The sequence below is a fragment of the Homo sapiens genome, chromosome 1 (genome assembly GCF_000001405.40).
Source record: "Homo sapiens chromosome 1, GRCh38.p14 Primary Assembly".
NCBI classification, from domain to species: Eukaryota; Metazoa; Chordata; class Mammalia; order Primates; family Hominidae; genus Homo; species Homo sapiens.
Window position 1 is genome coordinate 78229182 of NC_000001.11, and position 246310 is coordinate 78475491.

A 246310-nucleotide genomic window follows, 5' to 3' on the forward strand; every position below is an offset into this window, starting at 1 on the left:
AGTAATAATCAGGAGTTTATACATGTATCTCAGTATACTATAAAGCAATAATTAGCTCTGATGTTATAATTTCAGAATATACTACTGTAGAAGTAGGTAAGGAAAGGTGACTGCATTGGTCTTCAAACAGTTGCTGTGAAGTTAGGCAGAAAAGGGATGCAAAGAGAAATAATTTTTTTAAAGAGATTACAAGTAAGTGTTCTCTCTCTATGCAATCTTTACAAAATCAAGCACATTTCCGATCCAAGGCAGAGAACGAGTATTTCCTTTACTTTCCTTGAGATGAAATACAAACTTTAAATGCTTCCTTGAAAATTATGAAATCCTTTCAACCAAATGGCTGCAGGGAGTTGAAATCTGAGCTGACGTCTGAGTCAGACAGTTGGAATAGTTTTCATGAGTAGTACTACTTGTGCCATTGCTGATTTGGTAACCACCTCAGAGCCTACCCTATTTATTCCCAGCATGGACCTAAATCCACTTCAGCCAAAAATGAACAAAGAAATGATGAAGAACAGAGCCTGTTTCTTTCTCAGTGGTGTACTCAGGTTTGAAAATAAGACAAAATGATTGTCTGCTTGTTTTCTGTTTCCCTCAAGTTTCTGAAAGGTCTTAACTCTTTCCTTCACCTTTTCCCGTAGTTTCCTATACATTTTAATTATCTGGATATAGCCATTGTCCTGCCATGTTGAACCTTGTAGAGTTGGCTTTTCTGTGATATTTCTAGATAATTAAGGTGGTAATCAGTTTGATTCCAAATGTGCTACATTTTATGCTTATCAATCAAGATGTCCAAATTAATAACAACATATCCAAATTTGAATGGTTTCTCAATTTCTTTGGAGTAGTGTTACAGGAAGACGATATGTTTTAGAATCATACATATCTTTTTGAATTCTGTTTTTGTTACTACAAGGTATGAAGTCTTGAGTACATATCTTAATATTTCCGAATCGGAAAATGTGGAAAATAACTCTATCATAGGAATTGCTTGAGATTTAAGTAAGTTAAAAGGCCTTAATAAATGATACATGGTTTTCTCCTAAGCAAACACTTCAACTAATATTGAAGTTTTATACTGATTCTCTAATCTTACTTTTAAAAAGCATGGTTAATAACCAATATTAGCATAAGTAAATGCAGGAAAAGTTAGCAATAAGAAATTAAGATTTTGTGACATTTAAAATTAATATTTTAGTGATATAACTATTATCTGCAAATTACTTTGAGTAGTTGCAGAGAAAGTGACAATCCATGTTTAATATAATATTTTATTTTACTAATGAAGAAAGTGTATTGAACAAGGAGTTGATTGACTTGCTCAAGATCACACAGTTAAAGGCAAGCCTAGGTAGATTAATGGATTTCTAGTTGAGGGCTAATACAGTGTATCCAGTAATTTCTCACTTCTATCCTCCTCTTTCAGTTTGCACAGTCTTCATCCCACTTCAGAACCTTGCTGTTACTCACTTGGACTACATCAAAAGCATCCTAATTGGCACCTCTGATCCAAGTTGTTCTTCTCTCCAGCTCGTCCTCCTTGGTGTGGTCAGATTAATCAGACTGTTACATTTACTTGCTCAGAAACCTCTACTGGTTGCCTAGTGTCTACTAAGTGAATTCCAAACTTACTAGCCTGGCACTCAATATCTTTCATACTATAGCCTCAGGTTCATACATTTAACTAACAAGTACTTATTGAGTGCCTACTATGTGCCAGACTGGTCTAGGTGCTGGGATATAAGAGATATATAGTCTCTGCCCTTACTGAGCTTATATTCTAGTTCAGCGGTTCTCAAAGTGTAATCGGGGGACCCTGAGGGTCTCTGAGACCCTGTTAGGTGTCTGCCAAGTCAAAATGATTTGTTATGATGTTATTTGTCATTTTCTCATTAAAAAAAGTATGTACAGTGAAGTTTTCCAGAGGCTACCTGACATGTGATATCACAAACAGACTGAATATAGAAGCAGACATAGGAAACCAGTTGTCTTCTATGAAGCCAGACATTAAGGAGCATCACAAAAATGCAAAGCAATGCCACTCTTGTAATTTTTTTTGTTTGAAAGATAGTTTTTTCCATGAATATATGTGTAATGGTTAATGTTAGGTATCAGTTTGACTGGGTTAAGGGATATCCAAATAGCTGGTAAAGCATTATTTCTGGGCATGTCTGTGAGGTTGTTTCTGGAAGTGATTGGCATTTGAATCAGTGAGCTGAGTAAGGAAGATCTGCCCTCACCAAATGTGGGCAGGTATCATCCAATCCATTGAGGGCTCAGATAGAACAAAAGAGCAGAGGAAAGGCAAATTTACCTTCTGGAGCTGGGGCATCCATTTTCTCCTGCCCTTGGACATCAGAACTCCAGACGTCTGGGCCTTGGGACTTTGGGACTTACACCCTCCACTCCCTTGGTTCTTGGGCCCTGTACTTAGAATGAATCATACCACCAGCTTCCCTTGTTTTCCAGCTTGCAGATGGCATAAGATGGGACTTGTTGGGCTCCATAATCACGTGAGCCAATTCCCATAATAAATCACCTCTTATACACACACACACACCCCCACACACCCACACACTATAAGTTCCGTTTCTCCAGAGAACTCTGACCCATACAATATGTTAAACATGTAATGGATTTATTGTAAAAATGAATAAATATTTAGCTATTTAAAATTTTCTCAATTTAACTGTCTGGTACAGTAAGTATTTATAGATATAACTCACATAAACAAAAGCTCTTTGGGGCTTTTACTAATTTTTGATAATGACCAAAAAGTTTGAGAACTTTTATTTTAGTAATTCTAGAAAATAAACAGACAATATAAAGTCAATATAATAATATACTGTCAGCTAGTGACAAAGGTCATGAAATAAAATGCAGCAGGATAAACAAATAGGTCCACTGGGTGTCAGTAACAATCACTGTCTACAACCTGTGCTCCTATTAAACTCAATCATCTAACATTCCCAGAACACAATTCATGCTTTTCCACTTCCATGTCTTTGTAATGCTGTTCCTTCTGCCTAGCTTGCCTTTCATCTCCTATTTCAATGCCTCCTCACTTTCATCTGTCACAATTCTATTCTTCTTTGAAGACCTGTCTCAAATATCACCTGAACGATGATTCCTTCTCTTATGTTCTTCTATCAGAAGTGATTTGTTTCCCTTTTATTTTTTCCATCTTCAATGATATTTTGTTCAATCTCTCTTGTGAAACTCATAATTTTCTGCTTTGTAAAAAGTATACTACTCATATCCTTCTCAAGTTTATGATATTTCTTAAAGTTGAGTACTATTTCCTATTTCCTCTGAATATGTTGTCTTTTCTGTATCAATGAACCTTAGGCTCAGCAGTAACAGAAAACCTCCAAAAATAATAGTGGTTTCACCTAGATAGAAGTGTGTTGTTTCTCATATAAAAGTTGGAAGGTAGGCAGGACAGGCTGATAATGACTCTTGCTCTAAAAGTCCTTGGGGCTGCAGGCTCCTTCAATCTCACTGCTCCTCCATCCTAAGAGTGTGGTTGTCCTTAGCTTCAAGATGGCAGCATCTTTGTTTCAGGAAGAAGAAAGGAGGGAGAGACAAGGGAGCTAACCATATGGACCAGCTCTCTCCAAAGGAAAGTTTGTGGAAGTTGCTGATATGACACTTCTGTTGATATCCTGTTGATAGAACTTAGTCACATGTGCATACCTAGCTTCAGGGGAGGTTGGGAAATGCAGTCTTTATTTGTAGTGGTCTTGTGCTCAGCTGTGGAAAAAGGGGAGAATAGATATTGGGGAACAAGTTTCAGGCTCTGTTATACTCCCCAAAGTGTCTATCATGGGCACTTATCCCAGGTAAATGCTTAAAATTAACTTTCAGCAAATAAGTAATACTGAGCTTCATTCTCACAATTATTTGTTGATAATAAATAAATACACTGGAAATTTTATTCATCATATATTTGCTTGTTGTCTTTAATGAGGTGTTAGAAATGATTAAGGAATTCTAAAATCTCTCTTTCAGACTTAACTACTGCAGGGTTCAATAGCTGATCAATTCCTTCTAGCATATCAAAAAGAGAAGGCTTTTCTATTAGACCAGCCAGCTTGCTGTTTTCATCATTTCACCTTCTTCTGTTCACCCTTCTCCATAGCGGTAAAGACATCACTCAACTCTTCCTTGCTAGAAGTGTTCCCAAGCTTCCCTGTGTTACGTGACGTCTTTGTTCTTAGCTCCCCTGTAGACCCAGAGAAAAATATCCCTTGAAAGAAACCCTCGGTGGCTTGCTCAAGCTATTAGGTTAGTTTGCATATTTGTTCCACCTAAGAGCAGATAAAAGAACATTTGTAATTTTAAAGTACTAAAAATATTGGGGCATTGAACTTCTGCTGTGTGTTTGCTTTCCAATTCTTCTCATTGCATGAAAATCTTAGTAAATGATAGAGCCTACCTTTAAGTTTGAGTCTGACTCTTTATTTCCACAAAATGTTTCACTGGAATCTATAGAAGCAACCTCAACACCCCCCACCCCCACACTTCCGGTCTCGACATACTGTCTAATTACCTCACATGTTGTCTACTTCTGGTTCTCAGAGCTTTGAGGAAGTCATTCCTCCACAAAGAAAACTCTGGAATTCCTACATGATTGAATTTATATTTAAAATAGTCTACCTGGTTATACTAGGTCCATGGCCTATAAATATGGAAACTTACAGTTTTAGGATGTTGGCAATTACCCCAGAAATTGTCTTTGAAAAAAGTTGAAATAAAAAGAGGAATCTGTTAGAAATGGCATTTACTCTGTTTGCTACTATTTCATTTTTTATTTGTACATGACTTATTCCCTGTGGATTATATACTTCTTGAGTACCACAGCTGTGTCTGATGAATGGCTTTAGTTATAAAGTGAAATAAAGTTGGAAGTAACTGAGATAAATTAAGACAGTGATAATGACATGGGGTTTGTTCTTACCATGACATGAGATTTTCACAAAAGAAATGAATATTGTAGAGGACTACATTCATTCATCCATTCATTAATCTTGCAAATATTTACTGAGCATCAACCAAGTGCCCAGTACTCTCGTAGATACTGGGAGACAGTGGTGAGAAATATTGATCTAGTCTCTGTCTTTATGGTATGTATAGCCTAGAAGATAAAGACAGACAAAAAAGTAATAACTGTAAAATATGATAAATGCTTGTTAGGGAAGCAGAGATTGCTATGGGAGCCGTCAAGGGAACATTTATAGTCTTTATAGAGCTTTCACATACAAATACCTCATTTGAGCCTCATTAAGCCATGTTCAGTGAGTAGTGCAGGGATTATTCTTCTCATTTACAGATAAGGAATTAGACTCAGAAAGGTTAGCAAGATGCAAAGTCCCCATAGACCCAGAATTGAGCTTTTGACTCCAAACCCAATGCACTCACCAATACTCCAGACAGCAGCTGGAGTGCCAGGGAGTGTGAGGTCTGTGGCTCCGCTGCATCTGCTTCCTGTCTTTATGATGTTCTAGTCCCAAGCCTGTATAATAACCCCATTGGCATCAATTAATTAATTCTTGGCATCCAATGAAGCTGCCTGGAAGCCATGAGGGTGTTCTGCCTAGCATGGCTCCAAGCCGTGGGCAGCTTATCCAGTGTTCATGCTGGGAACAGCCTCTTCAATTAGGAGAGGGGCCAAGGGATCTTTTAGGCTGATACAGAACCGACAGAAGCTCAGCTCAGCCATAAAGTCTTATTAGAAGGAGCCCCCATGCTTCAGTCTGCTCAGTGGTCTGTTTTCCTGTCCTATGAAGTAAAAGTCAGATTCTCCAATAAGAAAACAACATTAAAATGTCCAGAGTTTGTTTTGCTTTGTGTTTAGTACCACAAAGTTGAGCAGAGGAATAAACACTGTTGTTGGGCAGAAAAACTTCCCTTCTTGCTTTGTACACCTAACTGCATTTTATTCCCTAATTTTTCTAGGAAAATGCTTTTTCTTTCTTATACATTTTTGAACTTGTTGGAAACTTCCAAGTGACATGAGAACTTTTTAGGGATGAGGAAGCTCTGGCAAAATTGAGGAGCTGGTGATACTTGTTTCCTTGATTTGTAGTGTAGTGGAAAGACCATGGTACTTTGGACCATGCAGTAAGAACATGGGCTGAGTTATTATCTCAGCACTTTCATTTTTTGGCTGTATCAACTTTGGAAATATGAGGACTTCCTTGAACCTCAGTTTCTTCAAAGGATGGTTATGAGGATTAGAGGAAAGACAGGTAATATAGCAGGCATAGCCTGGCCAATAATTGGCCCTCGATAAATGGGAAATATTATCATGATGGTTAAAATACCCTTTCTTCTGAGGACTCAATACAAACTCTAGTATCTCCTCTAAGCCTGACCTTTCTGGCAACACGAGTTCCTCTAGACCTTTACCGTTATCATAAATTTCTTGTTTTTTTTTTTTTTTAATCCTCCCAGCTAGGGCATTTATGATTATTTAATCTACAAATACTAATTTACAGTCTAGCTGGAGAGATAGGATATAGGTAACAGGACAAAGTATAACAAGTGTCAATGAGTGACATAGTATTGGTGCTGTAGTATTTCAGATGAATAAAATATGACCATGGGCTGGGATTTTTGAGGATTTGAGCAGACACAGTTGATAATTTACACTTGAATGGGTAGTTGGGAAGGGCTGGAACAGGAACAAAACCTATCTAGGTAGGGACGGTGGACAGGGGGATGAAAGAATAACAGAATTTTAGATATTAGTTTGCAAAACATGGTGTCTCAGTGGTAATGGAAATAGATCAGATCCCTAGCAAGTAACTGGCAAAAAGGTCAAGATAAAGCACCAGGACAGTGACCAATGGTGGGGAGTTTGGGAATGGTAATATTCAAAAGTTGAGGCAGTCATGCACAGTAGGTCCTCACTGTCTAAATTACACTTCCTTTGGCAGGAGACTTGGAGGATTAGCCCAGCCATTGAAGGTTTTTAGGGTCCAAGTCTATGGTGGTAGTGGTGGGGAAGGGTAAGATACAGTGTAGATTTTTCCAAGACTCAGTGCACCTGTGGATCTTAAGATGGTGTTTTGCAAACTTCCTGGACCACATGCTTCAAAATCACCTGGAAGGCTTGTAATAAATACAGATTACTAGAATATCTGAGAATAGACTCTGAGGACATCCATTTTAAATAGGATTTTAGAGAATCTTATATATGTTAAAGTTAAAGAACACTGGGTAATTCATATTAGATTCCAGATTTCAGAGACATGCTGGAGAGTCCTGAAATAAAAAATCCTGTGAAGAAATTGGCTTTTCCTTACTCCATAAAGAGTAGTTTGTAGGAAGTCTGGTTGTACTGAAGAAAAATCTGGAGACAGGTCTTTTGTCCTGGTAGTGAGATTGCAAGATTTGTCTGAAAAGAAAGTTGGAGTTTCTGAAACAGGAATCAAGGCAAAAAGAATCCCAAGAACAAGAAATGGAGCAGAGAGACTGCGAATTGAACAAGATATGATAAAGGATTTGCAACAGAGTTGTTGTTCACCTCTTACCTTCCTCAACTAGACTGTGGGCTCCCTGAGGGCAGGGCTCTTAACTTCCTTATCCTTATTTCTTTTGCGCCTGATATAGGGTCTGGTGCAAAGTAGGCTTTCAGATGTTTTTTAAATAAGTTAATAAGTAAATGTGAGATTGGCAAGGGTGACTTGATGCTGAGCTCTGGAATGTGGGCTGGAATTACTTGGTCTGGGTGACTCAGTTCATACTGGGTCCTGGGATTTGGATCTGGAGCTGCACTTGTAGATTTGGAGTTAAGAGAGGGAGGAATCAGACTGATTGAAGACATTGGCTGAGGCTACAGTTAGGATAGTTTAGGGTGACTTCTGAAAGAAGGTGTGATTTGAATCTGGCTTGAAGCAAGACAGATATTAAATAATTCAATCCAACTTAATGGACATTAGTTGGGCATCTGGTCTGCACAATGGCTTGCAACCCAATGGTGGGTAAAATACAGTTCTTGCCTTGTAGGAAACCAAAAGGAAAGAAATGACTGAAACATAATGTTATATTTGGATGGGGAGGTATGGGATGTGAAAAGGAAAACTATGGAGGAAAATTGAGAGGAGGGATAATGTTTACCTGGGCCTTAAAAATTGGTCAAGCTTTGTTCTACAGTTAAGGCAGGGAAGGACTCTCAGTGGAGAAAACAGCCAGAATAAGAGTAGGTAGGCGTGAAAGTGAAGGTGACCTGGGAGGTAGCCTCTGTGGTTTGGTGGATGAGAGCACAGCATGAATTATGGGTAGGGGGTCTGGACCTCAAACAAAGGTTAATGGGTTAACAAGGGGGGGTTTATTGGGTGTTAATGGGTGTTAACAAGGGCGGATTTATTCTACAAACATTTAAATTTGTCAAAGTGTTTGTTTTAAGCAGAAGAATCACACAATTCAACTTATATTAGGAAGAGAATTTGGGCCAGAGGGTAAAAGAAGGCCTGCAGGAGAGGAAGGCCAGAGGGAGGAATCTGGGCAGGGCAGCAAGGCGAGCCACACTTCACCTAAACTAATTCCTGCTGAGATACTAAAGTAAATAATGGCTTAAGACAAACTCCCTCTGAGTGAGCTGTTTGCCTTTGAACTGGCCCCTCCTCACCTGGAGGAGGTGTGACTTCTAGTGGATAGACTTGCCAGGCCACTGGGAAGATTTGCCAATTTTTGATTCATTCTTCTCACGCCCATAACTGGCTCTTACTAGCTGTTCGGCCCTGAATATGAAATGCAGTTTTGTGACCTGGCTGAGAGTTCACAGGCCCTAGAGCCCAGGTTGCTTTATGATTTACCAAAAAAAAAAAAAAAAAAAAAAAAGTTATGGTAGGAACACTTAACATGAGATCTGTCCTTGGAACACATTTTAAAGTGTGTAATACAGGACCGTTAACCATAGGCACAATGTTGTACTGCGGATCTCTAGAGCTTCTTCATGCTGCACAGCTGAAACTTCATGCCTGTTGACTAGCAACTCCCCATTTCCCCTTCTCCCCAACCTCTGATAACCACTATTCTATTCTCTGCTTCTGAGTTTGACTATTTTAGATACCTCATATGAGTGGAATCATGCCTCATTTGTCCTTTAATAGAACTGCTATATGATTCAGTAATCCTACTTCTGAGTATTTATCCAAAAGAGTTGAAATCAGGATCTCAGAGAGATATTTGCACTCTCGTATTTGTTGCAGCACTATTCACAACAGCTAAAAGGTGGAAACAAACTAACTGCCCATCAATGAATGAATGGATAAAGAAAATGTGGTATATACAGCTAGCTCTCTGTATCCACAGGTTCAAGCAATCACAGATGAAAAATGTAGTATATAAAAAATCCCCCCAAAATAAAAATAGTACAAATAAAAAATAATACAGTATAACAACTATTTACGTAGCATTTACCTTGTGTTAGCTATTAAAAGTAATCTAGAGATGATTTAAAGTATACCGGAAGATGTATTTAGGTTATATGCAAATACTATGCCATTTTATATAAGGGTCTTGTACAACCTTGGATTTTGGCATCCTTGGGGCTCTCAGAACCAATCTGGGGTAGATACCAAGTGACAACCGTAAATACAATATTACTCAGCGTTGAAAAAAGAAGGAAATACTGCCATATATGACCACATAGATGAAGACATTATGCTCTGTGATTTAAAAAAATTGACCAACATATGGTGGGAATGTAAATTAGTTCAACCATTGAGGATGATAATGTGGCGATTCCTCAAGGGTCTAGAATCAGAAATACCATTTGACCCGGTAATCCCATTACTGGGTATATACCCAAAGGAATATAAATCATTCTACTATAAAGACACGTGCATATGTATGTTTATTGCTGCACTATTTACAGTAGTAAAGACATGGAACCAACCCAAATGCCCATCAATGATAGACTGGATAAAGAAAATGTGGTACATATACACCATGGAATACTACGCAGCCATAAAAAAGAATGAGATCATGTCCTTTGCAGGGACATGGATGAAGCTGGAAGCCATCATCCTCAGCAAACTAATACAGGAAAAGAAAACCAAACACCGCATGTTCTTACTCATAAGTGGGAGTTCAGCAATGAGAACACATGGACATAGGGAGGGGAATAACACACACTGGGGCCAGTTGGGGGGTCGAGGGCGAGGGGAGGGAGAGCATTAGGATAAATAGCTAATGCATGTGGGGGCTTAAAATCTAGATGATGGGTTGATAGGTGTATAAAACCACCGTGGCACACGTATACCTATGTAACAAATCTGTACATTCTGCACTTGTATCCTGGAACTTAAAGCAAAATTAAAAAAAAAAAGATTGAAGAAAATTGACCAACATGAGTGTTTACTGTCTGTACCCTGAAGAGTGCTTCCTCAAAGCCATTCCAAATGAGGATCCCCTAGAAGATCCCAAGCACACCAGTGCTGAGGGCAGAGTCAACAACTTCTCTTTTCCCCAAATGGTCTTCAGCCCAGGAACCAGGACTTACAAGCCCAATTATTGTTACTATATGGATTCTTATTATCAAAGTTCTGGATGTCACATTTTCTCAACTGTAAGAAAAGCTGTTGCTTTTAGTGTTAGTAAATGCATTAGAAAGTTCTGTGAATTTACAATAGCACAGAAATGGACTCCACCTAGGTGCCCAATCAATGGTGGATTGGATAAAGAAAATGTGGTCCATATACACCATGGAATACTATGCAGCCATAAAAAAGTATGAAATCATGTCTTTTGCAGCAACATGGATGCAACTGGAGGCCATTATCCTAAGTGAATTAACAGGAACAGAAAACCAAATACTGAGAGAGGGAGGAGGCCAAGGGTTGAAAAATTACCTATCAGGTACTATGTTCACTATTTGGGTGACAGATTCAATTGAAACACAAATCTCAGTATTACATAATATACGCATGTAACCTGCAGCTCTAACTCCTGAATCTAAAATAAACATATAAAATAAAATACAAAAAAGAAAGTTTATGAATTAAAACAAAGTTAAAATGATATTAAAACTGCTCTTTTTTTCCATTCTTTCATTCTTTTCTACCTACTCCCTTCCTTACAAACCCAACAAACATACTCTGTCTGCCAATAAACTGTATGTTTTAGAATAACAATAGATGAATCCTATGGTTTGATTCTGTCCTGGTTGTGTAGTAATGACATACTAGAAGGAGCGTGTTAGCTCAGAAATAAAAACAATTGGGTATTATTCTTTTCAAGGGCACTAACTGATGTGTATCCTGGGGTGATTACTTCACTTTTCTATGCCTTAATTGCTGTAACAAGAGGGAGTTAGACTCGGCTCTATCTCCACAGTTCTGTCTGAGTCTAAGAATCACAGCTTCTCTAAGCAATGCAGGAGTGATGGAATACTTTTTTACATAGTGGAAAAACTTGAACACTGCTTTGGAAAGTTGATTTACCTTTAAAATGGGTATTTGTTGATTGCTTCCTTGGTGTCTATTTCTTAATTTCTTTAACAGACTTGAGTTTTTGTCTTTAAGGTTGGGTTCTGCTTTGCTCAGCTATGCATCTGGCATGGACTGGATACCACGTCTGGCTCCAGTGGTGTATCCTGCCTGGCTTAAACCAACCAGTATATCCCTTTCTGGCAAACGGTGAGATACAGCCAGGCAAGGAACCAGATTCTGCCTGTCTTTGTGGACCGCATGAAGGAATTTGGGCTTTATTTAAAGCAGAGTGGGTGGCCTCTGCAGGGTTTTAAACAGAGGAGCAGCATGATCAGATCTGCATTCCATTTGGACCATGTCTGGCTCAGGGTCATGAGGCTCCCCCTCCAGTTTTGTTCCTCTGTGTGTTTGCACTGTTCCCTCAGCTTCCTCTCTATCTGCTGCCTCTTTGCTTTTAAAACACCCTTAAACTGACTGGAGAAAAGAATGAAATGGGCACTGTGTGTTCCTAGTACTTGTTCCAGCACTCCCTCTGTGGCAATTTGTTTTTCCCGGTAAATATAATTTTCCCTTTCTTAATTATGATTTGAGTTTTCGGTAGCTCTGACCTGTAAATTGGCACTAATTTTCTGCTTTTTCAATCTTAAAAATGGGATCCAGCAGTGGAGGTGTGGACTTTAATAACCTTGTCTGTGACTGGCTTCCCTGTGGCAAGCAGCTGCCAGTGGGGCTCATACTGTGGCCCTTCTTTGGGGTCTTGTTTTGTGCCGCCAGAGCACAGTCTCACCCAGAACTTATCCCAGCAGCGAGGAGCTGCACAGACTGACTCGCAGATATCTCTGTCCTCACTCCTTCCAAAGGGCCTTCATAATGAAAATAAAATGTAGCTCCAAACAGGATCACTTGAAGCCCTTAGTCCCCTCTTGCACTTGTTGGTTACACCCCAGAGCAAGCTCATTCCTTTGCTTGCTTTCACTCTAAAGGGTTGAACCTTGTTTCTGGGTCTGCCTGTAAACTCCTGGAGGGGCCGGGGTCCTTCCAGTTGCTTCTTCCACAGAGACCTCTGGGCACAGTGAGTGCTGGATAACACCAGTAGAATGACTGAAAAGGCAGAGAAATTAAAAAGTTCTGAGTCTGGGTGTTTTTTTTTGTTTTGTTTTTGTTTTTTTGAGACAGGATCTGGCTCCGTCACGGAGGCTGCAGTGCAGGGGTGCGATCTTGGCTCACTGCAACCACTGCCTTCCAGGCTCAAGCAATCCTCCCACCTTAGCCTCCAGAGTAGCTGGGACTACAGGCATATGCCACCACACCCGGCTAATTTTTGTATTTTTTGTAGAGATGGGGTTTCACCATGTTGTCTAGGCTGGTCTCAAACTTCTGAGCTCAAGCGGTTCTCCTGCTTCGGCCTCCCAAAGCGTTGGGATTACAGGAGTAAGCCACTATGCCTGACCACTCTATGTGTCTTTTGTTTGCTAATGAGGTAGCTGGGGGCCCCTAGGTAGCCTCAGGATGGGGCTGGTCACCCAGAAAGACCAAAGCATGATTAGAGGGTTGGGACTTTCAACCCTTACTCTCAACCCCCTGGTGTGGTAGAGGGGCTAAAGGTTGAACTGATCACCAATAGCCAATGATTTAACCAGTCATGCCTATGTAATGAAGCCTCCATAAAAGCCCAAAGGACTGGGTTTGGGGAGCTTCCTAATAGATCAACTTGTGGGGGTTCCTGGAGGGTGGTATGCCACTTGATCCATACCTTGCCCTGTGCATCTTTACAATAAATGGGCAAATAAAGTGTTTTCCTGAGTTATGTGAGCCACTCTAGCAAATCAATTGCACCCAAGGAACAGGTTGTGGGAACCCTGGTTTATACCCAGTCAGTCAGACATAGTGACAATCTACTACTTACCACTGGTATCTGAAGTGAGGGGCTGTCTTGTGGTACTGAGCCTTCAACCTGTAGGATCTGACGCTATCTATAGGTGGACAGTGTCAGAATTGAATTGAATTAGAGGATACTCGCTGGTGTCTGCTATAGAATTGCTTGCTTGTCATGTGTGGAAAACCCCCACAAATCTGATGTCTGAAGTGCTGTATTGAGTGGATGACAGAGATTAAGGAAAAGCAATTCCTCCTCCCTTATCTTTTGTAATAGATTTTTCTGCTTTATCTTGATTATTATTCACCCTGGCTCTCTTTTTCCCCCAACCTTGTTTTCTATTGCTCTATAGCACATTTCACCATCAGACAATATTGTATATTTTATATTTTGCTAATTTACTTGTTTATTATCTGCTTCCCTGCACTGGGGTATAAGCTCCACAAGGGAACAGAGTCTGTTCTGAGCTGCATTCCCAGCACCACACAGCGCTTGGTACAGGTGCTCTATGAATATCTATTGAGTGAATCTGTCCCACCTTTGAAGATGGTTTATTCTTTGGATTTTGCCCTCCTTTTCTTGACTCTTCTCTAGGGCTGGAGTTGTCTGGTAGAATGCTGTTTGGACTCATGTTGCTTTGCTCTGTCGTGATTTGAAGATCACACTATCAAGGTATCCAGGTACTTGGAAAAAAGGCAAAGTGGCATCAGGCCAGCAGCTCGCTAACAGTCTTGAAGATTTTATTTAGATGAGAGCTGTTTGGTTTATTTGGAACCCACTGGGGGTACTTTTTATCAGAAATAATGACTTACTGGGCTTACTGTGTACTGTACTGAATACCTTGCCTACATTTGCTTGATTCATTCTTACAATAAATCTATGATGTTTTCTTTTTTTTTTTTTTTTTTTTTTTTTTTTTACGCAGGAATTGTCTTTTATTTTTTGGCTTAGAAAGATATTGTTTTATAAACAGTGGGGCAAGACACTATTAAATTGTTTTCCAAAAATTTGCCTGGCAACTTTCTTTTTTTTAATTTTTTTTATTTTTTTTTATTTTTTTTATTATACTCTAAGTTTTAGGGTACATGTGCACATTGTGCAGGTTAGTTACATATGTATACATGTGCCATGCTGGTGCGCTGCACCCACTAATGTGTCATCTAGCATTAGGTATATCTCCCAATGCTATCCCTCCCCCCTCCCCCGACCCCACCACAGTCCCCAGAGTGTGATATTCCCCTTCCTGTGTCCATGTGATCTCATTGTTCAATTCCCACCTATGAGTGAGAATATGCAGTGTTTGGTTTTTTGTTCTTGCGATAGTTTACTGAGAATGATGATTTCCAATTTCATCCATGTCCCTACAAAGGATATGAACTCATCATTTTTTATGGCTGCATAGTATTCCATGGTGTATATGTGCCACATTTTCTTAATCCAGTCTATCATTGTTGGACATTTGGGTTGGTTCCAAGTCTTTGCTATTGTGAATAGTGCCGCAATAAACATACGTGTGCATGTGTCTTTATAGCAGCATGATTTATAGTCCTTTGGGTATATACCCAGTAATGGGATGGCTGGGTCAAATGGTATTTCTAGTTCTAGATCCCTGAGGAATCGCCACACTGACTTCCACAATGGTTGAACTAGTTTACAGTCCCACCAACAGTGTAAAAGTGTTCCTATTTCTCCACATCCTCTCCAGCACCTGTTGTTTCCTGACTTTTTAATGATTGCCATTCTAACTGGTGTGAGATGATATCTCATAGTGGTTTTGATTTGCATTTCTCTGACGGCCAGTGATGATGAGCATTTTTTCATGTGTTTTTTGGCTGCATAAATGTCTTCTTTTGAGAAGTGTCTGTTCATGTCCTTCGCCCACTTTTTGATGGGGTTGTTTGTTTTTTTCTTGTAAATTTGTTTGAGTTCATTGTAGATTCTGGATATTAGCCCTTTGTCAGATGAGTAGGTTGCGAAAATTTTCTCCCATGTTGTAGGTTGCCTGTTCAGTCTGATGGTAGTTTCTTTTGCTGTGCAGAAGCTCTTTAGTTTAATTAGATCCCATTTGTCAATTTTGTCTTTTGTTGCCATTGCTTTTGGTGTTTTGGACATGAAGTCCTTGCCCACGCCTATGTCCTGAATGGTAATGTCTAGGTTTTCTTCTAGGGTTTTTATGGTTTTAGGTCTAACGTTTAAATCTTTAATCCATCTTGAATTGATTTTTGTATAAGGTGTAAGGAAGGGATCCAGTTTCAGCTTTCTACATATGGCTAGCCAGTTTTCCCAGCACCATTTATTAAATAGGGAATCCTTTCCCCATTGCTTGTTTTTCTCAGGTTTGTCAAAGATCAGATAGTTGTAGATATGCGGCATTATTTCTGAGGGCTCTGTTCTGTTCCATTGATCTATATCTCTGTTTTGGTACCAGTACCATGCTGTTTTGGTTACTGTAGCCTTGTAGTATAGTTTGAAGTCAGGTAGTGTGATGCCTCCAGCTTTGTTCTTTTGGCTTAGGATTGACTTGGCAATGCGGGCTCTTTTTTGGTTCCATATGAACTTTAAAGTAGTTTTTTCCAATTCTGTGAAGAAAGTCATTGGTAGCTTGATGGGGATGGCATTGAATCTGTAAATTACCTTGGGCAGTATGGCCATTTTCACGATATTGATTCTTCCTACCCATGAGCATGGAATGTTCTTCCATTTGTTTGTGTCCTCTTTTATTTCCTTGAGCAGTGGTTTGTAGTTCTCCTTGAAGAGGTCCTTCACATCCCTTGTAAGTTGGATTCCTAGGTATTTTATTCTCTTTGAAGCAATTGTGAATGGGAGTTCACCCATGATTTGGCTCTCTGTTTGTCTGTTGTTGGTGTATAAGAATGCTTGTGATTTTTGTACATTGATTTTGTATCCTGAGACTTTGCTGAAGTTGCTTATCAGCTTAAGGAGATTTTGGGCTGAGACGATGGGGTTTTCTAGATAAACAATCATGTCGTCTGCAAACAGGGACAATTTGACTTCCTCTTTTCCTAATTGAATACCCTTTATTTCCTTCTCCTGTCTGATTGCCCTGGCCAGAACTTCCAACACTATGTTGAATAGGAGCGGTGAGAGAGGGCATCCCTGTCTTGTGCCAGTTTTCAAAGGGAATGCTTCCAGTTTTTGCCCATTCAGTATGATATTGGCTGTGGGTTTGTCATAGATAGCTCTTATTATTTTGAAATACGTCCCATCAATACCTAATTTATTCAGAGTTTTTAGCATGAAGGGTTGTTGAATTTTGTCAAAGGCTTTTTCTGCATCTATTGAGATAATCATGTGAGGCCAGCATCATTCTGATACCAAAGCCGGGCAGAGACACAACCAAAAAAGAGAATTTTAGACCAATATCCTTGATGAACATTGATGCAAAAATCCTCAATAAAATACTGGCAAACCGAATCCAGCAGCACATCAAAAAGCTTATCCACCATGATCAAGTGGGCTTCATCCCTGGGATGCAAGGCTGGTTCAATATACGCAAATCAATAAATGTAATCCAGCATATAAACAGAGCCAAAGACAAAAACCACATGATTATCTCAATAGATGTTTTCTATTAGTACCTAAATCTTACAGGTAAGAAAAACGAGGCACAGACTGGTTAAGAAAATTGAAGGTCACAAAAGGAGTTAGTGGCCATACTGGGAACTGAATCCAGGTCTTGCTGACTGCAATGCTCATGTACTTAACTGAGAGGCTGTTTGGACTTGCTATTAGGGGCTTCAATTGTATATTTGTACCAATTCTTTGACTTGTTCTCATTGGTTCCAGAGACCAGAGGTTTTCCTGCCTTGCAGACATTCTTCACCTTAGTGATGGAGCATGTTTTAAATAATAAAGGATGGCATACAGGATTTTATGTTCAATATCACTGTAATTGCTTCCAATAATTTAAGTGATCAGATAGACACATAATGCTTGTTAATGCAGTTAATGTTTGTTTCAAAACAATATATATTTCAAAATGATGTAGAACAGTAGTTTTCAAACTTCAGAGTATATTAAGGTAGATCTTATAAAAATTGAAAATGTTGACTGTTATGCCCAGGGATTCTTTTCTGTTTTGTTTTTTAAAAAATATTTATTTAATTTTTTTAAAAATTGATAAATAATATTGGTACATATTCATGGGGTACGTAGCAATGTTTTGATACATATAATGTACAGTGGTCACATCAGGGTACTTAGCATATCCATCATTTTAAACATTTATCATTTCTTTGTGTTGGGAGTGTTCAATATCCTTCTTCTAGCTATTTGAAACTACATAACATATTATTGTTAACTATTGTCATCCTAGTGGTGTAGAACACTAGAATGTACTTCTTTCTAGCTGAAGTTTTGTATCCTTTAACAAATTTCTCCCTATTCCCCCCTTCCCCCTACCCTTCCCAGCCTCTAGTATCCTGTTTTTCTTCTTACTTCTATGAGATCAACTTTTTCTTTGTTTCTACAGATGAGTGAGAACATGTGATGTTTAACTTTCTGTTCCTGGCTTATTTTACTTAACATAATGTCCTCCAGTTCCATCCATGTTATTGTGAGTGACAGGATTTCATCCTTTTTTATGGCTGAATAGTATTCCATTGTGTATATATACTACATTTTCTTTATCCATTCATCTGTTGTTGGACACCTAGGTTGATTCTGCATCTTAGTTATTATGAATAGTACTGCAATAAACATGGGAGTACAAATGTCTCTGTAATATATTGATTTCCTTTCCTTTGGATAAATTCCCAGTAGAGGGGTTGCTACATCATACGGTAGTTCTGTGTAGTTTTTTGAGGAACCTCTGTACTATTTTCCTAATTAGCTGTATTAGTTTACATTTCCAACAGTGTAGAAGAGTTCCCTTTTGTCTGCATCCCTGCCAGCATTTGTTATTTTTTGACTTTTTCATAATAGCCGTCCTAATTAGGGTCTCAGAGATTCTGACCCAGCTGATATAAATGTTTAACAAGACTGCTCAGGTGGTTTTGATGTCAATGTTTCCTGATCACCATTTAAGAAATGCTAACAGGTAAACATCAGGAAAAACACAGGATTAAGGAAGTCTTATATGTAGTCCCAGACAGGGGCTAACAGACTTCAGAGCTCTATTTGCATGAGAATTTGATAGGTGTCCTGAAAATATGGTAAAGAAAATTTGGAATTGTTGATTGATCCTCAAGATAAGGAGACTAAAATTCTCCAGTAAGGTGTTATGCAAGGCTGTGTGTGTGTGTGTGCATGTGTATGCTTGTGTGTGTTGATGTGAGGTATGTGTGGGGATATAAAATAGTCTCTCTTTATCTTTGGGGATCCACTTCCAAGACCCTCACCAGATGTCTAAAACTAAGGATAGTACTGAGTTCTATATATACTATGTTTTCTTCTATACATACATACCTATGATAAAGTTTAACATGTAAATTAGGTACATCAAGAGACTAACAACAATAACTAATACTAGAATAGAACAATTATAACAACATACTATATTAAGAGTTATGTGAATGTGATCTCTGTCTTTTAAAATCTTATTTTCTGTACAGGCATATTTGGAGATATAGGTTTGGTTCTAGACAATTATAATAAAACAAATATCTCAGTAAAGTGAGTTACACTTTTTTTTTTTTTTGGTTTCCCAGTGCATACAAAAGTTATGTTTACGCGACACTGTAGCTTATTGTCTAGAAAAACAACATACATATCTTAATAAAAAATAGCTTATTCTTGGCTGGGCGTGGTAGCTCATGCCTATAATCCTAGCACTTTGGGAGGCTGAGACGGGTGGATCACCTGAGGTCAGGAGTTCAAGACCAGCCTGGCCAACATGCTAAAACCCTGGCTCTACTAAAAATATGAAAATTAGCCAGGTGTGGTGGTGCACACCTGTAATCCCAGCTACTTGGGAGGCTGAGGTGAGAGAATCACTTGAACCTGGGAGGCAGAGGTTGCAGTGAGCCCAGATCACACCACTGCATTCCAGCCTGGAAGACAAGAGTGAGACTCCATCTCAAAAAAAAAAAAAAAAAAAAAAAAAAAAAAAGCTTATTCTTAAAAAGTGCTGACAGACATGAAGTGAGCACATGCTGTTGGAAAATTGGTGCCGATAGACTGCTCAACACAGGGTTGCTGCAAACCTTCAATTTGTAAAAAAAATGCAATATCTGTGAAGCAAAATAAAGTGAGGTTTGCCTATAGCCATCTGTCTTTGGATCACAGGTAACTGGAAGGTGAAACTACAGATAAGAGGGTACTACTGTACAAAAAGTATAATGATACGTATAGGGCGAGATCAAGATGCCTAACTACCTCGGTGGAACAGTAGCATAATCAGTGGGAAGAGACTTGTTGAGCAGGTTATTTAAGCTGCCATTCAAATATTTTCTGACTTTGCTGAGGGGGTTGCTTTTCTTGAGTTATTTGGAAGATAGTTCTGAAGGAAACTAAAAGAGTAAGCTACCCTTTATGGGAGATTTATTAAAAAATGGAGAGATCACGGTCACACTTAAAGGTCTGGTAAAAAGTTACAACAATGATGGAAAGAGAATCCTCCCTTCTGTTTGAGAGAGCCACAGGATCAACTCAGGAGACTGAGAGGGCAACTTTGAGAGGCTGGAGAAGGCAGTGGTGAAGGCATTCATGTTATTAGGGTGGCATCACTAGCAAGACAGGCAGCGTCAGCAGGGCTGGTGGGGAGTGGAGGGAATGACTCTTCAGTAGGAGGAAGGCTAGGCCTTGGGTTCTCAGTGATTTCTCTGGGTGGTGGCTTAGAGCCCCGTTAAACCAGGCTCTTAATAATAACTAACACTTAGTAGAGTACCTTACTATGTGCTGAGTCCTTATCTAAATTGTTTGTATTATTACTTGAATGAGAAATTGTTTTTCTAATTGATCTAGCAAGTGGCAGAGGTGGGAACTGAACCCAGACAGCTAGCTTCAGAGTCTGTGTGTGTAAGTGCTGTGCTATATGTTTTCTCCTATGTACATTAATGCCAGTTAGTGCTCCCCGTTCTGAATGTGCAGATCACATAGGTGAGATCCTGGACAGTTGCTTTTCAAGCACGTGCCATTACTAATTGGTGAGGTAAAAGTAGGGGTTCATTATAAACTTCTACCTGGAAAATGATTCTCAAAGAATATCCCTTGCCCATACCAGACCCATAGAAGCTAGTTGATACATGTTTACTTGAATGAAGAATGAAAAAATCCTGCTTATAATGGTTTGAGAATATTGTCTTTGAGTACTGTACACTAAACAACTCATTCTAATGACAACACCAGAGGCCATTCATATTCATAAGCTGAACTGCTTAATGTAGGCTGAAAAAAATAGACCTTTTTTATTTCACAGTCAGAAAAGTGACATTTTTGACAAAAATAAAAAACCCAAAACAATATTTTCTTGAAAAACAAAAAAGTCCAGATCCTGGTATTCTCCTCCTCCCCAGTTCCGGGAGGGTTTGATTTAAAAAGAAGCCCTTTACGCCCCTAACTGGGTTATTTTAATATTATATCAATAGTTTACAACGAACCATCTATACTATGCTTGTGCCCATGAAGAACTTATGTTCCATTCAGAGGAAAAAATAAGTTTGTTTACTCACTTTTCCCTGTTCTCAGAGCTTTCTAATACTGATTCATTTCTTTTTTTGCTCAAGAAAATGGATGCAAGAGTAGAAGCTGATCCTCGAGGCTTGCAAAAGTGGGGTTCTTTCTGAAAGTGAAGCCAGCAGCCAAGAGCCACCCTTCAGAAGATAGAAGGAAGAGCAGCTGCATGAGTGATGGCCACAGCAATGCATGGGTCCTGTCTGTCCACGTAGTCCTCTCCATCTGCCCGTAGCTTGCCAGGTCTCCTACCCACACTGGGGAAATTCCAGCTGCCGGCCCTCTTTGGGTTGCACCTCCCCTTTTTGCACAGGGCTCTATTGGGAAAGCAGCTGTCATGTGTCTATTTGAAAGACAAGAAACCAGTCTAGTTATAGAAAAGAGATTTAGATTACATCAGAATAACAATGCAAATCATTTGTGCAGTTCTTAGTACAGAAAACAGATTTAGGAACAAAAATTGGGAGGGTTAAAGAAAGTGGTTTTTTATTCTGTCATCAAAATTGTTTTTTAAAAACACATCTGTAGTAAGATAAATAATTGTGTGCCGACTTCATAAACAGAATGAATGACTGAATTCACACAATGTTATTTACTGTTTCAGGGCACACACACATGGTTTCCAAGTGGTTTCTTGCCACTTTGGCCTTCAACTGGCCTTGCTATTTTCCATTGAGGGGTGTCTGATTGTCTCCTCCACAGCCCTGAGTCTAAGCAAAAGCCCATGGGTTGGTTGACTGGTGTTCTTGTTGTCCTTGGAAGTGGACAGACTGGCAGATGTGGGGCTAGTGGGGAAGATTCTCGTAAACACTTTATTTGTTGTAAGAACTCCAGTTGGAATGTGGCTTCCAATCATGGGAGGAGGACTGCTTTAGAACAGGTTAGAGGGAGAGAGAGAGAGGGAGAGCGAGAGAGAGAGAGAGAGAGAGTGTGTGTGTGTGTGTGTTTGTGTGTGTGTGACATGCTTGGTGTTGCTGTTTTGTATCATTTCACCCTTTAATCTGAAATAGAAACTTATTTATTGAGATTTGTTGATTCATGTTGCTGATGATAAATGGTAATGCCACAAGTATGGGAAGAACTTCTAAGTGTGTGGTAATTCAGCCTTTTTCTTTTTTTGGACGCTCTTTCCCTCTGCACCTTGATCTTGAAAAGCCTGGCAAAGAGTTTGTTCAGAGACAAATCTTTAAAGTCTCTCCAGGCCTCAGCAATATCATGTTGTAAATAATCCTCTTACTGGTGCTAAGCTTTTCATGAAGCAGTGAAGAAAATAAGATGTAAATCCCAATCAAATGAGGCCTTGTTGCATAGTGTATCAGAAAACAGCTGAGAACTCAAACAGCAACTGCTTTTTCTTTTTCAGGAAACTTTCTATAATAATACCAATACAACCAAAGACTATTATTCTGAACAGAAAACAAGAAATACAGCTGGAGCTATTTCCTATCTACCTGATGAAGGGCACTACCAGGCGGTCACTCTGGCTCTGTCCACCGATGCCTGTGCCCACTTTGTGCGACGTAGCTTCCATGGAGACAAGAGCAATGGTAATGGAAGAAGAAAGTCTGGATGTACTCTTGCAGAAGCAGAAAGCTTCATGGAACAATATTAATCTTCTGGTCATCTCTGTGCTGGTCTAGTTGCCCATAAAGTTGTCAGATTGACTTTGGATTTAAAGCCTGAAAATGAGTCCCAAGGAAATCCGTTGACATGAGGCCCAAGGAAGACAGTTTTTGGAAGGGGCAAGGTAGGAAGGATGGTTTGGTCACTGTGAGGAAGAGGAGGGTAGAAAAGCATCAGGACATCAGAATCTTTAGGAAGTGGCTACTGATAATCAAGCAGAGCTTTCTCCCTGTGGGTCTCTATCCGTTTAGCGGCTTCTTGTGCTAAGCAACTCAGTGACTGCCCTCTGCTCCAGATGTGACCTTCAGCCTCCGCTGCTCCTTTCTGCTGGCAATGCTCAGTGTAATTTCAGCCACAGAGGAAAGGAGGTGAAGTGAACATCAGTGGGAGCCTAAAAAGTTAAACAACAGACGTGTTTTCCCAGTGTAGAGAAAAGCTTGCTTCTCCACCCCCAGGACTTTGTGCCCTGCTCACCTGGAAGGTAAGCAACAAGCTGCTGGGGCACGAGAAGCCTGTGAGTGGCTGAGAGCGATGACGAGCTCATCCCTTCCTTTAGGCACCTCACCTTCCGCGTCAACCATTTTGGTGGTTTCTTAGATTGTTTCCCTGCCTTCTATTGTCTCTTCTCATTCAGAGTTCATTCTGATGACAGCCACTAAATTAGTCATCCTCAGGAAGAGCCTGGGTCATGCCTCAAACTCTGCAGAGGCTACTGAGGGCTCACTGAATGGTGCTCAAGCCCCTCACCTGCCCCTCGAGACCTGGTATAGTCGGGCTCTGCTTCCCTTTCCCCATCTGTGCTGCTTACACTCCGTTGGACCCTTCAGGTGCATTCTCTGCCCTGCTGTGGGATTTGGGGGCTTGGCTTCTACATGCCTCACTGGGGCTTCCTCACTCTGGCTTTTCACTGGGTTTGGCCACTGACAGAGGGAGGTGGATGTCTGGATACTTATTCCTCCCCTCTCTTCCTGGCAGTCCTTGATTCTGGCAGTAACCAAGTCTTGTTTCTCTACCCAGGCCATGACTCACATCAAGCAACCCCTCTTTCACAGGGTTCTGGTAACTCCACTTCTTTTGCCCCTTCAGATCCATAGGTGGAAATAGCCACATGCTGTTGCTCATCTCTGTTGGCTTTGGCATCCCAGGGTGGATACTTTACTTTGCCCATTCCTCTTAAAGAACAGATTTATTCAATAATTTCCCTTTACTTTCTTGGGTGTGTCACCTCTTTCTTGCTGGAATCCTGTCTCCATCCTGTCCTCTCTTGTCCAAGCAAAAGAGCCACTTGCTATTCCTCGAACATAGCACTTTCTCTTCTCTGTGACTTTTCATTTCCCAGCTTTCTTCATCTAGTCCCAAGGAAACTCAGGTTTGGAGAATCCTACTCAGTAATCAGGTCCAGTAATCAGATGCTTCAATTCTCTCTGCATCTCCCACTAAATGATTGTCTAGTCTTTGTTTAAATATTTGTAAGGCAGGAATTCATTGCCTCTTAAGGCATCAGTATTTATTCATTCAGTTCGTTCAGTGAATATTGTTGTTGCCTCCTACCATGTGCCAAGTGCTATGCATGGTGTCTCTCCTCAAGAAGCTCAAAACAGTGAGGAGATGAATGTATGAATAAGCAATTTTGGGACAATGTGATATGGATTACTTTGGTGTTATTCAGAAGTGCTTTGAGAGCATAGACAGCTGAGATGGGATGGAGTGGAGTCTTGCTGTATTGCCCAGGCTCATCTGAGATGAAATGGAGTCTCACTCTGTCCCCCAGGCTGGAGTGCAGGGGCACGATCTCAGCTCACTGCAACCTCCGCCTCCCGGGTTCAAGAGATTCTCCTGCCTCAGCCTCCCAAGTATCTGGGATTACAGATGCACACCACCACACCTGGCTATTCCTTGATAGGTTTTTAAGCTCTATGAGGACAGAGTCCTTGTCTTGATTATCATGGAATCCCCTTTATTTAGCATTTTATGAGGCTGAAATCAAGGTGTCAGCCTGGCTGAATTTTTCCCTGAAGGAAAGTTTTTTTTCTGAAGGAAAAGTCCAGTTCCAAGCTCATTTTTGTTATTGGCAGAATTCAATCCTTTGCATTTGTAGTATTGAGGTCCCCATTTTTTTAGTAGTTACTGCCAGCCAGAGAAGACTCTGCCTTTAAAAGGGTCATGCAATTAGGTCAGGACCACCTGGATAATCTCCCTTTCTAAAGTTAACTCTGCCATATAAGGTGACCTAATCCTGGGGGGCAAATCCATCAAACTCCCAATCTGGGGGATTAGGTGGAGCATGTACACCAGAGGAAGAAGAGGGAAATCTTGGGGATAATCCTAGAATTCTGGTAGAAAGTGACATAAATTGAAAATAGTATACATGATATGTTGAATCAAAATAGTCACGCTTAATCAATGGTTTCAGAAATCAAGACAGTAATGATCCTTAGGGTCAAGGAGGGAGAGAAACAATAGCATACATGAAAAGTAAGTATTCAGTCAGTGGGTACACACTCATTGCCTTCCAGATGCTAAAGAGAACCTAGCCATGTCATGCTGGACTTATGGCCTACAAAACTATGCACTAATAAGTGGGATTTTTTTTTAATGTTACTTTAAGTTCTGGGATACATTTGCAGAACGTGCAGGTTTGTTACATAGGTATATATTGCCATGGTGGTTTGCTGTACTTATCATCTAGGTTTTAAGCCCCACATGCATTAGGTATTTGTCCTAATGCTCTCCCTCCCCTTGACCCCCATCCCCGACAGGCCCCGGAGTCTGATGTTCCCCTCCCTGTGTCCACATGTTCTCATTGTTCAACTCCCATAAGTTGGATTTTTTAAAGCTGCTAAATTTGTGGTAATTGTTACTCATCGATAGAAAAGTAATACAAGACCTCAAATCCTGACCAGTCTGTGGGTAGTAATCTCATAAAACAAGTTGCCTCATTATATAAACATTTTGCAGCTACTTTATTACAGAGGAGTCATCAGGAAGTTACGTTGCTTAAAACTAGGCATGTTGTAGACACTTTCATAAGATTGATTTATGGCCAAGATGACCTTTAGTCTATACCAGTTTTATCAGATTTCAAGAATAAAATGATTCCATCATAGTAGTGTTTTTTTGTTTTTCTCTAAGCTTGACTATTAGCTCAAATGTTTGTCAAGAGCTCTGCATTTACCTGGAAATATAGAAATGCTGAATTCTAGGTATTTGTCAGCCAGTGAGTTTGAAACCTGGCTTTGCTTATTAGTATATGTATGCCATGCACAAGTTACCCCCTTAAAAACCTTAAGCTTTTCATTTGTAAAATGGGCATAGTAGCTCCTACCTTGCAAGCTGTCTGTAAGGCTTGAAGATGGGGTATATGAAGTGCTACTCTACTTCTTCATATCCTCTCCTTCATCTTTTCTTGGTCCTTTATCCCTTTCTTTTTTTTAAGATGTGATTTTACAGAAAGATACTAAAAATAAACAAAGGAAAGCAAATGTTAGGAAAAGCCTTTTAGGTTTTATCATGAATTTCTTTTGTGAGTTCACTTGTCTATAAAGTTATACTTGGTACCATAACGAACACTGAGGAGAAATGTTTCCTGCCCGAAGGGGACAGACATTCTGAAGGAGACGGGATGGCTTCACATAAGCTATCTTTTTATTTTTGTGTTGGCTCAGTATTCTCTTTTTCTGATTATAAGGGTGTGGTTCCTTTAGGAAGTGGGATTGCTCTAGTGTATTTTATAAGACCAGTGAAGTAATCTTTCCACTGTGACCTATCCTTGGATGGGAGAATGGGAATGGGAGGAAGAAGTGTGGATTTTTTCAAGGTAGTGGCACATGAGCGACAGCCTTTGCTACTTGTGGTGTACGGGATGTTTCTGTAACAGAGCATATAAACACAACATTCATGACTAAGTGTTTTGTAGAATGGAAAAATCAATGACTAGACTAGAAAGGAAACCATCATTATGGACAAATACCATGGCTGGTGTCAGTTGCACAGAAGGACCATAGATCTGATGTAGGCACTGTTGAAGATGCCCAAGTTATTCAAAAGCCATTAAAAAATCAGTTTGAATTTTTCCAATTGTTTCCCGAAACACACAGATTGAAAATCCTGTGTGGTTGACTTTGGCTGCTGTTACATGAAATTTTACAAAGCTTAGGAGATCTATTTTTTTTTTCCATAAAAACCAGTGGAATTCTAATGTGACACTTGGGAATTGTGTTTGAATTCTGAATGTGTGTTTATGTCTCAATTTCCCATCAACACAGATGTTTACTTCAGAAAGACAGTCACTCTAGACATTTCCTGGACTCTCACCCAAGTTTTTCACAAGAATGTTGTATCATTATGTAAGAGAGCAGCTGCTGCTATCTTTTACACTTTTTGGAAAGTTCTTTAATTTTTTCTTCATGAGAGTTTCCACCGGGGTGGAATCATTTTGTTTTAGTGTTAGAATCTATTGTCTTTGAAGGGAAGCTAGTTAACTCCTACAAGCTGAGGGATAGGAAAGAGAGTGGATGTAGAACTGGTCTAGCTGATATTGCTAACATAGATTGCTGTCATTGTCAAATGGGAATGAACATTGAAATAATAAAATATCATTCTTATTCTACAATAGAGAGAAGAGGGTTAGCCCCTTGACAATGGAAAGGAATAAGGGAGAGAAAACAGATGAAGGAGAGTATGAAGAAGTAGAGTAGCACTTTATATACCCCATCTCCAAGCCTCACCGACAGCTTGCAAGGTAGAAGCCACTATGCCCATTTTACAAATGAAAAACTTGAGGTTTTTAAGGGAGTAACTTGTCCATGGCATACATATAATAAAAAACAAATCCAGGTTTCACGCTTACTGGTTGACAAGTACCTGGAATTCAGCATTTCTATGTTGCCAGTTTTCCAGTATCAGATGGAAATAACCATATCTAATCAGTAATAAATGAGACAAAATTATACTCCTTACTGTATAAAGCTTTCTAAACATTAAGTAAATTGAGCAAACTGAGACTCTAGTAAGCAGTCTTAAAGCATTTGACTCAATATGATTCAGAATCACAGTATAGTTTACAGATATTTTTATCTTTCTAATTTCTTCATTCTCTTTGCATCAAGTTAGAATGAGAGGAAAGGCCTTTATCTTGTGCTCAAATTAAGAGTTTGTTACAGAGAAAGTTGGTAGGCATTTTTGAGCGAGGCTTTTGGAAAGATTTGGAACAGAGCTGCGGTTCTGAGAAGAATGAAAACGGTGAGTGAATCCTGTACCGGCAACTGAGGTATCCAGGTTCTCTCATTGGGAATGACTAGGTGGCTGGCATGACCCACAGAGAGCCAGGAAAAGCAGGTTGCTCTGACAGCCCACCCAGGATCTGTAAGAGGCAAGGGGAGCTCCCATCCCCAGCCAAGGGAGGCAGTGAGTGATTGTGCTACCTGCCCAGGAAATGGGCAAATTTTCCATGGATCTGTGCAACCTGCAGATCAGGAGATACCCTCATGAGCCCACACCACCAGCACCTTGGGTTCCAAGCACAGAGCTATGCAGACCCTATTTGGCCGATCCACTGGAGATTGCCTAAGACTACTGAGTTCCTGGGAGGATGGGACAGCCGCCATCACTGTGGCTACCTGCTGCCTAAGACCACTGAGTTTTTCAGGGGAGGAGTGGCAGCCATCACTGCAGCTCCAGTTTGCCGTTTTCCCCTGCTGGTGCGGGGAGACTGAGCAGTTTGGACCCAGGAAGCATTCCCCACAGCACAGCACAGCACAGCGACTGTGGCAGATCACGGCCAGGCTGCCTGTTTAGGCCGAAGTTGGACCCATCTCTCCTCATTGAGTGGGACCTCCCTGTGGGAATTTCAGCAACTCCAGCCTAGGGGTTTACAGACAGAACTCTGATATGCCTGGGATGGAATCCCTGGGGTGAGGGGTGCCCGTGGTCTCTGTGGATCAGTGAACTTAGTCTTTTCCCCTGCTGGCTCTGAGGAATCTGGGCAATCCTGATAAGCAAGATGCCCCCCAGTGCAGTGCACCTCCTCTACCAAGGGGCAGCCAGACTGCTTTGTTAAGAGGGTCCCTGATCCTGTGCCTGCTGGCTGGGTAAGATTTCCCAACAGAGGTTGCCAGACACTTTATACAGGAGAGTTCCTGCTGGCGTCAGGTCTGTCTCTGGGACAGAGCTCCCAGAGGAAGGAGCAGGCAGCCATCTTTGCTGTTCTGCAGCCTCCATTGGTGACACGTCCAGCTGCAGGAGGGAGCCAGGCAAATAGGGTATGGAGTGGACCCCCAGAAAACTGCAGCAGCCCTGTGGAAGAGGGGGCTGGCTGTTAAAAGAAAAACAAACAGAAAGCCACAACAACAATCGACAAAAAAGTCCCCACAAAAACCCCATCCAAAGGTCGGCAGCCTCAAAGATTGAAGGTAGATAAAGTCACGAAGATGATAAAGAATCAATGAGAAAACACTGAAAACTCAAAAAGCCAAAATGCCTCTTCTCCTCCAAATGATTGGAACACCTCTCCTGCAGGGCACAGAACTGGGCTGAGGCTGAGATGGATGAACTGATGGAAGTAGGCTTCAGAAGCTGGGTAGTAATGAACTTTACTGAGCTAAAGGATCATGTTCTAACCCAATGCAAAGAAGCTAAGAACCATGATAAAACACTACAGTAGCTGTTAATCAGAATAACTAGTTTAGAGAGGAACATAAATGAGCTGAAAAACACAACATGAAAACTTCACAATGCAACCACAAATAGCAATAGCCAAATAGACCAAGAGGAGGAAAGAATTTCAGAGCTTGAAGACTGTTTTGCTGAAATAAGACAGGCAGACAAGATTAGAGAAAAAAGAATGAAAAGAAATGAACAAAACCTCTGAGAACTATGGGATTATGTAAAAAGACTGAACCTCTAAGTGATTGGGGTACCTGAAAGAGATGGGGAAAGTGAAACCAAGTTGGAAAACATACTTCAGGATATCATCCAGGAGAACTTCCACAACCTAGCAAGACAGGCCAACATTCAAATTCAGGAAATCCAGAGAACCCCAGTAAGATACTCCCTGAGAAGATCAACCCCAAGACGCATAATCGTCAGATTCTCCAAGGTCAAAATGAAAGAAAAAGTGTTAAGGGCAGCCAGAAAGAAAGGCCAGGTTGCCTACAAAGGGAAGCTCATCAGACTAACAGTGGATCTCTCAGCAGAAACCCTATATGCCAGAAGAGAGTGGGGGCCCATATTCAACATTCTTAAAGAATTTCCAACCCAGAATTTCATATCTGGCAAAACTAAGCTTCATAAGTGAAGGAGTAATAAAATCCTTTTCAGATAAGCAGATGCTGAGGTAATTTATCATCACCAGGCTTGCCTTGCAAGAGCTCCTGAAGGAAGCACTAAATATGGAAAGGAAAAATCATTACCAGCCACTACAAAAACACACTGATGTACACAGACCAATGACAGTATGAAGCAACTACATCAATAAGTCTGAAAAATAACCAGCTAGCATCATAATGACAGGATCAAATTCACACATAACAATATTAACCTTAAATGTAAATGGATTAAATGCCCAATTAAAAGACACAGAATGGCAAGCTGGATAAAGAGTCAAGACCCATCGATGTGTTATATTCAAGAGACCCATCTCATGTGCAAAGACACACATAGGCTCAAAATAAAGGGAGGGAGGAAAATTTATTAAGCAAATGGAAAACAGAAAAAAGCAGAGGTTGCAATCCTAGTTTATAACAAAGCAGGCTTTAAGCCAACAAAGATCAAAAAAGACAAAAAAGAGCATAGCACAATGGTGAAGTGTTCAAGTCAACAAGAAGAGCTAACTATCCTAACTATATATGCACCCAATACAGGAGCACCCAGATTCATAAAACAAGTTCTTAGAGACCTCCAAAGAGACTTAGACTCCCACACAATAATAGTGGGAGACTTTAACACCCCACTGTCCACATCAGACAGATCATCAAGACAAAAAATTAATAAAGATATTCAGGACTTGAACTCAGCTCTGGATCAAGTGGACCTGATAGATATCTACAGGACTCTACACCCAAAAATGACATAATATACATTCTTCTCAGCGCCACATGGCACTTACTCTAAAATCAGTCACATAATTTGAAGTAAAACAATCCTCAGCAAATGCAAAAGAACTGAAATAACAGTCTCTCACAATCAAATTAGAACTAAAGATTAAGAAACTCATTTATAACCACACAACTGTAGGGAAATTGAACAACCTGATCCTGAATCACTTCTGGGTAAATAATGAAATTAAGGCAGAAATCAAGTTCTTTGAAACCAATGAGAACAAAGAGACAATGTACCAGAATCTCTGGGACGCAGCTAAAGCAGTGTTAAGAGGGAAATCTATAGCACTAAACTCCCACATCAAAAAGCTAGAAAGATCTCAAATTGACATTCTAACATGACAACCAAAAGAACTAGAGAACCAAGAGCAAACAAACCCTAAAGCTAGCAGAAGACAAGAAATAACCAAGATAAGCGTGAAACTGAAGGAGAGAGAGACATGAAAAACCCTTCAAAAAAATCAACAAATACAGGTTGTTGAAAAAATTAATAAAATACACCACTATCTAGACTAATAAAGAAGAAAAGAGAGAAGAATCAAATAGACACAACAAAAATGGTAAATGGGATATCACTATTGACTGCACAGAAATAGAAACAACCATCAGAGGATACTATGAACGCATGTATGCAAATAAACTAGAAAATCTAGAAGAAAGGAATAAATTCCTGGACACATACACCCTCTAAGACTGAACCAGGAAGAAGTTGAATCCCTGAAGAGACCAAAAACAAGTTCTAAAATTGAGGCAGTAATAAATAGCCTACCAACCAAAAAAAGCCCCAAACCAGATGGATTTACAGCTGAATTCTAACAGAGGTACAAAGAAGAGCTGGGACCATTTCCTCTTAATCTATTCCAAACAATTGAGGAGGAAAGCCTCGTCTCTTACTCATTCTATGAGGCCAGCATCATCCTGACACCAAAACCTGTCAGAGATAAAACAGAAAAAGAAAACTTCTGGCCAATATCTCTAATGAACATTGATACAGAAATCCTCAATAAAATATTGGCAAACTGAATTCAGCAGCACATCAAAAAGCTTATCCACTATGATCAAGCTGGCTCATTCCTGGGTTGCAAGCGTCGTTCAACATATGCAAATCAATAAATGTAACTCATCACATAAACAGAACTAAAGACGAAAACCACATGATTATCTCAATAGACAAAGAAAAGGCCTTTGATAAAATTCAACATACCTTCACATTACAAACTCTCAATAAACTAGGCATTGATGGAACATACTTCAAAATAGTAAGAGCCATTTATGACAAACACACAGCCAATATCATACTTAATGGGCAAAAGCCGGAAGCACTCCCCTTGAAAACAGGCACAAAACAAGGATATCCTCTCTTACCACTCCTATTCAACATAGTATTAGAAGTTCTGGCAAGGGCAATCAGGCAAGAGAATGAAATAAAGGTATTCAAATAGGAAGAGAGGAAATCAAACTGTATCTGTTTGCAGATGACATTATCTTATATCTAGAAAACTCCATCAACTCAGCCCCAAAGCTTCTTAAGCTGATAAGCAACTTCAGCAAATTCTCAGGATACAAAATAATCTGCAAAAGTCACAAGCATTCCCGTACACCAGCAATAGACAAGCAGACAGCCAAATCATGAATGAACTCCCATTCACATTTGCTACAAAGAGAATAAAATATCTAGGAATACAGCTAACGAGGAAAGTGAAGGACTTCTTCAGGGAGAACTACAAACCACTGCTCAAGGAAATAAGAGAGGACACAAACAAATGGAAAATCATTCCATGCCTATGGATAGGAAGAATCAATATTATGAAAATGGCCATACTACCCAAAGTAATTTATAGATTCAATGCTATTCCCATTAAACTACCACTGACATTCTTCACAGAATTAAAAAAGCCTACTTTAAAATTCATATAGAACCAGAAATATTCTGTATAGCCAAGACAATCCTAAGTAAACAGATCAAAGCTGGAGGCATCATGCTACCTGACTTCATACTATACTACAAGGCTACAGTAACCAAAACAGCATGGTACTGGTACAAAAACAGACATGTGGATCAATGGAGCAGAATAGAGAACTCAGAAATAAGACCACACATCTACAACCATCTGATCTTTGATAAACCTGAAAAAGCAAGCAATGGGGAAAGCATTCCCTATTTAATAAATGGTACTGGGAGAACTGGCTAGCTATATGCAGAAAATCGAAACTGGATCCCTTCCATATACCTTATACAAAGGTTAACTCAAGATAGAATAAAAACTTAAAGGTAAAACCCCAAATTGTAGAAACCCTGGAAGAAAATCTAGGCAATACCATTCAGGACATAGGCATGGGCAAGGATTTCATGATGAAAACGTGAAAAGCAATGGCCACAAAAGCAAAAATTGAAACATGGAATCTAATTAAACTACAGAGCCTCTGCACAGCAAAAAAAAAAAAATATATGTATATGTATACATATATACATATATATACACACATATATATGTATATATATATAAACTCATAAGAGTGAACAGACAACCTACAGAATGGGAGAAAATTTTTGCAATCTGTCCATCTGACAAAGGTCCAATATACAGAATCTAAAAGGAACTTAAACAAACTTACAAGAAAAAAACCAAACAACCCCATTAAAAAGTGGGCAAAGGACATGAACAGCACTTCTCAAAAGAAGACACTTATGTGCCCAAAATACATGAAAAAAAAACTAACATCACTGATAATTACAGAAATGCAAATCAAAACCACAATGAGATACCATCTCATGCTAGTCAGAATGGCAATTATTATTATTATTATTATTTATTATTATTATTATACTTTAAGTTTTAGGGTACATGTGCACAATGTGCAGGTTTGTTACATATGTATACATGTGCCATGTTGGTGTGCTGCACCCATTAATGGCAATTATTAAAAAGTCAAGAAACAACAGATGCTGACAAGGCTGTGGAGAAATAAGAATGCTTTTACACTGTTGGTGGGAATGTAAATTAGTTCAACCATTGTGGAAGACAGTGTGGTTATTTCTCAAAGACCTAGAACCAGAAATACTGTTTTGCCCCAGCAATCCCATTACTGGGTATATATCCAAAGGAATATAAATCATTCTATTATAAAGATATATGCATGCATGTGTTCATTGCAGCACTATTCACAATAGCAAAAACATGGAATCAACTCATATGCCCAACAATGATAGGCTGGATAAACAAAGTGAGGTACATATACACTATGGAATACTGTGCAACAATAAAAAGGAAAGAGATCATGTCCTTTGCAGGGACATGGATGGAGCTGGAGGCCATTATTCTCAGCAAACTAATGCAAGAACAGAAAACCAAACGCTGCATGTTGTCACTTATAAGTGGGAGCTGAACAATAAGAACACATAGACACTGGGAGGGGAAAAACACACACTTGGGCCTGTTGTGGCAGAGGTGTGTGTGGGGAGGGAGAACATCAGGAAAAATAGGTGATGGGTTGACAGGTGCAGCAAACCACCATGGCACATGTTTACCTATGTAATAAACATGTACATCCTGCACATGTATCCTGGAACTTAAAATAAAATAGAAAAAAGAGTTGGAACAACTATTCAAACTAGGCAAGGAGAACAGGAGACCCTGCCATGCCCTGAGTGACCACACTTGCCAGCATGAACATGCATAGAGGGCACACACAGGCCTGCACTTGCCAGCACCCCACCCCTGTGCTAACACCACCACCAGTGTGACCACTCCCACAGTCACTTGTCGGGGGCCCCCTGCAACCCTGCAAGCTGTGCTGCCTCTGTTGTATCTGTGATCACCCACATAAAGGCTGGCACCCACTAGCACCCTGCTGTGGTCAACAAGCCTGAATCCCACTGTGCTGCTATTGCTGCTGCTAGCATGTGCAAATGAGGACAGATCTAATTTCAGGGAGCCAGAGACAAAAGCTGGGGCCCGATACCAATCCCCCAGAGTTAGAGCATGCAGTCCAGGAGTTAGGAGCTGAGCCTGGGCCCCCTAAAATCTTCCAGAAATGAACCTAGTTTACTGAACCCACGTTATACCATAGTCTAACCCTCAAGATCATCAAACATAATAAAAAAAAAAAAAACCATCCAAAGGACAGCAACTTCAAAGACTGAAGGAACATCAGTCCACAAAGATGACAAAGAACCAGCACAAGAATTCTGACAATTAAAAAAGCCAGAGTGCCTTCTTTCTTTCAAACGACCTCACTAGCTCTCCAGCAAGTGTTCTGAAACAGGTTGAGATGGCTGAATGATAGAAATAGAATTCAGAATATAAATAGGAACAAAGATCATTGAGATGTAGGAGTATGCTGAAACCTAATCCAAGGAAGCTAAGAATCACAATAAAACAATGCAGGAGCTGACAGACAAAATAGCTGGTATAGAAAAGAATGTAACCAACCTGATAGATCTGAAAAACACACTATAAAAATTTCATAATGCAATCACAAATTTAAATAGAATAGATCATGCTGAGGAAAGAATCTCAGAGCTTGAAGACTGGCTTTCTGAAATAAGGTAGTCAGAGAAGAATAGAGAAAAAAGAATGAAAAGGAATAAATAAAACCTTCAAGAAATATGGAATTCTGTAAAAGACCAAATTTATGATGCATTGTTGTCCCTGAAAGAGATGGGGAGAATAGAAGCAACTTCGAAAATATATTTCAGAGTATCATCCATGAGAACTTTCCCAACCTAGCTAGAGAGGCCAACATTCAGATTCAGGAAATGCAGAGAACCACAGTAAGATACTTCACAAGAAGATTATCCCAAAGACACATAAGGATGAGATTCTCCAGGGTTGAAATGAAAGAAAAAATGTTAAAGGCGGTTAGAGAGAAAGGCCAGATCACCTACAAAGGGAAGCCCATCAGACTTAACAGCGAACCCCTCTGCAGAAACCCTACAAGCCAGAAGAGATTGGGGGCCAATTTTCAACATTCTTAAAGAAAAGAAATTTCAACCCCCAATTTTTTTTCTTTCTTTTTTTTTTTAAATTATACTTTAAGTTCTAGGGTACATGTGCAGAACATGCAGGTTTGTTACATATGTATACATGTGCCATGTTGGTGTGCTGCACCCATTAACTCGTCATTTACATTAGGTATTTCTCCTAATGTTATCCCTCCCCACTTCCCCCGACTCCACAACAGGTCCTGGTGTGTGATGTTCCCCACCCTGTGTCCAAGTGTTCTCATTGTAAAATTCCCACCTATGAGTGAGAACATGCAGTATTTGGTTTTCTGTCTTTGCAATAGTTTGCTCAGAATGATGGTTTCCAGCTTCATCCATGTCCCTACAAAGGACATGAACTCATCCTTTTTAATGGCTGCATAGTATTCCATAGTGTATATGTGCCACATTTTCTTAATCCAGCCTATCACTGATGGACATTTGGGTTGGTTCCAAGTCTTTGCTACTGTGAATAGTGCCTCAGTAAACATATGTGTGCACGTGTCTTTATAGCAGCATGACTTATAATCCTTTGGGTGTATACCCACTAATGGGATGGCTGGGTCAAATGGTATTTCTAGTTCTAGATCCTTGAGGAATCACCACACTGTCTTCCACAATGGTTGAACTAGTTTACACTTCCACCAACAGTGTAAAAGCATTCCTATTTCTCCACATCCTCTCCAGCACCTGTTGTTTCCTGACTTTTTAATGATCGTCATTCTAACTGGTGTGAGATTGTATCTAACTGTGGTTTTGATTTGCATTTCTCTGATGGCCAGTGATAATGAGCATTTTTTCATGTGTCTGTTGGCTGCATAAATGTCTTATTTTGAGAAGTGTCTATTCATATCCTTTGCCCACTTTTTGATGGGGTTGTTTGATTTTTTCTTGTAAATTTGTTTGAATTCTTTATAGATTCTGGATATTAGCCCTTTGTTAGATGGGTAGATTGCAAAAATGTTCTCCCATTCTGTAGGTTGCCTGTTCACTCTGATGATAGTTTCTTTTGCTGTGCAGAAGCTCTTTAGTTTAATTAGATCCCATTTGTCTATTTTGGCTTTTGTTGCCATTGCTTTTGGTGTTTTAGTCATGAAGTTCTTGCCCATGCCTATGTCCTGAATGGTATTGCCTAGGTTTTCTTCTAGAGTTTTTATGGTTTTAGGTCTAACATTTAAGTCTTTAATCCATCTTGAATTAATTTTTGTATAAGGTGTAAGGGAGGGATCCAGTTTCAGCTTTCTACATATGGCTAGCCAGTTTTCCCAGCACCATTTATTAAATAAGGAATCATTTCCCCATTTCTTGTTTTTGTCAGGTTTGTCAAAGATCAGATAGTTGTAGTTGTGCGGTATTAATTCTGAGGGCTCTGTTCTGTTCCATTGGTCTATATCTCTGTTTTGGTACCAGTACCATGCTGTTTTGGTTACTGTAGCCTTGTTGTGTAGTTTGAAGTCAGGTAGTGTGATGCCTCCAGCTTTGATCTGTTTACTTAGGATTGTCTTGGCTATACAGAATCTTTTTGTTTCCATATGAACTTCAAAGTAGTTTTTTCCAATTCTGTGAAGAAAGTCATTGGTAGCTTGATGGGGGTGGCTTCGAATCTATAAATTACCTTGGGCAGTATGGCCATTTTCACGATATTGATTCTTCCTATCCATGAGCATGGAATGTTCTTCCATTTGTTTGTGTCCTCTTTTATTTCCTTGAGCAGTTGAACGCCAAATTTCATATCCAGCCAAACAAAGCTTCATAAGTGAAGGAGAAATAAGATCCTTTTCAGACAAGCAAATGTGGAAGGAATTTGTTACCACCAGACCTGCTTTACAAGAGCTCCTGAAGGAAGCACTAAATATGGAAAGGGAAGATTGTTACCAGCCACTACAAAAACACACTTAAGTACACAGATCAGTGACACTATAAAGCAACCACACAAATAAGTCTGCATAGTGTCCAGCTAACATCATGATGACAGTATCAAATCCACAAACATCAATATTAACCTTGACTGTAAATGGACGAAATGCCCTAATTAAAAGGCATGGAGTGGCAAACTGGATAAAAATCAAGATCTAATGATATGCTATCTCTAAGAGACACATCCCACATGCAATGACACCCATAGGTCAAAATTAAGGGATGGAGAAAAATCTACAAAGCAAATGAAAAACAGAAAAAAGCAGTCGTTACAATCCTAATTTCAAACAAAAGAGGCTTTAAGCCAACAAAGATAAAAAAGACAAAGAGGGCATTATATAATGGTAAAGGGTTCAAACAAACAAACAAGAAGACCCAGATTCACAAAACAAGTTCTTAGAGACCATGAAGAGAGTTAGACTCCCACACAATAATACTGTTACTTGGTTGTGGTCTATTATTCTTTAAATGTACTAAAGAATTTAGTTGGCTAATATTTTAAAGAGTTTTCTTTTTCTACTGCTATATTTTTGTGTGATATATTTGTTAGGATTTTTTTCTCCATCAGGAATGAGCTAGCTTCATAAATAAATTGATAAAATTTCTCTCATTTTCTGTAACTCTGGAACAGTATAAATAGCAGAGGAATGACTGATTTCTGAAGGCTTAGAAGAACTCACTGGGTCCAGGAAGTTTTAAGAGTCTCTAGCTAGTGATCTATCTATTTTGTTAATTTTTTTCAAAAACCCAGCTCCTGGAGTCATTGATATTTTGAATGGTTTTTTGTATCTCAGTCTCTTTCAGTTCAACTCTGATTTCAGTTATTTCTTGTTTTCTGCTAGCTTTGGGGTTGGTTTGCTCTCTTGCCAGTGTGTGCAGAGGGCATTCTTTGATAATTTTTTTTTAATATCAAGTCTCAATTGAAGATCAATCCTCAATATAAGATAAAGTCAATATAGAAAGTGTAAAAAATTGGGTTGGAACTACATCAAAATATGTCCCTGAAATAAAATCATCTCCCCTCCCTCCCTCCCTCCCTCCCTTCCTTCCTTCATGCCTTCCTTCCTTCCTTCCTTCCATTTGCTTATTTTTCTTAACAATGGAAAGAAATACACCTCTTCTTCTTTCCCCGGTTTTTTTCCCTGCCACGCCTTTAAAAAAATCCAGAAATGAATATAGCACCATACAGGAGTCCCTAACTTGAGAACAGTAATTTAAAAATAGGCACACTACATTCTCATGCTTCCCTTATATGGTAGTGGGTACAGAGTAGTGGTAAGAGTATGACTCTTGAAAACTGAACCTCTCTCACCTGTAAAATGGAGCTCATCACCATACCTACATCCTGACTGTGAGCATTAACTGACATGAATGTCTATCAAGGTTTTAACACTATATCTTGGACCCAGTAAGTATTTGTAATATAATAATAATAATAACGGCAATTATGGTTATTTTTACTATTGTCATCTAATAAGTATCATTGAACTTAGCTGATTGTAGCAGCATCTGCTTCTTGAAAATGGTTATTGGGGATGGGAAGCAGAGACAGTTTCCTTATAATCATCATCTGAGCTTAGATACTATTATATTCACCATTTTACAACATGTTACTGCACTTGGTGCCCCTGGCAGACCTCAAGATGTTGAGAAACATATTTTATGTTTCTTATACATTGATGCTGGGGAACATATTTTATGGATCCTTATATCTCCAGAACTTGCATAGCATTAGAATTGGATAGATTCTTCATAAAGGTTGATCTATGGGACTCCCTCCCCCAAAGTGTCTCACTCCTGTATCCTAGAGATGTTGCTCTCTTCTCTTAGCCTTCCCGTGCTTTACCCTATGCCCCATGGCACTTTCTCTGGCTCTTCACTCTCCTTAATACTTTCTCTTCCGCCAAAGGTCTTGCCCCAAGCTGGTAGATCCCCTACTGGAAGCTTACAGCCTGGTGGGCTACAGATCATGTGGGCTATACAGAGTAATAACTGTCAGAGAGATGTGTTTGTATGACATAAGCTTTAGTTTTGAGTGTGCTTTGCAATGTGCTTTGCACAGCCATTTTATCTGCCTTCAAGACCCGTTCTTCCTTCAGGTGTCGCACTAGATATCCCCCTCCCCTCACTGTTGCCTGTGCCTCCTCAACACCCAGCCCGTGTTTCTGTCATGACACCGACTGCTCTCTGCTGGATTTAATGTTCTCCTTGTCTGAGCCAATCCCTGTGAGCTCCTTGAGGACGAGGACTCTGTTCTCTGTGTTCCACAACTCTGTAACTCCAGTACAAGCATGGTGCGTAACCATGTTCCAAAAATACTCCCTTGTTAAATCAATGGAAGCAAGGTTCTCATGTTAATAGGTCCTGCAGTACTATTTACAGAGTGTTGCAGGAAAAGGATGGATTAAATAAATGTTTGTGGGCTGACCTGGTAATCTAAGTTCCCGTTACAACATGTTTCTAGGTGAAAGCATTGTGGGATGCTCATGCCTATTTTCAGCTGCAAAATGTTAGTTCTGCTCCAAAATTCTGAAGGATCCATTGCACTCTTCTCAGATTGGCATAATTCCTCTTGGGTTCAGTGGAAGTCATATGGCCATGGGAGAGAATGTGGCTACTTTTGAATAGAAGATGTTGGAGCAACACTAATAAATTTCAGATTGAATACAATTTGCATATGCAATAGCCTATTCCCATAATTGAGAATTTCCTGAGTGACTGAGAGGTTCTAAAGGTAGAATACATCCTCAATCATTTCCACACAGTATTCAGTTGTTGCCAAGCTCTGACCCTTTAAATGTCTCAAACAACACCCAAAGATTTTGGGAAGAAAACCTATTCAATTTACTAGTATCATTTCACAACGTTTATAGGTCATGATTCTTTAATGTAGGGGGGATATTGAGAATGTGTAGTTGACACATTTTTCTCATGAAGAACACCCTTATTTTTCTTTCCCCTTAAGTATGAATTTTTCAGTAATGATGTTGTACTGGTGGGTTCAATTTAATCAAAGTTTTCCAGGATCTTTCTTGCTAAAGAGTGAATCACCAGGTTTTCTGGTATATTATGGGAGGAACATCTGTGCATTTTCAAGTTTGTGGTATGCAATGAAACATACTGTAAGTCAATCAAGTGAGTTTTATTTATTTATTTATTTATTTATTTTTTAGAGTCAGGGTCTTGCTCTGTTTCCTAGGCTGGAGTGCATCGGTATGATCATGGATGGCTCACTGCAGCCTCAAGTTACTGGGTTCAAACTATCCTTCTGTATCAGGCTCCCCAGTTGCTAGGACTACAGGTACATGCCACCACACCTGTTAATTAAAAAGCAACTTAATTAATAAAATTTATTCTTAATTTTTAATATTTTTAATATTTTTTGTAGAGACAGTGGTCTTGGTATGTTGTCCATGCTGGTCTCAAACTCCTGGCCACAAGCACTCCTCTGCCTTGGCCCTGACAAGTGTTGAGATTTTAGATGTGAGCCACTGCACCTGGCCAGTGAATGGTTTTCTTTACCAGTCCTTTGCAATCTGTCTTCAACATTTATTGAAGAGAGCAACTTCATTTTTTTTTTTTTGCTTTTTCATGTTGAACTTTAATGCCATAGTACTTGATATGTCTCTTGAAACGTCATATATAGTGACTGCAGCAAAATTATTACATAGAAGGGGTATAGGGTAGGTGATCTGGTTGGAATAAAGGACTAGATCTTTACCTTGAAGTTTCACTTGTATAGCGAGCCTACTGTTTGTACATAGAAGGTGTGTTTCTCCCTCATGGTGACTCTAGTCTTCTAGTATCCTAGGTCAAGATCTTTGGGATTATCCTTGACTCATCTTTTTCTCACTCTGTGTCTAATCCTTCAGCTATTTTGTGGGGCCCACCTTCAAATATATCCATAATCACATCTCTTCTCACCTTCATAGCTAGCACCTTGGTCTAAGCTGCCATCATCTCTTGCTGAGATTGTTGCAATCACTTCCTTCCTAACTAATCTCCCTATGTACATCCTCCCTCATACAGTCTGTCTCCAACATATCTTTTGAGTTTCATCTCTTGTTTTCACAATTGTTGGAGTGATCCTGTTAAAAAAGAATCAGATTATGTCATTCCTCTGCAGAAAACCCTCTGAGAGAGTCCCATTCTCACTCAAAATAAAAGCTATAGTTCTGAAAATGGCTGGAAAGGTCTTATACTATCAGGACTTCTGTAACTTCTCAACTCCTTTCTTACTTCCCTTGCTCGCTCTGTTCCAACCACATTGGCCTTCTTGCTGTTCTTTGGGCATGCCTGAAATGTTCACGGCCTTTGCATGTGCTTTCTTTTTATCTGGACTGCTTTTCTTCTGGGTACCCCCCTGGTACCCCTCCAACTCTATCATCTGCTTCAATACTTTACTTATCTCACTTGTCCTCTGTGCTCTATAACATTGCTCATGGTTACCCACTTCTAAAAATGACTCTTGCTTCTGGACACCACATCCTCTTGGAATTATTTGTAACTGTTTGACCATTCCTTCCTTTTAAAAAAAATTTCAACTTTTATTCTAGATTCAGGGGGTACATGTGCAGGTTTGTTACAAGGCTCTGTAGCTTGATGCTGAGGTTTGGGGTATGAGTGACCCTGTCACCAGGTAGTGAGCATAGAACCTAATAGTTTTTCAACCTTGTCTCCCTCTCTCTCCTTCATCTTGCAGGCCCCAGTGTCAATTGTTCCCATCTTGTGTGTATGAGTACTTAATGTTTAGTTCCCACTTATGAGTGAGAAAATGTGGTCTTTGGTTTTCTGTTCTGTGTTAATTCACTTAGGATAATGGCTTCCAGCTGCATCTATGTTGCTGCAAAGGATATGATTTCATTTTATTTTATGGCTGTGGAGTATTCCATGGTATACATGTGCCACATTTTCTTTATCTAATCCACCACCGATAGGCACTTAGGTTGATTCCATATCTTTGCTATTGTGAATAGTGCTGCAATGAGCATATGAATGCATGTGTCTTTTTGGTAGAATGATTTATTTTCCTTTGGGTATATCTCCAGTAACGGGATTGCTGGGTCAAATAGTAGTTCTAGTTTTAGTTCTTTGAGAAATCTCTAAACTGCTTTCTACAGTAGCTGAATTAATTTACATTCCCACCAAGAGTATATAAGTGCTCCCTTTTCTCCACAGCCTTGCCAACATCTGTTTTTTTTTGACTTTTTAATAATAGCTGTTCTGACTGGTGTAACATAGTATCTCATGGTTTTGATTTGCATGTCTCTGATAATTAGTGATGGTGAACATTTTTTCATATGTTTGTTGGCTGGTTGTATGTCTTCTTTTGAAAAGTGTCTGATCATGTCCTTTGCCCAGTTTTTATGGAGTTGTTTGTTTTTTGCTTGTTGATTTAAGTTCTTTATAGAGTCTAGATATTAGACCTTTGTTGGATGCACAGTTTGCGAATATTTTCTCCCATTCTGTAGGTTATCTGTTTACTCTATTAATTGTTTCTTTTGCTGTGCAGAAGCTCTTTAGTATAATTAGGTCCCACTGTCAATTTTTGTTTGTGTTTCAATTGCTTTTGAGAACTTAGTCATAAATTCTTTGACAAGGCCACTGTCCAAAATCGTATTGGTTTTCTTCTAGAATTTTTATAGTTTGAGGTCTTACATTTAAGTCTTTAATCCTTCTTGAGTTAATTTTCATATCTGGTGATAGGTAGGGATCCAGTTTCATTCTTCCGCTGCATGTGGATAGCCAGTTAACCCAACACCATTTATTGAATAGGGAGTTTTTTTTCCCATTGCTTATTTTTGTCAGTTTTGTTGAAGATCAGTTGATTGTAGGTGTGCAGCTTTATTTCTGGGTTTTCTATTTTGTTCCATTGGTCTATGTGTCTGTTTTAGTACCAGTATCATGCTGTTTTGGTTACTGTAGCCTTATAATACAGTTTGAAGTTGGCTAGTGTGATGCTTCTGGATTTGTTTTTTTGGCTTAGGATTGCTTTGGCTACTTGGGCTCTTTTTTGTTTCCATATGAATTTTAGAATAGTTTTTTTCTAATTCTGTGAAAAATGACATTGGTAGTTTGATAGGAATAGCATTGAATCTGTAGATTGCTTTGGACATTATGGATATTTTAGCGATATTGAGTCTTCCAAATCCATGAGTATGAAATAGTTTTCCATTTGTTTGTGTCATCTGTGGTTTCTTTCAGCAGTGTTTTGTAGTTCTCCTTGTAGAGATCTTTCACCCGCTTGGTTAGACATATTCCTAGGTAATTTATTTTTTCATGGATATTTTAAATGGGATTATGTTCTTGATTTGGCTCTCAGCTTTAACATTAGTGGTGTATAGAAATGCTACTGATTTTTTACATTAATTTTGTATCATGAAGTTTTACTGAAGTAATTTATCATGTCTGGGAGCCTTTTGGTTGAGTCTTTAAGGTTTTCTAGAAATAGAATCATATTGTCAGTGAAGATAGATAATTTGACTTCTTTTCATTTATCAGGTCTAGGAGCCTTTTGGTGGAGTCTTTAAAGCTTTCTAGATATAGAGTCATATTGTCAGTGAAGAGAGATAATTTGACTTATTTTCCTATTTGGATGCCTTTTCTTCTTTCTCTTGACTGACTTCTCTGGCTAGGACTTCTAGTACTGTGTTGAATAGGAGTGGTGAGAGTGTGCATACTTGTTTTGCTCTAATTCTTAAGGAGAATGTTTCCAGCTTCTGCCTGTTCAGTATGATGTTGGCTGTGGGTTTGTCATAGATGGCTCTTATTATTTTGAGGTATGTTCCTTTGATACCAAGTGTTGAGGATTTTTATCATGAAGGGATATTGAATTTTATCAAAAGCTTCTTCTGCATCCGTTGAGATGTTCATGTGGTTTTTGTTTTTAATTCTGTTATGTGGTGAATCTCATTTATTGATATGTGTATGGTGAACTAACTTTTACAACCCCAGGAATAAAGCCTACTTAATCATGGTGAAGTAACTTTTTGATGTGTTACTGGATCCAGTTTGCTGGTATTTTGTTGAGGATTTTTGTGTCTATGTTCATCAAGGATATTAGCCTATAGCTTTCTGTTTTCACTGTGTCTTTGCCAGATTTGGGTATCAGGGTGATGCTGGCTTCATAGAATGAATTGAGGAGGAGTCTCTCCTCCTTTATATTTTGGAATAGTTTTAGTAGGATTGGTACCAACTGCTCTTGGTATGTCTGGTAGAATTCGCCTGTGAATTCATCTGGCCCAGGGCTTTTTTTGGTTGGTAGATTTTTTTTATTACTGTTTAAATTTTGGAACTTGTAATTTTGACCACTCTCTTGATCTCTTTCATGAGCTTGTCTTCCTCTGTCCGTCCCTTAACTGCCACTTGTCCACTTTTAGTCCTCTGGAATTCTTGCCACCTATTTATTTTCTTGAGCAATATTATCTTCCCTGAGGTTTTAAATTACCATTTATATGCTCACAAACTCCCAAATATCTATTCTGAGCCTAGTTCTTTCTCCTGATATTCAGATGCATAGGTCCCATTATCTGCTGAACATCTCCATCTAGGTGTCCCAGGTATACCTCAAACTCAACGTGTTCAAAAGGTCGTCATCTTCTTTATTACACTGGGTCTCTGTTCATGTTCTCTATCACAGCAGATGGCACCATCTAGATACTTTAGTTATAAGTTACTCTTGACTTCTCTCTCTCCTTTGCTCTCCACAGCCAACTAATCATCAAGTTCTGCTGGCTATACCTCTCAAATAGTTCTGACTTTTGTCTCTCCCTCTTTATGTTTATTACTGATAATGGGTCGAGTGATAGTTCTTAAAAGATAAATCCACACCAAATCCCTGGAACTTGTGTTCCTTATATGGAACAAGCGTCTTTACAGATGCCATTGTTAAGGATCTTGAGATGAGATTATACTGGATTTTCTGTGTAGACCCTAAATCCAATGACAAGAGAAAGGCAGAGGGAGAACTGTGGCATAGAGAAGGGGGGAAGATACAGACACACGAAGGAGAAAACAATGTGGAGGTGCAGACAGAGGCAGTGATTGCAGTGATGTGGGCACAAACTAAGGAAGCCAAGGAATGATGACAGCCTCCAGAAGGCAAAAGAGGCATGGAAAGATTCTCCTGTATGGGCTCTGCCAACAGCTTGATTTTCATTTCTAGTTTCTAGAAACGTGAGATTGTGAGAGAATATATATTCCTTGCTTTGAGCCACGTAGTTTGTGGTAATTTGTTATGGCAGCCACCGGAATGGAATGCACTGCCTTTGCCAGTTCAGAAACTTGTCATCCTTGTCTTGGATTAGTGAGAGAGCTGCCTAGTGGTTTCTCTGTCTCCAGTCTTAGCCCTTTTATGTTACATGTTCTATTCTGCACCCAGAGTAGTTATAGTCAAAACTCAATTTGGCCCTGTCCCTTCTATGTTTAAATCTATCTAATTCCCTCCACCTGTCATATAGTCTCTCTTCTCCTGTAGCTTCAATGCTTGTTTAGCCTGGAAGCCTTGGCCCCATTTTTTTTTTTTAATCACTCCATTGGTCCTGCAAATCCTCAAACATGGATCAATCCCACTATATACTTTCTCTACTTCTACCTTTAGGCTATTGGGAAAACTGATATAATTGTTTGGATTTTTTCCCTCTATACATTCATAGTACCCAGTCTCAGGTAAGTCTTCAAAATGGTCCAAAAATCTGGCCAGCTCCCTCTCCTAATTGTCCCCAGTGACTCTTCCAAACCTTCATCATTGCCTTCTAAGCTCTTCCACTTTGTTTCGTGTTGCTCCATTCCTTGTCCTTAATGGGAGAAACTTCAAGGTTCTCAGGGATAAAATTCCTCAGATTCCTGTCTCCATCCCCACTAAGTTTCATAGCTTTACCTCAGCTGTCTTCCAGTTTCTGAGAAAGACACCCCCCCCTCATTCCTTCTGTACTGTTGACTTTTTCTGTCCATGTTCCTGAGGACTCAGGTTATTATTTCCTCTTCTATTATATTTTTAGCTCTTTCTATGGGATCCATTCCCAGTGCTGATAAACATGCTGACATCTTTTTTGTTTTGAACAATACCAAGTACTCGACACTTTTAAAATTATGTGACCTGACCTGTTAAAATGAGAACAATTTTGTAGAGATAAACCAAGCTGTCTTAAAAAATGATACACCATCAATTGTCTTTGAAAAGAGTTCTGAACTTTTCTTTTTCTCTCTCTTCCATTTTGATCAAGGAGGAAAATAGACAAATTAGAAGCCCATGCTGAAAGTCTGCCAATGTTACCAGCTGCTTGCTGATAATGATTTTTCTTCTCCCCTGGCTGGAAGGAAGGGTAAATTAAATATCTCTTAGTGACAATCCCCTATCCCTGTCAGGCCGATTTACTCAACACTGGCCCCTCCTGGCATCATCTGCTGCTATATAAAGCATGAGTTTGTAACTTGTCTTTGTCCAACCTGGTCAGAAAATGTGGACTCTCATCATGGTCATACATGGCATTTAAAATCTTTTTCATTTTTATCTTCAATAATTTATAGATGGAAAATCCTAGGGTATTCATACTTCTAATTAAATGTAGAGCTTCTTTTTATGCAGTTGCTGTTTTTTTTTCTTTGAAGAAAATCGACTTTTCTCCTTTTCATATCTTGGATTGAATTCTTTTTCACCCTTTTCCTTTTCATGCTTCTCAGCTGAATTCCTGTGCAACATGAACTGCTGGCAGTGAAGCATTCCAGATGGAACCACCTATAGTCTTGAGGCGTGTAGCCTTGCCCACAAAGACAGGGAATTGGAGAGGAAAGATGCATAACCAGTGAAAACAAAGGTAGCAGTGCTCAGCTGTAATCTTTTAGAAGTGACAGTATTATACTTATATTAGAATTTTAACTGAAGAAAACCAATGGAAATTATAAATTATAATACAATTCTAATTTTCCTTTCCTCATTTGTTGTTTTTCAGATTCTTGTGCCATATTATTTCCTGTCACTGATAGAAAGTTTAACATTATATACTTATTGTTTCTATCAAAATTTGATTCAATTAAAAAATTTTTTTTTTCTATGACTGAGTGTGATAGACAGAATAATGGCCTGCAAAATAAGTTTATGTCCTAATCCTGGAGCCTGTGAGTCTGTTACCTTAGATGGCAAAGGCACCTTGCAAATGTGATTAAGATCTTGATGGGAGATTATCTTGGATTACGTGGGTGGGCCCAATGTAATCACAAGGGTTTTTATGAAAGGGAAGCAGGTAGCTCAGAGTGAGAGCGAGTCAGAGAAGGAGATGTGATGTTGGAAGCAGAGGTCAGAATGATGCCATTGCTAGAAGGAGCCATGAACCAAAGCACCCAAGCAGGCTCTAGAAGCTGGAGAAGCGAGGAACAGATTCTCCCTGAAATCCTCCAGGAGGAGCACAGCCCTGCTGATACCTTGACTTTAGCCCTGTAAGACCCATTTTTGGACTTCTCTAGAATTATGAGATAATACACTGGTGATGTTTTAAGCCACTAAGTTTGTGATAATTTGTTAAAGCAGCAATAGGAAGCTAAAATGCTGGAAGTTTCAGTAAAAAACACAACATGATTTTCATTCTTTTAACCTAAAACTTAGTGACAGGTCCTGTCCAGGGAGCATTGTCACTTTAAGAAGCTATGATAGTCTCACCAAAGCAGCTGGGGGTTTGCTAACCCAAAAGCCACAAAGACTGACTCATTGTCTTGTGGGTTTGATCTTGGGTCCCTCTCTCCCTGCCTTCTTTACTTCCCTCCATGTTCTCTGGCCACCATGCCTGGTCACTGACCTATACCCAGGGTTATGATCTAGTTTCTCACTATGATTTAGTTAATGAGCCTTAGAATCCTCAGCTTCTCCTCTACCTGGTTTGAAGTGATGCACATGCCAGTCCTTTTTGGCTTACCCTGCCTGGCCAATGTGATAAGATGTCTGACTTATACATACAGGCCCTCAACTCTTGTTTGGGCAGTGTTCAGATGCATTTGTTCCTGCTTTGGTTTGCAGATGTGCCTGAATGTTTGGCTCTGTTTGCCTGTCTATTCATCCATTCTTTAATAGTAACTTTCTGAACAGCTACTCTATGCAAGAACTGGAGTAGAAACTAGAGATGAATAGATGAATAAGATATGGTCTGCATCTTCAAGGAGTTCATAGTTCATAGAAGACCAACATAGAGAGGTAATTAGTAAAAGAAAAGATAAAAATATGTATAGTCTGTTACTGATCCTAGAGGAGAGAAGATGTTCTGGGGTAGTGCGAGTGGGGGAAACTTCCTAAAAGGAGTAGATGGCTGAGTGGGAAGTTAGAAAGAATGAGTAGGAATTATCCAGTGGCAAGGAGGTATGCATGGGGGATGGTGTGAATGGAGGAGATGGCACAAAGTGACAGGAGTTCAGAAGAGGTAACAAATCAAGCAAAAGCATAGGAAGCACAGGAGTGTGAAGAAGAAAGTTGCAGGGAGAAGATGGAGAGGTAGACAGGGGCCAGACCTCAGAGTATCTTGCATGCCCTGGAAGGGTGCTTCAACCCTAGCATTCTGGATGTTCATCTTATAATACATAAGATTCATTCATTAAACTCATCAGCACTGTTCAAAACCCTGGGGATCAGATGTAAACAAGACAAAGCTGCTGCCCTCTTGGAACCCAGTGTATCACAGGAGACAGATAACATGAGTAATCACAATGGTAATCACATTGTAATCACAATGAGAGGAGGCATTCAGGGTAGCTCACAATCCAGGCTGAAGGTCCAAAAAGATTTCCTTGAAGACACAATATCTGCTCGGGAGGCTGAGGCGCACACACACACACACACAAAACAATGTAATCTCTGAACTGAGTCTAAATAGATGGGTGGGATTACCCAGGATCTTTTTTTTTTTTTTGAGATGGAGTCTCCCTCTGTCACCCAGGCTGGAGTGCAGTGGCTCGATCTTGGCTCACTGCAACCTCCGCCTCCTGGGTTCAAGCGTTTCTCCTGCGTCAGCCTCCCCAAGTAGCTGGGACTATAGGTGCATGCCACCACACCCAGCTAATTTTTTTTGTATTTTTAGTAGAGATGAGGTTTCACCATGTTGGCCAGGCTGGTCTCCAAATCTTGGTCTCCAAGATCTTGACCTTAGGTGATCCACCCACCTCCACCTCCCAAAGTGCTGGGATTACAGGCATGAGCCACCGCACCCGGCCAAGGATCTTGTTAAGAAGGGAGACCTCTTTAGATCTCAACCTCAGAGAATTTTATTGCCTAGGTCTCAGGTAAACTTAAAAATCTGCATTTTACAAGCCTACCTAGTAGGTAGTTCTCATGCAGTTAGATTCATAGAAGGGTTAAATTTTTTTGCTTCCAGAAAATGAGCGTCACATGTTGGACTTCTATGTAACCTGATTCAGGAGGCTCAAACCATGAATAGCTTCATTGAGATGTGGTAATACTCATGATACTGAAGAAAAACAGTATTGCAATAACTTAGTGTTGTTCTACCCACAACTAGATGGCTCTTGAATGATTCAGAGGGAAACTTTGGATGGGATATATTAGAAGCAGTTTGGGAAGTTCCCTTTGAAAGGTCGAATGGTATGAGAACATGCTTCCATAGATGACTGAAGAATGGGTGAAACTTTCTTTAATTTCTCTACCAGCTCCCATCAACTTCCTGCCTCTGACCCCTAATGCTTTCCAAGAAAATGGACTCAGCTACTTAATCCTTAGGCAGGGTTGAGCTGAGGATACCCACGCTTCCTGTTTAGAATTAGCTGCTCTGAAAAACTTCCCAGATTCCAAATCATTGCCAACGTACTTAGATCTTTTTATTCTAAGATGCAGGGTAGTATTAAAGAAATTTATAAGTAAAATTTGAAGTCAGGCTTATCAGTGAGTATTTACATACTTTGTAAATATCTGAAGTATTGAATTGCTAGGTACTCAGCAAACAAACAAACAAACAAACAAACAAACAAACAAAATCCTGGTCCTGCTCCGTAGAAGTTCACTATCTAGTAAGGGAAACAGATAATATTTATAACAATGTAGTAATTGAAATGAGAGAACTGACAAGCTACTGTGCACAAGAGATTAGCCATTTGGCTAAGCCTGGAGTGAGGGCTTACAAAGAAATAAGCCCTCGGTTAGGTGGCTGGGAAGAAATTAGCTGGGAAAACAAGGTGAGGTTAAGGCACGTATTATTTCCCTCTCTTGTAGCCTTTCTTACCACAACATCTCATAATGGTCTATACACAGTAGATTTGTGGTCTGAGAGAATCATCATTTACATATCTTTATTAACTTTTTACTTGAGTGGAATGAAAAGATCACTTAGTACTGGATTGGATGACCCAAATCAGCAGTTTACTCAAGGTTTCTTAGTGAATCATGTTCAAAGCAAAATATACTTATTTATAAGAGCCTTGTCCTTTAAGGCAATACCCTGTCACTGTATTAGCTTTGTTTGAAGTCTCATCAGTGCACAGTTGGCTTTGGAATGCAATGTGGGCAGGATGCATAACCATAGGTGTGGTGGTCTATTTAGGACCAGTCTAAATGTTACAGAATGGTAGATGGCCTTGCTCAGTTCCTAGACAATCACAATCTCTCCCCATCTCCCCCGACCACATTCTTTTTCTTTTGACAGTTATTTACTACCCATCAAACATATTTACTAAACACTTTGAGAACCTGAAAAAAAATCAAGACTCTTTAAGAAGAAAGAATGCATGAACTTGGACAAAAATGATTAATGTGGGGATGTTCAGAGATTTTCCCCACAGCTTCTCTGCCTAATAAATAGAGTCCTCAGTTTATGTGAAGCAATCTTTTTCTCTCTCCAAATATTTCTTTTTGCAGAAGAGAAGCAAATTTGATGTACCTGGTAAAGTTCTCAGAGAGAAAAGAAAGGGCTCTTCTTCTGATGGAAGAAGAAGGCAGTGGAGGAGTGATGGAGGAATATTTCTCTTTGAAGGTTTTGGGGAGAGAGATGCTGAAATACCCCTAGGAAAAGAGCAAGTGAGCAGGAGAACAAAAGATTTTGGCAAGTGATTTCATGCGTTTTCTGTTGGAATTCCTTTGAGTAATATGAGTAAACCATGGGATTTGTTAATTACTTTTTATTTATTTTGGCTATTGCACTGTGCTTCTTGGATATGATGGCGCTTTCAGACTAAATTACATTATGGGTACATATGCATCCTCATGTGATTCTATAAATACAGCATGTCCTAACCTACCTGTGGGTTCCAGGTTAAGAATGTCTCTTTTGGTCTAGATTACTGAAATAATCTCCAAGCTAATCTTCCCATCACCACTTTTCCTCTTCTCTATTTTTTTCTGCCATACTACTCTTAAAATACATATTGGATTATGTCATTTTCTTGCTTAAATCCTCTTAATGGCTTTATTTTCGTAAGTGTTATGGACTCCATTGTGTCCCTACCAAATCCTTATGTTGAAGTCCTGAAACCCAGTACCTCAGAATGTGACTGCACTTGGAAACACATTCTTAAAAGTGGTAAATATAATAAAATGAAGTCATTAGTGTGGACTCTAATCCAATATGACTGGTGTCCTCATAAGGAGAGTTAGGACACAGATGGGTACAGAGGGAAGACCATGTAAAGACACAGGAAAGCACTGCAAAGAAAATAATCAGCAAAATAAAAAAGTAGCTTTTTCCCCCCAATTCTCAATGGGAAAAAAAATTTGCAAACCATTTATCTGATGGGTGGTTAATATCCAAAAATTATAAAGAACACATACAACTCAACAGTATAAAAACAAATAACCTAATTAAATTGGCAAAGGACCCTAGTAGACATTTCTCCAAGGAAGATTAAAAATGTCCAACAGATGAAAGGGTCCTCAACATCATTAATCATCAGGGAAATGCAAATCAAAATCAAAGATGTCACCTCACATCTGTTGGATTGCTATTATCAAAAAGTCAAAAGATAACAAATGTTGGTGAGGGCGTGGAGACAAAGGAGCCCTGTACACTGTTGGTGGGAATGTAGATTGGTGGAGTCATTGTGAAAAACAGTATTGAGATTTCTAAGAAAACAAAAATAGAACTATCATGTCAGACACTGAGAACAATGAGTATAAAAACTTGGAAACATCAGAACAATCCTATCATCAAGGAATGTCTAGAAGGCCATAATGGCTGGCATTTAAAGAAGAAGAGAAATTTGGGCAGGACATAATCATAGGGTTTTGTAAGACATAGTAAAAAATTTGGATTTTACTTACCGTATTAGTTTGCAGGGGTTGCCATAACAAATTACCACTGTGGCTTCTACAACAGAAACTTATTTTCTCACAATTATGTGGTTTTTTTTTTCTGAGGCTCTTTCCTTGGCTTGTAGGTGGCCATCTTCTCCCTGAGTCTTTTTTTTTTTTTTTTTTTTTTTTTTTTTTAGAATCTGGAGCTTACTTATCATGATCTTTTTTTTTTTTTTTATCATACTTTAAGTTTTAGGGTACATGTGCACCTTGTGCAGGTTAGTTACATATGTATACATGTGCCATGCTGGTGCGCTGCACCCACTAACTCGTCATCTAGCATTAGGTATATCTCCCAATGCTATCCCTCCCCCCTCCCCCGACCCCACCACAGTCCCCAGAGTATGATATTCCCCTTCCTGTGTCCATGTGATCTCAATGTTCAATTCCCACCTATGAGTGAGAATATGCGGTGTTTGGTTTTTTGTTCTTGCGATAGTTTACTGAGAATGATGGTTTCCAATTTCATCCATGTCCCTACAAAGGACATGAACTCACCATTTTTTATGGCTGCATAGTATTCCATGATGTATATGTGCCACATTTTCTTAATCCAGTCTATCATTGTTGGACATTTGGGTTGGTTCCAAGTCTTTGCTATTGTGAATAATGCCACAATAAACATACGTGTGCATGTGTCTTTATAGCAGCATGATTTATAGTCATTTGGGTATATACCCAGTAATGGGATGGCTGGGTCAAATGGTATTTCTAGTTCTAGATCCCTGAGGAATCGCCACACTGACTTCCACAATGGTCGAACCAGTTTACAGTCCCACCAACAGTGTAAAAGTGTTCCTATTTCTCCGCATCCTCTCCAGCACCTGTTGTTTCCTGACTTTTTAATGATTGCCATTCTAACTAGTGTGAGATGGTATCTCATAGTGGTTTTGATTTGCATTTCTCTGATGGCCAGTGATGATGAGCATTTTTTCATGTGTTTTTTGGCTGCATAAATGTCTTCTTTTGAGAAGTGTCTGTTCATGTCCTTCGCCCACTTTTTGATGGGGTTGTTTGTTTTTTTCTTGTAAATTTGTTTGAGTTCATTGTAGATTCTGGATATTAGCCCTTTGTCAGATGAGTAGGTTGCGAAAATTTTCTCCCATTTTGTAGGTTGCCTGTTCACTCTGATGGTAGTTTCTTTTTCTGTGCAGAAGCTCTTTAGTTTAATTAGATCCCATTTGTCAATTTTGTCTTTTGTTGCCATTGCTTTTGGTGTTTTGGACAGGAAGTCCTTGCCCATGCCTATGTCCTGAATGGTAATGCCTAGGTTTTCTTCTAGGGTTTTTATGGTTTTAGGTCTAACGTTTAAATCTTTAATCCATCTTGAATTGATTTTTGTATAAGGTGTAAGGAAGGGATCCAGTTTCAGCTTCCTACATATGGCTAGCCAGTTTTCCCAGCACCATTTATTAAATAGGGAATATACACAATAAAATTTATTTAAAAAAATAAAGACCCTATTTAATAAATGGTGCTGAGTCTTTATTTTTTTAAATAAATTTTATTGTGTATATTTAAGGTATACAACATGATATTAGGCGATGCATAGAGATTGCAAAATGGTTACTATCATGAAGTAAATTAACTATCATGAAGTGAATATCCATCATCTTGTTATCCATTATGTTTGTTTTTGTGGCAAGAGGAGATAAAATCTCACTTTGCAAGAATTCCAAATACAGCCCAATGTTATTGCCTATACTCCTGATGTTGCACATTAGATCTCTAGAGTTATTCATTCAACCTATTTGGTATGATACTTTGTATCCTCTGACCTACATCTCTTCAATTCCCCCTCCCATCACCACTGTTTTACTCTCTAACTCTGTATATTTTACTTTTAAAAACGTTTTTCTATGTCTGGCTTATTTCACTTAGCATGTCCTCCAGGTTCATCCACGTTGTGGCAAATGACAAGATCTTTCTTTTAAAAGGCTAAATAATATTAGCCATGGTTCCTTTATCCAATTATCCATCAACAGACACTTAGGTTGTTTCCATCTCTTGTTCCTACAGTAGCTTGTCAGAGTTCTCTCATGTTGATTATCACATTGTTATAAATATTATCTGTTTCCCCTACTAGATTGTGAGCTTCTAAGGAACAGGACCAGGATTAGGGGTTTGATTGTTAGTTTCCAATATGAGAATATCTTTAGAATTTTGCTCCTGATGGGCACAAGCTAACTGTCATTACTATTATGGGCTATTAGTGTTATATGATACTTGCATTCTGTTGCTAGGGGATAAAATTCTTTTAAATTCCTGATATTTGTCTGGTTTTAGCGGTATTTGATTAGATCAACAATCAGCCCGTATCTCCTTGTATTATAATGAACTGATTTTTTTGTCTTTCCTATTTGATTGGGATATCTTTGAGGGCAAGAATTATATCTTCTGCATTTTCAATTAATTTTTAACTGCAACTAGAAATGCTTTATTGCAGTTGAGAGTCTGTTGCTGGGTAGCAGTGTGATGCAATGGGTATGGGTTGACCTAGTTAGAGATTCTGGGCTCTGGCCGAGAGCAGCCTTTCCCCTGGTTTTTATGTCCAGGCAAATTAGGCCTGACCTAGTCCCTTATCACACACTGCATTTATTGTCATTGTAACCTCTCTCTCCCTGACTGAGTCTTAATCCACTGTGGGTGCTGAATACATGCTTTATGAGTGAATAAATGAGTGTGTGTGTGAATACCTAAAATACCTCTTGTGTTGGTTTTCAAATTTTCTGCCACTGTAGTCTCCTTTGAAATCTAAGCATTATCTAACAAGACCCAAATGAAAATCCGTTATGTGGGAGAGACATCACTGTCTTTCATTAGCAGGTCAGCAGAAGGTACGTCTTGTAAAGAATGATGCAACTTAGAACAGGTACAATTTGTTATGAGAGGCGAGGATGGGAGACTAGAAAGGCCCAAACTGGGGGTCCTTCCTCAGGATGCCAGGCTGGAGTGGGCTGCTGGTAGGGTTGGTGACCAGGGAAAAATATGAGAATCCTGAGTACTGGAGAAGTTTAGGGTATTACTGAAAGAGAGAGAGTGAAGAGGACAGGAGGGGTTGCTAAAGACTAACCAAGCTTTAAGGTTTCGCATAGGGAACCCTATTCATCTTGCCCATAGCGAAACTTGTGTCTGTAATGAGATCATGAGTGCAGTGAAAACTTACTGAATTCAAGTCACTTGGTGGTCTGTGGGAGTCCCAAATGCCTAATTTACTCTCTGTTTTAGGAACTTGTATAAAGAAGGAACAAGATAATTCTGGAAACAAATAAACAAAAAACCAGAAAATACCCTCATATCTAATTGTCAGCTTACTGGATACTCATAAACCAAAAACTTATTTGCTTTACTGTGGATGGAGCAGAACTGACAAATAATGCTAATACCTTACACACAGCACTTCATAGTTTATAAAGTACATTCATGTATATTATTTCAATCTTCCAGTAAAGCAGGTGGGTAAGTTGTTATCCCCCATTTACAGATAGGAACACTGAGGCTTGGAGAAGTTATTTGACTTGCAGATGTTTATGTGACTGGTAAATGGTAGAGGTTAAGACCAGAACTCAGGCCCCCCTGGCTAATCTGTGTGGTCTTCTGTGCCAACCTTTCTTTTGAAACATTTCCCAGGACAGTGGCTCAGGCTAAGTTGCCCAGGGCCTTCTATTGCCTAGCCATCCTGACCCAAACATTTCCAGAATTACTTACTGCATTCACTTATGACTTTGTCTATATTAGTAATTTAAATAAAGATTGCAAAGGTTTGTCCCGGTAAGAAGTAAGTAAATTATCATTTCATTTTTATTTTTCATATCTGGTGATTATGAGTTTTCCTGGCCATAGCCAAGGTTAGGATTTCTATACAATGTCTTAGTTTGGGGACAGAAACAGATTATAGTTCTGAGAGGCGTTTATGCTGCTTATAGAAACTTGAATTCCTATTGTTATCTTGACCACGTTGTGCCTCTTGGATCTTTGTATTCTGGAAAAGAGAAGTTACCTATGGAAGTATATAGCACCCTTAGGTTGAAACTTTACTGTTGTCAGCAAGTACTCAAGGATGCTCTACAAATCAGGTGGGTGGCCCTCAGCATGGCCTCAGCATGGGATCAGCTCTGCTTACTTCAAGTAATTAATATTATTATTACTACTAATTAATAATAATGGGTATTACTTATTGAACCCCATCTCTGTGCCAGGCATAGTGCTACTGTATATACAATAACTCCAATTCTGAAACCGTCATATAAAGTAGACATTGTGATCTCCATTTTATTGGTAATGGCCTCAGAAAGGCTAAGTAACTTATGCAAGTCCTAAAATTCAGTCAGTCAAAACCTGGTCAGTTTCATTCTTGTATTTGAAATGTTAGTAATGTATAATTCTATAAAAAGTTTTAAAAATATACAGAATTTTATTAATTCTTCTTGTACCCCATGATTGATAACTTAAACACCATTCCCAGTGAATGTGCCTAATTATGGGGCCTTTATGAGTATGTGATTCTTTCCCAGGCTTTCTGCTTTGGGGGTTGTAGGCACATGTGGTGGCCAGAGCCCGGAGCAATTCTTTGGCAGAGGCTAACTTTGGTGGGGACAAAACAGAACTACCCTGTGCAGCCTGGACCTTAAAAGAACCCCTTTGAGCACCCCATTTTGGTTGGCTGAACTTTTCATTTCCTTTATCACTTCTGGATCAATGAGCTGAAAGTGTTCTTGTGTGTGCTAAAAGGTAGACTTAGATCCAAAGGATTTATTTGCCTTGGAGCACGCCCTTTAGGAAGGCATATCCGCTCTTTAGATGAGAGTCTTAGAGTTGTTTACAATAACTGCTAGTCTGCTTTCCTATATGAGTAATTTATCTCAGGAAGTGACTTGAGTCTTCAGAAATCTGGCGCAATGCACATCAACACATCTGGGCTTAGGAAAGGTTGTGTTGGCAAGGCAGCCATGGTGAAGTGGACTTGACAAGGAATTAGAAGACTAGGCTTGGGCCCTAGCTTTACCAGGGAACCAGGTTTATGACTTTCACCTAACCTGTATGCAAGGCCACTTACCTTATTAGTGCCTTGATATCCTTAATTTGAACTTGCGTATGTAACCAAAGTTTTGGCTCCTAAAATGATGGACCACAAACCCTCTAACATTCTGGAATGACCCTTAAAAAACTTCTAAATGAATTATCTTGATTTCCTAACCCACACAATGGCATGTCGTTACCAGTATTTTTAAGCACTTTTTTTCTTGGTGGACAGAATGGGAGAGCTTAGGTTTCTCCTGATGCAGGTTACGATGAAGCCTCCTTCTCTCTTGCTCCTCTTTCGAAATTTTCTAAAACCTCACTAGCGCCAAATAGCTGTGCATAGCAGACATATTTTCATGAAATGTTTGAGGGTAATGGAGAGTGTGCATGGGGTTGTTACATTTCAATACAGAGAGAAGTAAACAGCTTAAAATTGAATATTAAACATCATTATGTTCAAAGTCTCTAGCCAGCTCCACCTCTGGTGCCTTCTGAGGTCCCTGCCCCAGCTCTGTGGCTCAGGTTACTTCTTTCTCCCAGAATCTTCTTCTTTATCCTACATCAGAGTATCCCAGATCTGTGTCTTCCCTACCTTGTGGGGAATACAAAATACTTTTGTCAATTTATTGTAAAGGCCAATTTAAGTCTTCTCTTTTTATACCTCTGCCTTCTAGGGTATGTTCAAGGTGGGGTGCCATGTGGGGTCTACCTTTAATAACCAGACAAGTTTGTTAATATGTTTTTCCCAAGGGAGAAAGAGCCTACTATGTGGAAGAAGTGGGGTTTTTTTTTTTGTTGTTGTTGTTGGTTTGATTTCACAGCAATTGGTCTACTCTATGAAGATATTTACCTTGGTTGCCTCACAGTCGGTGCTCCACGCAGTAGGCAGAGGGACTATTCTCAATGCAAGTGAGGTTGTGTCTCCTCCTTTTCTTAAAACTTTTAATAGCTCAGAGTAAAATTCCAAGTTTCTTATGTGGCCTTCAGGGCCCTAACTGCTGCTGCTTTCTTTCCCCATCTGACCTGTGACCTGCCATAACCCTTCCCTCACTATATTTCAGCCACAGTGGCTTCTTGGGACCCACCAAGCTCCTTACCACCTCAGGGCCTTTGCATTTCCCTCAGGTAGCCTGTAACTTCTCTCACTTCCTACAGGTCTCTGCTCAAATGTCTTGGAATCAGGGAGACCTTCTGTGACCACTCTGTAAAATTGTACCTCTCCACTGTTCTTTGTACTAACATATTATTAATCATTGGTATAATTACATGTTCATTTTTTGTCTCCCCACACTAGAATGAAAGCTTATGGGACTAGAATTTACTTTTTCCTGACTTACTGCTCTTTTCACATATCCTATAACAGTACCTTGCATATAATAAGTCTTGATACATTATCTGTTGGATGAATGAATGTATGCATCCAACAGATATTTCTTGAGCACCTACGTGTGCCAGAGTCTGTGATTTCAATCTCTGCAGGTTATATTGTGAGAATTAGTTATGCAAAGATCCTTTCTTAAAAGCAGAATGTTGCTCAGACGTGGGGGTGTGTTTAAAAAAAAAAAAGCAGAGTGCCCCCCAAGGGTAAAGCATTCTTACTTCACTTTCCCCATTTCCTCTTTATTTTGTCCATGTCTCTAGGTGCTCTGTATCAGGAATTGGTACACTTTTTCTGTAAAGGGCCAGGTGTAAGTCTTCTAGGTTTTGTGGGCCTTCCCTTCTCTGCCTCAACTACTCAGCTCCACTCAGCTGTTGCAGCACAAAAGCAGCCATAGGCTGAAGTCAAGGCATGAGCGTGGCTGTGTTCCAACATCTCTGGCTCACAGACCATGGTTTGCTAACCCCTATTGGAAAGAATAAAATCTCCTTCACAAATCAACCCCAAATTAGTTAGAATTAGAGCACAGTGTGACACCCTTCTTGCAGTAATTGACATTTAAGGAGATCCTGAGGGCATAGGTTTCTCTTAGCAGGAACCAATGACTTGTAGTGGAGTTTGTAGAATCAGCAAAATGTTAGAGGGAAGATCATTTTGAGGCAGAGGGAATTTTCCCAGCTGACCACAAATTATATTTGTTATGTTTGAGTAAGGCCCACCCTGTTCCTAAATAAGAGAATAGTCAATCTAAACAGATTTAATACTCAAAACAAATAGGACAACAACTACATCATTCTAACTTCCACTAAGTTCAAAGTGGTGTGAAAAGTAAGCAGTGTTTTCATCTTTCATGAATGATCAGATGTATTTCATGAAAGATCAGGTTTTAATACATTGTCTAGTGATGATCTGCATCATGGGACAACTTTAGGGCTTCATTTCCCAGGATTGTCATACCTCTCTTAGGAAGTGTGTCTCTAAGTAGCAAGCTGGACTACCATTCTGGCACTGGGTGGCTGCATCTCTGGTTCAAGTTCCAAATTGTCCTTACGGTTTATTTTTCACGGCTTTATTTGCCAGCAAAAACTGTTTGGTGAGCCCGGTTGATAACACTGTTCAATTTCAGGATCTGCAGATTGCCTCAAACCTTTGTAGCCATAGGAGAAATTATATTAATTTAATTGTTAGGTGATAGGCAGTTAGTATGTTCCATATGTTTGCTGTCTTATGCCAAATCTTTTAATGGGAAACACACTGTTATCTGGCAGAGCCAGATCAAATTTTTGGCTACTCAGTATATATGTGGATATGTGTAGGGTTTCTTTCTTTTACAAAAAAATGCTAAGGGGAAAAAGAATTGATGAGTCAAAGTATTTCACAAAACTGAGTTTCCACATATAGGGTACAGAGAAAATGTACCTCATTAGTGAGATGCCGTTGTATTTTGGTGACCAAAATTAGAAACATATTTAAGAAATGTTCCACTGCTTTTTCAGGATTCCAAGTTCAGTCTGGACTATTTGTTACTTTTTTTTTCTTAAATTTTTATTCTTCTCAATGGGATTGTTTGTTTTTTTTTCTTACTGATTTGTTTGAGTTCGTTGTAGATTCTGGATATTAGTCCTTTGTCAGATGTATAGATTGTGAAGATTTTCTCCCACTCTGTGAGTTGTCTGTATACTCTGCTGACTGGTCCTTTCATCATGCAAAAGCTCTTTAGTTTAATTAGGTTTCAGCTATTTATCTTTGTTTTTATTGCATTTGCTTTTGGGTTCTTGGGCATGAAATCCTTGCCTAAGCCAATGTCTAGAAGGGTTTCCAATGTTACCTTCTAGAATTTTTATATTTTCAGGTCTTGGGTTTAAATCCTTAATCCATCTCGAGTTGATTTTTGTATAAGGTTAGAGAGGAGGATTCTTTTTTTTTTTTTTTCTTGCATGTGGCTTGCTAATTATCCGAGCACCATTTGTTGAAAAGGGTGTCCTTTTCCCACTTTATGTTTTTGTTTGCTTTGTTGAAGATCAGTTGGCTGTAAGTATTTGGGATTATTTATGGGTTCTCTATTCTGTTCCATTGGTCAATGTACCTATTTTTATACCAGTACCATGCTGTTTTGGTGACTATGGCTTATAGTATAGTTTGAAATCAGGTAGTGTGATGCCTGCAGATTCATTCTTTTTGCTTAGTCTTGCTTGGGCTATGCAGGCTCTTTTTTGGTTCCATATTAATTTTAGAATTTTTTTTATACTTCTGTGAAGAATGATGGTGGTATTTTGATAGGGATTGCATTGAATTTGTAAATTGCAAATTTTTATTCTTCTTGAGAGATAATCAACTTTTAATATGATGTCTTTCAATGAAACTTTGAACAATAATGTTAAAGATTTGTTTTTTAAAAATTAATACAGAATGAATTTTCTTATTATAAAGCTGAATGAAAATACAGTTTAGAAGCACACATTTGGTTAAGAAGCAAGGACACTAGAAGGGCTGTACCAGAAAAGAAAATTTATTTTGGAACATTGTCCTATCCGTCAGAGGAAAAAAACTGCGGGAAGGTAGAGAGGATATTTTGTGCAAAGAAATTACTTTCTTAGCTTAAATAAAATTAGCAAACATTATTCCAAGGAGTTATATAGGGTTGTCTGTTGGCCTGATCTTTTTTCTTTGGCTTGTTGTATTAGTTTGTAATAGTAAGTTAGTTTGTAGTTGTAAATGTTTCTGAGAAGAAAACACTTTCAATTTTATTTCTCAGGAAAGACATTTCTGTGCATTTCTAATCATGAGATTACAAATATATAAACTTCAAATGGGAGTTTACCTGTCAAACTGATTCACGCACCACATTTCAAATCATTTTTACTTCTTTCTCTTCTGCTCTTCCTTCTTTACATCCTCTTTCCTTTCCCTCATCCTCTCTTTCTCTTCCTCCTTCTCCTGTTCCTCTCTTTTTGCTTGAATCTGTTATGAAAAAATAGCAACATTAGACCAATATTTAGTTTTAGAATGAGATTTTAATATAACTAGACAATTCACATAGAGTGGACATTAAATGCAAAGCCAGATAGTTCAGTTAACTTGAATACATGCCCTTCCTATTTCTGGAATAAGATTTATTACGTAAAACCCTGATTGTTTTTCCCTTTTACATCCAAGTTAGCTCTATTATGTTAGTATCTGCAGATGGGTTTAATTTGAGTACTTTTTCACTTTCGACCACCTCATGATTTTTCCTGGGAGCCAACAATGACAGTGATCTCATGGAAGAGATTGCATAAATGCTACTCATTAGGGTTATTTAAGAACTCAAATAGATATTTCCAGTTGCTTATAAAACTATAAAATAAGCAATAATTAAACATGATAAAAAACTCTGCCAAATCTCTTTTCCATATCATGGGATATTACGATAAGAGCTAATCATATGTTTTGATTAATAGCTGGAATTTAAATTTTAGGGCAGATTATTTTTTAACCAAGTCTTACCTTCAAATTATATGTATTTTCAACAACATATTCATTTTCATTCTGATTTAGAGACTTAACACCATTTTCATTTTTATTATTTAATTTGCTTATCAGGCCAAACTTTGAGACATATTGTCCCTGGTTTTCTGAACTAGCAGCCCCCAAGGGTTAATTCAATCACTTGGCTAGGGCAAGTGAAATCAGAGCTGGAAACCAGATGGGACTGATACTCAAATGTGACTACTAGGTTGTGACTTTGAGTATATATTGTGTTTTGTCTGTTTTATTTTAGAATGAATGTGAGGTGGTTGCTTCTCTAGTCTAGATTTAATCTAATGAAAACATTTGAAATAGCTAAAATATTGCATTCCTATGATGGACAATTACTTAATATGTTACTAAAAGTTACAATGAAAAAAAGCTGATATAGCATCTTGTTTTCTTAAAACAAAGAAAAATAACTTCAGTCAAAACTTTCCACATTGAAAACTATTTGTTGAGTCATGTTGTTGATATGAAGTTTGAAGACACCCATGTTAGACGTTACGGCATCTGATTCTTACCCTCTCCCTCTGATCTTACAGGAGGGACAGTTCTCTGCTCCACTGAAGCTAGGTATGGCCATGTGACCCATGTTGCCAGTGAAACAGGAGGAGAAGGGACATCTGGGTGGAAACATTTAAGAGTCAAGTGTATTTCTCCATACTCTCTTTCTTTGGCTTTGGCAGTGATGAAGGTACGTGTTGAGACAGAGATGCCATTAAACTGAAGCAGCTGAGAATGCCCAGCCAACATATGGAGGACAGCTGCCCTGGAGAGCATCCTGGGCCAGTGCTGACTCTGCTTGAGCAAGAAATACACTTCTGTTTTTTACATCCCTGAAATCTTGGAATTATTTGTTACTGTAGCAACCTATCTAAACTGACCAATTCAAGATGAAACTGAATATATTGAGTTAACATGGCTTATTTAATTTCTGAAAGGTTTCCATGGGGCCATGTAATGCTATTATTCCCCCAACTTTTTCTTAACATGCTCTTTTCCTCCTGCAGCACCCCCAAAATCAATATTTTTGAATAGTGTGACCATAATATCAGAGTTATTGAATAACAAATTTGTAGAGAGTCTGGAATCATGAAGGACAAGTTGTTCAAAATCTCTTTTAAATTGTTCTTTCAATAAGGTCAATCCAATTACAGTTGATTCTTGAACAACAGAGGTTTGAACTGTGTGGGTCAACCTATACGTGGATTTTCTTCTGCCTCTGCCACCTCTGAGACAGCAAGACCAATCCTTCCTTTTCCTCCTTCTCCTCAGCCTATACAATGTAAAAATGACAAGGATGAAGACCTTTATGATGATTCACGTCCACTTAATGAACAGTAAATATATTTTCTCTTCCTTATGATTTTCTTAATAACATTTTCTTTTCTCTACTTGTTTTATTCTAAGCATACAGTATATAATACATATATGATATGGTTTGGCTGTGTCCCCATTCAAATTTCAACTTGAATTGTATCTCCCAGAATTCCCACCTGTTGTGGGAGGGACCCAAGGGGAGGTAATTGAATCAGGGGGCCAGCTTTTCCCTGCTATTCTCCTGATAGTGAATAAGTCTCATGAGATCTGGTGGGTTTATCATGAGTTTCCACTTTGCTTCTTCCTCATTTTCTCCTGCTGCTGTGATGTAAGACGTACCTTTCACTTCCCACCATGATTCTGAGGCCTCCCGAGCCATGTGGAACTGTAAGTGCAATTAAACCTCTTTTTCTTCCCAGTCTTGGGTATGTCTTTATCAGCAGTGTGAAAATGGACTAATACAGTAAATAGGTACCAGTAGAGTGGGGCATTGCTGAAAAGATATCTGAAAATGTGGAAGCAACTTTTGAACTGGGTAACAGGCAGAGGTTGGAAGAGTTTGGAGGGCTCAGAAGAAGACAGGAAAATGTGGGAAAGTTTGGAACTTCTAGAGATTTGTTGAATGGCTTTGACAAAAATGCTGATAGTGATATGAAAAATAAGGTCCAGGCTGAGGTGGTCTCAGATTGAGATGAGGAACTTGTTGAGAACTGGAGTAAAGGTGACTCTTGTTATGTTTTAGCAAAGAGACTGGTGGAATTTTGCCCTGCCCTAGAAATTTGTGGAACTTTGAACTTGAGAAAGATGATTTAGGGTATCCGGTGGAAGACATTTCTAAGTGGAAAAGCATTCAAGAGGTGACTTGGGTACTGTTAAAAGAATTACATTTTAAAAGGGAAACAGAGCATAAAATTACAGAAAATTTGCAGCCTGATGATGCAGTAGAAAAGAAAAACCCATTTTTTGAGGAGAAATTCAAGCTGGCTGCAGAAATTTGCATAAGAAGCAAGGAGCCTAATGTTAATCTCCAAGACCATGGGGAAAATGTCTCCAGGCGGTGTCAGAGACCTTCATGGGAGCCCCTCCCATTATGGGCCTTGAGGCCCAGGAGGAAAAAGTGGTTTCATGGGCTGGGCCCAGGGTCCCTGTGCTGTGTGCAGCCTAGGGACTTGATGCTCTGTGCTTCAGCTGCTCCAGCCATGCTGAAAGGGGCTGATGTACAGATTGGACTGTGGCTTCAGAGGGTAGAAGGCGCAAACCTTGACAGCTTCCATGTGGTGTTGAGCCTGCGGGTGCACAGAAGTCAAGAACTGATGTTTGGGAACCTCTGCTTAGATTTCAGAAGATGTATGGAAATGCCTGGGTGCCCAGGCAAAAGTTTGCTTCAGGGGTGGGGCCCTCATGAAGAACCTCTGCTAGGGCAGTGCAGAAAGGAAATGTGGGGTCAGAGCCCCCATACAGAGTCCCTACTGGGGCACTCCCTAGTGGAGCTGTGAGAAGAGGCCCACCATCCTCCAGACCCCAGAATAGTAGATCCAATGACAGCTTGCACTGTGTGTACTGTGTGCACTGTGTGCCTGGAAAAGCTGAAGACACTCAACGCCAGCCTGTGAAAGCACCTGGGAGGGAAGCTGTACCCCACAAAGCCACAGGGGCGGAGATGACTAAGACCATGGGAACCCACCTATTGCATCAGCATGACCTGGATGTGAGACCTGGACTCAAAGGAGATCATTTTGGAGCTTTAAAATTTGACTGCCTCGCTGGGTTTTGGACTTGCATGGGCCCTGTAACCCCTTTAGTTTGGCCAATTTCTCCCATTTGGAACAGCTGTATTTACCCAATGTCTGTACCCCCCATTGTATCTAGGAAGTAACTAGCTTGCTTTTGATTTTACAGGCTCATAGGTGGAAGGGACTTGCCTTGTCTCAGATGAGACTTTGGATTGTGGACTTTTGGGTTAATGCTGAAATGAGTTAAGACTTTGGGGTCTGTTGGGAAGGCATAATTGGTTTTGAAATATGAGGACATGAGACTTGGAGGGGCCAGGGGCGGAATGATGTGGTTTGGCTGTATCCTCATCTCAACTTGAATTTTGTCTCCTAGAATTCCCATGTGTTGTGGGAGGGACCCAGGGAGAGGCAATTGAATCATGGGGGCCAGTCTTTCCCCTGCTATTCTCATGATAGTGAATAAATCTCGTGAGATCTGATGGGTTTATCAGGGGTTTCCACTTTTGCTTCTTCCTCATTTTCTTTTTCTGCCACAATGTAAGAAGTGCCTTTAGCCTCCTGCCATGATTCTGAGGCCTCTCCAGCCATGTGGAACTGTAAGTCCAATTAAATCTCTTTTTCTTCCCAGTCTCAGGTATGTCTTTATCAGCAGTGTGAAACTAATACAGTATATAATATACAAAATATGTGTTAATTGACTGTTTATGTTATTGGGAAGGCTTCTGGTCAACAGTAGGCTATTGGTAGTTAAATTTTTGGGAAGTCAAAAGTTATATGTAGATTTTTGACTGCATGGGGGTTGATGCCCCTAACTTCTGCATTCTTCAAGGGTCAACTGTAGTTTACTTTTTGAGAGTTAAAAAATTATCTAACCAACTTATAAATCACCAATCACATCTTGCCATTAATTATCAACAATCTCCTTTAAGATAAAGTATATATGCCAATGTAGTGTAAAAGAACTGAAATTTTGATGCTTACAGCACTTGGCTCGTGCATTTGTATCAAAATTTGCCTGACTTTTTATGAGGGAGGCCTGCTTTTCACACCTCAGTTTATTTAATACGAGGCAAGTTGAAAGACAACACTCATTCTAGGTGATTCTGTGGTGCCATGAAATTTAAGATAATTTGGGAAAAAGGATTAGTCAGTTTTAAGCAAGAGTCACATCTTCTGAGCTTTTGATTATCAGTGTAGTACCTGACTAAAAATGAAGTAATACCCTTAACCATTTATAATTTCTAGTATTTCTCTGAAAGATCGTTTTGGGGACAAAAGTGACTTGACATGTCCAATTTCATTTCAGAATAAAAAGCTAGCATCTTTAAATATCTCAGATTGCTTGCTTACAGATATAAGTAAGAATTATGGAGAAACGATTCCTTTTAGAGGATTACTTTTTTCAATTTTGGTTTTAGTAATCTAGGCTTTGCCTGTAAATAATACAACAATGGATTTTAAATACTGTTTGTGGAATGTGTTTAAAGGATTGATTCTAGAACCTTTGTATATTTGATAGTATTTCTGACTTTCATTTCTTTACTGTTTGCAGTTAATGTTAATGTTCTGCTATGCAATCATTTATATGCACGTTTCTTTAATTTTTTAAGATTTTCCTGGATGTATAGTTTAAACAACAAAAGGTCTATTTAAAACTGTAGCAGTAGTTTGCAGTTCTAGCAAAGAGGAAAGTTGTGGGGTTAAACTTTGTATTTTCTTTCTTATAGAGGCTTCTAAAAAGATATTTTATATGTTCTTTGTAACAAATATTGTGTACAACCTTTAAAACATCAATGTTTGGATCAAAACAAGACCCAGCTTATTTTCTGCTTGCTGTAAATTAAGCAAACATGCTATAATAAAAACAAAATGAGGGGAAAAAAAGTATATATGCCAATGAACCAACTCAAAGCTGGTTATATATCTTATATAAATGCACTTACAGACATATACATGCATGCACATATATATTTGAGTATTAAAAGTGGTGGTGAATATTTTATACATATCTTATAATATTTAGACTGTATACAAATGACCATTGCAAAGGTTTTCTGCTTTTCAGAGGAGAGGTAGCAAACTAGATTATAAGCTTTATGCTTGCAGTGGCCATACATATTTCACCTCCTTATCCCTTAAGCTTACAGTGCCAAGCACATAGAAGAAACTTAAATATTTTTAGGAGAAATAGACCAATGGCAAGAATTTGTCTAATTGTACCATCATAGAAAGTGAAAAGGGCAATGTGGATGCCTATAAGTCACTCCCACCTTTCTTAAACACCCTGAGAAGTGAGGCATCAGAGCCCAAGCTACAGGTGAATATATGTTTGTGGACAACTGAGATAACTGTGTAGATCATAGGAAAAGCATTGCATTTGGATTCAGAGGATCTGGGTTTGCATTTCTGTTAATCATTTCCCTACCTTAAGAAAATTCATTGACTCCTTTAAGACTCATTTTTCTCACAGCAGAAGGGAGCTAGTAATCTATTTCACAGGATTTTAACTTGGGGTCTACTTGGAATCCCTTGAAATTATATGCAATTTTTGGATTTGCACACATATATATCAGTTTTTCTAGGGTTGAGAGTGAATAGCTTGCATTTTTCTCAAAGAAGTTAATGAACCAAAAAGGTTAACAGTAACTGATATAAGCTTGATATTATTAAGCTTCTAAGTCCGAGAGTATAGAGTAGAGTTTGGAAGTAACAAGGTATGTTTATCTCCAAACCTCATTTATTTTTTGTATCTTTAGTGGCTAGTTCCAACTACCAGTTTTAAATGTAGAAGAAAGTCAATATAATTCATGAATGATGACTTTACAAACATTTGTAGAGTACACATGGTTTTTAAAGTCTTTACCTATATCCTGTTGTGGAGACAAGCCATACGATTAGTCTCGTGAGTTGCGTTAGAGATTGATTTAGAGCTACGTGATTTGAATTAGTTGGGCCAGGAGCTCCCTCTTCCCTCAGTGACAGTGGCTGTTTCTGAGTTCAACTTCCCTTAGCAAGCAGTCTGATGTGGTTTGGCTCTGTGTCTCCACCCAAACCTCATCTCAAGTTGTAATCCCCATCTGTTGAGGGAGTGGCCTGGTGGGAGGTGATTGGATCATGGGGGTGGTTCCCCATGCTCTTCTCATGATAGTGAGGGAGTTCTCATGATATCTGATGGCTTAAAAGTGTCACTTTCCCCTGTATGTGCTCTCTCTCTCTCTCTCCTGCTGCCATGTAAGACATGCCTTGCTTCCCCTTCACCTTCTGCCATGATTGTAAGTTTCCTGAGGCCTCCCTAGCCAGCAAAACTGTGACTCAATTAAGCATCCTTTCTTTATAAATTACCCAGTTTCAGGTAGCATATTTATAGCAGTGAAAGAATGGACTAATACACAGTCCTCCCAGGTTTCCAAGTGTTCTGGGCAGCCACTGTTTTCTCACAAGCTTCCAACCAGCTGGCACCTATGCTCATCCTGCCTGCTGCCAGAGCCTTGGTGTTCATTTTCCCTATTAAGGATATGCTTATGCTTGTCCCATAAAAGGAGAGACATGGGTGGGGTCCCATAGCATGAGCATAGCTCTAGGGTACATCTAGTTCTGTGCCAGTCCACGAGTGTCACAGGAGGCTGCAAGAAAGGAGAACTTGAGACTCCACTGACCCTGAGGCCTACGCCTTCCAGCCTGCTCCAACGTGATATTTGCTGGTATTTTCCTGAGATGATTGCCTGACATCTGTCTCAATTAAAAATGTAATCCTAACAACAGATCTGTGAGGGAGATATTGCCCTCTCTTCCAGGAAAGGGGGCTCAGAGTACTTAGCTGACTTGTTCCAGTTTGTAACTGGCAGGCCAGAAATCAAATGCTAGCTATCCAACTCAAGCCTGGAATTCTCTGCCCCAAAGCCTGGCTCCTTCCCTCATTTAATAGTTTTGAGCCTTTTTTCCTCATGTGTAAGACATATGTGTAATAATCAGAGGACCACGAAGAAAGGGATATGAGAAGTGTTGCTGTGCATTATGTATCAGATTCTTTTAATGTCCTTCAGGAGATGTAAGTAAATAATGGAATTTCTTTAAACTATTTTCTAAGCTCTTGGGCATATGCTATTTGAATACAACTTTGCTCAGGCACTGATCTGTAGGTTATGGGCTCAATAGGGTTGCAGATGGCTGTCATTTGTCAGAATTCTAACCAGAGCCTTGAAGTTAATGCTACCATGCCATCATTCTTCTCTTGTGCCAAGACCCTCAATTCAAGCCAATACAGTTGTCTCTGATGTGTTAATGTTCATCAGAATACCACTGTGTGCCTTCTGCTCCCAATGCATATTTATTTGCTTCCATCTCTGGCAACTTTTTCCATTGTGTCTTTTAGAACTACCTTTTCTTTCATAGAATCTCGGCTCTGTCTTGAACATCTTTACAGTATCCTACCTCTATTTCTTGTTTTAACAGAAACCTACTTTTCTCACAGGAACATTGCCTCTCATTTAGGGTCTCCCAGGCTGAGTATAATAATGCTGTCACTCTGCAGGAAACACAAGAGGTGATTATGACTTGCTAAAAGCTCAGGTGGTCACTAGCATTTTTTAGCAATGAAGTATTTTAAAATTAAGATATACAATCTTAGATATTAATTTAATGCTATTACACAATGAAGAAACCACAGTATAGTATAAACATAACTTTTATATGCACTGGGAAAGTAAAAATTCCTTGTGATTTGCTTTATTGTGATAGTAGTTTTATTAGGGTGGTCTGGAACCAAACGTGAAATATCTTTGAGGAATGCCTGTATCCCTTTAAACCTCCCCTACATGTATCCCTCAACTCAATGTTCCCTTACCTGTATTTCAAAGTTCAGGGAACATATATTACTTTTATAAATTCTTACAAATTTTATAAAAATGTCTGATTCTGGAACAGATTGATAGAAGCTCTGAAAATTAAATGTTCTTAGCTTTAATAATCTTCTTGAGCATCAGCAAAGAAGACGGAGAGGGAGGGGTTAGGAAAGGAGGAAACAGAAAGAGAAATGGTGGTGAAAAGCTGAGGATGGGGAGAGTTTTAAGAAGGAAGTAGCCATCACTGGCATATTCCACAGAGAACCTAAGCAGGATACGGACTGCAAAACATCTTGGTAGATACAAGGCCACGGCTGACCCCATTTTACATGGGAAAATATTTGATTAGTTTGTGTCTCCTCTACCAGTCCTTCTAGAATAGCTCCTGAAACCTACAGGAATAGAGGAGATCATGCTTTTTGATGGCAAATATGATTAGCTCTCTTAAGATGAAAGAAGCTTCATCTGGCTTCTTGCTCTTGAGAACGTGCCCTAAGACGTGGTGGCTCAAGCCTGTAATCCCAGCACTTTGGGAGGCCGAGGCGGGCGGATCACGAGGTCAGGAGATCAAGACCATCCTGGCAAACACGGTGAAACCCCGTCTCTACTAAAAAGTACAAAAAATTAGCTGGGCGTGGTGGCGGGTGCCTGAGTCCCAGCTACTCGGGGGGAGGCTGAGGCAGGAGAACTGCGTGAACCCGGGAGGCGGAGCTTGCAGTGAACCGAGATAGCGCCACTGCACTCCAGCCTGGAGGACAGAGCAAGACTCCGTCTAAAAAAAAAAAAGAAAGAAAAAAATAAAAAAGAAGAAAGAAGAGAATGTGCCCTAAGAAAGTTTGGGAAACAATTCTACTACAATGAAGACCATTGTCTCATTTGATAGAGAGTCCTGAGAGCTGCTATCTACATAAATAACCCCACTGGTTAATGTGTGACACCAAGTTTTTGTGGATTTTGCCCCACAACAATTTTACTTGAAACATGTTGACTCCCTCCCCCACATATTGTGTTTTTCATCTCTAGAAGTCTCATTTGGATCTTTAAAAAATGCTCTCATTTTTATCTACCTCATGTTCACGTTTTCCTCTCCCTCTTGAATATATACATCATAGCTTTAATAGCTAGTAGTTTAATAGTTATTTTTAGGTTTTTTCTTCTAATTTCATCATTTCATAATTTCTAAATTAGTTTCTATTGTTTGATTCTTCTCTTGGTTGTTGATCATACATTACTGGGAGTTTTTGATTGGGTGCCAGACTTTTATTTTATGTTGTTGCATGCTAGATTTTTGTCATATTCCTTTAAATGTTTTTGGGCTTTGCTCTAGCGCGCAGTTAAGTTACATGAAATCAGTTTGATCCTTCTGAGGCTTGCTTTTAAGTTTTATTGGGCAAATTGAGTGCAATATTTAGTCTAGGGCTAATTTGGCGATACCCTTCTGAGGACTCTACCCAAAGCCCTGGGTATTGGGACATCTTTCCATTCTGACTGGTGGGAAAACAAAACATTCCTAGCCTTGTGTAAGGTCAGGAAATTGTTTGGTCTACTGATTTTTTGCTTGGCCTGGGGCATTTTTCTCTTAGCCATGACTAGATAGTCATAGTGCAGCGGTCAAGATTGGAGGGGACCCCTCTACATGCTCTCCGTGCAGCTCCCTCCTCTTTAGTATTCTTTCCCACACATTCTAGCTTCCTTGGCTTCCCTATTCTCTGAACTCTGTCTCTTCAACCCAGCAATACCGTCAGTCTCTGTTAGGGTCACACCATCTCTGCTGCAGCATGGGAATTCATCTAGGCAGTAAGTAGAATTCACCCCATTTGTTTCCATTTTTGCAGGGGTCAAGTCTCATGCTGCCTGTTGTTCAATGTCTGAAAACCACTTTTTTTTTCATATGTTTTGTTTGGTCTTCTAGTTGTTTAAGGTGGGGCTGTAAACCAGTCTTTCTTAATCCATTTTGGCTGGAAGTGAAGGTTCCCCACACGTTGATTTCTGATTGAGGGCTAAAAGTAATATGTTTCTCCACAAGTATTCTTAGAATTTATTGTTTCTTAAACATATAAACTCTATGCCATGAAAATAACTTGTTTTCTACCTCTTTCCAGATCTAAACCTCCCACAGTGGAATAATTTTTCTCCTTATTATAAGTGATTTTTTTTTAAATGAGGTAGTTTTCAGGAAGATCTGCAGGAAAGTAGATTGAAAGAGTAAGAATTCAGTTATGATAACCCTTGGCTTCTTGAAAGAAATATCTCTAACTAGTTTTCACTGCAGAGTAGTTTTTTCCTGCAAGATCTACATTGGTCATAAAATGAGTTGATGAACAAATGCAGGCCTTTCATATGTCGCTTAGTTTATCCTGATATTGCCCTCCCATGTTATTGTAATCTATTAAACACAGACAACTCATCCAGCCAAATGTGGAATCATTTTCATTTTATGTGTTCACTGACTATGAAAGTACTGAAACACACTGTATATTACAAACCAGCAGCTTTCTAATCACCATTGTACCACTGTCACTGTTATTTGTACAAGTGATTCTGCTTCTGGTTAACTTTAGGGTAAGAAGCAACAGAATGAGAGATTTTAAAGCAGTAATCTCTGTCCAACTGCAAACACTGCAGATGTGTGTTTTGAAACTGGAATAAACATCTCTAAAGTTTGAAATCTAAAGAATTATCCATGTAAAACTTAAAAAAAATCGAACCATTTTAGAAACATATTTAATGGAATTCAAACCTTCTGCTCTGGCTATTTTTATACAGAAATTTCAGAGTAAAAAATTTACTAATAATATAGTTTTGAAAAAATCTAAGGCAAGAAAGAGATTGGAATTTCACTGAGGAATCATGACAAAGAAATCTTATATTGTCCAGACACAAAACCGTCCTTCATTTATTTGTCAAATGCGTATTGAGGGTCCACTATGTGTTAGGCACAGTGGTAAGACTGGGAAACCAAAACCAACCAACCAACCAATCAACCAACCAACCAACCAACCAACCAACCAACCAACCAACCTTACTTTCTCAAAGAGAAGTGACTGTTTTTAATTTTATTGTATTTTGAGGTATTTATTTAATGCTAAACAGTATACCTTATTTTTTCCTTGATTTATAGAACCATGTAGGTGCTACAGTTGGAATGTCACCTCCAAAAATCATGCTGAAATTTAGTTGCCAGTGTAATAGTATTGAGAGGTGGAGTCTTTAAGAGGTGATGAGATTATGAGGATTCTGCTCTCATGAATGGTTTAATGCCATTGCTGGGGGAATGGGTTATTTATTTTGGGAGTGGTCTTGATAAAAGGCTGAAGTTTGGCCCCATTTCTTTCTCTCTGTCTCCTGTGTTCTCTTGCCATGAGATGACTTCCTTCATGAGATCATGCAGCATAAGGCCTTTGCCAGGTGGCCTTGCTATTGGCACCATGCTTTTGCACTTCCCAGCCTCTAGAACCATGAGCCAAACAAACTTCTATTCTTTATAAATTACCCAGTCTATCGTATTCTGTTATAGCAAAAGAAAATGGACTAAGACAGTGGGACAGAGGGTAATTTATCATATGACAAATATTGATCTTCAAGGTTCTGTTTTCATCTACCACTACCATACTAAACTTGACTCCTTTTTGACTCCCTAAAAAGACACATTTTTTTTCCATTAGCCATGCTTGTTAAAAATTTAGGGCTACTTTTAGGGTTCAAATAAAAGATGGATTATATAACAACTTTTTTTTTAAGATACTAGGTTTCCTTGCCTATTGTTTGGCATGGTTCTGCTGGGAAATACGGTTTCTCTACTGGCCTTAGCTTTCTTGTATCCTGATATCATCTCTGATCACCCAGTTTTGACCTACAATCCGTTTTTCCAACTTTTTGTCTGCTTTTCCAGTTTGAGCCCTAGCTCAGTTAAATTCTTTTGGCTCTTGGATCTCCTGCATCACTTCCCAGTCAATGATTTCCTCACTCCTGGCACAGAATTTTCCTTGGATGACTGTTCTGTTAGTGTGAATCATTCCCCCACCCCAGCCACCACCAGTCTTTGGCACAACCATGAGGAAATGTAGCTGTATGCCTGGAGGGATCTACAGCCAGACCAGGTAAATGCCTATAGCCTCTTTCTTCCAAAAGGAGTTTGGTACTTACTTTTATATTGTTCATGCTCTTATTTTGCAATACTACTTATAAAAAGCTTTGGGTTATGTATCTATTAGATTTATCCAAGTCCTCACAACTAGGCTCTGAAGAGTGCAGAATGGAACGTCAACTCATTATCCACAATATCATAGTTTATTTTGGTCAGTTTAGCTCTACCACTTTCCAGCCATCAGATGCCATTCAAAAGTCAATCTTACTTTGAATTCATTATTTTAACATTACATCTGTTTAAGTATTTGATTAGTTAGAACAGTGAAAATATTCACCAGTGTAGATATCTTACTCGTTTTTTAAGACCTCCTAACTAATAAAATCAATCTGGAGAATTAAATCATCAAGGACCTCATGAGGATAAATTTGCAGTGACTAGTGATTATTAACACTAGTCACCTGGGACAGGTGATTGACTTTAGTTATCTAAGTAAAGAATGTGGGACAGAGAATGACAGACATAGGCACATATCACTTGCCATGAATAACAAAGATTTGATCCCTGACCTTCTAGAGTGAAATGACTCTGTTGTAATCGTAGGTTTTATCTTAAAAATGTATTTCAGCCTTATGTAACACTCTGAAATATATACATGTTAGTGTCAAATATGTCTTAAATTATTTACAATTTAGTACAATTATCACTCCAGGAAAATGCTGCACATTTATCCTTTGATTTTTTTTTTTGTAGCCCTGGCATATCATCAAGTATCCCCAAGAAAATTAGAATCCCAGTTTAAGAAGCTTTGGCAAGCACTTGAGAACACTGATTATGAAATTAGCCTGACCTAAAAGGGCATTCTACATAATCTCTTTACATTTTAGTTTCTTTTTGTATAAAATGGAGATTCTGGTGAATGAAAATGAGATCATATATATCAAGCACATTAAGAACCTGTTACAATATACCACTCAATTCATGAATGGCGATTACATGAACTTCTTGAAGTTAGGAAACATGTTCAGCTTCTTCCTCCTTGTGTTTTTGGCACAATGCCCAGTACCCAGGGGGTACACAATAGTTATTAAATAAATAAAGCCAGAACTCATGATTTATTTATGCCAGGATAGTTTATTTTATTTTAATGTAAATTTAGAAAGAAGCTAAAAATAATGCCTGGAATACACTAGTTCTTTATAGATATTTCCTAGTTGCCTGATTTGATGAAAAACTTCACTTGGTGCTCATCCTCAGAAAGTGAGCACTGAACAGAATGTGAACTGTTTAAATCCAAGATTAATTGTACATCAACCTGGTGGTACTTGTACTCTGCTGTCTACTGTGAGAAATGCCTAAGTAGGTAATGCAGAAAATCCATAAAACATGTACAGGTGAGTGAGTGAAGACTCTTATAACCACCACTCAGGTCAAGAAATAGAACTTTGACAGAACCTCAGAAGTCCCTCTGTGTGTCACATCACAATCACAGCTTCCTTTCCTCTCCCAAAGTAACCATTGACTTTTATAGTAGTCATTTCATTATGTTTCTTTATGGTTGTTTCTTCTAAGGTGCATTGCTATATAAAATAGTTTAGTCTTGCCAAATAAAAAAAATTGATGTGTTTTTTAGTCCCTGTCATTCCTATCTTTCCCTCACAAATGATTTTTTGAAGAACTGGAGCTGTTTTGTTTGACCTCTACAGTTTCCCACCATTTGGAGTTTACTGATTGCACACTAATGGTACAGTTCAGCTTGTTCCTTTTTTGCCTATATTTCCTGCAAATTGGCAGCTGGATACAGAGAAATGATCAAACTGAGATCCTAATACTTTGGCAAGACTATAGGTGGTCCTGGTTTATTTTTATTTTTATCAGGAGCTGCATCATGTCTACTTTTGATTTTCTTTGATGTTAGCAGCTGTTGATGCCTTAATTTATGAATTCGGATGGAGATATTCTATAATTTCATTTTCATCTCATAACTGGAATAATTTCATAAAAAAATCCTTCCCCTCCTCAACCATTTGGTTGCTCAGTATTTCAATTTATATAAGAAAGGCTCTCTTATCAAGGCTTCCTCCCCCTTCCCCCTTTTAGTCATTATTCAAGAAAATAAATTGGTTCTCTATCATCTTATAAATTTAAAAAATACTATTATGGACTCATGGATTTGGACATATTTTATAAGTTTGAACCCACTGCAATTCCTTTTTTTGTTGAACCTCAAACTATCCCATCTTTGACCAGTAGTATCCTCTTGAAGGTGGCCCTTGATTCATGTTGATAGCTAACTGTCTGATACGTCAAGATAGTCCACATGCTTCTTGTACATTTCTTGCCCCAGACTTGAAATGAGCAATTTCTTCAAGAAAATCTGGCTTATTTTAATGGGAACTAATTGCAGTAATGGAGATTTTGCTGCTGTGTTGATCATTTTCTAGGATTCTTCAGTGTACATTTAGGACATACATATACAAGGGATGTGTGTGTGCATGTTTGTTTATATATATACAGATATATATTTTTAATGGAAATAAAATTTCTCATAGGGATGTTTCAAGTTTAGTGCTTGTTTTCTGTACACAAGTATTTTGCATATGGCAGAGTAGAGAAGCTGGTTAATAATATGCTAGCTGACTCTGGAACCACTTGATTAAATAACGAATCTCCAGGCTTTCATATGCTTGATATAACAATGTAAAATTACCTCTAATATGTGCATAATTCTATTAACAGGTATCATTTCTACACATTTGAAACTTCCAAATGTTTAAGTAGAAAATGTAGAAAGGGTACAAGGATATTTATAGTAGGCTATGCTTCAGTTTTGCAATTCAAATGAACATATATTCTTACAATAGTATTATATATGATACAGCACTCAATAAGTAGTAATTATATAATCTCTCTGGGTGCTTGTTCATCATTTTATCCCCAGTGCCCAGTATAGTGGGCTTAGCAGACACATAGTAGGTGCCAAACTAACATTTGTGAGATGAATAAGTATTAATGCTGTAATATACCAATGAATGAATTGGTTGAATTATTGTACTTCCTTGGCCCCATCTTTAAAACATAATTTGCATGCACTACCACTAATTTTACACACTTTGTTGAGTCTGTCTGACCCATGATAGCAAGTCAATTAAGAGCGTTAAAAACTTAAGGAGGGCCTTAGCCTAAAAAACAATGTTAAGAGGTTTTTAATATTTTCATCAGTGTCTGTAAATTTCCCAATTGCAGTCCATCTGTGACTTGTACCTTGTATTTTTTCATTGAATCATAAAGGTTAATTTGGTAAAAGAGGTGATATAAATGTGTTATAAGACTAAAAATAATTAAAAACTAAAAAACAACATTGATGAATAAAATTTAATCATTAAGAAGTTAGAACCGAAATTGCTAACATAAAATTTTCATTAAGTAACTGTTAATTAACCCCTAAAAGGGTAGTTATTCTGCAAAATCATGTAAAAGTAGACAATTAGTCACCAGGAAGTTTTTCAGAAATTATTTTATTCTGCTGCTTTCTCAGATAGGATAGAATTTGTTTTTAGCTTTGTGACTAAATTATTAATTTTTTTTTTTGAAGCAGAGTCACTCTGTTGCCCAGGCTGGAGTGCAGTGGTGTGATCTCAGCTCACTGCAAACTCCACCTCCAGGGTTCAAGTGATTTTTCTGCCTCAGCCTCCCCAGTAGCTGGGATTGCAGATACCTGCTACCACGCCCAGATAATTTTTGTATTTTTAGTAGAGACGGGGTTTCACCATGCTGGCCAGGCTGGTCTCCAGCTCCTGACCTCAAGTGATCTGCCCTCTTGGCCTCCTGAAGTGGGGGGATTACAGGCGTAAGCTACCACGCCTGGCCGTAAATTATTAAATTTAAATGTAAGTTAATCATCTTCTTTATCTCCTTTGGGTAGGAGGATATTTCTTTGTTTTTACCTGAAATTGCAGATATTCTGGTACATTTATATTGGGAAGCCACAAAATGGCACAAAATGACACACTTTCAGATTTTATAAAACAGAAAAAGATTAATAAAAGGGTAAAAATGGTAGACTTTACTGTGTGTAATGATTGAAGGGAGAAAGGTAACTTAACTTTTTTTATTTATCTTTCCATTCACCATGCATAAAGATTGAAGGGAAAATGGTAATAGCTTTTTCCTTTATCTTTGCATTTAAGTACTGTCCAGAATGAGCTTGCATGACAATGGGCCAGATGTCTCTTGTTTTGCCATTTAATCAGCAGTACAGGTACTTTTCTGTAGAGCTTAGGAACCCAAAATTTAATTACCTGCCACTGGAGTCCTATATTTTCTTGGGAATTGCTTACGTTTATGTATCTTAAATTACCTTTGCATTTGGTAAGGTCATCTCAACAACTGAAATACCAAAGTGTTTTCTGGAGTCTCAGGTAAATCCAGTGTAGACTATGCCTGGCCAGCAATGTGTTTTATCTGAGCTGTACAGTGTTGGGAAAAGTTGAATTATTTGCCGATGTTAAAAATTATGTGTGTGTTTTCTAACCTCAAGTGTGTATTTCTGGCATCTCTTAAAACAGCAGGCTATTTGACAGTAATGGACCCGCATTTTTGGGTCACAATTATTGACAGGAGGTGAATCCTGGAATTACTCCAGACTCTGCCTCTTCATGTGATCTTCACACTGAGACTGAGCGTGGGTCACCATTTACTAAGAAGTGAAACATTTCTTGTATCCTGGTCTATAGCAACAGTGGCACAATAAAAGATAGACCAAGAAGGCTACATGGGCAAGAAAAATGGGAGAGAGCAAGATGGAATATTTTATATGTGTGCATGTAAGAGAAAAATATTCCATGCCTTTAATATTGAAAGCACATCTGTTCTGAAAGACTACAACTCAAGAAAGTCATTAGGAAACAAACCATCCTAGGACTATGACTGATATAAGATAATTGATAAAAAAGAAAAACCTGATGCTTGGATAAAGAAACTAAAATTTCAGTAGGGCTTGCTTTGGAATGTAGGTGCAAATGCTGTAAAATGTAATTATGGGTTAACTGAAAAAATTGACCAAGCATCAAAATATTTGCAGATGGTGAATTTATAAGATTAACTACTGAGTGCAGCAGAAATGGTCTTAATAGAGGCAAGCACTTACAGAGAGAAGCCTCTTTAGAAATACTGTTTCTTGGTATGTGGAAGGTATGCATAGGAGCATTTATGGAGTCCTTTTTAATTGTAGCTGAAGAGAACACAGATATAAATAATACCACACAATATTCTATATTATCTTGGTATTGATAAAAATTTAGATGTGACTGAAGAACTTTCAGACATAGTGCCCATGACAAGTGTATCATCAAAAAATGATGTATTTTTATATGTTAAGAATTATCTTCCAAAGTTTAATATAGAATGACCAAAATTTTTTAAGTGAAGGGACTCCTTTAATGGATGACATTAGTTTATATTTATTTCAGTATTATAACATTTAAATTAAGGTGGCAACATTTTGCAAGAATGTGAGACTTAAGTGCACTCATTTTATAGCATTCATTGGGAATTGCTTTGCTTTGAAAGTTCAATATGGCATATGCCATGGAATCAATATACTTTTAAGGCATGTAACATGGATAGTTCAGTCACAGTGACTTGGGTGACTATGGGTGGTCTGCTGGAAGTTAGATGCTTTAGTTGTGAAATGGCACTGAAAAGATTTGTTTTGTATTTTTGAAAGAAATTACTGTTCATGTAATCTGATGAAAAATCCTGTTATGGCTCACAAACAGAGAGTAGATTAACAACTTGACATTTCTGGTTGTCATTATAACTTTTAATAGCCTATATGTTATAACAAATTTGACTAAAATTATCTTAGACTTTTGTTATCCCAGGCCTAAGAGCTCATTGACACTTGTTTCATTTCAACATGGTAATTGAACAAGAAGCTGTTTGGAATTGGCAGAAGTCAGATGAATGACCAATCTTACATGCCCATTCTTCCTCTCTTGAGCTATTATTTATATTCAAATTCAGTACACACTGTTTTTCTCTGTAGATACCTAGGTACTTACTAGATTCTAGTTAGTAAACTGCACATGTTCAATAACTTTGAGGACATTTAGTGAAAATGAAGGAAAAGATAAGGAGGTTCCAAGATGGCCAAATAGGAACAGCTCCAGTCTGCAGCTCCCAGCATGAGCGACACAGAAGACAGGTGATTTCTGCATTTCCAACTGAGGTACCAGGTTCATCTCACTAGGACTTGTCAGACAGTGGGTGCAGCCCATGGAGCAGGGCGGGGCATCACCTCACCTGGGAAGCACAAGGGGTTGGGGAATTCCCTTTCCTAGCAAAGGTAAGCCATGACAGACGGTACCTGGAAAATCTGGACACTCCCACCCTAATACTGCGCTTTAAAAACGGCCTAAGCAAATGGCACACCTGGAGATTATATCCCACGCCTGGCTAGGAGGGTCCCACGCCCATGGAGCCTCACTCACTGCTAGCACAGCAGTCTGAGATCAAACTGCAAGGCGGCAGCGAGGCCGGGGGAGGGGCGTCTGCCATTGCTGAGGCTTGAGTAGGTAAACAAAGCTGCCTGGAAGCTCCAACTGGGTGGAGCCCACCACAGCTCAAGGAAGCCTGCCTGCCTCTGTAGACTCCACCTCTGGGAGCAGGGCATAGCTGAACAAAAGGCAGCAGAAACTGCTACAGACTTAAACGTCCCTGTCCGACAGCTTTGAAGAGAGTAGTGGTTCTCCCAGCACGGAGTTTGAGATCTGAGAATGGACAGACTGCCTCTTCAAGTGGGTCCCTGACCCCCGAGTAGCCTAACTGGGAGACACCTCCCAGTAGGGGCCGACTGACACCTCATACAGCCAGGTGCCCCTCTGAGATGAAGCTTCCAGAGGAAAGATCAGGCAGCAAAATTTGCCGTTCTGCAATATTTGCTGTTCTGCAGCCTCTGCTGGTGATATCCAGGCAAACGGATTCTGGAGTGGACCTCCAGCAAACTCCAACAGACCTGCAGCTGAGGGTCCTGACTGTTAGAATGAAAACTAACAAACAGAAAGGGCATCCACACCAAAACCCCATCTGTACGTCACCATCATCAAAGACCAAAGGTAGATAAAACTACAAAGATGGGGAGAAACCAGAGCAGAAAAGCTGAAAATTCTAAGAATCAGAGCACCTCTTCTTCTCCAAAGGAACGCAGCTCCTCTCCAGCAATGGAGCAAAGCTGGATGGAGAATGACTTTGACGAGTTGAGAGGAGAAGGCTTCAGACGATCAGTAATAACAAACTTCTCCAAGCTAAAGGAGGATGTTCGAACCCATCACAAAGAAGCTAAAAACCTTGAAAAAAATTAGACAAATGGCTAACTAGAATAAACAGTGTAGAGAAGACCTTAAATGACCTGATGGAGCTGAAAACCATGGCACGAGAACTACGTGATGCACGCACAAGCTTCAGTAGCCGATTTGATCAAGTGGAGGAAAGGGTATCAATGATTGAAGATCAAATGAATGAAATGAAGTGAGAAGAGAAGTTTAGAGAAAAAAGAGTAAAAAGAAATGAACAAAGCCTCCAAAAAATATGGGACTATGTGAAAAGACCAAATCTACATCTGATTGGTGTACCTGAAAGTGATGAGGAGAATGGAACCAAGTTGGAAAACACTCTTTAAGGATATTATCCAGGAGAACTTCCCCAACCTAGCGAGGCAGGCCAACATTCAAATTCAGGAAATACAGAGAACACCACAAAGATACTCCTTGAGAAGAGCAACACCAAGGCACATAATTGTCAGATTCACCAAAGTTGAAATGAAGGAAAAAATGTTAAGGGCAGCCAGAGAGAAAGGTCGGGTTACCAACAAAGGGAAGCCCATCAGACTAACAGCGGATCTCTCGGCAGAAACTCTACAAGCTAGAAGAGAGTGGGGGCCAATATTCAACATTCTTAAAGAAAAGAATTTTCAACCAGAATTTCATATCCAGCCAAACTAAGCTTCATAAGTGAAGGAGAAATCATATCCTTTACAGACAAACAAATGCTGAGAGATTTTGTCACCACCAGGCCTGCCCTAAAAGAGCTCCTGAAGGAAGCACTAAACATGGAACAACTGGTACCAGCCATTGCAAAAACATGCCAAATTGCAAAGACCATCAATGCTAGGAAGAAACTGCATCAACTAATGAGCAAAAAAACCAGCTAACATCATAATGACAGGATCAAATTCACACATAACAATATTAACCTTAAATGTAAATGGGCTAAATGCTCCAATTAAAAGACACAGACTGGCAAATTGGATAAAGAGTTCAAGACCCATCAGTGTGCTGTATTCAGGAGACCCATCTCACATGCAGAGACACACATAGGCTCAAAATAAAGGGATAGAGGAAGATCTACCAAGCAAATGGAAAGCAAAAAAAAGCAGGAGTTGCAATCCTAGTCTCTGATAAAAACCGATTTTAAACCAACAAAGATCAAAAGAGACAAAGAAGGCCATTACATAATGGTAAAGGGATCAATTCAATGAGAAGAGCTAACTATCCTAAATATATATGCACCCAATACAGGAGCACCCAGATTCATAAAGCAAGTCCTTAGAGACCTACAAAGAGACTCAGACTCCCACACAATAATAATGGGAGACTTTAACACCCCACTGTCAACATTAGACAGATCAACGAGAGAGAAAGTTAACAAGGATATCCAGGAATTGAACTCAGCTCTGCACCAAGCAGACCTAATAGACATCTACAGAACTCTCCACCCCAAATCAACAGAATATACATTGTTCTCAGCACCACATCACACTTATTCCAAAATTGACCACATAGTTGGAAGCAAAGCACTCCTCAGCAAATGTAAAAGAACAGAAATTATAACAAACTGTCCCTCAGGCCACAGTGCAACCAAACTAGAATTCAGGATTAAGAAACTCACTCAAAACCTCTCAACTACATGGAAACTGAAAAACCTGCTCCTGAATGACTACCGGGTGCATAACGAAATGAAGGCAGAAATAAAGATGTTCTTTGAAACCAATGAGAACAAAGACACAACATACCAGAATCTCTGGGGCACATTTACAGCAGTGTGTAGAGAGAAACTTACAGCACTAAATGCCCACAAGAGAAAGCAGGAAAGATCTAAAATGGACACCCTAACATCACAATTAAAAGAACTAGAGAAGCAAGAGCAAACACATTCAAAAGCTAGCAGAAGGCAAGAAATAACTAAGATCAGAGCAGAACTGAAGGAGATGGAGACACAAAAAACCCTTCGAAAAATCAATGAATCCAGGAGCTGGTTTTTTGAAAAGATCAACAAAATTGATACACTGCTAGCAAGACTAATAAAGAAGAATAGAGAGAAGAATCAAATAGACACAATAAAAATGATAAAGGGGATATCACCACCAATCCCACAGAAATACAAACTACCATCAGAGAATACTATAAACACCTCTATGCAAATAAACTAGAAAATCTAGAAGAAATGGATAAATTCCTGGACACACACACCCTCCCAAGACTAAACCAGGAAGATGTTGAATCCCTGTATAGACCAATAACAGGTTCTGAAATTGAGGCAATAATTAATAGCCTACCAACCAAAAAAAAGCCCAGGACCAGACGGATTCACAGCCGAATTCTACTGGAGGTACAAAGAGGGGCTGGTACCGTTCCTTCTGAAACCATTGCAAACAATAGAAAAAGAGAGAATTCTCCTAATTCCTTTTATGAGGCCAACATCATCCTGATACCAAAGCCTGGCAGAGGCACAACAAAAAAAGAGAATCTTAGACCAATATCCCTGATGAACATTGATGCAAAAATCCTCAATAAAATACTGGCAAACCAAATCCAGCAGCACATCAAAAAGCTTATCCACCAAGATCAAGTGGGCTTCATCCCTGGGATGCAAGGCTGGTTCAACCTACACAAACCAATAAATGTAATCTATCATATAAACAGAACCAAAGACAAAATAGATGCAGAAAAGGCCTTTGACAAAATTCAACAGCACTTCATGCTAAAAACTCTCAATAAACTAGGTATTGATGGGAGGTATCTCAAAATAATAAGAGCTATTTATGACAAACCCACAGACAATGTCATACTGAATGGGCAAAAACTGGAAGCATTCCCTTTGAAAACTGGCACAAGACAGGGATGCCCTCTCTCACCACTCCTACTCAACATAGTATTGGAAGTTCTGGCCAGGGAAATCAGGCAAGAGAAAGAAATAAAGGATATTCAATTAGGAAAAGAGGAAGTCAAATTGTCCCTGTTTGCAGATGACATGATTGTATATCTAGAAAACCCCACCATCTCAGCCCAAAATCTCCTTAAGCTGATAAGCAACTTCGGCAAAGTCTCAGGATACAAAATTAATGTGCCAAAATCACAAGCATTCCTATACACCAATGACAGACATACAGAGAGCCAAATCATGAGTGAACTCCCATTCACTATTGCTTCAAAGAGAATAAAATACCTAGGAATCCAACTTACAAGGGATATGAAGGACCTCTTCAAGGAGAACTACGAACCACTGCTCAATGAAATAAAAGAGGACACAAACAAATGGAAGAACATTCCATGCTCATGAATAGGAAGAATCAATATTGTGAAAATGGCCATACTGCCCAAGGTAATTTATAGATTCAATGCCATCCCCATCAAGCTACCAATGACTTTCTTCACAGAATTGGAAAAAACTACTTTAAAGTTCATATGGAAGCAAAAAAGAGCCCACATTGCCAAGATAATCCTAAGCCAAAAGAACAAAGCTGGAGGCATCACGCTACCTGACTTCAAACTCTACTACAAGGCTACAGTAACCAAAACAGCATGGTACTGATACCAAAACAGAGATATAGAGCAATGGAACAGAATACAGCTCTTGGAAATAATACCACACATCTACAACCATCTGATCTTTGACAAACCTGACAAAAACAAGAAATGAAGAAAGATTCCCTATTTAATAAATGGTGCTGGGAAAACTGGCTAGCCATATGTAGAAAGCTGAAACTGGATCCCTTCCTTACACCTTATTCAATTAATTCAATTGAATTACAATTAATTCAAGATGGATTAAAGACTTAAATGTTAGATCTAAAACCATAAAAACCCTAGAAGAAAACCTAGGCAATTCCATTCAGGACATAGGCATGGGCAAGCACTTCATGACTAAAACACCAAAAGTAATGGCAACAGAAGCCAAAATTGACAAATGGGATCTAATTAAACTAAAGAGCTTCTGCACAGCAAAAGAAACTACCATCAGAGTGAACAGACAACCTACAGAATTGGAGAAAATTTTTACAATCTACCCATCTGACAAAGGGCTAATATCCAGAATCTACAATGAACTCAAACAAATTTACAAGAAAAAATCAAACAACCCCATCAACAAGTGGGCAAAGGATATGAACAGACACTTCTCAAAAGAAGACATTTATGCAGCCAACAGACACATGAAAAAATGCTCATCATCACTTGCCATCACACAAATGCGAATCAAAACCACAGTGAGATACTATCTCACACCAGTTAGAATGGCAATCATTAAAAACTCAGAAAACAACAGATGCTGGAGAGGATGTGCAGAAATAGGAATGCTTTTACACTGTTGGTGGGAGTGTAAATTAGTTCAACCATTGTGGAAGACAGTGTGGTGATTCCTCAAGGATCTATAACTAGAATTACCATTTGACCCAGCCATCCCATTACTGGGTATATACCCAAAGGATTATAAATCATGCTACTATAAAGACACATGCACACATATGTTTATTGCAGCACTATTCACAACAGCAAAGACTTGGAACCAACCCAAATGTCCATCAATAATAGACTGGATTAAGAAAATGTGGCACATACACACCATGGAATACTATGCAGCCATAAAAAAGGATGAGTTCATGTCCTTTGCAGGGACATGGATGAAGCTGGAAACCATCATTCCCAGCAAGCTATCACAAGGACAGAAAACCAAACACCGTATGTTCTCACTCATAGGTGGTAATTGAACAATGAGATCACTTGGACACAGGGCAGGGAACATCACACACTGGGGCCTGTCACGGGGTGGGGGGTTGGCGGAGGGATAGCCAATGATGAGTTGATGGGTGCAGCAAACCTAGATGGCACATGTATACATATGTAACAAACCTGCATGTTGTGCACATGTACCCTAGAACTTAAAGTATAATAATAAAAAAATTAAAAAAAGGAAAATATAAAATATTTCTCTTTAGACCTGAGGTTATTTTTAGGCTGGCCCATAGAAACAGGTCCAGATAAGTTGTCTAAAAAAGCAAAGTAGGTACTTATGAATAATATTCAATGCCTAGGATTAACATTTAAAAAGATTCAGTAGTACTGCTAGCTAGCCAATAAAATATAAACTCCATTTGTCTTAGTTATATAGAACTGTGTTTCCAGCTTAGAAAAAGTCAAACCAATGACTTTTATAACAATCTATCCTCATTTTTTATTCAGCTTCTAGAACATGGAAGCTTTAAAATGAATTGGCTAAATAGGCAAGAACTTCAGAAAGTTAACGTGTTAATGATTAAAAACAGTAAGTACAGGTTAGTAATTACCTGGGTAATTAATTGAAACCTTATTCTATTTTCATAAGACTTACTTGCTTAATTCAAGCAAAACAAATTTTGGTCTAAATTACCTAGATAATTATAACATCTTTTTACTTGAGAAGTGTAGAACTTGCCTCAGGCTACAAAACTAACTATGTTATTACTAAACGGATAACCAGGTAGGATTCTGACATTATTGTATGCTTAAGAGTGATTTAACAATAGCTACTCCCAGTAGGGAAATTTTAAAAATCAGATCCAGTTACATGTATTACGATTTTTCTACCTTATGGACTATTTTGGAGGGATAAGCTATTAAGACTAAGACTATGAATGAGAGTTGGGGAGAGAGTAGGAAGGGAGGAACATGCACACCACATTAACACAGTGGCAATCTTCTGCCTCGGACTGTTCTTTACTACTGTTCTTAAAGAAAATATTCATTCTGCTGCAGCTAACTAGCTTCCGTCTTCTACAACAAATCATATTCCATGCCATGGAAGTGCTATGTAATAACTCTCCCAGGTGGCACCTTATACCGTTTAAAAGCCTTTAAAATCTCTAATCTGAAGGTGTCACAGTAAAGAAATGTAAACACTTAGGAAAACAAAAATGTAATTACCTGAGGAAGTCATCTATGTCCATGGAATGGGCCCGTTTGTCACTAAAACCTGTGCTAGTTAGGATTTGCTGTATTTTATCTGCTATACTGAAATCTTCTGGCAATATCTATCAATATAAGATTCAGAATAAATGAACGACATATTATTTAAAAACCCTGTGAATACTTCTCTGTAAACATTTATATGTAGTCACAATAGTGGGATTTGATCTGCTTATTCTTTGTGAAATTGTGTCTTTGAGAACTGATTTGATAAGGTTGACTATCAAAGCATCACTTCATCACCCACAAAGATAGGGCTTTCCATGGACTGTGTTGGATAACAAGCCTTAGGTCCCACGCCGAACTGAGGCTTGCTGCTTTCTGCCCCCAAATTTATCCCTAGGGGCTGCTTGCTTGATGGTTCTGCAGTGGGCTCTTGCCCACTCTGCAGCATGGTATTTCATCTCAGGGGCTTGAGAATCAGGGAAAGCCACTGGGAGACAAGAGCCAAACCTGTATCGCTCTTTAAAATCAATTGGTTTTAATACATATTTAATATGTAGAAATAATAATATACAAAGAATAATGGTAAAACAAACATCCATGTACTTACCACCCAGCTTAAGAAATATATATGATGTATGATGCATGTATTAGTCAGAGTTTTCCAAAACAGAATAGGAGATTATATTTATCTATCTATATATATGTATGTATTTTTTACTATATATATACATATACATAAAATATATACTATAAAATCATACTAATGATTTCCTTGTTCTATTTCTTCATATCTCTGGGTATAAATATTATGTAGACATGGTCATTAAGTAATGCTTGACAACTAATAAAAGATCAAATTCATAGAATAATATTAGACATCATTATTTTTGATAAAGATAAGAGTAAGAGTAAGGTATTTTAGATTCCTCTCATGATTCAGGATTTGCAAGATATTTATTTTCTTTTTCAGCATATTAGTTAAGTTGTTTTTAACTCTCTAGGGACCAATTTCGCTCAACTTTCATAAATATTCTGGTAATAATTGTGTCAGCACCAGGAATGTCTAGCAAAATATCTTTCTTTTCTAACAAAGATTAAAACAGATTGATTTGTGTTTCATCATTTTTTAAAATGATTCACTTCTCTTGCCAACTTAACCACTTATGCAGCTGCTTTTGATACAGAAGATTCTGTTATTGGTGCATCGATTCTTGACCTTTTTCTTTAGTGCCATAGGGAGGAGAGAAGAGTGTAGATAATATAAAAACTTCATATATTTTTGACTTTGAAATTTTTAAGTGTTCTTTCTTCCCCTCCTGATTGAATCTTCCAGAATATTTGCTCTTTTAATTGTGAACTGTGTGACCGATCTTGGACAAGTTACCTAAACTCTCAAAACTTCAGTCTTCTCATTTGGAAAATGAATATAATCAACAATAGTACCTAATTCATAGTAAAATAATGCTGTCAGGGTTATATATGGCAGTCATACAAAATACTAAGTGTATTTCCTGGCAAATAGTAAGCACTTAATTAATGAACATGATTTTTGTTGCTGTTTAAACTGAAATAATAGCTGAGATGGCATGGAGTTGAAGGCATTGGAATTGAGGAGAGGAAGGTATTTAAAGGACAGTGTAGTAAATGGGCTGTCCACACAATGCTGAAGTCACAGAGGATGATAGCATTAGGTGGGTGGAAAGACTGTGTTGTTTGCCAAAGTCTTTGAATAATCAGAGAGAGGTGGCTGGAGGCTGGTCAGGAAGAGTGATGAGGAAAAGAGATGCACAATCTAAGCCTGATATGTATGGCAGAATGGGCATCAGCCCCTGAGTGGGCTGTGGTGGAGGCTGTGTACTTGGGGTGCACCCAGGAGTCAGTTAAGGCAAGGAGTTGGGAGAGATGGAGGGTGTAATAGAGATATTTTTACATGGAGAGGAGGTTCTCTAAGACACAGTAAATAAGCTTTAGAGGGAAGGGAGCAGTATGATTGGTTTAGGGGAAAGAAGCCCAAAACAAAATGGGAATGAGACTGTGGGAGGAGAGCTGACAAGAGGGAATTAAATATTGGATGATGGTAAAGAATAATATCAATATAAACCACAGGGCTTCCAGAAAGAATTAAAAATATTTTTGGTTCCTGTCAAGATGGAGAAATCAACCTGAATAGACTGTAAAGTAAGGGGGTGGGGCAAAGGCTATCTCGAACTGCAGTCTCATGTGGCAAGCTGCAAGAGGCAGTGAGAGGAGGGAGGGAAGTTTTGAAGCTCTGCTCTTGCCTCTTCCACATGTCCTTGGACAATCAGTACCCACTTCTTCATCAGAGAGAGATTGTTGGCAGCAGCCTACCGGTAATAACGGAATAGCACAAAAGCTCTGCTGGGGTGAGATAGCTGAAAGTAGCTGGAGTGAAGCCAAGATGTTGTTGGATGTTCACACTTCCATTTCTTCCCCTTCCAATGGCCCAATGACGATGGAGTTGCAGCGTGGGAAGGCTGCCTTCTGCCAGTGGTGCTTCTTCCTAAGTACTTAAGGGTGAAACTACTCAGAAATCTGCCTGGTGGAATGGCAGCAAAGGAGAGTATCAATAGTGGTTTTGTGTGCCTAGGGCTCTCTACTCTCCTTGCTTTTCTCTCTCCTCCTTTAACTCACTAGGACTGACTGACTAGAGCCTGGCCTTCAAGCCATTCTCATTGCACAATTCTGGGCAGAATAATAGTTAATACCCTCTTGTTCACAAGCCCAGAAAACCAAACCAAACAAAACAAAACATTGACAGACACTAGACCCCTAAGGAAAAATAGTGCTATATGCCAATAAACTTTTTGGCATAAAGTTGCTTATAATATTCTCCCATTATTGTTTTAATGTATATAAGATTTGCTGTGATAAGCGCTCGTTCATTCCCAATAGTGCGGAATGTATTAGCCTCTTTTTCTATTTCTTTTTCTCTCAGTATCTCCTACTTCTAAATTAGAATAAGTCGGACTTTATCAATTCTGTTAATCATTTCAAAGACCCAACATATGACTTTGTTAATTTTTTTCTCTTATGTCTTCTATTTTGTTCACTTCTACCCTTATCTTTATTATTTTCATACTTTGCCATATTCTGGGTTTACTTTACTCTTATTACCCTATCTTCTTTCTATAGAATCTTAAGTTATTGATGTTAGACTTTTTCTTCTGCCCTGAAAAACCTTAGCTAGTCACCGCCTCACAATCAGTGAAAGTTCAAACTTCATCATAGTTACAATCTCAGGCTTCCTGCTCTGCTGTTGCTCTTCAGCTGGGAAATAAGTACTTCAGAGAGAACTCCTTTAGCTCTTCTATCCTGCCTCTAGCCACCAGCATGTCACTTCTATGCACTTGGTGAATATCCTTGGAATAAAATGTGTGGCTGGATTCAGACTTGGTCTGTGGCTAGGCTTCTTGTGATTCTAATTTATCATGCATGTTGTATGTGCAATTAAGTTTGTTAAAAGTTCAGCTGGTCTATCAGTTATCTATTGCTGTGTAACAAACTCTCCCCAAACAGTGGCTTAACATACATATTTGTCATGCTTCTGGTAGATGAGGCAGTTCTGCTCCATATTATATTGATTGAGATCGCTTATGTGGCTTAATTCACCTGGTAGCTGGGCTGGGCTGGAAATTCCCAAATAACCTCCCTCTCTCCTATTTCTGGGGCCTTTATATGTCTCTCTATGTGGCTTTTATATTCACATGATGTTTCATCTTCCAGGCCTCCTCAATATGGCCTCTGGATCTTATTTAATGGTAGCTGGGCTTGAATACAGAAGGTTTTTAAAAGATAAGCCCCGTTGTGCAAGCACTCTTCAAGATTCTGCTGGCATAACACTTCTAACTTGGCCTTGACCAAAGCAAGTCACATTCTAGCCTAGGAGGGTTGGTTCAATGTGAACCAGCCTTGTGATTTTTTCCTTATTTCTTGAGGTCTATGGCATATTCCTCCTTTTCCTGCCTCTCAGCAAGGGATGAAACAACTTTAGGTATTTTTTCTCCTAGAGAGGGATATTTATTTTCTTATTTAGTCCTTTTAGGTTTCTTTGTATCTTCAGCTGTGGGATGAGGTTAAAAAGCCAGAAAGGAAAGCTATGATTTTATAGATTATTATTTGTTCTTAGTGTTAGGGTGAGATCAAACATATTTAGCAACTTTCTGCATCCAAACCCTAAAGTGGAACAAATGCCCACTACTTATATCTCATACTTTCTCACCGTACTTAATACTTCATGCCGTCATAACTTTCCCCCTTCAAGTCGGTAGATAATCTCATCTACTGATGGCACAGAGGAAACAGAAGCCAATAGGATGTGCTGATTTGTTTCAGTACAGAAATAATATCTGCAATAGTAGTTGGATTTGGAACCCTACCTTTTTCAGTTTATGAAAATCCATTGTCATCTTCCAAGACACATCTGTCGTCTGTACAGGTTGAATGGGGATGTGATAGAAATTACTAAATTGCTACCTGTGCATCATTCAAGTCCCTTGTGATGTAATTAATCTCTGCAATCCCTCCAGAAATGTAATACTAAAAATTTATATAGAAGTTGCTAGTTTTATTTATTTTTATTAAAAAACATATTTTTTGAGGCTGGTTTTTGCTATGTTGCCCAGGTTGGACTTGAACTCCTGGGCTCAAGAGATCCTTCCATCTCAGACTCCTGAGTAACTGGGGCTATAGGCACACACCACTGTGCCTGGCTATAAGTTGCTAGTCTTAATGTCCCGGAGTAACCTACGTCATTTTGATGGGCAGTGCTTTTGAAGCTGAATCTCAATTTTTTTGTGGTCATTCTCTGATCATTCACCACTTGTGTGTTGAATGTTTTCTGTGTGAACAGTGTAACAACTTCTGCTTTGAACTGAAACCAAGATAGAAGAGAAAGCCCTGAGCAGATTCTTCCTACATTCTTGATGGTGGTGACCTAACAACACTTACTTACACTTACTTCTCATTGGTCCTGACAACTGCAGGGACCCTAAGAAATTTCTGCTAACCAGATCCTTAACCATCTAATGAAATTTAATCAGAGTTATGGCAAATGGCAAACAAATGCACACAAAATGAAATGCACTAAAATTCCAGGCTAGAACTGTGTGTGAGCCAAGATGGATCTGTGATGTAGCTTAGAACCAGAAAAGCCTCCTCAAATTTGAATATGGGCACAGGCAAAAATAATGAACAACCAGGTTGAAGAATTTCTTTCCCTTCTGACCAATCCAGGCCATTCCAGAATGGCTTCCTGAAATATCCATACTTGCCTCTTTCTTCTCCACTCTTCAGATGAGAAGGACAAAATCTTTGTTCGAAGATAAAATCCTAAATCACTTTAATCTATCATACTTTTCACTTTATCACATTTTCCTTTTGACCTTCAAGACTACAACCTCTTTTCTTGTCTCTATTTTGAGTTAGTTTACAATGCGATCTAGGAAATTATCTGGTATCCTGGAAATACATCCTCATATTTCAAATGATGCCCACTGAACTCAGCTTCTCCATGACCCTCTTCTCCACATTTCCCTCTGACTTTTTTCCCCTTTTTAGGGGAAATTTGACAATTTTACCCTAGTCACACTGAGGTTGTGCCTGGTCTGCTTTTAATGGAAAAGTATTGTCCCTTCAGTCAATCCAAATTGTCTGTAGCTGAGCAGATGGCACCTTCTGTCCACTCATACCTTTTAGCTGCATTGTTTCTCAATTTCTTGAATGCCAAAAGGATAAAAACTAAGTCAATTTTTTCCTTACCTTAACTTCCTTAAAGTCACATGGTTGCTACAAGTCTCAAGAAGAGAAAGAAACTTTTAGCATATTGAGTTGTGGGGACACAAAAACTTCTATTACTCATGTAAGAGCTATTTGTTTTAAACATAAATTTTGTGTCAGTGGTTTCAGCTATTAATATTTATGGTTTCAGGTTCATGACATTATTTTTAAATAAATGAGACAAAACCAGATAAGCACTCTAACAACTAATGAGTATTTATTCCAAGTCGTAAAACCTGTTACTGACTTGATATAAAATAATTTAGAGACCTCCAAAAATGAGTTTGGATTTTAGTGCTTGAAAATGTCAAGTACAAGACATAATGAATTTATTACAGTTATCTCATTCTTCAGGTGATAGTGGCTTTGGTACTTATAATATGGCTCATAAAATTTATCCCTGTCTTAAGATTAATTGACTTCTAAACTTTTAAGAGGGGCACCTTCAGAGAAGCACCTAATTGGAGTTGATAAATGTAGATTTAAACCAAGTGAATCAACCTAATCCCCTGAATACAGAATTTTAATGACAGGTCAATCAAACAGCACATCCATACTTACCTCATAAGACATTCTAGATATGAATCATTCAGTGGCATGTGGTACTGGGCAAAAAACATTCTCTCTGATGAAGAGATTGTGAATTGAGGAGATGTTTTCTTATGGGAGTGGTGGTAAATGTGATAACTTATAAATATGAGTCTTAAAATGTTTTAAAACGTGCTATGGAGCACAAAGCTGAAATAATTAGTTTACAGCAACACAAAGACATGTCCCTTTGCCACCCAATATAAATACGTATAGTTAAAAACAGAATCAGTTAGCGCATAGTCAGAATTCATCAGGGAAGCCAAACTACTATGAATATTATGGGAATAAGAAATTTATTTTAGGAATTGGAACTTACACACATTTAGTCCTTCTGAAACATTGGAGTGGGTAGAGAAGTCGGAGCCTGAAGGAGAATCTGAAAGATCTCATATATCCACCTGTCAAAGTGGGATCTCAAAGTGGGAGCTTGTGGAGAGGCCCATTGGTTGTCTCTGTAGATCTACAGCCAAGACTGTGATGTTAGGCTTGGGACTGCTATTGGGGCCAATAGTTTGGAGGACAAACTGGATGAGGAGCAGATAAGGGTGAATTATAAGCTGGGCACCTCTGCATCCATCCCTCACTGTGTTGAGTATAATGAACTTCTAGAAGTAATGATTCCTACTTCATTTCTACCTCGCAATTCTTATACAAGTTCCCTTTCCCATACCATACTGGAAGATAAATCCAGGAAATGAAATTCGCAGTTTAACCAAATTGATAAGAGCACAATCCAGTTTAGTCCACCTCTTATTAAATTGCTATTTATACAAACCTTTTCATCATGGTTAACATTCAAACAAATTCAATAGCAAAATCATTCTTCCAGTTAACATAATGCAGTCATTCCTCATACAACTAAATGCATGCTAACATTTTCCCTAGCAGAGTATATACAAAGTCCAACTTTATCCATCTTTGGATGATGTTCACTCCTCTTATATCTGAGTCAACTTCTACCTTGATATCCTCTGTATTAAATACTAAAATTAATCTCTGTTAACACGTCTTATGTTCAGTATTAGGGAAGTGAAAAAGGGGAAAAGTAGAAAGAAAAATAGTTGATAAACTTTAGCTTGTCTTAGTTCTTTATTTGTTGAAGTGACTCAAATGTTTATAATGGAAAGGTCTGGGCATTAGTAGCCCTGCCTGCATTGAGTTATAGTTTTCTACTGACTTTAATCATAGGATGTGGAACTACTAAGATGTACCCCAAAGGAATTTCTCCATTTTTCTTCTTCCTACTCCCATTGTGCAGTAGCAAAACCAGGATAAGTCACTCCAACTATCTCCATTCTGTTAGTTTACTGGCATGAGGAACCCAGAGTTGTCAGGTGGCAGTTTCAGCTCCCACATTAATGGTATCGTTGATGTGTCACTTGGTAGAAGTGCTTCTCTTTTGGGAACTCAGATCTCTAAACTAGCAAAGATGCAGAAATGAAAAACATTTTTGCGAGTGGATCATAGAGATAATTGTGAGAAAACTTATTTCCATTTCTATCCCTTGATTTTTGGATTTGTGAACGATGGCTATAGGAGAAACAGAACCATACAGTGCTTACTGATTCAGAGAAAATACTGCATCCTGAATGATGTCACTCTAGAGACACTAAGTGCTGTCATCTAGCTTCCACATAACTAAGTCTTCAAAAGACCATCCCACGGTTCTATCAGGTTAGCAGCTTCAGAGTAATGGGGAAAAGAGTAGGAATGTTGAATTCTATGAGCATGAGCCTATTGGCATACTTCATTTACTGTGAAATGAGTTCCCTGATCAGAAACAATGCAGTGTGGAATATGATGATGGTAAATAAGGTATTCCATAAGTCCATGGATTGGCAAAATCATTGAGGGCTGGAAAGGCAAATTCATATTCAGAGAAACAATTCCAGTGTGAACAAAGTTCTGATGTTTCCTTGATAGAATTGGTCCAAAGGTAATCGACCTGCCACCAGGTGGCTGGCTGGTTCCCCTGAGGAGTGGTGATGTACTGGGAACTCAGTGTTTGTCTCTGCTATTGGCAAGCTTGGCATTTTCTGCAGTTGTTATAGCTAAATACGCTTTGGCGAGTTCAAGTCCATATTGTTGAGCTCATGTGAAATCTTCATTCCTTTGTTCATATGCTGACTGGGGAAAGAAATTGCCTGAGACCACATAATGGGTCATCCCGCTCATCTAAATACTAAGATTCTCCTCTGCTGAGGCTGCTCTTTGGTGAACATTCACAGGGTACACAAATATTTGCACATTCTGTGCCCATTTGGAGACATCTTTTTTTCAAACCCTCTGTTATCTCCCATTAACCAGTTTTCCAACTGTGTTTCTTCTAAGGTAGGGTGTAAAAGTGTATTGATAGCCCTGCCAACTGAAAGAAAACTTCTAATGGTCTTCACTAACAAGTATAGGGATAAAAATATTTGTAGATCAGTAGCTGGATACAAGAGAATGTGCTGATTTGCTTCAGTAAAGACACAATATCTGGAACAGCAGTTGGGTTTGGAATTGCTGCTAACTTAATTTTGTGAAAATCCACTGCCATTTTCCCAGATCCGTATCTCTTCTGTACAGACAAAATTAGGTGAGCTGAATAGGGAGGTGATGGTAATCACCACCTGTGCATCCTTCAGATCCATTATGATGTAATTAATCTTTGCAATTTCTCCAGTAATACAGTATTCTCTTTCAGGCTTTCTGAGTTTTTTTTTTTAACTTAATTGTCGATTATATAGCACTGCACTCAACAACTGAAGATCCATATTCTTTTCAAGTACTCATAAAATGTATATAAAGATAGACCATATGATGGACCATAAATAAATCATAAAAATATTTGAAAAGATTGAATTTTACACAATTTGTTCCCTGATCAAAATGGAATTAAATTACAAACTACCAAAATATCACATCTAGAAAAGCCCCAGATATCAAAAAGTTAAACAACTTACATTTAAACAACTCATGGGTCAAAGAAGAAATCACACAGAAAATTATAAAATATTTTGTATCAATGATAATAAAATCACAACCCATGAACATTTTTGGGTTGCAGCTAAAGTAGTACTTAGGAGATTTTAGTCATTAAGTTCTTGTGTAAAAAAAGAAGTTCTTCCTTCATGATACTGATTCTATTTCCGTTGAATATATACCCAGAATTGGGATTGCTGGATCATATGGGGTTCTATTTTTAATTTTTTGAGGAAATTCTATACTATTTTCAATAGTGGTTGTACCAATATACATTGCCACCAAACAGTGTACTGGGGTTCCCCTTTTCTCTACATCTAAGCAACGCTTGTTAGCGATTGTATTTCTGATAACAGCCCTCCTAGCAGGCATGAGGTAATATCTAATTGTGGTTTTAATTTGCATTTCCCTGATGATCAGTGATGTTCAGCACCTTTTCATATATAATACCTATTGGCCATTATCATTTCTTCTTTGGAAAACTGTCTATTCAGGTCCTTTCCCCATTTGTAAAATCAGGCTATTTGTTTTTGCTGAGTTGTGTATGTTTCTTATATATTTTGGATAACAGCACTTTATCAGATATATAGTCTGTAAATGTGTTCTCCCATTCTGTAGGCTGCCTTTTCATTCTGTTGATTGTTTCTTTTGCTGCACAGAAGCTTTTTAGTTTGATGTAGTCTCGCTTGTTTACTTTTGCTTTTGTTGCCTGTGTTTTCGGTGTCATATCCAAAAGAGTTATGCCAAGATTGATGAATGGATAAAGAAAATGTGATATATATATAATGTTTACATATATTTATATATACATTATCTATATTACATTATAAATGCAATATATGGTATATATAATTATATATAATGTAATAATATTTATAAATATTTATAATGTAATATATAGTTATACATAATGTAACATATAATATATAAATATATAATGTATATAAAAGTAATATTTATATATTTATATATTTATAATGTAATATATAGTATATAATGTAATACATAATATATATAAATATATATAATATATAATGTAATGTTACATTATATATCACATATATTATGTGATATATAATTATAAATGTGATATATATACACACATTTATATAACGTAATATTATTCAGCTCTAAAAAATAAGGAAATCTTGCCTTTTGTGAAAACATGGAAACCTGGATAAACCTGGAGGACATTATGCTAAGTGAAATAAGCCAGACACAGAAAGACAAATACTGTATGATTTCTCTCATATGTGGAATCTAAAAAAGTCAAGCTCATAGAAGCAGAGAGTAGAATAGTGATTGTCAGGGTCTGAGGGGTCGAGGGAAATGAGGAGATGTTGGTCATGGAGTACAAACTTTCAGTTATAAGATGAATAAGTTTTGGGGATCTAATGTACAGCGTGGTGAATATAGTGAATAATCTGTATTATTTACTTAAATTTGATGAGAGAGCAGATTTTTATGCGTGGTGATGGATGTGTTAATTTGACTGTGGTAATCATTACATGATGTATATGTATATCAAATAATCATGATGTACATTCTTGAATAAATACAATTTTCATTTGTCAATTACATATTTTAACATAAATAAAAGACACTTATGAGAAAAGCTCTTAAATTAATCTAATTTTCTCCACTGGAAACTAGAAGAATAGTCAATTACACTCAAAGCAAGTAGAAAGAAGGAAATAATAAATATAAAGGCAGAAATCAGTAAAATTGATAACAAATAACCAATAAAGAAAGTCAATAAAGCCAAAGTTTTTTCTTTGAAAAGATTATTAAAATTGAAAACTTATAGTAAGGCTAATCAGGAAAACCTGCCACAAATGATCAGTACTGTAAAACAAAAATAAAATTCTAAGCCCCCAGCTGACTGATGGACCTCAGTCTGGGCAAAGGGTATTCCAAAGTAAACCCGAAAATCTAGTTTAGGCCATGATGGGAAACAGGGTTGGTGGGGGCAGGGGTTGAGGGTGCTGGTCAGACATACCCTCCTCCCCTTGGCACAACTGACCAGCATTAATATTAGAACAGAGACCTTACAACTGACAAAGCAGACTCTTTGTAGTAATAAGATACCAAAATGACAGCAGGCTCTGAAAGCAGTTGAAGTATTTTACCCCCAAATATATTTCTTTGACACATTTCAAAATGGCCTGCAAAGCTGTCTCTCGTGGGGAAAATCTATATCCTGTAGAGAATCCCCTTCCCTTTCCAGTTCTTTTTCCTGATACAGGAAAGAATTAACTGAGAGTCTGGTACCTTTTTACATCGGATAAGAAACATTTACAATCTATTCTCTTTGAAGCCTGCTACCTGGAAGCTTCACGTACATGATAAGAATCTTGTTCTCCACAACCTGGTATCTTAACCTAGACACTCCTTTCTTTTGATTCTAGGTCTTTAGGTGATGACTTAACTCTTTCAACCTATTGCCAATCAGAAAATCTTTGACTCCGCATATGACCTGAAACTCCTCCTGACACCACACACTTAGTTTTCTTGCCTTTCCAGACTGAACCAATGTAATGTTTACATGTATTGATTGAAGTCATATGTCTCCCCAAAATGTATAAAACCATGCTATAGCCCGACCACCTTGGGCACATGTTCTTAGGACACCCTGGGGCTGTGTCACAGGTCATTGGTCCTCATATTGTTACCAGCAGCAAATCCATAGGGGTCTGCAGCAGCATCAAATCTTGGCTCCTCAGAAGAAAGAATTCTACCGAGGGGCATAAGGCAGAAGGAGAGACTGAGGCTAGTTTTAGAACAGGAGTGAAAGTTTATTAAAAAGCTTTAGAGCAGGAACCAAAAGAAGGAAAGTAGACTTGGAAGAAGGCCGAGTGGGTAACTTGAAAGACAAGTGTGCAGTTTGACCTTTGGACTTGGGGTTTTATATGTTGGCATACTTCAGGGGTCTTGCATTCCTTCTACCCTAATTCTTCCCTTGGGGTGGGCTGTCTGCATGCACAGTGGCTTGCTAGTGCTTGGGAGATGAGCATGTGCAGTGTGTTTCCTGGAATTGTATGCTTGCTCACGTGAGGCGTTCTTCCCTTATCAGCCAAATGTTTCTATCAGGTCACATACCAGTTAAACTCAGCCATTTTGCCTCTTAACGCACATTGTTGAGTCCACATGCCCAACTCCTGAGATCTTACAGGGAAGCTGCTGATTACCAGTTTCAGGTTTTTCCTGTCTATTGGGAGACTGACTTTCCCCTGAGTGGGCTGTGACTAATTATTACTTTAGAGAGAGACAGTTAACAACCACTTGACCATCACCTGATGGCCACCCAACACTCCTGGTGTGTATGTGTGTGCGGGACCCCTCTCCTTCCCTGCTCATGCCTGCGTAGCTAACTACTGTAACAATATTTGGCTCAGAATGAGTCTCTTCAAATATTTTACAGAATTTGCCTGTTTTCATTGACAGTACCAGGCATGAAAGAAATGAAATCACTACAGAGTTCATAGAAATTGTGAACAACTTTATACCAATAAATTAGAAACTTAGATTAAATGAACAATTCTCTTGAAGGTAAAAAAATAACAGAAAGTCAAAAAAAACCTGACAGATTTGAAGAAAATACCTGTAAATCATATATCTGATAAGGTACTTGTGTACGGAATATAAAAACAACTCTTACACTTTAATAACAAAAAGACAAATAACTTGAAAAATGGACAAAGGATTAGAATAGATATTTCTTTAGAGATGATATATGTGAATGGCTAATAAGCACATAAAAAGATACTCCACATCATTAGTCATTAGGGAAATGCAAATTTAAACTACAGTGAGGTGCCACTTCACACTCACTTTAGAGGCTATAATAAAAAAGAGAAAATAACAAGTGTTGGCAAGAATATGAAGAAACTAGAACCCTGATACATTGCTGGCGGGAGTGTTCTCTACTGACTTTAACTTAGGCGTACTCGTAACATTGCTAGGACTCTATTGCACAAAGTCCAGTCACCTTAGAAAACAATTTGGCTTTGCCTCTAAATATTAAACTTAGAGTTACCATCTAATCCACAAATTTTAGTCCTAGGTATATTAGTATTGAATCATGATGACAATAGCTCTTTGAGGCACCTATTGAAAGGGTTTGTTGAAAGCCTCTCTGGAATCACCTGGGTTCAATGAGAACTGGTTTCAGTCCAGGAGTCTCATTGTAAGTTTTGATTATATAAAGACTAAAGCATTTGGAATTTTGTAAAGTATGGCAAAATATTAATCAAAAAGATGAAGACATCTTTGGAAAAATACTTGTTTTTTTTGTGTACTCCAAAGGGAAATAGGATAATGTAATCTAGATATTCACTGGCACCAGATTCTAATATAGAAGTCAAAATTATGCAATGGCCAGCTGGCTAAATGATGTTGATATGAGTGATTATGGAAACCAGTCAGTGTCTTTTGGGGGGGAAAAAACTCTTTGAAAAGAGAAGTGAATTTCAAGATTTCTTTGTGAGCTTGCCAGTGTTGTCTTTGACATTGCTGATGTTTGGTTGTCATAATTTTCTCCATTGTTTGAGATAGAATTTCATAACACCAATAAATATTTTTCATGTTAAAAAATCAAAAATTAAAAATTAAAGTCCAAGAGTTATAATTATTTTGTTTTTTTGAAGAAAATACTAATTTGATGCAAATAATGAGACTTAGAGTGATATATGTATGTGTGTGTGTCTATATATATATAATTCTTTCAACCAATTGACAACCAATCTTATTTATATATGATTTTCTTATATATATATTTAACCAGGGTTCCATTTTAAACCCTAAATTCTTTTGAAATAGAGTAGAAAGGCAAATTGTTTTGAATTAATACAAATAATTTTTTAATAATAAATTAGTAAAATTTATTATAAATTATAAAATCTTACAAATTGTAAAAATTAATAATTTTTGGGGGGCAATCCTTTTTTATTGATGATTACTTGGTAATAGGACTGAACATTTGAGTTTTTTTACTAAATTGGATGGAGTTACTGTGAATTAAGAATCTTTTTAATAGCTTGTAATGTTTAACAAATTCTCTTAATAGCTTGTAATGTTTAACAAATTGGTTAACATGCATTACCAAAAGTGAAATATGTTAGAATTAAGAATGAGATTTTAGATTTAAAGTTTACTAAAATATAATGAACAAAATGAGTATATAATATTAGATAGGCATTTAATTTTCTTAGCAAATGAATCCCAAAGTCATTTAAATTGTATTAAACTAAACTTGCTCACACAAATCTTATATAAAGAAACGTATGTATTTATTCCAAAGGTGGATGGATAGACTAGTCGTCATCAGACCAACTCTACTCCCCTTTCTCTTTTTTCACTTATCCTCTCTCCTTCTCTTTCTTCTTTTCCTCCTTTCTCTTCCCCATATCTCTCTTTTCCTGCCTCTCTTTCTTCTATCTTCTTATCTTTTCTTCCTCTATTTCTCTCTTTTATCCCTCTCTCCCTTTTTTCCACCTTTCTGTGTCTCTCTGTTTCACTTGTTTTCTTTTCCTCTATCTCTTCCAGTGTGCTTTCTTCCTCCTTTTTTTCCTTGCTCTTCCTTTCATTCTCCTTTTGACATTTTCTCTTTTAATCTTTCTCTCATCATCTTCCTGTGTCTCTCTCCCCCACTCTCTCTTCCTACCTATCTTTCTCTTCTTTTTCCTCCAATTCTCTTTGGTCTTTAAGTTAGGGTGCTTGACAACATTACTAGGACCTGACTGTATAAGGAAACAGGTGACTCTGATCTACCCATTTGTAGAGGTTTACCTGGAAAAGCTGCAAAGTGGGCTCAGCAAGGATTTACTTTCCTGAGGGATAAAGATGCCTTCTTGGAAAAAACCTTTTCCAAAGAAAAGAGAATTGAGGCACTGATTTAGTTCATTGTACATAACTCATATTTACAGAGGGCTGTGTGGTTCTTAGTAAGCTTAGAACATGAAAATTCAGAATAGATAGTAATGGAGGGACATGAACTATGTCAGAACAGTGGGAGAAAACATCAAAAAGTGAGTTTTCATTTCCACTGTTTTTCCTGTTTTTTTCACCAATAAAGAAGGAAACCTCAATCCTCAGCATCCATTGTGAGGTGTTATGGCTCCTAATTCATCAAAATTTTCAAGGCTTTTGCTTATGTTCTTCCCTTACCTGGCGTCCCCTCTGCCCATCTGATCTTCTCACCTTTTGTTGATCAGCTATAAATTCGTCTCTTGGTATCACAGTAACCTCACCAGATAAACACATTTCTTTTGGCTTTGTGATTCTAGAACGATTGGCATATACTTTTTTTTTTTTTTGCAGTGCTAATTGTAATTAGTCCCACAAAGATGTGTCTTATTTATTTTTTCTAGAGTTGGTAACACATAAAGAAAGGAACTCAATATTTATACATTCACATGTATTTATGGAGCACTTACTATGTGGTAAAAGCTGAGCTAGGTGCTGAATCTTCATTTATATGAGGAATTAAAGAGACTTTTTTTTCCCTCAAAACTGTTGACTTCAATGGTGCCAACTTTCCCTCAAAATATCCCAATGAAAGCTCAGTGAAATAGCCTATCTACTTACTAATTGCTCTTTTCTTATAGCCTCCTTTTTAGTTTGCATGCTTTGGGGACAGAGGATAAACTCAACTATACATTCATAATCACACCTCCCCCAGCTCTGAATCAGTGTCCCTGGATCCAATTTGGTCCAAACGCAGGATGAGTTTTTTCCCTCCAGAACACACCTTGATTTCCTAATATAAATAGACTTCTGCTGGGACCACCTAATCTTCCCAAATAAATGCATTCTAAACACATCTGAATCCTAAAGTCAATATAACTTGAGTTCTGAAGTTGAGACTCTGGAAACATGCCTCTATAAATGAGAATGCTGAAACAATTTTCTTGAGATCTCTTTGAGAGCAGAACTATGTCTTATATCCTAAATGCTAAGTGCAGTTTCTGGTACTGCGTTTTTGATTAAATAAATCAATTTAGGATCTTTCCTCATAGAGATGCTTCTTTTCTCATTATAAAATCTATTTTGCTTCTAACTTTTTAAACCGTTGCATAATTGTGAAGTACTTCCACAGACAGTCCACTAGGGGGGCAGCACTGTGTATGTGGAAGCTTTGCGTGTTTGTGTTCCGGGCACATGCTTTAAGAAATCTGTCAGCCCCTTGTGTGTAAATCTTCATGCTTATAGAGATAACATTCTACTGCCTCTTTTATGAAGGATTGGGGAGGGAAAAATATTTATTTTTTGGCATTTAGTAGACGTTATGTATTTTAGTCCTTATGACAACACTGTAAGGAGGCAAACTCCTCTTAGCTTAAATGAATAAGAAAACTGAAGCTCTGCCATGTAGGAAAAGTTGTCTCAGGTCTCACCAAAGCTCATAAGCAACTAAACTAAGATTTGGAGTCAGATCTTCCTCAATCCAGAGCACATGCTCCATCAGTAACACCAGGCACCATCCACATAGCCATGAGGGATGGTGAAGGGCCCTTAAATGTACTTCCAGGAATGTATTTCTCCTTCTTTGAGTCCAGCATGGACCAGGAAGCTCTAGACTCAAGGAGCACTAGCTTCAAGGAATCAATTAATTCCAAACTTAAAATAATTCTGAATTCAGAAAATATTTGGTAAATATTGATTAGTAAATGTCTACAGTTCTAGAGGATAAAAAATATATGACATAAAGGAGTGAAGAGGATATTAAAAGAAAGAAAAATAATTGAAATCAAATCATTGAAAAATGAAGACTCATTTGGCATGGTGCCAACATAATTCCTAACTTAGTCTACTTTGAGACAGCGTTGTCTTAAAAGTTATTATGTGTACTATGTGGGTCATCATCCTATTTTAAGATTTATTGAGACCCTGAAGATGGAGGTGTTGAGTAGCTAATGGCTCTGTTGTATTTTGTACATTATTTTGCTGTCTGGCTAGATACTATGACGTTGATATTGAAGGATGTGCAGCTTTTTGGTTTAAAAACATTATATTTAACACATATTCAGGAAAGAAAGTTTCAGTTATGTTAAAGTTAGATAACTAGCTTGGAGATTTCAGCAATTTATTTTTGTCATGGAATGAAAGGAAGAAATGAAGCATAGAATATTAGATTATTAAATCAAATTTTCCTTTTCCTTTTTCTTTCTTCATTTCTTTTTTTTTAACAGAGGTAAAACTGAGGCACAAAGTGGCTGAGTGACTTAGTTGGTTACATAGTTCACTAGTACAGATCTGGGACTAGTTCTAACTCTCTTGATTCGGTGTACTTAGTAATTAGTAGATATATGTAGTTTTCAATTAAAGAATAAAATGTAAGGTAGCTTGTTCTTGCTTCATATAATTAAATATTTAAAATAAAATTGTTACAATAAATTTCAAAAGTTTTTATACACTGAAAGGAAGTATCTTTCATTCTTATGATTTGACCCCACAGATATTCATTAGCTTTGCTTCCTTTCCAATTTGGCCTGGACCCAATGATCAATTACTTCAACTATTCTCAACCAACATCCTCAATTCCCTTAAGACAGTCACTGTCCACATCACCCCGTTTCCAGGCCCCCAGCTGTAGATCAACGATCTGTTTTCTTGATTTCTGCTTCTGGGTTTCTGAGAAGTGCTCAAGAAAGTTGCATAACCATGCTGATGGTGTCATTACTAGTGCAAATGTTCCAAACTCACTCAGGCCACCGATGATGCTTAGCAATTCTTTTATTCATCTGTAGCAGCGTCCCTTTTCCAGTCTTAAAAGGCTTTTGTAAACCACTCTTTTTTTTATGAATCCCTAGCCTCATCCTTGACCTTCAGCTTAGCAGATGGTGTTTCCTTCTTGACTCAGAACATCAAGGCCATCAGAAGAGCATTTCTTCAATATTATCCTTGTTCATTTCTGAAATTAAATATACTTTCTTCGTCTTTCTTTCCTTTCTTAGAGGAAGGAGAGTGGTCAAGAGCAGGGGCTCTGTAGTCAGACTGAGCATCTCAACTCTTCAACCTGTTAGTGTGTGACTTCAGGCAGGTTATTTACTTGTTCTGTGCCTAAGTTTTCTTCTCTGTGAAATGGGGGCAGTAACAGTATCTGCCACCCAGGCTTGAGATGAGGAGTAATGAGGTAATGTTCCTAAGAGCATAAGAAATTTCTCTGCTCTTCCCATAGTAAACCCTATCGCTTCCCTCATTGGTTTTGAGCAACAATTATTTCCCATCCTTCTTCAATGCCATCTTCTCTTCAGTTTGAGAGCACTTCTAAGTGTCCCATACCCTAAAATGGTCAGTGCTTTCACTCTACCTATCTCTTTAGTTTTTATCTAACTCTAACTCTTATTGTGAACTTAATCTTGTCTCACCCTTGTTCTTCCAATTATTACATAAATCCACTGACTCCAAGATGCTATGACTCTATGAGTAAAGATGTAAGGTAGAATTGATTCCTCCTCATAACTAAAAAGAGTTTGTGTGACAACTATTTCTGTGAATCCTTGTGGGGCAAATTAGAAACGAAGTCATAGCAAACCTGACAAAAGCAAGCAATGGGGAAAGGATTTCCTATTTAATAAATGGTGTTGGAAAAACTGGCTGGCCATATGCAGAAAACTGAAACTGGACCCCTTCCTTACACCTTATACAAAAGTGAACTCGAGATGGATTAAAGACTTAAATATAAAACCTAAAACGATAAAAACCCTAGAAGAAAACCTAGGCAATACCATTCAGGACATAGACATGGGCAAAGACTTCATGACTAAAATGCTGAAAGCAATGGCAACAAAAACCAAAATAGACAAATGGGATATAATTAAACTAAAGGCTTCTGCACAGCAAAAGAAACTATCATCAGAGTGAACAGGCAACCTACAGAATTGGAGAAAATTTTTGCAATCTATCCATCTGACAAAGGGCTAATATCCAGAATCTACAAGGAACTTAAATTTATAAGAAAAAACAAAACAACCCCATCAAAAAGTGGGCAAAGCATATGAACAGACACTTCTCAAAAGAAGACATTTATGCAGCCTACGAACATGAAAAGAAGCTCATCATCACTGGTTAATAGAGAAATACAAATCAAAACCACAGTGAGATACCATCTCATGCCAGTTAGAATGGCAATCATTAAAAAGTCAGGAAACAACAGGTGCTGGAGAGGATGTGGAGAAATATGGATGCTTTTACACTGTTGGTAGGAGTGTAAATTAGTTCAACCATTGGGGAAGGCAGTGTGGCGATTCCTCAAGAATCTAGAACCAGAAATACCATTTGACCCAGCAATCCCATTACTGGGTATATACCCAAAGGATTATAAATCATTCAACTTTAAAGACACATGCACACGTATGTTTATTGCAGCACTATTCTCAATAGCAAAGACTTGGAACCAACCCAAATGTCCATCAATGATAGACTAGATAAAGAAAATGTGGTACATATACACCATGGAATACTATGCAGCCGTAAAAAAGGATGAGTTCATGTCCTTTGCAGGGAAATGGATGAAGCTGGAAACCATCATTCTCAGCAAGCTAACACAGGAAGAGAAAACCAAACACCGCATGTTCTCACTCATAAGTGGGAGTTGAACAATGAGAACACATGGACACAGGGAGGGGAACATCACACACTGGGGCCTGGCAGGAGGTGAGGGGCTGGGAGAGGGATCGCATTAGGAGAAATACCTAATGTAGATGATGGGTTGATGGGTGCAACTAACCACCATGGCACCTGTATACCTATGTAACAAACCTGCACGTTTTGCACATGTATCTGAGAACTTAAAGTGTATATATATATATGTATACTTTATATATATACACATTTCTATATATACACTTTATATATACATTTCTCTCTCTCTCTCTCTATATATATATACATATATGAAGTCATAGAAGTTCCTCTCTTCCACTGTAGACAAGCTGAACGTTTCTGTAGAGACCTTCCAGTACAAGCTATTCATAATATACTTGAAGAAATGGAGTCTTGGAAACATTAAATGACTTGGTAATTAAAAATAGAGTCAGGCTTAGAACCCAGAACTTGAATTCAAAGGATGGAAGGTAGTGTAGTGAAGGTCGATCACTGAGTTTATCAAGTTGACTGACAATGAAAATACACAAATACACTTCTGTGAGAGCTTAGGCATAAGGATCATTTTCAGGAAATTTTATAGCTTTTGCCTGTACCTCATTCTATTTGTTTGTGATGTAGTTGTATCCCCTGAGCCCGCATAGAAATTGAACTGTGCTTTTTAGATTATCCAAAGTGATGGAGCCTTGCTGTAATTTCCTGGTAGAGTCCAGGCTGCATCAAATTGCCCAGTAGGTTGATATGTCTTGAAGGATTTTGTTAACCAAGATCTCTAGGATTGGACCCAAGACCAATCTACGTTTGTTACCAGAGGCTGGGGGTGAGGTGGGGTGGAGAGATTGGAGAGTTGTTGGTCAAAGGACACAACATTTCAGTTGGATAGGAGGAATAAGTTCAGGAGATTTATTATACATCATGGTGACTATACTTAATAACAATGCATCGTATACTTGAAAATGGCTATGAGTAGATTTTAAGTGTTCTTGTCTCAAAAATAATAAGTATATGAGGTAATGCATATGTTAAATCGCTTGATTTAGGCATTCTGCCATGTATGCATATATCAGAACATCATGTTGTACATGATAAATATACATAATTTTTACTTGTCATCTGAAAAATAAAGACTAATTGCAGAAGTAATGCTGTGTTCTTCTCACTGCATTCTATCACTTGGCATATCATGGCCATTTGTCCTATAACTAATCATTTTGATTACTCAATTTAGGTGGTGTCTGTCAATCTTCTTTACTGTAAACTTACTCTTTTTCTCTTTGCAATTAGTAAGTTTTCTGTGGGAAGGTATTTTGAAACTATGTAAATATCCCTTTTCTAATCAATCTTTAAATTGTTTATTTATATCACTATGGCTTAATGGTTTTCAATTTTTATTTAATGGATTATAATAATCTATTACTATTATTATTTATGTTGATGCTCAAATTGTCACCTATTTGGTCAGTCTTTCTTTAAATTGCTTTTTGTATTTTCAGACCTGTCCCTATCATTCTTCGATTACTTCCTTGCTTATTTTGCATATAATATTCCTGCCCAATCCTATAATCAGCCATTTCTTCTTTGAGCCTTTATCCCTTTTAGTGGGGGACAGTATCCAGAAGCCAAGATCTGGTTACTAGGAGTACTCACTGCTATTGGGGTATTGCTGCTCCCAGTCCTTTGGGGTGGACAGAGGTAGGTGATGTACACACATACTTATATCCACATATTCACATTTAAACATGCATATACACATTTATATTCATTTTTATATATATCTAGATAATGAAAATTATGAGTTTACACAGATATTTCTGTGTGCACTTATTTATTTGATCAGTTTTCTTGAATATCATTAATCTCCCATCTCAACCATTACTCCTTCCCTTGCATGGATATTTTCCTAGCTTACTTGGGCTCCAACACTGCGTGTTAGGCATTTCCTCTCTGTGGAAGTCCTGCTTTATCTTTCCATGGGCTACAGTAACCGATGTCATGCTATACGTGCAATCCCCCCATGGATGCCCTCTCCACCTGGCTCAAGCTCTGACTTCCCACACTGGGACACCCTGCATAGACACCCTCCTTATCCTCCTTGGCCCCAACATCTCTGCCAGTCTGCCTTTTTTTATTGATGCCCTGCTCGCCTTGCTTGAGCTTTGAAATCTCATTCTAGGTCTCCCTCTAGTCTAGATGCCTTCCTCATCCCACCTCCCCATCACGTGGTCTTCCTCCCTACCCTACTCAGGTTCTGATACTCACAGAAACCTCCTCCTCTAGGTGCATCCCCTCCTCACACTGGGTGAGCTCTGATAGTCTGCTCAAGGTCACCATGGCTGCCTTCTACTTTCAGCAAATACTGTATGGCTATGCTCCCACAAATGGCTTTAGAACTGAATTGTTTGGGAAGGGAAAGAAACTGAAAGGGAAGTTGACAATTGGAATTTGTCATTGGAATTCATCCCTAATTCCAGTTTTTGCCTCCAGTTCTGACCATTCCTAGCCCATCTTGTCAGCTCATTGAGTCATTTGTCTTGCCGGGTCATCTTGGTTTCTTACTAACTCTTGTTTGCAGTATGCTTGACCTTGATGTGTGTCCATTAAGACATGCAAAGGCTTAGCCTCCCAGGGCTGCATCACCTCCTCAGCTCCAGGCTGCTAGATGACAGTTCAGGTTCAGGCTGACTCAAGCTGCTTCTGCAGCAACCACAACCATTCTCAGGAGAAAGAGCTAGAGCAAGGGATACCAAAGAAAGGGTCATCTCTGAGGGGTGGTTGTTGAAACTATAGGTGTGGTAGAAGTTGTCCAAAAGAAAAGTGAAGAAAAGGAAGAGGAAATTAAAGAATATCTTGTAAGGAATGTTTATGTGTTTATATTTAAGATAAATAAGGAGAAAAGGAAAAAAGGAGTTAGAACAGAGATATTATGGAGTAACCTACAACCTGGAAAAACTGAAGAAGTTGCTGTAGGTGACTATGTTCTTTTTGAGGAGAATTTGACTCAATGCTGTGTCCTCAAACAATTAAAATGGGAAAAATAGCATTATTATTATAAAGCCTGAGTAAACTAAGAAATATGACATTATAGAATGCCTTATTACAGTAAAAATGACTCAGTAGGCTGAGTCAAAGTAAGTGATTCATCTATGCAGCCTGTCAGATCATCTGACAATTATTTTGCCTGACTTTGGAGTTCAGGGTCAGTTAAAAGAGGCTTGCCTCTTCTGTTTTAGTCAACTTTTGGGGTGGATAGTTTGTTCAGATAATAGCACCCATGAATTTATTATTAAAAACCTTGTGGGAGAAACCCTTCAAAAAGCATAGAGCTGTCACTTGGATAGCTTGGGTGAAGTTACTTACCTAGGTGACCTTGTTCAGATGGGCAGATTCTCTGGAAATATAAGTAGTATGTATGTCTATCTTATTCACCGCTATATCCTCAGCTCCTAATACAGTGCCTGGCACATTGTGCATGCTCAGTCAGTAGCTGTAAAGTGAATGAATAAAGGAAGATTTGTCTATACTTTTTTGAGAAGTCATAATCTGATGGTGGAGAGGACTCATCTCAGAAATTTTTTTTGGATAACAGTGGGAAGATGGTCATGCCCTAAACATTTTTCAAGATAGTCATCAAGGGCCAGGCACAGTGACTCACGCCTGTAATCCCAGCACTTTGGGAGGCTGAGACAAGCAGATAGTGAGGTCAGGAGTTCGAGACCAGTCTGGCCAACATGGTGAAACCCAGTCTCTACTAAAGATACAAAAAATTAGCCAGGCTTGGTGGCGGGCACCTGTAATCCCAGCTACTTGGGAGGCTGAGGCAGGAGAATCACTTGAACCTGGGAGGTGGATGTTGTAGTGAGCTGAGATTGCACCATTGCACTCCAGCCTGGGCAACAGGGTGAGACTTTGTCAAAAAACAAAACAAAACAAAAAACAAAACAAAACAAAACAACAACAAAAAACGATGATCATCAAGGAACATCATTATTTGGTAGATTAAAGTTGTTCTCTGCAACAAGGCTTTATTTACTGTGAATTTCCTTCATAGAAATTGATGCTATTCTTTGGTGCTAATAATGTAAAACTTTCCCAGAAGGTCAAACAGTAAATCACCTAAGAAATGGGTGTCTAGATTGTAGATGACAATGTAACATTTGGAGGTTCTTTTAGAAGCGAGTAGCTATCTGGGTTGAAATAACTGAGGAATAATGTGTAATAAGCTTATTGGGCCTGAAGCACCCAGAAAGGCAGTTGTGCTAATTGGGTCTTTTCCTCATGTAGCAAAATTTCCTGTAATTGTGGTGACAAAACCATGACCATTTATGAGAAAGTTATTGCAGTGATTAAGTAATATGTCTTTGAGATGGCTTAATAAAAATTATTATAAAGTGGTCTCCTCCATCACAATTATTTTTTGTTTTTATGTTTACTAGACCACTGCAATTTATTTATGTATTTATTTTTTAAGAGATAGAATCTTACTATTATGCCCGGACTGGACTTGAACTCCTGGCCTCAAGTGATCCTCCTGCCTCAACTTCTCAAGTAGCTGGAACTACAGGCATGTGCCACCGTGCCTGGTAAAAGATAGTAAAATTTAATTAGCATATAATCTATGCCTAGCATATTTAATATTTAAAGATTTATTTAGCTCTTTAGTAAAACATAGATAATGATTAATAGCATATGCTTCACTTAGAGAAATCAGTTATGAAAACACCCTAATGGTTAAGAGCTATGACTCAAGAGTAGACAGATATGAGTTTAAATTTTAGCTTCTTTTGTTCTTTTCTAGCTGGGCTTTTGGGTGAGTTATCAAATGTTTCTTTGCCTAAATTTACCCAACAATAAATGGGATTTACTAATATTATTTACCTCATGGAGATGTTTGGAGCATTCAATGAGATAATGTATTTAAAGCATTTAGCTTAATATCTGGCAAATACTAAGCATTAAATCAATACTAATATTCTTTGTTATGGAAGGATTTGCCACAGATTTCCTTCAAATGCTCTGCTCCACTTAAATGTATCAATTCACATGGAACTTCCTAGGAGCTCAGATATTAGCTAAGATAAACAACATATATGAAAGGATAGTATTTTTCATTAAATTTAACCCAGGGACATGTGGTTCTCAATGGGAGTAGGATGGGGAGGAGGGCACTGCTTCCCAGTGTGATGGCTTTTGGAAACATATGAGCTGTCTTTGGTCCACATATACTAGCTAAAGATCTCTGGGTGAGTGACATTTACCTTTCATAATATAAAGAACACTGCTAGTTAGTATTATCTATATATAAAATGTATAGAATATTAACTGATTTCAAAAATGGCAGCAATGCTCATTTTCACATAAGCATTTAGAATGAAACATTGATGAGATTTGTGATATATGTTCTTATGCAATTACTGTTTTTATTCAGCATAATGATTTGGAATGATGCCTAATAAAATAAATGGTTGACCAGAAGATTAATAATGTGTTGGTTTCTCAATAGAAGAGGAGGAAAACATGTTTTTAAGATTCTTACCAATAAGGTAAAGTATTCCTTCAGGTTGTTCATTCATTCATTCTATCTATTTATTCAGCAAACATTTAATGAATGTCTGTTATGTCCATTCTGCTTTATTTATTTATTCATTTTGTGTTTGTTTTAATTTTATTCCTCTTTTATTTTTGATTTTTCTTGTTACATCTTCAAGGGAGAACATTCTGCTTTATCTAATCTGTATCTAATACAATGATTGATAGATTGTTAAGCACAATAATAGGTGCTTAGCAAAAGAACATTGGATCATGGATTGATGAATGAGTGGTAGTTGAATAATAAATACATGATCCCTGCTTTGTAGAAATTTATACCCCAGTGGGTTAGAGAGATGGTTTGGGAGACAGAAAAAAACTGTCTTTTTTTTTTATTATTATATTTTAAGTTCTAGGGTACATGTGCACAATGTGCATGTTTGTTACATATATATACATGTGCTATGTTGGTGTGCTGCACCCAGTAACTCATCATTTACATTAGGTATATCTCCTAATGCTATCCCTTCCCCCTCCACCAACTCCACAACAGGCCCTGGTGTGTGATGTTCCCCTTCCTGCGTCTATGTGTTCTTATTGTTCAATTCCTACCTATGAGTGAAAACATGCAGCGTCTGGTTTTTTGTCCCTACGATAGTTTGCTGAGAATGACGGTTTCCAGCTTCATCCATGTCCCTACAAAGGACATGAAATCATCCTTTTTATGGCTGCATAGTATTCATGGTGTATGTGTGCCATATTTTCCTAATCCAGTCTATCATTGATGGACATTTGGGTTGGTTCCAAGTCTTTGCTATTGTGAATAGTGCCACAATAAACACACGTGTGCATGTGTCTTTATAGTAGCATGATTTATAATCCTTTGGGTATATACCCAGTAATGGGATTGCTGGGTCAAATGGTATTTCTAGTTCTAGATCTTTGAGGAATTGCCACACTGTCTTCCACAATGGTTGATCTAGTTTACAGTACCACCAACAGTGTAAAAGTGTTCCTATTTCTCCACATCCTCTCCAAGACCTGTTGTTTCCTGACTTTTTAATGATGGCCATTCTAACTGGTATGAGATGGTATCTCATTGTGGTTTTGATTTGCATTTCTCTGATGGCCAGTGATGATAGCATTTTTTTCAATGTGTCTGTTGGCTACATAAATGTCTTCTTTTGAGAAGCGTCTGTTCATATACTTCACCCAATTTTTGATGGGGTTGTTTGTTTTTTTCTTGTAAATGTGTTTGGGTTCTTTGTAGATTCTGGATATTAGCCCTTTGTCAGATGAGTAGATTGCAAACATTTTCCCCCATTCTGTAGGTTGCCTGTTCACTCTGATGGTAGTTCCTTTTGCTGTGCAGAAGCTCTTTAGTTTAATTAGATTCCATTTGTCAATTTTGGCTTTTGTTGCCATTGCTTTCAGCGTTTTAGACATGAAGTCCTTGCCCATGCATATGTCCTGAATGGTATCGCCTAGGTGTTCTTCTAGGATTTTTATGGCTTTAGGTCTAACATTTAAGTCTTTAATCCATCTTAAATTAATTTTTAATGAATCCAGGAGCTGGTTTTTTGAAAAGATCAACAAAATTGATAGACTGCTAGCAAGACTAATAAAGAAGAAAAGAGAGAAGAATCAAATAGATGCAATAAAAAATGATAAAGGGGATATCACCACCAATCCCACAGAAATACAAACTACGATCAGAGAATACTATAAACACCTCTACACAAATAAACTAGAAAATCTAGAAGAAATGGATAAATTCCTCGACACATACACCCTCCCAAGACTAAACCAGGAAGAAGTTGAATCCCTGAACAGACCAATAACAGGTTCTGAAATTGAGGCAATAATTAATAACCTACCAACCAAAAAAAGCCCAGAACCAGACAGATTCAGAGCCGAATTCTACCAGAGGTACAAAGAGGAGCTGGTGCCATTCCTTCTGAAACTATTCCAAACAATAGAAAAAGAGGGAATCCTCCCTAACTCATCCTATGAGGCCAGCATCATCCTGATACCAAAGCCTGGCAGAGACACAACAAAAAAAGAGAAATTTAGACCATTGTCCCTGAGGAACATCGATGCAAAAATCCTCAATAAAATACTGGCAAACCGAATCCAGTAGCACATCAAAAAGCTTATCCACCATGATCAAGTGGGTTTCATCCCTGGGATGCAAGGCTGGTTCAACATACGCAAATCAATAGACGTAATCCATCATATAAACAGAGCCAAAGACAAAAACCACATGATTATCTCAATAGATGCAGAAAATACCTTAGACAAAATTCAACAGCACTTCATGCCAAAAACTCTCAATAAATTAGGTATTGATGGGATGTATCTCAAAATAATAAGACCTATTTATGACAAACCCACAGCCAATATCATACTGAATGGGCAAAAACTGGAAGCATTCCCTTTGAAAACTGGCACAAGACAGGGATGCCCTCTCTCACCACTCCTATTCAACATAGTGTTGGAAGTTCTGGCCAGGGCAATCAGGCAGGAGAAAGAAATAAAAGATATTCAATTAGGAAAAGAGGAAGTCAAATTGTCCCTGTTTGTAGATGTCATGATTGTATATTTAGAAAACCCTATCGTCTCAGCCCAAAATCTCCTTAAGTTGAAAAGCAACTTCAGCAAGGTCTCAGGATACAAAAAACTGTCTTTGAGAATGTATTTTATGCTTTCTGCCTTAGCTTCAAATTTTAGAATTTAATATGTGAAGTAGGAAATGTGCTGATTTGAGTCTGATATACAGAGATCTGTCTAATAGGGATGAGAGAGAGCCCTGGAATCTACAGTATTAGCAAGAATTCCAGGTAATTCTTATGTATGTGCTCCATGTTCCCATCTTTGAGAAATAATGTTTTAGTCCTCTTATTAGATCCAGAGAAAAGGGTCAAGATTATTGTCAAATTACCTTTACACTTACTTTTTATTGCTGCTACCACCACCACCAAGAACAACATAGCAAAGAAAAACAAAATAAAACAAAACACACTTAGATTGCTCCAGGGAAGGGAAGCACTAGGAGAAGCAATTTGAGTAGCAGTGTGGGCATCTTTCTGAGTTCAGGAGAGTATGGCTTCTAATCTTCTCAGCTGGATTTCCCTGGTGGATGAGTGTGGGCAAGCAGCATTCTGAACCATTTCTTTATCCTTTGCTGCAGTATTTTCTTTATGTTTTGTGGAGAGAAGTTACTGCTTATACTAATTTTTACAGAACTGATGACTGTTTGGAAAGGGCACTGAAGGCTGGCTTATCTTACCCACTCCTGAGTTTCTGTTAACTATAGCTGTGGTTAACATTAGGGCTATTTGACCTTCGTGACTGTAAATGTCGTAAAGCTATTCATACAAGATGTGATATTCTCATAAACAGCTTCTGCAAAAGGAAAGATACATACTTACACAAAGCAGCAGGCTCAACCAGTTGGAGAACTGATAGCAGAAAAAGACTTTGACTACTTTCCTGTCACTTGGTGTCACTATACAGTCTAAGTATAACAATGTCTTTCAATTTCCAAAGTGCAAAAATTTGACTACCTCACACACTGGAAAGAAGATGCAATAAAAAAATTCAAGAAGCACTTGACTTTTTGAGTATCTTGAAGGAGAAACTGAGTCTTGCTCTTTTAAATCTTAACGTGTAGCTTTAGGCAGAGGGATTGGTAGTAGCTGAGCAGAAACTGGTCTTGGGGAATCCTGGCCTACTGTGGAGTCAGCCACAAGTGCTAGAACATTCATCCAGCTGTAGTTGATCGTTTGGAGGATGGGTTTCCCACATCCCCAGTGTTATGGGGACAAAAACAAGAAGGCTTTAAAGGTTAGAGTGGGCCACTGGGCACCACTTTTTGGCCAGCTCAGAAACAGGGCAGTGGATAACTCTCTCCCATGGAAGACGCAAAGCTACTCAGGATGGTGGTGGCAGTTGATCTCTCCACCAGCACTGAGCCAAGGAAGACTTCTTCTAAAGCTACTTATAAAGTTTGGGCCAGGAGCACATGGCTAAGATGATTAGATCCTTCACTTCAGTTGCTTCCATAAATGTTGGATGGAGGCTAGTGAGAAAAGATATGCCCTTAGTATTAATACTATATTTCATTGTGGAACCTTCATGCTCTATCAGGCATCTGCCCAGGGCCCTGCCTGTTAGTTTTTCAGTTCAAATTCAGTCACATCCTAGGGGGCAAGCCAGTCCTGGAGTGCTGGGCTAGGACTGGTTTTAAAAACTAGCACTTTATGGATCCAAAACCATTGGCCTCCCTGTCTCTTTCAGCATCAGGTTCCTAAGGGATGAGGCAAATTTTCTAATTTTAAAAAATTGTCTACTTTTATTCTTATGAAATTAACTTTCACATAACATGCATTAGTTACCATTTAACCATTTTAAAGGGTTCGATTCACTGGCATTTAGTACATTCACAATGTTTACAACAGTTATCACTATCTAGTTCCAGAATATTTTCCTCACCCTCAAAGGAGACCCCATACCCAATAAGCAGTCACTCCATTTCCCACCTTCCTACCCTCTCTGGATACCACTAAGCTGATTCCTCTGTCTATGAATTTCTCTATTCTGGATATTTTATATAAGTGCAATGATACAATATGTGTTCTTTTGCATCTGGCTTCTTTTACTTAGTATAGAGTTTTCAAGATTCATTCATGTTATAGCATGTATCAATACATCAACAGTTGATGGACATATGGGTTAGTCACATCTTTTGGTCACTGTGAATAGTGCTGCTGTGAACATTTGGGTGCAAGTTTTGTCTGAATACCTGTTTTCAGTTCTTTTGGGTGTATACCTAGAAGTGGAATGGTTGGCTCATATAGTAACTTTATGTTTAATTTTTTTGAGGAACCACAAACTATTTTCCACAGTGGTTGCACCATTTTACATTCCCAGCAGCAATATAAGGGTTCCAATTTTTCCACATCTTTGTCAAAACTTGTTATTTTCCATTTTTTTAAAAATGATAGTATCATCCCAGTGGGTCTAAAGTGGCATTTCATGGAAATTTTGTTTTGCATTTGCTTAGTAACTAATGATGTTGAGCACCTTAAATGTACTTTTTGGCTATTAATGTCTTTTTTTGAGAAATATCTATTCAAGTCCTTGGCCCAATTTTTAATTGGATTTTTAAAACTTTTTGTCATTGACTTGTAAGAGTTCTTTATATATTCTAGATATTAGACTTTTATTAGCTATATAATTTTGAATATTTTCTCTCATTCTGTGATGAAAAAAGTTTCACATTTTGACAAAGTCTAATTTATTTTTTTCTTTTGTTGTGCATGCTTTTGGTGCTATATCTAAGAAACCGTTACTAAATTCAAGGTACTAAAGATTTCCTCCTAAGTTTTCTTTTAAGAGCTTTATCGTTTTTGTAAGTTTATTATGGCTGTATTCTTTTTTGTGTGTGGCCATTGAAATCTGTTCTGTCAGCTAGTGATTTGAGACATTTCCTTAAATACTGAAATGTAGCAGCTTCTTTCTTCATTAAGCATTTCACCGGATGTTGTGCATTGTTTATTAGATTCTAGAGTTCCAAAGTGATTCAAAAAATGACATCCTTTGATTTTGTGGAGGAATGGAATATTGGAGTTCCTTCTCTGCCGCTTTTGGTGATGACACCTATTCGTACTTTTCTTTGTTAAACAGGAATTTTTTAAAACATCCTATATTATGCTGAATAGTGACATTCAAAGATATAAGATTCTAATCCCTGGACCCTGTAAATTTTGCCATGTAAGGAAAAAGGGTCTTTCTAGATGTGATTAATGATCTTGACAAGAAAATAATATCCTGAATTATCCAGAAGGACTTTAAATGCCATCACATGCATCCATGTAAGAGGACAACAAAGGAAGATTTAAAAGACACACACAGAGGAGAAGGCAATGTATCCACAGAGAAGGATATTGAAGTGATGTGGCCACACTCAAGGAATGCCAGAGCCACCAGAAGCTGGAGAAGTCAAAATCCAAATTCTTTCTCAGAGATTCCTGAGGCAGTGCTGCTCAGCCATAACCTTGATTTTGACTCAGTAAAGCTGATTTCAGACTTCTGGCCTCTAGAACTTTGACAGAATACATTTCTGTTGTTTTTAAGATACCAAGTTTGTGGTAAGTTGTTATAGTAGTCCTTGGAAACTAATACTCCTTCCACCATATTACTGGGCTATTTTATTTCATCTATGGCTGCCTGTCAAAGGAAGCTACCTTCAGTGATTTCAAGGTGACTTTTTGACCTATATGTAATTTACTTCACACACACACCCACCCACCCACCCACCCACACACACACACACACACACAGAGTATCAATGTATATATACATATATATATATAGTTGTAACTGGTATGTCCCTTGCAAAATAAGAGAAAAGGAAACAACAAAACCCCAGGAATTTAATCTTTGGCTTGGCTTGTGTTCACTAGGGCATTCCATTACATACCCTATTTATTTTCCACAAACTAGAAGGAAGATGTAAAATATTTATTTGGCATTCAGCCTCAGTGAAAAGGAGCCCAGCACAAATATGAAAACCTCTGCATTTCATAAAGGCAATATATAGAAGAATAATTATAATTCAATGTGATATTATAATAGTATATTAGCAAAAACTCATGGAATCTCAGAAAAGGGACTTGATTATTAGGGATACTGGACATTACTTCTCGAGGATGTCCCATTAGGTCAAGTCTAAAAGGATGACAGGATTTGCTAGGCAGAGAATGCATAAATATGGAATGTCATGTGCAGGGACACTGAAGTGTGAAATGGTGTGATTTATCTGAGAGATATAATGGGAAGTTTTGTTTGTCTAGAAGTTAGGAGGTAAAGAAAAATGGGTGAAAATGCTGGAAAAGTAGGTGGGTCCCAAACTGTAAAGGGTCTTGAATGCTCTGATAAAGAGTAGAAAGAGAGCCCTCATCAGCAACTGAACAGGGCCAGACCCTGATATTGGTGGGCCTTGCAGCTTTCAGGGCTGTAAGAGAATAAATTTCTATGTTCAAGTCACCCAGTTTATGGTATTTTCTTACAACAGCCTGAGCTGACCAATACAATGCTATTGGCTGGTATGTAATACTTAAATATGAAATATTAGTGGCTTTTGACATATTTAAAAGATGAGGGTTGAGTATGAATTTTCTGTTTTTTGATGAACATAACTGGATGTTGGGATCCAATGCCTGGAAATCAAAGTAATTACCATTATTGACTCATTTAGTTCCAGAGAGTGATGGATGAACATTTGCCATCAGGACTCAATTATTCTTATTATTCACAATCACATATAATTTTGTACTTGGGTTGGGGGCCCAAGGCCAAAAATTTCTCCTTGAAGGTCAACAAGTCATGTGTGCATTTGTAAATTAAAAAAATAACCACCTGCCATTTTAACAGGATGATTATATACTCTCAAAAAGTTTTGGAGATCATTTCTACAACAGTGGCCAGAAAAGCAGAAATATATTCAGTAACTTCACCGTTACTGAAGTTTGGGTTTTCTCTATTATACTTGTTATATATAAATGATTGTGGGAAATACCTATGAAAATGATCATATCAGAATAATTCTCATGGGAGCATAGTTTCTTAATAGAATAAAATATATATCATTAATAATAAAGTATGATTTTGTATGTTGCTCCTTTTACTAACCAATCTTTACACCAATTTTATTCCTAAAATTTTTTCCCTTTGATATGTCTGCAAAAATTTAGCAGTGGAGTGCCTGGTCATTGCTTAGTTATATCTGAAATCATTGACAATATATTATTTTTTATAAACTAACCTTCATTATGGAAATTAGAAACATTTCCATAAGTGAAATTGGGTTGAACTTAATGAATTTATGTGTCAAAAATAAAAGAATGAAAATATCTTAGTGACTTGTGAAATGTGGTCATTCAAAAAGTGCCGGCTGCCTTTATTCAGTTTTGGAAGTACCTATACACATGATTATATTCACATGCCTAGATTCTCACTATAATTTTCTAGTACTATTGTAACAAATTACTACAAACTTAGAGGCTTAAGCAATACAAATTTGTTATCTTATAGTTCTGGGGTCCAAAATCTGAAATAGGTCTTAGAGAGCTAAAATCAAGGTGTGAGCGGAGTTGCGATCCTCCTGAAGACACTAGGGGAGAATCCATTTTATTGCAATTCCAGCTTCTAGAGGCCATCACATTCCTTGGGTCATGGCTCCATTCCTCCATCTTCAAAGCCAGCTGGTGGAGTCTTTCTTCTGATGCGTTTCTCTTGTTCTGACCCTTCTGCTTTGTTCTTCTCAATTTGAGGGCCTTTGTGATCACATTGGGCCCGCCCAGATAACCCAGGATAGTCTTCCCATCTCAAGGTTCTTAGCAACAATTCCAGACTTCAGGGAGTTTATAATCTAGTGAGAGACATCAATGCATAAAGATGTTTGCCACCATGCATGAGGACTGCTAAGAGGGGCTGTGCAGAACATAAAGAGAGGGCAGAAGGAGTACAATTGACTGACTCTTCTTGGAACTACCCAAGGAAGGCTTTACAGAAGGGCTAAGTGACCTGGGTCTTTGTGAGGAAGGCAATTGGTCATGCAGAGAATTGGGCCAATGATATTTCAGGCAGATGAAAAATCATAGTCAAGGGCAGGCAAGTTTGGAAGAGCATGTTGCATGTATTATTTGAATAGGAGCAAAAGAATGTCCCAGGAATGAAAATAGCATTTATTATTTATTCAAAGTCAACAAATTAAGAAAGAAGTCATATTTGCACTATCAGTTTCATGTAAATTAATAAATAGAAAACATCCAAATAGTACAAATATATCAAATAGATACAGTAGAACCATGGTGGTGTAGAATGGTCACCTTATTCTGCCACTAACTGGCTATGCAAACTTGGGCACATTAATGTCTTAATAAAATAAAAGAGCTAGAATAGATACATTTTAAAGTTCTTTTTAGCCTAACATTCTATGAAGCAAAACAAACAAGCAAGTGATTCCACAGTTTCTCTTTTTGACTGAGAAATCTGTGAAAGTTAATCAAATCATTTAGACTGGCTTATGTGTGTGGAAGCAAACAGATACTCTGTTCATCATTTCCATATGGTCTATTGGTAGCCATCCTGAGGCATTTTGCCTGGAAACTTCCCCTTGAAATATTGCAGAGAGTGGAGAATGGAGACGGTGTGTTTCAATCAAACATTTGTTAGAGTGGTTTTCACGTGTGTGAAAAATCTGATTTTTTCATGTTCTCCATCATCTGCTCTACTTTCATCTGCCTTAAATATCAGTATGCTCTCTCATGGGTTAAGGCTCTGTCAAGTATACTTTATCCCACTTGTATTTGCTTTCTGAGTTTTCTTCCCAGGAGTGTGTGAGGTTGGTAGAACAAGTGGTTCTTTGATATTTGGCAGAACTTCACATGTGCCACATTTTCTGAAATCTTAGCTCTTAGCTGCTCCCCTTCCCTTACCACCTGTGGGCTTGTTGACATTTATTTTTTTGGCTTTTTGAGTATCATACTTTAAACCAAACAATAATTTTTCACTGAGATTATTGGACAAAGGCTGATGGTCTCACCACTGCCTGTATAGAAGATTATATCCCAAACAGTCATAATGATAGCTTGGGGGACACTTTTAGAGGAGTTTGGTCTATGAAGAGGATCTGTTTCATTTTTCTTTCACTAAAACACCTCATGTATAAATTAGTGAAAGAAAATTGAGAAATTTATTTGGTGTTAATAAACAATAGACTTCAACAGTTACCATTGCAGATCTCATTAGTAATAGAACACATCTTTATTTCTGCAAATGAAGAGGAAGGCTCAGTTTTACATTTTCCAAAGTTATGTGGCTCCTGTAAATTGACTACTGTTGCAAACCGAGGTAGGCTAATGTAATTACACTTTTTTTTCTTGAATAATTCATAATAGCTGCTGAAAATTTTCAGGTAGGTAAGAGTTAACTATTTCCCTAGAGCCTTACTATCATGTCGTAATGAAACATGTCTTAGACCAAACTGGACCACTCAAATAGGTATTTGTGCTATTGGGCACAAAATACTTCATAGATCCTGTACTGATGAAATTCAGGTTTCTGATATTTTTGGTGCTCTGACAATGCAAGAATGGTTCTCTGAAGGAAGGCCCAATGACATTTTAGAGGCAAGACTGTTCTCTCACAGTTGATATCAGGCAACCAGAGATCCTTCAACAACTGGAGCCAGGAACATTTACAGGTCAAGCCACAAACCCTATCTTGAAGGGTTGGGGCTAAAAGTCTCACTAGATTCTTGCGCTTTGCTCATGCAAGGGTAGTAATGCCTCCCAAATATCTTAGCCAATCCACATGTCTTGAATACTTTAAATTCGTCACATGGGAATGCATTTCTATTATAACATTCATGTTGCTAACAAGGCATTGATTTCACCAATAAAACCCCATTTTTGGATAAGATTTATGCTAATTAATAAAGTATCTACTGATGATCAGTGATACTGGTAACAGAAGCACTTGCAATAGCGACCTCTGGAGTGTGAGCTTAACGGCATATAACTAGCTGACTTCTTCTGGAACACAAATTCCTGATTGTACCTGGCTTGTAACTCAACCTAATAAATGTGACACCACACTGTCTATGCTGAAGTCCTTTAAAGAAAATTACAGACAACTACTCAACATTACCTTGTGTATTAGTTTCCCATTGCTGTTGTAACAAATTACTCCAAACTTAGTGTCTTATTCCATTTATGTTGCTATAAAGGAATACCTGAGACTGAGAAATTTATAAAGAAAAGAGCTTTATTTGGCATATAGTTCTGCAGGCTGTATAAGAAGTATGGCACCAGCATGTGGTGGGGGCCTTAGGAAGCTCCCATTCATGGTGGAAGGAGAAGGAGGGCAGGCATCGCATGGTGAGAGAAGAAGCAAGAGAGGGGAAGGAGGTGCCAGGCTCTTTTCAACAATCAGCTCTCGTGAAAAACGACTCACTTTTGCATTAACCTATTCACGAAAGATCTGTCTCCATGACCCAAACGCCTCCTACTAGTTCCCACCTTCAAGATTGGGGATCACATTTCAACATGAGATTTGGAGGGGACAAATACCCAAACTATATCACTTAGTGGGTTGAACAATACAAATTTATTATATTACAGTTTTGGAGGTCAGAAGTCCAAACTGGTCTCACCACTAAAAATCAAGGTATTGGCAGAGTTGCATTCTTTCTGGAAGCTGTAGGGGAGATTCTGCTTCCTTGCCCTTTCCAGCTTCTAGAGGCTGCCCTCATTCCTTGGCTCATGGTCCTATTCTTCCACCTTCAAGCAGCAATGGCAGGTGGAGACTTTCTCATGCTGCATCACTCTGGTTTCATGCTTTCATCATTACATCCCCTTCTCTGACTCTCTGTGCCCCCTCTTTCCTCACAAGGACACTGTGTTTACATTGAGCCTGCCTGACAACCCCATCTCAGGATTCTTAATCACAGTATAAGGTTACACAACTTAAGCGTCCTTTTACAGGTTCCGGGGATTAGAATATGGACATCCTTAGGGGCCGTTATTCTGCCTATCACACCCTGTTAATACACTTAAGTAATTTTCTGAAAGATAATTTTGGCTGGGTGCGGTAGCTGATCCCTGTAATCCCAGCACTTTGGGAGGCCGAGGCGGGTACATAGCCTGAGGTCAGGAGTTTGAGACCAGCCTGGCCAACATGGTGAAACCCCGTCTGTACTAAAAATACAAAAATTAGCCAGGTGTGGTGGTGAGTGCCTGTAATCCCAGCTACTTGGGAGGCTGAGGCAGGAGAATAGCTTGAACCTGGGAGGCAGACACTGCAGTGAGCTGAGATTGCAGGGCCACTGCACTCCAACCTGGGTGACAGAACCAAACTCCACCTCAAAAAAAAAAAAAAGGATAATTTTAATTTCACTTAATGGAATTCTATAGTAAGAAGAAAAAAAACATGGGCTTTCGATCTTACAGATCATGGTGTAAACTCTGGCTCCTTATGAGTTGCAAGCCATGGGAAAGACAAATAAAGTAATAAATATATACCTTGCAGAGTTGCCATAAGGATTAGGTTAAATAATGGATAAAAAGGACTTAGTCTAGTTCCAGCACATAGGAGATACTAAGTAAAAGGTAACTAAAGTTAGCTGTTATGATGATTCATTGAATTTTGAAGCTATACAGATCTTCAGAAATCATTGTGTCTAGCAATTTTCTACCCTTCAGCAGCAGAACTACCTTCTTATAGTCCCAAATAAAATCTTACTTAGAACTTTATAAAGAACCTCAATTTATAAGAAAAATAACAGCAATAGATAGGTCCCTTTGGTGGCATAAGTTTTTCCTGCTCCTCCTCTTCTTTGCCTTTCTCTTCCTTTTCTTCTTCCTCCTTTCCTCCTCCTTCTCCTCCTCCTCCTTTTTCTTCTTCTTTCTTGCCCTCCTTTTCCTCTCCTCTTCCTCCTCCTCCCTTCCTGCTTTTTCTTCTTTCTTGCCCTCTTCCTCCCCTTCTTCCTCCTTTCCCTCTTCCTCCTCTTCTCCCTCCCCTCCCCTTTCTCCTCCTCCTTTTTTTGCCCTCCTTCTTCTTCTCTACCTCCTCCCCCTTTCTTGCCCTTCTCCTCATTCTTTTTTCTCATCCTCCTCCTTTTCCTTTTTTCTTACTGTTTTCCTTCTCCCCGTCTTCCTCTTTTCCTCCTTCCCCTTCCCTTTTTCTTCTTCTTGTTCTTGTTTATCCTCTAATTCTTATTTTTGCAGACAATGTTTTTGCTGTTTCCACAGCCAATGATCTCTATAGTTTAAAGGCAACCACTTGAAAGCCATGGGTCTAGTGTGACCTCTTAGTTTACACTGGAAGAAAAAGAGGTACGGAGAAGTTAGTGACTTCCAAGGTCACACAGCTACTCAATGGAAGAACAGGTACCTGAATTCAGCACTCCTGATTTCCAGTCCAACTCTTTTCCCTATATTACGTTGGAGGTGGGGTAAAGCAGAGTGACCAGAAAGCTGCTAGAGGAATGAGGAATTTTAGATCATTTAGTTAAGGCAAATATCCTTAATGATAGCAAAAGTAAACGGAGTCTCCCCTCCATAAACTCTGGTCTTGTACATCACAAAAACAGTACTCTGAAGTACAGAATTTGGCACTTCATCAGCACCACACAAAAGGAATGTTGTTTGTGAAATATACTAGATTAGAAACAGCTTCTCTTCAGCTCAACAGTATTAGAAATTTTGTTTGAAGCCTGGACTTCTCCACAAAGATTTAGGGTTTTGAATATAGGTTCCAGAAAGCTGTGCTCTGCTGAAAATCTCAGAACACATTGGTAGGAAAAGGCAAGTGCTTGTAAAGCAGGGCATGGCTCTCTTCTGCTGCCCCAGCAGGCTCAGTGGGACCAGAAATCTTCATTTTCAACTTCCCATTCAACACTGGAGTGAGAGTTCTTTCTCTACAAGGTGCTCTGAGGTGTTACAGCATATGTTACAGCATAAACTGCTTGCTGAATTATTGTATAAAAACAATTTTAGTTTAGCACAGCCCTGAAACACAATACTTTTTCCCTTTCAGACTTAAACAAAAAATCAACAGTCCAAAGAAACAGTCTGGCCCTTGTTTGAAATTAGTGAAGAATACGGTACTAGTTTTAAAACCAATGTCACTTATTCTAGGATAAACTATACTTTATTTAATTATTTAATTATTTCTTGAATGAGCTTAAAAGTAAACTCTGAATTGTATGTTTTTCATGGTCCTACTCAATGTGATATCTTGGGATGGTACTCTAAGTATACAAGTACAAGTGTGTCTGTTATCTACACAATAGATTTAGTCCACAGTAAAGACTCACAGTAAAACTGCTTAGCTCAGGTTATCCAAAGGCTCCAATATTTAGGATGAATGTTGAAAATGTCAGCCAAAAACTTCAGCAAGAAAACAAATGAGGGGTTAATTATCTTATCAAAAGAACTGATTTGTTTAGTAAAAAATGAAGATAAAAAACATCATGTATACAAAACCTACCCCCTTTATTGAGCCAGCTTTTTATTCTGACTGTATTGCTTGTACACATACAACCGACGAATTACGTGGCAGAGGTGCCTGGTGAGAAATTTGAGACTAGATTTAAAAAATCACTTATTAGGCTGGGCATGGTGGCTTATGCCTATAATCCTAGCACTTTGGGAGGCTGAGGCAGGTGGATGACCTGAGGTCAGGAGTTCGAAACCAGCTTGACCAACATGGTGAAACCCCATTTCTACTAAAAATACAAAATTAGCCAGGTGTGGTGGCGCATGCCTGTAATCCCAGCTGCTTCGAAGGCTGAGGCAGGAGAATGGTTTGAACCTGGGAGGCGGAGGTTGCAGTGAGCCGAGATCGTGTCATTGCACTCCAGCCTGGGCAACAAGAGCAAAACTCTGTCTTAAAAACATTACCTGTTTATCAATATTGATTTTTCTTAAAGGGCAGTTTGGTATAGTTATACAATAGCATAAACATGGGATTTAGTTTAGCTAGACTTGGCTTAGAGTTCTAGCTTTAGCACTTAGCCTTAGGAACCTAACAACTTCAGGAGAGTTTTCTTATCTACATGATAATACAACATGCCTTACCTAGTTTTTGAGAGATTAAGTAATATACTGATGTAAAAGTATTTGGTGAAATATTATAGAAAGTTAGTATTATTTCTCTGATATTTTTCAGATAGATACCCATCCTGATAAGACAATATACTACTTTGTTAGCCATATTATCTACTTCCAGCAGCTTCTGGCTTCTGTATTTTTTGGTAGAAAATTACTGGCTACTATGACCCGTTACTTCCATCTTGGAATGTTGAAGGATTGTTTCCCCTATTCCTTATTTGTGAGGTCTGCTTCATGTTTCATGTAGAACTTAGTTCCTGCCTCTTATTTGGAAGGTCTTGATTAATATTCCATGGGAAACATTTTACTCATTTAATTATTCTAATACTACAGAGTTTCTTTACTTCTTTTAACTTGGCACAAAAATTTTCACTCACCTGCACCTTGGTTTTGACTTTTGAATCTTATCTGTCTCCTCAAACTTTCTGTCTTTTGGCTTTTTTTTCCTGATTGATTTCCTTCATTCTAAGGACAATTCAAGATGCGTATGGAACGGGAGAGAGAAATCATCCAAGTAGAGCTATGAAACACTTTATTATAGAAATAAAAACATCAGTGGGAGTTGTTTATAGTAATTCATGTAAGAAAATAATTGGTAAGAAGGTATTCATAAAATAGTCAGCTACATAAGTATGTTGACATTATACTGCATAGTAATAAAAAGGAGAAAATGGTACCCAGTGGGTTAGAACCTAAAATTAAGAATCTATGTTAGAAAAGACACAGATTTGCTAAAGATGAAAGATGAGTTATCCTATATGTAAAGTACCTATGTGAAAATCTGCTGTAAGGTTGACGCTGTTAAAAATTATAATTCGGATAAAAATGAGAGAACCTTAGAACTACCATTTTGAGATCATATTAAGAGGCTATGTGAACAGAGAGAAAAAAGTGATTAACGTGCTAATTCAAAATATAAGATTGACATGAGGTTGGATTTTAACAGTCATGAGTACTTCAACTGTCAAGACATATGCTGCAAGTCTTCTTAGGCTAAATCAAGAGCTTCTAACAAAGAATGTTTAACTTGTGTTGCTGACAGGTTTCATTTCCCAGTAGGTATGAGAATTGACCTGGTTAATGAAACGGTAATAATAAGAAATGCATGACAAAGTGACTGTGTCATCTTAGCAGATCTTCGTGAACCAGAATTCTTGGCTCAGAATATAAATTTTAGCCATAGAAGAAGTGAATGTTTGAAGACACATTAAATAAGGTAATGCACATAAAACACTTAGTATAAGGTTTTATTTCTTAGAGCTCAATTTATAGCAGTGTATAGGAGAATGTCAGTTTTCCTTGGTCTTGGACTTTCAACAAAGTATTGTGCATTTAACAAAACAAAACACTTTCCTAGTTTGTTAAATATAAAATATTTTTATTAAATTTAAATTTCTTTTATAGTTAATAAAGATAGACCTTTTTTTTTTTTTTTTTTTTTTTTGAGACGGAGTCTTGCTCTGTCGCCCAGGCTGGAGTGCAGTGGTGCAATCTCGGCTCACTGCAAGCTCTGCCTCCCGGGTTCATGCCATTCTCCTGCCTCAGCCTCCGGAGTAGCTGGGACTACAGGCGCCCGCCACTACGCCCAGCTAATTTTTTGTATTTTTAGTAGAGACGGGGTTTCACCGTGTTAGCCAGGATGGTCTTGATCTCCTGACCTCGTGATCCGCCTGCCTTGGCCTCCCAAAGTGCTGGGATTACAGGCGTGAGCCACCGCGCCCGGCCAAGATAGACATTTTTTTTTTTTAACGGGTTTATTTGTTTCTTCTTTCTTTACTTCAATTACCTTGAACTTTACTCCTCTTTCTAATGTTGTGTCTGTATTTTCTAACTGCTTTTTCAAGGACTGTTTATAAATGAGGCTCTAAAATATGTATAAATGTATTTACAAATATTTTTCAAAGATTTCCATTTACTTGAAAAGTTTATGTGGTATTTTCTGATGTACAGAAGTTTACATTTTTTAAGTATGCAGTTTTTTTCTTTATGATTTCTGCCTTTAGTGCCATGCTTAGAAAGGCTTGCCTCCCTCTCTTTTTTTGACGAATATTTTTCTATAGAAGTGTAATGTTTCTGGGTAGTAGAGAAGGCAGATTATATGGTTTGGCTGTGTCCTCACCCAAATTCTGTCTTAAATTGTAGCTCCCATAATCCCCACATGTCATGGGAGGGACCCAGTGGGAAGTAGTTGAATTATGGGGCGGGTCTTTCTTGTGCTGTTCTCCTGATAGTGAATAAGTCTCACAAGATCAGATAGTTTTAGGAAGGGGAGTTCCTCTACATAAGCTCTCTTGCCTACTGACATGTAAGGTGTGAATTTGCTCCTCATTTACCTTCTGCCATCATTGTGAGGCCTCCCCAGCCATGTGGAACTGTGAGTCAATCAAGCCTCTTTCCTTTATAAATTACCCAGTCTTGGGTATGTCTTCATTAGCAGTGTGAAAACAGACTAATACAGCAGAGTTTCTCAACTGTCTTTGTTTTTAATATTTTTGTCAAGGCAAGTGCACTTTGGACTAGAAATATAAAGTATACAGAGAAGATCAAATTTCAAGAAGCATGAAGGAACTGGTTAAGTGACTTCTAGTTGTTTTGCCTTGTTGTATTAGGTCCTAGAATTCTGAGGCAACCAGCAAAGGAAATAGAAAAATAAAACCTTGATTTCAGTTTTCTTTTAACAGTCATGAAAGAACTACAGCATGAAGAATGGGAATGAACAAATGTGGTTTTGATTTTCAAAAGGGGTCACAGGGAGATTTTGCAGGTGATAGACCGATAAGCCAACCAAATTTGAGCTTGGTTTCAATCTCAGGAAAATTTCTGAATGTATTATTTAAAGGACAGTTGGTGTAATCTCTAAGAAACACTGTGTATTCACTGAAAACAGCTCACGTTAGGCTTTTCTTAATGCTGTCTTTCACTGAACTCTAGAATAGAGAAATGCTGCATATGGTGTGTTTCTCACTACATGCTTACAGAAATGCTGGAGAGATGTGAGTTGGATCTTTGTAATTAGATGAATGTGTAACTATTTGACAGAGTATACCAAAATTATCTATAAATGGATTATTTTGAGCCTATGAGAAATGTGGAAAAATTCTTCCACTAGTTTTAAGCTCTTCAAATTTATCAATGACCTCTGAATAGATGTTTGATACTTATTGAATTTGTATTAGGTAAGTAGTAGGAATATAAGTGTGAAACAATATAAAACTATAGGCAAGATCTACTACTAAAGATGAAGTCTGTTGCAAATAAGTATGTTTTATTTTTCTCCAAATAAATCACACAACTATTAAATTGAAAAAATATGACTTAGAAGCTCATCTAAAACTTATTTAGAAAATGTCAGTAACTTTAATGTGAATCAACATATGGTCACCATGAAAACTAGCTCTGCTGGTTGTTGCAATAGTAAGATTATCATGTCCAGAATTAGGGAAATAGTAGTCATTCTTTACTTAACTTCAGTTAAATTGTCCATGAAGCATTGTGGTGCCAAGTATTAACACTCAAAAAGATAAATTGGTGCACAAGAAGAGAGAAATGACCAGGATGGTGGAGCCATGCCATAGGATGATGGCTGAAGACACATGAAAAGAGAAGACTTAGAGGACATGTGAGAGTTGTTTTCAAACATTTGAAGAGCTATTTTATGGTGAATGTAAAATTAGGTCCAAAAGAATGACGTTATAAGATAGGAGGTTTCAGCTCAACATGATACAGGATTTTACAGAGCTCCTCAGAACTGGAGAAGCAAGTATTTAAGAATAGGGCAATTACTCAGCTGCGAATGCTACTGACAGATGAATAGTTTGCCTAGCTTACCTTTTCAAAACTGAGATTGCAACTTAATAAACTTTTCAGTTTTGCCACTACACAAGTGCATTGAAAAGCATTCCTTAAGCCTGCTGCCTTCATCTGATAAAAAGGCAAGCTGCATGTATAGCAAATGTGACTGGTCACATTGGGTAGGAAACTCTTAGTAAACTGTTCAAAACCTGTCCCTGGAACCAGCCCAGTCTGCCCAGGTCTCTGGGTGACAAGATAAACTTTAGCTTTTTGTTGCTGATTCTGTAAACACAGTCATTTGAAAAGGTGACCAGTAGAAGCCAAGCCTTGCAAATATGGTAAGCATAACAAGTATGACGTTTGGAAAAATAACTCAATATAATAAATTTTTATTCTGAAATACTTGGATTAACTGCAGCCTGAAACAATCTTAGTTTCTGTTTATAAATTTTGTTACCACAGCTTTAGCATTTAATCTGTTTAATCCTTTCATTAAACTTAGTTTTTGAACCAAAAAACCACCTGCTTTGGTGCCCTCCGTTTTAAAAACTGCATCCATAATGACTGAGGAAGGTCATGGCTTCTTCATATTGGCCTCCTAAGAGCACTCAATGGGGAAGGCTGGATGGAACATGGCACATCTTTCTTGGTTATTCCCCATTTGCAGGCAGCATTGTGTGTGGGGGGGAAGTGGGGACAGAAGATGACAATATCACTGTGTATGGGAAGGAAAAACAAGAGCAAACTGGGCATTTTCTTCCCGTTTTTGTGCTGGATGGAATGGATAGGAGTCATTACAAGTTGAGGGCTAAGGATAACTTGTGATTATTGAATGAAACAATGTCGATAATATAAAATGTAATTGCTTGGCACACAGTAAACATTCAGAAAATAATGATTATTATTGGAATTATGATTGTCACTATCTATTCTGGTGGTATGGGATCACAGCCCCGTCGGATGACTTAGGTGCTTGGGGGAAAAATCTGTATTCAGATAAGACAAAATGGCTAGACTAGAGCTCCAGCTTGACTAATTTTCTAAAAAGTTGGGGGCAGTTGTCCTGTTGGGATTCATTAATTCCCATTAGTTCTCCACCCTAATTCTTACAGTCTCTACCCTTTACTAGCTCATGGTCTAGGGAGTAGACAGGCTAACTGTATACACTTATGATATATGTGTGATCCCCCTAAGCTCAATTACTTAACAACCCTTTCTTTGCTATTTGCATTTTTCATGCTGTGATATTCACCTTGACAATGTAAATAGAGAAAGAGGTGTTAGGGGTTAGTTATGTTTCACTAAAAGATATATTGAAGTCTTAACCTCTGGTAGCTGAATGTGACCTTATTTGGAAATAGGGTCTTCACAGATATAATCAGGTGAAGATGAGGTCATACTGGATTAGGGTGGGTCCTAATCCAATCTTATTGGTATCCTCATAGGAAGAAAAAATTTGGACATAGATAGTCACAGAGATGACACGTGTGTGCCTTTTTAGTGTGAAGACTCATGTCTTCCTTCAAAGCTCAAAAATGTTAAAACAAGATTTTTCGAATTAATGCCTTTCTGCCATTCACCATATTATCTTCTGAAACTTCCATTGGATGTATGTTGAAGCCACTCAATCTAACTTTCATTTATCTTAAATGGAGTTTTTATATTCTTAAACTTATTTTTTCTTTTTATAAATGATAAATTTCAAAGTAGGCTGATATGCAGACTTTTCTTAATGATAAAAAACAAAGAAATATAATAAAATTTACTGTGGACTTGTTATGAGTTTGGCACTATACAAATGCTTCATTTAACCATGGAATCTGGTGTGTAGATAATGTATAAACTGTGCTTTAAAAATAATGGAACTGAGGATTTGAGAGGTTAAATAATTGGTCCAGCGTCTTAGGGACCATAAATGGTGAAACCAGAATTTGAGCCGAGGCCAGACTCCACAGTTCTTGATGGCACCCACTCGGCTGTATTGCCTCTTTGTGGATCACAAAGATTATGTGAGTTGTGCACTAAAAGTTTTTCTTTTTTTTAAAGTTAGCATTACAAAAGCTTTTAAATTAAATGAAATAATTCACCCTTCAGAAGTTTTCCTTAGGAGTAAGTCGTGGTTCTCAAGTCATTTTAATTCTCTATTCACTTTCTAATAAAGTTATATTCAAAGATTCTTCTCCTAAGTACAAACATGCACACCCACGTGCATGCAAATACCCATACAGTTGTCCCTCAGTATCTGTCAGGGATTGGTTCCAGGACATCCTGTGGGTATAAAAATCCAAGGTTGCTCAAGTTCCTGATATAAAATGGTATAGTATTTGCATATAACCTATGCATATCCGCTTGTATACTTTAAATCATCTCTAGATTACTTATAATACCTAACACAATGTAAATGCTATGTAAATAGTCATTATACTTTATTGTTTAGAGAATAATTACAGGAAAAAATCTGTATATGTTCAGTACAGACACAACATTTTCTTTTTTTGAGTATTTTTAATTCACCAATGGTTGAATCTGCAGATGTGGAATCCGCTGATATGGAGGGCTGACCCGATATCCCAAACGAATTTTAAAACATTTTTATGGCCTCATTATCTTTTTCAAATATATATTTACCCATTGTAAAAAAAAAGCCAGTTACATTAAAAAGTGCTTTTATGTGAAAATACGTAATCAAAAAATATTCCTGTGCCTTTCCATGGTCTTAATGATTGCTGTTGTCAACATAATCTAATGATTAGAAACTGGTCTCTATGAAAGTCAGGAGAAATATTTTTTTTGAAAAATAGTTGTTTTTCTATGTGCAAATAGATATGGTCTTCATGTGTGTGTTTGTCAAAATTTAAGAAGGGTTAGGAAAATTTTTTTGGAGTGTCCCTTTGGAGAGTGAAGACCTGCCCATCTCACTTTATGGTTTTCAACTGAAATCTAACTGCAAGTAAAACCACTTTATTTCTTGCATTTTTAGTTTCTGGTTTTCTGTAGTGAACTTCTCTGTGGTTTTTTTTTTTTATCAGAAACTTGCCTAATTTATCAGGGATATCTATTATCTATTTTTTTATGTGACTTCTCTTGCACACTGTTTTTTTTTTTTTTTTTTTTTTTTTTTTTTTAGACAAAGTCTTGCTCTGTTGCCAGGCTGAAGTGCAGTGGTGCGATCTTGGCTCACTGCAACCTCCGCCTCCTGGGTTCAAGGGATTCTCCTGCCTCAGCCTCCCGAGTAGCTGTGCCTACAGGTGCGTGCCACCACGCCCAGCTAATTTTTTTTTGTATTTTTAGTATAGATGGGATTTCACCATGTTGGCCAGGATGGTCTCAATCTCCTGATCTCGTGATTAGCCCACCTCGGCCTGCCAAAGTGCTGGGATTACAGGCATAAGCCACCACACCTGGCCTGCACAGTGTTTTTGATAGTATAATTTTACCCATTTTTTTTCCTTTAATCTATATTTTCATCTTAGATCCCATCTAAGGAATAGTAGTTTTGGCCATTTTCAGGTAAGGGAAAAATCTAAACTTTTTACGTAAACTTATTTTGTAGTCTCATAGTTCTACAGCTTTATGGCAGATTCATAGAGTAGTATGTTTGAAAGGCACAACAGCTGATTATTCACTCTATCCTTCTGAGCAGTGATTCCCAAGTGTGGAAAAATAATACCAAATTCTGTGGTGAGATACATGTATAGGTTGAAAAAATACATTCGGTATTATCAAATAAGTTTGTAACTGAAAATGAAAAGGAAACCTGTTATTTTAATAACAAAAATAACAAGTAAAATTCAGCAGCATCTTGGTTGGTATGGATACAGAGAAGCTACAGTCATTCTCCACTGGGATACTCTTTCTCAAGAGGGACAATGTCACAACCTCTGGAGCTGGGGGCAAAAATGGTTAGCTCTGCTCTAGGGGAAGTTCAAGGTATTCCTTCTCTGCCTTCACTTCAAAGCCACTCCAACCCCTCAAGAAGGAGAAGCTCTGGCCTAATCAAGGAGAAAATGCTGTCATCAGGGTCACAAAATGGATTTTTAATACAAGGAAGTACAATACAGTGGAGTGAACATTCTTTCTTTTTCATGCTTTACTCTGTTGCCCTTCTTCTTTTCTATGTTCCTGGTGCTTAGGGAGCCTACATATTCCTCCTGCTTGGGATGATCAGAGTGAAGCCTTAGGAAAAAGAATATTCTCTCTTTTTCATTCTTTTGCTGACATCAGAATAGAAAGATCCTGACACTAAAGAACCATCAGTAGATGGCTAAAGGTACAGGGTTTGTGGACAAGGCTGCTAAAGGCCTGTGTTTAGTCTAGACCTTATTATGCTAAATGGGCCGGAGAGGTCCTTGAAGCTTACAAAACACAGCTTAGCTCACTAGAGAAAAGGAGCCGATAGAAATTTGGAGTTGAAACCTTAGCTAAAATAGACATACATTTACCTAGAATATCCTTGAGCAATTTGTAAAATAGAAGAAATGCAAGATTTATTCAGTCCTGAAGTTGAGTTACAATTCAGCCAGGGTACAATTGGGACATTAAACAATTACCTAAACTTAGTTTCTTCATTTACACAATGAACATAAAAATGAACATCTTCAGGATTGTTGACAGAATTCAATGAGAAAATGAGTGTGATAGCTCTTAGCACATGTGCTCCATAATGGGTACCCAACAAATTGTTGCATTATTACTATATTTCATGTTAGTTCCTAGTGAAGTTCTCTCTTGGAGTCAAGAGAAAATGGGACTTTCAGGCAGTAAGTGGAAAAAAAGATTTTAAAAATCAGTATAGAGGTAACATATAGTGAATACCTATATAGAAACAAAGAAATAGGAGACCTCAATTCAAAAAGTGTACCTTAGTGAGCCTTTCTTTTAGAGTAACTCTTCTGGGTCGCATTCCATGGTTGATGGAGGAAATATTAGGAAAACAACATTAGAGTAAAATTAGGAAATTTTGCTAACATGTCTGGTTTGATATAAATCATCTCATGATCTTAAGAATAAGCATAAAGTGACATCAAGGGACACTTCTGTTGTTCTCAAAGAAGTAGAGAAGCTGTATATATTAATGTGATAATATAAATAGACACTATAAACAAAAAGATATTTGGTAATGTTAAGGTCCTGAAGAGTGTTAGAAGACATCATTGTAATAGTTGGCACACTTTTCAATGGAGTGGCTCTTTGGATGTTGTAGGAGAAATTACTAGATGCCTACCAAAAGCTGTTCCACCTCTAGTAGCAAGACATAGAATTGCACAGCTACCCTGTGTTTTCCAGCTTCCTTTCCAGTTTGTGGTTGGGTATGGTCCTATGACCATGTTCTCTCCAGTGGGATATGAGAAGAGGTAAGATGTGATACTTCCAGACTTGGCCTGTAAAACCTTTCATGTGGCAACTCTGTGGGCTTTTTCCATGGGATTCCATGGGATGGTGACATCCAGAATGACTATGGAAGATTTATGTTGAAAATGTCAGTGCATCTGGCAGCATAGGTCCCAGATTAACGGGGTGGAGAGGACTTATCACCCTGATCCCTGCCAACCTGCCCATTCTGGATTTGAATGAGAAAACAAACAAGAAGCAAAAACAAACTCCCATTGTGTTTGAATCATTATTCAAATGGATTTATTTGAATCCAATCATTCTGGATTTATTTGTTTGTACTTTGCACTTTGACCTACTTTAGACTTTTGGTTAAGATGGTGTTTTAAGTTCATTCTTTGAAGTTTGACATTTGCTTCAAATATATAACAAAGATAGAGGAAATATGATTAATGTGTTAAAAGACACCTTGAAACAAAACAGGCAGTAATGAAAAGGAAGGATATATAAATATGAAAAGGAAACAATTAGAAATCTTGAAAATAAAACATGTAATTATTGAATAAAGACTCAATAGAAAGGATAATGTCTACATTGGCTTAGTTAATAAACAAATGGATTGGGATACAAAAGTAAGGAATTCAACTAGAATGATGAATTGAAGCGAAACAATGAGTTAAAAAATATAAAACAGTTTAAGGTAAATGAAAGTTAGATTGAGTGGCTTCAGCATGCACCCAATAGGAGATTCAGAAGATAATCGAGTGAATTCTGGAAAAGCATTAATTAGAAAACAATGAAGAAGAATTTTTGAGATTTGAAGAAAGATACTAATCTTTACACTGAAATGGCACTCTGAGTACCAAACTGGATAATAGGAACAAATTCACACTTGGAGACATTATGATGAAACTGCAGAACATCAAGTACACAGAGAAAACTGTCAGAACTATCAAAGAGAAAGGACACTTAGAAAAGAGCAACAAGTAAATCACTGGAAGATTTCTCCTCCGGAACAACAGATTTCTAGATGACAATAGAGTAATAGCTCTAAAGAACTGAGAAAAAATAGCTGCCAACCTGGATTTTGTACTGACTTAGCTATCCTTGAGGATGAAGACAATATAGGAATGTGTATTACCCACACACAGTCATGAAAAAACTATTTACACCTTAACAAGTAGAAAAGTGAACCCAGAGAAAGAATATAGGTTACCAGAATCAATAGCGATAACAAAATTTTCTTAAAAATAGAGAATAAATGCAATTAATTAATGACTGAAAATAATTTTATCTGTTAAAAGCAATGTGAAAAAGGCTCTATAAAACAATTATATGATGAGAGAGGGATATAATGGGTAGTCATATCATGTAAAGTTCTTGTTTAAATGACAAACAGATACTTAACTGGTCTAATTTTTCAAAGAAAATTTATAATGAAGTATTAATAACTTAGCTGCTGAAACTCAGTAGTTCAGTACGTATTTCTTTCCCTCTTTTCCCTTCCCTTCCCTTCCCTCTTTCCTTCCTTCCTTCTCCCCTCCCCTCCCCTCCCCTGCCCTCCTCTCCTTTCCTCTGCTTTATTTCCCCACATCCACTGACTAAAATAACAGTGTTCAATGTGGCAAGGAGTACTCTTAAAAGCATCTTTTATACATGTAATTTTAAACATTTCATTACATGCAATACAGTGGCAACTAAGTTTATTTCCTGATGATGAACCTGCCTTTGCAAAATTATGACAGTAGAAGAAATCTGCCATAGTTGACTCCATCTTGCTTCTAACCTCCAAGCTGCCTTTGGTCATTCCTGGGCATAGGCCAAGCTCACTTTGGGAGAAATTTAGTTTATAGTTTAACCTTAAAACAAGGATGATAATAGCCTTGTCCAAAACTAAACTACCTTTGTAAAACTAATGAAAGTTCACAAAGTTAGGATTATGAGAGGGGCCTGAATTATGCTAAGATGTAGGTGTAGTTTCTATAATTACTTACTACTTAGGAGTTATGTGGCCAGAGGTCACAAGATTTGTGACTTTTCCAATTGCTCCTATAGAAAACATCACTATTGCAGAACCAAAGATTGGTCTTTTGAAATGTTTTTCAGGCTCACTCCACCCAGTCCTGTGACTCATGACTCACCTCCAATCAAGAGATGGACTCAGCTCATGAGGACCATTTTCCATACCCCTATGACTGCCTCCGCAACCAACCAGCAACACCCATCACCTAGTCACCTGCCCACCATACTATCCTTGAAAATCTCTAATCTTCAAGCCTTCAGGGAGACTGATTTGAGTAATAACTCTATCTTCTGTGTGTCTGGCCTCGTGTTAATTAAACTCTTTCTTTACCGTAATGCCATGGTCTCAGTGAACTGGCTTTGTCTGTGCAGCCACCAGAAATAACCCACTGGGCAATTACAATAACCTATATTTCAACTGGTGGGTGAGCTAGGTAGTGGTGGTGGTGTCTCTGTTACATGCTATTATTCAGTCACTCAGGCTGATAAATGCTCTATCCTCAGCATAGGGCTTCCATTGTCCCTTAGGACACTGACATACAGCTGGCTAGGGGTGGAAGTAGAGGGAATGGAGGTTTTAATGGGCCAGGCTTGGGAGTGGCATTCCTCACTTCTGCACATATTCCATTGGCTTGACTATAGCTCAGTCATGCAGCCATATCTATCCAACTTCAGGGGAGGCTGGGGAGTAAAGTTCAGCTTTGTTCCCAGGAGAGAAGGAGAATGGGTTTTATGAGCAGTTAGCCAGTCTCTGTCACAAGTCTGTATTTTCATAATTAAAAGTAACACCCAAAGAGTAAAGTTGCTATCTATAATTTCCGAATTTGCAGAACAAAAGGGACCCTAGAAATCTTCAGCCATCCAAAAGAAGGCAAAAAAAAGAGTATCAAGGAAAGAGGATGGCAAACAGAAAATGTAAAAGAAGATGGTAGAAATCACTTCAAGTTGGTAATCACAATATATGTAAATATATTAAACACATCCATTAAAAGGCTATGTGATTAGATTAAAACAATGTAGTTCTATGTGATGCTTATGAGACATACGTATAAAGCAAACCCAGACATAAAGTTGGAAAATTAGAGGCATAGAAAATGACATATTGGTCCAATATTAACAAAAAGAAAGCTTGGGTAGCAAGTATTGGTATTATATAAAAAAAGACGCAATTATTTATAAGAATAAAGAAGAATCTGTTAAATTTACTTTTACTGTCCTATTGAAAGAATCATAATACTCTAAAACTACAGCCATGCATTGTGTAATGATGAGGTTACTTCCTGAGAAATGTAATGTTAGGCAATTTTGTCATTGTGTGAACAACATAGAATATACTTATGCAAATCCAGATGGCATAGCCTACTACACATGTAGGCTATGTGGTATAGCCTATTGCTCCTAGGCTACTAACCTGCACAGCATGCAACTGTACTGAACACTGTAGAAAACTGTATGTAACACAGTGATATTTGTGCATCTAAACATAGAAAAGGTACAGTAAAAATACAGTACAAAAAAATAAAAACTAGTATACTTGTAGAGAGCAGTTACCATAAATGGAGCTTGCAGGGCCAGAAGTGGTCTGGGTAAGTTAGTGAGTGAGTGGTGATTGAATGTGAAGGCCTAGGACATATTCCCATACTTTGGTCAATAAACATTATTACCTATAAAAGGTATAATCTAAACAGAAGCCAAGAACACATTAAATGCAGGTCCCTTGTCTAACCTTCTTCTCACATGTCTAATTTATTCTCTGACTTTGGTTAGAATGAAGTGACCCCAATTAAAAAAATTTTAAATATCACCCAGAATAAATATTTGCTTTGGTCATAATCACAAACTTAATTGATAGAATTCATGTTTGTGTTTAGAAAAAGTCAATGGAAAAGTTTTGGAAAAAAAGCCACTTTCCTATTTCTCCTCCAGGGGTCTGTTGCTCATCTGGGGGCAACATAAAACTATGTTTAAATATGCATATTATTGATTTTACTAAGTAGTTCACTTACAAGCTCTGATTGAGCACTTATGATATGCCAAGCACTGTTAAGAACTGGGCTACAAAGACTATGAGGCCTGACTCATTCTTTTCAGGCACGAGCATACCAATACAGGAAACAGAAAAGTACAAGTTGCAGGAGGTGTATGTAGGAAATGCCATGAGAAGAAGCCCGTGGTACTATGTGACTGGGGACAGAGAGGCAAGTGTTTCTACAGGCAGAAGCCAAACCAGCTGCTGAGTAAATTTACCAGGTTTGCTTGATTCTTGTCATTAATTTTCAAATGAATAACTAATAAAGGAAGCTAAGTGGTCCATGCACAAATGTCTAGGGAGTTGTTCATACAAATTTCTTTGATTAGCTGGATTAAATCAGGTCAGTTTAAACATCCTCTGAAGAAACACCTCTGTTGGTAAGACTTTTCAGAAGGCTTCAGCTACAAATGGAAAACAGGCATCCTGGGAATAAACTGACTAGTACATGTGAGCATCTCTTCAGTTACTTAGCTTAGTCATTGTTTCTAATGTTTTGTGGTCTCAAAGAACCATGTGAATCAACAAACCGCATATAACCAAGAACAGAAGGTTCTGGCTGAAGGATATTTTGTTTTTTTTTTTTCTTTCACAATATTAAAACAAAAGATTGAAGGACAGAACCTTAAAGATCAGAGATAGATAGATAGTGAGATAGACAGAATTTCTAGAGGCTAAAAGTTCCTTCCTCCTTCAACATTTACCTACTTTCAGAAGTGCTTTCCTAACATGAAATGTGCTCATTTTGCTAGAGGGCTGTTCTGGTTATTTATCACTATGTAATAAACCACACCAAAACTTAGTGGCTTAAAATAACATTGTTCATTCTGCCTACAAAACTGCAATTTGAACAAGGCTTTGTGTAGGATGACTGCTGTCTTTTTCACATGATTTCAGCTGGGGCGCTTTGACTGTGGTTGGTGGATCCACTTCTGAGATGGCTTGTTCAATGGCTAACAAGTTGGTGCTGATGGTTGGCTGGTAGCTCAGCTGGAAAACAAGGCTGGAGGCCTTGAGCTTCTCCATCAGGATGCTTGGACCTCTCCACTACAATGCTTGGGTTTTCTCAAAACATGGTAGCTGGGTTCCAAGAGCAAGTATTCCAAGATCCAGAAAAAGAAACCATGCCAGTCTATTAAGGCCTAGGCTTAGAAACTGCCACAGCATTACTTCCATAATCTATCAGCCAAAGCAGACACAGAGCCTACCTGCATTCAAAGCAGACACAGAGCCCACCTGCATTCAATAGACCTCACCTCTATGGGAGGAATGTGAAAGACTTTGTGGACATTTTTAATCTGCCACAAAGGCCAAAGCTCAAGCCCATTTCTGTCATGAGTAAGCACAATGAGAGTATTGGGACCAAATATAGAGGAAGGGGAGTATCACACTAAGAAATAGAGGAGGTAGATGGATAAATCCAGAGACAGTAGCCTACAGCTTCCATAAATGATTTTACTGCAGTTTGATTAGTTCTACCCTTCCCAAAGAGTGCTAATGCTTTCGTAGTTGTAGGGTATATTAGTCTGTTTTCACACTACTAAAAAGAACTACCTGGCCAGGCGCAGTGGCTCACGCCTGTAATCCCAGCACTTTGGGAGGCCAAGGCAGGCAGATTACCTGAGGTCAGGAGTTTGAAACCAGCCTGGCCAACATAGTGAAACCTCGTCTCTACTAAAAATACAAAAATTAGCCGGGCATGGTTGTGTATGCCTATAATCCCAGCTACTTGGGAGGCTGAGGGAGGAGAATCGCTTGGACCAGGGAGGCAGAGGTTGCAGTGAGCTGAGATCCCGCCACTGCACTTCAGTCTGGGTGACAGAGTGAGACTCCATCTCAAAAAATAACAAAAACAAAAAGCAAACAATCAAAAAACAACAACAAAAAAACCCTACCTGAGCCTGGGTAATTTAGGAAGGAAAGAGGTTTAATTGACTCACAGTTCCACAGGCTGTACAGGAAGCATGGCTGGGGAGGCCTCAGGAAACTTACTATCATGGTGGAAAGTGAAGGAGAAGCAAGCACATCTTATCATGGCAGAAAAGGAGAGAGAGAGAAAGCAAAGAGGGAAGTGCCACACACATTTAAACCATCAAATCTCATAAGAACTCACTCACTGTTACAAGACCAGCCAGGGGGAAATCCTCCTCCACCATCCAATCACCTCCAACCAGGTCACTCCCCTAACCCTGGGAATTACAATTTGACAATTTGACATGAGATTTGGGTGGGGACACAGCCAAACCATATCACATGGATACAGAGTCAGATGTAAAGGATGGTAAATTTTCCTGTCAGGTCAATTTTAGCGGACTCATTATTCTAGTAGTTGCCTCCTTTTTTTTTGTTTCCCTTTCTGTGCTTTTTTCTTGGGATAACTCTAGAATCCAATTTTGTTTCCTCCAATTTGCTACTCTAATTTTGTCCCCTTAGATTTATTGCTCTGTGCTCATTTCTTAAACTGACTATTGTATTTTCTCAATTCATTTAGTCCAAATAATGAACTGTATCCTTTCTCCCTTTCATCTTATCTCCTCATACCCACTTCTCTGTAATTTAAATAGATTACAGATGTGATGAAAATTTTTGCCTACCTAATTTGATTCTCAAAGAACATATTGAGAAAACACATGGTTGATTTCAAATGCTTTATTATAGGGCAAAACCAAATGGAAATACCTTATCACCTTGAGTCCAAAGCAGTTCTTGTTAAAATCATTTATTTTATCAGGCAACGTGATACCACTGTGAGAATTAGATGCATTAAACATAATTTTAGCTGTTTATTTGCATCTTAGAATATTTTGTCAGTTTTAAATTGATGAAGATGTTAAGGAGCATCAAGGTTAATTGATGGTTAATTGCATGTGGATAGAGGTCTTAAATTAGTCTTAACATAAAATCAGACTAATTGATCATCAATTATTCTAGATATTAAGGAAACCTTTAAAACACTGAATAATTATCTTGAGGTTTTTCATTGACAATATGTATATTTTTGGATACTTATTTTGGTCTTAATTTACCAAAAAGGTTTTATGATTCATTTCCAAAGAAGAAAAAATAGTTTTCCTTCTGTCTCTATTTTCCTCATTTTTCCCCTTAAATAACAAGTTACACAAAAGAAAAAAGATAACAAGATAACAAGGTTGTTTCACATCATTATTTGCTGAAGACCAGGTCTGAGAAGTACATGTTCCTATCTTCTTGTTACCTATGTACAAGATGAAAATCCTTAGATTAGAGTCTCCTAATAGATTTAAGATCCCTATTAGTTAAAAACACACGTTATTTTTCTCTGGATAGCTTATACACTGGCAGCACATGAAGATACAGTTGATTGGCTGAACAGGAGAACAACATTCTGTGGCTAAATCTATTCCACACACCAAAAATTGGATCTGGGCCTGAATGCTAATTAGGGATTTAGCACTGAGCACTTGTTGTACAGGAACTTACTGTAATAGGCAAAGTTCACCATTCTCTCTAGCTAAATAAACCTATGTTAGAATATAGAAAAAATGCATTTCTTAAACCATATATCTTTCCAAATATCATGAATGGAATAAGACTTTAAAAAATATCTAGAAGTTGTGACTGGAGTGAGAGGATCATTCATTTATTCACCCACTTAGCAAAGTTATATATCTATTTGAGTTAGTTTTGGGGTCTCTGATGGAGACCGATAAATAGTACCTTCTTTCTTGACCAGATTCTGAACAAATATGTTCAACAAATCATCAAATATTTATTAACTGCGTATTATATGGCAGGCACTATTTTAGAAGCTGGGATATAATCATTGAGCAAAACTGACATAAATTCCTGGTTATGTGGTATTTAAATTCTATTAAGAATAGGTATAATACAAAGAATGACCTTTATCAATAACAAAGGTTAGTTGGAAGAAGTAGGTCAGTTGAGACTCAGATTGTCTTTAAATTAAATCTCCGGATTTGTCACACTTTCCCATCTATTTCCCAGTAATACTGGGCTAAGACAGGCCTCCTCACGTTGGGGCAGATCTGTGCCAACAACTAGCTCCTGAGAGGAAGAAAATGCAGAGAATGCCCAATTATTACCAAATCCATCAGTTGGATAAGCTCTTCCATATCCCCTGGGGAGAAATGAGTAAAGGGGAGAAAAGTAGAAAAAGTTTCATGGAGTGTTAGAGGTGTAGGGTAACCATGTTCCCTTCTACATAGAATTATTGGGGATTTTGTCCTTCATTGCTCTTGATGGACCATGGGAACTCCAAGGCCAGGTAAAAAGCAAGGGTCAGCAAGCTTCCACTCTGTGGAATCACAGATAATAGCAACATTCAACACAACATACCTTGTTTCAGGTGAGATCAAATCTACAGTGTTTGCTAAGAGGCTATGATGGGTATCATGATAAGGTATTATGCTGGGCATCAAAGGGGAACACAAACATCACAGAGACACACTGTAGCCCTTTAGGAGCTTTTATCTAATAGGGAACACAGACAGATGTTTACCAATGACAAAGATATATAGAGTGTGGTAAAAGTGTCTCTGGGAAGTATTTCGGCAATAGGAATTGTGAGAGTTTTCTATAAGAATGTATTCGACCTAGGCCTTGAAGTTCCAGATCAAATGCTCCCTTTCCCATAGAGCCTTCTTTCATACCCACAGCAGGAATCAATCTCCTCTTCCTCACAATTCCCATGGCAATTTAACTAATATTTCTTCCACCCAAGTACTAACCAGGCCCTACCCTGCTTAGCTTCCAAGATCAGGCACATTCAGGGTGGTATGGCCATAGAACTTAACTAACATTTCTTATTGTGCTTATGATTCTTGTACCTTATCTACTAGGTCATTGTAATGAATCTGTTATTTCTCTTTTATGCCACAAGCCATTAAAGACAGGAAACATGTCTCACCTGCAGTAGGTATTTGAGAAACGTTTCTCAAGTTAATAAGCAGTAAACCTATAATGGAGAAAATTTGTTGAGGTGGCTACTAATATTTCTCTTCCACACGTTTTTTTCCCTTATGAAAATAGAAGTGGTGGCATCTCCATGCCTCACCCTGTGTATGATTCCAACCACATAAGGAGAGGTGGCCCCGACCACTTAACTGCTTTGTCCATGCATTCAATCGTCCCTTTAAGTACCCTAGTTGCTTACTTTCTGAGTATTTGCCATTTGTGGCTTTTCTCATAGGACAGAAATTTCTGCCAGAATAATTGTATAGACCTTGATCCAGAGGGCAACAAGTAAGAGCCGTATGTTTTTGTGATTGCCTTCTATGAACAATTTGGGAGTATGGAGCTCCATTATGTTTTTTCTATTCTTTTTAATTTATTGTAGCTCTTTCTGAGATTTTATGGGCTATGCATGGTTTGAATAGCACACATATAATGAGAAACAGATTACAATAGTGCAACTAAGTTTTTTAGAGAAAAATTATCTGTGGCTGTTCTTTCTAAGTTTTAAAGTCTACCACCATTAAGATAACTATGAAAGATTTGCTGAGATATTTACTCAGTGGCCTGAAATAACAGACGAGCAATGTATGAATGGCACTTTAGAATCCTAAAGGATTCTATTTTCAAGAGCTTAAATTGGCACAACTAATTACCAGTGCCAGCAAATGCAGAGTGCTGAAAACATCATTTCCACACTACCTTTCAGATTTGTAAGTGTGGCTCTGGTCTGAGCTGGCAAGGCTTCTCTGAGTTTCACTTTACATGAAGTTGAATGTCTCAGTTGTGTGGTTTGGCTCCTGCTGAACTGCATTTAAAGCAATGGATGAAACTCCTTAGGTCTGAGGCTATGTGAATCAGATCTGATGAAAAGGCATATTGACGGGATTTCACTTATTTCTTCTCAAGTTCCCCAGCCCTGTGGTATCTTTAATTCCGGCTTGCTAGGTGTAGTCTTCTATTCTTGTTTTTGCTAAACACTCTAGAATCCTTGTTAAAGAGATTTGAAATTTATTATATATGCACGGCCTCTTAAAAAGATGACTTAGTAAGGTACTTTAAGTCCAGATGGCATGGAACTTAAATACCATTTTCCAAAGCATAGTGAATATTTTCTGTGATAACTTAGAATCCTGGATAATTCTGTGCGACATTTAGGAAAAGTCAAGAGAGTGGATATTATCAACTAGATAGTAAAATTTAGTAGGTCTGTGGTTTGGCTAAGTTAAACTGCTCCAAATAATAAACACAAAGAAATGTACTTCAGGATTCTCAGAGTTCTAAGTGATCCCCTCTTGCATTCATATTACTTAATGGGAATCATGTGCTTGCAATTTGGCATGCTCGAGAGCAGTGCTTCTCCATCAGGGGTGATATTGTTATCCCTACTCCCACCCCTGGGGACCTTTGCAATGTCCAGGGACAGCGCTGGTTGCCACAACTGGTGGGGTAAGGGGTGGGGAAGGTGACTGGCTACAAGTGGCATCTACTGGGTAGAGGCCTAGGATGCTGCTAAACATCCTACAGGGCACAGAGCAGTACCCCTCACAAACAAGAGTTACCTGGCCCAAAATGTCAATCCTGCTCTGTTTAGAAACCCCGGTCTAGAGATAACTAAGAGGTAATTCTGATAGTTGTTCTTTATGAGTTTTTACATACAGGAGGAAGGGAGAAAGGGAGGGAGAGAGAGAGAAATTTTGCCATAGCAGTCATTTAAATGGGATTTACATTTATAGTTACAATTTTCAATGTAAATATACATTCGTGGGTTTTATTGTTGCCTTAAATGCCACTGTGATTAAAGAAATCTGTGAAAGGTGAGAATTCTCCCAAAGGTGACAATTATCAAGTTGAGAATTGATTTTTCAGGTCTTGGCTCTTGGGCTACATATGACTTGTTGCCTAGAGAGATGCTTTTCTGGCAATATTCAGGAATATTGAATACAAAACTTGGGGCACTCACTGTGGGTCAGACACTGCAGGGGCTCTGCTGGGTTTTAAATACTTGTGTTTTAATGATACTTGTGTTTTAATGATAGATGTACTGTACATCTCCACCTATATATGGCACTGTGGCCTGAATAAGCAGGTGCTAAAGGAGATGAGTCATCTGTAGAGCTCCATCCTGTAAAGCTATATTAGCTTAAAGGTTACAACATCATGTCTTTGAAATCTTCCCTTTCCTCTTTATTCCCATTGCTGCCCCAAGTCTTGTCTCTTATTAACTTTTGTCCACCACTATAGTTCTACATCATTTCTTTTTTGGTCTTCCACTTCTATTTCTGCAACCCAATAGCAATTAGCATTTTTGAAGGTTAATGATTAATTTTGAACCCATCAGTCCTCTGCTCAAAACCTTTCAATTTTCACTGCCTACCCAATAAAGCCTGAATGTTTATCATTTTATAATCTCTCTATGCTGTCCCTAATTTTTCTTTCAAACATGTATTTTTATTGTTCTTCACACCTCCTACTCCCCAGCCAGACAGAACCACCTGCCATTCTCTCACATGTCCTGCACTCTCCTGCCTTAGATGTTTTCACTTACTGGGTTCCCTTTGCAAGAAACAGCTCCACACTTCCCATTACTGCCTGTATATATCTTATTCTTTCTTCAAAGATCAAGACAAATGCACTGAGTTCAAATCTCTTCAGCTGGAAGTTCTCTGCCTTCTCTGAACTCTCCCTGCTTTGAATTTCTCTTTTTCTCTTAAGATACAAAGTATTTTTGTTCTTTATTTATAAACCCTGTGTTATTCCTTCAGGGGAAAAAAGAAACCTGTGTGAAAAGGAGAATGGCAGTATGATGTAGAGCAGTGATTCTCAAACTTTCTTATGTGTGCAAATCACATGGAATCTTATTAAAACCAGGTTCTGAACATGGACACAAGGAGGGGAACATCACACACTAGGGCCGTTGAGGATTTGGGGGAAGAGGAGGGACAGCATTAGGACAAATACCTAATGCATTTGGGGCTTAAAACCTAGAAGACAGGTTGATAGGTGCAGCAAACCACCATGGCACATGTATACCTATGTAACAAACCTTCACATTCTGCACACGTATCCCAGAACTTAAAGTCAAATAAAATAAACAAACAGAAACAAACAAATAAACACACAGAAAACAAAACCCCAGGTTCTGATTTAGTAAGTCTGGGCTGGGAATGAGAGTCTGCATTTCTAACAAATTTCTAGGTTGCTGCTGCTGTTGTTGCTCCATAGACCACACTATAAGTAGCAAAGGTGTACAGGATTTGGAATACAACTCCACTTGTAACTTGCTATCCTGCTAGCTCCTAAAGCCACTATCCTGTTATCCTAAAGCCACTAGCCAGTTAGAAGAAGAAATTCTAGATCTTGGTTTCAAACTCCCTCTCAGTTATTATGAATGGCTTGATAATGATGCTCTGTGACTAGTGTCTGGGTTGGGGGAATCTTGGTACAAGCGGCACTTAAGTGAGTGTCAGACTTCAGCCTTCTTACCCAACTTTTATCATGGGTGTTCAAGTTTCCCATGATCTTCTGTGCTGGTACCTGGTTTTCCCTTAGTCACCTGCTAGAACTAAGGCCCAACTTCTAATTTCTGTTGGCTAGTGTGGCCAATCCCATGCCTCCAGGACTAGCTCTTTTCCTGCTCTTCTTTGTATCACCTGAAATATATTTCCTGGCTTGGATGCTGAGGCCTTAGTTGCCTGCCTCTCTCTATTTCTCTGCCCTTCCTCAGGTAGACTTCTGTATTGTTAGGTCCCAGTAGGATTGAGAGTATTGATTCATTATTTCGATGTGTATTTGAGTGTTTACAATGAGCCAGCACTGTACTGTCTTCAGCCCCAATTAGTTTAATCCATTTCCTTGTCCAAATCCCTATTTCCTGCTGAGAACTTCCTGACCTGGTTCATACTGCTTACAGCATTATTTACATTATGAACTTTTAATGATTGTGAGGTTTAAAAGGATTAATGATTGTGAAAGCCCCCTTTAAGCTAAATGCTAAAATGATGTGATTATTTTGTATTATAATGTATATGAGTACACACAAAAATGTATATTAAATAAGTCTAATTTCTTGACTTCATGTAAGCCTAAAGGATATTTCTTGTATGCAATAAAGACTCACAGGAGGAAAATATTCAGTAATAAATCTCTGATCTAGGAGTATCAATACAACTAAGTTTGGCTTCATGCACAGGTGACTTGATGGACATCTACATGTATTTTCACCCAAGCATATCTTCCCAGATAAGATGTTACAGTACCTGAAATAGTCACCATTAGGGATTCTCTTCTTGGACAAAATAGCTGTGCTAGTTTCTAGCTAAAAAGAAATGTTCTTACAAACAGGTAGTTTTTATGAGTTGTTAATTCCTTTGAGGGGATCTAATTATCAGATTAGTAGCTATCAATTTTGGTAAAAGAAAGCAGGACCCAAAAGGGAAGAAAGACTAAAAAGCAAGGAGATCTTGAGGTAAGAAAGAGAGGAAAATCTTAGAGAATAGGCCTCAGCATTCTAGTTGGCAGGGCAGGACAGATCACCTTTGAAGGTGTGCCTGGCACAATAGGTGTAGCAAACCTGTGCTTGTAGAGGGAAGAACCAAAAATTGGAATATCTTTTGGAAGTGTTGTCTGAGTCAGCTCGGGGTGCCATAACAAAATACCATAAACTGGGCTTAAATAACAGAAATTAGTTTTCTCACAGTTCTGGAGGGTGGATGTCCAAGACCAGGGTCCTAGCAAGTTTGGATTCGAGTGAGGGCTCTCTTCTTGACTTGTAGACAGCTGTCTGAAAGACACTATCTTCCTCATTCGCTTCACGTATTTGTGTTTCCTGTGTTGAGAAGGAGCTGTGACTTAACTGAGCATAATTAAAAACTTATTTTACAGCAGATGGTTTTATCAATGCAACACATAACTACATCACTTTTTTTTTGCATCCTTCTTTGGCTTGCTCTTGCTGGTATTCCCTATTCTATGGGCATCTAAATAACTTGCAATGTGGTCTTATAATATTATATACACACAAAAAGAACTGACCCCTAAGTCTTTCAGCTTAAGATACACACTCTCCCACTAAATAAGTTTTCATTTAATAAATTGTTTATTTCTTCCTTGTGATCTGTAACAAATTGATGACAATATTTTTAGCTTCATTTTTGATTGTGGTAAAATACACAAAAAATTTACAATTTTAACCAATTGAAGTGTACAATTCAGTGACACTTAGTATATTCACAATATTGTGCACCAATCATCACTATGTAGTTCCGTAACATTCTAATCATCCCAAAAGGAAATCCTGTACCCACTAAGCAGTCACTCCCCATTCCCCACTCCTCCCAGTTCCTGGAAACCACTAATTTATCTGTCTTTATGTATTTGCCTCTTCTGGATATTTCATATAAATGAATCACATGGTATGTGGCCTTTTGTGGTTGATTTCACTTAGCTTTCACTTAGTGTAATGTTTTCGAGGGTCATCCACGTTGTAGCATATATCAGTACTTTATTCCATTTTATAACTGAATAATAATAGTCTATTATATGGATATACCACATTTTGTTTATCCGTTTATCAGTTAGTGGGCATTTGGGTTGTTTTAGTCTTCTGGCCACTGTAAATTGTGGTGCTATGAACATTCATGTACACATTTTTTGTTTGGACATGTGGTTTCAGTTTTTTTGAGTATATACCTAGGATTGCATTTGTTGACTCGTATGGTAATTCCATGTTTAACTTATCGGGGAATCACCTAATTGTTTTCCATAGCAGCTGCCCCTTTTACGTTCTCACTAGCAACATATGAGGGCTCCAGTTTTTCTCCTCTTCCCAGCATTCGTTATTTTCCATTTATTTGAATATAGCCACTCTAGTGGGTAAGAAATAGTATCTTGTGTGGTTTTAATTTGCATTTCCCCAATGTCTAATGGCATTTAGCATCTTTTCATGTGCTTGTTGGCTATTTTTTATATTTTTGGAGAACTGTCTATCCAAGCACTTTACCAATTTTAAAAACTGGGTTGTGTCTATTTTTTGTTGATTTGTAAGAGTTCTTTATATATTCTGGATACCAAACTCTCATTACACATATAATGTGCACATATTTTTTCCATTCTGGGATTGTATTTTCACTCTCTTGATAATGTTCTTTAATGAACAGAAGTTTTAAATTTTGACGAAATCCAATTTACCTATTTTTCTTTCCTTGCTTGTGCTTTTGATGTCATAGCTGAGAAACCATTTGCCAAATCCAAAGTAATTAAGATTTATTTCTATGTTTTCTTTTAAGATATTTATGTTTAAATAAAGTTTTAGTGCTTAAATTGAGGTCTTTAATCAGTTTGGGGTTAATTTTTGTGTATGGGGTCCAACTTCATTCTTTTGCATCTAGTTGTCCCAGCATTAGTTTTTGAAGATTATTCTCTTCTCATTAGATGATCTTGACAACCATGTCAACTATAAATTGACATAAATGTGAGGGTTTATTTTTGAATTCTCAATTATACTTCATAGATCTATATGTCTGTCCTTATGCCAGCATGCTAGCTATTTGACTACTGTAGCTTTGTAGCAAGTTTTGAAATCAGGAGATGATACTGTCCTTTGTTTTTACTTTCTTTCATTGAGTAAATTAGTCTCGGTTCAGATGCTACTTTTTTTTCTTTCTTATATTGTATGTGGTGGGACCACAAAATTGCCAATAGCTGTGGAGAAGCGTCTTTGGGTGCATATATGAAAAGGAAGGAGAGATTTGTGATATTACTTGCAGTTCTCTATGCTTCAAATCTTTAAGTGAAAGCCAAATGCAATGGGAATTTTATAGTTCTACATAGGCATTACACTACGTGTTTTTGCTCCTGTGTATTTATGCAACCATGCTGCTATTTCTATAAGATAGATTCCTTGAAATGTGATGGCTATGTATCCTTAAAAATGTGGTAGGACTTGCAATATACTGTTATCAGTTCTTATTTGGGCTAAGGAAATATGAAAGACGAACAGCAATGCCAGCAATGATGTTGTAAAGGATTTTATAAAGAGAACACTAAGTCACAAAGTGATAGAATGAACATCATCATCAGCAATCATTTCCATGTGGTGTTAATTTACACACAAATGAGAACTGAAGCCATGCCTTTGCTCATGTTGTTTCCTCTCTTCCTGCGCAGTCTCCTGGTAAATAATGATTTACAGGAAGCAAGCCTTGTTTTTCAGGTAAGTCTTCTCACTGTCTCTAGACTACCTTCTCTAATTCCTTTTCCCCCCAGCCTCACTCTAGAATAAAACATTCTCACTTTGGTGACGCTTTCTTCCTTTGCCCTATTGTTTTTAGAGATGTCTATCGTAACACCTGCTTCTTTTATTTGTTCCAGTTGTTTGCTTGCTTGTTGTTAAGTAAGAACATATTTCTTACTCATCTTTATGTCCCCAGTTGTTGAATTACAGAATAAGTGAAGGAAATAGGACTGCATCAGATTGTCCAGTGAGGGAATGGAGATTGAATGAAATGGGAATGAAAATTTAAATAAGATTACTATAATTAGTGGTAATTAACAAGATTACTATAAATTATAGTATCTCTAATTTCTAGAATTAGCATTCAAATAGTATGTTATTCAAATGCATCTGTAAAGAAAGGAAGGCTTGGCTCTTTCAGAGATGAATATGGTTTAGAAATTTTGTTGTTTTCACAGAATGGAAGGTTTACTGAAGGAAATAGCAGAAGCATTAGTGGAGAGATAAGATAAAATATCATTTCTTAAGCTAAGACTTAAGGAATACTCTATGGTTCAAGTTCAAAAACCATCAAGGCTTCTGGGAATTCACTAGTGGAGTGACAGGAGTGAGACAAATGTAATTCTGAAGTAAATGTCAGTAAAAATAAAATAAGAGAAAATATTTTAAAATACACTTCTATTATATTTCTATTTATACAAAATAGTCTTCCTTATTATTTTATTATATATATTTACAACTATGCAAAATAGGCTCTATAAGTATATCTTCCTACTTTCTCTTTCATCAATTCACATACTTAGATGTGGCATAAATTAGATGACATATTTTTACTAGTAAACTGATAATATATTATTATTGAGTTACATTTTTTAAGAAAAATTTTTTTATTCAATCCACCTATTCCCTGGCTGCCTTGTCATAGCTGCTAACATTTCTGGTGCTATATGTTAATATCTGATTGAAAATTATCACAGAACTTCCTTGAATTTCGATGTGAAAGTCACAATTGGTGCAAGTGAGTGCTGAGGTGGTCCAATGAGTTTCTCATCAAATTGACCACATCCATGGATGGGATGAGGTACAGGCTGGGGAGATAAGCAAAATTATTGATCACTTGCCATCATGAGTCTTACTGTAACACAAGGAAATTATAAAACATCAATAGAGGAGAAAAAAATTTTAACACTAAATCTCAACCCTAATGTAGAAAATAGTTATATTGGGAGTATACAAGGTTAAGTGTTCTTTAAATAAAGGAAGTTGAAGCCAGTTACCCTTATATTTGCCAACTTCTTTTAGGGCCACTATTGCATTAATTTCATTTGCTGAGGATGGTAGTATTAAGACTAATATATAACAAGTCCTCTGACTTGCTGAACCAGCTCATGGCTCTAGATCTGCTATTGTGTGAATTTATGATGCAATCTTGTTAGTTTGGTCATATCTCTGAGACCAAAATGACCCTTCTGCTCTGTCTTTTGTAACTGTCTGAAGTGCTAGATGTTTGTGTAAACATATCAAATGGTGAGGGCTGAGCCAATTTAACATGCTGTTTGCTCCCTCAAGCATTGGAGAAGTTTGGCTCGACATTTCAAACTGATTTCCCTGAAGTATTTTGGATCCCTTGACAATGATGCAGTTTAGTGTTTTCATTAAATAGAAATTTATCTTGACAGGTGGATACAATTTTATTCCCACTGACCTATTTATAATCTTTTAAGAGTGTCTTAAAAGTGCTTCTTTCAGAAATTTGGAATTTACTGCAAAATTAAAGAGCTCCTAGCCTCCAAAATTACTTAAGACTGTTCAAAGTACTCAAGACAGTGCAAACTCATGGAGGAAGGCTTGGATCTAGGGGTGCATTTAGGAGTGATGTTACTTCTATTGGAACCATGGATTGGGCAGGATTTCCAGGGGAAATCAACCAGGGAGTGGTCGCCTAAAGGAATACATGTGAAACATATATCCATTTTAGTGTTCAATAAATACTGTTGGTTGAATGAATTATGTTTTTGTGTTCTTCTTAATGAGATTCTACATATAACTTTTTATCAATTTAGAGGGAGGGCAAAGGGAAAGATAAGACATGCTACTGCAATAACAAAAAGGCTTATTGTTTTGCATTTGAGTAACAATATTGAACCATCCACAATGACATTTTTCACTCTACTTAATATTTACATTATTACCTAGTATGTGTAGATATGTTTGGGACCAAGATTATTCTATCTATAAGTAATTTTTGAATCATATTATAATCTTACTGATTTATAGTTAATATTGGATGAATAAATGATAGATTATCTGAATTGTCAAGAGGTAGGTACTAGTGATGTAACATGAGAGAGTTTATGTTGCTTTTTAATTTGTACTCTGAGGCAAAGTTAGCAGTTAATACATGAACATGATCTACTGTTAGGTTGAATTGAACATCTCTGGTTACATTGGATGCTTCAACGGGGCACCAAACACATGGCAGGTAGTTTACTGGATGACTAGCATAGGATAACTTATTAATATTAGTATATTAAAGTCCACATTACTAACAACTGAAAGTGATTTGGAGAAGATGATAGTTTTTACCACATGTACTTTCCAAAATATGCTTGGGACGTCCTTTCATTTTAGCAGAAATTCTAGGATCTCGATTGAACTTATTGGAAGATTTTGAAGTAAGTAAGCTAAAGATCAACTATGAAATGAAGACAAAGTCACGGTAGAGATGTCTTAGAAGCTATACTTTTCACTTTACTTAAGAAAATATTTAGGAAAATAAAAATTTATTTCATTTAGGAAAGAGTTCCCACCAGGAGAATAAAATATCAAATATCATTTCTTCTTAGATGACGAAAATGTTCTGGAATTAAATAGTTTTGAAGGTTGCAAAACTTTGTGACTATACTAAAAACCATGGAATAGTACACTTGAAAATGGTGCATTTTATGGTATATGAAGTATTGCTCAATAAAAAAGAATACTAAAAAATATGTGAGAATAGTGTTATATATTGCATTATTAAGGGTTAAAGTAATGCATTAGCCCTATAAGATTCAAATTTCATGCTATTTCTAAGTGCTTGAGAATGAAATCCAGGGAACATTGGCTTCTTATTAGAGGTGTCTTAGCAATCTTAGTGGAGGAAGAGCATGCAAAGATTAAAGTCATGTGACAGTCATTGTACTATGAATGTAGGTATTTTGTTTATGGTATTTTAAAGCTAACATTCAAATTGAACAATTGCCTTTAAGCAATACAGTCCAATAGTTGAGGTACCAGTAGTTGAGAAACCACAAACCTCTAGAAACTAGAAATAGTAATATTTTGATTACAAAGTTTCCATCTACTAACCACAGTGGCAACAATCTTTGTAAAAAGCTGTGATAATCAGAGTTAAAGGTAGCTTTGATGACATTAGTTAAGCAGAATTACTCAAGAAGGAAGGGAAAAGACTCTTATAATTCATAAGAATAATTAAATGTTTAAGAAAACAATGAGAAATGATGATTACTTGAAAAAAATTTTAGTGAGAATAAAAAATCATTGTGTACACTTCAGAATGCCAATGGCATACTTTGCAAGAGTGCTGTTTGAGGTGAAAATGTAGAGGTCTGGTCCAGGAGTCTAGTCGTGGCAACACATCTAAGTGTTGGTATGCTTTTGGGAAATTAATTTGAATTCCCTGAGTTTGCTTATCTTTACTTGGATACTTACTTGGATAGCCTTACTTGGTTACAGGACAGAGAGAGCAGATGATCAATACAATTTCCTTCCTGTTCTAAAATCCTATTCTTTTAATTAATCAAGAGACAATGATTGATAGATGTATAAATTTAAAGCTGCCTCTAGATTACTTAGCGAGAAAAATAACCTGGAAGTTGAATTAGATTTAAACAGCTATAAGCACTTTTAGAAACAATAAGGCAACTTAAATTGAGATTTTTTTATAAATCAAAATTGGAATTAAAAATATGTACTTTAATGCCCTACATTTTAACTCTCCAGGTAACATTATAAGCACTTCAATAGAGTCAACTCAAAAATAGTGTATCTGTGAATGCTTGATGTTAAAAGAGGCTATCCCCTTCATCATTTAGCAAATACTTGTTGAGCACCTGTGATAAACCAGGCACAATTCCAGGCCCGTCCTTGCCCTTATGGAGCTTACATTCTTGTGGTGAGAACAGGCCATAAATGACAAACATAATAAATACATAAATTATGTTATATGTTAGAAGGCGATAATTATGGAAAAACTGTTAAAAGGGTATTTTTATTTCTGGGGGTAAAGTGCAATCTTAAATAGGTGGTTAGGTGTAGATAATATTTACTTATAGCCTCAGAATATAGGTTTAATATACTCATTTATTCAGTAATTTAACAAATATTCATTGAGCACTTACTATATTGTAGTGTTTGCGTCAGGAGCTAGGAGAAAGGGAGTATGGTGCATGATTGCATGGAGCTTCTATTTTAATAAGGGAGGCATGTTAAATAAATCCACAATACATGTGCAAGTGCACATTGTTTTAAGTGTAATGAAAGGAAAGAGCTGGAGGGAGCCTACTTTATGTGAAGGATTAGAGAGAGCCAATCTCTCTGGGACAGGAATCTTGAGTGAAGATATGTATTTGTGAAGAGTATTAAGGAGAGTAGTAGGTTTTACATTTTATTTCCAAATTCAGCAAGCTCTGTGCCTTCCTTTTTCAAAAAGCAGTCATGCTGAGAAACAGACGGCTTGTCTATTGGCAGCCTGCTTTTGTTTTGGCCTACAATGAGGTTTCTTCAAAAAGGAAAAAGAAAAAAACTTAAAAAAATCCTTCTTTCCACTGTTGTCCATTAGAAGAATTTGTAAAATCCAAGTTTTTGCGCTCTTAGGATCTTATAAAGAATCTACATGCTGAGCAGATGTGGAAAGTTCTGGAACATTTAAAATCCTTTGGCTTAGTGGTGTATTGTGACTTTTTTTCTGCACACCTTTCTCAGGTAGTAGCTGCATTATCTACCATGGAGTACTCACCTTTCTGGCCAGTAAAATTCAGGCCTCAAATATCCTTCTCATCTCATCTTTTGTAGAATTTGTTTGTTCATTGAGAACAAAGGAGACTTATATAAGCCTCATAGGAGGGTGTTCTAACATTCTCTTTAAAATGTCTAACAGTCCTTGTCAGTATACTTGAAGTTTGTGATAGATATGGAAAAGTGTGGCTGACTGTGCTTAATCCTGTTTTTGCTGCTTATATAATTCATAAGGGCCATTTTATTGCAGTTTGGCATGGTTTGGTATTATTATCAGTCAGTACTTATGTAATACTTTATAATGGAAAAGTGCTTTCTGGCCATTTATTACGGAAGCCTCTGTTATCAGTGACAAATAGTTCTAGGAGGCTGTTCATCACACAGCTTTGTCTGCTTTATAGTTTCAGCTAAAACACTAGAGAGTGTGCCAACACTAAGAGGAGGATTCAGTACAATAACTTTTCCAGTACAATAATTCTTTCTTTGGATATGAGATCATGGGATTTTCAAAACTCTTGGTAAAAAAATTTGGCTTTTTTGGATGCATTTTTGTACTGACAGAGAAATGATGTGGAGATAATACTAGAGGATTTGTTCAACTCTAGAAAAGAAAAATAATAAAGTGCTTTTAAAAGTCAAGCATCTAGTTAAAACATGGATGATTCTAGAATTATTTAGGGATTGTTTCCCAAGGTGGTCCTCTATGACTCATCACAATAGCATAATATTTAAGTTTTGGAGCAGACAAGGCTGGGTTCAGATTCTTATTTTCACCACTTACCAGATGACTAAGTGAGGGAGAAACCATCAGAAACATTACTGACATTGAATTTCTCACTTTGACCTTGGGCAATCAAACCACTTTAAATCCCTGAGCCTGAATTTTCTCAATTGTCAAAGAAGGGTGTGGTTATCTTTCTTGAAGGTTAATCCTTGTGAGAATTCAATCAGATAAAGCCTAGAACAGAACAACCCACATTTGTTCAATGATTCCTCTTTTTAATTCTCCTCTTTCTGTTCTTCTACTATCTGCCTCATAAAGAAATAGCAATAACAATGAGGTTAAATGGGAGATGATCTGAAAATAATTTCCATACTGGCTAAATATGGTGGTGTGCTTATATTTCCTTCATTTAAATGTTGCTAAGAAGAAAATTTTATTGGAGACCAGTACATGCTAAATGACGAGTTAATGGGTACAGCACACCAGCATGACACATGTATACATATGTAACTAACCTGCACATTGTGCACATGTACCCTAAAACTTAAAGTATAATAATAATAATAAAAAAAAGAAAATGTGGCACATATACAGCATGGAATACTATGCAGCCATAAAAAAGGGATGAGTTCATGTCCTTTGTAGGGACACGGATGAAGCTGGAAACCATCATTCTCAGCAAACTATCGCAAGGACAAAAAACTAAACACTGCATGTTCTCACTCATAGGTGGGAATTGAACAATGAGAACACTTGGACACAGGAAGGGGAACATCACACAGTGGGGCCTGTCGTGGGGTGAGGGGAGGGGGGAGGGATAGCATTAGGAGATATACCTAATGTAAATGACGAGTTAATGGGTGCAGCACACCAACATGGCACATGTATACATATGTAACAAACCTGCAAGTTGTGCACATGTACCCTAGAACTTAAAGTATAATTAAAAAAAAGACCAAAGGAAAAAAAAAACCTATAATTAAATGAAAATAACATTATCTCTTAGGAAACCGCTTGGAAAAGTTGGATTAAAAAAAAGTTCAAGGTGGCATGGCAAGGTCTGTCAGTAATTAATTGAATTTAAGCAAAACGTTTACCATAATCAATAGCTGGTTGATAGGCAATTACATGAAAAGTAATTGTGTCTGATTTGAGTGGCATTGCCTGTGATGTGAGTTTTGATAATACATGGCGCATTGGATTATTTAATTATCAAAACTTCTGGGGGAACTATGAAGGCAAATTTCTCTTTCTTCAAATTGCTGTGGAATTTTGCGGGACTCCAAACTGCTTAATAGAATTCTAATGCATGTAAATATATTGCTTTAAGTTTGCAATAGAATTTAAGGTTTGTTTGGTTGCAGTATTTGTCACTCCATTGTGGCATGGATTTGTCTCATCTGCCTAGCTGGGTTTGTATCTTCTTTCTCTATCTTTTTGTAAGCATCCTTTCAAAGTTTGTGTTTAACCAAAGGGAATGAACCTCCATACAAGAAAAAGACCCTTCCTTATAGATGCTTGATATTAGACCTTTGGCAGATGCATAGTTTGCAAAATCTTTCCCATTCTGTAGGTTGTCTGTTTACTCTGTTGATAGTTTCTTTTGCTGTGCAATATCTCTTAAGTTTAATTAGATCACGTTTGTCAGTTTTTGCTTTTGTTGGAACTGCTTTTAGCATCTTTGCCACAAAATCTTGCCAGTTCCTATGTCTGGAATGGTATTGCCTAGGTTGTCTTCCGGGGTTTTTATAGATTTGGGTTTTACATTTGTCTTTAACCCATCCTGAGTTAATTTTTGTATATGGTCCAAGAAAGAGGTCCAGTTTCAATCTTCTGCATATGGCTAGCCAGTTATCATAGCACCATTTACTGTATAGAGAGTTCTTACCCTATTGCTTGTTTTTGTCAACTTTGTTGAAGATCAGGTGATTGTAGGTGTGTGGCCTTATTTCTGGGCTCTCTATTCTGTTCCATTTGTCTATATGTCTGTTTTTGTATCAGAACCATGCTGTTTTAATTGTTCTGGCCCTGTAGTATAGTTTGACGTTGGATAATGTGATGCCTCCAGTTTTGTTGTTTTTGCTTAGGATTGCCTTGGCTATTTGGGCTGTTTTTTTGGTTCTATGTGAATTTTAAAATAGTTTTTTCTAGTTCTGTGAAGAATATCATTGTTAGTTTGGTAGGAATAGCATTGAATCTGTAAATTGCTTTGGGCAGTATGGCCATTGTAATGATATTGATTCTCCCTATCCATGAGCATGAAATATTTATCCATGTGTTTGTGTCATTTCTGATTTCTTTGAACAGTGTTTTGTAATTCTCAAAAGGTCTTTCACCTCCCTGGTTAGCTGTATTCCTAGGTATTTTATTGTTTTGTGGCAATTGTGAACGGGATTGTGTTCCTGATTTAACTCCCTGCTTGGTTGTTGTTGGTGCATAGGAATGCTAGAGATTTTTTTTTTTTTTTTTTTGAGACATAGTATCTCTCTGTCACCCAGACTGGAGTGCAGTGGTGCGATCTTGGCTCATTGCAGCCTCCGCCTCCTAGGTTCAAGGGATTCTCCTGCCTCAGCCTCCCGAGTAGCTGGGACTACAGGTGTGCACTACCATGCCCAGCTAATTTTTGCATTTTAGTAGAGATGGGGTTTCACCATGTTGACCAGGCTGGTCTTGAACTCCTGACCTCAGGTGATCCACCCTCCTTGGCCTCCCAAACTGCTGGGATTACAGGCATGAGCCACCATGCCCAGCCAAGATTTTTATATGTTGATTTTGTATTCTGAAACTTTTTTGAAGTTGTTTATCAGCTGAAGGAGATTTTGGGCTGAGGCTATGGGGTTTTCCAGATATAGAATTATGCTGTCTGCAAACAGGGATAGTTTGACTTCCTCTTTTCCTATTTGGATGCCCTTTATTTCTTTCTCTTGCATGATTGCTCCAGCCAGGAGTTCCACTATGTTTGATAGGAGTGGTGAAAGAGGGTATCCTTGTCTTGTGCTGGTTTTCAAAGGGAATGCTTCCAGCTTTGGCACAGTCAGTATGATGTTGGCTCTGGGTTTTAATAGATGGCTCTTATTTTTTTTAAGGTGTGTTCCTTCAATACCTAGTTTATTGAGCCTTTTTAACATGAAGGATGTTGAATTGTACTGACTTTTCTGCGTCTATTGAGATGATCATGCATTTTTTTGTCTTTCATTCTGTTTGTGTGTTGAACCAAACTTGCATCCCAGAGATAAAGCCTACTTGATTGTGGTGGATTTGCTTTTAATGTGCTGCTGGATTCATTTTGCAAGTATTTTGTTGAAATTCTTTGCATCAATGTTCATCAAAAATATTGGCCTGAAGTTTTCCTTTTCTGTTAAGTCTCTGCCAGATTTTGGTATAAGGATGATGTCTTAAAGAATGAGTTGAGATGTCTCTCCCCCTTGATTTTTTGGAATAGTTTAAGTAGGAATTATACCATCGCTTTTTTATACATCTGGTAGAATTCAGATGTGAATCTGTCTGGTCCTGGGCTTTTTTTTTGGTTGGCAGGGGATTTATTACTCATTTAGTTTCAGAGCTTGTTATTGGTCTGTTCAGGATTCAATTCAGGAGTAAAATGGTAACATCTACTTCATCATTTCTGAGTTTTTTGGATCTTCTCTATTTTCTTCTTTATTAATGTAGCTTGCAGCCTATCTTATTAATTTTTTAAAAAAACAACTTCTATATTTATTGATCTTTTGAATGGTTTTTCATGTGTCAGTCTCCTTCAGTTTAGCTCTGATTTTTGTTATTTCTTTCTTGTCTTCTGCTAGCTTTGAGGTTGGTTTGCTCTTGCTTCTGCAATTCTTTTAGTTGTGATTTGAGATCTTTCTAACTTTTTGATGTGGACATTTAGTGCTATAAATTTCCCTCTTAACACTACCTTAGCTGTATCCCAGAGATTCTGGTATGTTATATCTTTGATCTCAGTTTCAAAGAATTTCTTGATTTCTGCCTTAATGTCATTATTTGCCCAAACATCATTTAGGAGCAGGTTGTTTAATTTCCATGTAATTGAATGGTTTTCAGTTCTACTATTATCATGTGGGAGTACAAGATTCTTTGTAGGTCTCTAAGAACTTGCTTTATGAATCTGGGTGCTCCTGTGTTGGGTGGATATGTATTTAGGATAGTTAGTTCTTCTGGTTGAATTGAACTCTTTACCATTATGTAATGCCCTTCTTTGTCATTTTTGATCTTTGTTGGTTTAAAATCTTTTTTTTTTCTGAAATTAGGAATACAACCCTTGATTTTTTTCTGATTTCTATTTGCTTGGTAGATTTTCCTCCATCCCTTTATTTTGAGCCTATGGGTGTTTTTGTGTGTGAGATGAGTCTCTTGAATACAACAAACCATTGAATCTTTCTTTTTATCTAGCTTGCCACTCTGTGCCTTTTAAATGGGGGCATCTAGCCCATTTACCTTCAAGGTTAGTATTAATATGTGTGTATTTGATCATGTCATTGTGGTGTTATCTTGTTATTAGCTTGTTTGTGTGGTTGCTTTATAGTGTCATTGGTCTGTGTATTTAAGTGTGTTTTTGTAGTGGCTGGTAACAGTCTTTCCCTGTGATATTTAGTGCTCCTTTGAAGATCTCTTGCAAGATGGATATGGTGGTAAAAAACTCCCTCAGCATTTGCTTATCTCCAAAGGAATTTATTTCTTCTTTGCTGAGGAAGCTTACTTTGGCTGGATATGAAATTCTTGGTTGAAGATACTTTTCTTTAAAAATGTTGAATGTAGACCCCCAATCTCTTCTGGCTTGTAGGGTTTCTACTGAGAGATCCACAGAAACCATTTGAAAATGATCTACTCTTTCTCTCTAGCTGCCTTTAATATTCTTTTTTTCATTTTGACCTTGGAAAATCTGATAATTATGTGTCTTGGGGATGATCTTCTTGTGTAGAATCTTGCAGGGGCTCTCTGTATTTCCTGAATTTGACTGTTGGCTTCTCTAGTAAAATTGGGCAAGTTTTCACAGATGATATCCTGAAATATATTTTCCAAGTTGTTTGCTTTCTCCCCGTCTTTTTGAGGAATGCCAATGAATCATAGGTCTTGCCTCCTTACATACTCCCATATTTCCTGGAGGTTTTGCTCATTTCTTTTCATTCTTTTTAATTTTGCCTGTTTTATTATTATTTTTAAAAATTATACTTTAAGTTCTGGGATACATGCGCAGAACGTGCAGGTTTGTTACATAGGTTTACGCGTGCCATGTGGTTTGCTGCATCCATCAACTTGTCATCTACTTTAGGTATTTCTCCTAATGCTATCCCTCCCCTAGCCCCCTGCCCCCAAACAGGCCCCAGTGTGTGATGTTCCCCTCCCTGTGTCCATGTATTCTCATTGTTCAACTCCCATGTAGGAGTGAGAACATGCCAAGTTTGGTTTTCTGCTCTTGTGTTAGTTTGTTGAGAATGATGGTTTCCAGCTTCACCCATGTGCCTGCACATGTCGTGAACTCATCCTTTTTTATGGCTGAATAGTATTCCATGGTGTATATGCACCACATTTTCTCTATCCAGTTTATTATTGATGGGCATTTGGGTTGGTTCCAAGTCTTTGCTACTGTGAACAGCGCTGTAATATACATACGGATGTGTCTCTATAGTAGAATGATTTATAATCCTTTGGGTATGCTCCACATTGATTTTGTATTCTGAGACTTTGCTGAAGTTGCTTATCAACTTAAGGAGATTTTGGGCTGAGATGATGGGGTTTTCTAAATAATCAATCATGTCATCTGCAAACAGAGACAATTTGACTTCCTCTCTCCCTATTTGAATACCCTTTATTTCTTTCTCTTGCCTGATTGCCCTGGCCAGAACTTCCAATACTATGTTGAATAGGAATGGTGAGAGAGGGTGTCCTTGTCTTGTGCCAGTTTTCAAACGGAATGCTTCCAGCTTTTGCCCATTCAGTATGATATTGGCTGTGGGTCTGTCATAAATAGCTCTTATTATTTTGAGGTATGTTCCATCAATACCTAGTTTATTGAGGGTTTTTAGCATGAAGGGGTGTTGAATTTTATCAAAGGTCTTTTCTGCATCTATTGAGATAATCACGTGGTTTTTGTCACTGGTTCTGTTTATGTGATGAATTACGTTTATTGATTTGTGTATGTTAAACCAGCCTTGGATCCCAGGGATGAAGCTGACTTGATCATGGTGGAGAAGCCTTTTGATGTGCTGCTGGATTTGGTTTGCCAGTATTTTATCGAGGATTTTTACATTGATGTTCATCAGGGATATTGGCCTGAAATTTTATTTTCCTGTTGTGTTTCTGCCAGGTTTTGGTATCAGGATGATGTTGGCCTCATAAAATGAGTTAGGGAAGAGTTCCTTTTTTTCTGTTGTTTGGAATAATTTCAGAAGGAATGGTACCAGCTCCTCTTTGTACCTCTGTTAGAATTTGGCTGTGAATCCATCTGGTCCTGGGCTTTTTTTGGTTGTAGGCTATTAATTACTGCCTCAATTTCAGAACTTGTTTTTGATCTTTTCAGGGATTTGACTTCTTCCTGGTTTAGTCTTGGGAGGGTTTATGTGTCCAGGAATTTATCCATTTTTTCTAGATTTTCTAGTTTATTTGCATAGAGGTGTTTATAGTACTCTCTGATGGTAGGTTGTATTTCTGTGGGATCAGTGGTGATCTCCCCTTTATCATTTTTTATTGTGTCTATTTGACTTTTCTCTCTTCTTTATTAATCTGTCTAGCAGTCTATCTATTTTTTTAATCTTTTCAAAAAACCAGCTCCTGGATTTATTGATTTTTTTGAAGGCTTTTTCATATCTCTATCTCCTTCAATTCTGCTCTGATCTTAGTTATTTCTTGTCTTCTGCTAGCTTTTAAATTTGTTTGCTCTTGCTTCTCTAGTTCTTTTAATTGTGATGTTAGGTTGTTGATTTTAGATCTTTCCCACTTTCTCCTGTGGGCATTTAGTGCTATAAATTCCCCTCTAAACACTGCTTTAAATGTGTCCCAGAGATTCTGGTATGTTGTGTCTTTGTTCTCATTGATTTCAAATAACTTATTTATTTCTGCTTTCATTTTATTATTTACCCAGGAGTCATTTGGGAGCAGGTTGTTCATTTTCCATGTAGTTGTGCAGTTTTGAGTGAGTTTCTTCATCCTGAGTTCTAATTTGATTGCACTGTGGTCTGAGAGACTGTTATGATTTCTGTTCTTTTGCATTTGCTGAGGAGTGTTTTACTTCCAATGATGTGATCAATTTTACAATAAGTGCGATGTGGTTCTGAGAAGAATGTATATTCTGTTGGTTTGGGGTGTAGAGTTCTGTAGATGTCTATTAGGTCCACTTGGTCCAGAGCAGAGTTCAAGTCCTGAATATCCTTGTTAATTTTCTGTCTCATTGATCTGTCTAATATTGACAATGGGCTGTTAAAGTCTCCCACTATTATTTTGTGGGAGTGTGAGTCTCTTCGTAGGTCTCTAAGGCCTTGCTTTATGAATCTGGGTGCTCCTGTATTGGGTGCATATATATTTAGGATAGTTAGATCATCTTTTTGTGTTGATCCCTTTACCATTATGCAATGCCCTTCTTTGTCTTTTTTGATCTTTGTTGATTTAACGTCTGTTTTGTCAGAGACTAGGATTGCAACCCCTTCTTTTTTTTTTTGCTTTCCATTTGCTTGATAAATCTTCCTCCACCCCTTTATTTTGAGCCTATGTGTGTCTTTGCACATGAGATGGGTCTCTTGAACACAGCACACCAATGGGTGTTGACTCTTTATGCAATTTGCCAGTCTGTGTCTTTTAATTGGGGCATTTATCCCATTTACATTTAAGGTTAATATTGTTATGTGTGAATTTGATCCTGTCATTATGATGCTAGCTGGTTATTTTGCCCATTAGTTGATGCAGTTTCTTCATAGTATCGATGGTCTTTACAATTTGATATGCTTTTGCAGTGGCTGGTACTTGCTTTTCCTTTCCATATTTAGTGCTTCCTTCAGGAGCTCTTGTAAGGCAGGCCTGGTGGTGACAAAATCTCTCAGCATTTGCTTGTCTGTAAAGGATTTTATTTCTCTTTCACTTTTGAAGCTTAGTTTGGCTGGATATGAAATTGTGGGTTGAAAATTCTTTTATTTAAGAATGTTAAATATTGATCTCCACTCTTGTCTGGCTTGGAGGGTTTCTGCAGAGAAATTTGCTGTTAGTCTGATGGGGTTCTCTGTGTGGGTAACCTGATCTTTCTCTCTGGCTGCGCTTAACATTTTTTCCTTCATTTCAACCTTGGTGAATCTGATGATTATGTTTCTTGGGGTTGTTCTTCTCGAGGAGTATCTTTGTGGTGTTCTCTGTATTTCCTGAATTTGAATGTTGGCCTGTCTTGCTAGGTTGCAGAAGTTCTCCTGGATAAAATCCAGAAGAGTGTTTTCCAACTTGGTTCCATTCTCATCACTTTCAGGTACACCAATCAAACGTAGGTTTGGTCTTTTCACATAGTCTCATAGTTCTTGGAGGCTTTGCTCATTTCTTTTCATTCTTTTTTCTCTAATCTTGTCTTCACGCGTTATTTCATTAAGTTGATCTTCAATCTCTGATATCCTTTATTCCACTTGCTGGATTTGACTATTGACACTTGTGTATGCTTTATGAAGTTCTTGTGCTGTGTTTTTCGTCTCCATCAGGTCATTTATGTTCTTCTCTAAACTGGTTATTCTAATTAGCAGTTCCTGTAACCTTTTGTCAAGGTTCTTAGCTTCCTTGTATTGGGTTAGAACATGCTCCTTTAGCTTGAAGGAGTTTGTATTATCCACCTTCTGAAGCCTACTTCTGTCAATTCATCAAACTCATTCTCCGTCCAGTTTTGTTCCCTTGCTAGTGAGTAGTCGTGATCCCTTGGAGAAGCAGAGGCATTCTGGTTTTTGAAATGTTCAGCCTTTTTGCGCTGGTTTTTCCTTGTGTTTGTGGATTTATCTACCTTTGGTATTTGATGCTGGTGACCTTCCGATGGGGTTTTTGTGTGGACATCCTTTTTGTTGATGTTGATGTTATAGTTTTCCTTCTAACAGTCAGGGCCCTCTGCTGCAGGTCTGCTGGAGTTTGCTGGAGGTCCACCCTAGACCCTGTTTGCCTGGGTATCACCAGTGGAGGCTGCAGAACAGCAAAGATTGTTGCCTTTTCCTTCCTCTGGAAACTTCATCCCAGAGGGGCGTCTGCCAGATGCCAGCCAGAGCTCTCCTGTATGTGGTGTCTGTTGACCCCTGCTGAGTGGTGTCTCCCAGTCAGGAGGCACGGAGGTCAGGGACCCACATGTGGAGGCAGTCTGTCCCTTAGCAGAGCTCAAGGGCTGTGCTGGGAGATCCCCTTCTCTCTTCAGAGCCAGCAGGCAGGAACATTTAAGTCTGCTGAAGCTGTGCCCACAGCAGCCCCTTCTTTCACGTTCTCTGTCCCATGGAGATGGGCTTTTTATCTATAAGTCGCTGACTGAGGCTGCTGCCTTTCTTTCAGAGATGCTCTGCCCAGAGAGGAGGGATCTAGAGAGGCAGTCTGGCTTTAGTGGCTTTGCTGAGCTGTGGTGGGCTCTGCCCAGTTCAGACTTTCGGGCAGCTTTGTTCACACTGTGAGGGGAAAACTGCCTACTCAAGCCTCAGTAATGGAGGATGCCCCTCCCTCCACCAAGCTTAAGCATCCCAGGTAGACTTCAGACTGCTGTGCTGGCAGTGAGAATTTCAAGCCAGTGGATCTTAGCTTGCTGGGCTCTGTGGGAGTGGAATCTGCTGAGCTAGACTACTTGGCTCCCTGGCTTCAGCCCCCTTTCCGGGGGAGTGAATGGTTCTGTCTTGCTGGCATTCCAGGCACCACTGGGGTATGAAAGAAAAAAACTCCTGCAGCTAGCTCAGTGTCTGCCCAAACATCTATCCAGTTTTGTGCTTGAAACCCAGGGTCCTGGTGGTATAGGCATCGGAGGGAATCTTTTGGTCTGCGGGTTAGAAAGACTGTGGGAAAAGCATAGTATCTTGGCTTGAATGCACTGTTCCTCACCGTACAGTCCCTCATGGCTTCCCTTGGCTAGGGGAGGGACTTCCCCGACCCCTTGTGCTTCCCGGGTGAGGTGGTGCCCTGCCCTGCTTCAGCTCACCCTCTGTGGGCTGCACCCACTGTCTAACAAGTCCTAATGAGATGAGCTGAGTACCTCAGTTGGAAATGCAGAAATCACTCACCTTCTGTGTTGATCTCACTGGGAGCTGCAGACCAGAGATGTTCCTTTTCAGCCATCTTTGCCTGTCTTATTTTAAAGAGCTACTCCTCAAGTTCCAAGATCTTTCCTCAGATTGTTTTCTTTCTGCTGTTAATCCTTGTAATGGATTGCATTGTGAAATTCTTGTGTGTTTTTCATCTCTGTCAGATTATACTGGCTATTTTGTCTGTTAGCTCCTGTATCATTTTCTTATGATTCTTAGTTTGCAGATTGAGTTTTGGCCTTCTCCTGAATATCAATGATTTTTGTTCCTATTCATATTCTAATTTCTGTTTCTGTCATTTCAGCCAACTCAGCCTGGTTAAGAACACCTGTTGAAGAACTAGTGCAGGCGTTTGGAGGACATAGGACACTCTGGCCATGTGAGTTACCAGAACTCTTGCATTGATTTTTTCTCAGCTCTGCATGTGTGTGTCCCTTTAACTGATGGGCTGCCTCTAATTGAAGTGGTCAGTTAGGGGCTGGGTGGACATACTTGAGTCCCAGCTCAGGTGATCCTGTCTAGTGAGGAGAAGTGAGGACTGGGACCTATGTGGAGAACAGTCCAGCCACTTTTCCATGAGGTAGTTGGTCTGTCCTGGGAGTTTGGACCAGTCCCTGGTCCCTTGGATTCTGCAGACCCTTGAAACATCTAGGATGAGAGTTCCAAGATGGCAATTATGGCAACCTGCCCCTCCTACTGGGAGTTTTGTTGCAGAGTTGCTACTGGCTCGATATTCCCAGTGTGGGGTGATTGGAGACCCAGGCTGGGAGGACCCACCCACTGAAGAGATATAGGATTGGGGACCCATGTAGCAAATAGTCTGGGCACTTTTCCATAGGGCTGCTCCAGTATGCTGGAGGTCCGTTCCAGTCCCTAGTCCCCTTGGATATTTAGTACCTGAAGGTATCAGTGAAGGCTGCAAAATGTCTCTTGCTTTTTTAAACTACACTTATTCACATGACTTCATCTGCCTATTGAAAATCATATTATTACCACAAGACTGTTGGGAAAATCAGAGGTACCTAATGGGTGTTCAATATGGTAATTATTATTGTGTTGATACTCACAAATTTGACTATCACCTAGCCATTAATTGTAATATTTAAGAAGAGGCCAGGCACAGTGGCTTGCACCTGTAAGCCCAGCACTTTGGGAGGCTGAGGCAGGTGGATTGCTTGAGCTCACGAGTTCAAGACCAGCCTGGGCAACATAGTGAAGCCCTGTCTCTACAAAAAATACAAAAATCAGCTGGGCATGGTGGTGCATGCCTGTCGTCTTAGCTACTTGGGAGGCTGAAGTGGGAGGATGGCTTGAGCCCAGGAGTTGGAGGTTGCTGTGAGCTGAGATTGCACCCCTGCACTCCAGGCTGGGTGATAGAGCCAGACCTTGTCTCAAAAAAAAAAAAAAAAAAAAAAAAGAAAAAAAAAAAGAAGTGCATCTTATCTTATAGGTATATAAATAGACTTGTGATATTACATTCACTAAATAAAACAGCATAATAAAAGTGTGTAAACTAGATGTCCTTAACTATTTAAAATATATGAAGGGAAAAAACTGAAAGGAAATATGTCAAAATGTTAATTCTAGTTATTTTTGATAGGGTACTATGGATAAATGCTCTTTCTGATTTTAAAATTTTATATTTAAAAATTTTTTGTTTTAAAAGGAAAAATACATTATGTCATATAACCATAAAAACTTGAAAGTGATTTGTAATGAAAACTAATTTAGATTTAGATTTTTTTATGGTAAAACGTTGATTTCATTAAGAATATCTCATTGCTGCAATAAAATGAGATTGTTTTGGAAGAATAACATTTCTAGATTGCCACTCTTTGAATTGAGGAAAACATGCCCTTTTATAGTATTTTATTATCAAATATACTTTGATTTGTAAATGCAATATATGTTATATAAACAAAAATCAAGACATACTGGCCTTTTGTGGAAGTGCTCTGTTCTCTGTAGAAACGTATGTTCTTGTGAATAAAATTTGCTTTTTCTACTCCTGCATGACCATTCAAATCTATGTCTTAGTGTATAACTGCTTTGTTTTCTTTTTGTCTTTTGTTTTTGAAAGTGTATTTATATTCTTTTTAAATTTGCAATATTATATAATCATTGTAGAAAGTTTGAAAATTATTAGAAAATATAAAAATATGTGAAAGAAAATAATTATTAGTGATTCTGTTGTCTGTACATAAGAGCTGTTAACACTATAAAACATTTTTTTCTACATTTTTTTTCAACAAAGTTGAGTAAACTGCAAATGATCTTGTACATTTGGTGAGGATTTTATATCATTAAGTTTTGTTTCAAAGTATGACTTTTTGTTTAATAATTTGAATATTCCATGATTTGTTTAAATTTGTGTTTTTGAAGTTAGTAGTTTGAACAGTCTGTTGGTCAATTGAATTTTTCTATAAATTATTGTTCCCTAACTTTTCTCACTTTTTTATGGAATGTTAATGCTTCTCTTATTGATTTTCTGAACTCAGTACATTAAACATGTTTCTGTAAATTTTAAAACAAATTGTTACTTATATTTTGTCTATTAAAACATTTTAAGAACTGTGCATTTTAATATACATAAACAGCATTAAAAATCTAAACATCTAAACACTGAATATGATGCAGTCTCTTTTACTTTCGGGAAATAATGAGTCAGAGAAGCACTAAGACAAATACTGGTCACTTTCACATACATTCTGTCGAACAGCTCTGTGGAGAGGCAGCTGTAATCTAAGGATTTAAGAGTGTGTTCTCAAATATAGCCCCAGCCTCTGCCATGTAGGGCACTATCCTTTCCAGAAATTAATTATATTTCTTAAAGTACCTCTAGACTGAAGGCATGGGAACTTAACATGACAAAGAATTGCTAATGATGAAATTTAAGATTTGTGGGGAAGATAACTAGTGGGTCCTTTTTGCCTTCCTTTCGTTCCATGGGAGTTGGATGCTGTTTGCTCTTATTTTCTCATATTTAACATGTCCCTGCCTGAATGTTGGAAACACCTTCTGTAACCAACCAAAGTCTCCTATCCCGGGCACTGTGTTTTATATTTTTTCTGCGGATGGGTTGTTCCATGTTTCAGCAGCAATTCCTGGACTGCTAAGCTCTATTTTTTTATAAAGTGTCTTGTTTACTAAGTCAGTTGCCTTCTGGGGCAAGCCATTTTAGGACATAATAACTCTTAATACCTTTTGCACATTTGTCCCATAATATGGTTGTATCCACACATGCAAATACATTTGACTGAATTCAGCAAAACCAGTTAGGTTTTGTTATTATATGTAATGAATAACTGGTTTCATGGCATTTTCAAATTTTTGGCTGTTGGATTTAGTCTCATCCAGATGTGACCTATAAGAATTATTAGCTTATGTAAAAATTTTAAGAAAGGAATAAAAAGTTTTAAAAATCTTTACCACAGAATAAATGAAATTTGCCTTGGCTCCTGTATTAGTGTTCCCTAGAGGGACAGAACTAATAGGAGATACCTATCTATTTATCTATCTATCTATCTATGGAGTTTATTAAGTATTAACTTATTTATATAACTCCATATATATGGAGTTTATTAAGTATTAACTTATATATATAAAATTCCATATATATATATGTGGACTTTATTAAGTATTAACTTACGTGATCACAAGTTCCCCCAGTAGGTTGTCTGCAAGCTTGAGGAACAAGGAGACAAGTCTGAGTCTCAAAACTAAAGAACTTGGAGTCCGATATTTGAAAGCAGGAAACATCCAGCACAGGAGAAAGATGCAGGTTGGGGGGCTAAGCCAGTCTTACTTTTTGGCGTTTTTCTGCCTGCTTTATATTCACTGGCAGCTGATTAGGTTGTGCCCACCAGATTACGGGTGGGTCTGCCTTCCTTCTTCAGCCCACTGACTCAAATGTTAATCTCCTTTGGCAACACCCTCACAGACACCCAAGATCAATACTTTGCATCCTTCAAACCAATCAAGTTGATGCTTGGTATTAACCATCATAGCACTTTAATCTACCTAACATAGCTAATACATTTTAGAATTTAATTTTTAATTCGCTTTCTAATATAGTCAGTTGTGTTACACATTTATAGCAGGAAAGTTCAGTAGACTTTGGTCTTTTTTTCCTGTCTTTGAACTCATTTGGATACACTGTCATGAGGAGTTATTAAAGAAAAATAATAATTCTGTACTGAGCAAACATTAACTTGAGCTATGTGAAATGACTTATATTAGGCCATTTTAAAACTAAAATAATGGGAGTTAATATTACTAATAATTATTATCATAAACTTATTGATTTTCCCCCAAATTCAATGTTTTCGTCACAATTTGAATATTAAAGCTCTGTACTCATTAACTCCTGGAAGTTCATGTGGTCAATAATGGGCTTTTCTTATCATCTAGTTGGATGATGTCACATTTTTGGACTTCATTGTCTTAGTCTGTTGTTGCTGTAACAGAATACCTGAGATTGGGTAGTTTATGAAGAAAATAAGTTTATTTATCTCGTGGTTCTGCAGGTGGGGAGTTCGAGGGACATGGTGCTGACATCTGCTCAGCTTCTGGTGGGGGCTTTTTGCTGTGTCAAAATATGGCAGAAGGTCAAAGGGGAAGTGGCATGTGCAAAAATGGACCAAACACAAAAAGAAACTCCCTTTATAACAAACCACTCTCACGGGAACTAATCCATTCCTGTGATAACTAATCAAGTCTCATGAGAGCCGGAATTCACTACCTAGAGAAGACATTAATCTATTAATGAGGGTTGCAACCCCTAGATCTAAATGCCTTCCACTAGGCTCCGCCTCCCAACACTACACATTGAATAGCAAGCCTCAACATAAGTTTTGGTGGAAAAAATCACATCCAAATCATAGCACTCATAGTGAACATATCAGTAAAAACATATTTGTGTCTTCTTTTTAGGATGACTATTTTACTTTTCAGGAGTGTATTGACCTGTTTTACAAACTCAAGTCAAAATAAAATGCATCAGTAGTAATTTTGTCTCCTTTATTTTGCTAAAGACCAACAGAACTCACATTCCCTGTGTCCACTGGGACAGGTCTTGAGAATGCCCTTGTGCTCAGTCCAGTTCACAAGGATTTATTGAACTCCTGTTATGTGCCAGAGAGTGAGCCAAGTCTTGGGAATACAAAAATGACTATGTGAGAATAGGTGAGTAGGTGAGAATAGGGCCACATGTTGCAGCATTAAAGGTTAAAAAAGTTTTAAGTAATTCTGTGGAACTCTCCACAACTAATAACACATTCTAACGATAATTAATTCAACAAATGTTTACAAAGCCCTGCCACATGCCAGGCACTGTGTTAGGCACTGTGTATCCAACAGGACATAACAGTGAATAAGACATGTGCTTTCCCTGGCCATCTGAAACACAGCACTTTCGTGACACATATTGGCATTAAAAAATGAATCATTTGTAATTGTCTTCACTTTGTTTTTTCATTAATAGATAATAATTGTATATATGGGGTACATGTGATATTTTGATAAATGTATACAATGTGTTATGATCTAATCAGGATAATTGGGATACTCATCATGTCAAACATTTATCATTCTTGTGTTAGGAACATTCCATTCCAAATCTTCTCTTCCAGCTATTTTGAAATGCATAGCAAATTATTGTTAACCATAGTCACCTTACTGCGCTATTGACCACTAGAACTTGTTCCTTCTATATAACTGTATTTTTATACTTGTTAGCTAAACTGTCTCCATCCTCCACTTCCCCTGTATCTTTCCCAGCCTCTGGTAACCATCAATCAACTCTCTCCTTTATGAGAGCCACTATTTTAGCTCCCACATATGAGTAAGAGCATACAATATTTACCTTTCTGTGCCTGTGTTATTTCACTTCACATAATATCTTCCAGTTCCACCTATTTTGCTGCAAATGACAGGATTTTATTCTTTTTTTATAGATAAATAATATTCCAATGTGTATATATACACACCATATTTTCTTTATCCATTCATCCATCGATGGACATTTAGGCCAGTTTCATATGTTGGTTATTGTGAATAGTGCTGCAATAAACATGGGAATGCAGATATCTCTTTTTGACAGACTGATTTCCTTTCTTTTAGAGATATTCCCAGAAGTGGGATTGCTGGGTTATATAGTATTTCTTCTATTTTGAGTTTTTTGAGGAATCTTTATACTGTTTTCCATAATGGCTATATTAATTTCCATTCCCACCAACAGTATATGAGAGTTCCATTTTCTCCACATTTTTAAAAAACAGAATCTGTTATATTTTTTGTCTTTTTGATAATAGCCATTTTAACTGGGGTGAGATGATATCTCATTGTGGTTTTGATTGCATTTCCCTGATGTTAACATTTTTCATATATGTGTAGGCCATTTGTACATCTTCTTTTGAGGAACATTTATTTAGATCACTTGCTCATTTAAAAACTGGATTATTATTATTTTTACTGTTGTATTGCTTGAGTTCCTTATACATTCTGATTATTAATCCCTTGTCAGATTAATAGTTTGAAAATATTTTCTCCCATTCTGTAGGTTGTTTTTTCACTCTATTGATTGTTTCCTTTGCTGTGCAGAAGCTTTTTGGTTTTATATAATCCCATTTGTCTATTTTTGCCTTTTGAGATCTTACAATAATTTTTTTGTTGCCCAGACCATTGTCTTGAAGTGTTTCCCCAATGTTTTCTTCCACCAGTTTTGTAGTTGCAATTCTAATATTTAAGTCTTTAATCCACTTTGAATTAAGTTTTGTATATAATGAGAAGTAGGGGTCTAGTTTCATTCATCTGCATATGGATATCCAGTTTTCCGAGCCCCATTTATTGAAGAGACTGTCTTTTTCCCAACGTATGCCCTTGGCACTTTCATTTAAAATGAGTTGGCTATTACTGTGTGGACATATTTCTGGATTCTTTTTTCTGTTCCATTGGTCTATATGTCTGTTTTTATGCCAGAACCATGCTGTTTTGGTTACTATAGCTTTATAGTATATTTAGAAGTAGTGTAATGCCTCTGGCTTTGTTCACAAAGATTGGTAGAATTTCTATATGCCAACAGTGAACATGCTGAAAGAAAAATTAAAAAAGCAATCTCATTTACAGTAGCTACATAAATACATAGAAATACATTTAACCAAGGAAGTGAAAGATCTCTACAATACAAACTATACAGCCAGGTGCGGTGGCACATGCCTATAATCCCAGCACTTTGGGAGGCTGAAGCGGGTGGATCAAGAGGTCAGGAGATCGAGACCATCCTGGCCAACACGGTGAAACCCCATCTTTATTAAAAATACAAAAATTAGTCAGGCGTGGTAGTGTGTGCCTGTAGCTCCAGCTACTCAGGAGGCTGAGGCAGGAGAATTGCTTGAACCCAGGAGACAGAGGTTGCAGTGAGCCAAGACTGAGCCACTGAACTCCAGCCTGGTGACACAGTGAGACTCCATCTCAGAAAAAAACAAACAAACAAACACACAAACAAAAAAAACTATAAAATGCTAATGTAAAAAATTGAAGAGGACACCACAAAAAAAAAGAGAAGATACCCCTTGTTCATGGATTGGAAGAATTAATATTGTTCTTCCATACTACCCAAAGTGATTTACAGATTCAGTGCAATTCCTATTAAAATACCAACGACATTCACAGAAATAAAAAAAATAGTTCTAAAACTTGTATAGAACCACAAAATAGCTCAAATAGTGAAAGCAATCATGAGCAAAAAGAACAAAGTCTTCACTTTGTTTTGCTCACTGCTGCTGGGGTGAGCTCTGTGGAACAGGAATCTGATTATGTCAATTTCTTTGCATAAAAACTTTGAGTGGTATTCTCATTGCCTGATAAGAAAAGGCCAAATTCATTGGTATGGATTTGCACTCTGACCTCAGATTAATTTTCCAGTTTCTATTCCTTCTCATAAGTCCTTGGCTGTCCACATTTGTCCTTTTGTCAAACTTCTACTCACTCATATGTAACTTCTTCAATGACCTCCCTAGCATAGTTCACTATGTGTAACGCCGTAATCTGCTTATATACTATATCACTTTACTACAGTTATTTTTGTGTCAGTATACTGGGCTAAATGACAAAGTCTTTGAAAGGTTCTAAACTGGAAGCAGCTTTTGTTTAAATTATCTCCAACACTGAAACTCCATCTTTCTTCCTAGAGGGTTGTTTTTGTTTACTGTTGCACCTTCCCAAGGACTTCTATGTTCAAGATCTTCTCACGAACTTAGAATTACCTTGTGGAGCATTCAGGGCCAGCAGAATTATGTCCAGTTCACAGTCAAAGAGTCTGAAGCACAGATGCATGAAGTGCTTGTTTCAAAATAATTAAAGTACTGGGATTATGAAAATTCTCACTGTTGCCTATTCGTATCCATTCTACTGCTTGTCCACATGAAAGATTACATATAATTACTTTCCTGTCTATAAAATTCTAGCCATATAAGAAGTTGAACCCAAGTCATGGCCTGTGTATTAGACTGACTATCTATAAACTCAATAAAATAGAATTTCTTTATATAGTCCTTTCTAAGTTAGCCAAGAAGATGGGTAATTGTGATGACGGCTTGTTCTGTGGGCCCCACCATGTAGTATTACTGAGTTTCTTTGGCTCTAGTCTGTTGATTCTGAGGGCTCTTGGATATGGGTGGTGGTTTCTACCATTGCTGCTGCCTTACTTTTCTTGCCTTGACCACAGGGCTGCTGTCTGTCAGTGTCTTCACTTCTCCCACTGCTCTGGTAGCAGGGTCAGTGGTCCAGTTCTCAAACTGACAAATATTCTTCCCCAGGGTATAAGACTTTGGGCCTATAAAATGTAACCTGAGGACACGATAGGCCTCACCCCTGTGGAACCCAAAGTTATCACCCTTTAACAGTGATCAATTTAGGGTGACTTCCTTCCACTTTAGGGTAAGTTCCCTATATTTTAGTGGGAACTTCTTATACTGGGGCCATTGTTTGCTTTTTTCAGTGCATTAATCTTGAACATTATACCCAAAGTCCTGTTCATTATTTTTCCAAGATTCTTTAGGAGTCTGATACATGTAGAATTTTTATTTGATTTTGTTTAAACCAACACTTATTGAACACCTATTATACCTCAGGTGCTATGCTAGACTATATATAGAGTGTTCCATTTAATAGTCTCAAAACACAGGGATATTCCCATTGGACCCCTGCTACAGATGAGAAAACCTAGCATCTGAGAGTTAAATAACTTGCCCAAGGTATCAAAGCCACTAAGTGGCAGATCTGGGACTGAAACTCAGGTCTGTCTGATCCCAGAGCCTAAGTTCTTTCTCATGCTTCATGCTACATCCCAGTATGTGTGCCACCATGCTCTAAAAGGCTTCAGAGGATTCAGCAAATGTTACCCTGAAGTTAGCATTGAGGAGTTTACTGGGAGACTATTCCTGCTACTACCACAAGTGCCAGTAAATCTATAAGATTTGTAAGAAATTGTGAATGTCAATAAAAGGTAGCCTTCTGTACATATTTAATTTTTGCTCTCCTTCTTAACTACAAACATAGGGGAAAGAAAGACTACTTTTTACAACTTAACTTTCTAAGTGACTTAGACATTTTTGAGGGCTTCTTATTTTCTCTACTTTAATGAGCCCTCTAAGGGCTATCATGCTAAAAATGATGATTATTCTTTCCAGATGTTGGAGTTTTGATTGCAAGGAGAATAGGAGCAGTTAAGTGGTGGTGGTGGAGCTGGCATTGCTTAGTGGAAAATATTCAGACACCACCACTAAAACCTGCCAAGTCTCTTGCAATATTTTATTGGTATTGATACGTGTTTGGCTCAATCAACTCTGCCTGAGGTTGTGGGAATGATTAGAATGACAAAGCAAAAAAACTCTGGGGATATTTCCCCCTTCTTACTATGATTCCTGAGTATCAAGCAGACTAATGATAGGACCAATTCTGCATTTAGGTAAGAGAGTGAACAAATATATACCCTCAGTGGCTGTATTAAGTATCTTAAGAAATTGTATAACTCAGAAAGTAAATGAGAAATAAGATTAGAAGAAAATTCAGAATATTTAAATGAATAGTTACCTATAAAACTACCATTTTGTGAGTTAAGAAAATCAATGATTCACCATTAAATCATATTAATTTTTAGAATTTTGTCTTTTGCTTTAACTAACAGCAGCTAGTGTGCACTGCTCTCATGGAGAGAAGTAGAGGGGGGTGAGTAAATACAGCACTTTCAACTGAAACATCCAGCTACATGTATTGGGATTCAAGAAAACAGCTTGACCCATGGAGAATAGAGAAAAGCAAGGCAGGATGACTGCCCATTTGGGAGTGACTCAGAGCCCGGGGAGCCTCCTCTGCCTAGGGAAGCAGTGAGTGAGTGTGCGACTCTGGGGACTCACACTTCTCCCCTGTATCTTTGAAAACCTTAGGTTAGGAGATCTCCTCATGAACCCACCCCACCAGGACCTGTGGTCTGACACACAGAGCTATGTGGTGTCTTGGCAGAGCAGCTGCTTTGGCACACTCAGAGCCCCAGGAGTTTTAGAAACTCAGGCTTCCCAGCAAAAGTGGTTGCAACTCTAGCAAAGAGGGAGGTTAGAGCCCCATATATACCCCTAGGAAGGGGGCTGAAACCAGGGGGCTGAGCAGTGATGGTCTGCAGGTCCCACTTCCATGATACCTCATAGGATAAGACCCACTGGCCTGGGAATCCAGCCATCCACAGGTAGCAGTGTTACATCTCCCTGACATGAAGCTCCCAGAGGGAGGGGTAGGCTGCCATCTTTGCTGTTTCATAGCCTTAGCTATTATTGCCTTCAGTGCAGCTGCCCTACAAAAATGCAGCCAGACTCTTTTTGTATGGGCGTTCCTGGGCCTGCTTCTCCTCATTAGGCGGGACCTCCTGACCAGGGTCACCAGCCATCCTTGCCAGTGCTTTCCAGCTGGCAGCGGTTCTAAGCCTCCTTGGGATGGAGATCCCAGGGGGAGTGGTGGGCTACCATCTTTGCTGTTTTATAGACTTAGCTGTTGTCTTTGGGCCCTAGGGAGTCTGAGGTGACTAGGGACTGGAGTGGTACCCCAGCACAGTGCAGAAGCTCTATAGAGAAGTAGCCAGACTGCTTTTTCAAGCAGGTCCCAGATCCCATTTCTCTTCACTGGTGCAACCTTCTGATCAAGGTCAACAGCCACCCCTGCTTGTGTTTTCCAGCCAGCAGCAGTTTCAAACCTCTCTGGGATGGAGGTTCCAGAGGGAAGGCTGTGCTGCAATCTTTGCTGTTCAGCAGCCTTAGCCATTGTTGCTTTCAGGCTTTATGGATTCTGAGGCAAACAGTGACTTGAGCAGACCCCCCAGCAAAGCCAGCTGCCCTACAGAAAAGTGGCCAGACTGCTCTTTATGCAGGTCCCCAATCCCATTTCTTCTCACTGGTTGGGATCTCTAGACTGGGGTCTCCAGCCACTTCCTGTTGGTGAGTTTGGGTTGTCAACAGGTCTGTACCTCCTGGGATGGAGCTCCCAGAAGAAGAAGGCTGCCAGTTTTGCTGTTTCACAGCCTTCACTGTTGATACCATCAGGTGCTGAAAAATCTGAGGTGACTAGGGACTGGAACAGATCCACAGCATACTGCATCAGCAGTGGAAAAGTGGCTAGACTATTTTTTTACATTTATGGGGTCCCTGATCCCACATCTCCTCACTGGGTGGGTCCTCCCAGCCTGGGCCTTCAGCCACCCCACACCAGGGCTATCAAGCCAGTATGAGCTCTGCAACTCCCAGGGACAAAGCTCCAAGTAGGAGGGGTGGGTTGTCATCTTTGCTGTCTTTCAGCCCTTTCATTTGCTGTCTCCAGGCTATGGAGAGTCCACGGGGACCAGGGGCTTGTCCAGATCCACAGCATGGAGAACAACCTCATGGAAAAGTGGCCAGACTAGTCTCTACACAGTTCCCAGTCTTCACGTCTCCTCACTGGACAGGGACAGGGTGGCCTGAACTGGGACTCCAGAACAACTACCCTGCCCTCGCCTGATCATTTCAATTAGAGGCAGCCCAGAAGTTAAAAGAACATCCACATGCAGCGATAAGAAAGAACCAATGCAAGGACTCTGGTAACCCAAATGCCCAGAATGTCTTATGTCCTCCAAATGACTGCATCAGTTCTCTTACAAGGGTTCTTAACCAGGCTGAGTTGGCTAAAATGACAGAAATAAAAATCACAATAGGGATAGGAATAGATATCATTGAGATTCAGGAGAATGGCAAAACTCAATCCAAGGAAACTAAGAATCACAATAAAATGTTACAGGAGTTGACAGACAAAATAGCCAGTATAAAAAAAGAATCTAACTGATCTGATAGAGCTGAACAACACACTACAAGATTTTCACAGTGCAATTGTCAATATTAATAACAGAATAGAACAAGCTGAGGAAAGATTCTTGAAACTTGAAGACTGGCTCTCTAAAATAAGGCAGACAAAAAATAAAAGAATGAAAAGGAACAAAAAAACCTCTGAGAATACAGGATTATATAAAGAGGCCAAATCTATAAATCACTGGCATCCCTGAAAGGGATTGGGAGAAAGCAAACAACCTCAAAAACAAATTTCAGGATTTCATCCATGAAAACTTCCCCAACCTCACTAGAGAGGTCAGCAGTCAAATTTAGGAAGTAAAGAGCACCCCTGCAAAATTCTACACAAGAAGATCATCCCGAAGACACATAATCATCAGGTTTTCCAAGGTCAAAATAAAAGAAAGAATGTTATAGGCAGCTAGAGAGAAAGGGCAGGTCATGACTGAAGGGTTTCTGTGGACCTCTCAGAAGAAACCCTGCAAGCCAGAAGAAATTTGGGGCCTGTATTCAACATTCTTAAGAAGTATATATGTCTTCAATCAAGAATTTCATAGCCAGCCAAACTAAGTTTCCTCAGTGAAGGAGAAATAAAATCCTTTTAGCATCAGCAAATGCTGAGGGAGTTACCAACCTTACAAGTGATCTTGAAAGGAGCACTAAATATGAAAAGGAAAGTGACTGTTACCAGCCACTATAAAAACACACTTAAGTACACGGACCAGTGACACTGTAAAGCAATCACACAAACAAGCTGGCATAATACCCAGCTAATAGCATAATGACAGGATCAAATCCATACATATAAATACTAACCTTGAATGTAAACAGGCAAAATGCCCCATTTAAAAGGCACAGAATGGCAAGCTGGATAAAAATTCAAGACCCAATGGTATGCTGTCTTCAAGAGACTCATCTCACAAGCAATGCCAGCCATAGGCACAAAATAAAAGAATGGAGGAAAATCTAACAAGCAAATGGATATCAGAAAAAAGCAAAGGTCACAATCCTGATTTCAGACAAAGCAGATTTTAAATAAAAAACATCAAAAAGGACAAAGAACGGAAATTACATGATGGTAAAGGGTTCAGTTCGATAAGAATACCTAACTATTCTAAATATATGTGCTTCCAACACAGGAGCACCCAGATTTATAAAGAAAGTTCTTACAGACCTGTGAAGAGACTTAGATTCCCATATGGTCATAGTGGAAGGCTTCAATATTCCATTGACGATATTAGATCACTGAGGCAGAAAATTACGAAAGATATTCAGGATCTGAACTCAACGTTGGATCAAATGGATCTAATAGACCCCTACAGAACTCTCCACCACAAAACAAAAGCATACTCATTCTTCTCATTGCCACAGGGTACATACACACATTAAAATTGACCACACAACTGAAAATTAAACAATCCTCGGCAAATACAAAATAACTGAAATATACCAAATACACTCTCAGACCACAGCACCATAAAAATAGAAATCAGACTTTAAAAAATGGCCCCAAACCATTCAATTGCATGGAAATTAAACAGTCTGCTCCTTAATGACTTTTGGGCAAATAATGGAATTAAGGCAGAAATCAAGAAGATCTTTGAAACTAATGAGAACAAAGATACAACATACCAGAATCTCTGGGGCACAGCTAAGGCAATGTTAAGAGGAAAGTTTATAGCACTAAATGCCCACACCAAAAAGTTAAAAAGATCTCAAATTAACAATGCAACATCAGAACTAAAAGAACTAGAGAAACAAGAGGAAATCTACCCCAAAGCTAGCAGAAGGCAAGAAAACCAAAATCAGAGCTGAACTGAAGGAGATCAAGACATAAGAAAACATTAAAAGACCAATATATTCAGGAGTTGTTTTTCTGAAAAAAGTGATAGGATAGGTTGCTAGCTGGACTAATAAAGAAGAAAAGAGAGGAGATACAAATAAGCACAATTAGAAACCACAAAGGGGATGTTACCACTTATCCCACAGAAATACAAATAAACCACCAGAGAATACTATGAACACCTCTATGCACACAAACTAGAAAACCTAGAAGAGATGAATAAATTCCTGGACATACACACCCTCCCAAGACTGAACTGGGAAGAAATTGGTTCCCTGAACAGACCAATAATGAGCTCTGAAATTAAATCAGTAATAAATAACCTACCAACTAAAAAAGCACAGGACCAAATGAATTCACAGCCAAATTCTACCAGATGTACAAAGAAGAGCTGGTAGCATCCTTACTGAAACTATCCCAAAAAGCTGAGAAGGAGGGACTCCTCCCCAACTCATTCTATGAGGCAAGCAACATATTTATACCAAAACCTGGCAGAGCTCACAAAAAAAGAAAACATCAGACTAATATTCTTGATGAACATTGATGCCAAATTTCTAAACTAAATAGTGAGAAACCAAATTCAGCAGCACATAAAAAAGCTAATCCACCGTGATCAAATAGGCTTTCTCCCTGGGATGCAAGTTTGGTTCTACATATGCAAATCAATAAATGTGATTCATCATACAAACAGAAATAAAGATAAAAATCACCTGATTATCTCAATAGATGCAGGAAAGTCTTTTGATAAAACTCAACATCGCTTCATGTTAAAAATGCTCAATAAACTAAGTATTGAAGCAACGTACCTCAAAATAATAAGAGCCATCTGTGAAAAATCCAGAGCCGATATCATACTGAATGGGCAAAAGCTGGAAGCATATCCCTTGAAAACCAGCAGATGGCAAGGATGCCCTCTCTCAACACTCCTATTTAGCATAGTAGTGGAAGTCCTGGACAGAGCAATCAGGCAAGAGAAAGAAATAAAGGGCATCCAAATAGGATGAGAGGGAGTCAAACTATCCCTGTTTGCAGACAGCATGATTTTATATCTAGAAAACCCCCATAGCACGTCCCAAAAGCTCCTTGTGCTGATAAAAAAAAACTTCAGCGAAGTTTCAGAATACAAAATCAACATAAAAAAATCTCTAGCATTCCTATCTACCAACAACAGTCAAGCTGAGAGTCAAACCAGGAACACAATCCCATTCACAATTGCCACAAAAGAATAAAATACCTAGCAATACAGCTAACCAGGGAGGTGAAAGATCTTTACAATGAGAATTGCAAAACACTGTTCAAAGAAATCAGAGGTGACACAAACAAATGGAAAACTATTCCATGCTCATGGAAAGGAAGAATCAGTATCATTACAATGGCCATACTGCCAAAGCAATTTACAGATTCAATGTTATTCCTACCAAACTACCAACGACATTCTTCACAAAACTAGAAATCAGGATCCTAGAAACTAGGATCAGAACAAATAACTATTGGGTACCAGGCTTAGTACCTGGGTGACAAAATATCTGTATAACAAACCTCTGTGACACAAGTTTACATATATAACAAACTTGCATTTGCACCCTGTAACCTAAAATAAAAGTTTAAAAAAATTAAAAAAGCACTTCGGGTCCTGTTAATTTCTGTTCAAACCAGAGATACCTTCCCTGTCCTAATAATAGGCTTCTTTTTATTTCAGCAGTAACTACACAGCTTGCTTCTCCATCTTTCCTGGAGTTTCTAGTGGGAACCAACTTTTAAATCATCAATGTTTTTCCTGCTCAATTACTTTGCCAGTCTAGAAGCTGACATGTATCAGTAAAGCTGGTGCAATTTTAACTGTTACTATATGCTTAGTTTTAAGTGAAAGACATTTCATTTTCTCCATTTTCTGCAGGGACACATTTGTTACCCAACTGTGGTCTGATTTTTAAAGTTGCCTTAGTGTTTTTATCCATGATAGAAGAAGGCAAGTATCACATTGTGGTATGTGTGTGTTCAGCTGATGCCCAGACAGGAAACTTCTACTGAGATTCCTATATGTTGTCCCTTGGTTTCTATTACATAGAAGACAAAATGGGAGAGAGAAAGGAACTATATATTATCAGCCTAAACGTTAAGCTGTCAAGGTGATGCTTTTTTCACTCAAATCAACTTCAGTTTTTCTACTATTGGGAAATAAGTTTGGGTAACAAGATACAAACTGAAAAAATTTTTCTTTCTGTATAGTTTTGTCAGAATAGTTGTTAGCAAATCCCAGACATCTTTTTGGAGTCTCTACGGATTCTGGATTCAAGAAGAAAGAACAGTTTGAAAAACAATTTTATAAATTCAATTTTATTAGTAAAAGTCTTCCAGAAGAGGCAGCACAACAAATGTGAAGACTATGTAGTCAGACAAGTTCTGCCATTTACTAACTGTGTCAATGTGGCCAGGTTATTTCACTCCAGGAGCCTCGGTTTTCTCATTTGTAAAATGATGAAACAAATACATATCTTTCAGAATTGTTAGGAGAAATCAATGTCTGCAGATTTAGGCAAGAGAAGGCCTCTCAATAATAGAAAAATATTTAACACATTTAAATATTATTTATTTAATAATAGTTAATATCAAATATTATTTAACACATAATATTTAATATCAAATATTATTTAACACATAATATTTAATATCAAATATTATTTAACACATTAAATATTTAGATAATAATATTTAATATGAAATATTTTTAGATAATATTTAATATGAAATATTTTTAGATAATAATATTTAATGTTAAATATTTTTAGATAGTAATATTTAATGTTAAATATTTTTAGATAATAATATTTAATGTTAAATATTTTTAGATAATAATATTTAATGTTAAATATTTTTAGATAATAATATTTAATGTTAAATATTTTTAGATAACAATATTTAATATTAAATATTTTTTAGATAATATTTAATATTAAATATTTTTTAGATAGCAATATTTAATATTAAATATTTTTTAGATAATAATATTTAATATTAAATATTATTTAGATAATATGAAAGTTGTTATTACATAGGTTGAATTTGCATTGTGAAGTATATTATAGTAGGCAAAAGATGAATGCTGGCTGGGCATGGTGGCTCATGCCTGTAATCCCAGAATTTAGGGAGGCTGAGGTGGGAAGATTGCTTGAGCCCAGGAATTCAAGACCAGCCAGGGCAACATAGCAAGACCCCCTCTCTACAAAAAAATAAAAAAATTAGCTGGGTATGGTGGCTCATGCTTGTACTCCCAGCTACTCAGGAGACTGTGGTGGGAGGATTGCTTGAGCCTGGAAGATTGAGGCTGCAGTGAGCTATTACCACACCACTGAGTTTAAGCCTGGGTGACAGAGCAAGACCCTGTCTCAAAATAAAATAAAATAATAAAAAGATTGATGCTATGCAGTCTAAAATATGGACATAAATCTTCCTCCTATGGTCATGGTTGTGAATAATAATACTAATAATACTAATAGCTGTCATTTATTGTGTTAGTCTGTATTCGGTATTGTACAAACACTATGTCATTTCAAAACTATCCTAAGGGGTAGCTTATGTGATTCCAAACAATGAGCTTATATAAAATTGAAATTAAAAAATTCATTTTGCTATTGTATAGTCACAGCTAGTGGATTTTTATAAAAATAAGTTAGACTAATTCAATACTCTTCAGAGGTTTTACATAAATGGTTCTAATCAAATGGAAAAAGTTCCAGAAAAAATACAATTGTGCCACTGCACTCCAGCTTGGGTGATAAAATAAAATACTCATGGATCTTGTTCAAAATGCAGATTCCTCAGATTCAATAATGAGAGCTCAGACTGGGAACAGGGCCCAGGAATCTGTGTGGTACAAACCTGCATGATGTTTATGCACACAAAGATATGAGAACCATTGTTTCGAATGCTGCTTCCATTTGACAAAGTCCCGTGATAATTTTTGAAAAGAGAAGCAAACAATGGTGTCTCTTTTATGTTCAGCTTATAATGAAATCTGTTTGTTGACTTATTAGGACTTTGAATTATTTCTTTATTAACACTTTGAGTTTTTGTATGTATTATTATTCAAGAAAAATACAATCAGGATTTTAAACATGTAAATACAAATTTCGCATACCTTTTTATGACATCAGTGAAATTTTCAGGTAGTCTGAGTAATAGATTGTTTTGCCACTTAGAATAGCATTTACCACTTAGTATTTTAAAAAATTACTGTTGGAGTATTTATTGTCAGTTTTGTTCACTTGTTATCTAATACAAAATTATAAAGCCTTCAGAGAGTTTGGACCGCATCTCTTTGGAAAATAGTTTGCAACATATTTAATAGATACTTGATGCCAAACTGACTTTATATGACGATTGTATTTGTGACTTTTAAAACTAATTATTTTATTGTGTAATTGATTTATAAATAACAAATTTTTTTTACAACTTAAAAAAATACAATTGTAAATAGAATCTCAATGTTTTGTTTATTAATTTTTTAAACAGGTGTACGTTTGAAAGGATAAATCCTAGGACTTACCTATCAAGTTTCCTAGGATTGTGAAAAATGTGAGCTGAATGATGTTAGCAATGCCAAGCTCTGTGAGGAAGGCAGAAGTAGTTTTCATCTGCTCATTACCAGGCAGTTTCTTGAAATAGGTAGATAATACCTACTTAGTAGGTACTTATTATAGCAGGCAGCTAATAATACCTGTTGAATGAAATTTCTTGAATAAATTAATTAGTTTTTAACATGGAAAAATACCCCTGTGAATTGCTTTAAAATAATTTTACCATTGATAATTTTAAAGTTTCAAAAACTTTTTAAGTACTTAACGCTTAAAATAGCTTTTGAGGCTATTCTGAATCTTGCCAAATAATATTTGATTTTGTCTTTTTTTAATGTAAAAAAATTTTTAAAAGTGAGAAAATGCACTCCTAAGAAAATTGCCTTTTTGAATCTTATGTGTAAGTACATGAAATGCTGTATTTATAAAGCTAGCTACATCATGAGCAGCCAAAAAAAAATAAATAAAGAGAAGTAGTAAAATAAGCGACATTCTATTAAGCTTAAGTATTGGCTATAATCCAGTTTTTATGTTTTCTAGGCTATACACAGAGTAAAATAAAAAGGATAATGAAAAATAGGTTATATATTATAGTGCTTATAAAGTTCTAAATCCTGCAAGGTGCTTCGTATACATTATATTTCTGGATCTTCACAATAACCCTGTGAGGTAAGCATTGCTATCTTTCCCATTTTACAACTGGGAAAACTGAGACGTGCAGGTCAAAAGAGTTGCCCAAGGTCACATTGCCAGCAAGTGGCAGAATCGAGATTAGAGAACAGGTATCTCTGGCTCCACATCCCCCAATCCTGTTTACCTGTTTTACTAAGAGTTCAGCCTGAGCTTGGTAGGCAGAGCACCTGCAGGACTTGATTTCTAAAGTATGCAGAGATGGGGTCATTGATCAGTACATTGAACCCAACTAGCAAAATATCTTGTTCACTCTAAAGTATCCAACATTTTTTGGCAGAAGGAATACCTATATACCTTCTCAAGAGAATCAAATACAAGAACCTCTAGGTTTTAAAAAAATGGATGTCTGCAACAAACAAAACTCCATTTGATACTAAATTCTTTTTAAAAATGAGCTATTGCAGGAGTCAAGCTGAATACTGAGGAGTCCCATAAACTATTTAATATGAAGTTTGGTTTCAATTTAATATTGTTGCTCAGTCTAGGAGTTTTCAAAAATTACAACCGTTTGGTTATTGTCCTCTTGTGTGTCTAGACCAAAATATGGAGCAGACAATAGTTTGGAATCTGTACTAGCACCTGAAAAACATTCACACAGCATTTTTCTCCTATGTCCATTAATGCAAAATTCCAGTTCCATTTTCTTCATTTTAAATGGACCTCTGTGTAAAAGCAGGGAAATTTAAATGCAAAAATAATTTGTATGCAACATTAGGTTGAAATTTTCATTATATGAAAGCAAATATTAAAATCAAAAGGCCTCTACAATAATAGTTCTACAGTGATTTTTCCTCCCTCACTGCATTTTTAATGTTCTTTTCATATTACATTACCCTCTATACTATAACATATATCAAATTAAAAAAACACATCAATAATGGGATAGTGAGAGAAATAAATTTTGCTTATTGGCAATGTGAGAAAGATTCATTTGGTTTTGAAAAACCCAAGCAAATAATTTTAATGTCTGCTCATTTATATTTCAAGAACTCTTTTCTCTAAACTTACTCAATTAGCTAAACCCAATTGTCTTATCTTGTGTTTCTGCATCTTTGTTTTAAAAATAATGTGAATGGATTGAATAATCTTATATTTCCTGTAGTAGTACTAAAGAAAGTCAAAATCAAGTAGAATAATCAAAAGAATGCACAGTATTCTAGTAACTAGGCTGTGAAAAACAGCACCTATATTTATTCGGCAATCTTATTCTCAGACAGAACTAAATGGATTTACAAACTTTCCAAAATAAGCACAAACCGAAAGAGAAAAATCGCCCTCAGGCTTAGCAAGAGCATGAGACTTCTAGCTTAATAGGTAATTGTTTTGGAAATTTATGTTTCTAAAAGTGGGGGGAGCAAAATGCAAGCACCATCTCAACCATAGCTAATTTAAAACAGTTGGTGAATGAGCTGATTTTGGCAAAAAGAAATGAGTTGCAACACTTGACATGACTGGTGCAGAACTCAGAAAGAAGTCCAAGGAAGTAAATATTTCTTTGCCTTGTGGGCAATTTATTTTAGCCAGACAACTGCATGAAGGATGGTAGTATCCAGGTTACTCTCTTTGAGACAAGTAGACAACTACCCTTTTAAGGCAATAGTGTTCTCTGAAAAGCAAAACAAAACTAAAAAAAACGACAAACAAACCAAAAAAACCTGGTTTTCGAATATGTTGACTCTCTAAGCATTAAATTTTTTTGCCTCCAAGGAAGGGCCTACAGAATTAGGTATGATTACTTTAAAAATTAATTTAATGTATTTCACTGAAATGTGATAATACTGCTGGCAAGAAGAAAAGGAAGGAAAAGGCTGATGGGAGAACTAAGTGTTAAAACTTTTCTGGAAGACAATTTGTTAACACTACCAAAATCCTTAATGTATGTACAGATTTTGTCTCAGTGATTTCACTTTTACGGAATTAACAAAAGGAATAATCAGAGATGCAGACCAAAAATGCCAACTAATAAGACAATAGTTTTTTTTAAAAAGATAAATTTATACAGGAGAATACTTTGAAGCCAGATTCTGAAATATGTTTCTTGACATAAAAAATAATTGCAATATTTTACTATGCTGCTAAGGGGAAAAAGAGCAGACCAAAAATAGTGTATAGAATAGATACCATTTAAATAAAAACAAAATAAATGTATCCCCTGTGTTTTCTCTTTTTGTAATGTGGTGAGGGTGGCGATTGATGGTCTGCAAACCACAATAGGGAAAAAATAATAAACATTGCAAATGACTGAGATTTCCTTTAACTGTGATGTGTGATAAACCCTCTGCTAGAGTTGGGAGCCAGAGCTGGAACCACAGAATTTTCTGAGTTGACTGGGACATTGATTCATATTTGGAGTGGTCCAAACCTAGATAATGTTTGTGAAATACGTTTTGTATTTGACTATGGATTAGATTTATTTAGAATACTTTTACATATAAAAACGCTCAAATGATTAATCACCATTTTATTTTATTTTATTTTTTATATTGTGAGATTTTGCACTCTATAAATGTCATCAATAAACCACCTTAGGTTGTGTTTAAGCCTGTCAAATTGTCAGCCACTTTGGCATGGCTGGCCTGCCTGCCTTCCTTCCTTCCCTCCTTCCTCCCCTCCTCCCTTCCTTCCCTCCTTCCTTCCTTCCTTCCTTTCTCCCCTCCTCCCTTCCTTCCCTGTTTTCTTCCTTCCTTCCTCCTATCCTTCCCTCCCTCCTTCCATCCTTCCTTCCTTCCTCCCTCCCTTCCCTCCTTCCTTCCTCCCCTCCTTCCTTCCTTCTCTCCCTCCCTCCTTCCTTCTTTCCTTCCTTCCTACCTTCTTTCCTTCCTTCCTACCTTCCTTCCTTTCCTGCTTCCCTCCTTTCTTCCCTCCTTCCTTCCCTCCCTCCCTTCCTCCCTTCCTTCCTTCCTTCCTTCCTTCCTTCCTTCCTTCCTTCCTTCCTTCTTTCCTTCCTTCCTCCCTCCCTTCCTTCCTTCTTTCCTTCCTTTCCTCTCTGTCACCCAGGCTGGAGTGCACTGGCATGATCTCTGCTCACTGCAACCTCCATCTCCTGGGCTCAAACAATTCTCTTGCCTCAGCCTTCTGAGTAGCTGAGATTTCAGGCACACACTACCATGCCTGGATAAGTGTATGTGTGTGTGTTTGTGTTTAGTAGAGACAGGGTTTTGTTGTGTTGGCCAGGCTGGTCTCGAACTCCTGACCTCAGGTGATCTGCCTGCCTTGGCCTCCCAAAGTGCTGGGATTACAGGCGTGAGCCACCACACCCAGCCCCTGCTGCTTTTTTAATGGCACATTTTTAAAACTACGCGTACCATAAGCTGTCTGGTACTGAAATAGGCCTGTGGGATGCCAATTTTGGTTTCAGAATTAGCTTGTATGTGGAATCATGGTGGCATACAGGGTTTGCCATGTCAAAAGATAAACAAAGACGTAAGCTCCCCTGATGGATTTTGGCATTCAACGCTGTAGTGGGAACTTGTAGACATAGATAGAATCACTTTTCTGCTCCCGTGCCTACTCTGGGTGCTCCACTTGAAAAGCAGTGGCAGGATCAGCAGTGGTGGCTGCCAAACATGAAATGGCCATGGAATGAACAATAAAGCATGTTTTGTTTTACAAACCTTCACATAGAACTTGTTAGGTAGCTTGTAGCAACCACTGAATTGCTTTGAGATCTTTGCTTCTATCTTTTCATGATGCATTGAAAGTTCTTGTACTTCAGTGCATTAGTATTAGTGTGGTTGTTTACAAAAAAGTATTTTACTTTAAAGCAGTCTCAAATTTATGGAGAAACTGCAAGAAGAATACTTTTTTTTTCTGAATTATTTGAGAGCAGATAGCCTTCATGATGCCCCATCATTCCTGGATACTTTAGTGTGCATTTTTAACTAATGGGGGCAATATCATAATGAACCACAATAAAATAATAAAATTCTGAAATTAACATAGACACATTACTACCATCTAATCCTCAAACATGATTCAAGTTTCATGAATTATCCAGAAAATGCCCTTTGTAGCCAAAAAGTTCCACATCAAAACCACACATTACCATTCAGTTGTCCTGTGTGACTTTTCAATCTCCTTCAACCTTTCCTTACTCTTTCCTTGACTTTCATGACTATGATGATTATAGGGCAGTTATTTTGTGGAATGTCCTCACTGCATATTTTTCTTATGTTTTCTGTTGATTAGATTCTGTTTGTCTGTCTTTGGCAGGACTATCAGAGAAGTGGTGCTGGGTTCTTCTCATTGTATCCCATCAAGATTTCCATTTGTCCCATTACTGGTGATGATCACTTTGATTATTTGATTGGGGAGGTATCTGCCAGCTTCTCTTTGTAATCAATTACTCTTTATAATTAATAAATGTTTTATGCAGAGGTACTTGAGGTGAGCTAGATATCTCTTTCTTTATCAAACTTCTTATTTAATTTATTTATAAGAGTGTAAACTCATGGGTTTCTATTTTATTCAAAGGATTGGGATCCAAATCTATAATTATTTATTTTGAAGCTCAAATTGTCCCTTCCATTTGATGGAAGAAATCTCCTTCAAGCTGGCTTCTATGTCCTTTGAAATATTATCTGAGCACTTCCTTATTTTCTGGCACAACAAGAAGTTCCAGGCTCATCTTGTCCTTTCCTTCCTCAGCTCGGGAATCACCCATTTCTGCAAGGATTCTTGAGTCTTTTTATTAGAGAATAGTATTTAGAAACCAAAATCTAGGTAGTTATTGCTTTTCAAGTGGAGCACCCAGAGTAGGCACTGGAGCAGAAAAGTGATTCTATCTATGTCTACAAGTTACCTAGATGCTAGGTAACTTCATTGTCACTGTAATGTTGCTGCTCCAAGGCCCTTTGCGTTAACAGAGCTGGAGAATATATAGATACATATTAATATATTTGTATTTTTTCTATGTCTGTTTATATGTTGAAACTATGAGTTCACAGAGATATCTCCAATTCCAATCCACAGGAATCATTTTAGCTCTTTCTCTTTCCATATTTGTGATTTCCCTTTCTGTATTTCCACGTTTTCATTCCTCAACAACTGAGAAATTAGTTCCCAGCAGCCTCAATATATTTACTTATTGCTCAACTCCCCAGAGTATAACAGATTTCCTGCTGCCAACACCCTTTCCATTGAGGATGGTCTACGCACCTTGCTTACCCTTTGACATGTGGACATCTTCCCCACCCTGCTTTGATTTGACATCCCATTATGGATTGCACCCATATATGGAGACTGTCCTCATTCCATTACTTCGGAAACCCCTTGCCTGGGCATCCTTCTTCAGGGATACCTTCCTCACTTTGCTCAAGCTTTGGCAACACACCTTGGGCTGTCTCCCAGCAGGGACATTCCATGCTCACTCCTTATTCTACTTGTGCTCCAACATTTCCTCCAGGATTCCACTTCCTCTACAGCCCCTATGCTAATGCTTACCTTGCTCAACCCCACCTAAAAGCTTTTGGGTTAGAAAGGAGAGACAAAGGAAGAAAAGAAGTAGAAGAAAAAAAAGGTTTATTTTTAAAATTCAGGTCTAAGAAATGGCCAGCAAGCATTCTGTCTCTGGACTACTCTGCCTTTCTTATTAGATGAGGGGGAAATTATTAGAACTCTTATTAGAGTGTGGGTAGCTTGGCTGAACAAGCTGTCAGAATAATGGCCAAGGAACAAGGGTTCAGTGGGCAATTTCATAGCATGTTAAGAAGAAGAATAATAGCCAGTACTTATTGGGTACTCATTTGCTAGGCACTTGTTACAATATTTAGCAATTTTCTTGATAGGTGGGCATTATTCTGACCATTTTATAAAACAGGAAGCAGGTTTGTAGAGATTCACCCACTTGCTATGATCAATAGGGAAGGTCTAAGCCAGGGCTCCAATCCAAGTCAGACCGACTTTTATAATTGTTTCTTTTACCGCACATGATTATAAATGGTAATTTGGGAAAGAGAATTGATATAAATAATTCAAAAATTACACTTTACTTTAATATGGATTTGTGTACAGGTGTTTCTGAAGTTCTTAATTATTTCAACAAAGGAACAAAGGTGTTCCAGGAAAAGCAGATTCAGGAGTTGCTGGCCAACTTCCTAGTTCTTACCTTAGCTCTCCGTTAAGAAAAAAAAAGATTCTGAGAAGGAGCATTCAGACAGTTATATGTCAACTGCAAGGAAAGAATGATCCATAAAGACAACAGGCAGAAATGGGGCCAAGGAAACGAAGCTTATTTACACTGGTCCTTTAGAGTAATCTGTTCGTATGTGGATGATATTAATCCCTAACATGGAAGTGGTAGAAAGAGCAGGCTAATACATATTTGTATCACTACCTCATTTTGATTCCAAGGGCCTCCTTTTTAACTTCTGTTGAGCAGGTGACAAGTGAGATAATGACAGTTTTAACCAGTGTGTATATCTGCAGTTAGATGATGGCTCCAGGGGCACTGAGAGCCTGCCATTTTGTCAGTGTTCCCTCTACATCTGCATGGAAGTGGAGTGTAAAATTATTCTGGTGACCTGTATATCACATAATATTGCAGACCACCTGCCAGTTGTTCCACCAGAAGCATCACAACAGAGACAGCATCCTTCTGTTTCCAGGATCTTGCCATAGTCTGGCGTTGGCACCTGTTGTTTATTTAGATCATTCAAATGGTGTGATTTAACCTTCTATAACAAATGGAATATAGCTTGGCTTTATGGTTTCCCTCATATAAACAACAGTAAACAAACCCATGATTTATTCAAAAAGAATTTATGGTTTGTCTTTCTCTCAATTGTAAAGAACGAAGCATTTGTAAACGAAAACATGATCCTCACCCAGACTTATAAAATGAATTCTACCAGACAGCCTAGACAACAAATTTATGACATTTTGTGGGGTGATACAGAATGTTTGAAACTGAGTGGCCTGGGAGAGGAAGACAGAATGGATTCAGCTGTAGGAGGAGGGAATAAAATCTAGAGGTATGTTCTCGAGGTCCCTTTCCATTTGCGTGGTTCACTTAAATTGTGTTCTTTATTTCTGATAATGTAATGTCACTTGGCATTTAAGTTAACTTTTTATGAGGTACTCATTGCTTTTCAACTACAACTTGTACGTTTTCACTCTATGCCTGTGTTGGTGAGCAATAAATAGCACTGCATATATGCAGATGGTGGAATTGGGCCTTTCTACATGAAGTGATGTGGAGAATTGAGCAATTGATTGGTTTTATTACGTTAGAGAGAGGATGTTAAAGTAATCATCTAGTAAAACAAGCTAGGGCTATTTTGGAGAACTATTTTTAGTTTTCTATAAATTGTAACAATATAATATAGTTATTGCTTTTGTCAGAGAGCTGGAGTCTGCTATTAAGATGATTTAAATTTTATGCCTGAACTTCATATTGGTAATAAATTGTTGGACCTTTTAGTGTTAAATGTAAAAAGGCAAGTTACTTAGCTGCTTGAAGAAAATAGTATGACTGCGTGTTGAAAACAGGTACTAACTAAAGGAATTCTAATATATTCCAGAGAAAGGGGGATACACCACCCCTTATTTTTTTAAAAAAAGAAGATTGTGGTCACATTTTTGCTATGTAGTCTAGCAAATTAATTTGTATTCTACACAATGGGAGAGAATGTTGAAGAGTTAAATTAAAACAATGAAGGAGTAGAATTTTAGAATATTATAGGAATAATGACAATACAGGAAAGAAATAATTATTACATTATATGCAATTATATCCTTAAGTGAATTATAGAGATTCTATTATTATTGATATTAATAATACGTTGGTTTAAATCTAAAACATATTACCATATTGTACTACCTAGTATAGTGCTGGGCACAAACAGAAGTTTAATGTTTCTTGAGTTTTGACACATGTATTAGCCATTCAGTAACTCGTTAGACAGCCTAATGAGGGCTGAAACTTGAGAATATGTGCTAGAAGCTTGTTCACTGTTAATAAGAATTCACTTTTAAATGTTATGAGCATGTTTGCAATCTCAAAGTATTTTTAAGCATAAAGATAGAGGACCTACATTACAAGCATGAATTAAAAGTTAATATGGGTCTGAAGAAACAAAAATATTTTATAAACATTAAGACAATTCTTTACAGAAAAGGCAAGTCTTCTAAGTACACAAATAGGTTGCCAAACAGAAGTTTAAACTTCAAATACAAATATGATAGTATAACCAGAAAAACCATCTAACCTAATGTATGGGTATTATAATTTTAGGAAGAAAAGACTGCAGAAAAGGGAAAAATGTTAGTTACTGGGCCAGGGAGCTCAGTACCCAGGACTTGAACTTCAGAGCCACCAGCAAGACATGAGTTGTTGCCTGGCTGTTTGTCCTAGCATCTAATTCTTCAGGGTTCTCCAGTGGACAGACAGATTTGCTTATGTTGTGAGTTAATGATTAAGAATTCATGTTGTATGGAAAGGAAAACAATAGGAACAATGACAATTAAATAACACCAGGCATTTCGTCAGTGTTTCCACCAGCTCCTTGCAGGAACGCTCCAGTCTGTTGGCCAGGGGAAGATTTTTATTGTCTCCTCTGTGTATTTTTCTTCAGTTCCTAACCAACCAAACCGCTGTGTGTGTTTCGCCTTTGTATAAAAAACAGAGAATGCAGGATAGCCTTCTATCCTAAGTGTTTTAAATAAAATGGGCAATAAAATAATTATTGAAACTGGTAGAAGAAAAGAAGGATTTAGGGGAAAAGAAGCCCACCTACTTTGCTTTATGAGATGTGGAAACTTTCAGAGCTGCCTCTGCTTTGCCTCTGAAGAGAAACTAAAGAAAGAAAGGAATCTTTTGGAATGCAAGATAACTAAATTCATTTGTTATGGTCTTTACAATAAGCTTTGCTGGTTTTGACCTGTGAGAGGACAGAAAACAGAAATTCTAAGCAGTAGAGGGTTGGGGACACTTTATAATCATTTCTTAGTGATACAAGAGCTAATTGTAAAGAGGATGAACAGAGCTTATTAAGGCCGAAATAAGTATGTAGTAACTAAACAGCTACACGCACATTTTACTCTCTTTATGTAACAAGGGACTATATGTACTCCCACATGGTAGGGGAAGATAACTCACTTGTGTTTATTATGTGCCATCTACTATGGTGTGCATTTAACTTAAAATATTTATTTAATTCTAAAATACCCATTAAATTATCACAGAGTGTTACTTATTGAATATTACAAGGTTGATGTGAGAATTAAATGAGATAAAATGGATAGTATCTGGAACATTAAATTTTCACAGTGACCCTGCAAGTCTCAACAAAGGTAAAGTGACCCAGCCAATGTCACACAGCTGGGAAGTAGCAGAGATTGTGTTCTAATCCAGAAGTGACTGCAGAGCTCTCACTTCTGTCGCCACACTGTATGACTATAAAACAGGATATGTTATAGATAATTGTCTGCTACACATGTGATAGGAGAGATCTTGGGCCAGAAATGCCAAGCAAAAGTGTATTGTTGTTAAACGAAATCTATTTCAAAAATAATTTATAGTTACTGGGAAGAGTATTTTTATGCCTCTTCTACTCTTAAAGTACAATGTTTTGCAATTTCCTCTTTGCGAGCTCTGTGCTGCTGGCAAGCTGTTTTCCCACTGACAAGGTATTTCTAAATCCATCTATAGATATTAAGTTTGAAGAAATTTGATATCCCAAACTTTGTGTAGAGAAATGAATGTAAAACTTATTTGGGAATTTTATGATCTGGTGATGATAATTTAGTTTCTCTAAGGCTTCTCATGCAGAATCCTTTAAATCATCTCTTGATCTGATAGAATGGTATGCTACACAGACAGAATGTGAGTGGAGTTTAATATTTATAGAGATGTCAGGGCTGTGGTTTTTAGTCTTAATATTTATTCATTATACATTTTGATGCAAACATTAGGGTAGGTGCACAAATATCAGTTGAAATTGTAAACAGCTTAAGAATGAAAGTACTTAGGCAAAGGGATAGAAGGTTAAGAAGTTGAATCCTAACAATGTTGGAATGGAAAGAATTTTTTATCAGAGGAGCAGAATATTACAGGGATGAACTATTAGTGTAGAAATAATTATATTGAATTAAATCTTCAAATTAAATGTAAATATTTTATTTTTGGTATTTATATTACTATTACAAAGAGGTAGAGCCTCTCCAAATTATCAAAGATAGTCTGCACAATTCTCCCAATTATTCAGAAGAAAAGATGAAAAGGATCGCACTATGATGTCAAATGTTAAATTTTAAGGACTAATTTTAAAAAGTGTGTGTGTGTGTGTGTGTGTGTGTGTCTGTGTGTGTGACAGGGGCAGGTGAAGGAATGAAGTAGAAAGAAAGAATGCACAAAAATTCAAATGAACTCCCTTGATTACATCCTGTTTTAGAGAACTAACCACCAAACAATTGCTTTTGTCAAAAGCAATTGACAAGTGTCTGACAAGCATCTTTTTGGTTTTAGCATTGTCAGTAATAATATAATGCTGCATAATTAGTTTTTTATTTAATTCTTATTTACCTTTGACTATGCTAAACAGAGTTTGCCAAAGTTGCCACTTATTGTAGGGTTAAATGCTTTGCATTACATTCTTCCATTAAATATACATTTTTTCCACTAATAACATGTAAAAGGATCTGCAAGAAAATCTCCCTAGTTTTCTGTCTTTATGTCATTAGGGAAAACATAGAACTTCCTTATATTTGTAACTGGAAACAAAACAAAAAAACCTCCCTTTTATATTTTAATTACTTTGGGGGTATAAGAGTGGAGAATAAGAGGAAGCTTTAACTGAATTCAAGGGAAAAACAAGAAATTGCCTATTTCTAGGAAAAAAGACTTTAAAAGATTATTGAAATAATTCAGAAAGTTTTTGAAATGCTTCTGTGGACACCAATAGTTCTTACAAAACAAAATTTTGATTATTTGTATATATCTAAATCAGAAAGATGTGAATTAAATTTCACTTAAAATACACATGATTTAAAAAAATTAAATGTAAAAAGTGGTTGGCAAAACTTATTTGGTGTTTGGTAAAACACAAAATGTGTTTTGGGTTTGGTGGAGCCACAGATATTTGAAAAATATCTTGGAATGATCATCAAGCCTAAAGTGTTCCTAAGCTAGCCCATCCTCTAGACACTTTTTGTTGTGATGATGTCTGATGACTGATCTGTTTTTTTTTTTAACTAAAGAAAAATATCCACTTAGGGGAAATTCAAGGAAGATCAAATTTTCTTTTTCCAGTGAGTTGTTAGAATTTGAAAAGCCAATAATTTAACAGGCATGTTGTTTGCTTGTTTTTAACAATCTGCAGAAGCACTATTATTACAATTGCTATAATATTCAAAAATTGGCCTCTACTTTCACAGCTCATGTTTCCCTTTAAAGTCTGAAGAAAGCCGAAGAGTTCATCTCAACTATCTCTTGAACTTTCTCCTTTTTGCTTTCCTTCTTTTGTATTTCATTGTTTTTCTTGAGTCTATCTCAATGATAGTTTCTTTGCTTGCATGGTGGGAATTGCAACGTGGGCAAATGTCAACCCTAGTCCTCTTTCATTCTGGCAAACGTGTTCCTTCTCTCATAATTCTTAGCTTCTCTACAGGTGTCCAGTGTTCTATGGCTGCCCCTACTCTTTGCAGTCTCAGCCACACAGACCTATGAAAAGCTGCTATTCTGGAGTCCCCAGACCATCCTCTTATCAAAGTTTACATTGTGGATAGCCATGACCACGTTGTGGAGATGGGTGTTGAAAATGTCTTGTATCATTTAATTGTAGTTGCTTACATGACTTCGTTGAAGAGTAAAACTCACATTAGACTGTAGTTGGAGAGTTTCTAGTAAATTTTTCTTATGGCAACAGGATTTCATTCAAGCTTATTAAAACAGAAAGGTGTAGGGATAGATCATGGTACCCAAGGATCAGGTAGTAAGAGCTAGAACTAGGTGCTACAATACCAACAGGCTCTTTCTGTGTCTCTCATCATCTACTCTGGTTGATTCTGTATAATTATTATTATTATTTTTTTTAGATAGAGTCTTGCTCTGTCGCCAAGGCAGGAGTGCAGTGGCATGATCTCGGCTCACTGCAACCTCCCCACCTCTCAGGTTCAAGCGATTCTTCTAACTTAGCCTTCTGAGTAGCTGGGACTATAGGCATATGCCTCCACACCTGGCTAATATTTGTATTTTTAGTAGAGACAGGGTTTCACCATTTTGGCCAGGCTGGTCTTGAACATCTGACCTTAGGTGATCCATCTGTCTTGGGCTCCCAAGGTGCTGGGAGCCACTGCACCCCACCAAGTCTGTATAATTTTTCCTTTTGCAAGCTTCTTCCTGCAAAAAATGGCTTCTTCTACTTTTTTGGTCTACATAGAAGAAAATGGCTGCATATAGTTTCTGACTTTACTTGTAACAAGTCCAGCCACCAGAAGACAGACTCAATTTTGCTTTTGTTTCAAATTCTAAATTTTAGAGTCAGAATTCTTACTGGCCCAGCTTGGTTAAAGTACTCACTTTCAGACCAGTCAACTGTGGCCAGGGAATGTGGCCAGTTACACTCTAGAATCATGACTACTACTGGCAGCCATTCTTTTAACCACTTGAAGGGGGTTGGTGTGTGGATGGTGCTCAGATAAAGAGGGGCTGGAGGGATAACCCAACAGATGCACACTATGAAAGTTGCTCACGTTTGTCTTAAATTTCTTGTTGAAAAAAATAAAGCTATTCTTTATTTATATTTTATTTACTTGAAATTTCAGAATAGATTTCTAATGTAGATTTTCATTAGGCATTGCAACAGAATGGTAAGAGATGGGTAAAGAGGCAGGACATGTTCACCGCAGCTTTTCATATTATACTTGTAGAAAATTACATAGTCTACTAAAAATTATTTGTTAAAATTTCATGCTGGTTTTAATTTTCCTTGTTGGAAAGAAGTTTCAGGAATATTCCAATACTCTCATTAAAGGTAGGGCATTTATTATTAATTCAGTTCCTTGAATAAAAAGTTATCGAATACCTAGATAGTGTATTAGATAAAGACACAGAGATGCTGAAGATAGTCTTTCCCTGAAGGAGCCCATAGTTAATTTTGGGAGACTAATGATAAAAATATTATCCTACATAGTGCTAAGTGCAATAATAGAAGGAATTACTAGGAACAATGGTGGCACACAAGTTGGAAAAATGAAATTGTTTTCTGCGGGTCAGGGAAGTCACAGAGAATGAAAAACACTTTTGCCAGGAAAATAGAGAAAAAAAAGAGTACTCTAGGCAAGAGAAATTTGATCATAGGCATGGATTTATGAGACAACAAAGTCTGTGAAGAGGCCTCAGACAAGAGCCTGAGTCTAAGAAGGTAGAAGTATTTCATAACTGTTCTCTCTCTCTCGCCTGTTAACTTAGCTCAGTTAATATTACTGCCTCTATATCCTCGCAGGCTGATTTTATTTGGAACCTTCAATGCTGCTCAGCAATCGCACCCTATTTTTCTTTTACTTTACTTTTTTTTTTTTTGAGATGGAGTCTCGCTGTGTCTCCCAGGCTGGAGCGCAGTGGTGCAATCTCAGCTCAATGCAACCTCTGCCTCCCGGTTTCAAGCGATTCTCCTACCTCAGTCTCCTGAGTAGCTGGGACTACAGGCGCCAGCGCCATCACACCTGGCTAATTTTTGTACTTTTAGTAGAGATGGGGTTTCGCCATGTTGGCCAGGCTGGTCTCGAACTCCTGATCTCAGGTGACCCGCCCACCTCGGCCTCCCAAAGTGCTGGGATTACAAGTGTGAGCTACTGTGCCCGGCTGATTTTTCTAGTCTACTCTCTTTGCCATTTTCCTAGATGGTTTCATTTCTTTTCTCAATTCGAACTTTCAGTATTTCTTCTTCCATCTTGATCCTCAGCTAATGACCTGTTTTCTACCTTACTAAGAAAAAAATAGATGCATTCTACAGAAACTTACTCAAGCTCCCATGTGTTCAACTGTACACAGAACTGTGTTGCCTATGTTACTATTGAGAATTGTTCATACTTCTGTCTAAGGTTGATTCCTCCTCTTGTACATGAGTTTGCATCTTTTTCCACCTAATCAAAACCTCATGCAGGCAATTTCCTCTACTCTCTTTACTGGATCATTCAGACTAGCACAGAGATGGGCTGCTTTTTTCCTTCTGCTTAAACAAATCCAAACAAAACAAACAAACAAAAATGCTTTTCCCTTGATCTCACTTCTTTGATTCTCGACTCATGTCCCCATTCTCTTCTGGAGTAAGACTACTTGAAATAGTTGCTTATACTTTTGGTTTTTGATGCCTGTTGTCCTTTGGTTTTTGAACCCTCTCCAACCATGCTTTTACTGCTATCAGTCCACTCAAATTGCTCTTGTCAAGCTTACCAGTGACCACTGTGTTTCTAAATCCAATAGTCATTTCTTAGTCTTCACTTTGGTTTTGACTTATTAGTACAATTTGATATGGTTGATTACTCTCTCATTCTTGAAACATTTACATGATTTGGCTTTCTAACCCATCATACTCACCAGGTTTTCCAATTCCCTGGTCACTTTCAGACTATTTTGGCTAGTTCCTTCTCATCCTCTCAACATCATAACCTTGCATTTCAGTCCTTAGAACCCCTTTCTAACTAGATTTACTACCATGGTGATCTCATCTGGATGTTATGGATTTAAACATCAGCTATATACCTTTACTTAAGGTGTGTCTTCTGTAGCAGCATATAGTCTTATTTTTCTAAAGCCTGGTTTTATAATCTTTTATTTAAAATATTTGGTACATTTGCTACAAATATTGATATATATGAGTTAAATATATCAATGTTTAATTTGTTTACTATTAATTCCCCTTGTCCTATGTTCCTTTTTCCTCTCTCTTTTGATCTCTTTATGATTAAGTAAGCATTAAAAATTATTTTATTATTTTCCTAATTATCTTGTTAGTTATCTACTATTTTACTATGGTGTTAGTGGATACTCTACATCATGCATCCTTGATTTAAAGTCTAATATTATTCCTTATATTATTTTCTTGGTGTTAGAATACTTTAATTCCATTTACTCACCTCCTTCATTTTGTGTTAATATTGTCATGCATTTTAATTCAATGTTTTTTTTTATACCCATAAGAAATTATTATTGGGGTAAATATGTGGGTAAATAATATGTCCAATAGTTGTTTAGATTTACCCACATAATTACCCTTTCTATTGCTCTCAATTTCTTAAGAAATCAGAGGGCTTCCAGCCAGGATAATTTTCCTTCTGCTCAAAGAATTTTCTTTCAGTTTTTTTTTTAGCTTGGGTAATATATTCTTTAGTGTACTGGTAATGAATTTCTTTAGTATGCTTGTAATGAATTCTCTTAGTTTTTGCTTTTCTAAAAAAACCTTTATTTTACATTTATTTTCAAGGAATATTTTTGATGAGTATAGAATTCTAGTTTGGCAGTTATTTTCTATTTACACTTTGTATATATGATACCATTGTTTGTTGAGAAGTCAGCCATAATCTCTGGAAACTTTTAAGATTTTCTCTTTGTCTTTGATTTCCAGCAATTGTATGGGGCCTAAGTGGCTTTTCATCATCTTATCTTGCTTATGGTTTGTACAGGTTCTGAATTCTCTGGTCTGATGTTTTTCATCAGTTTTGGAAAATATTATCAGCCATTGTTTCTCAATTACTACTTCTTACCAATTTTTTCTCCCTTTTCTCCTTCTGCAGCTCCAGTTACGTGTGTGTTAGATTTTTGCACTATGATCTTTGCATCAGTATGGATATTTTTTTCTAATTAATCTTCCAGCCCACAAATTCTCTCTGCAGCTGTGTCTCATGTTCTATTAAAGTCACCTTAATTTTAATTATTGTATTTAAAAATTTCTAGAGTGTCTATTCTTTTTCTTACTCTTTTCACTTCTCTTATGAGATTTTAAATTTTTTTCATTTAATTTCTGGCATATTAATGACAATTAATTCAAGATATGTTTTCTAACTTCAACATTCAGATCTCCCATAGGTCTGTTCTGTGTTGGTTTTTATCCCTTAGTTTGTGGTCAGTTTCTTTCTTTTCTCCCTTAGTAGACATTAATTTCAGGGCACGTATGGTAACTTTCTAGGTTTTATATAACAAAATACCACAGTCTTGGTGGCTTAAACAACAGAAATTTATTTTCTCACAGTTCTGGAAGCTAGACATTCAAGGTCAAGTAGGTTTGATTTCTCCTGAGGCCTCTCTCCTTGCCTGGCAGATGGCTGCCTTCTTATTGTGTCCTTCCATGGCGTTTCCTCTGTATGTGCATCCCTGATGTTTCTCTGCGTGTCTTAATCTCCTTTTCTTATAAGGACACCAGTCATATTGGATTAGAGTCCACTCTAATGGCCTTGTTTTAACCTAATTACCATTTTAAAGGTCTTGTCTTCAAATACAGTCACATTCTGAGGTACTGGGAGCCAGGGCTTCAACATATAATTATGTGGGAACACAGTCATAACATCATTGTATATGAAGAATTACAGGAATAATTTGAAGCTCTGGATAATGTTGTCTGTCTTCAGAGAGAATTTACTTTCATGTCTGGAAAGCAGTTAGATTAGGGACCATCTGTTTAATTCAGTCAAGGATTTAGATGATTAGCAGCTGGTCTTCAGTTTTGGTAAGGACTGATCAGTTCCACTTTACCTTTACTTCTAAGGTATATGTTTCCATAGACCCACCCGAAAGCTTTAACTGCTTTCCAGGATCCTTCCCTTTAGGTGGCCCTGAATTCCAATTTTTGTCCATTCAGACTCTCAACTACAGATTATAAATCAGCAAATGCCTCAGGAGGAGCAGTATCATATGCCATGCTAATCTTTCTGTGTTTCCCTTCTTTTGAGCTTCCATTACTGGTGCTCTTTGATACCTTCAAGTAGATTTTAAAAACACAAAATGGCCACATTTTCTATTTGTTCTTAGCAGGAGAATTAGTCTGAAACAAGCAAGCCCACCAATGTCATAAGGAGAAATCCCAGTTCAAGTCCCTAAAGTCAGTTCTTAGAATACCCATCACCAAAGGATCAATCAAATGACCAAGTTTCTAATTTATATTTTGCTAAGTCCTGCCTTTCTTTTAAGTATTTGTACAATTTATAATAATTTATATTGGATAGGATGATTTTAATAATTTTAATAATTTGGGGAGTTTTTGACAATTCATGTAAGGTTTTGATGAGTCTTTTTATAATGGTATTTAAAGGAATATTGAGTTTGCCTCAACTCCATGTTACTGCAGCTAAAATGCTAAAATGAGTGAGGGCAGATACAGAGGACCCTCTAGTTGAAGAAAGATGGAGAAAAGAGACAGTCATAGCATGACCTCAGCTGAGTTCTTGAGAGTGGGAAACTAAGGAGAAAGGAGGGAATAGAAGCAGGGGAGTTCTAAAGGTCTAAGGAACTTGGAGTCCTAGTTTCTCATCCTTTATTGGAGGACTTTAAATTGTTGACAATTTTATAAAAATGTGAAGGAAAAGGGTTTGGGTTAATAGATAAATTTGGTAAATTTTACACACTGGCATTTAGCAAATTGATCCTTAGGCAAAGTAGGTTCTTTTTGCGATTTTTGATATTTATTAGGTCACAGAATGCTGTAATAGAGACTCCAAGATATCAGGGCTTAAACATGATGAATATTGATATCTCTTTCACTTAATATTCTGAGCCTAATGTTGGTATAGCAGCTCCTTTGTACTGAGGACCCAGAGCCTACAATCTATAAGTGTTGGCTTTGTCAAAATGGCCAAAGAAGGTCAAACCGTAATCATTGCTTCCACATCACAGTGAGTAGGAAGAACAAAACAGGGGTGAAGGAGGGCACACAACTATTATAAATGTGTGAGTCAAAATTTGCACATACTCTTACTTATATGCTCCTGGCCAAGACTTAGTCTCATGGACACAGCTAGATTTAAGAGAAGCTGAGACATGTAGTTTCCATGCTGGGTGGCCATAAGCCCAACTAAACTGTACACATTTTATGAGTTTAAAGGATTGGGAGATTGATATGGGAGAAGACATGGAGTCTCTGCCACTCCTGACTAAGAGCAAACTTAATACAACTTGATTTATATTATTGTTTATTCATTATTTTGGCAAGTTTTCACTGGCAACCTGCACTGAGGGATACATTCATGTAGTCAATGTGTGAAGATGAGCTGTAAAAAAAATAAATGTGTAAAACAGAGTGTCTATGTTAGAGTTCCTGGGAAATACACTCCATGATGGAGTTGAACCTGTAGGCAGTTTGCTGGGGAGTGCACCCTGGTCAGCCCCGGTGGGGAAGTGAAGGGAAGAGTGCGGGGCAGTGAAAGTAGTTCAACTGTTACCACAAAGTCCTCATGGGAGCTCTGGGTCTGGGATAGGAAAGTGGTTGTTGTCTCACTTTGGAGCAAGGGGTCCTTTGTACCCTATCCTCTTCACTGACTAATTAGGGAATTTGAGCTGCCCTGGGGAAAAGAGGTTCTTTCTGGATGAGGGCAATTTCCCTGAGGGATTTGGCTGAGACTTGGTACCTCAGTCCTGAAACAAGAAGCAGAACAACATACACCTCAGAGTGGTGCACAGTATTGAGGCTCAATGGTGGAAATGTGTTGGGATACTGTGAGGAATGAGAAGACAATTCTTATGTGGGTGTGTGTCTCTGTCAGAAAAAGGTTTCATAGGAGAGGTGATATTTGAACTACCTTGCAAGATGGCAGTATATTCTTCAGGTAGAATAGAGACATAGTATTCCACCCAGAGGGAGATTCACAAGCAAAGCCTGGCACTTTCAAAAAAAAAATGTATGTCATTCAGAGTGACTAGGAGTGTAGGGTCCAAGATGAGGGGAAGGAGAACAGGATAGTGAGGTGATAATAAGGAATGAAGCTGAAAAAACAGCAGGGTCTAGATTATGGAGGGCCAAATAGGCCCAGCAGTTTGCATTTTATTCTAATAGCAAGGCAAGCCTTTGAATAAAGGAGGGTCTGGATTATATCTGGCTTTTACAAAGATCACTTAGGCTCCTGGATAGATTGGAAGGCAGGAAGGATAAATCGAAATAGCTCAGTGAGGAGATAATTGCAGTACCCTCTGTTCTTTCCTTCTTCAGATTTTGAACATCTTAAAAACAGATACTGTGATTTTATCTACATAGATATAGATCTCTTTCCTGATGCCTGTGAAATAGCTTCATTATTTTATATTCTTAAAGGTAGTAAAACTGCATTTAAAATTTTTGTAATGCAGATGTTTTGCCTATTTGGACTGATTTTCCTATACACCACGGTTTATGTTTTTAATTTGCAAATTTCTACTGAGGACGAGGTCAGAGAAGAAAGCATAAAGAAGAAATCTCACTTTTGCTATTTTATTTTACAGGAAGGATAGGGGCCTGCTCTTTGCAGACTCTTTTCAACATTCCATTCCTGCCGCATGACATTCTTTGCTTTCCTTCCACTGCCTCCCCCTTGAGTCCAGCCAGCTCCTCGTTGCTATAAATTCACTTCTGAACGTCCCTTGAGTACTTATTTTTTCCTCTAGTATGAAGATCAGGACAATGAGAGAATCCAAGTGACTAAAACCTACAGGGAAGCAAGACAAAGCTTTGGAGAAAGGACTATAACATAGAAAACTGGCATGCTTTATTATGATGCTAAAACAGTTGATCAATTCAATTTGCCTACTTAGTCATTGCATTAGTAAATGGAGGTCAGTCCATACAGCAGTTGACCAAAAATTTCTAGTTTGTATTTTTAATAGAAATTATATATAACTCTATACATATATACGTGTGTGTGTGTATGTGTATATATATATATAGACAATCCCTGCATCCCCATTTCTATGTTCACGTTACATTGATTGCCTATTATTTCTGTCTGTTTCCTGCCAATACTAAGCCCTTTGTGGACAGGGTTCTTGTCAATTTTGTTCTCCCAATAATTCCTCAGTGACAGCTCAGGTTGAGTATAACCTATTCAGTGCACTTAGTAAACATGTGTGTAATAGAAATATGAATTCTCCAGGAAGTTAGTAATAACAGGAAATACTTGCTTGTTTGAATGCTGCCTATCTGCAGGGTGCTAAGTGCTTTAGGTAGATTATTTAATTTAGCTTCACAATAAATCTATGGCAAAGAGCTCCTTACTTGCCTTGCTTTAATTTATAACCAAGGAAAATAAGGCACTGAGAGATTTAATAACTTGCTTAAAGTCGCACTGTATAATAAATAGGAGAGTCAGAATTCAAACCTAGAGATTGTCTTTCAGGAGCCCTTTTTCTGAGCTCCCATGCTATTTAACCCTATTTCATGAGCTATAGTTCTTTGTATTTCTGGTGTTTAGAAACTGTTCAGCCTATTCTTCCAGGTTGTTGAACTTGCTTATACAAAGGGAGAATACCTTCCTATGTGCTTTGCATTGTTTTGTTAAGGATAAACTGAAGAGTACCTTCTTGTGTAGTTTGCATTGTTTTGTTAAGGATAAACTAACTTTTCTCAACTTTACATGGCTGAACTTTCTTTACACTTAACTCTTTCTATGCTACCTGTATTAGTCTGTTCTCACACTGCTATAAAGACATACTTGAGACTGGGTAATTTATAAATAAAAAAGGTTTAATTGGCTCATGGTTCTGCAGGCTATACAGGCTTCTGCTTCTGCAGAGGCTCAGGAAACTTACAATCATGGTGGAAGGCAAAGGGGAAGCGGCACATCTTCACATGGCCAGCAGGAGAGGTGGGGTGCTACACACTTTTAAACAAGCAGATCTTAGGAGAAATTTATTACAAGACAGCACTAGGGGAATGGTGGTAAAGCATTAGAAACCACCCCCTTGATCCAATCACCTCCCACTAGGCCTCTCCTCCAACACTGGGGATCACAATTCCATATGAGATTTGAGCAGAGACACAAATTGAAACCATATCGCTATCCGTTTTTGAGTTGAACTTAAAATTCATTTTTTTCTTTGTTTCAATGATTTGTACTGATCTTTTCTTCACCATCATCAATTTACTATTGTTCTAAAGTTTCATTCTTTAGTTTTTGGTAAACTCTTCTCTAATCAGTTGAAGGTAAAAGAAAACCACAAATTCCCATAGTAAATGCATAACCCAGTAATGTACATGCAATAGTCTGTGTTTATAAGTGTGTTCCCTCTAGGCTATGATGCATTGAGGCAATGATTGTGTCATGCAGCACTGTTTCTCCAGTGCAAGTGTCTAGCACATAGTAGGTGTGAATCACTATGTGGTAACTGAACAAAGGAATGAGTGTTGCTTTTGGAGGTGTAATTTCTTTGGGTCAGTACCAAGATCTTAGATTTTTCACTCAGGAACTTACTTGATATCTTATATGATAATGAATTGTAAGGAACTGCTAAGATAGAATATGAATGTTTTCATTATGTGAACACTAATATATTGATTTCCTCACATAGAACCTAACATCATTCAAAACAATAGTTCATTCACCTGGTGCTTAGAATACATGACATTAAACACTTGTTTGGACATGTTATTGGGTCATATATTATATTGGCTCAGCTTCATGATAAATTAGTTAATTGAGTTGTTTTGTAACTGATAGAGACACAGACACATGTGGTGACATGTGTCACCACATTATCTTCTTCAAAAGGCTGGTCACTATTATAAACAATCTTTTTTTAAGACTGAGGAGTTAATTTTATCTGACAGATAGAAGTTCATGGTTATTTTATTGATTTTATTTAACTATTGATCAGCCCACATGTTCTGTAGGTCAGTAATTTTATAGCACTAGTTAATCTGCCTTAGTTGGTTCCTATAGCTCGAGCAGAGGGTTTGACTTTGAGATAAGAATCCTGGAGCAGCTTATTTTTGTATTTCGCAAAACAACATATAACTCAAGGCATGAGTTTCTTTTTAATGCAGATACGATGGCCAGATAGTTACTCTGGCTTTTGTTTTGTTTTGTTTTGTTTTTGTGTTTGTTTTAGAGACAGGGTCTTTCTCTGTTGCTCAGGCTAGGGTGCAGTGGCATGATCATTGCTCACTGCAGCCTTGAACTTCTGGCCCCAAGCAATCTTCCTGCCTTGGCTGCCAAGTAGCTGGGACTACAGCTGCATGCCGTGATGCCTAGCTAATTTTCTTATTTTTTTGTAGAGATGGGGTCTTGCAATGTTGCTCAGGCTGGACTCTGGCATTTGACAAAAAATTACAGCTGTGTATAAGGGTTGATCAGAAAAAAGAGGCTCTTGGCATTGCACATGTTGCTCTGGCTGGAAATAGCTAGGCTCAGTTTGGGTTTTATAGACGTCTACAACCACAACCCCTGATTGTATTGTCTTTCTCTCTGAGCTATTTAAATAGCTACAAGACAAGCTTCTTTTTCATTAGGGCTGGAGGTTTGACAGTCATGACATAATCCTTTGCTTTCCTCACACTGCATTTTCCTTTAAAAAACACTATAAATTTAAATTAATATAATACACCTTGTTTTGATTTACTCAAAAGGCTTGTGGAAATCTCTGACCATAATCTCTATTTAAGTGATCTCATTCATGCTCATGGATTTAAGTATCATCTATTACTGATGACTCATATACTTAACTCTCCATTTAGAACTTTTCCCTGTTCTTCAAGGCCGTATATCCAACTACCTACTTGATGATACACCTGAATGTTTGCTGGAGTGAATGGGTAATTGGGGTGAAGATCTGTTTAATTTTGAATATGGGAGATTTGAGATTTCTATTCAATATCAAGTTGGATTGTAGAGGTAGAAAAGTAAAAAGAATCTTGGATGGAGCCCCAAAATTTTGGGAGTCAGTGGAGAAGTGAACAAACATTGTAGATACACCCAGGGAGACAGAAAGAAAATCAGGAATTGAGATGTCATTAAGCCAAGTGAGGATTGTGCTTTAAGAAGTTAGAGATAGTCACCTATCATACTGCTAGGCACTAGAGTAAGGTAAGAAACATCAAAGTAATCAAATGATTACTTTGATGGCATGAAACTAGCTGGTAACATGGATATATGTGTGTGTGTGTGTGTGTGTGTGTGTGTGTATGCTGTTGACAAGCGTCTTTATTGGCATGATAGGATAGAAGCCAGATTGGAGTAATTATTTATTTATTTATTTATTTATTTTTTGAGACAGATTCTTGCTCTGTCACCCAGGCTGGACTGCAGTGGCATGATCTTGGCTCACTGCAACCTCCGCTACCCAGACTCAAGCGATTCTCCAGCCTTAGCCTCCCAAGTAGCTGGGACTACAGGCATGCACTACCAACTCCTGGCTAGCTCTTGAGCTTTTTTGTCAAGACGGGGTTTTGCCATGTTGCCCTGAGCTCAAGACGATGCACCTGCCTCGTCTTCCCGAAGTGCTGGGATTACAGGTGTGAGCCACCATGCCCGGACTGGAGTGGATTATATAATGGATTGTCAAATCAATAAAGAAAGTAGCAAATAATTTATACCATACAACTTCACTTTGTTAGGACAAGCAACAACAAAATCCCCATATATGTGCATATATATCTCCGTGTACGTGGAAGAAGATGTAGATGAATACAAACCATGTTATTAACACTGGTTTCCTTACACAAAACACCTTTACACTATTTTCACTTCTCATTGGTACATTGAATAAGTATTATAATGTCACTAAAAATTAAGGAAAATGTTTAAAAAAGGGAATGAATGGAAGGCGTAGAGATGGAGGCAGAGTATTGTGGACTATTTTGCTAAGCTTTGTTTTGAAGTGGAATAGGAAAATGAGACAATAGCTAGAGGGGGACTTGGGGGCCAGGAAGGAAGATCTGAGGGTATTTCTCAACGTGCCAGGATGATTGCATAGAGGAGGAGAGACTGATGATGCAGAACATGGGGAATAACTGCAGAAACGAAACTTCCCAGTTGAAAAGTTATCACAGGGAACTAAGGACAATTCAGGACATTACATTGTGGAATCATCTTCCCTATGACTCAGTGTCTCAGTAATTGAGAGTCAAGGGTGTCAGCATGAAAGAGGGCTGCTATGCATGTCTCCTCCATTGGGCTCTTACTCAACGCTTTGTCTAGAGATGTGACTGTGGTTGTGTCTTTTAGCCTTCATCATATTTGAATGCTACCATGGTTTTCTCAATCCTGTACTTCAATTTCATACTTTTGTTTTCTTTTTTCTACTTATTTTTATATGGTAGGTCTATTTGTATGACTAAATAGTTTTACAAGCTTGCATGGAAGATTTATATTCTTTTGTTTGCTTTTATTGGAATTTTTTTTGTTAAGATACCCTGTTACTAGAAGTATTTATAAATCTTTGAGGCCGAGATATTTCTTACTAACAATGGGCCTCTTTCTTTCTCTCTCTCCCCTACCCATACACAGATGGGTAGAACAGTTCTTTTTCTGACTCCTTACTCTGGATGGAATCATTAAGAGATTTCTTGAGCAACAGAACAAAATGGAGATGACATTTTGCTACTTGAACAACTTTCAGGTTATGACCTACCCTAACCCCAGTTTGGACAATCGACAGGCAGGCTTTGACTCTTCCAAAAATAGATTAATAATTTGAGCATTTTATTTGAAAACCATTGCTATTTTAAATTGGCAAAATCAGTGTCTTTCAGCAACTCATTCTTTAAAGTCTGAGCAAGTCATATACTACATCACAAAGTGATAGATCAGCTACTGTTTTTATCATGCCTATTCTAGTTTGGGAACTAGTCAGTGGCCAGAACTGTATCCACCTCTTTCTTATCCTGAAGGTGATAAGATCTTTATACATGCTCAGGGAAATACAAATGTATGCCACAAAATGGAATAATGTAAGAACTGGGGGATATTTAATCTGGAGAAAAGAAGAACCAGAGGAATATGCTTACTATCATAAAACCTTTTGAAGAGCTATTATTTATAACAGGAATGAACTTATCATTCATGAGCATTTAATGGAGGTTGTAGTGAAAATCAGATTATAGCAAAGTGTGAAGACATATTTTCTGACATTTGGGAGCTGTTTCTAGGGATTTCTAGACCACTTCATAGGAGGCTTTTAAGAATGGAATGGAAAAACAGGCTAGGATGAGTATCATTCAAGAGGACTAAAAAATAGACTTTGCAGTTGAAATAGGTAAGTTAAACACCATTTATTGAATTTTTGTTTTCCAATTACAGAGAGTTTTGAAGATTTTGCAAACATGGAAATCCTTAAGGAAATACAAATCACCAAAAATCTTACTCAGAAGAGATAAGCACTGGTAATATTTTAATATGCAGGGTACTCACATATGGTTGTTCAAGCTGTTGCTTGTTCAAAGGTAACCAGCTGTGGGAGTAAGTAGAGACCTGAGTGTGTGTGTATTTGTAAACCTGAGGTCGCACTGTACCTGCTGTTTTGTAATCTTCTTTTCTCTGTTATCGTATTACGAACACTTTCTCATGTGGTCACATAATTTTTAAGATTAGCTTAGTATACCTTTAGATAGATGTACCATAATTTCTTTGAATAGGCTTTTGTGTACACCTACAATGTTAGTTTCACTCTAAAATGTGGTATGAACACCATTGTGCATATTTTGATCTCTTATGATAAAATCTCTGATGTGGACATAAGTGTTCATATTCGTAAGGCTTTGTGGTCTATATTAGGTGACTCCAATTTTTAAAAAAATCCTGAGATTCTATAAAATTTTTGACCCAGGAGAGCTACCTTGTCAAAAGTCACATGGCTAACTATGGGCAGAGTTGTGTCTAATTGTATTATCCAGTAGCATATGGATTAATACAATTCTCTATGAAAATACAAAATTCAGAAGCAAAGGAAATGTATTTTTTCTCCAATCATTATTACTACCCTTGAGATAAGACTAGTGGAATTATTAAATAATTTATGCATTTTCAATGATTTTTCCCCTCTTATACTTATTTTCTTCACTCACTATGCATAAGTCTTTCTGGACAAAGTGTAAGCTCATTGAGGATAGAGATCAATTTATATACATACTTATTTTTTATCTAACGCTCTAAGTTATTGTCTTTTTAAATTTTTAATTGATTGTCTTGATCTTGACGTAGACAATTAAATCATTTACAGACAGTTTTTTCTTTCCAATATTTACATTTTATTTTTTTCTCCTTTATTGCACTGACAAGTAATCTAGAATAGTGCTAAATCATAGAGGTCATAGTGAGAATCTTTTTTTTTTTTTAGTAATTTTAGTCCAGATGTCTTTAGTGCAGTCTTTGCAAAATTGGAGCTGTGGACACTAGTTTCCAGAGTTGAGAACAAAGGGCTTAGTAATCAAAGAAGCTTGGGAAATCGCACCTTCTATTCCCTTTCAAAAGAGTCGCAGAACAACCATAGTAGCGTGTTAAAGCCTCTGAGAAACTCGCCAGTGATAAATAAATCTGTTTAATTTGTTTAGCTATTAAACGTATTTACTCTGGGGAAGACTTATTTTTTTCTAAACATACTTGTGGCCATCCCCTCCCTTAATACCTGCTTGAGAAACTCTGCTCTCTTGTTTCACCCCTGAGTATGGCATTTGCTGTTAGCTTCTGAGAAATATTTATTTTTTTGATCATGTAAGGAAAGTTGACTATTTTTTTAACTCAGGAATTGATATTGCATTTTATCAAGTATCTTTTCCACTTTTATTGAAATAATCACATATTTTTTCTTCTTTAATTCTTAAAAACAATGTCTTGTCAAAAGTAAATCATTCCTACACATAATAGAGAGGTTAAGAAGATAAGCTTTGTGATCTCTTTACAGTCTGTCTTCCAATACTAGGCCTATCACTTATCATGTGAAATTTGGCAAGTTAACTTTGCCTGTCTTTGTCTTCTTGTTTAGAAAATGAAGTGAGGTAGTAGTCACCTAACAAAGTGCTATGTACAGTGCTTGGCAAATAGCAGGCAACTAGTAAATGCTGACTTGTTTATTGCTGAGTATTAATAACGATAGCTGTTAAAAGCATGGTAACTTTTAGGATCGTACACATTTGACAACTTTTTAATGCTTTTAGTTTTTAGAATTAGTCTTTTCATGTTATCCTTGCCTCTTCTTGTGGCACTTTTGATAATTATTGTTTCTCTAGACTACTATTATTTTATCTAGATTTTCAATTTCACCTGTATCTATGATATTTGCCTTATATCTCTAATTTTGCATATTATGTTTTCTTTCTATATTTTGTTATTAATTAGGGTTGCTAGATATTTGTCTACTTCATTGGGCACTAGAAAAGATTTCATATCATTTTGCAATTTCTAGATATGTTACATTTTTAGTTTATTAACTTCTGCTTCTATCTCTATAAATTCCTTCTTTTGACTCCTTTTTGGCTTATTTAATTGTTCGTTTATAAGCTCCTTTAGAAGAATAAGTTAACTTGGGTTTGATATTTCTTATTTTTTTGATAAATACAGTTGAGCTTATATTATTTTTGTTGTGTACTCTTTGGCTGAATCTTAAAGTTTGAGTTGTATAGCAATATAATTGTCCTTCATTTAAAAATTCAGTAATTTCAGAATAGATTTCCATATAACCTTACGTAACTAGAGGAGGGTTTTTAAAGTTGCAAGTGGGTAGGTGGATGGTGGGAGTGTGGAGGGTGCTTGTTAATGATATCTGGTTTTATTGTAGTGGACAGTGAACATTGCTTGCATTATTTCTACTTTTTGGAATTTAAGATGATTCCTTTTGATTTACTATGTCATCAAATTTTAAGACAATTCCATGGTGCTTGAAAAGAACAGATATTTGTTAGGTACAAAATTCTGCATAGTAATGAATCAAGCTGATCCAGTTATTTGAATCCTCTGTTTCCTTATTTAAGTTTTCTCTACTCGATCTCACAAATATTCCTGGAGTCATGGTTATTTTTCTCAAAACTCTACTATTTTCTGGTAGCTGAGACATGGTCTACTCTTTTTATTCTCATTTTTAATATTATGGTATATACAAGGCCTAGGTCGTGCAGAAGTTTGGAGATCATGGAAAGATGTTGCATTTCATTTGAAGAACATTGGGTGTTCAATGATGCATGTTAAGCAAGTGAGCGAAATTAATAAGATATATTTTTAAAAATTGTTCTAGATGTGGTGTGGAACATTGGATGTAGACAAAAGTGGATGCAGAGAGACTAGTAAGGAGACTGTCATAGTACTCCAGGTGAGAATTATGGTGCAACTTGGGCTATGTTTTGGGACAAAGAAGAGGAGAAGAATGGATAGTTCATGATTCAGATTGGAAGTAAAAACAACTACATTTACAAATGGCTTAGATAAAGGGGATTTGGGAGTGAGAGGAATTAAGGAAACTGAAAAATTTTCAAATTCTTACATCCATGGAAAAGAGGTAAGAATTATAATGGCATATTAAAGACAGTGTTAACACTGTCTTCTTTATTATCTTCATCCATTCCACAAAGATTTTTGTGACTGGATATCTGCTAGGAACTGAGGATGTAAAGATGACTGAGATCCTTGTCAACTCTCAATGGGGTCCCAGGATTATCCTTTATTTAGTGAGCATAAATTCATGGACATAATCTTCATTAAGAGATGTGGTTATGGTCCCTTACCAGCAAAGAGTTTGCATGACAGTGAAACCATATTAGATATCTTTGGTGTGGGTGGATTGTTCAGCAACAGCAGAAGCTCAGTTGCTGCTCAACTGATTGTTGAAGTTTGACAGCATCCCCCAGTCAAGGTTGATGCTAAGGTCTGACTACTTGCTCAAAGAACATTCTGTTTATGTAGAGACACCAGGTTCTCTGACACCTATTTGTAAATAATAAATGTTAGAAAATAACTAAAATTATTGAATCGATAAAAATAAAAATTCTAAATTGAGGTAGAACAGCACAATTGTTAGTGGAATGTATATATATATTGTTAATACATTTAATATGTTACCATATATTCAAATATATCTGTTTCTAATTGTCAGTCCAATTGAATATACATACACACATGTATGCACAGACATATACACATTGTATATATTATATAAAATACTTATAGGTATGTATACATTCCTAGATGATTTTCTAGTTTTTTAGCCTAGTAGTAAATCATTCATGGAGATTTTGGGAAGCAGTACAATATAAATTCCAAGCATGAATCTTAGGAATTTGGCTAAAGCTGACTCATGGAAAAATTCTGTGATGAAATTAAAAGGTTTGGGAAAACATTAGAGCAATGCAAGTAAGAGTACACAAATTAACAGATTTATTTAATAAAGAAATTTTATGATGTTGATTGATGTAGAAGAAAAGACATATTATACTGTAATATCATTGGAACAGCCTAATGCTTAAGGAAGTTCTTCTCAAGGATACAGGAATGGAAATAAATCACTCAATTGTACACCTCTTGAAGTCCAAATTGAAATATTAAGACATAAGAATCATTGCATTTTGAACAATGTAGTAGCACAGAATATTCTATAACAACATGCTCTGTAAGGTTTATGTATATAACCTGATCAATATAGGATTTTGAAGTAGTCAGATGAACAAAGAGAAAAATGCATAAGCAAATGTTGTAATACTAACTTTTCACTGCTTTAAAATGCCTGGAAAATGAAACAAATATGAATATTTAAAATGATTTTTAATAGCTTTCAAATATCTTTTCCCACTGTTCCACATAGAAATAGTAGCAATTACTATTTATATTGTGCTAAGCATTAATGGTTTGGTTTATCATTTGATCAATATAGTAGACAAGTGGGCTTAGTTTGTTGAGGACAAAGACAGGTCTTATCCTGGACTTAGTGTTATCTTACCACTGGGTTCAGTGAATAGGAAATGATGAGTGTATTTTTGATGGATTAATAAACATTTCAGTCTCCAATTGTAAATACCTGCTTTTGAACACCAAATCAACCTTTTAAAGCAACATGAATTATCTCTGTTGTAGATGAACATGTTTTCATGTATTAGTCCATTTTGTGTTGATATAAAGGAATACTGGAGGCTGGGTAATTTATGAAGGGAAAAAGGTTTATTTGGCTCATGATTCTAATGGCTGGAAAGCTCAAAATTGTGTTCATGCATCTGGTGAGGATCTCAAGCTGCTTCCACTCATGGCAGAAGGTGAAGGGGAGCTGGGATGTGCAGAGATCACTTGGTGAGAGAGGAACCAAGACAGAGAGGGCAAGGTGCCAGGCTCTGTTTAACAACTAGTTGGGGCTGGGTGCGCTGGCTCATGCCTGTAATCCCAGCACTTTGGGAGGCCCAGGTGAGTGGATCACTTGAGGTCAGGTGTTCAAGACCAGCTTGGCCAACATGGTGAAACCCCATCTCTAAAAAATAACAAAACAAAACAAACAAACAAACAAACAAAAAAGCAACTAGTTGTTTCAGGAACTAATAAAGAATTCACTCACCCTCAAGGGGGGCATTAATATATTCATGAGGAATCTGCCTCCATGACCCAAACATCTCCCACTAGACTCTATCTCTGACATTGAGGATCAAATTTCAACATGAAGTTTGGAGGGTACAAACATCCAAACCATAGCAAACACCAAATCCAATTTTAGGTATTTAAATTGCTTTGGTTTTATATAAACACCTCTGAATTTGTTGTCTGAGTTAACTCTTGTACATTGAACAAGTGAGTCAGTGAATTTCAAGATCTGTACTTGTGCTGTATAGTCTGCCATATCCAACAGTAACAGCAGTTAAGAGCATGGACTTAAGAGTTAGAGTAATGTTAGTTTAAATCCCAACTCTGGCACTTAATAGCTGCAAGACCTTTGGAAGGTTACTTGTCTCTAGGCCTGAGTTTCTTCATTTGTAAAATGGGGATAATAAGAGTATCTATTTAATAAGGTTGGTGAGAAAATAAAATGGGTTAATGCATGTGAAACAACACTTCTTAAAAGACATTTTTACACTGTCATTTCCCCTTCTTAAACTTCATTCATTCTTTTTTTTAAAAAAATTATGATTAACACAATAATTTCATTTACTCTTAAACCAGTTCTAATCTGGCTTCTATCCCCATTGAAGCTACTCTTGTTAATTTCACTAATAACCTTCATATTGTATTTATGTAGATTTCTGTTTGTTTCTATTGTGTTAATATCTTAATGGCCTTCCTCTCTTATCTTCACCTCTCCCAGGGTTATCTCACTTTTTCCTATGTCTTTGATTACTGTCTGCATATCAGTAATGTTGAAGTGTATGTCTCCATATCAAGTCTCTCACTTGACTTTCAGATTCAAATATCTAGCCGCTTATCTGGTATTTCCATTTGAGTGTCTCCTCATAGGCTTCTCGAATTTATAAATTCCAAAACAGAACCCTTGATATACTTGTACCCAGGTCTGGACCTATCTTCCCTATCTTAATAAATGGTATTACTTCCTGCCCAGTTATGAAATCTACAAATGTGGGAATTACACTTCCTTTTCCTTTTTCTTTACCTCTCATACAGTTCTGTCATTAGTACCTCCAAAACTCCTTTGATATCTAGCCATTCTTCATTATTGACATGGCTGTCACTTTAGTCTATTATCTCTCCTGTGATTTCTATACAGTCTCCAACATCAGTAGATATATTCTGAGGCCTGCATCTCATCCAAATGCTGGATTTTAATGACACTTTCCCCTTCTTATTACTTAAATTAAATGAAACCTATAGACCTTAGAATGAAAACTAATGATATAACCTACATTCCTTTAGTTTAGGTGCAAATGTTATGCTTACAATCTAAATATGTTATTGGAATTTAATAACATATTTTTAAAGAATTTGTGGATTAGTTGTACTTATGCAGGCCAGACACCAAATGCCTGGCTTCTCTCCATAGGACTAAGCATGACACCCAGCTAGGCCCATAAAACAAGGTTTCTTTGGCAGTGTCTCCAGGGCAGTTAGAGCCAACAAGACATTCGTTTTGACCATGCTGCTTCTGTTGCACCTGCAAAGACTCTGGATCAGTTGTTATTCCTCCCCTGACCACATAACCAGACTATTTGGAAAACTCTAGGCTCACAGAATGGTGGCCATCTTCCTTCTCTGTCAAATGTATGGGCTATCCCAGGCCCTGCTCCAGCCTCTCTCCTTTCCTTCTCACTAGTTCTAGGGAGAAGTCAGGAAGAACTAAGGCTGGCTCTTTGTTGACCCCTCTCTTGGGAGTCTGCACTCTCTGTGTAAAGTCTCCTATAACTAGAGAAATAAATTTTCTCTTTTTCCATCTTTAGAATTAGAAAATGATCTATAATCAAGTAAGCATATCTTCTAATTAGTCTCTCTGATTTTGATTTTGCTCCTGCCAATCCAGTTTTTTACACAGCAGCCAGAAAATTGAGTTTTAATAAACTTTAGAATTTGAAATATGCATAGTGAAGAACACACAAATCCTAACTTGATAAGTTATCACAAAGTAATCACTATTCAATTCGAGAAATAGAGTATAACTATTAGAGAGATGTTGTGATGAAAACTGCCTCCAGCTTGGCAGAAAGCTAAATTTCGGAAGGTGCATAGTATAATGGAAAGAAAATAAAAAACTAGGGTGTGAAGACCTAGACTTGAGACCCAATTCTATGACTTGCTTTCCAACCTTTCTCATAATACAGCACAAGCAAAAAATTGTAGTGTTCAGACTGGGGTAAACGGACCAGCTTTCTTGAGGCCAGAATCAACTAGCCCATTATTTTGGCTGCTATAGACCTCTTCCAGCTGAAGAATAGGGATCACTATTTTGCCACAGCTTCATGGCATGCCAGCATGCCATGGCACAGCCTTTGGGAAGCTCTGACATAACCTATGGTTTTGTATTAATGCACACATTTCTTAACTGAAGTTATCTTCAAGTTCCTTCTCTGTAAAATAACAAAACACACTTCACTGGTAGTTGTGAAATTCATAGATGATTCTTTTTTAAAAAATGCCAGAGTATATATAATATTAACTATTCTAATAACTTGTCGTGGAAGATAATTTGACGTTGACAACTCACATGTGATGTTAAGGAATTGCTTAAGAAGCTAGATAGACGTGTTTGGGGTGGTAATGTGCAAATACCATTACCTTATTATATTTTTATTTGGCTTATACCTTGGTATCTTTCTATGTCAGATGAGCTAGCATGAGACTTCCTATAAGGTCCTTGTTTGAACTTCACAGTTCAAACTATGCTATGGTCTTAATATGTACCCTAAAATTCACATGCTGACACTTAATCATCGATATGATGATAGAAAGAAGTGGGGCTTTCAGGATGTGATTAAGTTATAAGAACTGAGCCCTCATGAATAGGATTAATGATCTTATAAAAGACATGTGAGGGAGTTGCCTTTTTTCCCTTTGTTCCTTCCACCATATGAGGGCACAGTGTTTGTTTCCTCATGGAGAATGTAACAACAAAGGGCCATCCTGGAAGCAGAAAGACCGGATCCTCACCAGACACTGAACTTGCCAGTGCCTTGATCTTGGATTTTCCAGCCTCCAGAGCTGTGAGAAATAACCATAAGAAAGTTACTGAGCCTCAGTTTCTTTTGTGAAATGGGGAAAATGATAGTACCTCTTTTATGAGATTATTGTGAGGCTTAGATGAGTTATTGCATGCAGCAAACATTGTGTCTTGCACATTTGAGCACAAGATGATAGCAATAATCATGACTCATCATAGCACTCTTCCTGTCAGTCCTTAAAGTTCATGCTGGCTTTTTTGTATTTTTCATTTTAAAATTGATTGTTTCCTACACAGTGTGCAGTGTACAATGAAGGGAGCAGAATTTACTGACAGTATTCTGCTCTGATTTCATTGAAAATCTATAGCTTTTGGCAAGGTATCCCAAACGCTGACTGGTAGACAATCTCACTCTGATTCAGAGGTTTTAACAACATCTTTAGTGGATTACATACTTCCTGTACAATACTTTTTGTTGGTAATTTAAAAAAATTAGACTGAGAGACTTATGTTCAAATATCCTTGGGTCTTTTATGATTGTTTTGAGTTACCTGATGGCAGAAAAGTTCTAAGCACTATCTCACTATTAGTTTGGAATTATACTGGTTACTGATGATCACATCTTTAATGGATGGAACATATGGGCATGATTCTGTACAAGAGCTTCTGGGGAACCATTTCAGGTGTAGAAAGTAGAGTTAATATACTCCATTTCATATCATATCTTTGTAATAGGTCAAAGTCCATATTTTTATTTTATTTCATTTTATAATTTTAATTTCTTCCAATCATCCAGATTACTTTTCTCATTTTTCTCCTTACCCCATTATAGGAATCATGTAACGCATTTGCTAAGTGTCCTTAAATACTCATACATTTGTATAAAATATACTTCTGTGTTTTTAATTTATGTAATGATAGTGGGCTATAAATCTTGTTCTATATCTTACTTTTTTAAAACTCAATACGCTCTTAAGATTTATCCACATTTGTCTACATACATCTATTACTCTATCTATAGGACATAACCACCACCACATCATATTATCAAATCTCCTAATGATGGGCACCAAAGTTGCCATCAGTTCCCTATAACACAAACAGCTTCACAGTTTATATCCTCATACATGTTCCTATTCAGGCCAGTTTAAGCATTTTTCTGGCAAATATATTGGGAATAATATTGTTGCATCAAAGGGCAAATCATGTACATACTTAATTTCCTAGCAAATAAAGCATGCTTTCCAGAATGGCTGCACATTTTTACATATCCACCAGTAGCATTCAATCTACTTCATATTTAAATAGCTATTTAGGGTTCTTTTTCTGTAAATTGCCTAACATCTTCTTTGCCTATTTTTTCTTTTGATTTTTTTTTCTGTTTACTTTTGTTGATTAGCAGGTATTCTTTAAATATATTTTAAATATTAGTCCCTTATCAGTTTTAGACATTGCAAACATCATCTCTTAGTCTTTCCATTATCTATTAAATTTGATATTCTTTGTTGAGAGAACTTTGTGTATGTTCCTTTGTTGAACTGAAATCCTTAATTTGGATGCCATCAAAACTATTTTAACATATGTCTTGGGTTTTGTTGGTTTCCTAAGAAGACCATTTCTAGTATACAAAGTTATTTTTCTACATTTAAAAAATTTAACATTGGACGTTACAAGGACAAAATTATTAGTTGTAAATAATTGAATCTATATTATAGAATGAATTATGCATTAGTTCTGTATTAGTTTGCTAAAGTTGCCATAACAAAATACCACAGACTGGTGGCAGGGCCATGCTGCTTTTTCTTCACTCCCCACCTTTCCTCTGTAGGTTAGCTCATCTAGTCCCATATAGTCCAAACGTTAACGATTTCTAAATTTATATCTTTTGTCCCTGTTTCCTTTAAACTCTAAAGACATGTGCCCATTTGTGTCTCCCTACCTTTTAACAACTTAAACCATTTTTTGAAGTACTTTCTATCTATCTATCTATCTGTCTGTCTGTCTATCTATCATCTATCTATCTGTCTATCTATCATCTATCCATCTGATATGGTTTGGCTGTGTCTTCATCCAAATCTCACTTTGCATTGTAGTTCCCATAATTCCTACTTGTTGTGGGAGGGAACTGGTGGGAGACAATTGAATCATGGGGGTGGTTTCCCCCGTACTGTTCTCATGGTAGTGAATAAGTCTCAAGAGATCTGATGGTTTTATAACGGGAAACCCCTTTTGCTTGATTTTCATTATGTCTTGTCTGCTGGCATGTAAGACGTGCCTTTTACCTTCCACTGTGATTGTGAGGCCTCCCCAGTCACGTGGAACTGTGAGTCTATTAAACTTCTTTTTTAAAATAAATTACCCAGTCTTGGGTGCTTGGGTATGTCTTTATCAGTAGTGTGAAAATGGACTAATACTCTATCTATCTATCTATCTATCTATCTATCTATCTATCTATCTATCTATCTATCTATCATCTATCTACTGGTTAATTTTATGTATCAACTTAAGTGGGCCATGGCGTATCTAGATTAAACATTGTTTCTGTGTGTATCTGTCAAGTTGTTTCTGGGTGAGATTAGCATTTGAATTTGACTCAATAAAGTGATTGCCCTCCCCAGTGTGATCAGTGTTATTCAATCCATGAGGGCCTGAATACAACAAAAGGTAGAAGAAGAAGGAATTAGCCCCCATTTTCCCTGCCTCACTGTTTGAGCTAGAACATCTCTTCTCATCTTCTCTTGTCCTTAGATTTGGATTTATATCATTGGCTCTCCTGGTTTTCATGCCTATGGACTTGCACTAAATTAACAACACCACCAGCAGCAGTGGTTCTCCTGTGCAGCCTGTCACCACTGGAACGTTCCTGTGTATAAGCTCCCCCGATAAACCCTATGTCTTGTTCACTGTCCCCAGGTCTCTTCTTCAGCCTCTCAGACATGATGGTGCCATCCCTATTGGAGTCAATAGGGGTCCAGCACACCTTTCTCTACTCTTTTGATGACTTTTTCATATGATCTAGGAAACAGAATCAATTAGAAGAAAATTTCACAAACTCCCACCACCACATCTTCCCACTGACTGCATCTGTTCTCTTTGCTCCTTTTACCAGAGATGAACTGTCCATCCTCCTGTCAAAGGTGAATCTGCCTTCCTTGCATTAGGTATCCCTCCCATCTGCCTACTCAAGGAATTGCACCAGTGATTTGCTACTGTTCTACTCTACTGTCATTTTTCCCAGGCTTTGTGGCATTATCTTGACATAAGAACTTGCTGCTGTTTTTTCCACTAAAAATAGGAAGAAAACTCTCACCTCTATTGAGGACTCATTCCTCTTCTGCTGCTGTACCTTATTTTCATTGCATCATTGCAGAGCATAGAGGTGACCCTGGGGGAGGGGCCTGGGTGGAGGCTGTGTGTGTATGGGAACTGGGGAGCTTGAGTAGGCAGCTATAATATTTATCTACTAGCATGAAAGTATTTCCATATTTTAAGAACTAGAGCTCTGATGCTGGTGCATGCAAGGAAATATCAGTGCTAGAGGTAGTACTTTATTGTCCCCCAATTTGCAGTCAAGGAAATCAAGGCACAGAGAGATTAAGAAATTTGCTTAAAGTCACAATGAATTTGTGGCACATCTAGAGTTAAACCAGGAATGTTGGTGCCAGGGCTTGTGCTCTTACCCAATGTGTAATACAACTTCATAAAGAGGTACTCTGCTTATTGGCCCCAATGGGCAGTGTAGGGATTTCAGTGGAAGGGAGATCAATGGATTGTTCTGCCTGTTTGTTTTTCCATCCCAGGTGACATTATAAGTAACTAAGTTGTTCAAGTGACTTCCATAAACCATGAAGCAGAGAATTGCAATAGAAGCTATCTTGGTATATATATTTTTTAGTTTGTAAAATTATGAAATGTTATTTCTGTATTATGTATTTTTTATGGAAACTGGGTGACTTAGAAATGAGAAAAAGTTATAACAGTGTTTAATGAAATTGTGATGTGAGAAATGTCATGAATATATAAAACATATAAAAATATAATAGGCATATTATAAAATTTATGTATAAAATACACAAAATTATAAAGTGAGAAAATGTTATGAGTACATAAGTGACACATCATAAAATGTGTAATGGTAAGCAATAATTGTACTCTAAGTTTTGCTAGATTATTTAATTACTTTAACTTTGATCCCACACTGGTTTTATGAGATATGAGAGTTTGGCTACTATGTGTGAGGTCAAGATCCAGGTGAGGGTCAATTAATGTCCTAACTCATGGATTCCTATTATGAGAGAAGAAGAATTCAGTTTGTGTTTAGCACAATGTCTACTGGGTGTTCTATAAATATTTGGTCTAAGTACAAAGGATTGAAGATTTGGGATGAGCACAGAGAAAGATGAGTTAACATTTCTGGGGATAAAAAATGCACAAATTCTTCAGTGACGAAACTTCCGTACTTATATAAGTATTTTCTCATCTGATCACTACAGTTTTGTTAGAGTGAAATGGCGGTAGTAATACATCCCAGTTTCCTCCGATATCTTTGCTGTGAAGTCAGTCAGCAGAATTTGATTAAGAATGTGGGCTCTAGATCATTGCGGCTTGAATTTTCTCTCAACTTACAACTTACTAACTTTGAGAACTTGGACAATTTACTTCTTTGCAATTCAGTTTCCTCATCTGCAATATTGGGATAATAGTATCTGCCTCATAGTTCTGTCATGAGGATAAAATGTGTTTGTGAGTTAATGTGTGTGAAGTACTTAACAGTGTGTGGACCTTTAGTAGTAAGTGCTAAAAAATGTTGATTACTTCTGAAAGTCCAAGCATGCTGATGACAAAATAAAGTTTACTTTACTGATGAAAACAGGGAATCTTAAGAGTTGTCAAAGTGTACAATATTCCTCGAGAACCGTTATTAAATATCTAATGAATGATTAGCAGAAAAAAAGACTTTCATTTTATGCTCTCATTTAATGGGATCTAGTCATTGTCATTTTGTTTATTACAGGGCATGAGATCAAGACTGAGTGTAAAGCAGAGGTGGCTTGCTGTTCTGATGATCAAGGCTGTGCTTCACGACTTGTGTGGAGCTAATGAGGTGGTTTAAACGAGCTACTTCAACAGAATCATCATATTTAATTAATTTATTTTATTTTAATTCATTAATTGTAATGAATTCTTTTCACTATTGCTTGAGAGAGAATGACATAAAACAATTGTTTTTTTAAAAATTATTATTATACTTTAAGTTTTAGGGTACATGTGCACAACGTGCAGGTTTGTTACATATGTATGCATGTGCCATGTTGGTGTGCTGCACCCATTAACTCGTCATTTAGCATTAGGTATATCTCCTAATGCTATCCCTCCCCTCTCCCCCGACCCCACAACAGTCCCCGGTGTGTGATGTTCCCCAATGTCAAGTGTATGTTGCAGCAGAGCAGTATTGGAACTGTTCTCATCATAAATTCAAATGTACCCATCAGCCACAGCTCTCTCAGCCACAGACAGTTATTGGGTATCTCTCAATCCCCTACTTGTCCCCTCCAATGATGCATTTATTAATTTGCACCACTTGCATCACTTGCTCTGTACAGCAGTCATTTGAGGTAGGTATTGCTGCCCATGTTCAATTGCTTAGAATGCATCACATAATTTATTCTCTATAATAATACTAAGTAGGTATTTAAAAAATCCTTGTTAACATGAGAAATTTGAAGCTCACAGAAGTTAAATAGTGGGATTAGTTATCGGATCCAGATCTTTTATGACTCCAGCATTCCTAATCACCATTATATATTACATGTTATATCATGCTATACATATTAACATTATGGTATGTCTCCCCATTTCCTAGGAATGTTTTTTCCATTCAAATAACTTACATTACCACTCCTTTGTTTGCCTATAACAACAATATGACTATTTTTCCCTTTTTTACAATGTCTACTAGGAAGCTTAGATCCAAATATGAGGCTTAATTGTAGTAATGTTGATGAATTGCATGTTTAATCTTTCTTAGTCTTGGTATCTTACTCACTTATTTGTATTTTGCCCAGGCTTGATTTTTAATTCTATCCTTGAATTTTCATTTTATCATTTGTTTTAATGCCTCCTTCAAGTCACACAGTCAGATCCTTTGTGGAAGACGATGAATGGGTGAATAAGTATTTAAAGCATGTGTTCATAGCGTCATCAATTTTACAACAGGGTGGATTAAACATACGATAATTATGAATTAAAAGTGACCTATGCTTCTGGTTGTTTCCACAAGTCATCAAGTCCCCAAAAATCAAGTGATAAATATATATTTTTTGAGAGTCAATATTGTGAATTATTATCTGGAATAAACATCTTTAAGAGTGTGCTAAGTTTAACATGTCATTCAATAACTGTTTGCTGGCTAGTTAAACATTCTGAATTAAGAACTATAAATTCAGGCATATCTCATTTTATTGTGTTTTATGTTACTGCACTTTGCAGATATTGCATATTTAAAAAAATTGAATGTCTGTGGCAACCCTGTGTCAAAAATGCCTATTGCCATCATTTTTGTCAATAGCACTGCTCAGTTCATGACTCTGTATCTCATTTTGGTATTTCTCACAATATTTCAAACTTTCTCATTATTATTATATCTTATGGTGATCTCTGATCAATGATCTTTGATGTTATTATTGTAAACGTTCTGTGGTGCCACAAAGAGTGCCCTAAAATTAGTTGTGTCTAAAATTAGACCAATTAATAACCCTATGATGGCTTCTAACTGTTTAGGTGAAGAGTTATTTTCTCTCACTTTAAATCAAAAGCTAGAGGTGATTAAGCTTGGTGACGAAGATATGTTGAAAGCTGAGCTAGTCTAGAAGTTAGGCCTCTTGTGCCAAACTGTTAGCCAACTTGTGAATACAAAGGAAAAGTTTTGAAGAAAATAAAAGTGCTACTTCAGTGAACACACAAATGATAAGAAAGCAAAAGAGCCTTATTGTTGACATGGAGAAAGTTTTAGTGGTCTGGATAGATCAAACCAGCCACAACATTCACATAAGCCACAGCTTAACCTAGAGCAAGGCCCTAACTCTCCTCAATTCTATGAAGGTTGAGAGAGGTGAGGAAGCTGCAGAAGAAAAGTTGGAAGTTAGCAGAGGTTGGTTCATGAGGTTTATGGAAAGAAGCTGTCTCCATAACACAAAAGTGCAAGGTGAATCAGTAAGTGCTGATGGAGAAGCTGCAGCAAGTTACCCAGAAGATCTAGCTAAGATCATTGATAGAAGTGGCTACACTAAACAATAGATTTTCAATGTAGACAAACAGCCTTCTATTGGAAGAAGATGCCATCTAGGACTTTCACAGCTGGACAGGAGAAGTCAATGCCTGGTTTCAAAGCTTTAAAGTACAGGTTGACTATATTGTTAGGGGCTAATGCAGCTGGTGACTTTAAGATGAAGCCCAATGCTCATTTATCATTCTGAAAATCCTAGGTCCCTTAAGAATTATGCAAAATCTACTTTTTCTGTGATCTGTAAACAACAAAGCCTGGATGACAGCATATTTGTTTACAGTGTCATTTACTGAGTATTTTAAGTCCATGGTTGAGACCTACTGGCAAGAAAAAAAGATTCCTTTCAAAATATTGCTGCCCATTGACAATGCACACAGTAACTCAAGAGCTCCAATGGAGATATATACAAGGAGATGAATATTGTTTTCATACTTGCTAACACAACATACATTCTGCAGCCAATGGATCAAGAGGTAATTTCTACTTTTAAGTCTTATTATTTAAAAAATACATTTTGTAAGGCTATAGCAGACATCAACAGTGATTTCTCTGATGTATTTGGGCAAAGCCAAATGAAATCCTTTTGGAAAGGGTTCACTATTCTTTGTATTTTATTTATTCATTTTTCTTTCCAACTTTTATTTTATATTCAAGGGATAAGTATGCAGGTTTGTTGCATGTGCAAATTGTGTGTTGTGGAGTTTGTTGTACAGATAATTTTGTTATCCAGATAATCAGCATAATACCTAATGCTCGATAGGTAGTTTTTCAATCCTCACCCTCCTCCCACCTTTCACCCTCAAGTAGGCCCTAGTGTCTATTGTTCCCTTCTTTGCTTTCATGTGTACTCAATGTTTAGTTCCCACTTATAAGTTTGAACATGTGGTATTGGTTTTCTGTCCCTGCATTAGTTCACTTACAATAATAGCCTCCAGATCCATCCATGTTGCTGCAAAGGACATGATCTTATTCTTTTTTTATGTCTGTGTAATATTCCGTGGTGTACATGTACCACATTTTCTTTAACCAATCCATTGTTCATGGGCACCTAGGTTGATTCCAAGTCTTTGCTATTGTGATAACACTGCTATGAACATACACATCTGTGTCTTTATGGTAGAATGATTTATATTCCTTTGGTATATACCCAGTTACAGGATTTCTGGGTCAAATGGTAATTCTGTTTTATTTTCTTTGAGAACCTCCAGACTGCTTTCCACACTGGCTGAACTTATTTATATTCCAACCAGCAATGTATAATCATTCCCTTTTCTCTGCAACCTTATCAACCTCTGTTATTTTTGACTTTTTACTAGTAGCCATTCTGAGTGGTGTGAGATTGTATCTTATTGTGGTTTTGATTTACATTTCTCTTAACGATCAATGATATTGAACATTTTTTCATATGCTTATTGGCTATGTGTATGTTTTCTTTTGAGAACTATCTGTTCATGTCCTTTGTCCATTTTTAAATGGGGTTGTTTTATGCTTGTTGATTTGCTTAAGTTCCTTATAGATTCTGGATATTAGACCTTTGTCAGATGCATTGTTTTCAAACATTTTCTCCCATTCTGTATGTTGTCTGTTTATTCTGCTGATAGTTTCTTTCAGTATGCAAAAGTTGTTTGTTTAATTAGGTCCCACACTTCAATTTTTGTTTTTGTGGCAATTGCTTTTGGAGTCTTTGTCATAAAGTCTTTGCTAGGACCAATATCCAGAATGGTATTTCTTAGTTTTCTTCTAGGATTTTTATAGTTTTATGTTTACATTTGAATATTTAATAGATGTTGAGTTGATTTTTTGCATATGGTGAAAGGAACAGGTCCAGCTTCAATCTTCTGCATATGGCTGGCTAGTTATTGCAGCATGATTTATTGAATAGAGGGTCCTTTCCCCATTGCTTGTTATTACCAGCTTTGTCAAAGATCAGATGGTTGTAGGTGTATGGCTTTATTTCTGGGTTCTCTAACCTGTTCCATCAGTCTATGTGTCTGTTTTTGTACCAGTACCATACTGTAGCTTTGTGATATAGTTTGAAATTGTGTAATGTGATGTCTCCAGCTTTGTTCTTTTTGGTTAGGGTTGCTTGGCTATTCAGGCACTTTTTTGGCTCCATAGGAGTTTTAGTAATTTTTTCCTAATTCTGTGAAGAATGTCATTGGTAGTTTGATAGAAATCGCATTGAATCTGTAAATTGCTTTGGGTAGTATGGCTATTGTAACAATATTGATTCTCCCTGTCTATTAACATAGAATGTTTTTCCATTTGTTTATGTCATCTCTGAATTCTTTGAGCAGTGTTTTGTAATTCTCATTGTAGACATCTTTCACCTCCTTGGTTAGCTGCATTTTTAGGTATTTTGTTCTTTTTATAGCTATTGTGAATAAGCTTGTGCTCTTCATTTGGCTCTCAACTTGGATGTTTTTGGTGTAAAGAAATACTACTTGTTTTTATACATTAATTTTGTATCTTGAACCTTGCTGTAGTTGTTTATCAGGCCTAGGAACCTTTGGGTAGAGACTATGGGGATTTTTAGGTATAGAATCATATTGCTTGCAAAGAGAGATATTTTAGCTTCCTCTCTTCCTTTTTGGATGATGCCTTTTATTTCTTTCTCTTGCCTGATTGCTCTGGCTAGGACTTCCAGTACTAGGTTAAATAGGAGTGGTAAGAGTGGTCATCCTTGTCTTGCTCCAGTTCTTCAAGCAGAATGCTTCAAGCTTTTTCCCATTCAGTATGATGTTGACTGTGGATTTGTCATAGATGGCTTATATTAGTTTGAGGTATGTTCCTTTGATGCCTAGTTTGTAGAGGGATTGTAACAAGATGGGATGTTGAATTTTATCAAAAGCCTTTTCTGCATCTATTGAGATGATCATGTGGTTTTTGTCTTTATTTATGTCTATATGATGAAATCATGTTTATTGATTTGCATATATTGAACCAACCTTGCATTCCAGGGATAAAGCCTGCCTGATTGTGCTGGATTGGCTTTTGGATGTGATGCTGGATTTGGTTTGTCAGTATTTTGTTGAGGATTTTTGCATCTATGTTCATCAAGGATACCGGCCTGAAGCTTGCTTTTTTGATTGTGTCTCTGCCAGGTTTTGGTATTAAGATGATGTTGGCCTCATAGAATGAATTAGGGAGGATTCCCTCCTCCTTGATTTTCAGAATAGTTTCAGTAGGAGTGATACCAGCTCTTCTTTATATGTGTGGTAGAATTTGGCTGTAAATCCATCTGGTCTAGGGCTTTTTCTGGTTGGTAGGTTTGTTATTACTGATACGATTTCAGAGCTTATTACTGGTCTGTTGAGGATTTAATTTTTTTTTTTTTTTTGTGGATAGAGGTCTTCATAACAGTCTCGAAAGGTTTTTTTTTCCCCCATTTCTGTGGGGTCAGTGGTAATGTAACTATTGCCATTTCTGATTGTGTTTATTTGGATTGTCTCTCTTTTTTCTTTATTAATTTAGCTAGTGGTCTATTAATCTTATTTATTCTTTCAAAAAACCGTTATTTATTGACATTTTGTGTTTTTACTTATCTCCATTTCATTCAGTTCATCTCTCATTTTGGTTTTTTCTTTTCTTCTGGGAGCTTTGGGGTTGGTTTATTCTTGTTTTTCTTGTTCCTCTAGGTATGATGTTAGGTTGTTAATTTGAGATCTTTTTAACTTTTTGATATGGACAGTTAGTGCTATTAACTTCCCTCTTAACACTGCTTTAGCTATGTCCCAGAGATTCTGGTATGTTTTATTTTTGTGTTCATTAGAATTTATTTATTGATTTCTGCCTTAATTTCATTGTTTATCCAAAAGTCATTCAGATAAGATTGTTTAATTTTCATTTAATTGTATGGTTTTGAGAGATCTTCTTGGCATCGATTCCTATTTTTATTGTACTGTAGTCTGAGTGTGGTCTGGCTGGTATATATATTTTTAATTTATTGAGAATTGCTTTATTGCTGATTTTTTGGTCAATTTTAGAATATATGCCATGTGCAGAACAGAATAATGTATATTCTGTTTTTGTCAGGTGAACTATTCTATAGATGTCTGTTAGGGTCATTTGGTCAAGTGTTGAGTCTAGGTCCCGAAATTATTTGTTAGTGTTCTGCCTTGATGATCTGTCCAATACATCAATGGGGTGTTGAAGTCTTCTGCTATTATTGTGTGGTTATCTGAGTTTCTTCATAAATCTCTAAGAACGTGTTTGATGAACCTGGGTGCTCCAGTGTTGGGTGCATATATATTTAGGATAGTTACGTCTTCTTGTTGAATTGAACTCTGTATCATTATATAATGCTCTTCTTTTTTTTTGATAGTTGTTGGTTTAAAGTCTGTTTTGTCTAAAGTAAGAATAGCAACCCCTGCTTTTTCTTGTTTTCCATTTGATTGATACATCTTTCTCCATCCCTTTACTTTGATCCTATGTTTGTTCTTGCATGTGAGATTGGTCTTTCAAAGACAGCATACTGTTGGGTTTTGTTTCTTTATTCAGCTTGCCACTCTGTGCCTTTTAAATGGGGGTGTTTAGCCCATTTATATTCAAGGTTAATGTTGATATTTGTGGATTTGATCCTGTCATCATGTTGTTGGTTGTTATGTAGACTTGATTGTGTAGTTGCTTTGTAGTGTCAGTGGTTTATGTACTTAAGTGTACATAAACTGGTAATGATCTTTTGTTTCCATAGTTCACACTCTCTTAAGGAACTCCTGAAAGTCAGGTCTGGTAATAATGAATCCCCTTAGCATTTGCTTGTCTGAAAAGGATTTCATCTCTTCTTTGCTTATGAATCTTACGGAGTTGGCTGGATATGAAATTCTTAGTTGGAATTTCTTTTCTTTAAGAGTGCTAAATATAGGCCCCCAATCTCTTCTTGCTTGTAGGGTTTCTGTTGAAAGGTCTGCTGTTAACCTGATGTGGTTCCATTTGTAGTGACCTGCCCTTTTACTCTAGCTGCCTTAAATAAATTTTTCTTTCTCTTTGGTCTTGGAGAATCTGATTACTGTGTGTATTGGTGATAGTCATCTTGTGTAGTATCTCACAGGGGTTTTCTGAGTTTCCTCAATTTGAATGTCAACCTGTCTAGCAAGGTTGGGGAAATTTTCATGGACTTTATCCTCAAATATATTTTCCAAGTTGCTTGTTCTCTCTCCCTCTCTTTCAGGGATGCCATGAGTCTTAGGTTTGGTCTCTTTACACAATCCCATATTTTCCAGGAGGTTTTGTTCATTTACTTAAATTTTCTTTATTTCTGTCTGACTGAGTTAATTTGAAGAAGCGGTCTTTGAGTTTTGTGTTTCTTTCCTCAGCTTGGGTCTGTTCTGCTGTTAATACTTCCAATTGTGTTATGAAATTCTTGTAGTAAGCTTTTAACCTCTATCAGCTCAGTTTGATTCTTTTTTCAAATGGCTATTTCATCTTTATCTCTTGAATCATTTTACTGAATTCCTTGGAATGGGTTTCAACTTTCTCCTGAATCTCAATGATCTTTGTTGCCATCCAGGTTCTGAATTCTATGTCTTTGATTTCAGTCATTTCATTCTGGTTAAGAACCATTGCTGGGCAGCTTGTGTAGTCGTTTGGAGATAAGGAGACATTCTGGCTTTTAGTGTTGCCAGAGTTCTTGCATTGGTTATTTCTGAGCTGTGTGGGCTGATATTCCTTTAAGTGTGCTGTAACTTGAATACAGTCAGTTGGCTTTGTTTCTGTATATTTTCAGAGGACCGAGTCTTTGTGTGGGGTCTTTATTTATGGTTGAATTCTTGTCTCTGGTTTCACAAGGGGGCATATTTGCTAAGTATTTTTGGGGTTGAAGTTGGGCTAAGAAGAGGAGCCACATGGTTGAGTAAGAGCTTATCTATTGGCCATTATGATTATTGGCCATTAGCATTGGCTTTAAACACAATGGCCAATAGATAAGCTATTACTCAGCCTTGTGGCTTCTCTGTATTTCCTCATGTTTGCTGTCATGCTTCCTCTCAGTGCTGTGAGAGTGTGTGCTTCTCTCTCATTTGAGTGTTGGTCACAGATCTCATCTTGTCACTATTGGGCTGTGCACCACCACCCTGGGGTGAGCTCAGGCTTTTGTTCCCTCACCATCTTTGAGGCAACAGGGAAGGGACCTTGGCAGTGGTAATGACAAGGGGCCTTTCACTTGTCTTTTGTGGCTCTACACCAAAGAAATACAGAACCACTGCTAATTGGAATGATCTGCTGGGGGTGGGGTGGCTGTGTTGCTGGGCCAAACTGAGGGGCCCTGCCTGATGAAGAGCAGGGGGCACGGGAGAGCTCACAGGGGAGACAGCCTGGCCTCTTCTTTGCAGAACAGTTTCAGCATGCTGGAGGTTCAAGTAAAGCACTCAGGCTCTTTGTTTCTTCCACAGCCTGGTGGTGGCAAAGACTGGGACTGCTGCAGTGGCAATGGCTGAGGGGCTGTCAGTTGCCTCTGGGAACCACACACCAGAAAATCACAGAGCTGCTGCCAATGGGAGTGGGGGTTTAGCTGGGGATGGAGTGGCTGTGCTGCAGGCTGAGCTGGGGGGCCCTGCCTGGTGAAGAGCAGTGGGTGAGGGCTCACAAGGAAGACAGAATGGGCTCCTCTCCATATGTGGCATGCTGGAATGTCAAAAAAATGATCAGGATCTTCATTCCTTCTCTAGCTTGAAGGCACCAAAAGGATATTGATGTAGCAATGGCAGATAGCTGGTGGGTTGTCTTTGGGATTTCCTCCCCAGAGAAATGCAGAGCTGCCACTGACAGAAGTGATCAGGAGGGGCAAGGCGGCTGTCCTGCAGGCCCAGGTAGAGAGGCCCTGCCCAGTGAAGAGTAGCAGGGACAGGGACCCACATGGAAAAGACTGGCCATTTTTCTGTAAGGCAGCTGGGGTGTGCTGGAAGCCCACAATAGTTCTTGGGCTCTTTGCTCCCTCCTCAGCTTGAAGGCAGAAGGTGTGGGGGGCCACAGCAGTGGCAAAAGCTGCAGGCCTGCCAATTACCTCTGGGAGCTCCATTCCAGAGAAATGCAGAGCTGAGACTGGCCAAAGTGCTCAGGCAGGACTCGGGTGGCTATTCTGGGGTCCTAGGCCAGTGGGCTTTGCCTGATGAGGTATAGGAGAGGTGAAGCCTGCAGTCCATCTGTCCCTTGATGCCATGGATGGAGTCTCTATTCTGGGGGCATGTGAGGGATCCTGACCTCCTTTGTTGATGTTGTTACGCCAGCTGATGCCGGGATGCTTAGGAGTCTAAAGCCCTTGGAGTTGTGTGTGGATCTGAGCGGTAGCTCTGCCCAGACTCCATACAGCTCTCCAGGTCAGTCTGGAGGTCCCTAGGGCAGGGAGTCAAGGGGGATCTCCTGTGCCTGGGATTGCAAGGGTCCTTGGCAGAAGTTTGGGTCCCTGGAGACTCTTGCTCACTCATCACTTCCCTGCGGTGGAGAGTTTCCCTTGGCTCCACACCAATCCTGGGTGGGTAGCTGTTCTGTCTCACTCCTCTCTGCTCTCTGTGGGTCATATTGCTTCCTTGATAAATCCCAATGTGCCCTTCTAGGTGATCCATTTGAAGAGCTAGTATTTACTTGCCACTCTATCTCTACTCTGTGAGAGCACTGCACACTAGCTGTTTCTAGTCAGCCCTCTTGGCACCTCCCATAATCCAGAATTCACCATCCTTGATCCATTAAGGAGATTTGTAATTCACAGAAGGAGGTCAAAATACTAACATTAAGAGGAATTTGGAAGAGGTTGATTCCAACCCTCATGGATGACTTGGAGGTGTTCAAAACTTTGGTGAAGGAACGAACTGCTTATGTGGTGAAAATAGCAAGAGAACTAGAAATAGAAGTAGAGCCTGAAGATGTGACCAAATTGCTGCAGTCTCATGATAGAACCTGAAGAAATGAGGAGTTGCTGCTTATGGATGGGCAAAGAAAGAGGTTTCTTGAAATGAAATCTACTCCTGGTGAAGGTGCTGTGAGCATTCTTGAAATGACAACAAAGAATTTAGAAGATGCCGTAAACCTAGTTGATAAAGCAGTAGCAAGGTTTGAGAGGACTAGTTCTAATTTTGAAGCTTCTACTCTGTGTAAAATGCTATCAAATGACATTCCATGCAATAGAGAAATCTTTTGTGAAGAGTCAGTTCATGTGGAAAACTTCATTGTTGTCCTATTTCAAGAACTTGACATAGGTACTCCTACCTTCAGCAACCACCACCCTGATGAGTTGGCAGCCATCAACATCAAGGCAAGACTCTCTACCAGCAAAAAGATTATAAGACACTGAAGGCCTGGTGGTGCAGTCATAGGTCACTGTAGCCTGGACCTCTTGGGCTCAAGTGATCCTTCTGCCTAAGCCTCCCAAGTAGCTGGGACTGCAGACATATACTACCACACCTGGATAGTTTGTTCGTTTGTTTTCTTTAGAGATGGGGTCTTGCTATGTTACTCAGGCTGGTCTTGAACTCCTGGCCTCAGTCTCTCAAGTAGCTGGGATTACAAATGGGAGCCACCACACTCAGCTTAAACATTACCTTTATATGCACTGGGAAACCAAAAAATGTGTGTCTTCCTTTATTGGGATATTCACTTTATTGCTGTGGTCTGGAGCCGAACCCACTATATCCCTGAGTTATGCCTTATATATATAACCTGTGAAGAAGTCCTTCTCAGATATTACAGCATATATACAAAACATAAAGCTGGGTTTAAAAAATGGAGCTAGAAGGGGTCATATTTCAGTCTAGTCATTCAGAAGAGATTCAATTGAAAAAATAATTAACTTGTTATATTAGCCATGACACACTAATACATTCACACAGATTTCATTCTAGAGGAGACAGAGAGTAAATAATAATTACAATCAATCAATCATATAGCATGTTAGAAGGTAATAAGTACTATGGAGAAAGAGGAAAGGGAGTACAGGCAAGGGTGAGTGAAGGTCCCTCATCTGTGCAAGGGTGCTGGAGAAGAACGTGGGGGACACTTTACATTGTAACTACAATGGTGAGAGTAGACCTCATTGAGAAGGTGAGACTAGACCAAAGACATGAAGTTGGTAAAGGAGTTAGCTAAGTAGATACCTGTGGGAAAACTTTCCAGGCTGAGAGAACCACAGTACAAATGCACCGAAGCAGGAGTCGGCCTGGTGTGTTTAAGGAAAGAATAACAGATGACTAGAGTGAGAGGAAGACAAGAAGGGAAATTAGATAAGTAACTGCAGGCTGATTATGTAGGCCATTGTAAAGTCTGGAAGTGGAAGTCATCTTATAGATTTACTAGAAGTTATTTCCCAGATTATAATAAACATCTGGTCAATTCAATTCAATTAACTTTCAACCGAAGAAAATTATTAGCAGGGCAAACTAGAGGATAATTGTAGACATAGAGACTTCTCTTATATTAGTTTCAGAACACTAAATGGTTTGGAAGAACGAAATCAACCAATAGATTGATTCTATGTGTGAGACAAAAACTTCTGAGTATAAATACTTAAAGAATCCACTTAAAGCTAACTAAAATTCATCTGATATCACCTTCTGCTATTTTATAAATTTTTGATTATTTTAAAGTCAAACTTTCATAATTTTGTTGAAATAGTTTCTTCTTAAATTTCTTTATTCTTTTAGCATATAGCTTTGAATCACAGAACTCACGCTGGTACTGTCTTTATCTGGATTTAATGTCATTGAAACTGGCAGATTCTGTGTGTGAGTCAGGGGTATCATAAAGAAATGACCAAATTTCAGTTGAATGGATCAGCTACAGGCCTGCATGGCAGAATAGCCTGGAATGACTGCTTTGAGCAGATGTCCTGGCAAGTTGTAGGCACAGCAACACAATGACTGCCAGCGTAGTCCTGGCTTAGCAGTTCATTTTATATCCAAGCACCTTCAGCCTTTCAGCAGAAGCAAGGTTTACCCATATGTTTTCCATTCCACACCCTAGATGTGGTTAAATTCTAAAATCACCTGCAGATGTGGTGTGATTCTGAGCTCAACTTCTCTTTCTCCTCTCCATGTTATATTTGGATTATGTTTACCATGCCAATTCTATCATAAGTTTCTTGCCCACTTAAATCTTGGCCATATAACATGATGGAAAACTCACTCCAGAAACAGTCTAGAATCATTGCATTCAGAATTTTGTTCAGGCTGAACAAATAAATATTTGTCAAATAAATGACTAAGCTAATGTTATGGGAGTGTCCATAGCACTGGGAGTGTCTGCCCTTGCCCTCCCCAGCTACTTTTCATTTTAAGTTTTTGTAGATTCCTGAGTCTGTTCTGATATTAGATGGCAGTACATCAGCATTCTAGACCATGAGCCAAAGGGAACTGGAGCAGACTTGGTTTATAGGGTATCTGGAATGAGTTCTAGACACCCGCGTGTTTGGTGAGGTGAATCTTCTACTAATCCCGCTACATCCATCCACTCTGTACAAATGGGCTTGTCTTTTGGTTTCTTATTCTCTGCTCCAGTTCCTTGTGTGACTGAAATGTTATTTCATTTAGCTGGTGCCCTGATGACTTGAATGGTGTATGAGAGGGCCAATTTCACTTAGCAGCCCAAGGGATAGGATTAAGCTACTGTATAAGTCAGGGGTTTCCAGAGAAACATAACCAATAGGACGCACACACACACACACACACACACACACACACACACACACACACACAATATCTATATTGGCAGGGGAGAGATGTATTTATTTGAAGGAACTGGCTTATGCTATTGTGGGGCTGGAAATTCCAAAATTTGCCGTGCTAGCTGGGAGGCTGGAGTCCCAGGGAAAAACTGATGTTGCAGTTCAGGTTCAAAGGCCATCTACTGGCACAATTTCCTCTTCCTAAGGGGAGGTCAGTTTTCTGTTCTTTTCAGGCCTTCAACTACTTGGATGAGGGCCACCCACATTATGGAGGGCAATCTGCTTACTCAAAGTCTGCTGATTTAAGCATAAGTCTCATCCAAAATATCCTTCACAGAAACATTCAGAATAATGTTTGAGCAACTATCTGGGCACTGTGGCAAATCATGTTGATATATAAAATTAACTATCACAGTGGTGGAGTCAGAGAGGACCTGTGCATTCTGGGCCTGAGTTAGCCAATGGATCAGTAATTGGTAAACAGGAATATATGTATATATATGCCATAATTATTTTCTTCTTGTTACTCTAAAAGCTTTGTGTAGTTTTTCCCAGTTCAGCTGTGCATAGGGCGTTCTGCCTGTCTGATAATTAAAGCATTCAGATGAAATGCTATATATCTCAGGGACAGTGACTAATAACAATGATTTAAGTTACAGGATCTCAAGCAAAGGCTGAAAGTCAGGGGATAAAGTCAGAGATGTTTTATTACTACCAACCATTCTCTCCCACCTTCTCTCATGGGATTCTCAATCCAGAACAAAAATGGTTAGGCTAAGTCCAGGCTCCTTATAATTTTATGTACCATCCCACTGCTGTTTTGTATTGCTTAGAATTCATCAATGCACTAAAAATGGTTGGGCAAAACATTCTATCAGATTTGCCTGGTTGTTCAAAATGTCTACTGCATATCCACTAAAACAGATGCATGCATTCATTAAAAACATTTAATTGATGTCCCTGTCATTAAGTAATTGATAGCAGAAAGAGTGAGATTAGAACAAATATCCATGATGCAATGTAAAGAGGGATAACTTAAAAAATAGAAAATTATTTCTTTAGTAGTTACGAGAAATAGACAGCATTCCAGCTTGGAACAAAATAGGAAGAGGGACATTTGGGGAAGGTTTGATAGAGGAGACGGTGGTTGAATGGGCTTTAAAATAGGGGCAGTATTTGGATAAAGAGAGTGGAGGCAAGGGCATTTAGGAAAGGGGAAACAATGGGAGCACAGGTACTGAGGTAAAAAATTAAGCATGGAGTGTATTTGGAAGACAGCGGGTCAAAGTGTAGGTCAAGTGGGGAAAAAGTAGAAAACAGCACTAGACTGCGGAGGTCTTGCTAGTTTGACTACAGAGACTGGATTTTTTCTTGATGATTAATTGGAAGCTACTGAAAGATTTTAAGCTTAGATTTATATTTTGGGAAGACTAATCCTACAATAATGTGTAGTATTCTTTAAAGTCGGAAGAAAGAGAAGTAAAGCCTTGTCTTAAGATTCTTTCCAGTGGAACTGAAAAGAAGTAAATAGATGCAAGAAATTCTGTAGAGCTAGAATCAACTGGACTTGGGAACAAAGTATGAAATAATTTACATGGTAGAAAGAATATATAATGCTTAATTTTATGTGTCAACTTCAGCAATATTTATGGATGAGATTAACATTTAAATTGGTGAACTTGGCCAGGTGTGTTGGCTCATGCCTATAATTCCAGCACTTTGGGAGGCCAAAGTGGGAGGATTACCCGAGGTCAGGAGTTTGAGACCAGCGTGGCCAATATGGTGAAACCTCGTCTCTACAAAAAAATACAAAAATTAGCTGGGCATGGTGGTGCACACCTGTAGTCCCAGCTACTTGGGAGGCTGAGATGGGAGGATTGCTTGAAACCAGGCGACAGAAGCTGCAGTTAGCTGAGATGGCGCCACTGTACTCCAGCCTGGGCAACAGAGTGATACCCTGTCTCAAATAAATAAATAAATAAATAAATAAATAAATAAATAAATAAACTTTGGTAAAGCAGGTTGCCCTCCATCGTGTGGGTGGGCCTTATCCAATCAGCTCGGGGTCTGAATGGAACAAAAGGGCCAGCATCCCACAGCAAGGAGAATTCTCCAGAAGACTGACTTTCCATTGGAACTGGAACACGACCTGGGTGTCTACCTGCTGGTCATTGGACTGGAATTGCACCATTGGCTCTTCTCCAGCCTGCTGGGTCACACTTGCAGATTTTGGACTTGCTACATTCCAAAACTTCAGGAGCCAATTACTTATAACAAACTCCTCTCTCTCTCTCTCTCTATATATATATATATGTGTGTGTGTGTGTGTGTGTGTGTGTGTGTGTGTGTGTGCATGTATGTATGTATACCACTCACACACATCCTATTGGTTCTATTTCTCTGGAGAACCCTAACAGACAATCTTGAAGATCATTTTAAGGCCTATGTATGTCTTCTCTTTTTCTTTCCTCTCTTTGCTGCTCTCCAGTGTGTGGATGACATCTGAAACCCAGGGGAAGGGGGGCCAAGTGACTTGTCTAATTTAATCAGCTAATTGGTGACTGAGTTGCTATGTTGAGATATTGATGGGGTGGGGAAAAACGGAGGCATCAGTGATGACTAATGCATCGATCTGCTTGATGCCTGGGAATTGCTGATGAAATGTCAGGAGAATTAATCTATTTTGAGGTGAAGTTTTACCCCTGCCAATTGCATTTTAACCATCAACTGTGGCAGAGATATGCAGAAGGTATTAGATATACAAGTGAGGTGTTCTGAAAAGGGAGACATTTCTGTCTGATGATTATCCTGTTGAGAATAAAAATTTGATTATATGAAAGATCAAACTTCCACATGTGTTTTAAAGACACAATGTTCTGACAACACTTTTGTTCCCCCTGGTTGGTGATATTTGGCTCTGACTGGCATTTTCAGAAGATGAGATCCTTCTACTGCCAGAGAAGTGACTCAGAGAGCCAAGATTTTTTTTTTGAATATTTAAAAACATTTGTGACAATACAGTGCTTTTAATTTTTAATTTAATATCTTTAAAAATTCTATAATAGAAGAAACAATATCATTCATGTTAGAGTTAGTTATCACTGGCTTTTAGAAAATAAGATGTGATGCTTCAGCTATGTCTAGACATGATATATGTGGAGAATGACACAATTTGGGCTGAAAATGACTTTTTTTTCTGTCCCACTGGATAATTTGAGAGTATGTTTCTGTTTTAATTTATTCAGTCTATACTTTTTATTTTCCATTTCATATTATCTAGAGAGATACAGTTTCTGAGACAAGGGAAAGCAGAAACACACATAGTTATTCAACATACATTAACACCAACAAAATAATTGTGTTAAGTTTTATGGAAGATGGAAATATAAAAAGGACACAGCCTCTTTGTCAATTTGGCAGGCAGAACACTGTTAGTGCCATAAGGGAAGGAAAAAATGCCATGGGAGCTTATTCATTCACTAACCAAATATTTATTGATTATATGTTGCCCCGCAGGCACTATGATAGGAGATATGTGATGTCTAAGACCCAGTCACTGCTGTGAAAGATGAGAGAAATGCAAAAAACAGAAAAAAAAGTGCTGTTAAAGTATGAAAATTCACAGCTGTTTATTTTGTGGTCTCTCTCTTGACTAGTCATGATGATTTTTATTTGCTATTAACTTATTAAATAAAGTTAAATTGTTAAATTGTTAGCATGAATTTTATTGTTTATCTTTATATTGTGCAATGCCAATTTAAATGCAAACATCAGGACATTTCATTTGTGTGCAGAATCTCCAAAATTACACAATTTGTATTTCATTGCTTATGCTGGGAGGGTGCCTCTAGCTGGTTGGAAGAGACAAACTCAAGCAAGATCTGGAAGATTGGAAGGAAGACGAAAGGATCTCCAAGGTATCCATTGGCTGAGGGGGCACTTGGGGTATAGGAATACTTGTGGGGCTAGTACAGACTCTTACAGGCATCCAAGGGCCCTGCTCTGTGATTTGGGGTACATTTGTGCTTGCTTGGGCCCAATGGCTACTGAGTTCCTCCTCCCACCAGCCAAGGAATCTTTGTGTTGCCCCCTCCCGGACAGAGGGCTTGGGTGGGAATTGAGTCAGGTGCCTTCCATTTCCTTGGGCCACCACCTCACAGTAGATGGGTGCCCTCTAAATATCTTTAAACCTCTGTGCCAGGATGTGCTCAATGCCTGGATGAGGGTGAGTGAGAAAGTTGTCCCTCCCTCCCTAGACACTTCTCACTTGGAGTGAGAACGGCAGCCACCATGTCCCATCCTGAGCTGCCACAAGGTGTCTGTGCTGGATCACAAGCATATCCAAATTTGAGACCAGGGCCCTTCCCTGGTGAAGGGTGGCAGCAATCACTGGGCAGGGCATGTGAAAGAGGATGGGGGAAGACACAGGGGTTGGCACGTGGGTAAGGGTGCTTGAGAACCCATTACACAGAGGCCCTTCCCACAGAGACAGGTCTATGCTTGGGCAGGTAGTTCCAAGATCCTGGCACATGCTCCATTGTTCTACTGGATTTCATTTACAAAACACAAATTCAAAGATACAGTAATTAAGAATTCCAAACCCCTGCATTTTGTGACCCTGAGGCAGGTGGATCACTTGAGCCCAGGAGTTAGAGAGCAGCATGGGCAACAGGGTAAAACCCAGTCTCTCCAAAAAAAAACAAACAAACAAACAAAAAAACAATTAGCTGGGCACCTGCCTGTGGTCCCAGCTACATGAGGGGCTGAGGTCAGAGGATCACTTGAGCAAGAGAGTTCAAAGGCTGCAGTGAGCCATGTTTACACCTCTGCACTCTGGCCTGAGTGATAGATTGAGATCCTGTGTCAAATAAAATAAAATAAGATAAAATAAAATAAAATAAATTTAAAAATTTCAGGGTGGCAGCTGCAGAGCATTGACCCTAAGTGTGAAGTCTAAGTTCCATGCCTTGTGGGATTGCATTGGTTGCAAGCCCAAGGGGTCAGCTCTACTCTCAAGATCAGCTTTTTTGATGTTATTGTTTCCATTGTTTCCACAGCTGTGATGGCTGCATCTCCCAAAGAAAACTGTTTTCTCTTTGTGCTAAGTTAGAAGTACAGCTAGCCTATCAATATTTTCCCCTTCAGGCTCTCTTTACTTGAATTACAGTTCAAGAGCCTAATTTTTAATGGTTTTTAAAGAGGTAATTTTCTTTACTTTTCTAAGGAAGATCTCATCATCTTTTACGGTGGTCCCAGATTTGCTTTGGATGTAGACGATGGTATTTTGAAACCTCACTAAAGTGAAATTCATGTGAAAATTGCAGGCAAGTATTGATTGCATGCAGTCAAGGACTCAAGATGACTCTCGATAATCAGCTACAAAAGAAGATGCCATGATAGTTGCAGATATGCAGACAACCCTCTGTTTCCAGATACAGTGTGCAGGGGAGTTTTGGCTGCTTATCATTTTCAGTGAGGCAGTGTGGGCCAGAGGTTAAGGTCATGGGGCTTGGGAACTCAGCAGGTCTAAGAGTGAATTCTTCCTCTACTGTTATATGATTTAACCCCTTAATCTTTCTGTGCCTCATTTGCCTCATGTGCAAAATGGGGATTATGGTTTTGCCTTTTCTCATGGAGTTTTTATGAGAGTTAAGTAAATAATACACATGACATAGTATTCAATAAATGTAAACTTTATACCTTTTAATGTGCGAGCATGAACAAAAAAGTGAAGGAGGGAAAGTCTGCTTCCACAGTATTGTCTCATTCTTAGTACCCTGCCCTAGGGGCCCCGGTGCCCTCAGGCATTTCTGTGATGCTGCGGCTGATTTATTCCCTTCCTTGCAACAAACTTTAGCTTGTTACTTTCACCCTTGCTGAACACTGTTTGTATTATGTCCCACTTGCTCAGGACCATTAAGAAAAGTTAGCTGATAGATTAAATTTGTTTCTTAGTTGGCTGGATCATGATTTCTATTTCAAACAT

The 246310-nt window shown here is 37.8% G+C and overlaps 1 long non-coding RNA gene and 1 pseudogene across 1 annotated transcript, besides 2 other annotated features; one reads left to right on the forward strand and one right to left on the reverse strand.

Moving 5' to 3' along the window:
• The first annotated feature begins 417 nt into the window (after nucleotides 1-417).
• Nucleotides 418-140283, forward strand: MGC27382 (uncharacterized). The gene is made up of 6 exons (NR_027310.2): nucleotides 418-548; nucleotides 21003-21192; nucleotides 22313-22696; nucleotides 113345-113459; nucleotides 139356-139546; nucleotides 140102-140283. It is a non-coding gene; the product is annotated as an uncharacterized MGC27382 (long non-coding RNA).
• Nucleotides 7970-8883: an enhancer, noted in NCBI's record as "OCT4-NANOG hESC enhancer chr1:78702835-78703748 (GRCh37/hg19 assembly coordinates)". NCBI's record gives its function as "activates a minimal SCP1, AML or CMV promoter by ChIP-STARR-seq in naive and primed H9 embryonic stem cells {active_cell/tissue: H9 hESC(naive and primed)}" and the evidence as "EXISTENCE:reporter gene assay evidence [ECO:0000049][PMID:30033119]".
• Nucleotides 110822-112021: an enhancer, noted in NCBI's record as "P300/CBP strongly-dependent group 1 enhancer chr1:78805687-78806886 (GRCh37/hg19 assembly coordinates)". NCBI's record gives its function as "activates an origin of replication core promoter dependent on BRD2, BRD4, P300/CBP, MED14 and CDK7 cofactors, with strong dependence on P300/CBP, by STARR-seq in HCT116 cells {active_cell/tissue: HCT116}" and the evidence as "EXISTENCE:reporter gene assay evidence [ECO:0000049][PMID:35650434]".
• Nucleotides 145983-146087, reverse strand: RNA5SP23 (RNA, 5S ribosomal pseudogene 23; annotated as a pseudogene).